This window comes from Tenrec ecaudatus, chromosome 5 (assembly GCF_050624435.1).
Source record: "Tenrec ecaudatus isolate mTenEca1 chromosome 5, mTenEca1.hap1, whole genome shotgun sequence".
Classification (NCBI taxonomy): domain Eukaryota; kingdom Metazoa; phylum Chordata; class Mammalia; order Afrosoricida; family Tenrecidae; genus Tenrec; species Tenrec ecaudatus.
Window position 1 is genome coordinate 105,133,860 of NC_134534.1, and position 288,358 is coordinate 105,422,217.

General features: G+C 40.2%; 1 protein-coding gene across 4 annotated transcripts; it reads left to right on the forward strand.

Moving 5' to 3' along the window:
* Positions 1 to 53,171: 53,171 nt before the first annotated feature.
* On the forward strand, positions 53,172 to 220,381 carry ERCC6L2 (ERCC excision repair 6 like 2). 4 transcript variants are annotated; one of them, XM_075549800.1, is made up of 19 exons: positions 53,172 to 53,542; positions 58,785 to 59,209; positions 77,339 to 77,461; positions 84,012 to 84,205; positions 92,461 to 92,622; positions 93,385 to 93,592; positions 107,567 to 107,707; positions 108,686 to 108,799; positions 109,657 to 109,776; positions 113,586 to 113,657; positions 114,203 to 114,348; positions 125,833 to 125,928; positions 133,793 to 133,892; positions 151,151 to 151,303; positions 155,188 to 155,268; positions 157,367 to 158,474; positions 168,178 to 168,332; positions 203,171 to 203,352; positions 218,063 to 220,381. In XM_075549800.1, the coding sequence occupies exons 1-19, from the start codon at positions 53,497 to 53,499 to the stop codon at positions 218,985 to 218,987; spliced, it is 4,551 nt and encodes a 1,516-aa protein (XP_075405915.1). In that variant the 5' UTR covers positions 53,172 to 53,496; the 3' UTR covers positions 218,988 to 220,381. The 4 variants fall into 4 exon arrangements, with proteins under 4 accessions (XP_075405915.1, XP_075405917.1, XP_075405918.1 ...); XM_075549802.1 differs by lacking the exon at positions 218,063 to 220,381 and adding an exon at positions 206,973 to 207,087; XM_075549803.1 differs by lacking the exons at positions 168,178 to 168,332; positions 203,171 to 203,352; positions 218,063 to 220,381 and adding an exon at positions 168,373 to 168,804.
* The last annotated feature ends 67,977 nt before the right edge of the window (positions 220,382 to 288,358 follow it).

Below are 288,358 nucleotides of genomic sequence, written 5' to 3' on the forward strand. Positions count from 1 at the left end.
GAAGCTAAATATACCCACAATAATGATCTTTTCTGCCATAACACACCAGATGTAAAAGTACCAAGGTTTACCATAATTAATGTACATAATTTGTTGTTCTTGAGTACGTAAATTTACTAAATTTAAGGTTTGTTCTGCTAAAGGGGAAATTTCCCGAGTCGTATTTGGATCAGGACCTCCTTTTAAAATATCAAATAAAGGCTTAAGCTCTCCAGTACTTATTTTTAAATATGGTCTAAGCCAATTAATATCTCCTAATAATTTTTGAAAATCATTTAAAGTTTGTAAGTGATCTTTTCTTATTTCTATATTCTGGCGTTTCTTCTGTAAAATATGTCCTAAATACTTGTAAGGTTCAATAACTTGTACTTTTTCTTCCACTATGACTAAAGCCTTTTTAATGCTTCTCGTAATAAGTCAAAAATAAAGAGAACCACCTTTTGGTCCCTATGAGCCATCAAAATATCATCCGTGTAGTGAATGATATACACTAGGAACACTAAAAGCAAATCTTTTATAATCTTTGGGATCCAAGCATAGTTTGATATAATCCGACAGGTTGCCCTTTTTTCTAAAGGGTCTCAGCACTACCTGGCAGGCAGTATTTGCATTTTTAAAAGCCAATTGTTTAATTTTTAATACAATTCCTGATTTTAATTAGAAAAAGGGACAAAAAATTAGCACATACTCGAAGGTTACATAGTCTACAGATGATGGTAATATTTTCCTTGAGAGAGTAGTTTCATTGGTATAATTATTTTTTAAATACTCAAAAAAGACTGAACTTCAAGCAGTAATAAACACAAGCAAAAGTGATTTTATCCTTAAAATAAACATTTAGAAAACCTCTCCGTACATATAAAGTGAAAGAGTATGTAATACTTACACACACACACGTGCGCACGCACACATACAAACTTTGTTCACACAAACAGCTTATATCTGCTGTATTTTGAAAACTCTCAAGAAATTTCAATTTCCGGACAAACACGTTTGAGCCAGCTGTTACCAGTCTCTTGCCCAAAACACATTCTCTCCTATTGCAGCTTCTACTAACTCCATAGTAAAATGAGCCACAGGACCATATTGAGAACAAGCAGATTTTAAATCTTATATAGTTTTGAATGGAATGAGGGGAGCATTCGCCCATCCTTGAGCATTCTGTCCTTTAAACTAGATAACATTCTGGAATTCTTAATGACTTGTACTCTTGCTCCCAGGCTAACGCCTTTGTTTTATCCCAGCAGGACTCCTGAGTCTCCCGCACCAGGTTTCAAATTCCTAAGTCCTTATTATGATAAAGTATTGCCCCGCCCTCTAACTGCTCCGCTTCGCAGAGGAGTTCCTCCTGCCTGCTTTCAAAGCTCTCATTGGCTTCAGCTGAGGCAGGAACTTTTCTTATTCTCACCCCGGAGTCCCTCATGCTTAGGATTCAGGCTATCCCTAACCAAATTCCACAGACTAAACGTGTCTCTGGGAACCTTACTAAGTCCATTAGCCGTTTCCCTACTTTTTGCCAAGTTACAGTATTTACAATCCCGTCCTCAGGAAACCAAGGACATATCTTAACCACAAAATCTGAAAACTTCTCTAATCCCTGGTAGCTTATTTTTATTTCTTTAGCTTTTAACATATTTTGATGCATATTTACATACATACATTTATTTACTAGAAATCTGTCCCATCATTTATTATTCTCAACTTTTCTCCACTTACTCTTAATTTTCTCTCTAAATATTCATGGCCGTGCTACTCAGTGGTGTCTGTCATGGGATCCTCTGTCTTTAATCAGAACGTTTAACCTTTACTCCCCGTGCCTTTAAAGCATCACGTAATTTGTCCTACGAATAACTGATGCTGACTATTTTCTTGACTACGGTCAGGCAAAACTCACCTGGTTATTCGTCGTCGCAGGTTACAACGATGGTGTAGTGGGCTTGATAAGTCGATTGGCCGATCCTTGATGACTTGCCTGCTTCCTCAGGGGTTCCCTCGTTTTCAGGGTGCTTTGAATGAGGAGCGCCTCAAAGCCTCCAAGCGACAAAGGCACAGCGGCTGGATTTTACTAAGTATCACGGTGCAGCGTAACAACTTAGGCACAGTGCGGCTGTGCGCGATGGAGCCCAGTGGCACCTTGGAGCCCTGGCGGCGGGGCCTTGGAGCCCAGAGGCAGCGGCGTTAGGGCTCCACGGCAGCACGCCTTAGGGTCCCGCGGTGGCGCACTTTACGGCTCAGCGGCGTGCTTTACGGCTCAGTGTGGCATGCTTTACGGCTCGGCGGCAACACGCTTTATGGCTTGGTGGCGGCGAGCTTTGCGGCTCAGCGCGGTGCTGCGTTAGCAGCTCAGCGCCAGTGGCACGGCGTTGGCTCAGTGTTTCAGCTCAGTGTCACAGCTCAGAGATACAGCTCAGTAATACAGCCAGATGCCTGCAGTGCAGGAGCTGATGCTTCTCGACTCATTCTTGCCTCACGTTGGGGAGCCAAAATGTCCTACCCCGCGGGTCATCAACAACGTTGATACCTGAAAGAGGGACTGGGAATGAAGATGGGCAAGAGACGTGGAGAGATAGAGGCAAGACAGGAATCTGATCAGGCCTCATTTATTGAGCTGAGAGCAGAGGCTTAAATAGCCAGCGAAGGGTGGGCACCATTATGTCACATAGAAATAAGGTACAGCTGAGGTAGCCAATAGTCGTGCATCTGCCAAATAAGGAAGAAATGGCGGGCAACCGTGTTTGAACAGGTCAGTATGCGAATGAAGCATACCAAGCGCCTGGTGGGAAATGCCACCAGTCATGTATTATCCAATGAACATAGCAGCTGCTAGTGAAAGAGCACCAATCCTAGCAAGGGTCAAGACAGCCACCATCTGGCGGGTGAAACAAAGGCATGAAAACCACTGGGCACAGTTTGTATGGCAGGAAACTGAGAGTAAATTCATAAAGGTCGTACATGGCTTAAATCCAGGGTAGGGGGACACGTAGTTCCCTACACAACATAATCAAGGGATTACCAACAAAAAACCCCCCCGGGTCAGATGGCTTCACAGACAAATTCTACCAAACATTCATGGAAGAACTGACACCAATCCTGTACCAACTCTTCCAGAACATAGGAAAAGATCAAAAACTCCCAAACTCTTTCTATGAAGCTAGTATAACTTTGATACGTAAAGCAGACAAAGATGCCACAAAAATTATAGACCAATATCCCTAATGAACATCGATGCAAAAATCCATAACAAAATACTGGTCAATAGAATACAAAAGCATATTAAAAAATAATTCACCAAGACCAAGTGGGATTTATAGCAGGGATGCAAAAATGGTTCAACATTTGGCGATTTCTCAAACAGACAGAAATTGAGTTACCATACGACCCAGCAATCCCACCGGGCATCGACACAGAAGAGGCAAGAAACAAACCACGGCCAGACATCTGTGCTCCAATGTTCATTGCGACACAGTTCACAATCGCAAGGAGTTGGAAACAACCCAACTTTCCATCAGCAGATGAATGGATTAAAATATTGTGGTACATATATATAATGGAGTACTATGCATCGCTAAAACCAGTGATGAACGCATGAAGCATATCACCGCATGGGAAGAACTGGAGGAAATTATCCTAAGTGATGTAAGCCAAGCACAAAAGGAGAAGTATAACATGAGTCTGCTGAGGTAAGTTTATATCTGTATATCTATATCTATCTATCTATCTATCTATCTATCTATCTATCTATCTATCTATCTATCTATCTATCTATATCTATCTCTATATATATAGAAAGGTAAGTGCAAAAGGGGCACAGGGGAAAAGCTACTGAGCTACTGTATACAAACACTCGAGGGGTGAGGCCCAGATAGTATGGCAGGGGCCAGACCAAATGCAGAGGTACACATGGTAGCCATCTTCAAAGGGGATGGAGGGAGGAAAGGGGAAGGGGAAAAAAGATGTATGATGGGGGAATAGGGCACTTCCCCACCCAAGGGGAAGGTATTGTCCGTGTCTCCACAGGGAAAGAAGGACCAGATATAGAGACAGTGCCAGAATAATGCGGTGTGCTGTCAAAGAGTAGGGAGTCAGTGGAGGGGTCTGAAGGCTCAGCCCCCATACCAGCTACATGGACACTTGCCCCTTCCCCCAGAAGAATTTAGTTGAGAGGACAGCACTGAAGCTGCAGCTATGGGAGAGGGGCATGTCTGATCAGTGCAAATGGGAGAAAATGAAGGGGGAGGAAGAGAGAGTGGAGCACATCCTGGCCCATCAGACCTGGAGGATGATATCCCCTCTCTGAACAGCTAATGGACAAAGTGGACAATATGGCTGATCCTACTACGAGACATGCCATCCCTAGATGGCCCAGGGCCCTAAGGAAGACAACACTGGAGACTCAGTGTCGGGATTAGCCCAGACTGACCCTGTGACACCAAGGCAAACCACTAAAAGCATGCAGCAGAGCAACTGTGGGAGCAGAGCAGGGAGCCCCCAAGGGCGTGCAAAGGACAGACTCTGGGGCCAAAGCATGGTACCCCATTGGACCTGACTGAAGGACATGCCTAGAGATCTTGATCTATTTACAGGTTTTTCTTTTATTTTTTTAAATGTTTTTCTTTTAATTAGTTTATTCTTCTATGGGTAATTGGTTTCCTTTTTTTGTTGTCATCGCTGTATTCTCACTCATCACCTATCTTGCTATGACTTGATTTTTGGTGCATATTATGATCTCTACAGATCTATCTAGATAGGATAGGCTGGATGAATAATCTGGAGGAGAAAACAATGGGACCAGTGGTTCCAGGGGGACATGGGAGAGGGGGAGGAAGGGGTAAGGAGGTGGTGCTGACCCACCCAGGGACAGGGGAGCAACAAGTGATCCAAAATCAGTGGCAAGGAGGGCGTGAGAGTCCTGGTAGAGATGCAACAAAGGCAAGGTAACCGAGAGAAATAACTGAAACCCAAATGAAGGCTGAGCATGATAGTGGAACAAGAGGAAAGTAAAAGGAAAGAGAGGAAATAGCTAGGTGACAAAGGGTATTTATAGAGGTCTAAAGACTGGAATGTACATATGTAAATATATTTATATAAGAGTGTGTCAAAACAGATCTATGTACATATATTTATAGGGACAGTATTAAGGCAGCAGATGGACATTGGGTCTCCACTCAAGCACTTACTCAATACAAGAACACGTTGTTCTATTAAAGTGGCATTCCAGGATGCACACCTTCCCAACATGATTATGGAAGAAAAATATGTGCATAAGCAAATGTGGTGAAGAAAGCTGATGGTGCCCAGCTATCAAAAGGTATAGCATCTGGGGTCTTAAAGGCTTGAAGATAAACAAGCCACCATCTAGCTGAGAAGCATCAAAGCCCACATGGAAGAAACACACCAGCTGTCTGACCACGAGGTGTAGAAGGGACTAGTTACCAGACATCAAAGAACTAAAAATCTTATCAATGCGTGCCCACCTTCCTAATATGATCGATGAAGACAAACGGGTACATAAGCAAATGTGGTGAAGAAAGCTGATGTTGTCTGGCTATCAAAAGATATAGTGTCTGGTGTCTGGGAGGCTCGAAGATAAATAAGTGGCCATCTACTGCAGAAGCAACAAAGCCCACATGGGAAAAACACACCAACCTGTGTGACTATGAGCTGTTGAAGGGATCAGGTATCAAGCATCAAGGAACACAAAATCATGTCATTTAAATGTGGGTGAGTGCAGAGTGGAGTCTCAAAGCCCATCAGTAGCCATCCGGACACCACCTTAATGACGAGTTGTGGGGAGGAGATGAGCTAGTCAGTGTGCAGGGTAGCAACAATGAAACATATAACTTTCCTCTGGTTCTTAAATGCTTCCCCCCCCCCCCACTATCATGATCCCAATTCTGTCTTACAAATCTGGCTAGATGAGAGGCTGTACATTGGTACAGATAGCAACAGGAAACACAGGGAATCCAGGAGAGATGACTCCTTCAGGACCAGTGGTGAGAGTGTCGATGCCTGGAGGGTGGAGGGAATGTGGGTTCAAAAGAGGGAGCCGATTACAAGTATAGCCTCCTCCCTGGGGGTGGACAGCAGAGAAGAGGGCAGGGGGAGACGTCAGACATTGTAACATATAAAATAATAATAATAATTTATAAATCACGAAGGGTTAATGAGGGATTGGGGACTGGGGAGGGAGGGGGGAAATGAGGAACCAATATTAGGGGTTCACGTAGTAGGCAAATGTTTTGAGAATGATGATGGCAACAAATGTACATATGGGTCAACATAATGGATGGATGGATGGATTGTGATAAGAATTAAATGAGCCCCCAATAAAATTACTTAAATTAACAAAAAAGAGTTGCATGAGCCCCTAATAAAACTATTTTTTAAAAGAAAGAAAGAAAATCCTGGATATTATAGGACAAAAATATGGAGAATTTAAAAATGATTTTAAAAAGAAAAAAAATATCTAACATAACAATTAGGGTCCTGAGGTCATTAAGCTGCGACCTGATTGGCAAGGTAAACTCCACCCCTTCACTCATAATACCCTCAAGTTGACAGGAGATTATGTAACTGCCACATACTCCCAATAAAATGATTTTTTTAAAAAAGGAACCATATTATATGACTCTTGATATTGAATATAATGAATATTTATAATACATAATTTATAATTTTCAAAAGAGAAATACTTTTCAGAAACTATACCTCTGCATTAAGTTCATCGCAAGGATGCAATGTAAAGGATATTTGGAACTTGACTGATGATATTGGTTTTTTTCCTTGTTTTTTTTTTATAACTGGACATGACTGAGAGGATTGTGTTTTCCCTGGGGAACTGAGATGTAATCAATTGATAAGGCCCTTCTAGCTATAATTCCCTGTAAATTCTGGCCTCTGTATATTTTGGCTGTAATCCCATTTTGGGGGGGGGGGGGTTCCCTGTCATGCCAGTGGGCAGGATTAAAGTGGGATCCAATCTCCCGTTCAGCAGAGGGAGTTCCCACCCTCATCTCCTTGGGGGCATGATCTGTGGAAAGACAGGAAGCACTCCACCAGAAGAGCCTTTCCTGCTGGAGGCTGAGAAAAGGTGCCGATGGTGAGCAGGCTGTGTCCTCACTAGTCACTGATCCTAACTTGTAGTAATCTTTTAACTTCCTGAATAACCCTCCCTAAGTATGGATTGTGATAAGAGTTGTATGAGCCCCAATAAAATGATTGAAAACACCCATAAGTGTGAGTTTGGTTTGAGTCTTGTGTGGCTGCTGCAATGAATGATTGAACACCAGAACGTAGAGGGCTGTGGGAGGAGAGGTTGGTGTGAGAAGGGGAAGAAAGAGGAAAGGTGTAGGCCTGGCTGGTGTCAACCTCCTGGTAACTAGGAAGCCAGCGGAGGTCAGCTGTGGCCCTCCTTGCTGTTTACCCAGGTTACGATTGATCAGTCATGTCTGCTGTTGATTGTTAAAGAGAGTAGCACCTTCTCCTGTTGTGTGGTGCTGTGTTAGGCTGGGTGGTCTAGAGAAACAAACCAGTGACACAGAGAGAGGTATAAAAGAACTTTATATCCAGCATGGGTCCAATGTAAGCCAGAGCCCGCTTCAGACTTGGGTAGCTGCAGCCAGATGATGCCGAAAAAGGAAAGCAGGGAGATCACAGGCTAGTGCATACAGAGTCCTCTCTGGATCCAAGTTTGGTGGGAGCATGGCAGGGCACTGACGGCTCCCAGGGTTGGTGGCCTACATGGGGCCACTCCTGGAGGCAGGCACAGAATACAAGCAAGGAGAAAGGTGAAGGGCAAGAGACAGAATAGTTCTGTCACTTTGAAAAAAGACCACATTCCCAAAGAGGCATTAGCAGGTCACCGTTTGGTTGATAGTTTGGACTCCACCAATCAAGTGGACATAAAATCTGACCACCACAGATTCATAGCTACTTCTTGTAAGATGGAAGCACACATGTGCTGTAGACCACCTCAATAGTGGTAGAAGAATGAGCATGGAGAATAAACAGCCAAAGGAACAAACAGTGCTGCCTGCTGGCCTGCTCCTGCATTCATCCCGTCCTCACAATTTCTCTCTGCAGGCTGCATTCCATAGGATCCCAATGATAGCCTTAATAGTAATTTTTTTTAAAAAGGAACAAAAATATTTATGTGCACTGGTCTTGTAAAATACGCTATCTACATTGACATAAACATTGCTAAATATGGCCAAGGAACAATATAAATAATTTCTATGAAATTATTTTTTTTTAAGTTTTACCTTGCTCGATAGGTAGAACGTTGACAACCCACAGTGTGGGTAAAAGCTCTCTCAGAGAACATACTCTGACACTGAGAAATGGTTTTGAACAGGCTTAAGCAAGGACTGTTGAGCTGTCAGTCCTTGTTTTTGTTCAATGCCAACTTGCTGGAGCAAGAGTAGTCTATGTTGTTGCTTGGATGGAAAGATTCCGATGTCCTAGATATTGTATGTGCTGAGTGTTAAGTTGATATTTTGTTATAAAATCAACATTTTTGACTTAGATTTTTTCATTCCCACATTTCAGCTTCCTCACAGAAATAGATTTATGAACATTCATTGTTTCATTCATTCAGACAATGGATCTTATTGAAATCATGTAAAACAGGAGTTCAGGAAGCAGTTAAATAGAACAGACCACACAAGGATTCAGCTCTCACTGACCAACTCATAGTGACCCTCTACAACAGGTTAGAATGGCCCCTCTGGATTTATAAGGCACCAGCCTTTTACGGGAGTAGGAAGCTTCATCTTCCTCCCTTGGAACAGCTAGTGACCTTGACCTGACAACCCTTGGTTAATAGCTCAGTGTGTAACCCACTGTGCCAGTAGGGATCCACACAGAGGACACGTCAACTGGTAGATATGGAGGACAAAGAGTAGCTAGGGGCCAGATGATGTTTCGTCATGTTGATCATATATAGTGATAGCTTCGTTTAGGTTGTACTTTCTAAGTGTAAGTGGAAGTTTTGGAGTGTCTTAAGCATAAGATGCGAATTATAGTTGAAAATACTGCTTTCACTACTATGAAGAAAATAGACAAAAAAGCGGGTCCAGAGAGGAACCTGGAGGATCAATTGGGCATGTTACAGAAACTGAGGCAAGGATTCATAATAGAATCACAATATGTGGAAGGATTCAGATCATGCCGTGAAGATAGCAGGCAGGCATTTGCTGAAAAACAAACTAATGAAAATGACAGATTTTTGACATAAGCTATTGGGTCCATTGCTCACATTTGCTGCATTGGAAAGAAGGAATCAAAAGAGTAAGTCCAAAGAGGCTGGAAGAGTCGAGTGTTAAACACGTTAAGTTTGCTATGCCTATTGGGCATGGAAATGATCACATCCTTTTTTAAAATCATTTTATTGGGGGCTCATATAACTCTTATCACAATCCATACATACATCCATTGTGTCAAGCACATTTGTTGCCATCATCATTCTCAAAACATTTGCTTTCTACTTGAGCCCTTGATATCAGCTCCACTTTCCCCCCCTCTCTCCCCGTTCCTCCCTCCCTCATGAGCCCTTGATAATTTATAAATCATTATTATTTTGTCATATCTTACAGCGTCTGCTGTCTCCCTTCATCCACTTTTCTGTTCTCCATCCCCAAGGGAGGAGGTTATATGTATATAGGCAAATGGGACAATAAATGACAAGATGTTAAAATTTAACCCAATTGTATCTGCATTAATTCACTTTCTGGTGCACTCTGTCTGAGAGCGATGCTTGTTTTATCCCTGGTCAATGGTCCAAGGAAAATCAATGGATGCTTAATCCTCATGGGTCTGGGGCTTTCACTGTCATCCAAAGCCTTTTGTCAACTGCGTGTTCAGAATTTAAGCACTCATACAATTCTCTCTTATGATCTTGCATCGCACAGCCTGGTGTGCTTCTTCTCTGTGGGCTTAGCTGACCATTCACCTAGAAGGCTACTTGTTTAAGGAAAGCTTTAACGATCCCAGTCCCTATTCTTTCTGATATCCAGGTATCGATTGCTTTCTTTACCACACTTTGCTACAGCATCCATATCTTCAGGAATCCCTTCCTAGGGCTAAATATTAAGCAGGGCAACATCATAAGAACTTATTGTTCCTCGTTGAGGACTAACAGTTAAGTGACAGCTTGCAATGCACTAGTGGCACCATTATCAACTTTTGGAGAAATGATATAAATAATATCCATGAAGTTTCGGTAATTCTAATAATAGTATCATTAAACTACTCAATGGTATAAAATTGAGTAGTTTATTATTGAGATAAGGGAAATATTATTATATGAGAAAACTTTTTAGACTAAAATACATGGTTATCCCCTTATACATATTAAATGTATAACTGAATGTTGTTTAAGAAAATAATGAGGGTTAGACACAGGGCATAAAATTCAGTAACACTCATTCATTCTGCAGAACTAAGACCTGTCTTTAAAAGCTAAGAAGTAAAATAAAGCCCAGTTCATTTAGTGAGGTTCCCACATTAAATCCTTCTGACATGGTCCATGAAGGATGTTGTGTACCTCAAAAGAAGAGAGTCTAAAGTACCAATAGTCTATAGCACTCACTGTGGGTCACTAAGGGCTGCATAGAAAGTAGATCAAAGAGGTCCAATTAGGAACATAATACTAGGCATATTATTCTCTTGGGTTCTATATAAGTATTGTTAAGCTTTTTTTTTTCCTGATGAAAGGTTGCTCCTCCCCATTTTCCTACCAACAGAAATGTAACCACTTTCTTTGAGATATACATATATCCCTCCTCCCTCTTGAATTTCCAATAAGGTTTGCTTATCACTATTGTGTCTGTTGATTTCGGGTGACCTTGGTACAATGTTGAATGGCAGCAACCAAATGGTCTCCTTCATCTCTCCCCATCTTAAGAAAGTGATCACCAACTGAGGTGCAGTCTTCGGTATTGGAGTGGTTTTGAAGATGTGCATGTAGAAGGGATGGTATGTGATTCATGGATTGTAAATAAACCCCAAATCGAAAGGAGGAAATAGTATTAGAGTTGAAGTTATGAACACCCAGTTTGCAGAGGGCTATGTGACAATATTGTTGTTGTTTGTGTTGTTGTTAGGTGCCATCAAGTCAGTTCCAACTCACAGCGATTTTATGTGCAGCAGAACAAAATACTACTTGGTCCTGCTCCATCCTAGCATTTGTTCCTATGTTTTATCTCATGGTTGCAGCCGCTGTGACAATGCATCGTCTTGAGGAGCTTTTTGGCTGGCTCTCCATTTTACCAAGCATGATGTCCTTCTCCAGGGACTGGTCTCTCCTGACATGTTCCGAGCATGTAACATAAAGTCTCACCATCCTGCACTCTAAGGAGTACTCACTCTGAATGTATTTCTTCCAAGACTGATTTGTTTGTCTTTTAGCAGTCCATGGTACTGTCAATATTCTTCTCCAACACCACAATTCAAATGTATTGATTCTTCTTCAGACTTCCTTATTCAATTTCCAACTTTCTCATGCATATGATGCAATGGAAAATACTGTGACTTGGATCAGGGAAACCTTAGTTCTCAAAGAAGCACCCTTGCTTTTCAATACTCAAAAAAGATCTTATAAAACAGATTTACTTAATGCAACTCATCTTTTGATATCTTATTAAATTTAATATGTTTGCAGATCCCCCAGGTTGTGTATAGACTTGCTATCATTCTCTGTATCTTTGAAGAGGCAACACTTTCCCAGTCATATTTTGAGTGTCTTACAACCTGAGAAACTCAAAAGACAATATTCTGCTGTTATTCATAAGGTTCACCTGCTAGTTATTTCTTGTATAACACTTTTAATGTTCTATCTTGGCATTTCACTTATTTTACTCCTTCATTTGAATGTTAAGTACTTACAAGTTAGGGACTTGGTCTTATTTATTTATTTACTATTTGTCTAAGTGCCTCTTAGATTCTCAATAAATACTATTGCACTAAACTGAATTGAGAAGTGAATGCCTTTATTTTAGGTCTATGATCAAATTAGCAACATAACTTAGAACTTTAATTCACATTTCCAGCTGCTTTACCCTCCATAACATAATTTGTAGCATAAACGCCCTTTTTCATCTAAGGAGTTTATTGTTGAAGGAGACCACTTGCATGCTCAATATGGCAACATGTATGAATGCCTATTTGGATAAGATTTTTTTTTAAGTGTTGAATTTTATTCTGACTCAGCGGATTGATTCTTTCACTAGCTCCTATAAATATGGTCCAGAGTTGTGGGTGGCAAAAATGCAGCCTGCGGGCCACATGTGTTCTCTTGGCCACATTTAAAACATGGTGAGTTCTTGAATTCCAGATGCATCCCAGCCTTCCAACTTGTTTAAGAAAAGCTATGCCTACAAGATTCTGAGCCAAGGATTGCACTGGGTCCCTGAAAATACCCTGACCACTCTTTCGCCATGCCAGCCTTCAACTCAATTCTCTAGTTTTCATCTGCTTTTAATTGAGTACTTGGAAGTTCACAAGAAATTTTTGCACACACTTTTCAATTTCCCATTCTCTTTCCAATACAATTCTGTTAGTTTTCTCCCTTGTACCTTTCTTTCTTTATTCCAACCTTCTGGTCTTTTCTTCCAGTGCCCTCTTCCCCACCCCACCCCCTAAAAACCCAACACTGTATTTTGGTCATATTGACTTCGCTCTTGCCAAAATTTGAACCAAAATTTGAATTCAAGTGTAAAAATGAGGTTGTACTATAAATACAAGAACAAGCAGAAGATTTTGTGAGGGATAAATATGCGGCATTTTTCTGTCAATTGCTTCTCTTGTACCCATGAGGGGGCTCCCTGTGTAATGTATATCTTTAATATCTTGTGCAACTGGTAACCAAAAGGTTGACTGTTTAAGTTCACTTAGAGGTTCTGCTATCTGCTTCTGGAAAATTCCCCAGGGAAAACCTTGTGGCACAGAGTGCTACTCAGACATGTGAGGCGACCAAGGGTAAGAATGCACTTGACAGCTCTAATTGGTTGCTGGTTGGCTGAATGTAAATATTAAGCATTTCTATTATGGCCTACAGCTCTTTTCTCTTGAGTCTTTATGCCTAATAATCATTCTTAACACTGAAATCCGGTATCTACAACCTTCTATGAGTCCTGGTGGTATAGTGGTTAAATGCTGGGCTGTGATCTAAAAGGTTGGCAGTTCAAAACCACCCGCCATTTGGGAAGAAAAAGATGGAGTTTTCTACTCTGGAAGACTTACAGTCTCAGAAACTCACAGGGAAGTTCTACCCTGTCCTACTGGTTTGCATTAAGTCAACATTGACGCAATGGCAGGGAGTGAATATTAGAAGACCATCTTCTATCAGAATTAGCACACAATTAAGAATCTTCCTAAAATAACCTTTTCAATTATTTATCTTTTTGGAGAGAAGAAATATTCTCTCAACATGGCTTATTGACCAGCATGAATATGAATATGAGCTCACCACATTTCCTGTTAATATGAACCAACTTGTTCTTTGACCCTAACGAAGCCATACAAGTCAGAAACTCTGGAAACGAGGTCCAACAATCTGAACTAGCTCCAGGTAATTCTGAAGCAGCTCCAGCTGGAGCCTCACTACTCTCCGTGTGTTTTATATCATTGCCTTGTAGCTAACCACACTGCAATTGGAGCAACCCTAATCAACAGCCTTCCCAGTGCATGTGGATTGTTGCTAACACTGCTGTCTGGCTCCTGGTGACTCCATGTACAACAGAACAGCACATCGCCCGTCCTGAGCCACATTCATGATTATGGGTAAGCTCAAGTTCATTGTTGTGGCCACTGTGTACTTTGAGTGTTTTCTAACCTAGGAGCTCCTCTTCCCTAAAACTATTGGGCAATCTTCAGTTGTGATTCTGAATTATTACTGATGATTTTTCAGAAATCATTGGCTAACCTTTCTTTCTAGTTTATATTTGTCTGGAAGCTCTGTTGAAACCTATCCATCATGGATTGCCTTGCTGGTGTCTGAAATACAGGTGGCAAGGCTTTCAGCATCATAGCAACATGAAAGGCATCACAGATAGGTAGTGGTCTTAAAGCATTAAAGGCTTTATGTATTTATACTCTGACAAGTCTTGACTGTAATAATCTGAGTCCTAGACTATGCTAGTACTCATATGACAAAGGAAAATATTGCTAACTTAATCCAGTAAATGTTCCTCTGAATTTTTTTTCAGTACTTTTAAATTGACCACAACAAAAAGAACATGAAATTTGGTTAATTGGGCTCTGTACATAAAATTTTCCTAATAGAAACTCTTAAAAAGTGTTATATACACTCTTTGAAAAAAATTTTTTAACCAAATTTGAGCTTAAACTTGTTTGTGGTAAGCAATGTTTTAATCTAAAGTTAAGTGTAGTGAATTAACAAAGCTAAAATTTAAAAGCTCAGCAGAATTTTGTATGAAAGCCTGATTTGAACCATGCTAGATTGCTATTTACCCTTCATGTATTAATAAAAAAGGGTCTAACACACCATAAATAAATCTACTTGTATAGTTAAAAGCTGGATTTAAACAGTCGAGCTAAATCAGCCACATCTAAGCATGGTAAGTACAGGCATGTCCCAGTTTTATACCAATGTCCAGCAATTTATCTTCAGCAGTGAGCGAGCCCCGGAGGAGAAAGAGTTACATTTAAGCTGCCAAGAATTTCAAAATACAGTGACACCGGTTGATTTCTGCTTATTATTTAGATATCCAGGTTTATTCAACTGACAAATTAAACTTTATTTCTTAGATAACTGTGTTATTCATTGGTAGGTCATCATCCAACCTTAAAATAAATGTTACTTGATTAAAGTAGTAAAGGTTAAAACATTTAAACCACATGCTGTAGCTCTCAAAAATGAAGTCAATATGTGTAAAGGGAAGAATTATTAGAGGATTTATGAAATCTGCCCTGAACAAATTAATTCATGAGTTTTGCCAAAAGCCTGTCAATGAATTCAAGGACCTTTTCAGAAAGGGAAACATCTGTTGCAATTTAAGTATCTGTTTAGAAGTGAATATTGTAGATTATTCTTTCTCAGAAAGGATACACAATTTACACAAATGTATTTGAAAGTTAATTTGAAATTGTTCTTTTTGAGGCTCGGAGGGCAATCTTCAGGAGAATTTGGCAATTAATGTGTTCTCTACCCCTTCTTAGTGATGAAAGGGAGTTTGAACCTCCTAGGGACTGAAAGATGTGCCAATAAACCACGATGCCAACTGTGCAGGAAGAGATCACTGTATCGATGAGCAAGACTTTACCGATGGAGGTTTGCTCCCTCTCGGATGGAGCAGCCTATTCAGCATCTTAAATAAGAATTGAGGTGCCCTACAGAAAGCTACAGTTGTCTTTTGCTTTCCAGAATTGGAAATTATTGAAAGCATTTAAAATCTGAAACCTAGTTCATGGCTTCATTCATCAAAAGATTGTACAGACCCTTATAAATATGAAACAGAAATGCTATGGTATTTTATTGAGTACATTCTCACTTAAGACTTCAGATTTGAACCAATATTTTTGCCAGCTTTTAGGAGTTATAGAAGTGTTACTGATTCAAGGATCACACAAAATCAAACTGGAATATAATTACATACGCATCTGATAAACAGTTGTAGTCTTTGAGTGATGTAAATGGTTACAATTGTGGAAGTCTATCTAAAAGGCTGGAAGTTTCAGTCTGCCCAGAGTAAACCTGGAAGGAAGACCTGGTGATCCACTTCTGAAAAATTAGCCACAGAGTAACTTGTGGAGCACAGTTATGAACCCACACACATCTTGAATTGGAATCAACTTTACAGTGACTAGTATTGGATAAAGAGGTACTTACCCTGGTCTGTTAACCCTTCCATTGGGCAGTAGAAAGGGTTTCCATAACATATCCATCTCTAAGTAATGGCAACACCTTTAGTTAAATCAATTGTGGCTTTGTTGGCATCGTGGCTAGTTCCCATAATTTCTGGGACTGGAATCTTGCTACAGAATCAGAAAGAGGGAAACAAAACCCACCTTGTGGAGACCAGAGAACAAGTTTAAGGAGTTGCTCCTTATTTTCTATTAGAGTTTCAAAACCCGTGAGTAGAAAGAAGAATCAGGCAGGAGATCAAAATTTCAGTGGCATTGCAAGAGCATTCAAAGAGGAGAGATGCTAAGTTAAAAAGTGGTGAATTCGTCATTCCAATCTTCATACTCAGATGAAGTCACTAACTCAGGAGAAGTGAGGAAAGAGAGAAGGGGCAGTGTGCAACACTACAAGATGGCCACCCTGAGAAACTCCAGGAATGAGTAACAAGTGCACTTTCCTAACCACTGTCTCAATTATCTGGTGGAAATACAAGAACACGGAGTTTCTACAGAGTAGGTGGGGGTGCTGTCATTGTTACCACAGTCTATTTTTATTCCTATGATTTGTGACCTTGAAAGTGCATTATAAAAGAAGTGACATATTCTGAATTTAGGAAAATTTTGTGATGATTTCTGGTACTCACTACCTTATGTTGGACTTTCAGGAGATTAACAGGAAGTAAACAGAAAAGATGCTATGTAAAAGCCCTCATTGATATTTTTTGTATAGTTATGGGGATGGGGGGGAGATGGCTCAAATTTAGATCAGAATGTTATTACTCCAACCCAGATGCCTCCTACCCCATGATGCCTGTAAAAGTAACACTTTCTTCTTCTATGAGGGGTTCTTGTTAGAGGAAAGCTGATCAAGGAGAAGGAGGTGTGTAGCCAAATGTTCAATGGAAAGGCCAAAAATACCTTCTTTCACCTAAAATAGGAGCAGATAATCTGCTTGTCAGATATTGTGTTAGTCTGGGCTGACTAAAGAAACAAACCCAGGCACACTCAAATGTGTATCAGAAAGAGCTTTATAAAAAGAGTAATTGTATCTTAAGAACACATCCCAGGCCAGCCCAGATCAAGTCCATAAGTCCAATATCGGCCCATATGTCCTATACCAGTCTATGAATTTCTCTTCAGACTCACACAGCACATGCAGTGACATTGAATGCAGGAAGATCACAGGCCAGTGGATGGAAAGTCTTGTGGATCCAGTGGTGTTGGAAGCAATTTAGTGCTGACATGGGTCTCCACAGGCTCCTCCAGCTCCAGGGCTCTGGCTCCTTTAGCATAGCTCCATGTGGCTTGTCAACAGGAATGTGTCGCAGAGAGAGTGGTGCGTGTCCCCCCTCCAGGGAAGAAGACAGGAATGCCCAGAATCCTCTGGAGAAGGCCATGCCCAGACTGAGGCCTCATTGGCAATGACCTGATTGACAGGCTAGTCTCCACCCTTTCATAAGTTGACAGATTATGTAACTGCCACAGATATTCTGGTTAGTATATTTGTTATGCAGCAGAGAAAATCTCCATGGACCCAGACAAGGAAAAACATTATATAGAAAGTTATGTTTTAAAAGTTTAAGACCATGGATAATGAAGTGCTTGAAATGTTGCTTTACTTACATGATCTTCTTTCCATAGATTTATCACTATAATCATGAGGAAAACATCAAACAAACTCCAACTGGAGACAATGTACAAAATACATTACTGTTGTGGGTCATCTGACTCATGGCAAACCGAGTATGGTGATAGGTTTTCTTGGCTGAAATCTTTACCAAAGTACATTACTAAGGCTTTTCTCTTGTGGAACTGCTGGTGGATTTGAATCACTGACCTTGTAGTAAGCAGTTAACCATTGCATTACCAAGGTTCCTAGTACTTCTCAGAACTGTCAAGGTCGCCAATAATAAAGAAAGCCTGAGACACTATCATAGACAACAGGATACCGAAGAGACAGACAATAAAATGTAATGCAGTGTCCTAGATGAGAAATAAAGGACATTTTGTAAAAATATATGAAATATTAATAGAGTATGGACTTCAGTTAATAACACCATATCAACATAGGTTTATTAATGTTCACAAAGGAACTACATAAATCTAAGATATTAATAATAGGGGAAGTGATGTGACTATTTGGGAATTCAGTGGACTGTCTTCACAACTTCTCTATAAATTTCAAGCCATTCTAAAATTTAAAAGTCAAAGAACAAAAATGTATGACTGTTTCCAAGTGGAAACAAGTGAACTAAAGTACTTTACAGTTTTAATGGTAAAAATGTAGAGTTAACACAAATATACAAATAGCATGCATATGTGAAAGAGTACTAAACTTCAGGTACTGTCCTATAATTTCACCTTGAGTATCTTAGTTTTTATTATTAATGTATCATGTTTTCTTGATATTTTATGGATTATTAAAAGTTTTGAGAATTGGTCACATTTTAACTATAATAATTTATTTAAATGTATGATTTATAACAGTTGCTGCATTAAGAGTCTTCACCTTATCCAGACATTAAAATTACCTCCAGCAAAATATATCCCTAATTTTATCATTAAAGTCAACTTCATCAAAAAACATAATTGACTTGAAAGATACGCTTTAATGTGTGTGTGTGTGTGTGTGTGTTTTCAATGAAATGACACTATCCTTAAGTATCTATGCCACAAAATATAAATGGAAAGTTTCAAATCCACTGCTGGACAGATTTTTCCAGCCAAACATGCATTGCATCCTTGAAACAGCAGCTATCTTGTGATGGAGGAATAAGAAAAGCTAGTCAGTCGTAACACAACGAAGGCGTATCCTGATGCCACACCACATGGAGGAACAAGGACTGAGGGTGATACTAGGTACAAGGGAAACAAGGAAGGGAGGAAAGACATTGCAAACAAATTGTACCAACGTCATAACTGCGCAAAAGAGTTATGCCTAAACTTAGCAAATTGAGATGGAGAATGTCTAAAGCTATAATTAGGCATGTAAGGCAAATCTTTGTTTTGTTTTAATCCTGGATTATCATTTCCTATTTTCTCTGGGTTATTGTATTAGTGTGAATCTGCAAACACAAACACATTCTTTGTGGAAAGAAGAGAATAATTATTTTCTTTAAAGTTACCTAGGGACTATTACTTTTGCTGCTCAACTTATTCAGGCATGAGCTTCTTCAACTGTTCTGAGTCCATGGAAGAGTGTGTTTACCCATCAGTCCTTGAATATCTATTTCTCCCTTTCATGCACCACTGATGAAATTAGCAAACTTGTCAACATCTTAAAAGTTCCCTTAAGATGCTCCTTGTATGACTCAGCTGACATGTCCTGTGGTGATAAACAATTTCTCTATGACTAAGCAGCTTCTGCTTTTGAAATCTTCCAGTGAAGGAAATGAGTTGTTCATAGACCCTTCCCTTCAGGTGGTCCTCACCTCAATTAGTACAAGTGATCAAGTCTGTAATGGGAGATTTTATTTCGAAGAGATCAGAATGTTAATATCTTCATGCAAAGTACTGGCTGCTGTCAAGTTATACCTCTCAAAAAGGCAAGCCACAATGCTTTTATGTTGTTGTAGGGATTTCATTAGAGTTCTTTACGTGGTGCCCAAGACGACTGCTTTTTTATTCTTTTTAAGATTTTTTAAAAAATTAAGAACACTACTCCTGAGAACTTGACATCAATATATGGCCTTTGAATGAAACCGACTGAAAGACAGGCTTTGTGTACGAAGTGGAAATCTACATTCATTTGAAGGTAAGTGTAGAGCTACTTAATATAAGATCACTTTAAAATTATTTTTCAAGTATTTTATGGGATTTTGGGTGGAAGTTTACATGCTAGATTAGATTCCCATGTAATAATTTTTATACAAATTGTTCCATGATACTGTTACAATTTTCATAGTTGTTCCATGATACTGTTATAATTTTCACAATGTGTCAGCATTTTTATTGTTTCCATTCTGTTTTTTCTGTTTCCATTGATCTAGCTTCCTTTCCTCTGCTTGACTTCTCATTCTTGCTTTTGGAGAGCTGGTTGATTTTTTATTCTCATGTAGTTGACTGTTTAGTAGAGCACATTACTCTTTTTTTAGAACATTTTCTTTATTCTTGCATTCATTGTTCTTTTTTTAACGTTTTATTAGGGGCTCATACAACTCTTATCACAATCCATACATACATCAATTGTGTAAAGTTCATCTGTACATTCATTGATTGCCCTCATCATTTTCAAAGCATTTGCTCTCCACTTAAGCTCCTGGCATCAGCTCCTCATTTCCCCCCTCCCTCTCTGTTCCCCTTTCCCTCATGAACCCTTGATAATTTATAAATTATTATTATTCTGTCATCTCTTACACTGTCTGATGTCTCTGTTCACCCGCTTTTCTGTTGTCCATCCCCCAGGGAGGAGGTCATATGTACATCCTTGTAATCGGTTCCCTCTTTCCAACCCACTCTCCCTATGCCCTCCCAGTATCGCCACTCACACCCCTGGTCCTGAAGGGATCATCCACCCTGGATTCCCTGTGCCTCCAGCTCCTATATGTACCAGTGTACATCCTCTGGTCTAGCCAGACTGAGTACATTAGTCCTGAGTGGTATAAACTAACCTATGGTTTGGCTACAAGGTGGCCTCCAGCAATAGCTTCAGTCCCAAGTTTGAAGTGTCATTGAGGACAATAGCCTCAGGGGTGTTCTAGTTTGTATCAGATTCAATACTCTAAAGCTGCTGTTCTCAAACTTTGGGGGTCGAATGACCTTTCACAGAGGTGCCCTGAGATCATCCAAGAACACATATTTCAGATGGTCTTAGGAATAGAGACACCACTCCTCTAGCCGTCCTTGGCAGGTGTGCCCACATGCAGATATGCCCACATACGAGTACCCAGCGTGAAGACTGTTACCCATGCTACACGATGTTTCAAGATAAAATTTCATTTATTTGTAATTAGAAATAAATACTTCACAATATATAATGACATATTGTTTTGTGATTAATCACTATGCTTTAATTATGTTCAATTTGGAACAATGAAAATACATTCTGGATATCAGATATTTACATTACAATTCATAACAGTAGCAAAATTATAGTTATGAAGTAGCAATGAAAATATTTTATGGTTGGAGGCCACCACAACATGAGGAACTATATTAAAGGGTCACAGCACTGGAAGGGTTGAGAACCAATGCTCTAAAGAGATCCTGTGCAGCAGATTTACCTAATGAAACACATTTATGTGTATCTCCTGACAGCTGCTTCCATGAGCATTCGATTGTGAATCCAACTAAGATAAATGCCTGACCATCTATAACCCTTTCTCCATTTATCATGATGTTAGTGATTGGTCCAGTTGTGAGGATGTGGGTCTTCCTTACTTTGAGTTGTAATTCAGAGTGAAGGCTAAAATCCTTGATTTTCATCATGTCCTCCTCACTTTCAGTGAGCAGGGTGTGTCATCTGCATACCACAGGTTGTTAATAAGTCTTCCTCCAATCCTCATGCCACATTCTTCTTCACATAATTCAGCTTCTCTGATGATGTTCTCAGCATAGAGACTGAAGAAGTCTGGGGATAGAATACAACATGAACCACACCTTTTCTGCTTTATATCATGCAGTATTCCCTTGTCCTGCTTGTGCAATTGCTTCTTGGTCTCTGCACACATTCCAAATAAGCACAAGGCAGTGCTCGAGAATTCCCAGTCTTCTCCGGGTGATCCACAGCTTATGACTGTGCACACGGTCAAGTGCCTTTGCATCGTCCGTGGAACACAAGTGAACATCTGATATTCTCCTCAGAATTATCTGGCATATATCATATGCATCACATATATATAACACAGCGACTGCAATAATGGGCTCAAATATCAGAACCACTGTGAACATAGAGGAGGACCGGAAGATATGTTTTGTTCTATTGTACATAGGATTGCTATGAGTTAGAATCAACTCATGATATATGCTCATATGCCTACAGATATACCCATACACGTGAGTCTTAGTTCCTCCTGGTTACTATCCCTGGTAACTATTAAAAATGATATTTTCTATCTTTTCTAATCCTTCATAATATTTATCTTTTGTAATTGATTTATTTCCCTCAGGATAATGTTGTCTGTACTCATCCATATTATCCATGTTTGGGGAATTTCTCATAATTCCCACAGTGTTCCATTGTATGCATGTGTCAGTATGTACTCAGTTGTATATACCACAACTAAGGTTGTTTCCATTTTTACTATTGTGAATAATGCTGTCATGAACATAGTTGTACATTAATTCTGTAATTATTATTAAATTTTAGCAAAACTCATTAGTAAGTAACTAATCTTTGATCACATAGCTAAATATTGTATCAATAAATTCCAATGCTAAATATGGAGGGAATATCTTTTTTATCATTGCAGAATACTAACATATTTCTCTAGCTTAATGTTTTACCTTTTTATTTAACAGGTAGACCAATTTGCTACTAAGCTTGTTTCTCCAGCCTGAGCTGTTAAAGACAACAGTTATTTGGTAAATATTTTGTAACTACTGCAATATTATAAAAATGCCAAGGGGAAACTTTTGTGAGAGTCATTTTTATTCAGGTAAGTTTGATGATAATTTATCTACCACTTCATGTACTTTGTTAAGAAAATAGTAGAATATTTATTTAGCTATTCTGCTTAAGAAGATTGTTAAAATTTATACTAAATCAGATTTTCATATGATACACTTCTAAAATTTAAAATTTGATATCTAAAATGTTGAAAATATACTGGTATTTGTGAAATTAAAGGGATAAAAATGCTCTAAGCCACTAGCATTTTTTATTTATTCTGAGAGCATAAGTAATACTTAGAAATACAGATAATTGATAATGTAGGGCCAACAGCTACATTTTAAGTATTACTATCATTTTTTCTTTTGGTATTTTATTTGGCATCAGTCTCGTGGCATCCTTTGTAAAGAGTGCTTGTCCACTCTTGAACTTAAGCCTATATCTCTAATAAAGATAATTTTTAGGTGTACTTTTTTATTTTAAGAGGACCAATATTTTATTTTAACTGTTTGAGTATTTTTGTCCATTATTGATTTTTATTATGAATATTTTCAACATATACAAAATTTAGAAGAAAAATATAATACATCCTTACCATCTAAAATCAGCAATTGTTAACATCTTGGCATGTAATATTGTATGTATCTGCTACCGTTTCAAAATAACTTGACATGTCCCCCTAAATATTTCTGCTGCATTTGTTAAAAACAGATTCCACTACCACAATCATTAGCATACTTAAAAGAATTTTTATAATATCATTTAATAGCATGACCATATTTTAATTTCTTCATTTGTTCCCCCAACTTTTAAAAAATTATTTTATTAGGGACTCATACAACTTATCACAATCCATACATACCTCAATTGTGTAAAGCACATTTGTACATTCATTGGCCTCATCATTCTCATAAAATTTGCTCTCCACTTAAGCTCCTGGCATCAGCTTCTCATTTTTCCCCCTCCCTTTCTGCTCCCCCCTCCCTCATGAACCCTTGATAATTTGTAAATTATTATGTCATCTCTTACACTGTCTGATGTCTCCCTTCACCTGCTTTTTTGTTGTCCGCCCCCAGGGGGAAGATTATATGTAGATTCTTGTAATTGGTTCCCCCTTTCCACCCTCCTGGTATTGCAACTCTCACCACTGGTTCTAAAGGGATCATCTGTCCTGGATTCCCTGTGTTTCCAGTTCCTATCTGTACCAGTGTACATCCTCTGGTCTACCCAAATTTGTAAGGTATAATTGGGATCATGATAGTGGGGGGCGGGGGCGGTGAGCATCCTCCCCGACGACCCTTCCATAAGAGGATGTTCAGTTGCCTACAGATGGGCTTTGGGTCTCTACTTGCACTCCCCCTCATTCACAATGATATGTTTTTTTGTTCTGTTGATGCTTGATACCTGATCCCTTTGACCCCTCGTGATCGCACAGGCTGGTGTGCTTCTATGTGGGCTTTGCTGCTTCAGAGCTAGATGGCTGCTTGTTTACCTTCAAGCATTTAAGACCCCAGACGCTGAATTTTTTGACAGCTGGGCACCTTCAGCTTTCTTCACCACATTTGCTTATGCACCTGCTTTGTCTTCAGTTATGTGTCAGGGAGGTGAGCATCATGGAATGCCAGTTTAATAGTGTTCCCCCAATTTTTATACCTAATCTTTCGTTTGTTTTTAAATTATGGTTCACATATTGCATTTTATCCCCATATCTTTAGCTACTTTTAATTTAGGGAAAGGTTCTTCTAATCCACCTCATCCATCTCTCTCTCTCTCTCTCTCTCTCTCTCTCTCTCTCTCTCTCTCTCTCTCTCTCTCTCTCTCACACACACACACACACACACACACACATTTTCCTTTCTTTGGCAATGAGCTTTTGTCTTTAAAGGGTTCAACCTAGTTGATCTGTATAATGCCCTATATTATGAATCTGTTTGGTTGTTTCTTCAGTGTTATTTGCTTTTTCTTCTGTGCATGTCAGATGAACTGTTTAGTCCTTTAGATCCATTTCAAGTATCTGATATGTGTTACATTCACTTATGTTGAGTTTTCATATCATTGCATTGGAAAAAATTTGGATGAATCAGACTCTATGGCAGATTGTTTTGTTTTTGTTTTGTTTTTCCCTATTAAAATGTCCCTTCCCTCATAGTGCTTAGGGAGACAGACTATCCACACATAATCTGAAAATGTATTATCAGGTAGTGATAGGTGTTATAAAGTTCTGCCTTATACCCATTCTCCCTACCTTTCCTAAATGGTCATCACTGGGCTAAATCTGGCTGCCCATTAAAGGGCAGTCAAGAAATGTTCAGTGGCCTGAGGCCCTGGCAAAGTCATGTGGATCCATGGGTCCTACTTATTTTACTCCAACAGTCTGGCTGTTTGATTCTACAGAATAAAGAGTTACTTATTATAACTCCTCACCATCTCTTTGTTTCTTTGTTTGGACACGGCATGTGATATAGTAAGTCTTCTAAATTTTTGTAAAGACAAGGGGTAATGTCTTAAAACTGTAAGCAAGACCTATGATGGGATACCTTAGTTTGCAATTTTGACTGGTAGTTTAAGTGGGCAGGAGAGGCGAGAATTTAAGATTTTAAAGACCAGAACAAATAACACCATCGTGTACTGGTTACCATGGGCTATGCTCCACATGGTCGGCAGTGCGAAACCACCAGCAGCCCTGGGGGAGAAAAACTGGGCTTTCTACTCTTGTAAGAGTAATAATCTCAGAAGCTTGGAAACTGTAACTCCCATAAATAGTTACATGGGGTCACTTTGTGTCAGCCGTGGCTTGGCAGTGGCCGCGAATAACCGTGGTTGTCATTTGCTGAGGCAGTCCTCTAATGGACTGAGAACAAGAATCTTTTCTGTATTACAAATGCAAGATAAAGATATCTTCCTAGCATTCAGAATGTCAGCTATCTGATGCCATAAACTTACCTAAGGCTTCACCTTCTGCATTTATTCCTGAGGGTGGGGTCACTAGGCCCTCTTTCCCTCTAACTCCATTTTTAAATGCAGTTATGTTTCCTAGACTCAAGTGGGCTTGCGATTTTACTGTGTCTAGAACGTCAGCAACAAATGGCATATTTTCAATGCACCCTGATCTTTCTTTTTAGCTCTGAGGAATGATGAACAATCTTCATTTACTTGCTAATTCTTTGTGGCTCAATTATCATACTGAGTATTATGTATAAGGACCATGAAGTCAAGGGTCAAGATCAAGGCTTCAGTAGCTTGCAGGCAGTAAGGAGAAGGGAGTAAAAGATGGATGGAATACAAGAGAGAGCCGTTGTTTGGTGGGACTTTTATTAGGACTGATGCCAAGACAAGGACTTTTGCAGCTGGCAGAAGGTTAAAAGCAGATATCAGAAGCAGGATAGAAGCATGTTATAAAAAGCGCAGCCCCTGGTGTCATTGCTAGAAAACATCGAGTAACCTTGTTGCTAGAACCCCTAAGTGTTGAGTCATAGGAGTTTAAATTACTCCTATTTAATATTTGGCTTCATTCTAAGAACTTGAGGTGAGGTTGATCCGGCTTTTGCCAGCCAGTTTCAGCTGCAAGGAGAGAGGAGCTACAGAAAGTCTACAGAAGTAAGTATATGGGTTAAGATGTCTAAATAACACCAGGGACTTAGTCAACTGGAATCAGGGACTTGAGAGTTTTCTCTGGTAAAGGAATCCTTATATGCAGAAACCAGGAAAGGGAAGAATAACAATCAGTCATATTCACAACTGAGTGACAAAAGAAGTCAGGATAATGTCGCTACATGTTTTCATTCTGTTGCTGGTAAAGTTGTAGGACTGATTTTAAAGAATACTGAGACTATGTCTACAGATCAGCATACACTGGCTACTTCAAATTAGATCCTCATCATCCTGCGTGTTTACTCTCTCCTATTTCCATTTTGAAGGTACTGGACTGGTCTTTCCCGAAACTTGGCACTCATGCTTCAGTTTCATTGCCCTGATGGGTGACATTAAGTGCTGGCATTCTGGCTTATCTGATGTGAGCCTGGCCCAAAGCTCAGTTTTAACACATAAGGCATTTTTAAAAGTGATAAACTTGCAAATCTAATACCATAAAATAAAGACTAAATGTCTCAGAGTGGAAATGGGAACAGAAACTGAAGAAAGTTGCAAGAGTACCAAAACCCAAGAATATCTAGAGATTAATTTGGGGCTTCAGGGATTTCCCCATTCTTTCAGTTATTTGGAGGTTGCCTCAATGTGCTTTTTAAAGTCTTTTTTAAAAAATAGTTTTATTGGGGGCTCATAGATCTCTTATCACAATCCATACATACATCAATTGTGTAAAGCACATTTGTACATTCATTGCCGTCATCATTCTCATTTGCTCTCCACTTAAGCCCCTGGCATCAGCTCATTTTTCCCCTCCCCCCGTATTCCCCTCTCCCTCATGAACCCTTGATAATTCATAAATTATTATTTTGTCATATCTTACACTGTCCGATGTCTCCCTTCACCCACTTTTCTGTTGTCCATTCCCCAGGGAGGAGGTTATATGTAGATCCTTGTAATCAGTTCCCCCTTCTACTCTACCCTCCCTTCACCCTCCCGGTATCACCATTCTCACCACTGGTCCTGAAGGGATCATCTGTCATGGATTCCCTGTGTTTCCAGTTCCTATCTATACCAGTATACATCTTCTGGTCTAGCCAGATGTGTAAGGTAGAATTGGGATCATGATAGTGTATTGGGGTTGGGGGGGGTGGGGAGTGGGGGGTGGAGGAAGCAAATTTTAGGAGCTAGAGGAAAGTTCTACGTGTTATTGTTGGTATACTGCACCCTGACTGGCTCATCGCCTAATGGCCCTTCTGTAAGGGGATGTCCAATTGCCTACAGATGGACTTTGGATCCCCACTCTGTACTCCCCTCCTCATTCACAATGCTATGATTTTCTGTTCTCTGATACCTGATAACTGATCCCTTCGAAGCACCTTGTGATTACACAGGCTGGTGTGCTTCGTCCATGTGGGCTTTGTTGCTCGGGGCTAGATAGCTACTTATTTACCTTCAAGTCTTTAAGACCCCAGATGCTTTATATTTTGATAGCTTTTCTTCACCACATTCAGTAATGCACCCGTTTTGTTTTCAGCGATTGTGTTGGGAAGGTGAGCATCATGGAATGCCAGTTTAATAAAACAAAAATATTCTTGCATTGAGGGAGTACTGGAGTGGTGGCCCAGTGTCTATCTGCTACCTTAATACTAAACCTAAAATATATGCACATAGATATATTTCCCCATCCTCATATATAAATATATTTACATATGTACATACCTGTATTTATACCTATATAAATGCCATAAGTCTTTAATAAGTCAGTCAAGTGAAAGTACAAGGAGATGTGAAAACTCTAGGTAAACTCAAGCTACTGCTGCTCATCAAGTGACCTTGACAGCTCAGAGAAGCAGGAAATCTAGCAGCATCAGCAGCGACCCCTTTGGCCTTGGGATTTACTCTCCGGCTATGCCTTGGCTGCTCTGGTCAGCAGTTTTAAACCACCAGGGAGAATCTGCTCCCATAAAGATTTATAATCTCAGAAACGGTAATAAGGGGCCTTTCTAATGTTTTATTTGTTGCTATAAAACAGAATCAACTTGACGATCTTGAGTTGGGCTTTACACTTTTTAATAAAACCTCCAGTGAATCCCTAGTGCACTTGGAATCACTGGGCTCTCACCTTTAAGGCTCTTTGAGAACTCCTTAACTAATTGCCTCCCACATAACTTTAACCCCTGTGTTTTCCACAAAGGATCTGAACCTTTTCCATATCTTAGATTTTTCTTAAAGTCAAACTTTATCAGAAACACTTTACCTTAAACATCGAAGCACCACTTTTCTTTAAGGCCAGCTAACCTATCTACCTCTTCCAGTGTGCCTTCTTCCTGATAGTCATGATTTCCCAATTTATGTGTTTATTTCTTTTTCTACAAAGTATGTCTTGTCTCATCTTCTCCCGTGTTGCACATTCATCAGCTACAGGGATCATAGTATTTTAGGTGACAGAGAATTGAACTAATCTTATTCCCCAATTCATGACACTAAATCATTACAACTCAACTAATTCTCATCATGATAAACAATACTTTGGTGAGCAGCAAATACAGAACTAATATGTGTGAAAATTTCTCTAGAATATTTATGGGGGTGTCTTCAAAACATTCATGGAAATGGAAATTAAAAATAACGTACATTTGACTAAGTATTGAATTTGGCTAGAAATATCAGTCTGTTATTACATGGGTTCCTGTTTTCCTGTATCCCTGGAAACACTTAGTCTTATTTGATTAATTTTCGCTGGCCTAATAGGTGCCTAGTTCTAATCTAGTGTGTAATCTGTATGGTCAGATGTTCAAAACCACTAGCAGCTCCGTGGGAGAAAGACTGGGTTTTCTACTCCCATAAACAGCTACAGTTTCAGAAACACACAGGGAGATCACCATGAATCAGCCTTGATTGACTCCATTGGCAGTGAATGAGAGTTATATATATATTAGTTTAATTGACTATTATATGGCTTCTTTTTAATTTTTTGTGAATTTATCAATTAGCTTTATTGACTTATTAATATTCTTGTCCTCATTAATTTTTACATTCTAAATATTATTCAGTGTGTTGGTCTTAACTTGGTAATCATGTTCTATACTGGACAATGTTGATAAGATTAAAGCAATTGTTCATCTTCTTATTTGTATATTTTGTCTTATATAATAAGAAGTCTTTCTTTACCCCAAGGCCATAAAGTTATATTTTCTTGTTACCTTTATAGTTTTAATCTTCACATGAAGGTCTTTACTTGATTTGGGAACTATTTAGTGTAAGAAGAAACTTCTCTATTTCTCTCTCAAAATAGTGAGGTAATTTTCCCAACACTGTACGAGAAACAGTGTATTCTTTTCCCATGGGTCTACATTGTCCATTTGTAATGCATCGGGGATCTAGCCACAGTCTCTGTCTCACTTCTTCGTTTTCTGTTTTGTACCAGTGCCATCTAACTTTTAGTGCTATTGCTTTGTGGCATATATCAGGATTTGGTAGAGCAAGTTTTCCCTTGGACTTTTCTTTCTTAAGATTGGTGTATCATTCTATGGACTTTTCTTCTTCTATATACACGAATACTTTAATGCCTCCGAAACACCTGATTCTAATTTTTATTGGTATGCTGCTGAATTTGTGTATTATTTTAGAGAAAGTTAGTAATTTGGGGGAGTGATAAATAATAGCATCTATGAGAATGAATTATTTCTCTATTTTTTCTTCTTGTCCTGTAACAAGATATTTTAAAGATTTTCCCTCTTAGAAGTCCTGTGTTGTTAGGAGTTAGAATTGGCTCAATGACTGTGGGGTTGGTTTTGTTGTTGTTTTAAGAGCTGTGGATTCTTTTAGTTTGAGGGAAATATTTTAGTTTCCTGCTAAGTACTATCATTCTCTTATTTTTGGATATGTTTTCTACTGGAATATTGCTGGTATATTTTTGTTAGGCGCCATCAAGTCAGTCCTGACGTAGAGCGACTTATACATAACAGAACAAAATATTGCCTGGTCCTGCATCATCCTTATGATTGTTTCTGTGCCTGAGCCCATTGCTGGCAAGGTGTCAGTCTACCTCCTTGAGGCCCTTCTTCTCCTTTGCTGCTTCTCCACTTTACCAAAAAGGATGTCCTTCTCCAGGGGCTGGTCTCTCCTGTCAATATGTCCAAAGTATATAAGATGAGATGTCCCCATTCTGGCCTCCAAGGATCACTCTGCCTATATTTCTTCAAACACAGGTCAGTTTGCCCTCTTAGCAGTCCATGGTTTTTTTTCATAATTCTTCAGCACGACCATTCAAATACATAAATTCTTCCTTATTCAATCTCCAACTTTCACATGCATATGAGACAACTTAAAATGCCATGGCTTGGATCAGGTGCGCCTTAGTCATCAAAGTAACATCCTTGTTTTTCAATACCCTAAGGGGGTCTTACACAACTGATTTACCTAATACATCACATCTTTTGATCTCTTGACTGCTGCTTCCAGGAGTATTGATTACAGATCGAAGTAAGACAAAATCCTTCACAACTTCCACCTTTTCTTCATTTATCATGATGTTACCTATTGGTCCCGTTATAAAGATTTCAGTCTTTAATGAGTTGTAATCCATAATGAAAGCTGCAATCACTGTTCTTCATCAGCAAGTGATTCAAGTCCTTGATTTCAGCAAGGTTGTGTCATCTACATATTGCAGGTTGTTAATAAGCCTTCCTACAATCCTGACACTGTATTCTTTTTCATACAACATAAATTCTTTAATTGCTGGTACAGAGAAATGTGATTGACATTTAAAAACTGATCTCTACCCAGTATATTTGTATCTTATTTTTCTTAACTAGCTGAACTGCTGTAATATTGTTGTTCAATGTTATAATTGTGGTTTTAATTCACTTTTGAAAGAAATTAAGTTTATTTGTTTTTTTTAAAATTAGACCTTATCTTTTCAAAAACTTTTTATTGTGAATTAGGTTAAGGTTTACAGAGTAAATCAGCTTTCCATTAAACAATTCATACAAATTCCCTGTCATTGAGTTGATTCTGACGCATCGTGACTCAGTAGGGTAGCATCGCAGGGCCTCTGTGGGTTTCCAAGCCTGCTAATCTTTACAGTAGAAGGCCTCACCTTTCTCCCATGTCTTTGATATTCTGCACTTTTTATGTTATTGTTTATATTTCCTTTGGCTTTTTTTCTGTTTTTAAATTTCCATCATTTTTTGGTTTTGGTTTTGTCTTTTTGTTTTGATTTAAATGTGTTTCTTATTCCTTGATTCAATGTTTTGTTTTGAAACCCAGCGTAAGTGCCAATACTACTTTATCAGAATTTATTTCTGCATCTTATATTTCTTATTCACTTTCTGTGCTGTCAGGACTTGCTGCTGCTGACCCTGACTCTGAACCCTTTCCATGTGTCCTAGCTGTTGGCTCTGCCAATGAGTCCCTTTCTGGTCTCTCATCAGCTTCAGCGTGGTCAAACCTGTTACCTCTAGTGCAGCTCTTTGAGAAAGCTCCCTGCACAGGCACTTTTCAGTTCAATCGCTCTGCTCCAGCTTCCTGGTCTTTAGGTTCTCTCCTCCTCTTTGAAACCTTTATCGAGTCGACTGCTTGTATGAGCAAGTTCTCTTTTTTTGTATTAATTAATGTCGTTATTTTATTTCTATTTTTATAATTAAATCATTTTATTGGGGGCTTGTACAACTCTTATCACAATCCACACATACATCCATTGTGTCAAGCACGTTTGTACATTTGCTTCCCTCATCATTTTCAAAACATTTGCTTTCTATTTGACCTCTTGGTATCAGCTCCTCATTTTTCTCCTCCCTCCCTGTACCCCCCTTCACCATGAACGCTTGATAATTTATAAATTATTATTATTTTGTCATATCTTACACCGTCCAATATCTCCCTTCACCCACTTCGCTGTCCATCCCCCAGGGAGGAGGTTATATGTAGATCCTTGCAATCGGTTCCCCCTTTCTCACTCACCTTCCCTCCACCTTCCTGGTATCACCACTCTCACCACTGGTCCTGAGGGGTACATCTGTCCTGGATTCCCTGTGTTTCCAGTTCCTATCTGTACCAGTGTACATCCTCCAGTCCAGCTGGATTTGTAAGGTAGAATTGGAATCATGATAGTGGGGGCAAGTAAGCATGAAATAACTAGAGGAAAATTGTATGTTTCATCATTGCTACACTGCACCCTGACTGGCTCATCTCCTACCTGCGACCCCTCTGCAAGAGGATGACTAATTGCCCACAGATGGGTCCTGGGTCCCCACTCTGCACTCCCTCTCATTTACAATGCTACAATTTTTTTGTTGTTGTTGTTCTTTGATGCCTGATACCTGATCCCTTCGATACCTCGTGATCTCACAGGCTGGTGTGCTTCTTCCATGTGGGCTTTGTTGTTTCTCAGCTAGATGGCCACCTGTTTATCTTCAAGCCTTTAAGACCCCAGACACTATATCTTTTGATAGCCGGGCACCATCAGCTTCCTTCACCACATTTACTTGTGCACCCGCTGTCGTCAGCAATCGTGCCAGGAATGTAAGCATCTCAGACTGCCGAATTGTTAGAACAAAGTGTTTTTTTGTGTTGAGGGAGTACTTGAGTATGGGGCCTACTGTCCATGTTTCCTTAATACTAAACCTATAAATATATGTACATAGATCTTTTTCCCCCTCGTCATATGTAAATATATTTACATCTGTATATGCCTGTATCTAGATCTCTATCAATGCCAATTGCTTCCTAGTTCTTTCCTCTATTTCTTTGTACTTTCCCCTTGTCCCACTATCATGTTTAGCCTTCATTTGGGTTTTAAGAATTCTTTCTGTTACATTGTCCTTGATCGAGCCCTGCCAGGCCTCCTACATGCTCCTTGCCACTGATTTTGGATCACTTGTTGTTCTCTTGTCCCTGAGTTTGTTAATACCTTTATATGAGTAAATTCTTTGTCAATTTCAAAACATGGCTGTTGAAACAGAATCACAAATAGACTAAATCCCTTGATAAACTACAGGTCATTTAATCCTATTGGGTGATTTTCTTACATACTACCTTTCCAATTAGTAAACCAATCAATCCGTGGTAAATAGGATAAAGAAGACCAATCAGAAAACATATTTCACTGAAGCAATCATTTTTAACAGAATTACAAAACTCAGGGCCAGAAACACTGCATGTAAAAGAAACCCATCACGATGCAGAAAAATTAAATACTGAAAAGTGAAAAGTAATAGTAGGTTGTTTTCTCCACTTAAGAATATCCACTTACATGAATAAAGTTTAAAACATTCAAATGTGGAATAGAGAATAGAAACTTCCTTAAATAATTTGTTATTGTTATAAGCCTTGCTTGATGATTAAAACAAAGATATTCTATTTCTGAATCCCACAATCATATACTCTTCTGCGTTTTACAACTATCTAAAATGATACCAGTCCAACTTTAATAGTCATGCAAGTTATCATGGTGCTATATACTTTGTAACTGATATCTTTTTCTTGAAGCCAAAAAAAGGTGGGGTGGGATTGAGGGCAGGGAGGGGAGATAAAGGGAAGGGATTCGATAAAAAGAAAGATACATCTTATCATGGTTGTGAATATAAAATATCTCAGGATAATTCACAGCCACAGAAAACATTATCATGATGAAAATTGTAAATGCAGGAAGACATGCTGGACAGGAGAAATTTTCAGTCCTGTAGATTCTAAGAAACCATTGGTAAGAGTGAGCTATATAAATAATTAATGCTAAGAAAAATCAAGCCCATGTTTTTCTACAGAAATTTAACACTATTGAAATTTGAGAAGGTGTTAACAGTCTTGGAAATATGAATGCTTTGGGCCTTGCATTTCCATGGTGCTGAAGTGGTGTGGGCTTTTCCAACCTGTGCCAAAGAAGTTATACAAAAATTGGAAGGAGTAATTTCCATGAAAGAGCTGTTATATACTTACATACACACACACACATATACACATATACATATTTAAAGTTTAGTGTTAAAATAAATGCACTTACTTTTTACATGTTGTTCATGTTTCCCTGTCTTAATTCCTCAAGTTAGTTTTATTACAACAAAATATTGTCTGTTCCTAGCTTTTGCCATTTGATTCAAATATAGTGATGGCTTTTTGGTTGTGATAAAAATTATTCTTATGATGGAAGCTTATATTATACCTTCATTTGCTTTCAGAATAGACTTATATTCCATAGACTACTATTAGGCATATCATGTAATGACCATAGAATTCTCTTTTACTCTCACTTAATGGGACCTAAGTAGGCACTCACTTTGAGAACATGTATAAAGAGTAAAACTTTGCCCACAATTTTTAAAATGTACATGTGCTTTTTCTCTGACCCTCTATTTCTTTATTTTATTTTAATCATTTCTGACTCTCTATTTTAACAACCCTGATGTCTTTATCCAGCGCATGCTATCTCCTGAAATATGTCTAACGTATGTAAAATGAAGTCTTGCAATCCTGCTTTCTAAGGAACATTCTAGCTGTACTTCTACCAAGACAGAGGTGTTCATTTTTATGGAAGTTCATGGCACATTCAAGTATAACAGACACAGTTAAATTTTTTGAACTTAAAATTTTTAAGCCAAGTCAATATAATTTGTCTTTTGAAATAGTTTGCTTTGCTTGAAAAATGTAAGCCCTGAGAAATTAGGGAAAGCTGCCAAAGATGAGGTGATTTGGTCAAAAATAATTTAGGGGGCTGTTATCTTTAACAAGAATGAGTTAGAATCTGACTTGAAACAGACCCTTTGGGGTCCACCCCCATTACCAAATGGTCCTGCAAAGCAGCAAGCACAATTTATAAAGATAAAGAAGACAGAAAAGGGGGCACAAGAGACTCAACTCCATTCTCTGGAGAAGTGAGAAAAGGGAGAAGAGCCTCATGTGTATTCAACAAAGGGTTTTTATAGCTCTGGAGGCCTGAATGCCTCTTGTATTCAGACACACCAAACAAATGGACAAGGTACTCTTCACAAATATTCCAAGCCTCAGGGGGAACACTTCAAAGGGCTACCAAGTATGCAAGAGACAAGGAGTGCAAATGCTCCTTCAGAGAAGGGACAAAGGGAGGGAATGCTCTGAGGAGGCAGAAGTCTGTAGAAGAAAACTTTATTTTAGCATGTATGGTGGTAGATGTGCTGTGCAGAAACACCCTTCCTGTCATATTGTGTATTGAGGCATGTTTCCCATATTTTGGACTGTGGAGGTGTGCCTCACACTAGGGATGGCTTGCTAAGCACTGTGGTCAGGAGTGCTGGGAACAGGCCACAGACCCCTTCTTCCAGTTCCTTCGTTTCCCACAGACCCTATATGGAGGTCATGTAATTTAACCATTTAGGCTGCTCATGGAAAGGATAAAAAAAAATTTGCCCTACAAATTTTTAATATGCCTCATATAATTAATGTTTTGATCCTGCTGTTTAAAGTTGGACCTTAGTTAATTTCCTCATCTTCATTAAAATTTTTCCACTTGGGCAAAAGTCTTTCTATAGAAATTATACTAGCTCATTTTCTAGGATACAACGTTTTTGGGTAAGGAAAAACAGATTAAGCCTGAGAATTGTAGTTAATATTTTATCTGAAATCATTTTTTCAATTTCTTGGTAGTTTGCAAAAGTTACTTCCAGCATTTAAAAATGTAATCAAAACAAAGGCTGTAAATGGTGAGTTTATTTAAAGCAACATTAATGTATTGATTTACATTTCAGTTTTAAACAACTTAGCTTTATTTCTACAAAGCTAACTACATGTGTAATAACATGTTCCTACATAAATCCTGCTGTGTGCCACCAACGTGATTCCAAGTCCTAGCCACGTGGTATGAGCAGGGCTGCCTGTACGGTTTCTCAGGCTACAACCTCATGGCAGGACATCTTCAAGTCTTTTCTTCTTTGAAGCCATTGACCTTTTGGTTAGCGCCTGTGTGCTTTACCATGGTGCCACCAGGAATCTGTTAGGTTTCTCAGGTGGGAAATATCTCGGTTCTTGGCTTCACATGCGAAACAATTCACACCTGAAGGCTGGTTTGTGATTCATGTGAGTTTTTATAAAGGACGGAAGAAGTTTCAGGTTTTACAGTCACTGAACACGGGTCACCTTGTGGGACTGCGAGGCCAGAGAACCATGGCATGGCTGAGCGAAAGGGTTAGGAAGATGAAAAAGGACCAGATGGTCTCTCATTCCCAGTATTTGGAACCTTTGGCTGGGAAGCATGGTCGAAGGTACTGGTTGACCCCATTGGCTGAATTAAACTCACCTAGGCTAGTTTGGGCCCACTCAGGTGTACTGCTCCCCTGGCTAGTGTTAGACAGAAATCCAATCCTGCTTTCTCCCTTGTGAAAAATTGTTTCATCATTATTTACTGAACAGCTCCTTACATTTTTGGTGTCATATCAAAATTGTTTTCCTAATTAATGGTGCTTTTGGCTTTCAAATAAATTTTACAACCTATGTATCAGCCCCAAGAAAAAAACCCTGTCAATACTTTGAAATGGAATTGCCTTGAATCTATAGATTAATTTGTTGAAAGTTGACATCCATCTCATTTTGCTTTTTTCCCCATGATCATGGTACATCTTCATTTTTAATATCTTACACATATATTGCTAAATAATTATTAGCTCTCCTAATATATTTTGGTGTCCACTGTAAATAGTATTTTATTACATTATATTCTCTAATTGTGATGATTATATAGAAATGCAATTATTTTCATAAACTGCATTTGTATCTTAAATAATTCTCTATGTCTAAAAATTATTTGTATATGCTCTTGTTTTTCAAATGTAAATTATCATATTGTTGGTTGATAATGAATTCTTCTTTTCCAATACTCATGGTTAATATTTAGCTTTTAGTATTAAAATGAGTAGAATGAAGATTGAATAGAAATGATGTAGCAAACCTCACTACATTCTAGTTTTAAAAGAATTTCTCTCACATTCCATCATTAAGTACATTTGTTCCTAATTTATCAAAATAGATAGTTAGGTCTAATTGGCATTATGTGAATACAGAAGATGTCTATATTAGGTCACAAAATTGAGAATGACTACATGGCTGCCAAATCACAAAATTACATATCTGTCAAACCACTGGTAATCATGGTCTAGTTGAGCACATAATCTTAACCATCACAGCCAATGTTGGTCTTGCTTAGGACCTTGGCATCCATTACAATGAGGTGTGTACCATTAATGTACAACATAGACAGTATATTTTTTACTATTGTTGTAAATGTGAAATATGAGATAGCTAGATAGTAAGTGAGGAGTAGATGCATAATATTTGCTGCAAGTTTGGAATTAAACAGAACCCATTGTGATTGAGTTGATTCTGATTGACAGTAACTCTACAGTATAGAATAGAACTGTCCTATAGTTTCCAAGGTTGTAAATTTTTATAGATGCAGATTGACTCATCTTTCACCTATAGAGCAGCTGATAGGCTCAAACCCACCAACCTCTCAGCTTCCAGCTGAATTCTTAAACACTGTGCCGCAAGGACTCCTTACATTTGGAATACACATTTCATCAAGTTAGCAGAGGTTCTTTCTACTGTTATTTTAGGAATGTTAATTGTTGCTAGTTGTTGAGTCAGCTCCAACTCATATTGACTCCATTTACAAGAGAAATGTTTCCAATTTCTGACCATCTTTATGATCATTGGTATGTTCAAGTACATTGCTGTGGTTGGCCACTGTGTATTTTGAATACCATTTAACCTAGAAAGCTTATATATCTATAGCTATTACGATGATCTTAGCATTTTTCTTCTTTAATCCCTTAGTGCAGTAAATTGCACTAGTAGACAATGAAAATTCAAATTTTATTACCATCCTCAAGATAATCTTATCTTGAACATAATATACTCCTTTGATTATTATGGCTATTATTACTCAAAGTGAGATTCAGTTCACTATTATTTTGTTTAGAATTTTTATGCTTTTGATGATATGTAAAACTGGCTTATAATTTTCATCTCTCTTGCTGTCCTTATTAAACTTTGCTATTAAGATTTCACCAAATTTATCAAATAACTTGGGGAATCTTCCTTTTTGATTGTTTATTCTAGTATTCTCTCCCATTGCTATTGAGTCAATGCTGACCCAGAGTGACCTCCTGTGGGTTTCGGAGACTATAACTCTTTATGGAGTAAAAAGCCCAATCTTTCTTCAACAAGGCTGTGGCAATTTTGAAATGCCCACTAAGAGGATTATAGTCCAGTGCTTAACCACTACACCACCAGGGTTCATTAGTATTCTCTTGAAGGGTTTATATACAAATCCTCTATCTATTTGGTAGAATTTGCCTGAACAACTGCTTGGACCTGGTCCTTTTCTTTGGAGGGGTATTCTCAAATACTAATAATTCTAGTGAAAAAGGTCACTATCAGTCAGAATCCATGACATTAGTTTTTGTGGGGGGGTAATGTTTTAAGAAGTAACTACATATGAGCAAAGACAATAGAGAAACTCAATACTATCTATCAAAACAAAGCCAAGACCAACTAAAGTATAGAACATCAATTGTCTGTATATAAGTTCAAGTTGAGGCTGGAGAAAATGAAAACAAATCCATGAAAGCCAAAGTACAACCTTGAGTATCTCACATAAATTTAGAGACCATCTCAAGAACATATTTGACCTAATGGACACTATTATTGCTAGGTAGCGTTCTCTAGAAAAACAAAACCAGGACATGTATGAATAGATGAATAGATAGATAGACAGATAGATAGGTTTATACAGCAAGAAGGAATATAAGGGTGAATTATTCCACACAGCAGTACAGAGGGCTCAGTTTAACTCACTTTTGTGGAACAATTAATATACTGAAGGTCCTTCAACTCACTTATGCTGCTGATCAAAGTCAAGGAAGTAGAAAGTAAAGTCTGCCCTCAGGCAAGACAGGCAAAGTTGGCCCCACAGCCAGCAGGCAGCAGGGTGTAGCAGCAACCGTCAGTAGCACCAAGAGTAAGCTTAGTGAGTTCAGTGAGCTCAGGCCCCAATGGGATCTTGAACTCTAGTGAGCTCAAACATGGCGAAGCCGGTCTCGAAAAGAGCCTCAGTGATGCACGGCAAGGCAACACAATCTATAGGTTGGCTAGGCCAACTCGAGTACAGTACATGTTTGAGGCAAAGAACCAGCTCACACAGCAGAACACTGGTTTAATCACCAAGGAGGAAGAGAGAGGGGATGCAGGCCTTGGAAAGTATTTATCTCGGTTGCCCTCCAATCAAGCTGCAACTTGATTAAATTCTGCCTGCATGTTCCTATGGAAGCCTAGTTGGCAGAATAAACCTAACTATCATACTAGTGAACAGATGAATTGCGAAGTGACATAAATGACATCATATAAAAAAGAACCCAAAAGGTCATTTTAAAAAAGGGCGGGGGCAGAAAGAGAGAAATCATATGGTTATCTATAGAAATTCTGACACTTGTTCTTGAAAATAGAGTATCTAAGGCAAATGGAAGAAATTATGAGGTAAAAGAGGGAAAAAGATTTAAAAAGGCAGTTCAAGAAGGCACAGCTAAGTATTGTAATGAAATGTGAAAAGACTTGGAGATAGAAAACCAAAAGTGAAGAAGACACTTGGCATTCATCAAGCTTAAAGAATTGAAGAACAGATTCAAGCCTTAAGTTGCAAAAGTTGAATATGGGCAAAATGTTGAATAATGCTGTAAGAATCAATAGATTATTGACAGTGTACACAAAGTCAGAGTACCACACCCCAAAAAAGAAAAAGGCTGGCATTCAAGGAGGTAGCATATGATCAAGAACTGATGATGTTAAAGAATCCAATGTACATTGAAAAATAAGGCTCCAAAAATTGATGGAAGACCAACTGTGGTAGTTACATAATCTGTTGTCAATTTGAGACGATAAGAGTTAAAGGGTATAGTTTGGTCTGTCAATCAGGTTGCAGCTTGATGACCTCATTTGGAGGTGCTAAGGAGATAAATAGCTTGCTGGAGGCGGGGCACTCACATACTCCCTGCCAGACTTTACTGACGACAAACCTGGAAGAGCTACACTGATGTAGCCAGAGCTTTGGAGCTGGAGGAGCCACATGGAGAACTCTTGGCAGCACTGAGATGTTTCCACCACCACTGGATCCACAAGACTTTCCACCCACTGGGCTGTGATCTTTCTTCTTGCATTCAGCATCATTGCATGTGCTGCATGAATCTGAAGAAGAATTTATCGACTGGTAACGGACATATGGGCTAATATGGGATTCATGAACTTGACCTGGACTGGGCTGGGATATTTTCTCAATATTCAATTGCTCTTGTTTACAAAGCTATACACATATAAGTGTCTGCGAATTTGTTTCTCTAGTCAACCCAGACTAACACACCAACTGAGATGTTTAAACCAACAATGCTGAAAGTGATCATCTATGGCAAGAAATTTGGAAAGCAGTAGTTACCGGGTCAACTAATTGTAAGAGACCCACATTTGTGCTCATCCCAAAGCAAACACAATGCAGAAATTATCTAACAATATCACATACAAGTTACAAAGCATGTGAGTAAAAATATGCTGAAGAAAATTCAAATATGGTTGCAGCAGTACACTGATAAGGAATGAGAAGAAATTCACGCTACATTTAAAAGAGGACATGGAACAAGGGATATATTTATGATGTTAGCTTAATCTTAGCTGAAATTAGACAATACTAGAAAGAGTTCACTTGTATTTTATTGACTATCCTAAAACATTTGACTATATGCATCATCACAAAGAATGGATAATATTTTAAAAAATGAGAATTCCGGAACAAATAATTATGCTCCAGTGCAAATTGCACATAGACCAAGATTTCAGTAGTTTACATAGAACAAAGGGATATTTTGTGATAAAAATAAGGGAAGGTGTGTGTCAGGGTTGTATCTGTTCACCATACTTATTAAATCTGTATGCCAAGAAAATAATCTGAATGCTGGAAAGTAATTTTGCCAGCACTATTTGTTAAAAAAATGGTATCTCTTCCCTACTTAATGAATTTCAGGCCTCTATCAAAGATCAGATTTTTGTACATTCCATTGATCTATGTGTCTGATGCTGAAAGGGTAGCAGGTTGTTTGGCTACTGTGGCTTTGTAATAGGTTTTGAGATTGGAAACTGAGGCCTCCTACTTTAATCTTCTTTATAAATGCTTTGATTATCCAGGTTTCTCATTCTTTTTCCTATAAAATTGATTTAAGAACTAGAGGAAAGTTATATGTTTTATTGTTGCTACCCTACACCCTGACTGGTTCATCTCCTCCCCCCACTATAATGATCCCAATTCTACTTTACAAATCTGGCTAGACCAGAAGATGTACATTGGTACAGATAGTAACTGGAAACATAGGGAATCCAGGAAAGATGACCCCTTCAGGACCAGTGATGATACCTGGAGGGTGGAGGGAAGGTGTGGTAGAAAGGGGGAACCAATTACAAGAATCTATGTATAGCCTCCTCCCTGGGGGATGGACAGCAGAAAAGTGGGCGAAGGGAGACATGGGACAGTGTAAGATATGGCAAAATAATAATTTATGAATTATGAAGGGTTCCTAAGGAAGGGGGGAATAGGGACGGAAGGGGAAAAATGAGCTGATATTAAGGGCTCAAGTAGAAAGCAAATATTTTGAGAATGATGATGGCAACAAATGTACAAATGTGTTTGACACAATGGATGTATGTATGGATTATGATAAGAATTGTGAGCCCCAAATAAAATCATTAAAAATAAATAAAAACGGATCATTTGTTTTTTCATTACTTTAAAGAATGTTGCTGGAATCTGGGTCAAGATTGTTATATATCTTTAGATTGCTTCAGGTAATATTGACATTTTCACAATGTTAAGACTTCCTATCCATGAGCATGGTATATTTATTTATGTTGGCCTCTTTTGATTTCTTGTAATAACATTTTGTAGTTTTCTTTGTACAAGTCTTTGGCTTCTCTGATTAGATTTATTCCTAAATATCACATTGTTTGGGCAGCTATTATAAATAGTAGCTGTTTGCCTGATTTCTTTTTCAGAGTTCTCTCTTATTGTAAAGGGATCCGACTTATTTTTGTGTGTTGACCTTACATTGTCTCTTGACTCAATATAAGTTCCAGTAATTTTCTTACTTGGTGTTTGGAATTTTCTATGTATAAGATCATATAATCTTCACATAGAGTATTGCTTCTTTCCAATTTATAGGCCTTTAATTTACTTCCTTGTTTTATAGCTCTGGCTATGGCTTCCAGCACAATGCTGAATAAATGTGGTTATAAAGGTCATCCTTGTATGGTTCTTATTTGAAAGGAGAATGCTTTCACTTTTTCTCCTCTGAGATTATTATTAGCCATTATTGTTAATTTGTTGTTAGATGCCATTGAGGCAGTTCTGACCGAAGGCAAATTTATGCACAACATTATGAAATATCACTCAGTGCAGAGCCATCCTCACAATTGTCCCCGTGTTGGAGCATACTGTTGCAGCCATATCTTTTTTACTGACCCTCTACTCTATCAAACATGATGTCCCTCTCCCAGGACTGCTCTCTCCTGACAACATGTCCAAAGTATGTAGGATGAAGTCTCTCTCCATCCATGCCTCTAAGGATCACCCTGGCCATACTTCTTCCAAGATAAATATATTTGTCTTTTAGCAGTCCGTGGTACTTTCAACATTCTTCTCCAGCACCACAATTCAAATGCATTAATTATTATTTGTTATTCTTTATTCAATGTCCAACTTTAACATGCATATGAGGACACTGAAAATATGGTGGCTTGGGTCAGGTGAACCTTAGTCCTCAAAGTATCATCCTTGCTTTTCAAAACTCGATACAGGTCTTGTGCAGCAGAGTTATCCAATGAAGTACATCCCTTCATCTCTTGACAACTGCTTCCATGAGCACTGATTGTGGATCCTCGCAAGAAAAGCTCTTTGCCAACTTCAAACGTTTCTCCCTTTATAATGACGTTACCTATTGGTCCAGTTGTATTTCAGTCTTCTTTACAATGAGTTGTATTAATATTTAAGGCTGCATTCTTTGATCTTCATCAGCAACTGCTTCAATTCCTCCTTGCTTTCACCAACCAAAGTTGTCTTATCTGCATATAGGAAGTTGTTAATAAACATCCACCCAAACTTGATGAAACATCCTTCTTCATGTAAGATAGCTCAATCTGATTATTTTTTTCACAATACGATTGAAAAGTAGGGTGAGAGGATACCATCTTGTTGCACACTTTTCCTGATTTTAAACCATGCAATATTCCCTTGTTCCATTCCCACACTGCCTCTTGATCCATGTACAAGTTCTGTATGAGCATAATGAAGTGTTCTGGGATTCCCATTCTCCTGAAGGGTATCTATAGTTTGTTATGATTGACATAGCCAAATGCCTTGGGACAGTCAATAAAACAAAAGTAACTATCATTTCTTTGAAATGGATAAATATGCATCTCTTCCAGTCAGTTGGCCCAGCAGCTGTCTTCAGAATTTTCTGGCATGGACCATTGCTTCATCAGCTTGTTGAAACATTTCAGTGAATACCCCATCAATTCCTGGAGTCTTGTTTATGGCTAATGCTTTCAGTGCAGCTTGAAGTTCTTCATTCAGCACTATCGGTTCTTCTTCATATGCCACCTCCTGAAATGATGGAATGTCGACTAGTTCTGTTTGGTGCACCCATTCAGTATATATTCTTTTCACCTTCTTATGACTCTTTCTGTATCATTCAATATCTGGCCATAGAATCTTTCAGCATTGCAAAGCTGGGCTTGAAGTTTTTTCAGCTTAGATCTGCTGACAGTGTTCTTTCCTTTTGGGTTTCTAACTCTAGGTCTTTGCACATTTCATTATAATATTTGGTTTTGTCTTCTCAAGCTGCCCTTTAAAAATTTCTATTCAACTCTTTTAATTCATTTTTTCCCATTTGCTTTAGCTACTCTATGATTAAGAGCAAGTTTCAGTCTTCTGACATTCATTTTGAGCTTTTATTTCTTTACCGTTTATTGGCCTTTTGCTTGTTTTAATGAATGATGTTCTTGATGCCCTCCCACAGCTCTGTAGGTCTTCTGTCAGTGCTCAATGAAGCAAGTCTGTCTGTGAGATGTTCTCTAAATTCAGGTGGGGTAGAATCAAGGTCACATTTTGGCTCTCATGGACTTGTTTTAATTTTCTTCTGCTTTATCCTAAACTTACATGTGAACAATTGATGGTCTGTTCCACAGCCCCTGGCCTGGTTTTAGCTGATGATATTGAACTTCTCCATCATCTCTTCCCTAAGATATTGTCAATTTGATTTCTGCATATTCCATCTGGAGAAGTCCATCTGCATAATCCCCTTTTGTGTTGTTGAAAAAAAGTTTGTTATGAACAGAGTTCTATCACATGCTTTCTAGCTTTGTTTCTATTACCAAGATATTTTACAACTATTGTTCCTTTAAATTTGTTTCCAACTTTTGCATTCCAATTTTCAATCATTATCAATGTACATTGATTGTATTTTTGATCAATTTCTGATGAAATTATTGATAGAATTATTCAATTTCTTCATCACTAGTTTTTGTGGTTGGTGCATACATCTGAATAATAATTGTATTGATTGGATTTTCTTGAAGGCAGATAGATAAAATCCTTTCACAGACAGAATTGTACTTCAAGAATCATTTTGGCATATGCTCTTTTTGATGCCATGGCATTCCCTTTGATTGTTATTTCAGGCATAGTAAACCACATGGTTTTCTGATTCAAAATGGCCAATACCAGTCAATTCCAGCATCTTAATGCCTAGAATATTGATCTTTATGCATTCCATTTCACTTTTGAAGTGTTCCAATTTTCCAAATTCATACTTGGTGCATTCCAAGTTCTTGTCATTATCAGACTTTTGTAACTGTTTCTCCTTACCTTGAGTCATGCCCTAACAGCAAAGGAAGACTGCAAAGGTTTCACGCTCACAGGGTTTACCTGAATCATGGCCAACACCCTGAATGTCCCATCCTTCGACACTATCTCCAATAATGTTTTGCTTCCATTCATTAGACCATCAGTATCTGGCCATTTTTCAAAAGTATACATGTTTTCAGTGACTCCTTCCTCTGAAGTGGGTAGCCAAGTCATTCATTGTCTGCTCTTAGACTGGAAGCTCTGCTGACACCTGTTTGCTTTGGGTGACTGTGCTGGCATTTGGAATACCAGTGGCATAGCTCCCAGCATCACAGAAGCCACCACAGTATGCCAAAGTGACAGATAAGTGGTGGATGCACTCATTGGTTAAGTACATGCCATGGGGTAACCCCCAAAACCGCAATTGGGCAGGGCGAAGTAGAACGTTATACATTTTTCCTGCTAAGTGAGCATCAAGCAACTAGCTTTGAATTAGTGCATCCAATGCCATCACCTGGGAAGGTTCTCTCTGGTCACAGGGAATTTTTTTGTAAATGCAGTTTCACTTGAACCTTGATTTTTGTGATGGCAGAGTTGAGAGAACAGTGTACAGCTGTGGCATTTTGTTTCCCGCTTGGGAAAAATGCCACAGAATCTCTTGTGATGTTGAACACAACTTACAAGCACAGCGCTGTGGGAAAAACTCAAGTGTACAAGCGGTTCTCATTTCACAAAAGGAAAAATGTTGATTGATGGCAAACCTTATTCTGGAAGTCCATCAACTTCCCGAAGGGACAAAAATGTCGACTTGTAGTGCACTTGGAGTTCATTCCAGCATATCAGACTGTTAATCAAGCTTTCTATTTAGAGGTTCTAAAAAGATTGCATAACAGTGTGTGACAAAAAAAAAAGGCCTGATTTGTGACACACAGGGGGCTGGGTTTGCCTGCAAGACAATGTACCTTCTCATGTAGCCATCTCAGTGCTCCAGTTTTGGGCCCCAAACAGCATGCCTCTTTTGCCTCAGGTACCTTACTAACCTGACCTCACTTCATAGGACTTCTTTTTGTTTCTGCAAATTAAGAGGGACATGAAAGGACCACCAATTGATGATGTAGAAGAGGTGAAGATAAAAACAAGGGAGGTGTTGTTAGCCATCCAAACAGATGAGTTTGAAAAATGTTTCCAAGAATGAAATCACAGCTTTGACAAATGTATTAAGTATGATGGAGAGTACTTTGAAGGTATTAAGGTGGTTTTGTAAAAATAAAAAAAAAAAGGAAATACATAGCTTTGAAAAAAAATCTGTTTATTTTGGGGTACCCACTCACATGTTTTTAATTATAAGGAATTTCCATTCTATATTTTGAGCATTAACAAAAATGTCAAGAATGATTGTTATACCTTGTCGAGTGTTTTAATTAATTGATTGATATGATCAGGTAGTTCTTTTATTTTTATTATGAAATGGATTATGTTGCTTGTTTTTCTAATATTGAACCATCCTTGAATACCTAGTACAAATCCCACTTGGTCATGATATATCATTTTTTTTATATGTTGTTAGATTGTATTTAGTAAGACTTTGTTGAGAATTTTGCATCATGGTCATGAGGGATATTGGCCTACAATTTTTAAATGGTGTCTCTGCTTGGTTTGGTATCAGAATTATCCTTTTAAAAAATCAAACAGAATGTATTCAAGCATATCTATTCAGCCAGTGATGACTGTGACATGTTCTCCCAGTAATAGCTTTGTCTTAGTCTTGAGAGTGTCTTTTAAAAACAAAGGGAAAAAGATCCAATCAACATGTGGGCTTCTGAGGGTACTAGTTGGGCCAGCTAAGTTTCAGACAGGTCAGTTTAGAAGGTTATGGAGACTGTGTGTGTTTGTGTGTGTGTGTGTAACATCTGATGGATAATATTAATAGAGTATTTCAAAGTACATAGTATGATTATGTACTTTGGGAGCTTATTAGAAAGAAGTTTTATGAAAATTGAATTGGTGGGGAAAGGCCAGGAAAGCTGAGCAGAGGAACTGTTTTTTGTCACAACAATGCACGGGCACATTCTTTGAGGGTAGTACTCTTCTATATTTTTATTGGGAAATGTCAGCCATCCATCCTACAGCCCAATCTTACCCCTTTAGATTTTAGGAACAGGATATGAGTCCGGCAAGGATGCCAAAACTTCCATTTTGATGCAGTATAAATTAAAGAGCAGAGAATTCCAATTCTGTGGAGGAAGGGTTATTGTTGCTATTCAGTACCATTAAGTTGGTTCCGACTCATACTGGTCATATGCAAAACAAAACACAGCACTACCTGGTCCTGAGCCATCCTCACAATTGTTATTATGTTCAAGCACCTTGTTGCAATCACTAATCAATCCATCTTGTGGAAGGTCATCCTCTTTTTTGCTGCCTGTACCAAGTGACGTCCTTTTCTAGGGACTGGTCTCTCCTGATAACATGTCCAAAGTATGTCAACCTTGCTTCTGCGAAGCATTATGGCTGTACTTCTTCCAAGACAGAACTTTTTCTTTTTGTTGGTCCATAGTTCTTTGAATATTCTTCATGAGCATCATGCTTAGTAAAGAGTCAATGAAAAAGACTCTTAATAGGATAGGTTGATACTGTGTGTAACAATGGGCTCGATTACTGTGAGATTACTGCAGGACCAAGTAGTGCTTAGCTCTTTAGCATTTCTTTTCATGTACTTGTAGTATTAGTTTGTTCTTTTTGTAATCCAGTTGGATGCTTACAATATCAATTTTCAACTTTTGTTATTTTTCCAATATAAGCATTTATTACCCTCTACTTAACAATTTCTTACACATTTCAACATGTATTATTTCCATTAATATTCAGTTTAAATTTCACAAGATGCTGGATGTTAAAAGAATATAAATTCATTTATTCCCTACACTGTTTATTCAATGTCACTGAGGGTTAATTTTCCTTAATATCCTGGACATCTTTCTTTCAATGAATACTTTCCTATCTTCTTCAGAGTCACTACATCATCCCTAAGCATCAAGAAGTGTTTTTGTTTTAAGTTGAATATTACTTATCTTACAATGCAAGGTGTATTATTTTGGAATTAAGCCTGATATTCTAATCTCAATTAATAACATGATGAACTATTAGTCGAAATATTAAAGCAATAGCCTTGCAGAATAGCTACGTAGAATGTCAAGTAGATGCTTTCTATTGATAACAACAGTAATAACAATAGATATTTTTCTTACTATGAACCAGGTATTGCTTTTAGGGTTTTATTTAATTATCACAGCCTCTTCTTGGTATCATTTGGGATGCTGATACAGAAAAATGCATATCAACTCTAGTTTCTTAGCTATTATATTTCATTATATTTTTAGTTAAAGATATACTGATTTATTGATTTATCAACCTAGTTTTAAATATAAGAAAAATTCTGACCCACAAATTACAGGATAAGCTAAAAAGGTAAAGAAATATTTGAAAAAGAATCAGGTATTAAATGACTTCTTAGGGAAGCTGTCTATGGATGCATTGCTAATTGGTTACACATTGAGCTGCCAATCATAAAGTCATTCATTGGTTCAGATCCACCAGTCACTGCAGTCGTTAGAAGATTTAAGGGTTTGGGAAGCAAAAGGGAGCGTTCTTCTCTGCCCCATTGGGTCGCTCTGAGTTAGAATCTATTAGACGGCAGCGGGTTTCTCTTTTTGGTAGAAGGCCGTGCAATCTAGAGAGACTTTAAGTTGGAAACTGCAGAGCCAGAACACACCTTGAAAAGAGTGGAAAATAAAAGGAACTGAAAAGGCACATATATGCAAGGTGTGAGGGCAATTTAAAGTGTTGAAAATATAAGACTTTATAGCATTTTTCATAAATCTTTTGAAGCTTAAAATTTTTCTCCTTCAAATAGTAAACATTCCAGACACATTTTCAATACAGAAGTCAATGGATCATTCAGGTTCAATATTTCAGAGGTGAAGCTGACTCCAACCTTCTGTATAAGGAAATTTAAAGTTTTCTTTAATAGTTACCGTGTACTCGTGGAATAGTTGTGCCATCTTATAACAAGACTTGAGCTCTTTAATTTTAATCGAGCTTAAACTCTAACAGAAACATTTGGGGTTTCAGCACATTATATCAAACTCACTACTAGTCAGCTGATTATATGTCTCAAGGTGACACTATAAGACAGAGAAGGAACTTCTCTTCCGGATTTCTGAGGCTGTAAATCTTTATGGGAACAGAAAGTCTCATCTTTCTCTTGTGGAGTGGCTGCAGGGTTTGACTAGCCGACCTTGTGGTTATCAGCCAAACATATAACCCACTACACCATCAGGGCACATTATTTATTATACTCACTGCCATCGAGTCAATGCTGACTCACAGTGACCCACTGTGGGTCTGAGACTGACTTTAACTGCTTCTGGGAGCAGAAAGCCCAGTCTTTCTCCCACAGAGCTGCTGGTGGTTTACAACTGCTGACCATGCAGATCACAGCCATCACATAACAACTACACCACCAGTACAGTAACTCTTATAGGAACTGCCTGCAAGGTGGGGGGGATTCCAAGTTTATGTAATTTGCACAATTCAAATATATCTTTGGTTCAAAGGCACCATGTGAAGTATAACGTTGTAAATATTTAGTACAATGCAAACTACTTTAAATAAAGATGGGGTGCACCTCCTGTAGCTCAGTTCGCTAACACTACATTAAAATACTCTGATTTTTTAGGGGTGAGCAACATGATCAGTGTTATATGGCATATGTCTGCATCTCAAAGCCTAGAGGTGGCAGGGGAAACTAGTGCCTTCCTCTCCCCTCCCCCCTTAATCAGCACATCAAATATACTCAGAAACAAGCTTAACAGTTGAGTCACCACAATGTGTATATAATTATTTCTTACAATAACCCCTTTAAGATAGTCTACCTTATTTTATGGGTAAAAGAGGTTAAGTGGTTTAGCCAGTCTCACACATAACGGATGAATTAGATGTTTCTTTTAGACATACATGTTTGTGACTGTTGTTAAATGCCACTGAGTTGATTGTAACTCATGACCGTATTGCAACAGGACGAAACACTGCTTAGTCCAGCACCATCCTTACAATTATGTTTGAGCTCATCGTTGCTGCCAATGTGTCAATCCATCTCCTTGATGGTCTTCTTCTCTTTTGCTGACCTACTTTCCCCCTCCACTGCCATCATATCCATTCCGACTCATAGCAACACTATAGGGCAGAGTAGAACTGCTCCTGTGGGCTTTGAAGAATGTAACTCTTTATGGGAGTAGAAACTTTTATCTTTCTCTTGCGGAGCAGCAGTTGGATTTGAATCACTGATGGTGAAGTTAGCAGCACTGATGTGTAACCACTACACCACCAAGGCTCCTGGACTTCTATTTTAGCAAACACGATGTCCTTTTCCAGGGGCTTTTTCTCCTGCTAACATGTTCAAAGCAAGGGAGATGACGCCTTGCTATCCTCACTTCTAAGGAGCATTCTGGTTATATTTCTTCCAAAGTAGACTCGTTTGTTCTTCTAGCTATCCATGGCACTTTCAATACTCTTTGTCAATACCATAATTAAAATTCATTACTTTCTTTGTCTTTCTTATTCATCATACAAATTTAGCATGCATACGAGGCAACTGAAAATACCATGGCTTGGGTCAGATGAACTTGTCTTCAAAGTGACATCAAGTCTTGAGCAGCAGGTTTGTTCAATGTAATATTGTGATAGTCTGGGTAGACTAGAGAAACACATTCATAGACACTCACATGTGCATAAGAAAGAGCTTTATATACAAGAGCAATTGAATATTGAAAAAACATCCCAGCCCAGTTCAGATCAAGTCCATAAGTCTGATATTAGCCCATTATGCCTGATACCAATCTATAAAATCCTCTTCAGAATCAGGAAACACATGCAATGTCACCGAATGCAGGAAGATCACAGGCCAGTAGGTGGGAAGTCTTGTGGATCCGGTGGCATTGTAAGCATCTCCGTGCTGGCAGGGGTCTCTATGAGGCTTCCCTGGCTCCATCAGCCTCTCTCTGTGAGACAGGGATGTCTCACAGGGAGTGAGCCTGTCTCCTGTCTCCAGTAAGCTATTTATCTCGTTAGTGGTTCCAAATGAAGTCATCAAGCTGGGACCTGATTGACAGACTAAATTCTATCCCTTCACTCTTAATAGTCAAACAGACAACTGATTATGTAACTACCACAAATATATCATTTACTTTCATGACTGCTTCTAGAAACACTGGTTGTAGATCCAAGCAAAATTAAACCCTTGACAACAAGAACTTCAGCAGAGCTTCCAGACTAAGAAAAGACTACGAAGAAGAAATAAGTTGTCCACTTCTGAGGGATTAGCAGTGAAACACTGTCAGATATAGTGCCAGAAGATGAGTCACTCAGGTTGGAAGGCACTCAAATTAGGACTGAGAAAGAGCTGTCTGCGGAATACAGAGTCAAACCTAATTATGTAAATGGAGTAAAGCTTTTGGGACCTCCACTCTTATAAACAGTGATTGTACACATGGACCTCACCAGACAAAATGCACAGGAATCAATTTGGCTATATCTGAAGGCAGAGACAATAGAGAAGCTCAATATCAGCGGTCAAAATGAGGTCAGAGGTCAACTATCCAATTATGGAACAGACCATGAAGTGTTCATATGTGAGTTCAGGTTGAATTTGAAGAAAATAAAAACAAGCCCACAATAGTCAAAGTAAGACCTTTGTATCCTATCTGAATTTTGAGATCATCTCAAGAACAGAGTTGAAACAGGGAACACTAATGACAGAAGACTTCATGAGCTGTTGGATGACATTAAGAACATTGTACAGGAAGAAAGCAATAATAGACGATCCAGAAAAGACTAAAGTGGATGCCAGAAGAGACTCTGAAATGTGTTCTTGAACATAGAGTAGCTAAAATGAATGGAATAAATGATAAAATTAAAAAGTTGAATAGAAAATTCAAAAGGGCAGCTTGAGAAGTAAAGTATTATAAAGAAATGTGCATAGATCCAGAGTTGAAAAGCCAAAAAGTAGGAAACACATTCAGTATATCTCAAGCTGAAAGAATTGAAGAAAATATTCAGGACTTGAGTTGCAGGTTATAATCCTTGTAATCGAAGGATTATGTGGACAAAATACTGAATAAAGAGGATAGCAGCTAAAGAAGATGGAAGGCATACACAAAATCACTACATCAAAAAACTGATGGACATTCAGTATGTTTCCTTGAAGCAAATAGAAATTTTAGGGAAGCATTTCATGAAAAATACTAATTTTTAAATTTGTTGAAGAATGGATGCCTACTTACTGGATAAATGGCAATATAGTTTTTCTCCTTAAGGCCCTGTGAAGGGCAGAATATTCCCTAGTCCCCATGAAGATACTAAATTAAAATCACAAAAATCTATGAACGTGTTACTTTGTGACATTACTAAGTGTACAATGAAATAGGGAGTTTATCTTGCATCAACTGTGTGGGTCCAATCTAATATACAAATCTTTAAAACCGGAGAAACTTTTAAAACAAAAAAAACCTTTAAAACAAAAATGAGAGGGGACTATAGAAAAATAATGCTAGCATTTAAAGATGGAGGAAACTGATCATAAGCAAAGGAAGTAAGGCAGGTTCCTTTAGATCCTCTTTAAATGAACACAAGTCTTGGCTTTTATGCCAAATGCGACCCCAGTTGAGATTTCTAGCCTACATGAACTGTAAGAACAACCGGGGACGTAACGTTTTGCGTTTACCTTTTATTTAAGAGTTTCTGCACTCACAAAAGTGCTTTCTTATCTACTGGACTTCAAGGTGTGTGATGCAGGAAATGTGCTGAATGCTCTCACTGGGATTGCTGCGAAGTGCTGGCGTCTCATAAAGCTGAGCGGGACTCGTCTCGAGTTCCTAGGCGTCCGGCAAAACAGCCAGTTACCAAATAGAAGCCGGACGGCCAGGCGCATGGACTCGGTGGTCTCTTTTCCAATGACCACCGTTCATAACTAAGACGCTTAACCAAACATGCGCAGACCAGACCTCTGGTACCTGCCAGAGGCTCTCAGTAGCCAAATTCACACGCTCGCAGTGCACGACCCAAATATCGCGATAATTACCCTTGGCTTTCGGTACGAGACCAAAGCGCCTCTCCGAACACCAGGGCAAAACCCGCTGGTTTTGTTCTCGCGAGATCTCTCTGACAGCTCGGAGGCCCGTTCTCGCGAGATTTTCGGAGTCCAGGTTGCAAGGTAGCGCTGCCGAGCAAGGCTCCGCAGCAGCCAGGAGCGGTGCTTCCGTCCCGCCGTCCCCCCTGGCCGCGTCGGCAGCGGTGGTAGCGTTGGCGGAGGCAGAACCCGAGACGACTTGGTGAGCGCTGCCTTGTCGGCAGCACAAAGCGCTCTTCGGTTTTGCCGTCGCCTCAGACGCTGCCATCTTTTTTCTGGCACCCATTAGACTCTACATTTGACCCCCGCCGTCCCGTGGCTTCGGACTAAGGGGGCGTCGCTGCCCGGAGGGCGGCGGGAGATTTTCCAGTTTAAATGCGGCCGCACTGCTAGGCTCCTCCCCCTTGCCAGATGGCTCGCCCCGACCCGAAGTTCTGCGTCGAAACCGCCCGCAAAGGTATAGGCTTCCAGCTCGCCTCTTGGCTTTACTGCTTTCGGTGAACCCGTTCTTAGCAGCACCCTCCGTGTGTAGGTGTGTAGGGTTTACCCAGTAGTACCTCCGAGGAACTGTAGGAGAATACACAGCCCTCAAGGGCTGAGATAAATCCTTTCCGATTCACTGCTGTGAACTTGGACTCAGACTGCCCTTGGTCCTTTTCCTTGCTTTGACAAATAACTTGCTGGAACATCTTGGTGCACTTTCCTCATCTGTAAAATTGCTGGCATTAATGAATGAGTCAGTGTATGCACAACACAAAGTGTCTGGCACATAGTAAGTGCTCAATATTGTTACTGATTAGAAGGTTTTGTTGTTAAGTAGGCGAATAAGAGTTGAGACATCTAGTTCAGTTTAGTTTTATTACACCAAGAGCTTAATGCATGATGTTACAACCTAAAGCCTTATAGCACACCGTTGGTAGACTCACAAGAAAGTTTGACGCCAGTATAAGGCATCTGTCATAAAGCTTCTGGGATGTCTTTTAGCCCCCGATTTAGAGCTTTCATTCATAATCATGATATATCAAACGCTATCATGTATTGAGTACTCTGTTAGTAATATGCTTATTGTTTATCTACATGCATTCTTATGATTAAGATGGTTCTGGTTTAAATCAACGAGGAATTCTGAGCTAAAGCTCCGAGAGTTGAAGTAACATGCCCGACTCAGAAGGCCAGGAATTGAATGGAACTCAGATATTTGTTGTAGTTGTCCCAGTGAGTCAGTTCCAACTCATAGCAACCAGATGTCTGTAGACAGAGTGGAAAACTTCCTGGTCTGGCAGAGCCCTCACCATGATTCTTGTGTTTGAGTTCAAACGGCAATCCCCCTTCTTGAGACTCTCCTTCTTTTTCTCTGACCTTCCTCTTTTCCAAGCCTGCTATCCTTTTCCTAGGGACACCTGGTGGCAAAGTGGTCACGATTTAGGATGCTCACCACAAGGCCAGCAGTTGAAACTGCCAGCTCTTCAACAGGGGAAAATTGGGGCTTCCTACTCCTGTCAAGAGTTAACAGTCTCAGAAATTCACAGAGGCACTTCCCTGCTTTCCTGTAGGGTCACTGAGTTGGCATCTGCTCAATGACAGTGAGTTTTTTGGGGGTGGAAGGTGGAGGAGGGAGTGGGGGAGATATCCTCTTGATATGGCCAAAGTACAAGAGATTAAGTTTCACTATTCTTGTTTCAGTTGTACTTTTTCCAAGACACGTTTATTCATTCTTTTGCTCTCACTCATACCATCGTTCAAATACATCAGTTCTCTGCTGCTCTTCTTTTGGCACAGAGTCGTCATGGATATGAGTTCATTGAAGACACTGGGTTGGGTCAAGCATGCCTTAGTTCTCAAAGTGATATCCTAGTATTTTAACAGCAAAATCTTTTTTCAGCATGTTTGATCCAAGCAATATCATTTAATTTCTTGACTGCTACCTTCTTGGGTGTTAGATCTGAGTAAAACACAATCCTTGACAACATCAATTTTATCTCCAAGCATCATCATATTTATCGGTCTAATTGTATAGATTTTAGTTTTCTTTTCGTTGAGATGTAATCCCTACTAAAGGTTGTATTTGTTCTCTCAGTAAGTGCTAACATAGAGTGCTTCGAGTTTTCTTTCAGCAAGCAAAGCTGTGTCATCTGCATATTGAAGGTTGTTAATGAGCTTTCCTATAATCTTGATGCTATGTTATTCATAAAGTCCAGCTTCTTGGATTATTTGCTCAGAATACAGATGGAGAAAGTATAGTTAAAAAAACACAACCTTGAGGCATATTTTTCCTGTTTTTAAACTACTCAGTATCATTTGTTCTGTTTAAAGGACTCATGGTCTAGGTACAAGTTTCTCGTGTGCACAAATAAGTTTGATATACATAATGGAATGTCTTTGCATACCAAAACATAAGTAAACATCTTTCTAGTATTCTCGGCTGTCAGCCAGGATCCATCTGATGTCAACTGGACCCACACCTTCTGAATCTGACTTGCATTTCTGGCAGCTCCCTAACTATATATTGTTACCACCATTTTTGAATTCAGCAAGATTTTACTTGTGTGTGATACTAATGATATTGTTTGATAATTTTCACATTCTTATGGATCCCCATTCTTTGAAATGTGCAAAAATATGGATCTCTTTGAGTTAGTTGGCCAGGTAGCTGTCTCCTAGATTTCTTGGAATAGAAATAATAAAAATAGAAATTGATGAAAACCAACTGAGATGTTTTTAAAAATTGATGCAGGACTAGAAGCTCTTACTCTCATCAATTCCTTGACCCTTATTATTTGCTAATGCTGTCAGTGAAAGTAGTTCTTCCTTCCGTACTATCCTTTCTTGGTCATATGCCACCTCTTGAAATGGTTGAATGTCTATCAGTTCTTTTTGGTACAGCGACTATCTATCTTCTTTTGATGGTTCCTGCAACATAGGTTGCTTCAATAATGCATCTCGAGGTTTACATTTTTCTTCGTTTCTTTCAGTTTGAAAAATGCAAGGCCTGTATTTTTCTTTTGCTATTCTAACACTAGGTCTTTACACATTTCATTATAATATTTTAGCTCTTCTTCTGGAGCCATCCTTTGAAATCTTCTGTTCAGCTTTTACTTCATTAATACTTCCATTTACGGTAGCACTCTATTCAAGTGACAGTGTTTCTATTGACATCCATTTTGGTCTTTTGTTTTTCTTTCCCTTCCTGACTTTTGAATGATCTTTTGGGTTCTTTGTGTGTGGTATTCTTGTCATCTTACAACTTGTATGGTCTTCAGTCATTAGCACTAAATTTGTCTAATTTATTCTTGTGATAATCTCTAAATTCATGTGAGACCTGCTTGAGGTCACACTTCGGCTCTCCTAGACTTCAGTTGAAGTTGTGTCTGAGCAGCTCATGGCTTGTTCCAGTGTTGGCCCCTAGCTTGGTTCTCACTGATGAACTTCTCCAGTATCGCTTTCCACCGATGTAGTGGATTTGATTCCTGTATATGCCATCTGGTGAGGTACAAATGTATAGTTACCATGTATGTTGGTATGAAAAGGTTTTTGCAATAAACAAGTAGTTCATTGATTGCAAAGTGTTAGCTATATATAAACATTAATAAATCTTTTCTACTATCCTTTATTGAGTGTCAGACATCACTCTGTGTGCTCAGGATTTAGCAGTGAATCAAAATATATTTAATTTGGAGAGACAAACAGTAATGGAGCATGTATGTTATTTTCCCTGAAGATAAAAACCAAGCAATGTAAAGAGAGAGGAAGTAGCGGAGTTGCTGTTTTAGATTAATGATATAGTGTCTTTTGAGCAGACACCTGAATGAAGTCAAAGTATCAGCCACTTAGGTATTTAGAAAAAGTGGTTTGGTAGAAGGTATAAAAAACACGAGGGCCCTGAGGAGTCTTGCTGGCTCTTAGAGAAATTGGGTTACTAACTGAAAGGTGCTGGTTTAAACCCACCAGCTGCTTCAATGGAATAGATGAGGCTGGTTGCCCCATAAGGATTTATAATGCATTGAAATCGTATATAGGGTTGCTATGAGTTTATTGGCTCGATGGCAATGGGCTTTTGGTTGGTTTTAGTGGGAGCTGTGTTAAGGAACAGCAAAAAGATCAATTTGGAGTAAAAGTGTAGGAGATGATGTTAAAGAAGAAGAGAGGGAACAGAACTTACGGGGCCTTATCACCTCCAATAAACCCCCAAGCCCAAGAATTGAAGACTTCAAAGAAATGCTCAAGAAAACCAGCTAAAGTATTATAAAGCTGTGCAAAAACCCGATGTTAGTAAATCAAAAGAAAATAGGTAGATGTTAGGAAATCAAAAGAAACAACAACATGCTTGCATTGTTGAAGCTGAAAGGCTGAAGGAAAAATTTAAATAAGTTCCATTATGAAAGGAATCTGTGGGCACAATGTATCATATCCTCTTCCTTTTTCTCCTTCTCAGTATTTAGAGCCCTAGTGGCATTGTGGTTACACCGTCTAGTCGGTTCCTTCTCATAATAACCCTACATAGGAACAAATGAACCACCGCCCGGTCCTGTTCCCCTCTCACAATGTTCTTTATGCGGGAGCCCATTGTTTCAGCCACTGGGTCAATCCATCTTGTCAAGGGCCTTCTTTTTTGCTGTTCCTCCATTTACTAAGCGTGATGTCCTTCTCCAGGAACTAGTGTTTTCTGATAACATGTACAGAATACACGAGCTAAATTCTCGCCATCCTGGCCTCTAATGGAACATTCTGGCTGTACTTCTTCCATGAGAGAGCTGTTTGTTCTTTTGGTCTTCCTTATTCAGTGTCCAGCTTTCACATGCATATGAGACCACTGAAAGTACTGTGACTTGGGTAAGGCGTGCCTTAGTCCTCAAAGTAGCATCCTTGCTTGTCAACACTTTAAAGAGGTCTGCAGTGCGTCATTTGATCATCTGTGAACATTGCTTTTAGACCCAAACAAGATGAAGTCCTTAACAAGTTCGATCTTTTTTCTCCATTTATCATAATGTTACCTTTTGGCCCATTTGTGAGAAGTTTGGTTTTCTTTACACTGAGCTGTAATCCGTACTGAAGACTAAAACCTTATCTTCATCAGCAAGTGCTTCAAGTCTGCCTCACTTTCAGCAAGCAAGGTTGTGTCATCTACATATAACAGGCTGTTATTAAGCTTTCCTCCAATCCTGAGGCCATATTCTTCTGCATATACTCCAGTTTTTCTGATTATTTGCTTAGCATACAGATTGAATATGTTGAGAGGTTTCAATCCCCTTTTCCCTTGGCACACCTTTTCTGATTTTAGCCCATGCAATATTCTGTTTGAACAGCTGTATCTGATCCATATACAGATTTACATGCAAACAAGTGTTCTGAATTCCATTCTTCTCAAGGCTATGCATAGTTTGTGATGAGCCCTGGTGGCGTGGTGGCCTAGGAGTTGGGCTACAAGCTGCAAGGTAAGAGTTGAGCTAAAAACCAAAAGGCCAGCAGTTCAAAAACACCATCCACTGTACCCATAAAGAGTTAGAGCCTCAGAGATCCACAGGGGCCATTTTACGTGCCCTATATAGAGTACTATGAGTTACAGTCAACTTGATGGCAGCGGGTTTGAGTTTTATTATAACACTAGTTATGAGATATTACTTTATAAGCTAGTTATAATTTATGGGGTGTTTCTTTCTAAGCTGTATTTGGACTCATTATTTTCTTCTTTATTTCTATAGACAAATGGTGTTCCGGGGAAAGATGTCTTGCTCCTTCTCCAGAGAATGAACAGCTTTGTGAAGCAAGCATAAAATCCATCACTGTGGATGAAAATGGGAAGCCATTTGCAGTTGTCTTATATCCAAATTCTCTAGAAAGGAAAGTACCTCTTAAGAGACTTCAAGAGGTAAAACCTACTAAAGATTGCTCCAGGAATTATATATTTGATGATGAAGATTTAGAAAAACCTTACTTCCCAGATCAAAAATTTCCATCATCTGCTGTTGCTTTTAATTTATCAGAAGATGGAGACTGTATTCCTTATACTATTAATCGGTATTTGAGAGACTATCAAAGAGAAGGAGCCCAGTTTCTCTATGGACACTACATCCGTGGAAGAGGGTGCATTCTCGGGGATGACATGGGCCTTGGGAAAACAGTACAGGTATTTATTTTGATTTCTTTATCATTACAATTCAGTGACATAATTTTATGATGCACATGAGTCGTTACCAAATGGAAATCTTCATTTTCACTTCCAGATGTTTTATACTTACTTTCTGTGTGTGCATTACCCACAGAAGCCCTCAAAACTAAGGACGGTGTCTCATTCATTTTATCCTTAGTATTTAATTAGAACCTATACCATACATTGTTCAGAAATAGTTGTTTATTATAAAGTGGCTTGATTTTACCTTTGGTAGGCCTGTACTAAGGCATTATTAATATTCAGAATGGTTTCACCTTCTTAGTAGTACTTTATAGCAGGAAAGTATTCTGAAATTTGGTAGGCTATCTTTCACGATTACATTGATACAGATTTCCTGTAGCTGTTTTGTAAACATTGGTTGGATTTATCCTTTCAGAATTGACTGTATTTAGGACCCACCTGACCTCTAGAAGTTCTGTTAGTGGACTTCAAGGGGCCTCTTAGATCTCCGAAATGTATACCAGATTATGTATATAGAACTATGCGTGTACCTTGCTGCAGAGTAGATCTGTGCTAGGTATTTCTGCGGAGTGGATCTGTTAGCTATCTAATGTTTTGTAACAGATTGCCTCCAAATCTAGCAACTAAAAACAATGCTCATTTACCGGCTCACAGGTTCTGTGAGCCAGGGATTCAAGTATCCCTTAGCTGAATCTTCTGCCACTGTCTTTCACAAAACTGCAGGCACCTCAAGACTGGACTGGAAAGATTTACTTCCTAACTCCTAAGATTGTTGAAGGATTGAGTTCCATGTAGATTGTTGGACCAAGACCTCAGCTTCTCATGAGCCTGGGGGTGTCCTTTACTTCCATTCATAGAGCATCTTACAAGGTGGCAGTTTGCTTTATGAGGGTGAGCAAGTTAGAGGGCTAGAAGTCAATGTCTTGTCTTGGTCACCTAATAATCCAAGAAGAACCATGTTTTCAATTTTGCTGTCATGTGTACACGTGAAACAAACTGCTGTATCTAAGCCACACTCAAGGACAGAGATTATTGTGCAGGGAGGGAACACCAGAAGTTGGCATCACAGGGAGCCATGTCAGAATGGCCTGCCACAGGTCCTCAGTAATTTCTTTTAGGTTTTCAAAGAGGTATGTAATCCAGAAAAGATTAGTTCCCATTTTAGACCACTCTGAATTTTTAGGAGTATTTGTCTAGTTTGTAATTAAATGATTTAATATTTTATTTTTAATGATGTTTTCTTTGGTTATTAAAATTCAAATATATGTAAAAATGATGTCTAAGATTTAAAAATAGTAAACACAGCCTAGCTGAACAGTGCTGCTGTGTATAAAGTTCTAGCATGAAAGTCTTAGGCTCAGATAAAATCCTTCAGTAATCATAGCACGATTCTAGTAGCTGTATTGTCTGTTGGTTTAAAGTCAGGCAATGCTGCACAATGGAGCAATTGCTTATAGAATGAATGAAATTGCTTTTGCAGGAAAGTAGGTGGCAAAAACAGTCTGTGACCAAGATATGCTGATGAATACTAAAACAAATAAATGAATGAACAAAGGACTACTTTTCCATATTTATGGATATTTCACTGGTTTTTCCCATATTAGAATATTTCTTCAGAGCCCTGGTAGAACTTAGTGCTCAGCCACTAACTGTGAGGTTGGTTGGTGGTTCGGACTGGCTACTGCTCCATCAGAGTAAAGACCTGGAAATATGTTCCTGTAAAGATTATAGCTCAGGAAACGCTATGGGGCATTCAGTTCTTTCTGAAATCAGTTCAGCTCCAGAATTGACTCAACAGCACACAGTAGCAGAATGCTATTTCCTACCATTCTTTGACTTGCTAATGTCCATTCCTATTAAAAAGTCGTTAACACGTAGGCTGCCTGAGGATGCAACCCCAAATGACCTGCATTTGGGACTCACCACCTAAAACCTGTGTACAGTTCCAATTGTTGTGCATGCTTTAACCTCAAGTTTGAAATGTACCTTTTATCTCTAAAGCCCTTGTTACACAGTTTTCTTTATTTTTCATTGATACAATTACTTGTAAGGTGACTGATTTTACTGCAAGATTTTGTTTTACTTGACACATTGAAATCAGAATTTTGTTAGAAGATTTTGAGCTTTTGTTTTAGGAAAAGCTTTAAAAAATATTTCCATTTTATTGTGCCTTTAGTGCAAGTTTACACAGCAAATTCCGTTCCCGTTTGACACTTTCCTTACAATGTGTTCAGTGTCATTGTTGCACTGGGCCCTGGAGGTGGTGCAGTGCGTGAGCCATCACTGCCAGCACTCCACCTGGTCAAGGGCCTTTCTCTTTTACGCTGCCCTTCTACTTTACCAAGCATGACATTACAGTCTTCACAAATGTGAGCGCTCTTTATTTATTTATTATTGTTAATTGTCAACAGTTTTATCATGTAGTTTACATATGTAAGTGAGTGGTTTAGTCATATTACAAAAAGAGTTGGTTTTTTGCATTTTTAATTGCTTTCTTTTAGACTGAGGTTTTCTGTTTTGCCTAGTCTTTTTTTTTTGCTTCCTGTTTGTTTCATATGATTTTCTATATATAAAACTCAGGGTAGGAAGATCTCTAGATATAATAACTGAACTGATAATTGCCTAGGGGCATGGCAGGGGAGTATGTGGGAGCTAATAACAATAAGTACTAGAAGTAATTATTCTGAAATTAATTTTGGTGATGATTGCACAGATTGGATGATTAAATTGTATGTTAATGTGGAGTATATGCTAATAAAACAATTAAAAATAGAGTTGCATAATCATCACTACAATCAGTTTGAAAACATTTCTTCTTGTACTTATTATTAGCTTCCCATTTCCCCTCAACCTCCGCAATTGTAACCTTAAGAAACTATTAATCTATTTACTGCCCCTATAGGTTTGCCTGTCCTAGATTTAATATAAAGGAAAACATACAAAGACAAAACAAAACTCAACCATAATAACCAAAATCTACCAGAAAACCTCAATAAACAAATCTAAAATGGGTCCAAAGGAAGAAAAAATTATCAAGTGTTAAATTTTAATCTGATACATCTGCCTTAGTCCACTTTCCAAATAAGCTAGCTATTCACATCTCTGGTCAGTAGTCAGAGGGATTCACCAGAGGCTTCCTCCACTTGGGGACCCTGCAGAAATATCTATAACTGACTTCTATGAATATATTTATATGCACATGTATATCTATGTTTGTGTCTATTTATTCTACTCATTCACATGTCTGTAGAAAGGTTAATGAAAAAGTATTGCTATTAGGGTCCTGGTTCATACATGCATAGATTTATTCCAAACAATATGTTTAAACATGTCCCTATGATCAGTGCAAATGGATATTTGCCTTTCACTGACCGTCATAGCCTTCTGCAAACTGGGTGCTCAGAATTTAAGCTCTAATATTGTGTCCTCCTCCGGTCTTGGATTTTGTTATTTGCAACACTTGGATAACACAGGCTGGTGGACTTCTATGTAGACTTAACTGATACTTTAGTTAGGTGGCTATTTAAGACAAAGCTCTTAAGACCCCAGATATTATTCTTTCTGATAGATACTATCTGTTTCTTCCCCGCACTTTGCTGTAGCACCCATATCTTCAGTGACCTCTTCATGAGAGCAAGAATCGAATAGGGCCCCCTAAGAACTAATTTTTCTTAGAGATGTGCTCTTTAATTGCATTCTGGCTATTCTATTTCTTGTGTTCTCTTCTCCCTACCATCTTAGCTTCTCATCTTTAGTTTAAATGTTGACTTTTAGGTCTTATTTACCAGGGGACTGTATTCACAGGTAGTTTGTTAAAAGGTGACCTTCAAATAATTTCAGTTCAGGAAGATGCCAGGGAGTCCTCTAATTTCACTTGGTGCCATAAGTCTGAACTTTAAGAATTTGAGCTCTGTTCCTGTTTTCCTTCCATCTAGTTTCTGAGGTTCTGTCTCATATGGCCCTCATGAGAACACTCCTTGGTGGTAGGAGGGCACCCTCTTGCTCTTCTCAGCTCAGGGTAGATGAGGCCATGGCTCATGTAGCCTTTTAGTCCAGTAGACTAGTTTCTTTTCTGAGATTTTTCTTTTTCTCTCTCTTTTGCGCCTAACCAGTACTGACTGTTCCTTGTAATTTAGTTGGTTGCTTGCAAAATGGCAGATGCTACTCACCGCAGTAAGATGCAGAACGTGAACTTTTTCTGTTCTATTATGCCATTTGGCTGAATTGTGATTAATTGACTAAGTTGAGATTTAAACCTTCAAACTCAGACAACCAATTTTCTAAGTAGTTACATCTGAGAAAGATCTGTAACTGTGACTTATGTGCACACACATATTTATGCTTGTGAGTACTTATTCTACCATTCACATGTATGTGAAAAGATGTTGCTATTAGAATTCTAGTTTATACATGCATGGTTTTATTCCAAATAAAATATGCTTAAACATGTCCCTATGATCCGTGGATGACTGCAAATAAGTCGTCTCAATAATACATTTGTTTTAGTCCTATTCGAAACACAAAACTAAACAAAAGAAATTTGCTGCTGAGCCAACCTTGACTCCGTCAACCCCTTATGGTTTAGGACGCTGTAACTTTATAGGAGTAGAAAGCTGTCTTTAACTGGTGGGTTCTAGCTGCCAACCATGCAGCTCGCAGTCTAACACATAACCACTACATCACCAGGCTTCCTAGTTTTATTCAGGTAACTTAAACAAAAACAAAGTCCAATCAAAACTGTAGCTTTTGAGGGGGATCTACTGGGCCAGTTAAATTGAAGGTAGGAAGGTTACTTGGGAAGGAATGTGTGACTAGAGTGGGATCCCAAATGGATAATTTTTGATAGATTTTCTTTAAGGACACAGGACAATCATGGGGATTTACAAGTAAGAAGTTTTAAGAAAATTAAACACTGCATTGGGGAGAAAAAGTCCCAAAAAGCCATGCAGAGGAATGTTTTTTTCCATCGTGACAATGCACCTCTTCAGTCTTCTAGGGTACCTAGCTCTGTTTTATGAGAGTTTTGTTGGGAAACTTTACCCCATCCACCCTCTAGCCCTGCGCTTGCCCCTTTTATACTTCTTCTTGCTCTACAAATTTAAATGTCATTTAAAAGTTGCACAATCGGTGTCCCTGAAGGATGCCCAAATTGCCATTTTGACATGGTTTGAATCGCAACTAGTTGACAAAAATTGCAAAAATCTCCAGGGGGCAGTTTGACAGAAACACCACCTTCAAAAGTGTATAGACCTAGATGGAGGACGTGAACAAACAATAGCTTCATATTTTCTTTTATCTTTCCTGTTTTTTTAATCATTTTATTGGGGGCTCATACAATTCTTATCACAATCCATGCATACATCCATTGTGTCAAGCACATATGTACATTTGTTGCCCTCACCATTCTCAAAACATTTGCCTTCTACTTGAGCCCTTCATATCTGCTGCTCATTTTCCCCCTCCCTCCCCACTCCCTCCACCCAGTGAACCCTTCATCATTCATAAATTATTATTATTTCATCATATGTTACACTGTCCGATGTCTCCCTCTGCCTTCTCTGCTGCCCCTCCCCCAGGGAGGAGGTTATATGTAGATTATTGTAATCAGTTCCCCTTTCTACCCCACATTCTCTCCACCCTCTAGGCATCACCACTCTCACCACTGGTCCTGAAGGAGTCATCTGTCCTGGTTTCCCTGTGTTTCCAGTTGCTCTCTGTACCTATGTACATCCTCTGGTCTAGCCAGATTTGTAAGGTAGAATTGGGATCATGATAGTGGGGGGAGGAAACATTTAAGAACTAGAGGAAAGTTATATAGCAATAGCTTCATATTTTGAAACTTTTGTTTAATCAAATTTCTTCAATTTCATAGTAATACTTTTTCCTTACTCTTTACAGACCTATACATAATCCTATATATATTATTTTTTAAAATTATTGTTGCTACTGCTGCCAAATTATATATCTCCTGTTCTTTATCACAAACATCGTTTCTCTTGTACACTTCCTACTGACATCATTTACATTAGTCAAGCTGTGCTTAGTATGTCTGCATGCAGCGCTGCTTTCTCATTACCAAAATATAAATATTGATTATCTAGACAGTGATTTTTGCATCCCTTCCCACATCCATACTAATCACCAATTAAAGTTAGTTTCTGTATATATGAGTGAGTATCCCCCCCCCCTCCTTCCACACACACACATATTAAACCAGAATTGTGCGGGGCAGAGTACCCACTTTTCCTGCTAGGCGAACATGGAGCAACTCAATCTGAGCTAGTGTACCAAGTGGTGTCACCTGGGAAGGTTCTCTCTGGTCACAATAAATTATTTCATGTAAGCATTTTTGCTCGAACCCTGTTTTTTAAAATAATTTTATTAGGGGTTCATACAGTTCTTTTCATAATCCATCCATCCATCCATTGTATGTCAAGCACATTTGTACATTTGTTACCATCATCATTCCCAAAACATTTGCTTTCTATTTGAGCCCTTAGTGTCAGCTCCTCATTTTCCCCCCTCCCTGTTCCCTCCTCCCTCATGAACCCTTGATAATTTATAAATTATTATTATTTTGGCATATCTTACAGTGACCAATGCCTCCCTTCACCCACTTTTCTGTTGCTCACCCCCCAGGGAGGAGGTTATATGTAGATCCTTGTCATCGGTTCCACCTTTCTACCCTACCTTCCCTCTACCCTCCAGTATTGCCACTCACCACTGGTCCTAAAGGGATCATCTGGCCTGGATTCCCTGTGTGTGATTTGGATTCCCTGCCTGATTTGTGGTAGACAGGGCACTGGTTTTGCCACCACGGCAATGCACCTGCTCCTGCAGCCATCTTAGTGCACCAGTCTTTGGCAAACAACAGCATGCTTGTCTTGCTACATGCCGTATTCATCTGACCTCGCTCTGTGTGACTTCTTTTTGCTCTGCAAATGAAGAGGGACATGAAAGTACATTGACTTGAAGCAATAGAAGAGTTGAAGAGAAAAATGAGGTGAAGAAAAAAAATGGTGCTGTCAGCCATACAAACAGATGAGTTTGAAAAATGATTCCCAGAATGGAATCACAGATTTGACAAATTTATTAAGTATAAAGGAGAGTACTTTGAAGATGATAAGGTTGTTTTGTAAAACAAATATAAACACATAGCTTTGAATAAACAATTCTGGGATTTTGGAGGTACTCTCGTGTGTGTATATTTCTCTTCTTATAAAATATTTGTCCCTTAATATTTGACTTATTTTGCTTAGCATTATTTCCTCCAGATGCATCCATCTTATGTTTTGTGGACTCTTGGTGGCTGCATCGAGCATATGTTGTGCATATGTTCCATTATTTTGCTTATCCATTTATTCTTTGAAAGACATGTTTTTCTTTTTGCTATTTTGCCAAATGCTACAGTGAACATAGGTGTGTATAGGCCTGCCCGTGTTTCTTTTATTAAGTCTTTAGGGCATATTCCTAGGAAGGGATAGTGTTCTGAGGAAATGCTATGAAAGCCTTTGGGGACTCATTTTCAGAATATGGGGATTGTTTCAGTAATCATTTTGATACTTGTTTTGATTTATCTGTTTTTTTTGGGGGGAAATATAGTTCTATGGATATTATTCTTGTAACTCAGAATTGTTTGCATTTTTTACAAGCCAGAATGGAGTTGGAGAAGATAGAAACATGGGAACTATGCTCACCTTTTAAAGAAATATAGCTTTGAGGGGTACATACCCACTGCCAAAACTGCCCTCAAGTCTATTTTGACTCATAGAGACCCTGTATAAAGTTCCTGAGACTGAACCTCCGTATAGGATCAGGCAGCTTTGTGTTTCTCCTTTAGAGTAGCTGGTGGGTTTGAACTTCGAGACGTGTGGCTAGCAGCCCAGTGCTTATCCCGCAGCACCACCAGGAATCCTTTGCAGCGGGTATAATGGCTTAGTAATGTTGAAGGAAAATGGGATTTTGGGTTTTTTATAATTGCTTGTTTTATATTATGATGAGATGGAAGAGGCTTGAGTATTTTTTAACGTAAATGAAAAGGCCTCAATTGAGAAGTATTTGAGGAGGCATCATATGTACGTGTATGTACTGGTTACTTCATGTGTGCATATCTTCCTATAAAACCCCCCCCCACACACACACACATGCAAAAATGGGAACGCATAGTAACTAAGCCAAAAAACAAAAACCCCACTTGAATATATCTCACCTGAATTTAGAGACCACTTCGAGAACAGATTTGACACATTGAACACTAATAACTGAAGACCAGATGAGTTGTGGTATGATATCAAGGATGCCATACATGAAAAAACAAAAGGTCATTAAAAAGACAAGAAAGAAAGAGAAGGCCCAAATGGATGTAAGAAAAAAAAACTCTGAAATTTGAAGAAGTGATGATGTGAAAAAGCTGAGCAGAAAACTTCAAAGGATTGGTTGTGAAGAAAGAGTTAAGTGTTTTAATGAAATGCAACATAATGAAATATGCAAAGATCTGGAAAATCAAAAGGAAAGATCACACTTAGCATTTCTCAAAATGAAAGAATTGAAGAAAAATATCAAGCCTTGAGTTATGATAGGATTGTGTGGACAAAATACATAGGAAGCATCAGAAGACGATGGAAGGAATGCACAGTTACTGAACCGTACATAAATAATTGGTCAGAGCTCAGCCATTGTAGGAGGTAGTATATGCTCAAGAACCGATCTATTGAAGAAGTTCAAGCTGCACACAATCATTGATGTAAGACAAGGTGCTAGGATTGACCAATTATGATATGTCATAAATGGATGCAATGCTTCTCAGCACTCACTCCTGCAAAATTTTCATGAAATCACTATGGGGACTTTTAGCTTTCTCGGATACCACTATCTTGGAACGATGATTGCCATCAAATTATTTCTGATTTTTTCAAATTAATAATTTTTCAACCTCTTTTATATTCTGAGTTCTTTGTTTTGCAGTTAATGATTTCACAACTTTCACTGCATTAGCAGCTTCAATCAAATTTTTTTTTTCAAAACTGTGATAATGTCAACTTCTTAGCCATATTATCTTCAGTCCCCAAATCAGACAAACAATGGCCTTGTCAAAATGTTGCAATGAATTCTCTTGTGGCTCTCACAGTTTCCACTTCGCTTTACTGCTGGTATCACTGTCTTTGGCGCCCTGGTTACAATATTTTACTCAAAGTGCAAAAACAACATAGTGATTAATATTTTAACACAGTAATACAAGCACTATGTGTTGTCCAAGCAAGGACTATTCTTAGACCGAAATATTAACTCTTTGTTTCTGAGTTGAGAACTCTTAGTCCGTACAGGGTTTTTGCAAGTCAGAGTTCTGGTTTGGCTGTCAAGCAAAATTAGGAACACCAAGCAGATTTTTTTCTAACTTGCCGTTTGAGCTTGGAGTTATTCAACAAGGTATTGCTGATTCTTTGTGTTTTTCATCTGTAAACATAACTATCATTATTCAACCATAAGGAATGTTCTGTTTTTACTTTACAGATTAATTGTATAAATCTTCACTTCAAATGTGTTATACATCTCTGAGTTGCATTTTGATATCACTCTATGATGCTAGATTAATATGATTATATAAGCTAGATTTACAGAAAAATATGTTTCATTGGCTTTCTGCAGAGTCCTTAGGTAATACCACTGTTAATGTACTTGCCTGCTACCTGTAAGCTTTGAAGTTCTAGTCCATCAAGAGGTGCCTTGGAAGAAAGATTTGGCAATCTAGTTCTGAAAAATAGCCACTGAAAGCCCCATTCTACTCTGAAACACTTAGGGTTGCTATGAATCTTAATCCACTTAATGCCAATTCTTTTGTAGTTGTACACATACACACAAGCACACACACAAACACACACCAAATTTTGGTGCGTACAACCAGTCACCAATGTTGCCAAATTTTGATCACTATAAAGAAAAAAACACTGCTTCCTAAACATTTATTTCACTCTCATCCCCTCTCCTTTCCCTATTATTAGAAAATGATTTTTATGGATGAGAACACATAATACTTGTTCTTTTGTGATTGATTTGTTTTCACAAGCATATTTTCCAAGCCTATCCATGTTATGGCACAAACCAGATTTTCATGTCATGTTTTGCGATTCAGACATGTGATGGAGATTTGGCGTTTCCACCGTGTGGCTATTTTGTGTAGTGCCCCAATGAACACTGGGGTAGTCATGCCTGCTTGCGTCATTACTTTGAAATCTATTGCTTTTATACTTAGGAGTGGAGTTGCTACAGCATATGGTAGTTCTGTATTTTTTGAGGATCTACCAAATTGTTTCCACAGTGTAAGCTACATCAGTTTGCATTCCCACCATCAGTGGATAAGGGTTCTAATTTCTCTGCATCTTCTATGCCGGGAAACTTTTGTTTTTCTTTTCTTATATGTATTGCCATTCTAATAGCTGTGAGATTTTAGCCTATAATGGTTTTGATTTGCATCCTCTCTCGTGGTGATGAGTCGGAACTCATGGCAGTGAGTTTTTTTAGTCTAATGGCTACATCTCACTTACTTACATATTATCGGCAGAGACCAGTCACTGGAAGATAATATGCTTTGGTACAATAAAAGATATATGAAAAAGAGGAAAACTCTGAGTGGGATGGATTGACACAGTGGCTGCAACATTGGGATGAAACTTGACAACAATGTTAGAATGGCATGTTCTTCCACTATACATAGGGATGGTAGAGTCAGGAACAACTTGAAGGTACTAGCAACAAGAGCTGCAACAGTGGCGAAGGAAAGAAGCCTTGGGGCACCTGTGGAGGTGCTCAGCTGCTAACTGAAAGACCAGCGTGGGTGCTCACCAGCCACTCCTTGGAAGAAAGATGTGGTAGTTGGCATCTATAAAGATCGTGACAATCTTACTCCTTTGTATAGGGTTCTGGTGGGGTGCCTATGAGTTGGGATAGACTCCACAACCGTAGGTTTAGTTACATATTTTGAATCTTAAACTGTATATATATTATGTATATGTATATATATCCCCCTTGTGGTGGTGTGTATTAGGCATTTGGCTGCTTGCTAACTGCAAGGTCTGTGGTTCATATCCACCACAGAAAGTAGAAAAAGCAGAAACTGTTCCAATGAAGATGTAGTCTCAGAAACCCTATATTGGGGTCGCACTGAGTTGGAGTCAACTCAGTGGTGGTGGGTGGGTGGGTGGGTGGAATGGTATATACGGTTACTGAAAATTTCCTCCTATTCTGTAGGTTGATTCTTTGCTTTGTTGATTGTCATGGCACAGGACCCCCAACACTCGAATGGGTCCTCAGGATTGACGTTGCAATTGGTCTCTTTGCTTTGTTGATTGTCATGGCACAGGATCCCCAACACTCGAATGGGTCCTCAGGATTGACGTTGCAATTGTAGAAAATAATAAAGACATAAAGACAGTGGGCCACTGGGGATCCTCATCCCTATGTCCAGACTGAGGGAGTGAATGTATCTTTCAATCGGTATATACAATGGGGGTTACAGATCTTTCAAGAGGCAAACTCATCACACAGCGAACATCACATAGTCAATGGGTAATATCATAAGTGGGCAACATAAACAGATGATGAGGTAAATCATCATCTTGCGCTAGTGCTAGTTGACCTCGAATGTCCCCAGGGCTTTGCTACCTTTTGTGGGTTGGCTATGGAACCTGATTGCTCTTATTTACAGATAACCTCCAGGCACAGAGAATAGCCTAATGCAGGAATGATTCATCATACATGGAGCTCCTTTATGACAGTTCCTTTATGGGCGCTATTGGAGGGACTGTGTCTCTTCATGAGAATGTTTATTAAGATTTATTTATATATCCTACCATGAAGGTCTTCCTCCCCTGGAGCCTGCTTTCCAAACCTATAATTATGAACATGGATGAATTCGCTGCATTTCATTCTCACCCAGTCCTTCAGTTTATCACAGTTGATAAAGTCTATTGTTGAGCTTACATATTTATTTTATAAGTCTCTATTGTGTCTTTTGATAGGTCTGCTTTTATTGTCATATCTGATAAGCCATAGTTAAAAATTAGGAAAAAACCCACACCTCTGCTTTCTTTTTTAATCATTTTATTGGGGGCTCAAACAACTCTTTTCATAATCCACAGATATATCAATTGTGTAAAGCACATTTATACATTTGTTACCCTCCTCATTCTCAAAACACTCGATCTTCACATAAGCCCCTGGTATCAGCTCCTCCCTCCCTGTTCCCCCTCCTTCATGAACCCTTGCTAATTCATTAATGATAATTTTGTCATATCTTGCACTGTCCGACGTCTCCCTTCACCCACTTTTCTGTTGTCTGTTCCCCCCAGGGAGGAGGTTATATATATGTAGATCCCTATAATCGATTCCCGCTTGCTACCCCATCTGCCCTCCACCCTCCCAGTATGGCCACTCTCACTGGTCCTGAAGGATTCATCCGTCCTGGATTCCCTGTGTTTCTGTTTCCTGTCTGTACCAGTGTACATTCTCTGGTCTAGCCAGATTTGTAAGGTAGAATTCGGATCATGACAGTGGAGTGGGGGGGGCATTTAGGAACTCTAGAGTAAAGTTGTATGTTTCATGGTTGCTACACTGCACCTTGACTGGCTCGTCTCCTCCCCTGTGACCCTTCTGTTAAGGGGATGTCCAGTTGCCTACAGATGGGCTTTGGGTCCCCACTCTGCTCTTCCCCTCATTCACATTGATACGGTTTTTTTGTTCTGATGATGCCTGATACCTGATCCCTTTGGCACTTTGTGGTCACACAGGCTGGTGTGCTACTTCCATGTGGGCTTTGTTGCTTCTCAGCTAGATAACCGCTTGTTTACCTTCAAGTCTTTAAGACCCTAAACGGTATATCTTTTGATAGCCAGGCACCATCAGCTTCCTTCACCACATTTGCTTATGTACCTGCTTTGTCTTTAGGGATTGTGTCGGAAAGGTGAGCAACATGGAATGCCAGTTTAATAGAACAAAGTGTTCTTGCATTGCACCTCTGTATTCTTTATAAGAATTTTATGATTCTAGTGTTCCTATTTGAATCGTTGATTCATTTTGAATTTGTGTGTGCGTGTGTATGCTATGAAGGATGTCTGAACTGCCATCTTGTTTCTGTTTCTGTCTGTAGAAATCCAGTTTCTCCAACACCCTTTGTTGAAGACTCCCTTTGCCCTTTGAATGAACTTTGTGCTATTGTTAAAAATCTTTATATTTCAGATAGCTATAATTTAAATTTATTTTTAAAAATACTTTAAATTTTATTATTAAGCATGAAGGACATGCCAGCTGAATTTGCTAACAACAACAAGAAAAAAAATGCCTTAAATCTGACCTTTATGTGTGTAAAGAAATTACCTTAATGAAGTTGTTTTTGCTTTTCTTGTAGAACTCCAAGTTGGTGTTTGATGTCTTTTTCTTTTTGAAGGACTTTCCTTAGCATTTCTTGTGGGACTCGTCTGGTAGTAACAGATTCCTTTAGCTTTCATTTATCTGAGAATGTCTTAATTTCACCTTTGTATTGAATGGCAACTTTGCTGCCTATAATATTCTTGACTGGCAGCTCTCTTTGGGTAGCACGTGAAACGTCTTCACCCAGTGCCTTGTCATCGTCATGGTATTGGCCATCGTTGGCCCTGCATGTTCATTTGGATGGCCTACGCCTAGCCTTGGGCCTAGAACATTCTCTGATAGAAAGGTCAGGAACTGGGCTGCTCTCTCTTTCCTAGTTTATTTTCTGTAGCAGAGAAACATAGTCCCAATTCTGTGCATGCATGTTCACCATATAGCATTTGGCTAACTCCACTTCTATATTTAATCTTGGTTGGGAAGAAGTAGAATCTCCTTTGGCTCTGGCAGGATGGTGTGGATGGAAAATCTGCCCTGAGATGGGACTGGCTGGCTGGCCGACAACAGGAAACAAGTGCTCACTGTTAAAGCTCATTTCACTTTGTCTCTGCTCTAAAGCATTATCCCAAGCGCACGTAGAACATGAATGAAACCCTGGTATAGCACATAGGTTCCGAGGATATAGCAACACTTAATCTCATTCAAGTTTGGTATGTGAGATTTCCTTTTCTGTTGTGCTGCTCTCCAGACCCCTCTTTATCCTTGGTTCTCTGTTTGATTCCAGTATGCCTTGATGTCGTCCTGTTTGGATTTAATTAACCTGAGTCTCATTAAATTGCCCTGTGTAGTTATTTGTGTTGGAAATTTTGGGACCATTATTTCTTCCATCTTCTTTCTCTTCCTTTTCTCTCTTCTCCTCTTGGAAATTCCATGTACCGGATATACTCGAATATAAGCCAACCCGAGTATAAGCCGAGGTACCTAATTATTACCTGGGAAACCAGAAAAACTGATTGACTCGAGTATAAGCCTAGGGTGGAAAATGCAGAAGCTATTGGTGAGTTTCAATAATCAAAGCAAATGAAAACAAAATTACTAAAAATTGAGACATCAGTGGGGTGATGTATTTAAATATTTTAAATAAAAAACATAAATAAAAGGAGAACAAGTCATTTAACATTAGTAAACCAGTATAGTAAGTGGAAAATAGGTTCAACAAAAACAATAAGGTATCAACAATGATACCTTAAGAGTACTATTCCCTGAGCTCAATCAGCAACCAAGCTAAAAGGTAAAGAGTTAAAATCTTTCAAAACTGGATTCCTCATCATCATCCGCATCCCAATGCAGAGCTTCAGCTGGTGTGAGGTCATCATAGACGCTGTCCTCACTGAGATCGCCATCATCACCATCACTGCTGTCATTTTCATACAAAGTACAGTCTTCACTGCCATCCACAGCATTACTAATACTACATTTCTGGAAGGCACGTCACACCATGTCTTCTGGAATGTCTTCCCATGCATCTCAAAGCCACTTAACTCTATGTCAGACTTCATGAGATTTCCTCCTTTTGTTAGTCGGGCTTGACCAGATGACATCCATTCATGGCACATCCTTCGCACACGGTCTTTAAAAGGCTTATTCAAAGATATACGTCGTAGGACGGCTCTGATTGGTTAGATGTGAGTATACAAACATTCAAAGCCCTGCAGTGTCAACAGGGCTTTGAATGAACAGCAGAGAAACGGTAATCACCCCGGTAATCACCCCCGAGATAACGGGCGCTCGTCCCATTATCTTGGGGGGTGGGGGGCGCCCAGCTGACCTGTGTATAAGCCAAACCCCAGTTTTTCAGCACATTTGTGCTGAAAAACTTGGCTTATACACGAGTATATATGGTATGTATATTATTCTTTTAATGGTATCCCAAAGAGCCTTGGTGGCATAATGGGCTATATGCGATGGGTTGCTAACCGCAAGATTAGAGGAATACAAGGTTAGAGAAAGACAAGGTTTTCTACTCTTGTAGAGTAGCAGTCTTGAAACCCATAGGGACATTTCTGCTCTGTGCTACCGGGTCACTAATTCAGAACTGACTCAATGGCTGAGTTGTTTTTTTAAAATGAAATGCCGCATTATGCCTTAAGCTTTGTCCAACCCCCTATCCCCACTTTTTTTTTCATGCTGTGTTCTTTTAGCGCCTCAGACTGCATAATCTCAGTTGCCCTATAGTGTGTTTGCTAATTTTTGCTTTTGCTTATCCACATTTCTTTTTGAGTGTCTACAGAGAGTTGCTCATTTTTTGTTATACTTCTCAGCTCCAGTATCTCAGTTTGATTTTTTCAAATTTCTCTTTATTTGTTCTTGTATAATTTTCCTGATTTCTTTGAATTCTTTTTCTGTGTTTTTCTTTGAGCATTCTTCCTATTGTTGCTTTGAAGTAGCTAACAGTTCTATCATCTGTTCTTCCTTAGGGGCAATCCATTTCATTCTTTTTGTCTTTTTTTGTTTTTTTTGGCGGGGGAGGGACTGATTAGGGGGCATCTTTTTGTGCTTCATAGGCTTTGTGTTTGCTAGTTGTGAAAAGACAGTAAGCTTTTGGGTTACTCTCTTGTCAATTTCTATATCAGAGACATTCCTCCCATGCTAACTCTGGAGGTAAGACTGTTCCCCTAGAGTTTGTTTTTATTTTTTATTAGATTCGTATTTTAATGTATTGCAAGTTGTGACTCCTGACTCCCTCTCTGGGTGCACCTCCTCTTCTCCTTTCTTTATTTCCTCATTTCTTTACTGCAGGTTTCCTGACTGCATATACCAGAAATGCTACTGATCCAATTGCCTCGTTTCCATCTGTTGGAGATCTTAGTCTGGTTACTTTGGCAACAGAGTTCCTCTACCCAGGGACTCTGACTCTACCCCTTCAGTGCCTGCTCCCTCCATCCCCATTCTGAGTTTACTGACTGTCGCTGATGTCTCACTACAAATGTTCCCCTCGCCCCTTAGGCACCTCTGGTCCCAGCTTTCTCCTAATTGTTGTAGCTGCCACACACTCACCACAAATCTCCCTTCCAAGGGGCGGATGTCCGCCCCCATAAGCAGATGTCTCCTAGGAGGTGTCTTCCCTTTGCCTCCCACCAACATGGCGCCTGTTGCCAGCTTGTCATGTAGCCTCACTCTTCAGGAACTCTGGCCTGGCAGTGCTCACCATGTTTCTCATTACCATTATTCATGGGGACACTGGTCTACGCTGTGCTCTTCACCCACCAATTCCCAGGTCTGTTTGCTGTTGCTCTATCCTGCGATGCATGGAAATGCAGTATGCTCACTGCTAACTGTGCCATTGTGTACCAGCTTGCCTGTGGGCACTCCAGCATGCGCTCTGTGTCCTGGACCTTCTCCATCCCCAGTTTCATTGTCCAGATGCTCCACAAAAAAATCCACACCAGGCGCACCATGCCCCTCTCTCCATTCCAGAGTTATTTAGTTAGTACCTCGAACTCACCTGCGTTCTCCAACCCTGTGCTCCCTGCTCCAGGATCCCCATGCTGACTGGGCTAGGGAGTAGGTTGAGGATGCCCTGTACTATCAGTTTTCTTGATTCACTATTCACTTTATCTGCCAACCCCCAAACTGATGCTGAGAGTGCTGAAGTGATTCTTCTCATCAACTCTGGCTACTTTTAAGTACTGTTCTGTCTCAGGTTTACAGGGCTTTTCTTTGGGACATCATGTGGACAAGTGTGGGGAATCTTCCACCCCTCACCTTCTCCTTAGTGTTCTTAGTGGATCTTGACTCTCAAGTTGGATTTTATTTTTAATCAGTTCTTCAAAATGTTCAGCCTTCAAACATTTATTTTCTTTTCTGTTTTGGGATTCTGATTACAGATATTTTTCCACTCATGTTCTTAGTACTACTTTCCTTAGTTTTTTTTTCTAGTTCTGTCCTTTGTGTTTTAATATTTTTATGAAGAAATGATCTTCTTTCCCCCTACATGCATACCTTATGAATTTTAAACAACCACAACAAAAATAAATCTTTAAAATAACCCTACCAATATGATTTTTTGCCATTTTAATACAAAATAACTAATTTGCCCAAATTAGTATAGCTACCAAGCAACCAGAGCTTACATTTGAACCAAGATTCAACTGATTCAAAATTCCGTGTTCTCTATTATGTGAGATTATGTTTCTTCTTTCTGTCCATCTTTCTCACTAGATTATTCAAAATGTTGAATCTATTTATGAATTACATCCATCTATCATAAAACTGGCATTCTTTCATTCCATCCCTACTTAATGTATATAAATTGTACACAAACTGTGAAAAAAAAAACAACCCAAATAAGCTTTCTATGGAGCTTATTTCTTTAAGGAAAAAACAATGTAAACAGTTTATTCTCATAGGGGCTGTGAAGAGATAGTTTCTAAGGAGAGGACTGAATAAGGAGGTAATATCCCAAATAGTGAGAGAAAGATAATTAATTGATCAGGTAATTCATCATGCAAGTGGTAAAATAATTAATTCATCATGCAAGTGGTAAAATTCCTTCTTAGTAGTAACATGTATATTCACATTTATTAAGATAAACGAGGAAATACAATCCAATACGTTTGTTTGTTTTCCCTTTGAAGCCTATGTGTGCAATCTGTAATCGTCACTCGTTGAGTTTGAGTCACATAGGCAGTGAAATTGTGTCTTTCTTGATACATTACATACAATGTTGAAAATAGCTTTGTTTTCTTTCATCTGCTCCCTCAGGTGATTTCATTTCTCGCTGCAGTTTTGCATAAAAAGGGAACTCGTGAAGATATTGAAAATAACATGCCAGCGTTTCTACTAAGAAGCATGAAAAAGGAACCCCCTTGTTGTGCAGCAAAAAAGGTAAACTAGAAATATACATGACGCTGGCATTGCATAGGCATCTAGAAACTGGTAGTTACATAATCTGTTGTCACTCTGAGAGGATTAAGAGTGAAGGGGTGGAGTTTAGCCTACCAATCAGGTCTCAGCTTGATGACCTCATTTCGAGTTCTAAGGAGATAAATAGCTCACTGGAGGCGGGACACCCACTCACTCTCTGTGAGACATTCCTGTTGACAAGACACATGGAGCTACTCTAGACTCCTTGATCTGGAGGAGACACATTGAGAACCCTGCCAGCACTGAGATGCTTACATCACTACTAGATCCACAAGACTTTCCACCCACTGGCCTGTGATCTTCCTGCATTTGGTGCCATTGCATGTGTTGCGTGTGTCTGAAGAGGAATTTATAGATTGGTGTTGGACATATGGGCTAATGTCGGACTTATGCACTTGATCTGGGCTGGGCTGGGATGTTTTCTCCATATACAATTGCTCTTTTATATAAAGCTCTTTCTTATACACATATGAGTGTGAATTTGTTTCTGTAGTCAATCTCGACTAACACAGAAACTTTTAAATAACATCTTATAGTATAAGTTTTAAAACATGAAAATTGAAAGAGAGCGATGGGGAGTCTTAGTTTTGTTGTTGATTTTTCATTTTTTGCATTTATCTTTTATATGATCTTTATTGCCAAATTTGGGGTCAGGAGTTTTTAGTATTGTTTATCTGGTTATTTTAAAATGCCCTCTAATATTGTCCAGCTTTGATTGTATCGCTACAGAGGTCTATGTTTTTTCTCTCTATTCAGGCTTATTAATTACATGGTTCAGATTTTAAATACCACTTGGATTTTTTTGGGTCTATTTGAGATACTTGAAACAATGAGTCTTTAAAGAAGCATATTAAATTCCTGTGTTATGACTTTGCGTTTATTCATTTCTTTTAATGCTTATAGGAGTGTTTGTATTTTCATTATTTTTAGTTAGTAGTAAACTTTCAGTACTTTTTATATTGTTTTCAGTCTTGATATAGTCTTCTATCTAAATATAGAATCCTAACTTCAAATTTCCCTCCAAAACTCTGGAAATAACTTTGTTAACTTTTTTGCTTCATATTGCTGAATGGGGCTTTCATGCCAATCTGACTTTTTCATTGGAAAGCTTTGTTTTTGTTGCTTGGATGTATTTATGGGTTTCTTAAATCTTTGAATGCCAGAAATTTCCTTAGGTTCAACACACATGTTAGAATTCTTCCAATAAATTCTATTGTTTTAGAAAAAACACTAAGTACTTTTTGAAGAGCAAGGAGGTATCAATAGTAGGATCAACTTCTTTAAAGTAGAGGACTGGTGTAGGTGCTTCCCCTTTAATTAACTACTCTGTTATTACTTCATGGTTAGTCCTGCTTATAGTTCCAGCTGATTCTGTACAATTGGATTTTTGTTGTTGTTTTTAGGTTCATTCTAGGAAAACCCACTGGTTTTATTTTGTTTTTTGGAGGTTCTCTCTCCAAAGGTAAGGAGTTTCTGGGTAGTTAATTGCTTACTAACCAAAAGGTGAGTTGTTTGAATCCAATCAGAGCCACCTTCGAGGAAAAGCCAGAGATCCATTCATGGAAACCACAATGAGTACAGTTTTCCTTGGCACATAGGTCACTCTGAGTATACATCCACGTGGTGGCAACTGGCTTTGGCTTTGGCGTCAGGGGGTAAGGATGGACTCAGTTCTTCAGGAATGGCCATTCTCACCTGCTTCTCCTTCCCTACTATTGTGATCTGCTGACACCCTTCCTGGTACTTTCCAGAGACTGTTTTTATTCATTATTTTATCTCATTCAAATAAGTGGATATATGTGCTCAATAATTGTTTGAACTTGAATTCTAGAAGAAAAGTATTTAATGGAATTATATTGTTTCCCTGAAATAAATTCAAATAAACACAAAAACTTTGTTTGAAATTCTCAAGATAAATTAATATTGGTCCATTGAAAACTGTTTATTTTATAAAGAAAGCTTATGAAATAGCTAGATAAATAAATACTAATACTTCTTTATATGCTAATAGTAGAATTGTACAGGAATCCTGAAAAGTTAATTTTGCAACTCATTGGGAAAAAAATAAAACATTTAGTGAATTGAATGTTACAAATTAAGGTGTGGCAGGTTTGAGGTATGTGCATGTGTGAGTGATATATCTCATATACACTGAAAGTTTTTTCAAGAGAGTAAATCATCAGAGATTACATGAAATACATGTGTGCCAAGAATACATTCCTAAATGAAAAAAATATTATACATTTTGAATATTGATTCTTTGATTTTTATGGTGTTTGGTTTAGAGTAGAATTCAGTTTTTATGAAAATGAATCATAGTTCTTTTAGAAATATTGCTCACTTTTATGATACAACTTTAGAGATTCTGAGTTAAATTCACAATTCAAATAAAGGCAGAGGAGAAGGATTTTTCTAATAATTGCAAGACCAGTGTCAGCATGAATTTCAGTGGTGATTCATTCATTTCAAAAATATAATTCTAGTATTTTATATCTGTTTCCTTAGTTATTAATATGAACAGATGTTATAAATGATGCTACTATAAACATCCTTATACATATAGTTTGATAATTTTTTTCATTGATAGATAAGAGATAAATTCTTGGAACTAAAACTGTGCAGTAGGTGTTACTGGAATTGTGGACACGTGCATGGTGTATGTTGATGCTATTTGGACTTCCAATGACCCTCTGCAGGGTTTCAGAGGCTGTAAGATAGCCACATCATTCTACCATGGTGTATCTGGTAGTTTTGAACTGCCAACGTGTGATTAGCAGCCCAGGGCTTACATGTTTGTGACATCTTGTTAGCTGGAGCAGAGTTATCCTAAGAGGCTATAGGAGTTCCTGGGTGATACAGATGGTTAGACAACCAATAGGTTGGTGGTTTGAATCTACCCACGGTGCCTTGGTGCACAGACCTGTTAAAATGCTATCAAAACACCATAGGCTTGAAAACCCCATGGAGCTGTTCTACAGTGAACATATTGGTTCACCATGAGTCGGAATTGACTCAGTGGCAAATAACAATAACAAGAAATTGTGACCATTTTTTATTCCTACTAGTACTGTTGTAAAAGTTTGTTTCTACAAATTTTCACCTGCCTAAACTCATACCAAACCAAAATTTATGTTATTCTGAGAGATAAAAGAAAAATGCCTTTCATCTATTTTCAGGGGACCTGGTGGTGTAGTAGGTTCAACATTGGGGTGCTAACTCAGGTTTAAACCTACTCTCTGTGTGCGACAGGAGAAAGAGGAGTTTGTCCGCCTCAATGTCTACTTACAGCCTCAGAAACCCAGTGGAGCAATGCTACGCTTGTCCTTTCGGGCCCTTCTGAGTCAAAACCAACTCTACAGTAGGCTATGAGTTTTTAAAATTAAGTGTTTTCAATCATAGTCCTTGATTCTTTATCTTAGTTTATATATTCTAGATCGTAATATTTTGTTCTCATTATTTGTATTTGTACAAATATTTCTTCCTCAGCTTGTCAGAGTTGACTTTTGACTTGTTTGCAGGGTTAAACATTTTTATTTTATGTCCCTCAGAGCTTTCTGTTTTCTTGATAAGACATTGTATCTTGTCCTTCAGTTAACACCAAGTGTTCTATTATTTTGGTTTTTATTATAAATGGATCATTTTCTATTTTGTTAGTAGCTTATATATATTAATGCCGACTTTACTTTTGTAAACTCTACTTTTTAATTTCTTCTGTTTATAATAGTTGATGTACTATTAATTTAGTTGATTTAATTATGTTTTCTACAAATATTTTTACTTAATTTTTGTTTTCATTTTTCCTATTCTGTTGTTTAATTTGATATTCATTCATTTGCCATTGAAATTTTAAGTGCTGTTGGCCCATATTTTTCTGTTTTAATAGAATGTTTATAAAGTCTGGGTAGCATTTTTAGGCTGTTTTCTGTATAAATAAAGATTTGGATTTTTTTTTAAGATTTGGATTCTAAACTGACACTTTTATATATGAACTAACTACAGTATACCAAGAAAAAAGACTGATTATGTACAAGAGTATAAATTAATTATATAATTTATAGTTAAAGATTAATTAAATTGATCTCCACCCTAACCTTCCTCCCAAGGATAAAGATTGCAGAGGCTAAACAGGGAATCTATTTTATGGCAAAAATTAACATTTTTGTTTGATTTTCTCCATGAGCTTGATATGCAACTTCTCCCAGTTTGGAATCTTTGCTTCAGTTCTTTTGACTTTGCACTGTATTGACTATACAGTTCGTATGTTGGCACCTTGATATGCATGCCTTAGTTTACTAGTTCATTCACCAACTGGATATTTGCTGTTTCCTAAGCACTGTACAAAGTAATCTGGTCAATATAGTGGTAAATTAAGAAGCTATATATCTCAAGGGCATTAATTTTGTGGTGTAAAGTGCTACCATGATATATTGCTTAAGAACTTTGTAATTAGATAGCCCATTTTCAGCATATTGCTTAATATCACCATGTCCTTGTTTTCTCATCTGACAAATGGAAATACTAAATATTCCTAATGCATAAAGTTTCTGTGTAATGTCTGTAACACAGTAAAGACTCAATAATGGTCATGGTGTTATTTTTAATACTATCAATACTATGAACTCATTACATATGAGAGTTTATTTCTTTACATGTGTTTATTGCTAATACTATAATTACTTATATTACAAAAAAGTCTTCATGTATTGGGGATCTCTTCACAGTCCATAGTACATGAAGAAGCAAACTTTAAAAGGTTGCTTAGTCACTGGGCTAGTCTTGCTGAAAGAGATAAGTAGGACTCAGCAATCTTTATTTGCATTGTTTAACCTAGCCTCTGTTGATTTTGATTATAATTAAATGAAATAATTTTACTTACATTCATGTTACTTTTAGATCAGTCTTATCAATTGTATGTTAGCTTCAGAGTAAGAAATTGCTTCCAGAAATTCTTTATGTACAGTGACATAGCAGTAAACATCACTTGCCTTAGAAAGGCTTATTACGTAACTGCTATCACTTGCCTAGGAATGACTTATTACGTAACTGGAATATTATTTAGTGTGTGTTAGTAAACACCCCAGGTCCTTTTTCCTATGTATTCTCCCTGGACTTTACTCAATGCTCTGATCTCTTTTCCATTGAAAATGAATTCTTGAACCATATAATTTACCTCTCACAATTTTGAAGAACAATGTTATCCATAAAGAACATTTAAGAACTGTGTTAGTATCTTCAGATTTGAAAGCCTTTCTGGAATTGCAGAGGTAATACTACGTTCTCCAGATTTGCTTGCTCCTTTTTGATGAATGGAAAACTGCCAAGAGTGCTCAGGTAGAACTGTACCCAGCACTTTCGTTTGGTGATACATAAAAATTTAATAAGAAACACCATAATTGGACTCAATTGTCAGAGCCTTCATTTTATATTTGAAGGCAGAGACAAAAGGAACTCCTAGGATAAGCTTCCAGCCAAAGAACAAAAGTAATTTAGATGAATCGTATATGATGAGAAAATAGCCATACTTGATGGTGGGTGTAAGAACAATCCTTCATATCCAGTAGCTTCGTGTTAGGTTCTTTTTCTTTGTCCTCTTTTAAAATCACGGTCAGTGAGTTGACAGCTTCCACCTGAGAAGTGGCATGTCTGAAATGTTTCACGGTATCATTGCTCTAAGCGAAGAGTATTGGAGAGATGAAGGGCCCAGGAAGAGGTTTTAGAGTAGTATAACATGTATGTCTGTGGGTGGAAGTTAATGAGTCTGAGGAAATTTGGGACATTTTCTGCAGCATTGACTTTGAGTTGGCAAGGAGAGCTAGGAGTTGCTGTATCAGTTCAGGATTGGCTTTAGACGAGATCATGGGCAGTTCATCGATTCTATGGTTACCGGTGGGAGAGCAGAGTGTGTGGGGATAGTTATAAGTAGGCCATTGATATAGTAGTGCCAATGGCTGTGGAGGTTGACATCAAATTGATTAATTTTCCAGGTGTTCAACTGTGTATTTCAAGAAAAACATCAAGCCTACTTGGCCTCTGTACATTACTCACTTGACAAAGTTATTAAAACTTGGAATCCTATATATTTTTCTCTAAGTAGTTCTTTCTTTTGTGGACAATGAAAATTAGCTGTTAAAACCAAACTCACTGCAACCAACTGGATTCTGACTCATGATGTCCCTGTGAGGAGAGAACTGCCCCTGTGGTTTTCCGAGACTAAATCTTTATGGGAGCAAAAGCCTCATCTTTCTCCCTTGGAGTAACCTGGTGAGTTCAAACTGCTGACCTTGTGTTTAGCACGGCAACACGTAACCCACTGAGCCAGATAAAAAACTAAGTACGCAACAAAATATTTTTGAGACTGTTTCATATTCAAATATGACTAGTTTCTCAGTTATATTTATTCTTATTAATTGCAATGCTAAAATTAAAGGACAAGTGATAGCCTGATTTTCACTTTGGGATTTAAAAATTTTTAAATTTAAACATTACAACATTTTTCTTCTTTTTCTTTTAGATGTTCTTAATTGTTGCTCCTCTTTCCGTCCTCTATAACTGGAGAGATGAACTGGACACCTGGGGATACTTCAGAGTCGTTATTTTACACGGTAACAAAAGAGACAGTGAACTGACTCGTGTAAAGCAGAGGAAATGTGAAATTGCTTTAACAACTTATGAAACACTACGTTTATGTCTGGATGAACTTAACAGGTAATAGGAATAATGGGAATATGTGTGTTGATATTAGGCTTACATCAGTTATATTTATCCCTTTATATTCTGATTTTTGAAAATGCTCCTCCTGTTCTTAACACGACTTAATTGGAATTCAAAATTATTGAATTTCACTGAGAAAGAAGACCTTGCTTCATATAATCAAATTCTTGAAACCAATGATGAAAATTAAAAAAATCAAATGTAAGACTGAATTTAAATATTTCATAAGACCCAGTGCATGCAATAGAATGCCATTGTGGAGGCTGGCGAGGAGGAGGAGCTCTGGAAATGAAGCTGGATGAACTAAATAGGAAGAACAGGATTCTGCAGCCACCGAAAATACCCTCAAAACCGAAGAATTCTCCGTTCTTCATCTTAAGTGTCCTTCCGCCCTTCCTCCTCCTCTGCTTTCTTCCTAGTGAAGCTTGCCCATTCTCTTCCTCTCTCTGCTGGGATCACTGTTGAATGCTCTCCTTCTGATGTCTGTTGGCATGCATTGTGCCATGGGAAATATTTACATTCCATCTCACATTTGATTTTTCTCTCTCGTCATCATTGGTTTTAAAGAACTTGCTTTTGGTTCATTAAGCTTTTTGGAGATAGAGATTTTTTAAAGGCTCTAATTAGGTAATCTGATAGTCGCTTCCCATTCTAAAATCAGAATCAAATGTAGTGTCTTGTTAGGGTATGAAATTTCTAAGTAGATGTACCTGTAGGAAGTATAGATTTAATTCCTTTTTAAGAACAAAGACCATTTCTTAAGAGGAAATGAAGACATTCTTAATCCTTACAATTTTAGCAAATATGTAAAACTCTCAGCTACTGTAAAAATGTTGGCGGGGGAGGGGTTCCCTTTCTTTCTAGGAGTGCAATTGAAGAGATATTAGATTGTTTGATATGGTCCCACAGGTCACTGAGACTATTTTGGTTTTGTTTTTTAATCTCCCATCCCATTCCCACATCCTTTTTCTAAACTCTTTGTTTTGGTTTGGGTATTTTCTATTGTTTTTTTTTTCTTCAAGTTTATTTGTTTTTTGCTTACAGAGACTAATCTGATGTTAGGTACATCTAAATTAATTTTTCATTGCAGATACTGTATATTTTATCTCTGGAAGCCCCGTTTGGTTATTTTTATAGTTTTCTTTCATCGTTTTCATGTTATTATTTTTTTAACTCGAGTATACCTGTAATGAGTGATGTATAATCCTTTGTTACCAATTTTAGCATCTTTGCCATTCCTAAGTGCCTTTTTGTTTTCAGAAACATCTCGCTCCTTTGTATGTCTAGTAATTCTTTAAAGCATGTGCATGTATGAATGTTATATTAAGTTTCTGGATGTACTGTCTCCTTCTGAAAAAAAATTGAGTTCTGCTTTATAGGCTTTTAATTTGCCTGGAAATCAATTTTTGAAGTGTGCTTTTCATTGCTGTCAGGAAAGTTGTAGAATTGCCTTATGATTGTTACTATGTAGGACTGATTTCGCAGTACTCGTAAAGTGTGGGCTTTCTGGTCATTGCTGTTGAATGCTGCAAGTATGCAGTCTATCGTCTGTGCTCCGACGTCCTGGGTCTTGAATGTTCCCCTGTTGCGCTGCGCGTGTCAGTAGGTAGTTAGGTTAGAGCTCCTTGGCAATGTTTTCTTCTGGAGCAGTTACTCTCTTCCTTACTTGTAGAGTTTTGCCCTGTGTGGATCATAATTTCAACCCGAATATTTCAGGACACCCATTTACAGTTCTCTGGACCTTTTCTCCCACATCTTTTATCCTTACTTTACCCCACAAAATTTTGCCACATCAATTTCTCCATATTCGGTTCCCTCTTTCCTCAGCTTAGGAGGCCACTGTTCTCTGTTTGGTCTCACCTTCTTTGACACAGGGTCTTACTGTTGTCAGGCAGAAAGCTGCAATGAACAGGATTTATCTATTATGGTTCTCTCCCTTTTTACATCTCACAGGGCTGTACTAGTGTTTGAAAAGGATTGTGCCGTGTATTTTGTCTACTGTTCTAGTTCTTTCCAGTAAGAACTCATTACTCATTACTATTGATCATGACTTTCATCTGGGGAGATTTTTAAAACCATATTCTTCTGGGGTTGCTATTCTAGATCTACTGAATTAAAATTTCCTTAGGGAAATGAGCCTAGAAATCTGTATAAAAATGTCCCAAACAATTCTGAAGTAAAATCAGATCCCCTAAACTTTTTATTATGAACTAGCTGGGTGTTTGCATATCAATCAGGTCATTACTTTTCCATTCAGCAGCTTAAACAACTTATCAAACTTCCCAATGGGCAGAGGCAGATCTTTAAAATAACCTGATTAGGTAATCTGATAGTTCTTTCTCATTCTAAAATCGGAAATAAGAATCAAATGTAGTGTGTCTTGTTAAGTTATACAATTTGTAAGTAAATGTATCTATAGGACGTATAGATTTAATTCCTTTTGAAGCACAAAGACCATTTCCTTGTATCTTCCAATGTTATTTCTATCTTAGGAGGAAATGATGACATTCTTAAGAACTCTTTTACATGCCTTGTCTTCCCCTTTCACGGAAGATACTGTTACTACTCCATCTTCTAAGTCAGTAATTTGAGGCGTGGAAAGGTTAAGTGCCTTGCACAAATTTATGCTATTAAGTTATTGTTGGAGATGAAACTGAAACCCTACTCGTCTGACTTCAGCCCTTGGGTTTTTAACTGCTTTACTACAGCACACCCAAAGCTGCCTCCCAGCACACTGGTCATGTTGCTTTTTTCCTCATTCTTTGATAATCGAAACTTTAACTTAGGTCTTTTAGTGCTTATTATACATTTAGCACATAATAGATTGAATGATTATTTCTTGTGATTTCACTATTAAATAATTCTAAGTACAGCCATGTAAATATAAATCAAGTTTCTCAGTAAAAGTAAAAGATCAAGATACATCCACTTTGATATATTTAGTTTTTCTTTGTTTGATGGCTTTATTTTGACAGATATTCAGAACTGTATTTTTTTCTGAGTAAACATCAACTAGTGGTGAGCTTAATGCACTGTGTGAGAGAAAATACTTAGATCAGGATTTATCACAGCTAGCGTTTTCTTAGCATTTGTCATAGAGAAGGGATTGATAACATTAACATTTCCTACAAATGACCCACAGTAAATTCCTGTAATATGAAGGAGTTACATCTTTTTTCCTTCAAATCTTGACTGATCTTCTTAGTCTTGACTCCCACTTCTCTAAATTTAGATTATTTTCATGCTGCAACTTGAACATTTTCCTTTAGTTTTCAGTATCATCTGTTTATTGCTTCTTAAGGTACATGAGGATTTTACTGTATTTTACCTTTACTCACTTATTTTATGATGATGGGGTTTATTAAGGTAGATAATTCAAGATCATAAATGCTCAGGATACAATTCTTCAGTCAGGAATGTCTTTCCTAAGCCTTGCCCACAGGAATGCCTCTCTTTAGTCATTAGCCTTTCAGCCATTCTCCCCCTTGGTCTCTATCTTTAAAAACTAATGATGATAATCTTACTGCTTTTTGGCTTTCTCCTCTCATGGTAAAGATGCAGTTTTCTCCGCTTTTGTAAGTTACTTACGCACCTTATTTTGGACTTGTCAAATGTTGCAGCGTTTTCTTTTTGTTCTTATGTGCTGCTGACTTTTTCTTTTCAATGTTATCTTAGCAAAATGATCAAACCAAATGGAAAGGCTGGTACATAATCATACATATACATGTAGTATCTACGTTCAATAGTTATGTGTAAATGTTCTCAAATTATAGCAAAATATAAAGTAATAGTATGTGTGTTATGTGCATGTGTATTGTGAGTGTGTGAATTTATATTTGAAGGGGCTTCAAAAAGTTCTTAGAAAATTCCTTAATTTTTTATTTCCATTTTTTCCCACCAACTTTCTGAAGTACCTTTCATATATGTATGTATGTATATATGTGTGTGTGCGTATATATATGCATATATATATATATACATATACACATGCATCAGGGTGGTGTCGAATGATTTAAGTAGGTTGCATATAACATGAAAACTCCCAAATATTTACATCACCTAAAACCATTAATTTCCTATTCATAACCCATTGTCATAGGCGCACCAAGAAATTTAGCAATAATTACAATTTTCTTAATGATCCCAAACCTACCTTAATCTGAACATCCCGCACTGGGGTGAAACACAAAGTGAATGCAACAGAGAAACAAGGGGAGCAAAGCAACAAAGCCCCCAGGAATCACGAAAATAGACTTCAGATTTGGAGGACAGGGCTTGGTACCTTCTCAGACTCATTTGGAAAACATACATAAAGGTCAGCAGACAGACCTGGAATTATTTATAGTTCCTCCTCCCCCGCCCCCTTATTTTTCTTCTTCACGTGTATCTACATAAGATAGGCAAGATAAACAATTCCAAGGGAAAAAACAATGGGACCGACGGTTCTTGGGTGACAGGGGAGAAGCAGAGGTTGGGGAAATGGAGTAGGGAGACAACAAACCCAGGGACAAGGGAACAATAAGAGATCAAAATTAATGATGAGGAAGGTGTAGAATGTGTGGTGGAGTTTGATCAAGGGCATTGTAACACAGGATTACTGAGAGCTCAGTGAAGGTGGAACATGATAGTGAGACAGGAAGAAAGTAAAAGGAAGTGGAGGAAATAACTAGGAGGCAAAAGACATTTATAGAGGTATAAATATAGGCATGTACATATTAAACATCTTAATATATAATGATAGGGAAATTATGTACATATATTTATATGTTAAAAATTAAGGAAGTAGATGGGCATTGGGCCTCTACTCAAGTACTCCCTCAATGCAAGAACACTTTGTTGTAATAACCTGGCATTCTGTGATGCTCACTTTCCTTACCTCATCGCTAAGACAAAACGGGTGCATAAGCAAATATGGTGAAGAAAGCTGATGGTGCTCGGCTATCAGAAGATATAGCATCTGGGGTTTTAAATACTTGAAGTTAAACAAACGGCCTTCTAGTAGGGAAGCAACAAAAGAATCATATTGATGCAAATGACTAGGGTCAGAGTGGAGACCCAGAGCCCATCTGTAAACAATTGGACATCCCTTCACAGGAGGGTAACAAGGCAGGGACAAGTGAGCCAGGATGCAGCATAGCACCAACGAAATATGCAACATTCCCCTAGTTCTTTCATGCTTCCTCCCCCCAATATCATGTCCCCAATTGTACCTTACAAACCCAGCTAGACTGGAGCATGTACACTGGTACAGATAAGAGCTCTCAATACACAGAATCCAGATAACCCCCAAGGCACAGTAATGGGAGTAACAATACCATGAGGGTAGGGGAAGGGGGAGGAAGGGGGAGCCGATAGCAAGGATCGGTGTATAACAACCTCCCTCCCCGCAGGGGATGAACAACAGAAATGTGGGTGATGGGAGACAGCAGACAGTGTAAGATGAAAACAATAATAATGTATAGTTTATCAAGGATTCTTGAGGGCTGGAGGGTGGAGGAGGGTGGGGGAAAAAAGAAGAGCTGTTACCAAAGGCTCAAGTAGAAAGAAAATGTTTTTAATGATGATGGCAACATATGTACAACTGTGCTTGATACAATTGATGTATGGATTGTTATAAGAGCTGTAAGAGCCTCCAATGAAATGATTTATACAAACAAACAAAAAAACTGCCTTGAATGTCTTATATTCAGCAAACTGTAGAAGATAAATTTGATTATTGTCTGTTTAGTCTCTTCTAAAACATTCCACAACTTTTTTCATTATGTGACTTCTGAGGGGACCAAGTCAGTTGTTTTATCAGGTCATTTGTCTTATGTTCTTATCTGCTGTGGAGTTGACTCCCAACTCTTAATGACCGCATCGTTACGCTTTACTCAAAAACCAAACTCACTGCCATTGAGTCGATGACATCTCATAGAGACCCTACAGGACAGGGTAGAACTGCCCCTGTGGGTTTCCAAGACACTCTTTATGGGGAGCTTAATCTTTTTCTGGTGGACCTATTGGTGATCTTGAACTTCTGACCATGCGGATTGCGATCCAGTGTGTAACACTACACTCTCAGGGCTCCTCATTCAGGATCATAGTAATACCTAAACTTCCCCTGATAAATGGGTGATGGTTATGATAGAAGTAGTTATGATTGCCTGAGAATTGAACCTGGGTCTCCTGCCTGAGAGGTGAAAATCCTACTACTGAACCCCTACTGCTTTCAATGTCTCCAGGACTAGATGTTTCTGGTGGCTTTTTGTAATGGTTATATGTTCCTCCTAATATCTATGTTTCTGTAAGCTAAATTTGGGTCTCAGTATTTAATTCGATTCAAGTTAAACATTCCTGACAATGCTTTTTCATTATTGCTGAGGGTTTGATGCTTTTTAAGTGATTTTGCATCAGCTGTAGGAGCTAGTCAAATTGTTCTTTCAATGTTACTATTAAATGATACCACATTTGCCCCACAGGTCAAGGTGGGGGGGCGTGGGGGTGAGTGGGGTGGTGGTGGTGGTGGTGGGGTGTCTACTTTTCCTTTATAATTGGCAAGTAATATGCCGGATGATACTTTGCCACCTTTTGAATATTCCAGTTATTATTAAACTATTTTATTTAACATAAAATCATTCCTGTTTAAATCAGTTATTTTGTTGGAGGGTTTAAAATAATGGTTTTATATATTATCTTTTTTTTTACATTATTAACTGGTGTTATGTAAAGCAACACTTTTTCTTGATAACTAGAAATGAACTATAAATTCAACTATAAAGGAACAGGCTTGGATTTGTTTTCCTTACTGATTTCCAGATTAATACATTGGTATGATAGTCATCTATAATGATGGCAAATTTCTTTTTTCTTCTTTGAGTGTCACATAGCACTAGGACCCAGTGAAGGACAATGGGCCATTGTGAGAACTTATAGAATGGTTGATGCTACGCTTATGAAGTTGCATACTCAACCTCACAGTCAGTCTGAAAACACTTTCATTAAGTCTCATATTTATTTATTTGATGTTGCTTTTGATATCACATCTAAGAAACTTATGCCTACCCCCAAGTCACAGGATTTCCCCCATGTTTCCTTTATAAGTTTTATAGTTTGGGTTTTAATATTGAGGTCTATAATCTATTTTGTTAATTTTTGTATATGGTGTGAGGGTGCAGTCTAAGTGCTTATTTTTATTTTCTTGGCACTCTTGTACATTTAGTTTCTAGTTGGTTTGGCTTCGTTGTTCTTTGGGCATGTTTCTATTTGTATTTGAGTCTATTTGTGGCTTTTGACCGCCTTATATTTCCATTGATCCCTGCCTGAAACCAAACATTTCTCCTTTGAGCCTTTGGTTTTCGTTGGTGCATTGAGCATGCTGTGCCGGCTAGACTAGAGAAACAAATCTAGTGATGCTCACGTGTGTGTAAGAAAGAGCTTTATATCAAGAAGTAATTATGTATTAAGAAAACATCCCAGCCTAGTCCTACTCAAGTCCATATGTCCAATACTAGTCAGTAAGTCTGATACTAGTCCATAAGTCCCTCTCCAGACACAAAGCCTTATGCAATGATGCAGAATGCAGGGAGATCACCAGCCAGTGCGTGCAAAGTCTCGTGAATCTAATGGCAGTGGCTCTGACAGCTCTCTGGGTGACTCAAAAACAGGAGGGTGAAACTGAAAGAGAGGAGGAGGTTCCTAAGATCCTTCTTATAAGGAGGTCATGCCCACAAGGAGGTCCCATCAGGCTGTGACCTGATAGGCTAGACACCACCCCTACACTTCAAGTTGACACAAAAGTGTAAAACCCACACAGAGCACTGTGGGTGTTCCTTGATACTGTGGTAACAATTGAGCGTAAACATTCTAGTTGACAGATCTGTGCAATATAACTTTTAAAAATCATGAGTCTCTGATTTTTAAAATACTGACTTAGAGTTGCAGATTTTGTTTCTTTGATTTTATATTTATTTCTTTTAAAATCTTTATTATAATTTTAATGGTGTTAAAAATACATTTTTTTCATTCTATTTTGTCTCCATCTATCTTTTAAATTCTTGGTGGTCTAAAATTCTAGGCATTTAACAAATGAAATAAGAATCCAATGAAATCATCATATTAAAGAGAGAAAAATGTCCAGAACTTTGTTAGAGAAAGATCCTTTTTCCAGCTCAGCTACAGCCAGCACTTACCCCATTATACCACCAGGGATCCTCTATATTGACTAAAAGAGTTGCTTCAAACTTTCTGCCCCCTTTTTTTACTTTAAGTTTGGAGTGGTCAGCTGTCATTGTGGATGAAGCGCATAGAATCAAGAATCCAAAGGCTAGAGTAACAGAAGTTATGAAAGCTTTAAAATGTAGTGTCCGCATTGGTCTCACTGGAACGATTCTTCAAAACAACATGAAGGAACTATGGTGTGTCATGGATTGGTAAGTGAAAATACGTTTTTTGAGAAATTACTTAATTTCCTAATCTATAGTTTAATGATACCTTGTGTGCTAGGAACCAATGATAAGGATCTCCGTATAACCTCCTCCTTGGGGGATGAACAACAGAAAGGAGAGTGAAGGGAGATATCAGACAATGTAAGATAGGACAAAATAATAATTTAGAAATCATCAAGGGTTCATGAGGGAGAAGGGGGCAGGGTGGGCGGGGGATGAAGGAGGGGCTGATACCAAGGGCTCAAGTAGAAAGCAAATTTTTTGGGAATGATCAGGGCAACAAATGTACAGCTGTGCTTAACATACAATGGATGGATGGATGGATTGTGACACGAGTTGTATGAGCCCCCAATAAAATGATTTTAAAAATCTGTTTGCAAAAGTGTTGAGTCCTAAACATGCTATCCCAGCTAGAGAGTCCCATGAAAGCCTCTGCACATGCCTATCTCCTTCATTTATTGTGTCATATTGCTCATCACCCAGCTTCCCATCCTTCGTGAAATTTCCTTTGATTTTTATCTCTGATATTCGGGGTTAATAATATAATTGAAAGCTTATCTTTCAATGCCTTCAGTAAACATCGAAAGTACTTTGCTGAGGCCATCCTCTTGTAGCCACAAACTGATGCTGAATAACAGTCTGTTTTATTGATTTTGTTGTGGTGGTCATCAGTAAACAAGTGACTTAGTCTTTTTCTTTTTAGATCATTTAGTAAAGCCCTAACGTTTTCTTATGACCTTTATAAAGGGCTGTGCCCGGCCTTTTAGGTAGTAGACTCCATTTCCAGAAGCAGTTTTCTGACACAGTAGAACACGGCCAAAGACATACCGCAACGAAAAGAGAACTAGCTACTGGCCGGAAAGCCATGTGCAGGTTGGCAGAAAAACTGTCTGGTTGGTTTCTCAGGCGAACAAAGACTCTTATCAAAGATCAGCTGCCTAGGAAAGAAGACCGGGTAAGAACTACATTTGTTTATATCTATTCATAATTTCTTGTCGTCGTCTTCCTTTTTTTCCAACTGAAATTTTCCTTATTTAAGAAGAAAATATCTACTGTGGTATTTTATGACTACTTTATTATTGTTTTGCTTTTTACTCTATATGAAAAAATTGTTACATACGGAATTTCAGAAAGTGTTAAATGAGCTGATTATTTTTCTTGCTAACTTTACCAAGCTGTTGGCCAACAGGTTTATTGTTAGTATACATGAAGCGCATCTCATTTCTCTTATTTCAGCATGGGAAAACTTTGATATCATTCTGAACTCGGTGGAAGAAAGAAGAGCTTTTCTCCCTAATATCCCTAATATGTTTTCTGTTCACATTTTTTCCTTCCTGTCCACCTGTCCTATTCATTGGTACCTGCAAGACCTAAATCGTTGAGTCGTTTCCCCTAACAGTTTGTTTCTTGCAGAATGCTGTTCCACCTTGTATGAATAGCCCAATTATAAGAATTTGTAGAGAAAGTCTACTTGGTTAGTTTTTCAAGAGTACTTGAGTTGACCTTCAGAGGATTTTCTTTTTTTTTTTAATATAGTGACCCACTTTGCCATTCTTCTGACCTAGCCATAGAATAAGCCAACCTCACTGCCACAGAGTCAATTCTAACTCGTAGCAACCTTATAGGAAAAAGTAGAACTGCCCCTTTAGCTTTATAAGGCTGTACATTTTTACAGGAGCAGAAAGCCGTACCTTTGTCCTGCTGAGCCGCTGGTGGGTTCAAACTGCCAACCTGGTGTTTAGCAATCCAATGACCCACTACGCCAACAGGGAGAAAATTCTATAAATTACTCTGAACTATACCTCATTAGTGTGGTCTTTATTTTTAAATTAAAAGATCATTTTATTGGGAACTCTTACAACTCTTCTCACATCCCGTGTATCAGGCGAATTTGTCCATATGTTGCTTTCATTCTTTTCTAGACATTTACTTTCTACTGAGCCCCTGGATCAGCTCCTCTTCCCGCCCCCTTCCTCCCCTCCTTGTTAGACGGTACCTTCTTATTATTTTCATATCTCACGCCGACCGCTGGCTTCCCCCCATGTTTTCTGTTGCTCTTCCCCCTGCAGAGGGGTGTATGGTTAAGTGTTGATCATTGCAATTGGTTCCTACTTTCTCCTTTCCTCTCCCTCTCTTCCCCCTACCCTTCTGGCATCAGTATTCCCACTCCTGTTCCTGGATAGTCTGTGTGTCGTGAGCGCTCATCTCTTTTCTATACCTATGTACATGTTCTGGTCTAGTCTGAATTGGGAAGCAGCACCGGGGTCATGGTAGTGGGGGATGAGTAAACCTCAAGGAACCAGAGGAATATAGCGTGTTTCATCAATGCTTTACTACACCCTGGTTGACTTATCCTTTCCCTGTGGCCCCTCTGGGGTAGATTGTTCCATTGGCTCTTCTCCAACCCTGCTAGTTCTCAGCAATACATTTTTGTTTGTTTGTTTGTTTGTTATGTGTCTGCTGATGTCTATTACCTGGTCCCTATGACTCCTCATGATCGCACTGGCGGTGTGCTTCTTACATGTGGACTTGTAGCTTCTCTGCTGAATGGTGGCTTGTGTAACTTCAAGCCTTTAAGACCCCAGACACTATATCTTTCTTTGTTAGATTTTTTTTTTTGTGGCTAATTTTATTTCTTAAAAAATTTTTAAAAATCATTTTATTGGAATCATACAATTCTTATCACAATCCATACATCCATAATGTGTCAAGCACATTTGTACATTTGTTGCCATCATCATTTTCAAAACATTTTCTTTTTACTTGAGTCCTTAATATCAGCTCCTGATTTTACCCTCTCCCTCGTAGCTCCCTTCTCCCTCATGAACCCTTGATAATTTATAAACTATTATTATTTTGCCATATCTTACATTGTCTGCTGTCTCCCTTCACCCACTTTTCTGTTGCCCATCCCCCAGGGAGGAGGTTATATGTATATCCTTGTAATCGGTTCCCCTTTTCTACCCCACCTTCCCTCCACCCTCCCTCCGGGTATCACCACTCTCACCACTGGTCCTTAAGGGATCATCTGTCCTGGATTCCCTTTGTTTCCAGTTCCTATCTGTACCAATGTACGTCCTTTGGTCTAGCTAGATTTGTAATGTAGAATTGGGATCATGATAGTGGGGGGAGGAAGCATTTAAGAACTAGAGAAAACTTGTATGTTTCACTGTTGTACCCTGCACACTGACTGGCTCCTCTCCTCCCCACAATCCATTCTGTAAGGGTGTGTCCAGTTGCCTACAGAAGGGCTTTGGATCTCCACTCTGCACTCAACTCTTATTTACAATGATATGATTTTTGTTCTTTGATGCCTGATATCTGATCCCTTCAACACCTTGTGATCACACAGGCTGGTGTGTTTTTTCCATGTGAGTTTTGTTGCTTCTGAGCTAGATGGCTGCTTGTTTATCTTCAAGCCTTTAATACTCCAGACGCTATATCTTTTGATAGCTGGGCACCATCAGCTTTCTTCACCACATTTTCTTATGCACACCTTTGTCTTCAGTGATGATGTCGGGAAGGTGTGCATCATGGAATGCCAATTTAATAGAACAAAGTATTCTTGCACTGAGTAAGTACTTGACTGGAGGTCCAATGTCCATCTGTTGCCTTAATACTAAACCTATAAATATCTGCATGCAGCTCTATTCCCCTCCAATCCTATATAAATATATTTACATGTGTACATGCCTGTTCTTAGACGATAAATACCCTTTGCCTCCTAGTTCTTTCCTCTATTTCCTTTTGATTTCCTCTTGTCTTACTATCATGCTCAGTCTTCATTTGGGTTTCAGTAATTTATCTTGGTTATATTGCCCTTGCTGAATCCCTACCAGGCCTCTCACACCCTCCTTGCCACTAATTTTTTATCACATGTTGCTCCCTTGTCCCTGGGTTGGTCAACACCACCTTCTTTCCCCTTCCTCCCCCTCTTCCATGTCCCCCTAGAACCATCGGTCCTGTTGTTTTCTCCTCCAGTCTGTTCATCCAACCTATCTTATCTAGATAGATCTGCACTGATAATAATATGCACCAAAAAGCAAGGCATAGCAAGCAGAGCAACAAAAGAGAACATGATAACAACAAAAAAGAAAACCAATGACTCAGAGAAGAATAAATTAATTTAAAGAAAAAGAAAAATTTTTTAAATTTAAAAAGAAAGAAAAAAATGTAGATAGATCAAGGTCTGATTTTTGACCTCTAGGCATGTCCTCCAGTCAAGTCCGATGGGGTGCCATGCTCTGGCCCCAAAGTCTATCCTTCGCACTCCCTCGGGAGCTCCCTGCTCTGCTCCCCTGGTTGCTCTGCTACAGCACGCCTTTAGTGTTTTGCCTTGGTTTCACAGGGTCAGACTGGGCCAGTGTTGTCCTTGTAGGGCCATGGGTCAGTGAGCGATGTCATGTTTCATAGACTGTGCATTGACTGTTCAGAATGGGGATATCATCCTCCAGGCCCAGTGGGCCAGGACATGTTTCACTCTCTCTTCCTCCCCATTCATTTGCTCCTGTGTGCTCTGATCAGACATGTCCCTCGCCCCTAGCTGCAGGTTCAGGGCCATCCTCTAAAGTAAATTCTTATATGGGAGGGGCAGTTGTCCACGTAGTTGGTATTAGGACTGAGCCTTCAGGCCCCTCGACTGGCTCCCCTCTCCCTGCCAGCACGCTGCATACGCATCCCGGAACAACACCGGACTGAAGTCTGCTCCCTCTTTCCCTGTGGAGACACCAACAATAGCCTCCCCTTGGGCGGGTAATGCCCTATTCCCCTGTCACACATCTCTCCCCTCCCCATCCTTTTTAGTTGGCTATCATATGTACCTCTGGATTTGGTCTGGACCCTGCTGTACTACCTGGACCTCATCCCTGGAATGTTTGTATACAGTAGCTTTTTCCCTGTGCCATTTTTGCATTTTTCTTTTCTTCATTTTTTTTCCTTAAACTTACCTCAGTGAACTCATGTTGTACTTGCCCTTTTGGGCTTGACTTTTACTTCACTTACCATAATTTCCTCCAGTTCTTCCCATGCAGCAATTTGCTTCATGCATTCATCGCTGCTTTTCAGTGATGCATAGTGCTCCATTGTATGTATGTACCACAGTTTTTTAATCCATTCGTCTGTTGATGGGAATTTGGGTTGTTTCCAACTCCTTGCAATTGTGAATTGGACACTGTGCAATGAACATTGGAGCACAGATGTCTGACCATGGTTTGTTTCTTGCCTCTTCTGAGTATATGCCCAGTAGGAGGATTGTTGTGTCGTATGGTAGCTCAATTTCCATCTATTTTAGAAATTGCCAAATAGATTTCCATAGTGGCTGTACATACCTACAGGTCCACCAGCAGTGGATGAGAGTTCCTATCTCACCACAGCCCCTCTAACACTTGTTGCTTTCTGATTTTTTGAATTGGGCTATGTTTAAGGGTGTTAGGTGGTATCTCATAGTTGTTTTAATTTGCATTTCTCTTATGGCTAATGGGAACATTTTCTCATATGTTTATTGGCCATTCGGATTTCAGACTCTGAAACTTCTGTTCAGGTCCTTTGCCTACCTCCTCAGTGGGCAGCTAGTTTTTCTCTTAATGTAAGCTTGCAAAGTATTGTAGATTTTAATAATAAGGCCTCTGTGTGATGTGTCATTGCTAAAGATGTTTTCCCAGTCTGAGAGCTCTATTATTACTTTCTTGGTGAATTCTTTCGATATACACAGCTGACTTATCTTCATTATATCCCACTTGTCTAATTGTGACTCCTCTGTGTTTGTATCCTTCCTTATTTCCGATAGCCTATATAGTCCCTGTGCCAAGGTTCTGAGGTTTGTCCCAATTTCCTCATTAATGGCCCTAATTGTTTGGGGTTTCATCTCAAGGTCTATGATCAACCTTCAGTTTATCCTTGTGCATGGAGTGAGGCAAGAGTTTTGCTTCATCTTTCTGTAGGTAGATAACCATTTTTTCCAGCACCATTTATTGAAGAGGTCATCTGTTTCCCAATTGATTTTGGGGAGGCCCTTATTAAAGATCAGTTGCCTGTATGCTGATGTTTTTCTTTCTGTGTCTTCAGCTCTTTTGCATTGGTCTGAATATGTTTCGTTACACCAGTACCACACTGTTTCGACTACTGTGGTCATATAATACGTGCTAAAGACAGGTAAAGCAAGCCCTCCCCCTTTGTCCTTTTGGAGTTCTCTACTAATTCTGGGTTTCTTTCCCCTCCATATGAAGTTGGTAATCAGTTTTTCCAATTCTTTCAAGAAGGATGATGGTATTCGTATCGGGATAGCATTGAACTTATATAGTGCCTTGGGCAGAACTGACATTTTACTATATCAGTCTGCCAATCCACGAGCATGGGATTTTCTTCCATTTGTTCAGGTCCCTCTTGATTTCTTGAAGTAGGGCTTTATAATTTTCCTCATACAAATCTTTTGCTTTTTTAGTCAGGTATATCCCTAGGTATTTCAGTGTGTGCTTGGCAATTGTAAAGGGTACTACCTATTTAATCATCTCTTCTGTGTTCTTGTCTGATATGTAGAGCAGTCCAACAGACTTCTGTTTGTTGATCTTGTATCCTGCCCCTCTGCCATATTCCTCTATTGCTTCCAACACTGCACTTGTGGAGTTTAGGGAATTTTCAATGTATAGAATCATATCATCTGGGGTCGCGACCCACAGGTTGAGAACCATTGCTCTAGGACCTTATATTGCCTCATCTCATCTCTATAATCTTGTGATTACAATTTTTAATCATTAAATTATCTTTTAAAAGAATCATCATCTATGAATAATGATACATTTGCCTCTTCTTTTCCCTGGTGAATACTTTTGATGTCTTTTCTTTGTCTTGTATTGTTAGCTAGAACCTCCAGTATGATGTTAAATAGGAGTGGGGACAGGGGGCATCCTTATCTGGTCCCCTTTTTCAGTAGAATTGCTTTCTTGGTTTCTCCATTATCTACCACATTGGCTGTTGGCTTTTCATATATAGCTTGTATAATATTGAGGGCTGTATCTTTTAATAGCTGGGCATCATCTTCCTTTTTCACCACATTTGCTTATGTACCCATTTTGTCTTCAGCAATTGTCAGAGGGTGAACATTTCAGACTACTGATTTGTTAGAACAGAGTGTTCTTGTTTTGAGGGAGGATATGAGCAGAGGTCCGAAGTGCTTCCGTTATCTCAGTGTATTGCCATATAAATAGATGTACATGGGCCAATACCTCTATTTTTGTGGATTAATGCATTTACATATGTACACCACTATGTTTATACCTCTATCCATTTATACTGTTGTTGAATTTGGATACTGAACGAATGTCACCTTTAAAATTTGTTTTATGCAGTTATAAATATTTTAGTTGGAGAAGAGTTGTCTGGTGGCACACATGGTGACGCACTCTAATACTGGTCAAAGACTGATAGTTCACATTACCCAGTGGCCTGGGACTATGCTTCCGGAAGGTTATTCTGCACACATGGGGTCATTATAAGGTGGAATTGACTCCGTAGCCACTCACAACAATCTAGTAGAAGCAACAAAGCAATAAATATACAACTAGAAACTTGTCTGTAAAGGTTCAGGACTTAGCTCTGGAATCAAATAATATAGGCTTGAATCCTAGCTCCTGAGTGATTTGCTGAGTGTCTCAAACTATTATTTCTTCACCTGTTAAATGGGAATGATGACAGTGATGCTGACCTCCCACGGTTATTGTGAAATGTAAGACACACAAGAACTGTTAGATGAGTGTTCTGTATATTTTAATAACAATGCAAAGTACCCTTCACATTTTCCTCATGGTTATAATCTTTCATACACCAAAATCAAACTCATTGCTATCAAGTCAATTCTGACTAACAGCGACCCTATAGGACAGGGTAGAAATATACCAGCAGGTTTCCTAAGTTATAACTGTAATATTTTTAAATATCTCTTATGTGTACTTTTATGTTTAATGTTAACATTCAAGATACTTAATATTTAATAGATGTATTTCTCTGTAACTCTGGTATGTATAAACTGAAACTAAACCAAGCCAGTTATCCTTGAATTCCTTCTGATTCATAGCAACACCATGTGCTACAGAGTAGGATTGCACTCTGTGGGATTTTCAAAGCTGTGAGTTTGGTGATGTAGGTCTCTATGTCTTTCTTAAGGCACACAACTGGCTCAGTTCAACCTGCCAGTCTGTTGGTTAGTAGTTTAGTACTCCACCATTTGTGCTTCCTGGGGACTCCTGGGTTATATAGACATCCTGTATTTGCTCACAGACATGTATTAGCCTTTCATTCCTCTCTTCCTTATGTAACAATGTAAAAATGCAACATATACATATGAATATTTATAAATAGATGGTTCCCTCCTTTGTTCACATTCTTCAAAATTTTCCAGTTTCTATGACAGCTAACAAAAATACAGGGTAAAATATGTCTCCAATGACCGTAGCCTATTCTAACTTCGTACTGTTGCATCAATTCCAACTCATAGTGACTCTGTAGGCCAGAGTAGAACTTGTTTGCCCATAGGATTTACAAGACCATAAATCTTTGCGGGAGCAGACTGCCACACCTCTCCTGGAGAGCAGCTGGTAGGTTTGAAACGCTGATCTTTCTGTTAACAGCTAAGCCCTTAACTACAGCACTAACAGGGCTTTCACCCCTACAACTGTAGTGGCATAGTTTTGACACATTTTCATCATTTTTTTTTTCATTTTGGTGCAAAGTACTCAAAGAACAAAACAAAATTAAAACCCCGCAAAAACCCAAAGGAGCCTCTGTGCCATCAACTCAATTCTAATTTTTAATGACCCTATAGGGGCAAGGGAGAACTGCTACTGTGGGTTTCCCAGACTGTATTACTCTTTATAGGATTAGAAAGCCTCATCTTTCACTCTCAGAGCTGCTTGTGGTTTCAAACTGCTGACCTTGTGGTTAGCAGCCCAATCCCCTATGCCACCATAGCTCCTTTGGGTACAATATAAACCAAAGCAAACTCACTGTCACTGAGTCAAATGCTGACTCACATTGAGTTTCGGAGATAGTTACTGTTTCCAGGAATAGAAAACCTAGTTTTTCTACTGCTTCTGGTTTTGAGCTGCCAACCATACATATTGAAGCCCAACTTGTAACCACTATACCACCAGAAGGCTACTTTGGGTACAGTATAGCAACTTCTAGTAGGTTTTTATCTGTATTTACTTTATTTTTATCTTTATCTTTAGGCGTTTATACCATGATATTAAATATAAATGCTATCTTCTGTTTTCAGGGAAAAAAGGACAAATATATTTTGTATTTTACTTCTTTTGTTTCCAAGCTGTTCAACAAGTATTATCTATTCCATTGTTCTGTGAAATCGTCCATAGTTTTCCTTATGATTTTAAAAAGACACTTTTATTGTGAATTAGGTGAAGGTTTGTAGCACCAGTCTTAGTTTTATTTTTTTTCCAATCATTTTACTGGGGACTCCTACAACTTTTATCACAATCTATATATACATCCATGTATCAAGCATATTTGTAAATTTGTTGCCATCATCTTTCTCAAAACATTTGCTTTCTACTGGAGCCCTTGGTATTAGCTCCTCATTTTTTTAGAAATTATTTTATTAGGGGCTCATACAACTCCTATCAAAATCCATACATATATCAATTGTGTAAAGCACATTTGTACATACATTGCCCTCATCATTCTCAAAAATTTCGCTCTCCACCCAAGCCCCTGGCATCAGGTCCGCGTTTTCCCCGCTCCCTCTCCACTCCCCCCTCCCTCATGAACCCTTGATAATTTATAAATTATTTTTTGTCATATCTTGCTCTATCCCACATCTCCCTTCCCCCACTTTTCTGTTGTATGTCCCTCAGGGAGGAGGTCACATGTTTTCTTAGAAATAGGTTCCCCCTTTCCAACCCACCTTCCCTATGCCCTCCCAGTATCCACTCACGCCACTGGTCCTGAGGGGATCATTCGCCCTGGATTCCCTGTGTTTCCAGTTCCCATCGGTACCAATGTACATCCTCTGGTCTAGCCAGACTTGCAAGGTAGGATTCGTACCATGACAGTGGGAGGTGGGGGGTGGGGGGGTGAGAGGGGGTGGGGGGAAGCATCCAGGAACCAGAGGAAAGCTGTATTTTTCATCATTGCGACATCGTACCCTGACTGTCTCATCTCCTCCCCATGACCGTTCTGTAAGGGGATATCCAGTGGCCTACAAATGGGTTTTGGGTCTCCACTCCACAGTTCCCCGCTCATTCACTATGGTAAGATTTTTTGTTCTGATGATGCCTGATACCTGATCCCTTGACACCTTGTGATCTCACAGGCTGGTGTGCTTCTTCCATGTGGGCTTTGTTGCTTCTGAGCTAGATGGCCACTTGTTTACCTTCAAGCCTTTAAGACCCCAGGCGCTATATCTTTTGGTAGCCAGACATCATCAGCTTTCTTCCCCACATTTGCTTATGCACCCCTTTGTCTTTAGTGATTGTATCTTGGAGGTGTGCACCCAATGATATGATTTTTTATTCTTTGATGCCTGATAACTGATCCCTTTGGCACCTCGTGTTCACACAGACTGGTGTGTTCTTCCATGTGGGCTTTGTTGCATCTGAGCTTGATGGCCGTTTCTTTACCCTCAAGCTTTTAAGACCCCAGATGCTATATCTTTTGATAACCGGGCACCATCAGCTTTCTTCACCACATTTGCTTATTCACCCGCTTGTCTTCAGCGGTGGTGTCAGGAAGGTGAGCATCATAGAAAGCCAACTTAGTAGAAGAAAGTATTCTTGCATTGAAGGAGTACTTGAGTGGAGGCCCAATGTCCATCTGCTACCTTAATACTAACCTTATAAATATATGCACATAGTTCTATTTCCCCATCCTCGTGTATAAATATATTTGCATATAGACCTCTATACATGCCCTTGGCCTCCCAGCTCTTTCCTCTGTTTCCTTTGACTTCCTTCCAGTCCGACTATCATGCTCAGTCCCCACCAGGGTTTCAGCAATTCCTCTTAGTTGCATTACCCTTGATCATGCCCATCCAGACCTCCCACATCCTCCTTACCACCGATTTGGATCACTTGTTGCTCCCTTGTCCCTGGGTTTATTAACACTACTACCTTTCCCCCACCTCCCCGTCTCCCATGTCCCCACGGAACTATAGGTCCCATTGTTTTCTCCTGCAATTGTTCATCCAGCCTATCTTTTTTAGACAGACCTGTGGCAATAATAGCACGCACAAAAACAAGACAGAGCACAACCAAGCAACAATATACAACAAAACAACAACAAACCAATGATGAAAAAAAAAAAAGCAAAGCAAAACACAACAAGAAAGAAAAGCTTGTTGTAAGTTCCAGGATTGTTTGTTGGCCTTTAGGAGTGTTTTCCAGTCCAGTCTGTTGGGGCACCACGCCCTGGCCCCAAAGTTCACCTTCAGTATTCCCTGGGGACCTCGCTGCTCCATTCCCATGTTGTTCTGCTGTACCCTCATAATGTTTTGCCTCAGTGCGGTGGGATCCAATCGGGTGCAATTCCCTCACTGTGTTTCCGGTGTTGTCACCTGTAGGGCTATGGGTCAGTGAGGGACGCCATGTCTCACAGTGAGGCCAGGCATGTGGACCTCTCTGTCAACTGGTTGTTTTAATTGGGAACATCAACCTTCTGGCCTGGTGGGCCATGATGTGCTCCACTCTCTCTTCCCCCCCCTTCCTCTGCTCCTGTGTGATACTATCAGATATGCCCCTCTTCCAGAGCTGTAGATTCAGTGCGGTCCTTTTGAAATAATTTTTTCTGAGGGGAAGGGCAGATGTCCCCTTAGTAGTTGGGTTGGGGCCGGCCCCCCAGACTTCTCCACTGGTTCCCTGCTCCATGCTGGCATGTTGCATTCACATCTTGGAGCATCGGGTTCAAATCTGGTCCCTCTTTCCCTGTGGAAACACAAACAATACCCTCCCCTTGGGTGGGTTAGTGCCCTGTGCCCCTGCTACCCTTTTCTTTTTTATTATTATTTTTTTTCCTTTCCCCACTTCCGTTTTAGTTGTCTACCATGTATATCACTGTGTTTGGTCCTCACCCCAGGAATATTTGTATATCATAGCTTTTTCCCTGTGCCCATTGTGCCTTTTTTTTTTTTTAAAGCTTACCTCAGCAGCCTTTCAAGTCTTTCTGTATTTAAGTCAATGATATCTTGAGGTCTGTTTACTCTTTGGGTGAGGTTATTCTATGTGGTGGTTTCTTATTTATGCTTGGTGAGTGTTTTTCTTCTGCCCATACTGGTTCGGGAAGGATCTTTTGTAGGGCTGGGTTTCTTCTAACGTATTCTTTGAGTTTTTCCTTGTCTGGGAAGACTCTTCTCCATCTATCTTGATCGATAATTTGACTGGGTAGAGTATTCTTGGGTTTGCATTGTTTTCCTTCAATTTTTGGAATATGTTACTCCACTCTCTCCTCTTCTTCATAGTTTCTTCTGATAGGTCTGAGCATATCCTTATATGGGAAGCTTGTTTTTCCCTAGCTGCTCTCATAATTTTCTCCGTTTCCTCAAAGTTGGATAGTTTAACTATTATGTGCCTTGGTGACTTCTTCGTGGCATCCAGTCTTGCTGGTGCTCTTTCAGCTTCCTGAATGGTTGCCTGGTTCTCATTCACTAAGCTGGGGAAGCTTTCCTCCAAGAATTCTCTCACTATTGTTGCAGATGACTTCTTTGTTGTGTCTTCCTCCGGTAAGCCAATAATTCTATGTTGTTCCGCTTCACAGCATCAGACATAGCTCTTAAGTTTTCTTCACCTTCTGTGATGATCTTATTAGATTTTTGTTCGTATTTATTAAAGTCTGCTTGGCTGTCCACCAAGTCACTGATGCGGTTCTCTGATTCCTCCAGTCGCTTCTCGAGGTCCGTGCGTGTGCTACTGGTTTTTGTTATCTCCTCCCTAAGCTCCTGTATTTCTCTTTGATTTATGGCTTTTACCTCTTCTATCATTTCATCCTTTTTCTGTATTGTTTCCCTCATATCCTCTATGACTCCAGGTAGCATTCTGAAAATTTCTTTCTGTGGCAGCTCAAGGTCTGCTTCCTCTATGCATGTCATTATGTTCAGGACATCTTTGGTATTGCCATTTGTTTCTCCAGTTTTTTGTTGAGGTCGTTGGGGCTGATGGCTGTTTGTGTTGCATTGTTTTAGATGAGCCAGGCGCCATTTTCCAAGGAATCCAAGAGCACTGACTCTCTCTGGGAGACTTGTAGGAGTGCTTCTTTGAACTGCCTACAGCTAATTTCACTATGGAATTAACCTACCACTTTATCTTCCTGTGGCTTCCCTCTAAGGGGAGTGCCCCAGAAGGGTTGCCTGCTTTGGTGTTATGGAGGTTGGGCAGAGGTTCCTGCTGCAGTGTTGGCCTAGCTGCCTTATGCTCCCAGGCACAGAGGCAGGAATTCCCCAGTAAGAAGTTGAGCAGAGTATCTACACAGGGTGGAGCTCACCTAGCTGGTTTTGGTACAGGCATAAATGCCCTAGGCTAAAGGGAGTGGTCTGGAGGTTACCCATAGAGTGTGAGAGACCAAGAAAGAGGCAAAGAAGAGGGAAAAAAATTAAAAAGCAAGCCAGATGAGCCTGTTGGGGGGGGCGGGGGGAGGGGGATATAGTGAAGACATAGAAGCAAAGCAACAACGTCGCTGAGTCTGGATCCCCGCCAGTGGAGCTCCAATGGTTTAAGTCTGTGCTCCGAGGCAGCGTCAGAGGCTAGCTTTGGCTGTGCTGAGTAAAGGCCCCTGTGCATCCCTCCAAGACCAAGGGGGGGGGGGAGGGTGGGAGGATAAGGGTCTAGTCCCTGCCCCGAGGAGGGTAGTGGCAAACTGTGGCTGTTGTTGAGACCTAGCCACCCTACAGGCTCCACATGGTCCTGGCTCCAGCAGAGACAGTGGCAGGACCAAGGTTAAGCCTCAGCGGGCTTCCACTGAGGTAAGCCAAAAGCCCCCAGCCCATCAAAACCCCATGGGTCTGTGCCTACTTATCTTTATGATGCTCCTCCTGCGTTCCAGCAGCGCTGAATTTCCCTCTAAGCAACTCTCCTGGGCTGAATTCTGCAGAGTCCCTCTGGTATGTGTTACTCTGTCGCCATCTTGCTGGAAGTCCCCCAATCTTAGTTTTATATTCAACAGTTCATATGTTTCATTCATTGAGGTCCCTTGAACGTACCATCACTTATTTTACTTCTTCTTGTAGTTCCTCTTTCCATTCCTCCTTCTGTCGTAACCTGTTGAGCCTTGTCTGTGGGTAAATGCTGGCCTTTTGATCTTCACTATTTGGTTATTCCAACATAGGGGTAAACACAGTTCCATACCTGAACGGTAAGGGTCAAAACCTTTGGGGTCTCACCAACTTTTGTGATTTTGCGTTCTATTCTACATTTTTTTCCTACTCTTTCCAGAACCTTCTAACGTGATTATTTACAAAGAAGTTGGTAGTGGTAGCCAGGTACTATCTGCTTCTGCTCTCAGAATTGTAGAGATTGATGTTTGTGTGGTCCATTTTTACATTGCCCTTATTGTCATTTTTGTTTGGCACAAATTTTAATCATTTTCCACATGGTAGACCGATATGAAATTTGTCACCAAATATATAATGAAATTATATAATAGATTTATATTTTTGTTTTTATTTAAACTTAAATAGGTTTTTATTTAATTTTAGTTAAAAACAAATGAACTCTGATGTATTAGAAAATGAAGTTTTAATTGGTTTAGGATAGTGGGCCAGTAATATAAGAGAAGTGGTAGGAATTATCATAGCTATATAACTGGAATTAAGAAAATTCATTTGCTTATAATTTTCACTATTATAATTTATAAAATTCAGTATGCTTGTTGTTTGTTTATTTGCTTGTTTTTGCTTTAAAAATACTAATAATTATCCTGTGTTTTATCTTGGCAGATGGTTTATTGTTCTTTGACAGATTTCCAGAAAGCTGTCTATCAAACAGTGTTAGAAACAGAAGACGTAACTTTAATACTCAAGTCTTCTGAGCCATGTACCTGCCACAGTGGTCGAAAAAGGAGAAATTGTTGTTATAAGGTAAGTATTATAGTATGATTATCTTTTCTACCTGGCTTTTAATTATCCATTACTTTTTTCTGGTGTCAGGTTAAATCACAAATAAATTAACTTCTCCCAAGGTAGGTCTTTTGATACCTCTAAAGAAAAACGAAAAACGGTAATAGTTTTCAAAAACATTGTAAGTTATTAAATAGTTGTTACATATAAAATACAACATCCAAATATCTTTTCCAAAAGGTGTTTTTGAAAGTAGACTTTAATTTTATATTCTCCCTTTTAACTTTCCATGGAAATATACTACTTTCATCTTGGCATGGTATTTTATTTTTAGGAAATTTCTTGCATATTAATAATATCTAACATGTGTTCTTTGATATGCTTAAAATATTTTGATATGACATAAGTGTCAATTTAATATAAATTGTATTTCTGTGAACTAGATAAAGTATATTTTACTTTTATTAGATGCATATTTGTTTGTACTTTTTTAACCTTTTGTCTGTATTTCCTACTCTTTTTCTAATCTCTGTTTTATTATCAAGTTATCTGCCAAATATGTATGTATGTAGAAGGGACCTAAGCAAATATTTATCTGGCTTAATATCTATTCCATCTCATTTATTTTGCTTCTTGGAGTTACTTATTTTTATGAAAAAGCTGTGTTCCCTAGGAAGCCTTGCACCATACCTGGCAGGAGAGAGTTAAAGCAACCATAGGACATTGTCACTGCGCAGAGTCCTCTTAATTGCAGAGTTTCTGTCAATCACTTTGTGTCCTGAGGATAACGACTGAAACCGAAACTTTCTATTTGTTGTATTAAAAACCTCACTGGAGTAGCATTGACCAAAAGTGTGATTTCCTATTAGTGATTCCTGTATATTTATTTTATTAACAGTTGACCGTCTGTTTTATGAAGTGATTTATTTTGTAATGTAAGCAATTGCATATCTGTGTTAATAATTTACTTGTTTTTGTTTTGTATTTTTCTGATTGCAGACTAATGCACAAGGTGAAACTGTGAAAACCTTGTATTTCAGTTACCTGGTAGTTCTTCAGAAAGTAGCAAACCATGTCGCTCTACTTCAGGTGGCGAGTGCCTCTGAGCAGCAGGTTTGGGTTGGAATTTTTTATTCCTTTGTGATGTTACTTGGTATAAAAATTTTACATTTCTTGTAAAATTTCTCTTAAAGGAGCCCTAGTGATACACAGTGAAGCACTCAGCTGTTAACCACTTGAATCAGCATTGACGCTTTGGCACTTTAACAACAACCTAAAATTTCCTTGGAAAATATCCTTAAGTTCTTTTTGTCTGACATTTAAAAGAAAATTGGCTTACTCGTTTTTAAATTTAGGTGTGAAAGAATATGCAGACTTACTTTTTAATCAAAGTGAAAATTTTTTATTTTAATTAAAATCATACTTTTCCGTGATGTCTCTTGCAATGTTCATAGATTTATTTTCTCTTATATCATTTAACTAAATAATATTTGGTGATCTGTTCACATTCTGTTAGTGTGCCTCATAACAAATGTGTAAACTGCTGAATTTAGATGAGAATTTTTAATAGTATATTAAATATTAGCGGTATTCTCCAAACTGGGAAAAATCAATAATTTGTTTAACTATAAATGCAATAATTTCTTTTGGTCATGTTCAATTTTTTCATATTGCAGAGTACAATAAAAATTGTAAATTTTCTTAATAACTCAATTTTTAAACATTATTTCTTTTGCATTGTTTCAATGGTATTTAAATGTACTAAGAATTTAATAATCTTAGTATTTTGTGCTCTTTTGCATCAGTATCTAAGATTTTAGCAAAATCATTCTTGCATAACAGATTAAGATGTTTTGCGGTATTTTCCTGCCTTATAAAAAGGCAAAATCTCAGAGTAATTTCAGTTTACATGGATTTACATAATGTTAGATGAAATTTATTCTCCCTTCCCCCTACCTTTTTCTTTCAAGAAAACACTTATCAACAGGATATGTGACCAGGTATTTTCCAGATTCCCAGATTTTGTTCAGAAAAGCAAGGATGCGGCCTTTGAAACAATTTCTGACCCAAAATACAGTGGGAAAATGAAGGTAACTATTTTTTTTTGCAATTGTACACTGACAGAACTCATATAGAAAATGTTTATAAAATCATTTGGCAAGTGATCATATGGCATATATATGATCAGAACAACTGCCCCGTCAGTGAAAAAGAGGGTGGCTGGAGACACTTTGTAGGTGTAAACCCACCATGCACCTAGGTATTCATGCCAGTTGTTCAAGTTTTCCTTAGGTTTGTATTGGAAATGCTCTTTAATAATATATGCTATTGTCATTTAGATATGAGCTTGATCTCAAATGTTCAAGGCATATGCATTAGAAATAATGCTACAAAGGAGGATGGGGATAGGCATTCCTTTAGAAGCAGGAAAAAGAACTTCTTAAATAGTTAATGGTAGGCAAAGCCTCTATGTCTAGTTAAACTTTTCTGCCTCATATTTTTACTTGCTCATCCAGATTATCAAGGGTGCTGGTAGAGCTGTGAGTTGGTGCTGGGCACCTAACTAGAAGGTGGGTAGTTCAAACCTACTAGCTGCCTTGTGGGAGAAAGATAAAGGTATCAGCCTCAGAAATCCTCTATAGGGTCACTTTGAGTATAATTGGTTTTAGGCTTTTTGGTTTATCTCGAATAGATCAGCGGGTCTCAACCTGTGGGTCGCGCCCACTTTGGGGGGATGAGCAGCTCTTTCATAGGGGTCACCTAATTCATAACAGTAGCAAAATTACAGTTATGAAGTAGCAATGAAAATAATTTTATGTTTGGGGGTCACCACCACATGAGGCCCTGTATTAAGGGTGGCAATATTAGGATGTTTGAGAACCACTGATCTAGATAAGTTACTAAATCTTCCCATTGAGGACAGGGAACATTTATTTTATGCAGGGAAACTGACCTGTAGCATACGGTTCTTGGTGTTAAAAATAAGATTTGATTTCACAACCATGGTCCATGCTTCTGAGTATTGTACTAGACTTTAGAGATTAAAATGTTAACTATTTCCAGCCTTCTTGAAGCAAAATTAACTATCAACAATCTTTATGGATTTAAAATTTTTTATAGAGCAATCCCAACTTTATAATTTAGAAAATATTACTTATTGTTTTGGGCAGATAGAATGAGAAGGAAGTACTCAAAATAACATATTTTCCCTCTTAATATTCTGGAAATGTTTTAAGCAGGTACATTATAGAAGTTCACCATAGTTTTAATTGCCTGGAGTCTCCTAATTGTTTTTGAAACTTATGTATGTATTTTTAAAATAAGTTTCTGAAAATATCATGCTTTGTTATCCCAACAAATAAGCTCAATCCCATAATTTTCTAATAATAAATCTATTTTTTGATTATGGCAACATAAGAGCTATAAGTGTCCCCAGTGAAATGATTTAAATAAATCTATTTTAATCATTTTATTGACTTTTATATATTTAAAAATAAAAAATAAAAATACAAAGCCCAATTTAGAACTGAGCCTTTATTCTAGAATTTAAAGCAGTGAAGTATTTTCAGAAATCCTGGCATTCTTTCAGAACTGCTTCATCCATTCTTACTCATTTCTATTTTATCCATTGGGACCATCACTACGAGGTTGTACATTTTAATTAAGTGGAATTTTCTACCTCTGCATTCCACTCTCATAATACATATGTCCATGAAATAAATGATTTACTATGTACTTTTATTTAGAGTTCTGAATCTTAAGAACGGTGGCATCTAGGTATATAGTTAGATTTATTTCATGTTATTATGCTGCTTAGAAGGGGAAAGCAGGCACAACTTGTTGCTAGAGACAGGGTAGGTGTGTTGATATGTGAAGGGAGCAAGTGATTATTAGTTCAGTGAAGAACTGACAAAAGAGAGCTGTGGTAAGAAGTCATGCGGCCTCTTTAGGATGGGTTTGGTTTCCTCCTTTGATGAACAGCATGATCTGGTGTTGACATACTGATGTATGCAAAACCTGAAAGCCTATCATGAAATCATTGCCTATGAGGTTAAGAGTGCCAAATAACTGCGTCATGTGTACTTATTCCACCTGTAAAAGATACTGATCCTTTTAAAAAGCTTCATAGCTGCTGGGAACCTCGACATCGCATCCACTGTGGCCTTCACTTTCTCAAAGCGAAATACTGAACTCTAACCCTTCCTCTTGAGCAGCAAGATCTCTGTTGACCTCAACAGGCCATTCCAGGATATGGTTACAAATTGGCTCTTGTTGCCCTATTAAGAATCCTCATATTCTTTCCCCTGGTAACTGCTAGAGTCATTGGTTGGGGATGGGGGTAGGGGGGGGTGAGCACAGGGAGGGGGAAACTAGGAAATCCAGCTTATCCAGTACTCCAGTGACATCATGGCTGCCGTCATCTTTTGAGACCAGTAGCTGATGAGTCTGAGAATAACTGAGATTCCTTAGCTGTGAACATCCCCCAATTTCAGGCTGAACTTCTTTACAGGTGGATTTTTTCGAGTCACAATCTACTCAGTGGCAATGAATTTGATGTTTTGTTTTTTGAGCAGATGACCACTGGATGATACAGTGTTTGGTCTGTATTATTAAGATTTAGGCCCACATTGTCATTTTGAAGTTTTCTGGTAAGGGATGTTAATGTTCATTTAGTTAATAAATCTATTTTTTTTAAACTTGCCTCATAAAGAACTCCAATTTAAATGTATTCTCTTTTCTTATTACTTGTTTTTTGCTCTTTTTGTATAATTCAAGAATACAGAAAATTCACAAATTAGTATGAAACTACTCCTAGAATTCTGTATATCCTCTTGATTTAAAATGTTAATGGTTTATAATGAAATTCAAGGGTACACACTTGATGTACAATCAGTTGTTTTATTTTTAAAAGGCAGTTGACTCAATGGCACTGGGTTATGCAAATAAAACATGTTCTTCAAAGATTTAAAATGTAGTATGCTTAATCTGTGACACTTTTATTCACCTTTTGATTGACTATCAAAATAGAATTTATGGTTTAGATTTCATAGCTTTTGGGGACTTAGGGTCAAAGTTAGCATAGCACAAAGATAGTATATCAAATATAAATTTTACTTAACTTAAAAGCTTGAATAAATAAAATTGCTTAAAGTATTATTGTGTAATTTAGAAAAACCGTAGCCTTACTATAGAAAAGAGTGTTTCTTCTCCATTTTGGATTATTTTCTATGGTGTTCTGGACCTGTCATTGCCAGATATGGAAATAACTCTTTAAAAAATAAGTGTTACTATTATACCCTAGTCTTTGGATTATTTTCTTCCTTCCAGAAAACTCTGTGTGTGTGGACAGATTACTGACAATTTGAAGTCAGATTTGAATCTGAATGTCAGGGTGTACTGCAAGTAGAGAAAAAGAGGGAGAAAGTGAGATGAGGTATATATCTGACTGCTAATTAAAAAAAATCAAGATTTTTAGAACCTACATGTAACTGAACATATTTCATTGCTTCTACTTAGAGAAAATTTAAATACTTCCTAAAAGGAATATTATTCTTAACATATTGTAGGTATAAAGAAAATGTATTTTGGAAATTAAATCAATCCATTTAAATGCATCCCATGATCTAAATGCTTCCATTTTATTAAAACCAGATGAGATGAAATAAAAATCTTGGGAAACTTAACATCCTTACTGAAAATATGATTATAAATAACATTTGATGTAATATTTAATACTTTATTTCTCTAACTTGACAAAAATGAAAAGAATTAGAAAAGCTGACTGAGTGTATTGTTGTATAAAAATAACTTTTATGAAATTCTCAAGTGATGTTTCTCTGTAGAAGGCGTGCTTTTAATTGAAACCGATTCTCTGCTGTTCTGTGTGGTTCATTTCCAGGTCCTTCAGCAGCTTTTAAATCATTGCAGAAAAAACAACGATAAGGTTCTTCTTTTCTCCTTTTCCACCAAGGTGAGTTTTGTTTGAAGTGCATCCTGGTCCACCTCAGTCCAAAGTCTTAAAGCATAAAGCCCAAAAGACACCAGCAGCTTCCAGCCACAGACTCATTCTCATAGACACTGTAGGAACTGGTGGTGCGGTAAGCATCATGAAGTTTGAAACATACATAAAGCTCACGCCAAAAAGCAAACTCAGGTGCATTTTTATTTTCTCTTGATGTGTTTGTAAATAATAACTGTTCTTCAAGACTCTGAGTTAATTTAGAATTTAGAAAATGACACGAATAATGTAGCTATATGTAAATGATTTAGCCAATATTATTTTTGATATTTATCAGTTATTTCTGTTTTTTAAAAAACAGGACAATTGATACCCTCTCACCTGCCTTTGGAAAGGTTACTAAAAGTTAAAGTCAGTTTCAGGATAATGGAGAAAACTATGTGGGCCAGAAATGAGGAAATGATCAGTTGCTCTTGTAACTATAAGAAAGAGTTGATCTCTATATTGGTATGGAAACCATTCAGCTCACAATTAGTATCTGCTGATCCTTCATCTAGCTGCTTGATGTGCTGCAGCAGTACTGCATGGCAGCCGGGCTTGATTTCCGACGACTTGATGGCAGTACAAAATCAGAAGAAAGAATCAGAATTGTGAAAGAGTTCAACAGTACACAAGATGTTAACATATGCCTCGTCTCCACAATGTAAGGATAATCTGATAACCATTTTTATCTAATTGCTTTTAAGATTCAGAATGTTTTTTTATTGGTAACCACTTCTTTTTTTATATTGCCTCTGTTTATATTTTATATTATTTTGTTTATGTTGCTTTGTTTTATTTTGCTTTAAGGAAAAGTAGCAAAAAATACCATTAATTATGGCTCAATCTACCATCTTTTCCTTTATCATGAAAGAGTTCTTATGTTAATCTGGGTTTATATTGCTACTAATTAAAAAATTGATCCTTCCTGGGAATTTTCCATTTTTATAACTGGATTACAGAATCACTTATAGCCCAGCTTCCAAGTTCTGCTTACAACGCTCTAGAGATCTTGATGGGCCAGATGTTTTGCATCCTATGCCTCTTTGTTATCTCAACCATAGCAATTCCACGTTTCATAGGTTGTATAAAAGTTAAAATTGGAAGATTTACGTCAATGTAAACACGTAAGTAGAGTTAATTCCGTTTTTGGTGTCACAAATCCATAGATTTCGACATCTAACATAAGATTTCTTTAGATTCAATCTCTTCTATTTATAAATGATCAAGGGTTCACGAGGGAGGGAGGGGGAAAAATGAGCTGATACCAAGGGCTCAAGTAGAAAGAAAATGTTTTGAGAATGATGATTGCAACAAATGTATAAATGTGCTTGACACAATGGATGTATGTATAGATTGTGAAGAGTTGTATGAGCCCCCAATAGAATGATTAAAAAAAAAGAATTTCAAGGGATTTTAAAAAATTAATCTGTAAAAAGAAATAAGTAAAATGAAATCAGGATAGAAGTATCTGAAAATTAGAAATAAGATGATGTATGGAATGAGTGAGTATTGTTATTGTTAGGTGTTGTCAGGTCAGTTCCAATTCATAGCCACCCTGTGTACAATTGAGCTAAATCCTACCCAGTGCTGCACCATCCTCACAATCACTAGTGTGCAGGAGCCCATTGTTGCAACCCCTGTTGCAGTCCAACTCCCCGAGGCTCTTCCTCTTTTGGGCTGACTCTCTACCAAGCACGATGCCATTCCCTACGGCATCTCATGTCCAAAGTACACGAATCAAAGTCTTGCTAGTCCTGCTTCTAAGGAGCATTTGGCGCTACTTCTTCCTCCAAGACAGATTTCTTAATTTTTTATTATAGACTATGCTACACTTAATAATATCAACTCAACGAAAAGGGCAGTGAAGAAAGTGAAGTGATGGTACTTTGAGATCATGGAAATGGATTGAAATGGATGTGAATTGGGGAATGTAAATCTAGGATTTATTCTGGGAACTTTCACCTAATTCACAATTAAATTTAAAAAATTAAAAAACTCAAGATAGATTAAAAAAAAACCCAATTGTACAACCCCAAACTATAAAGATCATCAGAGGAAACATAGGGACAAACTTAAGGGACCCACAATGGTATAAATATACTAGCAAGCATAACTAAAAATATACAAACAGTAGAAGACAAACTAAATGTTTTGGACTTCCTAAAAATTAGGTAATACCTGTAAGAACCAAAAGTTTTCACCAAAAGAGTAACATTGGCTCTATTTACTATATTGGGAAAGGAGTGGATTTTTAAGAGAGGTTCCAAACTGAGTTGTCATATAAGTAGTGAGTGCATGAATGTAGAACTCAGGAGAGGGGCTTGTAGGGGTGACATATGGTCTCCACAGGAGAATGTGGAGGAAGGTGAAAAGATGAGTTTAAAGTGACACAATACATAAAGGCAACTTCAAGAAACAATGCAGCAAAGAAGCAGAGAAGAGTTACCAGTGAAGTAGCTGGACAACCACTATAGTGCAGATTTATAAAAAACAAGAGACAAGGGTATTTAGAAAAGAAAAGAATATTCACCTGTTTTGAATTCTGTTAGGGTGGGGGTGATTAGTAGAAAGAATCTCTGGATTTGGCTTTCATTGGTGAGCTTTTTCATTGGTAGCATTTTAGGAGTGATGATGGGGGAAGGCAGTTTATAGAGAGGTAAAAAAGAATGGGAGACAACGAGATGGAAATCTTAACTTGTAACTTTCTTTGCTAGCTATGGTGGAAGTCAGTGAAATAGAGGAATTGATTAAAAGGGAGTGTGGGTTTTATGGTTTTTAAGATAGAACTTTGTTGATAAGAATAATTCAGTTAACTTAAATACTGTAAATTCTTATTTTGAAGTTTTTTGGAAAGTATATTTTGTATGATGGGTTGAGATGAGGTTTGATGTAGAATGTCATGGGAGCATGGTAAACAGACAATTCAAGCCAAAGAACCTCACTATTAATAAGAATGCCAGTTCTGATTCCCAGTGTCTGACATAAAGTGCCAAAACAACTGGACTGTAAAATTAATAATGCAGCGTCAAAATTGTTAACAACTGATGGTATACAGATGACACAGTTTTGTTTGCTGAAAATGAGGAGCCTAGGTATTTTTGATGAAGATCAAGGATGGCAGCCTTCAGTATGTATTAAAAGTCAATGTAAAGAAAATAAAAATCCTTACAACTGGACTAACAGGTAAGTAACATCATGGTAAACCTAGAACAGATTGGCCAGGATTTTATCTTTCTTGGATCCACAATCAATACTCATGGAAGCAGACGTCAGGAGATTAAAAGAAGAGTTGCATTATGTAAATCTGCTGCACTTTAAATGTTGAAAAGCAAGGAAGTTACTTTGTGAATTATGGTGCACTGGACCTAAGCCGTGATCCATTTAGTTGCCTCATATGCATGTGAGAGTTGGACGCTGAACAAGGAAGACCGAAGGAGAATCCATGTGTTTGAATTATGGTGCTGGTGAAGAATGTTGAAACTACCACAGATTGCCAGGAGAAGAAGCAGATGTGGTTTTGAAGAAGTACCGCCCGAATGTTCTGTAGAGACAAAGGCAGGGGAGACTTCATCTCACATTCTTAGGTCATGTCAAGAGAGACCTGGAGAAGGACATCACTCTTGGTACAGTAGAGAGTCAGACAAGAGGAAGACCCTCAACAAGGCGGATCAACTCAGTGGCAGTAACCAGGGCCTCAAATGTCAGCGCACTGGCCCCGGGCCAGGCACTGTTTCATTCTTTTGTACATAGGGTTGCGTTGAGTTGGTAATGATTTGAGGGTCAGCTAACAACAGCCATCAGCTAGTTGCCTTTACTTTGCTCAACTTGAAACCAATTGGTGTATCAAAAATCTGAGACTTTTAGTTATAATGTTTTTATTATCCAATGAAAATCTTGACAAGTGTTATACATGTTTTAGACTCCAAACTGCCCAGATTAATTTTCTTCTGAAAATATCAATGGTGAGTTAAAAACTGACAAATCAGTATGGAACCTTGTTTCAAATGAAATACTCTTCAACCATCTACTTACTGTAATATATTTGGATGGCCCTTTTGTGGTGGAAGTTAAAACGTGTATATACTAGATCACTTAGCTAACTAGATAGTATGTATGGGTGGTCCTTATAATTACTAAGAAATATTTTTATAAATTGCATATTTACCCTGAAGTTTACAAAGTATTAGGTTAATAATAATAGAATTTCTAATAATGAGCCATATAAGCATTAGCCAAGGTTATGTTTGGCAAATAAAATGAGTATTTTTTCCTTTACTTTTTATTGTGAATTGGGTAAAGATTTAGAATAGGTCATCCGTTTTACATTTAACAATTCACTTTGTTTCAGCTTATCTTTTTCAATTCTCTCTGTGAATCATCACTTATCCCACTGAACTTTGCCCTTTAGTAAATGCTGCCCTTTTGATCTTAAAGTGTGGATTATTCTAAGGTGTTCATAGCTCCCTAATGTTATAGGCCTATCTGTTCTTTGACTGAAAAGTGAGTTGGGGTGGGTTCAATTCAGACCTGAGGTGTAATTAAGGTCTATAGTCTTGGAGTTCCTTCCAGTCTCTATCCAACCAGTAAGCTTGGTTTCTTTTATGATTTTGAATTTTATTCCACATTTTTCTCTCACTTTGTCTAAGACCTTGTAATGTAAAACCAGTATTTTGATGGCTCCGATTCCAAATTAAAAGGGGTCCAGTAGCCTAGTGTATTGCGATTTGAGCTGCTAACCGATTCCATCAGCCCCTCTGCAGGAAAAAGATGAGGCTGTTTTCCCCCTTAAAAGATTTCCAACCTTAAAACACACAGAGGCAGTTCTACTTTGTCCTACAGAGCCGCTGTAAGTTGGCAGTAGGTTCGATTTTGTGACTGACTTACTCTAAATAAAGGAGCCTGGGAGTGCAATAGGTAAGCATTTAACTGCTTCCTGAATAGCTGGCAGTTTTAACCTACCCAGCAACTGGAGTGGGGGTGGGGGCGGGGGGAGATTACACTGTCTGCTTCTTTAGAGATTACGGACTAGAAAACCCTATAGAGCAGTTGTGCCCTCTCACATGGGCTCACTATGATTTCTACTCTACCAGATTGCAAGTACCAGCCAATCATTCGAATATAAGTCCCTAGCCAGCACAAGCGGTAAAGTGCCCTACCACTCCCTGAAAGGTTGCCATTGAAATCTATCCAGAGCACACATCACTCTGGGAGAGAGAAAGATGAGGCTTTGTACTCCTGTAAAGATTTAAATCTTGGAAACCCACAGGGGCAGTTCTGTAGTGCCCTGTGGAGTTACTGGGAGTTAGAAGTGGCTTGATGAGAAGCTTTTTGAGAACCATTCCCCTGCGTTGACACACTGGAGTGGGGGTCTACTCTGTGCACGTGGGGTTGCCATAGGAAATTTGCTTGACAGTAACTGGATTGGGTTTTTTGTTTCTCTGGTTTTGGTTTTTATATTCTGATACAATTCAGAATTCCCAGTATTATAAATTATTCAATGTTGAATGATTATTTGTAATTTTTAAGAATTTCAGATAGAATATTTATACTTCTAAATGCATTTTATGAATAGATTGATTTTTTTATTGTCATCCATTAATATTTTAAGTATATATTGTTTTGAGGACCTCCTTTCATAATGAAACCATAATTCTATTTTAGATCTAAAATATTGAAGACAGTTGCTTTATATGAAGTATGGAGTCAGTGTTCAAATTTTCTCCTAGTTTTTTTCCTTATGGGTTGCTTGAATGAAGATCCAAATAAATTTTTATTGAATTTGATTGGTTCAGATAGCTCTTAAATCTCTTTTACTTCAGATCTTCCATTTTTGGTTTCTGTTTGTTATTGCTATACTTCATTTCTCTAGTTCCGTTTGCCTGGTCATTGTGAGTTCAATGAATACATTTTATAGTTTTATTTTGATTGATTAGTAGCTTTTGAGCTTATCTCTTTGTTTAGAGTTTTTTAGAGGTTTTACTTTATACAACTAAAATTTACCACAGGCTACTCTGTTGACATGTTATCAGTTCTAGTGAAGAGAAGACATTCTCCAACTTTTTATAACTCTCTCTCTTCTTTTATTTATTTATTTGTTTGTTTTCTTCATTATATTTGACCATGCTTACTTGTTTTTTGTCCAGATAACTTTGTTGTTCTGTCACATTTATTTTTAAATCATTTTATTGGGGGCTCTTACAGCTCTTATAACATTCAATACATCAATTGTATCAAGCATATTTGTACATATGTTGCCATCATCATTTTCTAAACATTTACTTTCTGTGTGAGCCTGTTGTATCAACTTTTCCCCTCCCCCTTTCCCCCCATCTGTGACCCCTTGATAAATTTAGATTATTATTGCTGTCATATCATACACCTATTGCTGGATCCCTTCACCAAGGTTCCTGTTGCTCATCCCCTTTGGGGGTGTATGTGTTGATGGTTCTCCCTTCCTCCCCTATTCCCTCCACCTTCCTGCTAGCCTTGGAATCGCGACTCCCATTTCTGTTCCTAAAGGGTTTATCTGAACTGGTTTCTGTATGTCATGAGCTCTTATCTGTACCAGTGTCCATGCTTCATCTAGACAGGATTGAAAGGCAGAACTGGGGTCATGATAATGAGGAAACCTCAAAGAACGAGAGGAATAGTGTGTGTTTCATTGGTGCTGTACTGTGCCCTGGTTGACTCATCCCTTCCTTGTGACCCTTCTGTGAGGGATGTCCTATTTTCTACAAATGGATTTTGGGTCTCTACTCCTCCTCTTTTACTTAGAATTATATTAAATATATTCTCTTCTTTTTCTCAAAAATGCCCTTTGTAAATTTTCTGTGCAGTTCTTTTAATTTATCATTTCTTCCATTTGCCTTATCTACTCTATGAATAGTTTCTGAGTTTCTTCTGACATGTACTTTGTTCTTTTCTTTTTTTCTTTCCTGTCTTTTTAATAACCTTTTGCTTTCTTCATGAATGATATTCTTGATGTTCTCCCAGATCTAATCAAGTCTTCTCTCATCAAATTGTTCTTGAGATGGAAATTCAGGTGGAATAGAGTCAGGGTCATATTTTGGCTTTTGTGGACTTGTTTTAATTTTCTTCAGCTTTAACCTAAATTCACATGTGAGCAATTGCTGATCTATCCCACAGTCAGTTCCTGGCTTGGTTTTAGCTGCTGATTTTGAGCCCACAGGTGTAGTCAATTTGATTTCTATGTGTTCCATCTGGAGAAGTTCCTATGTATTGTTGCCATTTGTGTAGTTGAAAAAGTATTTGCAATGACTAATTCATTGGTCTTGTATATCATGCTAGTGGGACAGGAGGAAAGTCAAGGGAAAGAGAGGAAAGAGCTGGGAGGCAAAGGACATTTATAGAGGTCTAAATAAAGACATGTACATATGCATATATATTTATATATGAGATCGATGTGCCTATACTTATAGGTTTAGGACATTGGGCCTCCACTCAAGTACTCCCTCAGTGCAAGAATACTTTCTTCTACTAAATTGGCATTCTATGATGCTCATCTTCCTGACACCACCGCTGAGAAAGTGGGTGAATAAGCAAATGTGGTGAAGAAAGCTGATGATGCCCGGCTATCAAAAGAGATAGCATCTGGGGTCTTAAAGGCTTGAAGGTAAACAAGCGGCCATCTAGCTCAGAAGCAACAAAGCCCCATTGGAAGAAGCACACCAGCCATTGCGATCACAAGGTTTCAAAAGGATCAGGTATAAGGCATCAGAACAACAAAATTTTACCATAGTGAATGAGGGGGGCAGTGCAGAGTGGAGACCCAAACCCATTTGTTGGCCACTGGAGATCCCCTTGCAGAGGGATCTAGAGGAGGAGATGAGCCAGTCAAAGTGCGATGTAGCAACAATGAAAATTACAGCTTTCCTATAGTTCCTAAATGCTTCTTCTCCCCCACCCCCCAATATCATGATCCGAATTCTACCTTGCAAGTCTGCCTAGACCGGAGGATGTCCACTGGTACAGATGGGAACTGGAAACACAGGGAATCAAGGGTGGATGATCCCTTCAGGACCAGTGGTGTGAGTGGCCATACTGGGAGGGTAGAGAAAGAGTGGATTGGAAAGAGGGAACTGATTACAAGGATCTACATGTGACCTCCTCCCTGGGGGATGGACAACAGAAAAGTGGGTGAAGGGAGATGTCAGACAGGGCAAGATATGACAAAATAATTTATAAATTATCAAGGGCTCATGAGGAAGGGGGGGAGCAGGGAGGGAGGGGAAAAATGAGATGATGCCAGGGCCTTAAGTGGAGAGCAAATGTTTTGAGAATGATGAGGGCAGTGAATGTACAGATGTGCTTTACACAATTGATGTATGTATGGATTGTGATAAGAATTGTATGAGCCCCTAATAAAAAGATTAAAAAAAAGAAAGCAGATGTTTCAAGAATGATGATGGCAACAAATGTACAAATGTACTTAACACAGTGGATGTATGCATCGAGTGTGATAAGAGTTGTATGAGCCCCCAATAAAATGATTTTTTTTTAAACCAAAAAAAATAAAAAAGTATATCATGCAATCTCCAGCTTCATTTCTATAACCAAGGCCATGTTTTCCAGTTACTGTTCCTTTTTGTTTGTTTCCAACATTTGCATTCCAGTAGCCAGTAATTATCAATGTGTCATGTTTGGTCAATTTCAGACTGAGGACTAGGTACCATTCTTATTTCTTCAACACTAGTTTTAGTTGTTGGTTGCTGAAAGTGAGGAGGACTTGAAGTACTTGCTGATGGAGATCAAGGATTGCTGTATGGATTACAACTCAAGTAAGGAAGACCCAGCTCCTCCCAGATGGGCTGATAAGGTAGCATCCTGAGAAAAGGCGGTTTTCATCTTATTGGACTAAAAATCAATACTCATGGAAACAGCAGTCAAAAGAGCAAATGATGCATTTAGTGCATGGGGTAAGTCTGCTACACAAGACCTCTTTAAGGTGTTGAAAAGCAAAGATAATATTTTGAGCACTAGAGTGTGCCTGGCAGAAGTGGCCTCATATGCATGTACAAAGTTGGACATTGAATAAGGAAGACAAAAGAAGAATCGATGCATTTGAATTGTAGTCATCTTGAAGAATATTGAAAGTACCTTGGACTCCCAAAAGAACAAAGAGATCTGTCTTGGAAGAAGTACGGCTAGAATGTTCTGTAAAGGCAAAGATGACTAAATTTTGTCTCATGTGCTTTGGACATATTGTCAGGAGAGACCAGTTCCTGGGAAAGGACCTCATGCTTGATAAAGTAGGAGGGCAGTGGAAAAGGGGAGCATCCTCAATGGCTGGATTAACATAATGGTTGTACTGATCGGTTCACACCTAGGAATTGGGAGAATGGTGTAGGACCTGGTAGTGTTTTCTTCTGTTGTACATAGGTTTGTTATGGATTAGAACCTGCTTGATGACACCTGACAACATGTTATCTACATATTTTGGAAATTACATCAGGTAATGTTTTAATGTTTGATTCTACCATCAAATATAATTGCAGTCGTCAGTGGACAAAGCGTTCATATACTTTTCTTTGTTCTTTTTCCCTTCCTGGTGTTCCCCAAGACTCTTTCTTTTATTATTTGTTTGAACTATTTTGTCAGAAATATGCTGGGGATGAATTTTCATAATTTTCCTTCATTTGACAATTTTATGATTTTTTCCATTATTCCTAAAGGATGGCTTTGTTGAATATAGACCTCAAGGTTGACAAATCCTCTCTCTTAGCACTTGAAAATACTTCCTTCTCACCTCAGTGGTTTTTGATGAGAAATATATTGTCATTCAACTTGGTGTTCCTCTATACCTATTGTGCCTTTGATCTCTGACTGCTTTGAATATACTTCTTTGTCTTTGTCTTTTCCTTTCAGAACTTAATTAAGATGAGTTAGGTGTAGATTTCTCTAGGTTTATCCTACTTTGAGTGTTCATCTTCTTGGCTTTATAGATTTATGCCTTTTTCCAAATTTGGGCTTTTCCAGCCTATTTCCTTGAATTTTTTTTGCCCTTATCTCTTTAAGAATGCTGATGAATGTTAGCTATTTTGTTATTATTTAACTTAAAAAAAACCACCTTCTCTGCTTTATTCTGATGGAGTAAACAATGCTAATCTATGTTTAAATAAATTGATTCTATTCTGTCATCATCTCCCTATTATGAGCCCATCCACTATTACTTTGGGGGGTTCTCATTTAATAATTTTTTTTGTTTCTCTTCAAATTGTACATGTTTCCAAGTTGGACAATTTTCAGTTAAGTCTTTCTCTTTCTTGTGATGTAATTGCAACATGGAATGCATTTCAGCATTACTGTGTGTTGATTGTCTTTTCTTATTCAAGTTGATATTTTCCTTATTCTTTGGCATGTCAACTCTTTTTTCCCTTTTATTTACTATATCCTAGACTTCCAAGTATTATGTTTTAGTAGGCTCTTTAATACTGTGACAGCCACATGAGCGAGGAAACCTAGGTAGGGCTATCAAGTTTTTTCTGATGTTTGGAAAAAGTAACCTTTTTGTTATCTTGCTTGGGTGAGTCCTTCCTGCTTCTTTTGTTAAAATAGGTGACTTTCCTTGGACCTTTATTCCAGTTTGTATTTCCAGTGTGTTGACTTCTCTCAGGCTGGAGTTTCTTAGGCAAAAAAGAAGCCAGAGAACTCACAGACATAATTCATTTGGTCCTGTGGTCCTTAGCTAGATATTCTTCTCTGTGCTATTCAGTGTGTTTTTATATTTATTTGATATGTAATATCAAGATTGTTTAGCTGCATATAGTCAAATAGAGAAGAAAAATTGTCTACTAGAATGAGATGTTAAGCGTATATATGACTTTATTTAACTTGAATATGTAACAGGTTAACTCTTTAAATAGTTATGTTAAAGAAACCTTTCAGAAATAATATTTGGATATACAGAAATATGGGAAACCAGGATAGCTTACTTACATGGACCCTAAAAGTTAATTTTAAAAGAGATTTTCCAGAATGTTAGAAAAAACATTCCAAAGAAATTCTATTCATGACAGATTTTTTAATAAATCATTTTATTGGGGGCTCTTATAACAATTCACACATCAATTGTATCAGATACATTTGTATGTATGTTGCCATCATCATTTTCAAAGCATTTGCTTTATACTTGAGGCCCTGGTATCAGCTTCTCTTTTTACCCTCCCTCATGAACCCTTGGTAAATTATAAATTATTATTATTTTCATCTCTTACATTGTCCACTGTCTCCCTTCACCCAAGGTTGTGTTGTTTATCCCCCTGGCCGTGTGTGTGTGTGTGTGTGTGTGTGTGTGATACGTCGATCAGTGCAATCAATTCTCCGTTTCTCCCCCTTATTCCCCACCTTCTCCCTACCCTCCTGGTATTGCTACTCCTTTTTTTGTGCCTGAGGGGTTTATCTGTCCTGGATTCTGTGTGCCTAGAGCTCTTATCTGTACTAGAGTACATCCTCCAGTCTAGCTATATTTTTAAGATAGAACTGGCATCATGATTATGGTTGGGTGGGATGGGAGAGCATTAAAGACCTAGAAGAATGTTATGTGTTTCATTGGTGCTATGCTGCACCCTGGCTGACCTGCTCCTTCTTATGACCCTTTTGTGATTTCACAAGGATATCCAGTTGTCTACAGATTGGCTCTGGGTCTCCACTCCAACCCACCTAATTTATTTCCATATGATTGTTTGTTTTGGGTTTTCTGATGCCTGATACCTGATCCCGTAGACACCTTGTGGTCGCACAGGCTGGTGTGCTTCTTCCAGGTGGGCTTGGTTGCTTCCCTGATGGAAGGCTACTTGTTTAACTTCAAGACCCCAGACACTATATCTTTTAATAGCTGGGCACCATCAACTTTCTTCAACACATTTGCTTAGACACCCATTTTGACTTCAGTGATTGTGTTGGGAAGGTGAACATCACAGAATGTCAGGCTATTAGAACAAAATGTTCTTGTATTGAGGGAGTACTTAAGTCAGGTCCCAATGTTATCACAGATTTTTTTGTATCCATCTTACTATTATTGATATTAATGCAGGATTATGTTGTTTGGGCTGTAGGAGCCTGGTTCAATTTATTTATAGTGTATCAATTATTTTTTATAATTTTAATATATATTTTTTCCCTCTAGGGCTGGTGGACTAGGCCTCAATTTTGTTGGTGCCAATGTTGTTGTGTTATTTGACCCAACTTGGAATCCAGCCAATGATCTTCAAGCCATTGACAGGTATAAAAGTGACAAAATTTAAAGTGACCTGAAAATGCTTTCAATTTCAAAATACTTTTGAGATGTTATGGATGGGATTAGAATATGTGGGAAAATTTGTGGTAGATTTCTGTTTTACATAACCCTGAATTTCCAAATCCCTCAATGGTAAAATATTTATAGAAATCAAGGTAAAAGACCTTAATTAAACAGAGCCAACCAAAACTAAGGATGGTGTCCTTCTCCATGTTATCAGGAAAGACCAGTCCCTCGAGGATTGGATGCTTGGTCAAGTCGTGGGGTGACAAAAAACCATAAAGAGGAAAACCTTCGATAAGATGATTGACAAAGTGATTGCATTGATGGGCTCAATTATAAGAACAATTGTGAGGATGGCATAGGACTGGGCATTCTGTTGCACCTAGGATTGCTATGAGTCAGTACCACCTCGATGACACCTAACAAACTAACCACCCAAACTAAACTTAATACCGTCAAGTCAGTTGAGGTTCATAGTAATCTCATAAGGGCAAACTAGAACCGCCTTGTTGGATTTCCAAGGCTATAAACTTTTATGGAAACAGAGTGCCACATTTTTCTTTGGTGATGTGGCTAGTAGGTTTGATCTGCTGACAATTTTGTTTACAGCTGAACACTTAACCACTGTGCCTCTAGGACTCTTTAAACAAAGCCAAGAAGAATACAACCCATCAGAAATAACAATAATTACATAACTAAACCAAAACTATGACTAGAAGCAATGGTTGAATACAAAATCACTATCAGAAACTTAATCTACTCTATCAGAAATCAAGAGATCAACAAGACAAAATAAATAAGCTTATAAATTATTTGAATATCACTGATGTCCAGATTAATAAATAAATATACGAGGGGTACCCCCCAAAGAAAATGGAATTTTGCCCTCAAGCTATGTATTTACATTTTTTTTTACAAAACAACCTTATCACCTTCAAAATACTCTCCATTGATGTATGGTTTGTTATATGAGCTGTAAAAGCCCCCAATAAAATGATCTTAAGCAAACAAAAAAAGTACTCTCCATTATACTTAATATATTTATCAAATCTGCAATTTCATTCTTGGAAATATTTTTCAAAATCATCTGAATGGCTGATAGCACCTCCCTTGTTTTTTTTTCATCTCGTCTATGTCATCAAAACTGCCCTGTCATGTCCCTTTTCATTTTTGGAAACAAAAAGAAGTCTCACGGAGGGAGGTTAGGTGAGTAAGGTGCATGGGCCAAGAGAGGCATGCTGTCTTTTGCAAAAAACTGGCACACTGAGATGCCTGCATGAGCAGGTGCATTGTTGTCATGGCAAAACCAGCCCCCTGGCTGCCACAAATCAGGTCTTTTGTCACACACTGTTATGCAATCACCTCAGAACCTCTAAATAGAAAGCTTGATTGAGAGTCTGACTTGGTGGAATGAACTCCAAATGCACTATCCCCTCACATCAAACAGACAAATAAGCATTGTCTTGATCTTTGATTTCACTTAACAAAATTTTTTGGGGGTGAGGTGATAATGGCGTCTTTCGCTGGCTTGATTGATGCTTGCTGTTAGGGTCATCAGAATAGCACCATGTCTCCTCAACAGTAAGGACCTTGGAAAGAAAGTCTGATTTGCTTGAGAGCTGTTCTTTCAATTCACAGCCTGTTTCAGGCAATGCTCATTTTTCTGGTCAGTCAGAATGGGGCACAAATTTTGCAGCAACTTTTATCATTCCCAAATCTGTTGAAATTTGCTGAACCAAACTCCAAGATAACCCAGATAACTTCTCCATCCCTTCAATGGCCCATCATCGATTTTGAGCACAAGTGCATGAATTTTTGTCATTTTCAACCATTTGGGATGTTGACAAAAGTCCAGAACAAGGTTTGTCATCAGTTGATATTGCTCCCTTTTTGAAACGAGAAAACCACTCTTACACTTGAGTTTTTCCCGTACATTGGCCTTGTAAGCTGTGTTCAACATCACAACAGTTTCTGCCGCATTTTTCCCTGAGCAGGAAACAAAATGTCACAGTCCCATTTTGTTCTCTTATATCAACCATCAGGAAAAACGAGGGTCAAGTGAAACTTTAAAAAAAAAAAATTCACTGTGACCAGAGAGAACCTTCCGATGTCACGCACTAACTCAGAGTGAGTTGCTTGATGCTCTCCTAGCATACTACTGAAGCACTGCCCAGCAGAGATTTTTTTTTGCTTTTTGGGGTACCCCTCATATATAGATAAGTATACATATATATGCCAATAGGGAAAAACCAGTTTTTTTTTCAATTAGTTATAAAACATTTTTAAATCATTTTATTGGGAGCTCTAACAGCTCTTATAACAATCCATACATTCATTGTGTCAGGCACATTTGTACATATGTTGCCATCATCCTTTTCAAAACATTTCCTTTCTACTTGCGAACCTTGGTATCAACTCCTCATTTTTCCCTCCCTCATGAACCCTTGATATTCTATAAATTATTATTATTTTCATATCTTATACTGACTACTGTCTCCCTCCACCCACGCTTCTGTTGTTTGCCCCACTGGGGGGGGGCAGTTATATTGTAATGATTGTGATTGGTTCCCCCTTTCTTCCCCGCCCCTTCTCCCGATCCCCATGTGTCACTGCACCCATGATTGTTCCGCAGGGGCTTCTTTGTCCTGGATTCCCTGTGCTGAGAGCTCTCATCTGTACCAGTGTCCATGCTCTGGTCCAGCCGGATTTGTAAGGCAAAATTGAGGTCATGATAGTGGTGGGGAGGAAGCATTAAAGAACGAGAAATGTTGTATGTTCCATCGGTGCTATACTGGACTCTGGCTGGCTTGTCCCTTCCTTGAGACCCTTCTGTGAGGAGATGTCCAGCTGTCTATAGATGGGCTTTGGATCTCCACGCCTCCTCCTACCCCCCACCATTCACACCTATACAATTGTATGTTCTGGTTCTCTGATGCCTGATACCTGATCCCTTCCATACTTCATGATCACACAGGCTGGTGTGCTTCTTCCATGTGGGCTTGGTTGCTTCTCAACTAGATGTTCGCTTGTTTTTCTTCAAGCCTTTAAGATCCAAGACACTGTATCTTTTGATAGCCGGGCACCATCAGTTTTCTTCACCACACTTGCTTATGCACCCATTTTGTCTTCAGGACAAAATGATTGTGTCAGGAAGGTGAGCATCACAGAATGCCAAGTTATTAGAACAAAATGTCTTGCATTGAGAGAATACTTGAGTAGAGGTCCAATGTCCATCTGCTACCTTAATATTTAGCATATAAATATATTTACATATGCCAATTTCCCTATCATTATATATTCACATATGTACATTCCTGTTTTTAGATCTCTATAAATCCTTTGCCTCCTAGTTCTTTCCTCTATTTACTTTTATTTTCCTCTTGTCCCACTGTCACGTTCAGCCTTTATTCAGGTTTCAGTAATTCCTCCCAGCTACATTGCCCTTGATCAAGTTCTACCAGGCATCCATGCCCTCCTCACCATTGATTTTAGATCACTTGTTTTTCCCTGGGTTTGTTGACATCCCCATTCCCTTCACTGGCCTCCCCTTATCCCTGTGTCCCTCTGGCACCCTCAGTCCTGTTGTTTTCTTCTCTGGATTGTTAATCTTACCTATCATATTTAGACAGACACACGGAGACAATAGTAAGCACAGAAACAAGACAGAGCAAAACAAAGCATCAAAATGAAAACAACAAGAACAACAAAAAACCAACAACAAAAAGAAAAACCTATAAATAGTTCCAGGTCTGTTTATTGATTTTTTTAGGAGTGTCTTTTGGTTGAGTCTGATGGGGTGCCGCACCCAGTCCCCAAAGTCTATTTTTGGTATTCCCTGGAGACTTCATTGCTTTGCTTCCCTTGCTGCTGTGTTGCACGCCCTTTGTGTTTCACCCCTGTGTGGTGGAGTCAGATCAGGTACAATTCCCACACTGTGTCTCTAGTGTTGTCCCTTATAGCGCTAAGGGTCAGTGAAAGACGTCATGTCTTGTGGTGGGGCCGGCCTTATAGTCCTCTCTGTGCATTGGCTGCTTTGAGCAGGAATATGGTTCTCAGGGCCAAGCCATTGGTATTTTTAATCTCCTCTTATACTTATGAAAGTTTGAGAATGAATAAAGAAGAACACAGAAAAGTTGATGCATTTAAAATACGTTGTTAGTGAAAAATATTGACTGTATCATGGGCTGCCTGAAGAGCTAGTAAATCTCTCTTGGAAGAAGTACTGCAGTAGTACGTAGAAGCAAGGATGGCAAATCGCAGTCTCATGTATTTGGGGGAAATTATCAGGAAAGACCAGATCCTGGAAAAGGACATTAAGCTTGGTAAAGAGAGAGTGAAAAGAGATGAATTGACCCAGTGGCTGGCTGCCATAATGGGGTCCAGCATAGCAACCATTTTGAGAACGTCCCATGATCAGTAGTGTTGCACTCTATTGTATCATAGGGCCACTGAGCATTGGAATCAACTCGCTGGCATCTAACAACAATACAAAATCCAAATAAAAACCATATATACAAACAGCAGCTAGAAAATTACAATAAACATTTAGCTAATAAAAACTAGTCACATGGAACTTTAAAATATTCTGAAATAAATTTTGAATTGAAGAAAATATTAAGAAAAGCTTATTTAGAAATAACAATACAATTACTATAGATCAATATTCCTATACTTCACTTATCAACAAATCTGCTATCTGACCTTTTTCTTTTGAATCATACTAAAAATCTTATCTGATCATTGCCCACATTAATGGCCTTTCTCTGGTGGTAACAGTTACCAGCTTGCAACGAAAGAGTAATACTGTCTGTATTGGTTAAGATTATGTGCTGATTTGTGTAAACAATTGTGATAATTACCTAATTTCATGTCAATTTGATACATAAGTGTAGGGTTTGAGTCTAGCCTTTTAATCAGGTCACAGCCTGATGATGCCTCCTTGTGGGCATGGCCTTCTCATGAGGATTCTGGGAACTTCCTCTCTTTCTTCCTGGAGATGGGACACACACTCTCTCTGCCTTGGTCTTCCTGTTTACAAGTTACATGGAGACTTCCTGAGACCATGAGTAGCCCCTTTGTCTGCTTCACCTTGCTATTGAAGAGCCACACGGAGACCTGGAGGAGCCACGTGAAAACCCATGCCAGTGCTGAGATGCTTCCACTGCCACCGGATCCACAAGACTTTTCACCCACTAGCCTGTGATCTTGTGGCATTCTGCATCATTGCATGTGCTGCGTGAGTCTGAAGAAGAATTTATGGACTAGTATTGGACATATGAGCTAATATTGAACTCGTGAATTTGGTCTGGACTGGGCTGGGATGTTTTCTCAATATGCAATTGCTCTTTGATATAAATCTCTCTCTCTCTCTCTCTCTCTCTCTCTCTCTCACACACACACACACACACACACACACGTAAACATATGAGGGTCTCTGGATTTGTTTCTCTAGTCAACCTGGTCTAACAGCCATAAATTTTGGTGATTTAGCAATTATGTTATGATGTAATTTGGCAGTTATATACTCATTTGGCAGTAATCCTTAATTTGTAATCTGATGTGGATTCATACTTCAATGTCACATTACAATGCCATCATAAATGCTAATTTTCACATAGTGACATGGTCTTTGGAAACTAAACATGTTGATAAGTGAGAAGTGAATGTATTTCCATCCTGATGTTAATATAGTCTTCAGTTAATTTCTTAGAAAATATGAAAGCCTGAAAGCAAATGAAAGAAAAATATACCTATTAAAATTAGAAAGGAAAAAACCAGAAAAGTAAAAATAAGAATATATATTATTGAGACAAAAATTATAAACATAAGCTTTAATATTAGTTGAAAGTGAGATGACAATTTTTAAATTTTTCTAATCCAAAGTAAGAGGAGGCCTAGTGGTGTAGTGGTTACATGTTGGGCATCTGTATGGTAGGCAGTTTGAAACCACTAATGGCTCTTCAGGATAATGTCGGGGCTTTCTATTCCTGTAATCATTTACTGACTCAGAAACTTAAAGAGGCTGTTCTACCATCCACTATGTAGTCGCTCTGAGTTGGCTTGGCATAATGGCAGTGAGCTTGGAATCCAAAGTGAAAAGACACATAGAATCTTTAAAAGCAGAAAAGGCTAACTATAATGTCTAGTTTTCTATGTATAGTTTTATTCACATACTTTTGAAAATCTACATGAAAAAGACCTTCTTTTAGAAGAATACAAATTATTTAGCTTGATTAAAGATGAGGTCAAAAGCAAAACAGGCAATCACAGAAGAAAGTAAAAATCAAAGACCTATAAGTTAATAAAGGGCTCAGCCCAGTGTTTGTTTTGTTTTTAATGAAAAAAGATTTTGAATTTTCAGTGTTGTAGACATTTATGCTTCAATGTTATAGGAATGTCAAAAACATTTTATGAACATTTAATACTCCCAGAGCTTTATAGTAGATAAGTAGGGCCATTCAAAGGTTAGGGTTTTCTTGTAGAATATTACATTTTCCACTACTGTTTGGTTGATATTAGTCCTGGTGGCTTAGTGGTTATGAATTGGGCTGCTTGTTCGAAACCACCAGCCATTCTATGGAAAAAAGTGAAGTTTTCTACTACCATAAAACATTATAGTTTCGGAAACCTACAGAGGCAGTTCTGTCCTGTCCTGCCCTATGGGGTTTCTGTGGGTCACAACCGACTTGCTTGTGAATTTGGTTTTCAGTATTTGGTATTTGTTTGATAGATGCAATTTGTCTTAGAATACACTGTGCCAAGAAGAGTGCCGTAGTCAGAGTATGCACAGGACTCGGCTGGGTACAGACTTATGCAGTGCAAATTAGACCTCGTTATTGAGGCAGCGAGAATAAGGATAAAGTTATTACTGCTTTTATAAATTTGTGTAAGATATGACAAAATAATAGTAATTTATAAATTATCAAGGGTTCACGAGGGAGGGGGGGAGAGTAGAGAGGGAGGGGGAAAAATGAGGAGTTGATACCAAGGGCTCACGTAGAAAGAAAATGTTTTGAGAATGATGATGGCAACAAATGTATAAATGTGCTTGACCCAATGGATGGATGTGTGGATTGTGATAAGAGTTGTATGAGCCCCCAATAAAATAATTTTAAAAAATAATGAGGATAAAGTATAATAATAGCTAACCGTTATACAGTGGTTTGTGTAAGCCAGTGCTTTCCATTATTATCTCATTTAATACTCGGTACCTATGTTACATGTGAGGAAGTCGAAGTACAAAACTTGCTCAGGTTCACAACCATCATGTGGCAAAGACTCTAACTCCATGCCTTTCTCCTCCGTTAGTGGCCAAGGAAAATGGTCACGTGACCAACTCCACATGATTTTGTTTATGATATGTCGGTGAAATTTTGTGCTTCTTCATCTAGGCTATCAAGAACCAATATTTTAGTTAACATACATATTATTAAGTTCTTAGACACATGGTAAAATTCTCCTTATGCCCTTTTATTACCCTCTTCATAACACCCACACCCATCACCAAGCATCTTGCTGATCAGCTTTCTGTTATTCACTGCATATTCATTTGGCTTTTTGAGAGTTTCACAAGAGTGGAATCATTGAGAATGCAACCCATCCATAAGCTTAAGACTGCCATAGAAATGAAAACTTAAGTCCAGGAAAAATGCTGACCCTGGAATATATATAACAGAAATGAAGTTGACGTTTTTATATTTTCTACAATAGTCTTTTTATAAGAATTTCAGTTTTTCTATTATTAAGTAATAAAGATATTAACCAAAATGTAAACTTTAACTTGTTCCTTTTTTTTAACTCCAGAAACTACTTCTTGAGCCTAATTTCTTGGTTTTGTCATTTGCAGAGCATATAGGATTGGCCAATGTAGGGATGTCAAAGTGTTCAGACTGATATCCTTGGGAACTGTGGAGGAGATCATGTATTTACGACAGGTATACAAACAGGTAAGTATACTTCCCTTACTGTACTTAAGAAGTGAACGTGTGTGCTTTTAGTAATTAGGCAGAAAATCATGTGAAAATAGAATTTTAAACTTTATTCTAAGTGTAATATTGAAAGTGTAATATTGAGGTTAATAAATACAATAGAGTACACATCTCTTAAAAGAGATTAATGATTTAGCTGGCTGAATTTGAGAGCTAAAAATTTCTCGAAACAGTAATTCTTAAGCTTTAATATATCCATGTATCATCTAGGGATCTTGTTAAAGTGTTGATGTAGACATGGGGCGGGGCCAATTTCTACATTCCTAACTCGCTCCCAGGTGTGCCAATTTGAGTAGGAAGCTTACAGCTCCCCAAACTGTGGCCAAACTTAAAGATACGTCTCAAATGAGTTATAAGTACACCAGCACTTTGGTCTTTCTAAACTCTCTGAGAGAAATGGACTAGGTCACTTTCAAACTTTGATAACTTCCTCTGTTCAGTCCAGGTGGGTATTCATCTGTTACCATGTTCTACATTACCCATGACATGAAAAAAATTTAGTAGTACTGCCCTGTGTTATCTATTGCAACCTTTTTATGTTGAACATAATGAAACTGGGAACAATAGATTCTCCCCAAAATGAAATTAAAGCAAAAGAATTTGTGTGTTAGCTATTGTAAAAGTGCTTTCTGTAAGCATCTAAAGTTACACTCGTTTTTTAAAGAAATCTTTATAGAGTATTAACTACTGCTCCATTTATATGTCTAAATAAATGAAATATATTTTCTTTAAATGTGCTCACTTGAGAAGATCTGATAGGTTTAAGTTTAATTATAAGTGTTAAATTTGAATTGTTCTTTATATATTCAGTTGGCATCTATTTAAGAACAAACATCTGCTACATATGGTAGTAGTTAACCTAAGAATGATCCAATCTTAAATTTATGCGATTCTCTTCTAAAAATAGGTTTGTACACAGCAGCTTTTGTTGTTCTGTGAAAGCATGTAGCCCACGAGGAGCCCTTCCTTCATCTCCCTGTGCTCTGCTCCAGCAGCGCTGCAGCACTTGGTGCCCTAGAGCTCAAAGAACTTTCTAGAGTTACAGAAGTCTTTCATAGCTTAATTGGAATTATACTTAATATCTATGTGTTTTATTTATGCTAATGTCTTCCTTTTATCTATAAAGTAACTTTATGCTTTTGAACAGCATTCCACAAAATTTTGCATTTTCTTTTTCAACTTTCATTATAGTTTAGGTGGAAGTTTACACAGGCTTGGCTTTACTGTTTTACCCTGAACAGTTGTGTTTCAAGTCGTACCCCCTTAATGTAACAGCACCTTTCCCACTCTGTTTCCATTCATACTTCATTTCTACCTCTTCCTGCTTTTTCTGAACATTATTTTTGAGCTGTTGCTATCCATTTGGTCTCATGTAGTTGATTTTTGTAAATATAATCTTAATGAGAATGACACCAATGCAATGCAGAGCCCTTAGTTGGGTTCTGGATGGGGAAGGAATAAAAACAAGTTTGAATATTACTTTTTGAACAATTGGGAAATTCTAAATAACGATGATATGTTGGATAATATTTGTTTATGTTACTGTTTTGGAGCAAAGTATAGCACATTGATTGGGAATGTGGATATCCTGTTTTTTAGATTCTTGCTGAGTTATTTTGGATAAAAGGTCATCATGTGGGTTACTTATTTTTAACTGCTTCCAAGAAATTGTGTGTGTGTGTGTGTGTGTGTGTGTAAACAGACATAAAACAAGTGTGGCAAAATGTTGACATATTAAGGAAGAGTGCTTAACTCTTTGTTAATACTTTCAAATGTTTCTTAAGTTTGAAGTTTCCAAATAAATTTTTGAAAAGGTTGTATTAAAATTGAGCAATACTAGATGGCACTCGGCTATCAAAATATACAGCATCTGGGGTCTTAAAGGCTTGAAGATAAACAAGCAACCATCTAGCTGAGAAGCATCAAAGCCCACATGGAAGAAGCACACCAGCCTGTCTGACCACAAGGTGTAGAAGGGACCAGTTATCAGACATCAAAGAACTAAAAATCATATCAATGGGTGCCCACCTTCCCGATACGATTAATGAAGACAAACGTGTGCATAAACAAATGTGAAGAAAGCTGATGGTTCTCGGCTATCAAAAGATACAGCGTCTGGGGTTTTAAAGGCTCGAAGATAAACAAGTGGCCATCTAGTTCAGAAGCAACAAAGCCCACATGGAAGAAACACACCAGCCTGTGTGACCACGAGCTGTCAAAGGGACCAGGTATCAAGCATCAAGGAACTAAAAATCATATCTTTGTAAATGTGTGAGTGCAGAGTGCAGACTCAAAGCCCATCGGCAGCCAATCGGACACCCCTTACTGAAGGGTTGTGGGGAGGAGATGAACCAGTCAGGGTGCAGGGTAGCAATGATGAAACATATAACTTTCCTCCAGTTCTTAAATTCTTCCTACTTCCACTATCATGAACCCACTTCTACCTTACAAATCTGGCTAGACCAGAGGATGTACATAGGGACAGATAGCAACTGGAAACACAGGGAATCCAGGACAGATGACTCCTCCAAGACCAATGGTGAGAGTGGCGATGCCTGGAGGGTGGAGGGAATGTGGGGTAGAAAGGGGGAACTGATTACAAGAATCTACATATAGCCTCCTCCTTGGGGGATGGACAGCAGAGAAGAGGGCAGGGGGAGACGTCGGACAGTGTAATATATGACAAAATAATAATTTATGAATTCTGTAGGGTTCATGAGGTAGGGGGGAGTGGGAAGGGAGGGGGGAAACGAGCAGCTGATATTAAGTCTCAAGTGGAAGGCAAATGTTTTGAGAATGATGATGACAACAAATGTACATAGTGCTTGACACAATGGATGTATGTATGGATAGTGATAAGAATTGTACGAGCCCCCAATAAAATGATTTAAACAAAAATACAAGATGGTACTGATGTGGGATCACCCACCTGTCAAGATCGTACTATGATCACCAGATGAGCAGATGAAGAGGCAGAGTTGGGGTCTGGGATCCAAGAATAGGGCTCGTAGCACCCTAGGGTTCTTTTGTCAGTTCTCCCATGAAGAACGCAGCCATGCTCCTCACATATGCATTCCCTTTTCACATTACTGGAGCCTTCCCTCCCTTGTCCATGGTGCTGTGACTCCTGGCCTCTTGCCCTTCCCAGCTCCTTACCCGCATCCCCCTTTCTTCGGAATGCCAGCATGGAGGCGGGGTGGGGTGTCCCCCAGGACAGTACTCATGGGCATCCCACGGACACCAGTATGTTCTCCTGGAGACCCTGGGCCCATGAGATACAGTTCCTACTGGGTATAATCCCTACCTGAGGCCCAGCTCCTTCCCCCTGTGACAGGAGTGCAACTGGGCTCTGCAGATAGATAGCCCCAGCTATCTGGAGAGGGATCCTGCACCAGTGAGGCAGAGGTGAGGCTGGAGCCCCCAGCACAGAGGGCTCCAGAAGGTTGATAGATTTGCTCCTGTTTGCATTTGAGAAGGGAAACACAAAACTCCTTAACCTGCCAGAGAAAACAGAACCTGGTATTTTTGGGTTTCTCAGCGGCTTTCCCACAGCAGGCTAGGTAGCCTGTGTAACTGGAGCCCACCGTCCTTAGCCAGAGCACCCATTGATCTCAAGCCCCTAAACTAGCTCATTTCCAACCTAGGACTACATGGAAAGGATGGATAGTTCTGAGCTGTGCAGGAATCCATGGTTATAAACCTAATCGTGGAAAGACTGCACACTCCCTACATAATACACAGGGTCAGTAAGGGACTCTGGTAGATTCAACTATCTCTCGCCTACCCCTAGCACCCCTACAACTTCTGGTATCTGTTCCCTCCACCTTAGTAAACACACACTCTCCTCCAACTCATTAAAAATTACTATACTTAATGGGAAGACTTCCTATGATTAATACCACCACTTAAGACCTACTCCTGAGCACTTGTACCGTAATTCTCCTACTCACCTAACACCCCCTCCTCACCTGTATACAATACATTTTCCAGCACCTATCTAATCCTCCCCTATCCTAAAGAGCCAGCCCCCACCACTACACATGGTAGAAGACTACAAACCACCTTAAACTCAACCAAGATGCAATGCGAACAAAAGCCAACACCAGCAGCTATTGTAAAAAATCTAGAGAAACAAGTCAATTACTAAGACCCAAATCCAATGATTGACACAAAAGAAGCAGCTCTTGAATTTCCAGAGAAAGAATACATGAGAATGGCTGTGTAGGGCCGTGCAAGAAATTAGGGCATCAAATCTGAAGACTGATTAAAAAATAGAGATACCAAAATCCTCACACCAAAGGGAAATCCAAGAGTTAAGGAATGACATAGCAGAAATAAAGAAAAAGGTGAACAATCTCACCAATAAAATGGGAGGAATGGAAAATCAAGTCAGAGATCTGGAAGATAACCAAACAGAATACAGCAAATGAGAAAAACAGTCAACTATAAAAGAAAAAGAATCAGAGAAAGCCTAAGGTGATGTGGGATTTTAACCAACAATTATAGAAGGTAACTTCAATACACCACTCTCAAAGAAAGATAGATGAACAGATAAGAAACTCCATAAAGAAACTGAAGAGCTGAACAATACAATCAAACAACTCAACCTAATAGATTGTGTTAGTCTGGGTAGACTAAGAAACAAATCCACAGAAACATATATGAGAGAGTTTTATATAAAGGGTAAGTGTACATTAAGAAAGCATCCCCAACCTAGTGCTGTCCAAGCCCATAATTCCAACATTAGCCATATGTCCAACACTGATCTACCAAGCCCTCCTTAATCTCACAAACCACACACACTGATGCCGACTGTAGGAGGAAAGCCGAATCAGTGAGCGTGTAAGCATCTCTGTGTTGTCAGGGGTCTCTACATGGCTGCTCCAGCATTCAGGGCTGTATCAGGGTAGGTCCATGTGGCTTCTCGGGGATGTCTTGCAGGAAGTGAGCCTTGCCAGCTGAAGCAGGGAGCTGGCTATGGCAGCTGCACCCTGGTCTGACCATCAGAAAGCAGCTAGAGAATTAGAAAGGTGAGACTCACTGAGCCATTTATCTCCACCCTTCAATTAATCCCACATGTGTGTATTGGCCAGTTTGGCACAATAAACCTTAACTATCTGATAGACATTTTCAGAGCTCTCCAGCCAACAGCAGAAAATACACATTCTTCTTCCATGCACGCAGCTCTTATTTGAAAATAGACCACTTGCTGTCACACAAGGCAAGCATGAGAAAATTCAAACACAGAGGTCTTTCAAACCATGGCATGATAAAGCTTGAATCACCAATAGAAAGAACACAAACACATACACACAAAAACAAAAGACAAACACTGAGACTCAAAAGCACAGTTCTCAAAAAAAGAATGGGTAATATATCGAATTAGAGAGGAAATTAGTAAGTTCATATACGCCAGTGAGAATCACAATGCAATGTACCAAAACCTAGGGGGTGGAACAAATGCAGTTATCATGCACACATGAAAAAAAAAAGAGAGAGAATCGTGGTCAGCAACTTAACACCACACTTCCAGCAATTTAGAACAGAATCAACAGCAAAAGAAATCATAAAAATTAGTGGAAATAAATGAACTGGAAAACAGTACAACAATGTAAAAAAGCAAAAAGATGATCTTTGTAGGATCAACAAAATCGACAAACCACTAGGCAAACTTCACAAAGGAAAAGAAGGAACAGACATCAACATCTAGAATTAGGGATGAAACAGAGGAATCAAAACAGACCCCAATGAAATAAAAAGACTGATAACGCATTAATATAAAAGACTGTATTCCAACAAATTCAGTAATTTGGAGGACATGGACTAATACCTAGATATTTACTATCTCCCTAAATTAATACATATGGACATTAAGAACTTGAACAGACCCAAAACAAAAGAAGAAACAGATAAGGTCATGAGGAAACTCCCAACAAAAAAAGCCCCAGTTCATATGGCTTCACAGAATTCTACCGAGCATTCAGAGACAAGCTGACACTAATTCTACACAAACTCTTCCAGAACATAGAAAGGGGTAGCAAACTCCCAAACACCTCTAAGAAGTCAGCAACACCCTGGTTCCCAAACCAGGCAAAGCCCTGACAAGGATAGAGAATTACAGACCATTATCGCTCATGAACATAGATGCAAAAATCTTCAAGAAAAGCTTGGCCAATTGATTATCAGATAATACAGCATCACCAAGTGTGATTCATTCCCAAACAATCAATGTAATCTATCACACCAACAAAAAAAGCACAAGAACCATATGATCATATCAATGATGCAGCAAAAGCCTTTGATAACATCCAACAACTGTTCCTAATAATGACCCTCAAGAAGATAGGATTTGAAGGGAAATTCCTTAATATAAGAAAAGCCATATACGAAAAGCCAATAGCTAATATTACACTTAATGGAGGAAAGCTGAAAACATTTCCAACGAATCAGAGAACCCCTACAAGGATGTCTCTTATCCCCACTTTTATTCAACATTGTACTGGAAGTCCTAGCCTGTACCATAGACAATGGCATGATAACAAGGGTGTACATTTGAGTAAAGAAGAAGTGAAACTTTCATTATTTACAGGTGATAATGATTTTGTATATTGAGAATCTTGAGTCCACAATAGGATTGCTGCAAACGAGGAATTTAGTAGAGTAGCAGGATACAAGATTAACAAGCAGAATCTATTGGATTCCTATATACCCAGTGATTGAAATGCAGAAAACAATATGAAGGAATCAGCATCATTCTCTATAGCCATGAAAAAATTGAAATACCTACGAATAAACCTAACAAACAACAAAAAAGGAAAAAAACCTGTACAAAGAAAACTACAGAACATTATTACAAGAAACCAAAAGTGATCTACACAAATAGAAGCATATTTCATGTTCGCAGATCGGAATACTCAATATTGTGAAAATGTCAATACTTCCTAAAACAATATACAAATTCAATGCAATCCTGACCCAAATTCCAGCATCATTCCAAAAAAAAAAGGAATAGCTGATTACCAACTTCATATGGAAAAGGAAGAAGCCCAGCATAGGCAAAGAACACCTCAGGAAAAAGAACAAAGTAGGTGGTCTTGCACTACATGACCTTAAAACCTCAAAACCACAGTTGTCAAAATAGCCTAGTACAATGATAGATATATGGAATAAGGGATCAAGACAGAAAACCTAGAAATAAAAACATCCTCATACAGATCACTGATTTTTGACAAAAGCCAAAAAAATGTTAAATAGAAAGCAGATGCCTTCTCCAATAAACAGATTTGGACAATCTGATATCCACTTTCAGAAGAATGCAACAGGACCCAAATCTCACTCCATATTAAAAAAACAAACAGGTAGACCAAAGTCCTAAATGTGAAACCCAAAGCTATCCGGATCATCAATGAGAAAAGTGGGACAGAACTAGAAAACCTAGCACAGGGACGGGGCTATCAGAAATAACTAAGGAAACATTGTGTGGAAGATAAAATAGAGGAAGTTTTATTAAAAATAAAACTTGTGTACATCAAAAGACCCCATTAAGAGAGTAACAAGATGCCCCTCCCCCCAGAAGAACTTATTTCAGAGGACAGCACTAAAGCTGCAGTTCAGGAAGAGAGGGGCATGTCTGATCAGAGCACACAGTAGCAAATGAAGCGGGGCGGGGACTGGAACACATCTTGGCCCGCTAAGCCTTGACGAAGATATTTCCATTCACAGCAGCCAATCCGCAGAGAAGACACTATGGCTGGCCCCACTATGAGACACGACATCCCTCATTGACCCATAGACCTACAGGGGACAACACTGGAGACACAGTGTGGGAATTCCACCCGATCAGATGCCACCACACTGGGGCAAAACACTAAGAGCATGCAACAGAACAGCAAGGAGAACAGAGCAATGAAGTCCCCAAGGAATACCAAAAATAGACTTTGAGGCCAGAGCTTGACACCCCATCAGACTTTATCAGAAAACACTCCTAAATGCCAACAAATAGTCCTTGAACTAACTACAAGTGTTTCTTTTTTGCTGACGTTGTGTTGTGTGTGTGTTTTTTGGTTTTTGTCATTGGCTTTTTGTTGTTGTTTTGTTTTGTTGCTTGGTTTTGCTCTATCTTGCTTTTGTGCATCGTATTATCTCCACAGGTTTGTCTAAATAAGATAGGCTGGATGAACACTGGAGGCGAAAACAACGGGACCGACGGTTCTGGGGGGACATGGGAGAAGGGGAGTTGGGGGGAAAAGGAAGTGGTGTTAACAAACTCAGGGGCAAGGGAACAACTGATGACCCAAATTGCTGGTGAGGAGGGTGTAGGAGGCCTGGTAGGGCATGTTCAAGGGTCATGTAACTGAGAGGAATTACTGTAACCCAAGTAAAGGCTGTGCATGATGGTGGGACAAGAGAAAAGTAATAGGAAAGAGAAGAAAGAGCTAGTAGACAAAGGGCATTTATAGAAGTCTAAATAAAGGCATGTACATATGTAAATTTATTTATATATGAGGATGGGGAAATAGATTTATGTGTATATATTTATAGACTTAGTATTAAGGTAGCAGATGGACTTTGGACCCCGCACTCAAGTACTCCCTCAATGCAAGAATACTTTGTTCTATTAAACTGGCAAACGTGAAGAAAGCTGATGGTGCCCGGCTATCAAAAGATTCAGCGTCTGGGGGCTTGATGGTAAACAACTGGCCATCTAGCTGAGAAGCAACAAGCCCACATGGAAGAAGCCCACTAGTCTCTGTGATCACAAGGTAGCAAAGGGATTAGGTACCAGGCATCAAAGAACAAAAAATCATATCATTGTGAATGAGCAAGAGTGCCGAGTGGAGAGTCAAAGCCCATCTGTAGGCAACTGGACATACCCTTATAGAAGCGTCATGGGGAGGAGACAGGCCAGTCAGGGTGCAGTGTAGCAACGATTAAACATACGACTTTCCCCTAGTTCCTAAATGCTTCCTCCCCACTCATCATCATGATCCCAATTCTACCTTACAAATCTGACTCGACCAGAGGATGTACACTGGTACAGATAGGAACTGGAAACACAAAGAATCCAGGATGGATGAATCCTTCAGGACCAGTGGTGAGAGTGGCAATACTGGGAGGGTAGAGTAGAGAGGGGGAACTGATTATAAGGATATACATATAACCTTCCCTGGGGGACGGGCAGCAGAAAAGTGGGTGAAGGGAGATGTCGAACAGAGTAAGATATGGCAAAATAATAATTTATAAATTACCAGGGTTCATGAGGGAGCAGGGAGTAGGGAGGGAGGAGTAAAAATAAGGAGCTGATGCCAGGGGCTTACGTGGAGAGCAAATGTTTTGAGAATGTTGAGCGTAACGAATGTACAAATGTGCTTTACACAATTGATGTATGTATGGATTGTGATAAGAGTTATATGAACCCCCAATAAAATGATTTTTAAAAAAAGACTAAAAAGAGAGCCCACAGAATGGGAAAAGATATTCAGTAGTGACATAACAAAGGACCAATTGCTAAAACCTGCAGAATTTTAAGTCTACAACAAGGAAAAACTAATAGCCCTTTGAGAAGGTAGGCAAACGACTTGAACAGACAATTTACAAAGATGACACTTGAATGGCCAATAAACACATGAGGAAATGCTCCTAGTCATTAGTCATCCTGGAAATGCAAGTCAAAACAACCATAGGATACCACCCTGTACTGTAGCCCAATTAAAAAAACAACAGAATAACAAATGTTGGATAGGGTGTGGTGAGATAGGGACACTTATCCACTGCTGCTGGTGGACTTGCAAATCTGTACAGCCACTGTGGAAGGCAATATGGTGATGCCTAAAACAGATGGCAATTGAATGATATGATCTGGGAATATCATTACTGGGCATATGCCCTAAAGAAATACGAAACAGGTAATGAACAGACGTTTGCTCTCCCGTGTTCACTGCAGCACAGTTCACAATAGCGAGAAGCTGGCATTAGTCTAAGTTCCCAACAATAGAAGCGTGGATAAAGAACTCTGGTACATAAGCATAATGGAATACTATGTACCCCTAAAAAATCAGCGATGAAACCATGTAACACCTCAACTCGTGGAGTGATCTCGAAGACATTATGCTTAGTATGCTTAGTCAAGCACAAATGTCCGAATACTGTATGAGTCTGCTATGGGAGGAGCAAGCAGCAGAATGGGCATGAGCTCAGGCTTGCAGGCCAGCCAGTCCTCTGACTGGGGACCAGACAGCCCTAGTAACGAGCTGGATCGTGCCAATGAGCCACGCATCACTCACTCCAGGTAAGTATAGTGTAGGTCGTACCTCAAAACATCCGGGACTAAATGATTGGGAGAGAAGGAGGGATTCTTTCTGTTAGTGGTTGCCATGTGGATCTCTAGTCAGGTCCCCCAGATCCACATGACAGCCACTGTGGGAGGCAGCCCTGTCTGTGGAATGAGACTTGCTGAAGGGAGGGCCAGGAGCGGAGAGAGGGAACAGGTGCCTCGGTTGGGGTGGGATGGCTACCTCCAGGTGGGGGGAGTGAGACTGGGGATGCTTTTGGGACATTAATTGGGGAGTGTCTACTGGTGTGTAGCAGGTGGGCAACATAGAACTAGGACATTTGGGGTATCCGAGAACCCAGCCCAGTTGCTGTAGACTGCTGGGACACTGCATCCTAGATCTTTGGGGCACATGGCAAGCTCCAGAGGCTGCATAGTTGAGACCCCATGCAGGAACTCACTGGGTGAACTCAGATACATTTGTAACCCGAGGGCTTAAGTTGGAAAGCACCTGGTGTCTGAGGAAGCAAAGACAGCTGTGCAAGAGTGGTGTATTGTGGTTGGTGGACAAACAAGGTCTTGCTACATCAAGCCCATATATACTGTGTTAAGAGTCGTATTATCCCTGCCATCCTGTAATGGACGTCCTGTTTTATTTTGCTTATGGTTGTGTATATTAGAGTGTAGCTCACCCTCTTGAAACTGTGTTACTTGTTTTTCTGTTTTTCAGTAAATGAAACACGGGCTTTGAGCCTATAGGGAAAACAAATATAGCAAGGGTTTGGGGAGAGCAGGATAAAGAGTAGAGGAGATAAAGGGAAATGATGTTATGGAGTCCAGGAAGGAAAAGTATATTTGGAGACTGATTATGTGCAATTCTGTTTGTCATGACTGAACTATGTATCAAATTCAAAGTTACAGCAAATTAAAAGTGGGGGGGGGGAGAAACATAGATCCAGAATGGACTTTGGACTCGCACTAAGTCCCAGCTCCAACTTAAGTACAATTAGTTCTTACATCATTGCCCTGCCCTATTCTTGCCCTCAGGCAGGTAACATAGATGATACTATAGTAAAATGTGGTGAAGAATTTAGATTGAGCCCGGCTATAAGATAAAATAACGTCTGGGGTCTTGTTTCCAAACAAACAGCCATCTAAGTGAGAAGTGTACTAAGTCCACATGGAAGAAGCACACAGTCATCAGTCACCAAAGAATTGGAATCCATATAATCTGAAGTAGAAGGAGGGATCAGTATCAGAGCTTAAGTTGTGAGAATCTGGTGTGCAAATGCGATAGATGACAGTGGGAGAACATGACTCATTTGTGGATTTACTTAGGAAATAAGGCTTCGGCGAACACCCCTGTTTAAAATTGAGGGATGGGAGAAAAGTGGTCACTAAATAGAGTGCGTGGGAGAGAAGAGTATACAAGATTAAAGGCTTAAATCTGACTTGAACAGTAAAACTTTTGTCAGATCCTTCCTAGGATGCAGGCTGGATCTGATCTGGTTTCCAAATTTTTCAGTATTTTTGGTTTGCATTGTTTTGTTTGTTCATATTACAGTGTGTTTTAAAAGTATTATGTCAATGAAGGACACCCCCTTGGAGCTGTTATAAGTTTTTCTGGGGTTTTTTTTGGCATATGAAATCTAGGATTGATGAACCTATAGGGACAGCAAGTAGAATAATTGGTTTAGGGGGAGGAGTGTTCAGTGGTGGGTGTGGGGTTCAAGAGAGACCATGTCAAAGAGTCCATGTAGAAAACTGGTTGGAAACTGATTGTGGTAGCAATTGTATAATTCTGCTTAATGTGATTGAAATATGGAGTGATGTATGTATTAAATCCCAACTAATAATTTTTTAATTGAGTTATGAGTTTAAAACTGGTCTATTTTGTTGCAAGAAAGCCTATAACTCAGAAAAGAGAACCTGGCAACAATTGGGTAAGTGTAAAATAAAATTAGAACCCTAACTTACTCTCCTCAGAAAAATAAATGTGAGATTTATTAAAGAATGAAATGTTTTTGTAAAATTAATATAAGTATCAGAGGAAAGTATATTTCTAATCTTAGGTAGGATGCATGCACACATACATAAATGAGCGCTCACATATGTGTTTTCTTTCTTCTTTTAGAAGTAAATTTCTCATATTGGACTAAGACTCACCCTACACCAGTTTGAGGTTTTATTAACTAATAACATCTTCAAAACTCTATTTTCAAATAAGGTCACATTCACTGGTACATAGTTAGGACTTCAGTATAGCTTTTTGAATAATACAATTCAGTCAGTAACAATGAGGAAAGAACTGTAAAATTAAAATAAAAACTAGTAGGAAATAGTTTCTATACTAAGATTAGCATTCAAATATACAAGGATAAGTGAAAAAAATACTGCTACAAAATCACAAAACTATTAACAAAGTATAAAGTTACTTTTTAAGTAAAGTTAAAATAAATATAAAATTAAAGTTATCATTTCTTGGTAGAGCCTCTATCTGTAGGCAGTATTTTCATCTCTAACTCTTCCCCCAAAGAATTCTGTGCTTTTTTATTTTTACCACATCAAAACAATGTTTTCAGCATCTTCAAGCAAGTTAAATCATGTTCCTTGTAAATGTTGTTTATGTTTGGGGAACAAAAAGAAGTCTAAATCAGCAAAATCAGGCCTTTGGGGTAGATGATTGGGTAATGAAATTCTCATAGTACAGCCCTTTACCCTCAAAGAATGAACAGGTTCATTGTGATGATGGGAAATTTTCTGGGCACAACTTTCCTGGCCTTTTGCTCACTAATGCATTTTTCATGATAGTCCTCCATGATTAAATATGTTTTTCAAGAAAATTGATCAAAATTACACTTTGGGAACCCCCCAAAAAGCAGTCATCATTACCTGCTGAGTTGACCTTTCTGACTTGAACTAAACTGGCCAGAAGGTCCCCATGGGAGCCAAGGAGCACGTTTTGATTAGACTTTGCTATCTGGATCAGACTAGTCCTGATGGTGATTTGGACCTTCATGTCATCCTCATTAGCTTCAAAGTTTTAAAAGCTGGATGGAAAGGTTCATTTTTTGAGCTAGCCGATCTTCACAGAGTGCTTTTGGTACCCATGGAGCCTAAAAAGCTTTCTGAGGCCAAAATGTTCCTTCAACTGGGGAGCTAATGATGGTGAGTATAAGAACGAAGAAAATATTCTAAAACTGTGATGACTGTGCGACTCTCAATTCATCATGTGACCGAACTACTGAATTGTACGATATGTGAATTAAGCAATAATAAAACTGTTGGGAAAAATGCTAAATCATGTGAGATCATAACTTCAGTAGCTGCCATATCAATGGGAATTCTATTATCTTCCACCAGTTTCTGGACTTCAACCAAAGTTTTTTCATTTATCAAAGTTGATAGTCTTCTCCCTTTTGTCTCATCCGAGATCTCCCCAACCTTCTTTATAAAAATTGCTGTTTTATGTGGGGCAGCCTTCCTATAAACGTATTACAAAGTTTCAACTATTTGGAAAGCTGTAATCTTGAGCTTTGTTAAATTTTTTATATACCATATATACTCGAGTAGAAGCCAACCCAAATATCAGCCAAGGTACCTAATTTTACCACAAAAACTACATTTAAAATGTGTGGAAAAACTCAGCTTATACATGAATATCTCTGGTAAGCCCTGACTTCAAAATATTTTTAAATGACTCAGAAATTACCATTAAAAATTTTTGTAATGGCCCTATACTGAGACCAAACTATTGGTTATAGAGATGTGTTTAAATGTATTTTGTTTGGAATAAACCCATGTGTTTATGAACTGAAACCCTAGTAGCAAAATTGTTTGACTTACTCATAATTATATGAGGGATCTTAAGGGTTCAAGGAAAATTTTCATGATCTTTACTTCTTCCCTCCTTCCCCCCCCCCCACACACAATGTTTGAAGCCCTTTTGCATATAATGTATATCAGTGTCCAGGATGGGTCATTAGGAAAGGCCAGCAGACAACTGAACCATTAGTTGCATTGACCGCTTTTGTGATTCTGGAGCCCAGGACCATAAACAGGTGTGTGGGACATTGATATTGATCAAGTCAGTGTACAGATTAATAACATCTTAAAACCAAGGTCTCTAGGGTATTTTCTTAGGAGAGACAGACTAGAGATGAGAAATAGATGAGTTAAGTTTAAGAAGAGTTTAAATTTAAATATAAGTCCTAGAAGTGACACTTCTAGCTGGGTAACTCTAGACAAGCAGCTTAACTTTTCTAAATTTCCATTTCTATAAAATGTAGAAAACTAGGAAAGAGCTAGGAGTCAAAGGGCATTCATGGAGGTCTAGACAAAGACATGTACATGCAAATATATATAGGAGGATGGGGAAATAGATCTTTGTGTCGATATTTATAGGTCAAGTATTAAGGTGGCGGAAGGACCTTGGGCCTCTACTCAAGCACTCCCTCAATGCATGAATACCTTCTTTTATTAAATTGGAACTCTATGATGCTCACTCTCCCGACACAACGGCTGGAGCCAAAGTGGGTGAACAAGTAAATGTGGTGAAGAAAGCTGATGGTGCCCGGCTATCAAAAGAGATAGTGACTGGGGTCTTCAAGGCTTGAAGAGAAACAAGCGGCCATCTAGCTCAGAAGCAACAAAGTCCACATGGAAGAACACACCAGCCTGTGTGATCGAGTGGTCCCAAAGGGATCAGTTACCAGGCATCAAAGAACAAAAAATCATATCATTGACTGCACACCTCCATGATAGGATCGCTGAAGACAAATGGGTGCATAAGCAAATGTGGTGAAGAAAGCTGATGGTGCCCGTCTATCAAAAGAGATAGTGTCTGGGGTCTTAAAGGCTGGAAGGTGAACAAGCGGCCATCTCGCTCAGAAGCAAATAAGCCCACATGGAAGAAGCACACCGGCCAGTGCGATCACGAGGTGCCCAAGGGACCAGATATAAGGCATCATGCAAAAAAAAAAAAAGATATAAGTGTGTGTATGTATGTGTATATATGTGTATATGTATATATGTATGTGTATATATATATTATATTAAATGAAGGGGGAAGTGCAGAGTGGAGACCCAAGGCCCAAGTGTCGGCCAATGGAGATCCCCTCATAGAGGGGCTTAGGAGAGGAGATGGGTTAATTAGGGTGTGAGGTAGTATCGATGAAGAACACAGCTTTCCCCCAGATCCTGGATGCTTCCTCCCCCCAACTACCATGATCCGAATTCTACCTTGCAGGGCTGGATAGGACAGAGGCTGTACACTGGTACATATGAGGGTTGGAGGTACAGGGAATCCAGGGTGGATGATACCTTCAGGACCAAGGGTGTGAGGGACGATGCTGGGAGAGTGGAGGGTGAGTGGGTTGGAAAGGGGGAACTGATTACAAGGAGCCACATGTGACCTCTTCCCTGGGAGAGGGACAGCAGAGAAGGGGGGAAGGGAGACCCCAAATAGGGCAAGATATGACAAAATAACGAGGTATAAATTACCAAGGGCATATGAGGGAGGGGGGAAAGGGGAGGGAGGGGGGGAAAAAAAAGAGGACCTGATGCAAGGGGCTTAAGTGGAGAGCAAATGCCTTGAGAATGATTGGGGCAGGGAATGTATGGATGTGCTTTATACAATTGATGTATGTATATGTATGGATTGTGGTAAGAGTTGTTGGAGTCCCTAATAAAATGTAAAAGAAGAAAAGAGAAAAAAATGATTAGGGCAAAGACTGTACAGATGTGCTTTATACAATTGATGTATGTATATGTATGAACTGTGAAAAGAATTGTATCAGCCCCAATAAATTGTTAAAAAAATAAAATAAAATAAATAAATAAATAAATAAAATGTAGAAAACTAAGTTGCATAGGGTTATTGGAGTTAAAAGAATTAAAATATAATCCTTTACATATAATAATTGCTCAGCACTTGGCATTTATTATTAATAAGCATTTTACCTGTGTTTTATATACTATGCAAAAGCTACGTGGATCATAACAAATTATGGATACATTAAAAAGACTGAGAATTCTAGGACACTTTCTTGTGCCCAAGCAAAACCTGTAAATAGACCAAGAGGCAGTCATTTGAACAGAACAAGGGAATACAGTGTGGCTTAAAATCAGGTAAGGTATGCATCAGGATTAGGTCCTCTCACCTTAGTTTTTGAACCTGCTTGCTGAGCAAACAATTTGAAGAACGAATATTTGACTCAGAACCTGGCATCCGGACTGAAGGAAGGTTCATTCGATACGCAGGTGACACAGCCTTGCTTGGTAAAAGTAATGAGGACTTGAAGCATTTACAGTCCGTACAGCTTGCAATATGGTTTGCAACTCAAAGTAAAGAAAACAAAAATCTCCACAACTGGAACAATAAGACCATGATAAATAAATGGATGTTGCCAAGGGGTTCATTTTACATGACCATTGGCCCATAGAAGCAGCAACCAAGAAATAAAATGACAAAGAGGCAACTTTAGTGAGATGGATTGACACAGTGACTAACGATAAGTTCAAACAGCAAGGAATTTGCAGGGCTGGGTGGTATCTTCTACATGGGTTCGCTAAAAATTGGAACCAACTCATTGGCCCCTGCCAACCATATTGCACGTAGAAAGGAGTGGGGGGAAGTGTATTAAAATGTATATTTTTATTATTAAACATTTTGTGTTATGTAGATATTCCATCGAAATGCAATCAATTCAACTGTGAGAAACAGGTAAAATAGGAAGTGTAAGCGCTCTGCTTCAGTGATGCTGGCCAGATGGTTATTATTTCACCATCATGGCAACATCTGCCAGGGAGATTAAAACAAAATTTCCTCCCTGAGGAGATTCGGCCTGCCCCAGCGAAAGCTGTGTATATACAGGGAATGCCAGGAAATTCTGACATATTCTTGGAGCACACACTTCAAAAATATCTTGTGTTTTTTCTGTTTTAGCAACTGCACTGCGTGGTGGTTGGAAGTGAAAATGCCAAGCGATATTTTGAAGCAGTTCAAGGATCCAAAGAGCACCGAGGAGAGCTCTTTGGGATGCAGAACCTCTTCAAACTACGGTCTCGAGGCTCTTGCCTTACGAGGGACATCCTGGAGGTGTGTAATTATTCCTTGACCTTTGGGTCAAATATTTAAACACACTTTTCTCCTCAGGAACTTTAAAATACAATTGCTGGGACCTTTTCAGTGAAATTTAAAATTTTCTATATGAATAAAATATCATACTTAAAATTCCTAGTTTCAGACCATTAAGAAATGAATGATTGTAACCCTCATTCATTCAGATGTCCCATTCTCAGTTATAGATGATGTGCATGTACAGTACAAATACTTAGATAGTGTGCCGCTCCAAAGCCATTCCTGGACTCAAAGAAAAGTTCATTATTTTAAAAACAGCTGTTGAATTCAGGAACTGGAAAAAAAAAATTTCCTAAACAAACAAAAAATATAAAATGTGTTTTGATTAAAAGTTACCAAATACTCCCTGAGATGCACTCTCATGTCTCGTGGAGATTTTTGTTTTCTGTTCCCAATAAAAATTCCACATCGATATTTCAAACTCTCCCAGTTGTGTTCATCTTCAGAATACAGATGTTTCTTATTCTTCAAACAGGATACTTATATCCTTTTCAAACATTTAAAAATTCTTTAATATACTAGAATACTAAGAATATCTAAATTCTTTTCTAGTTGATATTAATATAAGGATGATAAAATCCTGGGATATCTTGTCCAACAACTACATGACATAGATCAGGAATCAGCGGCACAGAGAATGTAAGGATGTTCCTCCTCCTTGCCTTCCAGGACTTTGTAGTAAAACTTTAAGGTACTTCATTTATTCAATAATTAGCATAAAGAAAATTCAAAGGATAGTTGGTCCTTGAAGGACTTAGACCATCTTGGTGGGAGGTGAAAAGGATGTTTGTATAATAAACAAATCACTGTAGTAAGCATATACCATGAAAGATCAGTAGTAGTTCAAAGCTATTACTGAAGGCACAAAAGAGAAGGTATTTATATATTTTTAATTCTATAAATATTAAAACTATTATACGATATCTGATCTATACTGTTAAGTTTTTTGTTTACAGTAGTTTTATGAGTATTTGATGCTAAATTGAGTGATTTGTTTAAAGTCCTCCTTTTCCTGTCTTTTTCCATTTTCAAATATGAGTTTCTTTTATGCACATCTCATTTTTGTTTGATCAATAGCCTTATTTGTCTTCTAGACCCCACTCAAATTTTACCTCCATCTCAAAATATGCCAGCCTATATTCAGCTTTTTAATTTGAAGTCATTGCCTTAAAAAACAAAACCTGCCTTTATAAAGCAATTAAGAAGTTCTTGATTTTATTAGGATGGCCACTTAATCCTCTGTTAAATGAATATTATGTAAGATATATCAGGAATACAAGTTATTAAATACAAAGTTATCTTGTTTGTTAGTTGTCCCAAGTATATCCCCCCCCCCATGAATGTGTATTAACATTTTATGAGGTACATTATGTTGTAGTTAGTTCCCATCATGTTGATTACAACTCATATCGACCCCATATGTGCAAAGTAGAACTACCTCATTGGGTTTTTAAAGATGTTCTCTGAAGAGAAGCAAACCTCTAGGCCAGTCTTCTGAAGCAGGCTGGGGTTGGCTCACACCATCTCACTCTCATCAGTTAGCCATCCAGCATTTAGCTATTGTCACTGCCCAGGGACTCCTCATAAGTAGATCACTGTAGGAAAAGTAACAGCAACAAAATTAATTTAAATTCACACACACAAGAGGGCTTCAGGAAGTTGTAGGAAAATGGTAGTGTAATATACTAGAAATTTTCCATGAATGTTTTAAAGTCCCTTCATTAAACAAAAATAATATGTGAAACTGTCTCTCAACCTATCTGCCATTTAGGTATAAATACTTTTGGAAGCAGTGTTTATATCGTTGGAACTATCCCATGAAGAATTCTACAGTATTTAACCCACGTCCAAATGAGAATTTGGCATCTTGAGGGACTTAAATCATGTCAGAAAAGTTCTTTTGAATTTGGTGGACTACAAGAATTCTGAAGTGAAATTTTTTTTCATAGTGAGGGAAGGCTATCAGGTGAATGAGTTAAGGATTCCCATGAAATACTCAGAAGACAGCTTTGCTACTCCTAAAGAAAAATCCCTGGATACTTTCCTCTCCAAGTATATTTTTAATTTTCTTAAAACTTATACCTGAATAAACCCCCATTATCATCCTGTGTCCTTTGAGAAATCTTATCAAGTTTACCCCTTGGGAGCCCCTCCCCCCAAATCTAAAAGAGTATGCTCTAATCAAAGAATTAGAAGTGTTTCTTTTGGGGTTTTTTTTTTTTACATGTTTTGGTCCAGCAGGCATAGTACTGTGTTAGTTGGTGAACATTACTGAAAGTTTTACCCTATCTCCAGCTCTCATTGTTTGTGTAAATAATGTCCAGTAACTTCAGTTTTAATCTGTACAAGTGAAAAATCCATACATTTGAATATAAAAATTTGTTCTTTACATGTATACTTCCCTTTTCTTACCAGTCTTTTAAATTCTATGTCATTGGCTAAATGAATGATACTATCAATAGAATTACCACTTGCCCAGGGGGATGATTTATAATATTCCCCAACAAAATAATAATGATATATTTAATTAGATTGAGGGCGTGTACAAACTGTAGAAATATGATTAGATTTTGAGCTGGTAAGAACAATTAGTTCTTATAACATGACCCTACTTGATTCTTGAGATCACTGAAGATTTGGATACAGAGTATAGTGAAGAAATCATAGGGTTCCCAAATATCATAAGATGCCCAATAGTTTCTATGGCTTTGTGTTAAAACAAGTAGTCATCTAAGTGAGATGTCTACCAAGTCCATATGGAAAAAGCACACCAGCCTGTATGATCCAATAATAGAATCCAAGACTACAAGGGATACAGTATTAGAGCTTAAGTTCGGAGCATCCAGTTGGCAGAAGGATGTGAATGGCAGTGGAAATACAAAAATCCATTTGCAGAGTCCCCATGTGGAGTGAGCCTCCCCTGGGGCCTGTCTAACCATTAACCAGGGATGTGAACAGAGTGCCTTGGAAAGTTGATGAATGCAGATACAGTTAGACTAAAATTTAATGCTTTATCATTTGTTCTCCTTTTACACCCACTTAATTTTTCCTAATTTTTAGTATTTTCTGCTTTCTTTTGGATATAGATTATGCTGTTTTATTTGTTGTTGGGGGGGAGTATTCTTTGATACGAATTTCAGAATAGGTAAATCTAGAGAGACAGTAACAGAATGAATAGTGTTTAAGGTTATGGCCGGGGAGGTTGGGGGAAGAGAAAAATGGGGAGTGTATAATAAGGAGTCCAAGAATGAAGAAATGTTCTAAAATTAATTGTAGTGAAGATTCTCCAACTCTTTTTAATATATTTAAAGCATTAAATGATATGTTTTGAGAATAAAACTATGATTTTTAAAAGTTAACATCAATACTACTTTTCATCCTGCATAGTTATCATCCTCTTTAAATAAACTAAAAAAAAACCCAAAAAACCAGCCTCTTCGTTTACTTGGTACTCTAATTATCTTGGTTCATTTGCAAATCTATGGGTTCTAAAGAAATTCCTATTTTGAAAATACAATCCCTTAATACTGTCTAATATTGTTCATGGTGTAACTCTGAGTTGGAACCAACTTAATGGCATCTAATTACAACAATAATAGTTTGGATTAAAACAAAGACAAAATCATTTATATAAGGTTTATAATGAAAAAGAAATGAGTGTTTTAAATGTTATGTGAACATTACGTACCTTCCTTAATTATTAAATTGAAAAATAATATTAAGAGAGCTAATGCAAGTTACAACTGTTTTTTTCTTTCTTAACTGTTTAGCACACTTTTGCTGTTGTTGTTTATCTGTTATTACTGTGGCACAGTCTTTATTCTTTATTGCTGGCATTACAGAGAGAAGGACAAGTGGAAGCAGGAATTATGACAGCCACAACAAAGTGGAAAGAGGGACCTCCAGTTCACAAACCGGAAATGGCAAGTAATTTTGCAGTGTCATCCAGAACTGTACAAAACATGTACCACGACAATACAAAGTTGTTGTTGTTTTAGCCAAGAAATCAGAGGATTTGGGTAAAATTAAAGTAGCATTTTAACTATACCAAACTATAAATCCAAAATTAGATTCACACTATAGAGGTGGCAGGCTCAACCCAAATAAATAATTTTTAACTAACCTACAAACTAAGTGGTAAACTAACAGTCGATGAATATTTAAGATTATTAAACTAAACATCAAAATCATTCTATGGCTCAAGCAGATACTTTATTTGGTTTGAATTCTTGCTCTAGTTATGGTTTGCTCTTATGCTCACCACCACTAAATCTACCTTGCCATACTGAGATTTTTGTAAAGATAGTTGAGGGTGTGTAGAAGATTTTCTTACTGCTTTTTTCTTTCTATCTTTTTTCTAGTTCTGTTTTAAAAAATCATTTTATTGGGGGCTCATACAACTCTTATCACAATCCATACATTTATCAGTTGTGTAAGCACATTTGTACATTTGTTGCCCTCATCATTCTCAAAACATTTGCTCTCCACGTAAGCCCCTGGCATCAGCTCCTCATTTTCCCCCTCCCTCACGAGCCCTTGATAATTTATAAATTATTATTTTGTCATATCTTATGCTTTCCATTGTCTCCCTTCACCTACTTTTCTGTTGTCCATCCCCCAGGGAGGAGGTTATATGTAAATCCTTGTAATGGGTTCCTCCGTTCCACCCCACCCTCCCAGTATCACCAATCTCACCACTGGTCCTGAAGGGATCATCTATCCTGGATTCCCTGTGTTTCCAGTTCCTATCTGTACCAGTGTACATCGTCTGGTTGAGCCAGATTTGTAAGGTAGAATTGGGATCATGATAGTGGAGGGGGGAGGAAGCATTTAGGAACTAGAGGAAAGCCGTATGTTTCATCGTTGGTACACTGGACCCTGACTGGCCTGTCTCCTCCCCACGACCCTTCTATAAGGGAATGTCCAGTTGCCTACAGTTGGGTTTTGGGTCCCCACTCCCCCTCATTCACAATAATATGATTTTTTTTGTTGTTCTTTGATGCCTGATACCTGATCCCGTCAACACCTCACGATCACACAGGCTGGTGTGCTTCTTGTATGTGGGCTTTGTTGCTTTTGAGCTAGATGGCCACTTGTTTACTTTCAAGCCTTTTAAGACCCCAGACGCTATATCTTTTGATAGCTGGGCACCTTCAGCTTTCTTCACCACATTTGTTTATGCACCCATTTGTCTTCAGCAATCGTATTGGGGAGGTGAAAACACAATGATATGGGTTTTTTTGTTCTTGCTTTTTTTTTCTTTCTTATTTGGTTTTATTTGTTTATCTTTAGGGGTCTGCATACAATTTTATACTAGTCTAGTGATTTGAAATCTCTTACTTTCAGAAATATATGAATAGTGAATTCAGGCAACACATATAACTGATGATACCATTTCTAAATCTTTCACTAATAGTGTCTGTGTTTAGCTTCAGAGTTAGAAAACTGAAGAACATAATTAATTCTGGTCAATGTGGAAAAAAAAGTACATATTGGATTTAGTTTTGTAGCAAGTTTTATTAAAATACCTTTAGTGTTTTTCTATTTCTTTCAAGCTCCTATTATGTCTTATTCTTATATTTCATCAATCTGCAGAACTTTCTCTTAGGAGGTGTGTCTTGTTAGTAATGCACAAGTGGAAGTATCTGGTGCACAGACTGAGTCAGTCTCAGTTAATCATACCTAGTAAGTTGGGTGCTTCTCGTTTTTGAGAGCAGGATCCTCAGCCCCCACATCATAGAGATTGACCACGCTCTCCTGTTTTCCTTATCAATAATTTGATCATTGTAGTGCTCGAGTTTGAACTTCGATTTATTTTGGGTGGTTATTCAATTTGAGAAGAACAAAGAATACCACATGGTAAAATTAAAACCAGTAAACATTTGTTTATTGACTCTTTTACTATAAGAGAACACCAAGTTATATGTTCACATAATAAATTATCCCCCTGAAGTCAATTCCATTTTAGTGTGATACATTTGATATCATTATCTAATGCTTCTGCTATTGTTTCCTAAGTAGATCAGAGAGCCTGACTGTCAAGAACAAACCCCGAAACCTCTGGCAGAAGAAATCTGTGATCTTTACAGTGATTTTACTGATGAGGAATCCATGGAAAACTCAAGAATAAAGACTACTAAGAGCAAAGCATCTCGTTCAAGTAGAGGTTCTGCAAGAGAGTTCACCTTACTCCAGTGCGGTTTCTCCAAATTGTTTGAGACGAAGTATAAAGCAGATGAAGATAACGAGGACTGTGAAACCTCTGATGATAAACATTCTAGTGGGCAGCCCTCATGCCATTCAACAGAAGCCAAAGATGATGTGATTGCTGGTTGTCAAAAAAATCCGGACTCTCGTGGTTCTTTAAACCATCAGAAAGAAGCTAGCACAGCAAATCCAAATGAAAAGTTGATTTTTGATAAAAGTGAGACTTTGAAACAGAACATTTCTTCTCCTGATGACAAAATTTTTGAAAATACAATTGAGCACCAGACTGTCACAGACTCAGATGACAGTGATGTCATCTTTCCTACACAGTATACAACTCAGAGGTTCCCTAAGTGTAGTGCAAGGTGTCAGCCACCCTGTGAAGACTCTGAAACAGAAACTGCCATTGGAATAAGAAATAATGACAAGGATAGGAAAACCTTGGTCAGAGGAAATGAACCAGTTTCCAAAGCCTTCAGTCCTGAGAGCACGAAAAGGAAAGGCGCCGGGGATGTGAGTGATGAGTCGGATGACGTTGAAATCGCCTCCCGGGCAAGAGTAAGAAAGCACAGAGCTGTGAGCTCTCTGAGGCGGAGCAAAGAAAAGGGATGCAAAAGCAACCTTCAGGGTTTTCCCAAAGCAATGCAGAAAGCAAACAAAGTGCATACAACCAACATGCATTGTAGCTCTCAGGTTATTGATGACTTTTCATCTTCGGATGATGATTTATGTGCCAGCCATATCAGTTCCCCTAACCCGAACTACAGAAGACAAATTGTAAGAGAGAGAACCAGTTCCTCTTCAAAGTTGCCTAGCCACGATAAGAAAAACGCCACTTTTATACCACGAAAACAAGTGAAATTTTCAGATGAGAAGGTTGTCAATCAAGATCAAATATATGAATCAGTGGACAGATTTTTAGGTAACTACATCCTGAAAACCTTTCTTTAAATGTTTGTTTTGTGAAATCAAATAATTTCTGTAAGCAATTCTTAATATCTTGTGAAATAGCTCTAAAATCAAGACACTACATTGAGACACAAATTAGAAAGGCAGAGACAGGATAAAGGCAAGACCACCTGGGGCAAACAATGGTTGGCCAGCAACCCCAGAAGCTCTTGCATGTGTCCTGTTCAAGTTACAGCCCATCTTCCCCTGCGAAGACTAACTATTCTGACTCAGCAATGGCTTCTTTACAAGTTTAAAGGTTTTATGACCCTAATATACATTCCTATGTATAAATATTATAGTTTAATCTTACCCATTAAAAAAATGTGTGCATGTATATATACATATATATATGTATGTAGTGTCTTTTAATCTATAGCATTCCTCTTTCATTACTGCCGTTTCTTTACAATTTCTCTAAAGAACCTGTCTACATAGAGATTTTTTTCAGTCTCATTTTGCTGAGTTCATATTCTGAGAGCAGTCAAACATGTTTATCCTCTAATTTCTTGCAAATGGGCAGTTATCCCCAGAGACTGGATCCAACTCAGAATTGATCTCCTTGATAAGACTGCAGGCGGCATAGAATGTTTGCTGGTCTCCTAATAAAGTCTTAGTAGTCATAGTATATAAGACCCATACCCTGTCTACTCATCCACAGTAGTAAGTTGGTGGTATTTTCTATTTCTGTTGTTTCTTTTTAATTTATTAAGTAGACTATAAAGAGACATTTCCCCTCATCTATTATCCATACCTGGTGTAACACAGTTCATATAGCAAAATCATAAAACATGTTTAATTTTTTGCTGTAGCTACCAATGCTTAATATAATGAATTGGTTCTCTATTACTCTTCGAGGATGGTCTACTTGGTTTTTAATATTAATATGAACTAATTTATTTAAACATATCTAATTGGTTTCAGTAAACAATAATTCATATAATTAACTAAGTACATGGTCTCATCTTTGGCCAAGTGACAATCTTTTGACATAATCTCTTTGGCTCATGAGACCTTTGGACATAATACTAGTTTTCTTGGGAAGTTTCTTTGCTATCTGGTATAGCTTAATGTCACTGGATCATCTCATATTTATTCTGTTCCAAACCTAGAATCAGTCATTTCTCCCAGAAGTCTTAGGTTCTTTTAGTGAAGAAGGGTATTTCAAGACCATAATCTGGTACAAGGAATGATCTTTGCTACTGGCTTACTGGTTATTTTGGGATCCTTTCAGTGAGCACATCATATATATTTATATACAAACACATTGAGGTAAGTCAAAGTATATTGCTGCAAAATCATAGAACTGTGATAAAACAAAAATATCACAAATGAAGCTATTGTTTTTCTACATATCTTTCATTTCTCTAGCCCTCCCCACAAAAGAATTGTGAATTCTTCAGTTTACACCTCATCAAAATGGCAGTTTGAACATCTTTGAGAGACTCAAGTCTTGTTCGTTTTAAATTTTCTATGCAGTTTGGGAACAATACGAAGTCTGGAGGAAACAGTCATCAGAACAACTTTCGGGGTTTTTTTTCCTCACTGGTGCAGTTTTCATTTTTAAAACTTCTTCACAATAAGCCCCTTTGATTGTCCTGTGTTCTTTGAGAAAATCCATCATGAGACATGTGTTTAGAGTAAACCTGTGCATTAAGGGCTAAAATCCTAGTAGTAATACTTTTGCTCTGAAAGATAAAAACAACTTTGAAATCACTTATTTTTTTAACATGATACTGGCACCAGAGCTCCTTGTTTGTTTGTTTTTTTAGTTGTTTATTGGCAAATATTTCACATGCCATATAATTTAATTGTTCAGTCAAAGGGTGCAATCATCTGGTATTCTATATTTTAAGACCAAATCCATCTGACATCAGCAGTGATTTTTCTTTTTCTGAATCTCACTTTACCCTCTGGCAGGTCCCTGCCAATGTTACATACATTACATACTTAAGAAAGGGTGACATCAAAGAGCTGAGTACAGAAGAGCTGCTTGAGAATACAAAGCCAAACATTACAATGAAATGTGCAGAAAAACTAGAATTAGAGAGCCAAAAGGTAAGAATTTGCTCAGTATATCTTAAAATAAAAAGTCCAGAAAAAGTTCAAGCTTCGAGTTAAAATATTGAAAAGGTGTATGGACAAAATATTGAATGACGCAGAAAGAAGCAAAAGAAGATGGAAAGAATACACAGAATCACTGTACCAAAAAGAACTTGTCGACATTCTACTATTTCAAGAGCAAGAACCAATGGTGCTAAACGAAGAAATTCAAGCTGCACCAAAAGCATTAGCCAAAAACAAGGATCCAGGAATTGATTCATCTATGCCAGGAAATTTGGAAGGTAGCTACTGGCCAAATGACTTTCCAAAGAATGGTGACCCAACAGAATACATACCTTATAGAACAATATCATTGATATAACAGGCAAGTAAGATTTTTCTGACAAAAGTTGCAGCCATACATTGACAGGGGCTGCCAGAGGTTTCGGCCAGTTGCAGAAGAGGACGTCAAACAAGGGATATCATTGCTGATATCAGATGAATGTTGCCTGAAAGCAGAGGATACCAGGCAGCTGTTTACTTGGGCATTATTGGCTATGCCAAGGCACTTGACTGGATCATAATAAACTGTGGATACTTTGAGTTGAATGGAAATTCCAGATCACGTCATTTTGCTCATTAGGAAGTTGAATATGGATAGTTGTGCGAACAGAACAAGGGAGTACTGCATGGTTTAAAATCAGGAAAGGTGTACAACAGGGTTTTATCCTCTCACCATTCTTAATTCAGTCTGCATGCTAAGCAAATCATCAGAGGATGTTGGCTTATATGAAGAATGTGGCATCAGGATTGGTGGAAGGCTTATTAACAATCTGCAATATGCAGATGATACAACATTGCTTGCTGAAGGGAGGAGGACTTGAAGAGCTTGCTGATGAAGATTGTAACCTTCAATATGGATTACAACCCAATGTAAAAAATACCAAACTCCTCACAACTGGACCACTAGAAAACATCATGATAAATGGAGAAAACATTGAAGTTGTCAAGGGTTTTGCCATGTTTGGATCCACAATCAATGCTCACAGAAGCAGCAATCCAGAGATCTAAAGAAGGGTTGCATTCGTTAAATCTGTTGCACAGGTTCTCTTTAGAGTATTGAGAAGCAAAGATGTTACTTGGAGGACTAAGGTGTGCCTGACCCAAGTCATGATATTTTCTGTTGCCTCATATGTGTGTGAAAGTTGAACATCCAATAAAGACTGAAAAAGAATCATTGCATTTGAGCTGTGGTGCTGAGGAAGAATATTAAGGACACCATGGACTGCTGAAAGCACAGATTGATCTGTCTTGGAAGAAGTGTGGGCAGAGTGCTCCGTAGTGCACTCTGAAGAAGAACGATGATGCTGTCTGCTATTGTAAAGATGTGGACTTTTGGAGCCCAGTATAGAGTTGTCAGCTATGAACCAGAATCAGCTCGAAGTCAAGGTTGTGGAGACTTCACCTTACCTACTTTGTAGAGTTAGTTACATAATTTGTCTAAAGAGACCAGTCCCTGGAGAAGGACATTGTCTTTGGTAAAGTGGGATACTGAAGAAGATGAAAGGTCCTCAGGGAGATGGAGTGACGTAACAATTGTGAGGATGGCGCAGGACTGGGCAGCATTTCCTTCTGTTGTGCATGGGGTCACTATGGATTGGAACCAGCTAGATGGTACCTACCGACAACCTAACAGCAACATTAGACTTCTTCTACTGGGTTTTATTATTTACAGTCTTTGGGTCACACCGATTGGTATGCTTATTCCATGTGAACTTATTTTCTGACTGATAAGCCTTTAGGACCCCAGATGCTAGTGTTTCTTTCCCACACTTAATAGCAGTACTTTTTGACTCATGTGTAAGAGGGTATCCCCCCCCAAAAAAAAAAACCAAAACAGAAAAAAGATCCACTGGGTGGACCTTTTGTAGTATGCATTTTTTTCCCCACTAGGTGAGCAACTTGCTCTGAGTAGGTATACACAATGGTGTTACCTGGGAAGGTTCCCTCTGGTGACTGAACTTTTTTGTAAAAGCAGTTTTGCTAAACCGTGTGTGTGTGTGTGTGTGTGATGGCTGATTTAAGAGAACAGCAGACTGAAATTTTTTTCCTGCTCAGGAAAAATACTGCAGAAACTATTGTGATGTTGAGCACAACTTAAAAGGACATCACTGGGAAAAACTCAAGTGTATGAGTGGTTTTCTCGTTTCAAAAAAGGTGCAATGTTGATTGATGACAATGTCGTCTGGACATCCATCAACTTCCTGAACAGATGAAAATGTCGACAAAATTTGTGCAATTGTCCTCGAGGCCAGCAACAAACCATTGAAGAAATGCAGAGCTTATCTTGGAGCTCAGTTCAGCACATTTTAGTGGAAGATTTGGGAACGAGAAGGATTGCTGCAGGATTTTTGCTTCAGGTGCTGACTGACCAGGAAAAAGTGCGTCCACATACCGGGCTTTGAAAGAACAGCTGCAACATGGCCCAGACATTTTTTCCCAAGGTCATTTCGGATGATGATATTACAACCCTGAAATCAAACATCACCCAAGCCATTAGAAGACACCATCGTCACCTTGACCAAAAAAAGCTCGTCAGGTGAAATGAAAGATCGAGACAATGCTCATTTGTATTTTTTTATGTGAGCGAGATAGTGCCTGTGGAGTTTGTTCCACCAGCTCAAACTGCTAATCAAACTTACCATTTAGAGGTTCCAAAAAGATTGTATAACTATGCAACCAAAAAAGCCTGACTTTTGACAGACGGGGGACTGGTTTTGCCACCATGACAATGTACCTGCTCATTCAGACATCTCAGTGCACCAGATTTTGGCAAAAAAAAAAACAAAAACCCAAAACAGAACAGCATGTCTCTCTTGCCCCATGCACTTACTCACCTGACTTCACTCCATAGGACTTCTTTTTTTGTTTTGTTTCCGCTAATGAAGAGGGACATGAAAGGACAACAATTTGATGATGGAGAGGAGGTGAATTAAAAAGCGGGAAGTACTATCAGCCATCCAAACAGATAAGTTTGAAAAATGTTTCCAAGAATAGAATTGCAGATTTAATAAATGTATTAAGTGTAATGGAGAGTACTTTGAAGATGATAGGGTTCTTTTAAAAAATTTTAAATTTATAGTTTTGGAAAAATTTTCATTTAGGGGTGGGTACCCTCTCGTGTGTGTGTGTACACACATATATATTAAAGGTGCCATGGTGGCATTGTGCATTCAGCACTGGATTACTAACTGCGAGATTGGCAGTTCAAATCTACCAGGGTTGCCTGCTATGAATCAGAATCATCGTGATGGCATTCCCTTTTGTTTGGGTATATATACATACATACACACACATACACACACACATATACACATTTGGATATAGATAAAATACCTCAGAATTTTATATTTATTGATAACTACAATTCAAATTTGACCTTGTATTTTACTTCGCCTCATTACATGTGTATCCCACTTCTTCTATAATGAGAATTCTGGTTCTCAAGCTTATAGGTAATGAGCAATTCGACTATGTTTGTAGGTGCTACTGAGTTGATAAAGACTCATAGGGACCCCATATTGACAGAGGACAATTATTCTATAGGGTTTTCTAGGCTGCACTCTTTATGGAAGCAGATCCCAGGTGTTTTTTTTTCTCAGAGCTGCTGGGTGGGTTCAAAGGGCCAACCTTTAGGTTAGCAGCCAAGTACTAAACTACTTGTGCCAATTAGGCTCCTTGATTAAATTATAATATTCCATAATTACTCATTTGTTTTATCCTATAGTACACAACAATAGAAGATAAAAAGGTAATATTACCATAGTATAATTATTGACAACCCTTTTATTTTTATTTTTTTGGTACATGCTCTTCCCATATATCTTCCATTTTGAAAATAGATGTACTGTGTATACATGGTCAGAGCATAGACAACGTTGCAGAGTATTCTTTGCCTCTTAGGCTCCATTGTCTCTTGGTTATAGAAGTAATTGTATTTTATGCCCCCTAATGTCACTGTAAAGAACCCTGGTGGAACAATGGGTTTTGAATTGGGCTGCTAACCTATAAGATCAGCAGTTTGAATCCACCAGCTGCTCCTTGGGAGAAATATTGAGGCTTTCTACTCTGATAAAGATTTAGGGGAAGTTCTACATTTGTCTCATATAGACACTTTAAGTTGGGGAAGTTCTACCCTGTTTTATATAGAATCACTATAAGTGTATCCCAGAAATGGGATACAAATTCAGTGGTAGCAAGTTTGGTTTGGGTTTTTAATGGTTTTCCAGTCAGTTTGAGAGTATCTTAACTACTATTAGATTTCTCAGGAAGAATAGATTAAAATAATATTCCTTAAGTTTCTTATAGATTACACTTTGTGCCCTATATACTCTAAAGTTAATTTTGCTGGATATAAAATTCTTGGTTTTGCTTGGCTCACGCTTACTTTACTTGAGAATTTTAAATACTATATGTAGCTTCACTGCTAACATAAAAATATATATCAAGTATTCCTTTTATTCCCCCCCCCTTAGATTCTCAAGTGCTTATTTTCTGTTCCCTATAGTACAGTCATTTTACTAGAATATGTCTGAGTGTTGGCTATTCTGGGTAACTTTTCTCATTTACACAGTATTGTGTCAACCTAATTTTCAGAGATGTTTTGTTATATGAGGTAACTTCAAAAAGTTTGTAGAAAAATTGAATTAAAAATAATGGAACTTTCCCACAATATTTGTGAAGTCCCTTCATATTACTATTTTTAGCTATGTGTTCTGTTGCTTTGCTTTTATGCCTTGCTTCTTCAGAGACTATTATTCAAAAGTTCAACATTTAACAGATTCAGATTCTGCCCAACTTTTTAATCTATTTATTTTTGCTTGTTCTTTCTCCCTGTTATGCCCCTTCTAGCCCATTCTAGTTTTCTTTTCTGAAATAACTACTTATATTGCATCTTTCACTTATTCCTGAGTTTTCTAATTCTGATTTATATTACTTTCCCCTTTTCTTAGTTTTTTATTTCATTTGAAATAGACTACAGTTTTAATCTTTTGTGAGTACATCTTATTGATATGCTTTTATTATAGAGTTGTTGGTCTATTGTGCTGTCCAGTGAAGACTTGTTAACTATATTGAAGTCTCCTTCCTATTCTCAGAATTACATCTTGTTTCTTCTTCTTCCTGTAGAAACCTTGATACCATATAGATTTTGTGACTATTAATGGGTTGTCCCCACCTACTTATATTTTTGGTTTCATAGATGTCTCTTAACTGTCATCCGGTTGTGTTGCAAACGTCTTGGTTTTGCTGTCTAATGGGTAGCTAATTTTATGGATTTGGAGATTCAGAGAGATCACAAAAATATTTTCTCCTACAATCATCATCTTCTCTCCGGAATCTAGCCTAATTTTGAATTAACATGACCCTAAAAATGTCTGACGTGTCTAAAAAAAAATTGTATAAAAGAGGCTGATATATGAGCAAGGCTATTTTACTATATAAGCCTTAATCTTTGTGTTTGATTTATTTACAACTCTTCGGGGTTTATTAGTAGTCTTATTTTAAAGTTCATTATGGTATTTGTACATTATATATATGTAATACACACATATACATGTATATTCTCTATATATGTACTGTTGTAACATACTGGCTGGGAGAAACATGGGGCTTCCTACTCCCATAAACATTTACAGTCTCAGAAACCTACAGAGTCAGTTTTACCCTGTCTTGTAGTGTCACTATGAGTTGGCATTGACTTGATCGCAATAAGAGTGAGTGAGTAAGCATACTGGATTATCCTTTGGTTTGTGTGCTATAATTAAATTTTAGGTTTCAGGAATTATTGAATACTTTTTTGTATATTCATATTTTTAATGATCTGCATTTTTTGTGTCAGTAGTTAGTGTGAAACTAATTCTATTTTGAATAATATATAAAGTGGCCTTCAAAGTTAAGAAAAATTTGAGTAAATTTTCTACCAGAAGAATCCATTTGGAAATTTTGAATATGTAGGGCCTCTAAAGTTCCAGTATCTTTTAAAGTTCTTTTGTATGTGTACCATGCAGAGTCTTTGGTGTTTTGAACTCTAAGGATAAGATTTCCTAGTTATTCCTATCGTTGTGCTATTTAGTAGTGACTGGTTTTTAAATGAATGACAGTTTAACTGAGAGATTCAGGACTGAAGCAGCATAAATGCTGACGGTCATAATTGAGGCTCATTTACAGAGCTGTTGAGAGTTTTTACAGATCTCAGGCCCATCTGCTCTTTTATGACCACAATTTTAAAATAAATTAGAGGTGCCTAGAAAGAAGCAAAGCAATAAAAAGAATAGCCATTTTCTAAATTTCTTTCAGAAAAATGCTGTGAGCTAATTTTTTTTTAATTTCCTAAAACGCTCACATTCTCTGTGCGTATATAAAACAAGGGAAAACACAGCCAAGGAAAGCCAACCAAAGGAAATTCCCTGGTCATAGGCCTAGTGTTTCTGGTCTATCACTGTAGTCAAGTAAGAAGATAAGTCAAAAAAACATTGCTATACAATCACAGAAACGGTTATTAAACAAACCTATCAAATTATGAAGCTTTTGTTTCTCAACATATCCCCCATCACCGTCTACAGTTCTGCAGATGTTGTGCCCATCTGTTTCCCCCTTTCCTAAAGAATTCTACCCATTGATTTGCAGCACTTGAAAAGTTTTGGCCTCATCAAGGGAATCAAATTTTGTTCCTTTTTAACTCTTCTTTAGGTTTTAGGAATAAGTCTGAAGGGGTAAGATAAAGACTGGCAGGTGGGTGGATGGTGAAGTGCTTTTAGGGCCACCCTTGCTATGCCAAAGACGGAGCTGGTATGCTGTTGGGAAGGGAAATCATTCCTCAGCACCACTTTCTTGTTCTCACCAAGGCAGTTTCCCTTCAGACTCCTTCCTAACAAGCTCATGGGAACATCTTGTGCCATGTGAGAAAACCTATCAAAATTACTCCTTTGGAATCTCAAAATTGCCATAACTTTCTGAGCTCACCGCTGTGCCTTGTGTTGAACCGGCAAAGCAGACTCCTTCAGAAACCACGGTTTTGACTGGACCTGCTTTTGAAGGCTCCCTAATGAAAACAAGCAAGTATATTACTGAGAGACCAAGTCTGCAGCCATCCACTGATCTCAGAGACATGTTTCAACATGTTGTATTTGGAATAAACCCATGCATGAACTAGGAACCTGGTAGCAGTACTTTTTGACTTCTCGGGGTATCCATTTAAAATAACAGATGAGACTAACACTGGTTTTTAATTAGAAAACAGTTTTTTCTAAATCACCAGAGAACAGAAATTTCTGAAGCAGACATTCGATGACTTTCTCCAAGCTAAAATCCCCTTTTCAGATTTAAACCTAAAAACAGTTATCTCCGTAATTCTTATGTTGATGAGCGGGAAGGGCTGTCTCCAAGTTTACCTAAACCAGCATATTTGCATCTTCCTCTTGCAACTTTTGAGAAAATAAAACTAAACTGAATGTTTTTCTTGAATATTAAAAATTGACCAGTAATATGCAACCAATGTTATGTGTACTTTTACGTTTACATTGAGCCCTATGATCTTCTAATGACGCATTTGGTAATATCTGATTACATCCTAGATGGCGTTCAGGAAGTGGCTTATGTCCACTCAAACCAGCATGTGATTGGATCGAGCAAAGCTGAAAATCACATGAGCCGGTGGGCAGTACACGATGTATTTGAGTTGAAGCAGTTTTCCCAGCTTCCTGCTAACGTAGCCGTGTGCAGTTCTAAGGTGAGAACGGTATCGTTAATTTTGACATCATTTTTCACAGGCATTCCTCGATAGACTCTTTCAACATTCGCACAAAGAGCGCTGGCTGCCATCCACTCAACTCTGGGAGGCCCGATAGAACAGAGAACTGCGCCGTCTTCTCCCGGAAGGACTGGTGCTTTCTCACTGCGAACTTAACCGCAGCACCACTAGTGACGTCGCTACGAAAACTCTTTAAGTAACAGTTAAACATACCAGTTTGAAAAACAGTAGACCCTCTGGAACTCTGTAGTCACTGAAGACAACGCTTTAGGTTAAAACATTAATGTAAATGCCTAAGAGTGATAGGGTTGCTTAACGGTTTCCCTCAATAAAACTGCTATATCCCAAACTGAGAAAGAGCCTGCTGATCATGTGCTTAAGTCAGGACCAAGCCCTTATGCACATGTGAAAAAAAAAAGTATATGATTAGATTCTCTCAAAAATTTGCTCACACAGCATCATATGGCATATACATAGTCAACAAAAATATCTTTATTATGTTATAAGAAATAACTACTTCCTATGGTTTCTCCTGATTTAAAATGGATGTGGTATAGAAGGAAAAAACACCAAATTCACGGCCTTCAAGTCCCTCCCAACTCATGGTTACCAGATGCAGCAGGGTAGAACTACCCCTAGGAGGTTCGCAGCCTGGAACCCTGGACAGGGGTAAAGAAAGCCTTGCAGGGAAAACTTTCATGTATATGTGCTGTTGTCGCTCTTTGGAGAGCTGTAGTCATCGAAGATAATGTTTATGTTTTAGATTAAAAGCTGTCATTTTATCAAAGGTTCAAAAATATTTTATTACTGTTGGACTTATCACTCTTTATTAACTGCTAAGAGCTAAGTGCCTTAGAAGTACTTTTATTGCCAATTTATGGGGTAGAGGTCAGAAATGCATGTAAGAAAGATAATTTGTTTTGTGTTGTTAGTACATTTAAAAATGAACTGTTGGGGGGGTGCTCTTTAACTATTAAGTTGTCTTCATTATTTGTACCTCTGGTAGTTTCACAAAGGATTTGAATATTCTAGTAATCATACCAAAATGTAAAATAAATTCAGAACCAGAGAAAATAGAAATTAATGCTCAGTGCTGGAAGACGAATATACATAAATAGGCCACAACACCCTACCTAGTTGTTTCAAAACAGTGGTATTTGTTTGTATTCCCTGGTGAACAAAATGAAGACAATGGGCAATTTAGCCTGGTCTCAACTAGTGCATTGGAAATGTGGGGGGGGGGCAGTTTTAGTGACTGAATGCCCAAATGACATTAATATCTGTGTATGGCTTGGGGGACATCCCTCATTCATTGTCCATAATGCCTAACATCCTTTTGAGGAGAACTGGTGCACTGGTAGGAGTCATAGGGGGGAAAATATGGGAAATTAAACAAAGGGCAAAAATACTCTAAGTTTTTTAGAAATTTGGTTTATTAGGCTGAAGGACTTCTCAGAGTCTTTCACAATACAGCGGTTTTTAAAATCAGGTATTGTTTTCTTTTGTTTTTAACTAGGCCCTTTTTTTCTGTCCAAATGAACAAATTTTAGTGTGAAGTAGTTAGATAATTTGAAAACCTCCTGTAGTGAGTGTTAACAAAATAATTTAAATAGACCTGAGACTCAAACTCTGGGTACAGACATGATAAGCAGACCCTTTGGAATCTTCATAAAGAAAGTTATAAAACTGAAAAGGCTACAGGAGGAGGGAGGTTCCTTTTTCTTTAGTGTAAACCATATCAATTATGTCAACTCTATGCTGCAGCACTTCATGAAGTTTAGAGTACATCTCCTCAGAAACCTCATCTCGCAATGATATGTGTGTGTTGGGGGTCAGGCGGCACCTCTCACAAAGAAGATGATTGGATTTCGAGTACATCCTTTGAGGCCATATTTTCCCTAACAAACATACCAACTTAGAATCACTATAATTGTCCCTTTGCAGGGGCTTTGAAGAAATGTGTCATTTCTTGACTAAATCATGGTGGATATAACACATTCCAGGAAGCCACTAACCAGGAAGCTCAATCCTAGCACCAGTGTTAGCAGGCCAAGAACTATCTGTGTAAATATACTTATTTGAGTGACTGATTTCTTAAGCTGATCCTGGATGAAGTAAATTTCTACTCCAACAGAAAAATATTCAGTCCTACAGATTTGACCTTTATTATTTAGTTTGTCCAATTAACAAATACAACGATATTTGCTTGTCTTTATAGTTGAAATGTATTCTAGCTAAAAATCACTCGGGCTGTATTGTAAACTTTCTAATACAAGATTTCTAGGATATGCTTGAGGGGTGTGCCTGCTTCTCCAGCACTGAAACTCGCCCTCATGCTCGGGCAAAGATAAGTGTGTCACTTAGGAGTGGTTTTGCAGCTTCTATTGTAGAGGATGGTAATCATGGGCTTGCAGTTTTGAAGAAGTGAAACTGGTTGTAAAAATGAGAATGAACTAAGGGGGAAGGAAATGAAGCAAGATGAAGGCAGAAGAGATTCCGCCATAGTGTGAGTGAGTAGATGCCTTGCTTCTGAAGTCTCCCCAAGTCCCCAGACCTCCCACCTACAGCACAGGAGCTTTCATGTTCCGCTGACCTCACCAATCTTTCTGATGATTTGGAATTCTGAGTGCTTCATGTTTGTCACCAAAGTCTTACTATTGAACTTTGCCTGTGTTTGAAAAGACTGTGTATAGAGCCATATGCAGAAGTGTTATGTGTTGCCTCGCTTCCTAAGAAAACAAAACAAATTCTATTTATAGGAAACTAGTACACAATGCTATAATATGTCTGTTTTCTGAAGAATATTGTAGTTAAATCTAATACCGTCATAGAACCTTTAACTAAACTGCGAAGCAATACACTGAGTTGAAAACTATCAAGAGAGAAGTCGCATACTCAGAGTCCTTGATAAAATCCTAAGATCTTCCAGAATTTCTCAATCTTTTCTACATATTTATAGAAATCCAAATAAACAGAGCTGTGACTCTCCTTTTCAAAAATCAACCATATATTAAAAATAGGCCTAAAATGGGCATCTTTTCCATGTTGCCACTGTTTATTTTTTATAGATTTTACTTTATATATTAATTTCTACATATAGAATATATTGTATCAGTGCCCTCAGTTAAAATTTATCTCCTCAAATAAAATTCTAATTGTGCCATTGTTAATTGGTAACAATGCCAACTGTGTAAAATGGAGTGCAAAATAAGGATTCATTTTTGCCTTAAAATTATATTTGAATATTTTAGAATCATCTTTGAAAACAGTTCCTGTTGGAAAATGAAGTATCTGAGAGCTAGATGGAAAACCTCTGTGCCTTAGGTTTCACCTCAGGCAACAATAATAATGCCTTGAGCATTTGAAGGAACTGATAATACCTTTATTGTAGTTAATTTGTTCTTTTAGTATGTGGAAGTATGTCACAAAATTTAACTATACCTGCTTCGGATGTGATGCTTCACTTTTTAAATCAACTGCATGTTTTCAACTTAAATTTACTTAGAGTTTTCTGAAAAGAAATGTACAAAGACATCATTCAATTAAGGATTAATTTCTATGGCAACTGATAGTTGGAGACTGAAAGGGGGAGGATGTACTCTGCCTTCAATTTCCTGCCAGCTGTCATAGGCAACCTCTGCTGCCTGAATCCAAGCCAAGATATAGACTGTGACCAACTCTAAGAAACTATATCTGTATTTTTATAAATTGGTACAAGTATCACACTATAAAAGAAGATTTAATCTCCTGAATTGGATGACAGACACTTGGCACTCTTGCCGGTGTTTGACAGAGAAATAATGGGCCGCTTTGTAGTAAAACCTGGATTAATAGTAAACCCTTCTTTATGTTATTGCAGTGTGGTGTAAAGGAGAGAACTAAGCACGCTGTCATCCAGGGGTGGCGTGGGCTGGGGGCAGAGTGCTCTTTCTGTCATCAGTGCAGGTTGAAGCACTGTTCCGAGTACTGTAAATGCAAAATGTGTGTTAGTAAGAACTTCTCTTTCTTGTATTTGTATTAGATTGGCATTTTGTAGATTGTGTAAAGAAAGGCCCTTTGAGCTATCATGGATTTGATTGCAGTGTGTTTATACAGCTTTTGGAGTCAGCAAGGAGGGATGGACTGTACAATGAATCGACTTTGAGGAGAGAGAATTCCATTATGCTGCTTTTCAGCATGGTGAATGGCGTGCTAGTTTAAAATAAATGTTCACAAATAACTGGTTTATAAAGCAACCCAGTAAGGTAGGTTTAAGGTTTTAACTGCAGCAGATTAACTCTTTAGTGAACGGCATCATCATGTTCCATTCTATAGTGAGATGTTAATTTTATTAGACAAGCATTTTGTCAAGTAATAGTAGAGATCGAGTTTTTTTAACTATATATGTGCATATGTAAAATTTTGTGACTAGTATTGGCATAAAAAAGGGAGGCTTTCATCTAGTATTCATAAAATGGGATCGACTATTAGTCCTGTGTCTCAGAAAGATAATAATTGTCACTTCAGGGATGAGGACCTATTTCCTAGCCAGAGGGAGAAGAATCCAATGCATGCTACACAGATAGGAAGAAGTGTCAAAAACTTCATAGAAAGGGTTTTTCCGTAAACTTTTTTGCAGAACCTTCGTAGATAGGTACTGACTCCTCCTAGCCGGAGGCCTAGAGACCCTGGTATCTTTCCTCACAGAGCTGTTAACTGAGCTTAATGGGATAATGTGGCCAATGAGCTCATGAATGCAAAGCACATTTAATTCCTTGTAAGAAAGACATTGAAATCACTCACAATATATCTTAATTTTCTAATTAGAATTGTAGCTTATCAGTAGGGATGAGGAGTGAAATTCCCTTTGTAAGCTTGGTCAGTGGCTTGGTAGGTACTCTTTTTGTTGGTAGTACTACCAATGATAGAATCATAGAATAAATTCTCTGGAGTTATAGATGAGAGACCAACTTAAAACTATGCATGTTTGCCATGAGGAATGCTGTTGGGGGAAAAATGTGTATTTGAAAGGATTTTAAACTGACTTGACAGCAGATTGAACTAATAGAAAATCAACTTTGTTTATTGGGAAGCAGTTTGAATATAACTTGTCTCCTATCTGGTGCATGATCCAATCACAGAGAAAATACATATGACTTCTTCTAACACATTCTTTGGTTATAATAGTTACAAAATTCCCACTAGCTAAAAGAAATACTACTTCCTCACTTAATACCTTCTACATAACAGTATATAAGTTAATAGATATGTAAGGATTCATTAAACTCTGATTGACTCCACTTAGTGTCTTAAAGAACACTACACACTTGGCAGCCTTTTCAAATTATACACCTGTTCCTCACTTACTGCCATTGTTGGGTTCCAAAGACCAGATCATTATGTGAAATCAGTGTGGTGAGAGAGTCAGATCTGCACCCTGTCTTCAGGGCCAGTGTCCCCTTTGTTGCTGCCTGTCAACACCCCCACCCCACTCCAAGCACTTCTTAGAATGTTTCCATTAACCCAATCACTGCAAAGCCCATGGGGTTTGGGGTGGACAGTCAGGCTGGTGATGATGGGGGTTGTCCACTGCCTCTAGAGCATCAGAGCCCCGCCATCACTTGACTATGCTCTCCCAATGGGAAGTTCCCAGACTTGTGAGCAGATGAGTATCTTGACTTGGGCCCAGTGGAGCCTGTGGAAGTGGCAGAGGGGCCACTCAAGCCACCAGCAACTAATTTCTGAGGCTCTGGCACCCACCGCCTGCTAATGTCCAGCCATCCCTCCCTCCTGCCCACCGCTGCCTGCCCCGTATTCCAGATAGACTCAGCCAGCTCCTCTGTCTGACCCCAATAACAGGAAACTGGCAGCACAAGTGACTCCACTCCCTCTCACAAACCTTTCCCTTCTCTTCCACTTCCCCCTCTGCCTCAACTCCTCATGGATATACAAAAAAATAGATAGTGGATGTCTCCCTGTTGTAAACATGAAATGGATAATAAGATGAGGAATACACTTTAAACCTCTGTGAAAACCAGAAGACACTCTTGTGATGGTAGTGGGTTACTAATTGGGCTGCTAACCACAAAGTAGGTAGTTCAGCCTACCACCTGCTCCTTGGGAGAAAGACGCGGCTTTCTGTCTCATAAGGATGTACTGCCGTAGAAGCAGTTCTCTGTCCTGTGTGGTTACTCTGAGTTGGCATTGGTTCAGTGGCACTGAGTGATTTATGTCAACCATGGTTTCAATTGGAGATGGCCATTTAATGGAAACACTACCTTGTTATCTGAGAATCCTACCTTTGCACATATGAATTATGAATTTTTAGAGGATGAATAAGACAAAAATGTAATGCCGGAATTTGAAGGATTCTTAGGCACTACTTTACCCCGCCATCTCATTTCACTGATTGTTTTACAGTGAGAGGGTAAGTGACTTCCGCCAGGCCCAGGACTCAGCCATGGCAGTCAGCTTGGAGCCCTGCTCTGTCCATCCTCTGACCTGATCTTGTACCTTTCCTCTAGTCAGTTCCTTTAACTTCTGTTTGTCTTGGGGGTTTCCATTGTACTTTCTTAGTATGACAAATCAGTCTTTTAATTTCCCATGGTACCTTGTTTGTGAAAATTTTCCTTCACTTTACCATGTAGACACTCTTCCCCACCCCTCATCCCCACAAATCCAAGTGGAATGAATGCATCATGCCCATAATATTTTTTTCAGAAAACCTTCTCTGAATATAAGTATTTTGGCAGACATTTTTTTCCTTTTATGTTTGTTTTTCTGTGCTTTACATATTATACAGTATAAATTTTAAACTTTTATTTATGTAAGTACATATTTGTCTTAGTCTGGGTTCTCTAGAGAATCAAAACCATTGAGGCTTACATGTGAGAGTTTTTTTAAGTTTGTGGGAAAAAATGAATTAAAAGGTAATTTTTCTATGAATTTTTGAAACCTCTTCATATGTATAGTGAAAATTACCTATTGGAAGCTGTTTGGTTGAATGTAGAGTCTGGCACTCCTAAGGCTGTGAGTCAGATGTTAGGCCAGAGGCTTCTCCTGACTTAATAGTTGTAGGACCTAATGCCAAGTCATATTGTTGCTTCTTCTCATGGCAGCCCTAAATATTTGTTTCAGAAAACCTCTGGTAAAGATATTTTGGCAAAGACAATTTTTTACTCTTTGCTTTTTCTTTGCCTTAGTAATCTTCAGCCTGACTTTTCTAATCCTTCTAAATTTCCCTACCTTCCAAAATCTACCTCAGGCATGTCATCTCTTCCATAAAGCCTTTCTCCCAGAGTGGCTGGTGTGTTTGAACCACTGACCTTGAGGTTGGCAGCCAAACCCATTACCCACTGCACTACTAGAGCACCCTCTTCACCTTAGTGCTAGTAAAGCACACTCCCTAAAGAATGGAGGAGGTAGAAAAAGGTGTCAACAAGAGAGCTCTTACCCATCGATGATTTCATGACTCCCACATCTAACACCAACAAATCTGAAGACTCACTGTACAGCCTAATTCTGTGCCTTCCAAAGCTTTATGAATTGTCTTAGTGTTTCTTTAACATGGCACATAGGCCATCCCAATTGGGAATCAGATTCCTTTTCCAGTCTCATTCCCGTACACTTGTTCACTCAGGATTATGCTCCAGGCACTAGACTAGACAGAGGTTACAAAGATGAGTACCTTTACCCTAGCTAGCCTCAGCTTGTGGACTATTCTCCAGATACTTCATGGACTCTACCCTTCCCTTCTTTTGCTCCTGTGGGGTTTTGCTTATAATTCTCTTTTACCTTTATCTGCTTATTGAACTCCTCCCCTTTGTATCTAACAGCTCTCCTTTAATAGTCTCCAAATCTGTATAAGTCTCTCACATGTCTTTGTTTTCATTTGTTGCTACTGCTGTTATTATGTGGTGTGTCTGCTATCACACTTCTATACACATGTCTTCAGCTGGAAAGAATAGGATGAATATCTAAAAATAGGCTAGCCAAAGTTACTAAAGTTTACTCATACTTTAGGAGGTTGCTGTGAGTCAGCTTGACTGCATGGCAGTGAGCTATGTTTGTTTTAAAAGGACATATATCCGGTTGGTGCTTCAGCCCACTGGCATCATAGGACCAGGCTCTTTCATTTTCTGCCACACTCACCTTAGTAAGTTACATTTTTATCCTTAGACCTTTTGTCATTTGTTGTTAGATGACAACTACAACTGAATGACTCACTTTCTTATACAAATGTACCCACATTTGAGACGATATGAGGGTTCTCTTCATACATGTCCCTCCTTTTAGTGTGGAGGGAAATCTTTCTGGCACAACATGATTTGCTTGACTCATCCAAGTTTACTGCCTTAGAATTGAGAGAGCAATCCACGTTCCCTAGTGCATTTCTAAAAGAACCCTAATTTTGTTCAGGCAACATCACGGTAGCCGTCAGTAGGCCACCAAATCCATTCCTGAATCTATGTTTTCTATCTGCCTCTGGTTCACCTTAGAGACATCCTTGTTATTTTATGGCAGAGAATCTGATCGATCATCTCCCTGGAGCATAAAGACCTTCTGTTTATAGTGTCACTGATTAATTCAAGGTAATAATTTTAAAACTGTTGAAAAAGGAGCTTAAACAACTGTAGGCTAACTACAAATCACAGAACATGGATTACTCACTTGTACTGGACTTGTACTGGACACTGTTTACACAAACAGTGAGAGTTGGTCATCCTCCTCTTTCTCTCTCTCAAAAATCTAGTCTCAGCTGACTTGAGAGGGCCTCTACCAAAGTGGCCTTCAAAATGCACACATAGAAAGACTGGTGTATGGTTCATGGGCTCCAGTCAGGCTCTCTACTAAGCTGCCTCACCCACCTGGCCAGCAGACTAGATGACCTGAAAGACTGAGCCTACTCCCACCCTGCTGTCCCTCCCTATAGCAATAGACTCATGCCATGTTTGTCCTTTTGAGATTGACTAACTTTACTCAGCATAATTATCCAGATCCCTCCAAGTCATGAGGTGCTTCATTATTTCATCAGTTTTTAGAGATGGGTAATGTTCCATTTTATGAGGGGGTACTCCTCAAAACCAGAATTCTTTTGCCTACCTATGTATTAAATTTTTTTTAAAAGAGCAACCTTATAACCTTCAAAGTACTCTCCATTACACCTAATGCATATGTCAAATCTTTAATCGCATGTTTGGAAGCACTTTTCAGACTCATCTGTTTGGATGGCTTGACAGCACCCTTCTGGTTTTTTTCTTCACCTCTTTTACATGGCCAAATCAATATCCTTTCATGCCCCTCCTCATTTGTGGAAACAAAAGGAAGTCATGAGGCGCGAGATCAGGTGAATAAGATGTGTGGGGGAAGAGAGACATGCTGTTTTTGCCCAAAACTGGTAAACTGAGATGGTTATATAAGCAGGTGCATTGTCATGGTGGCAAAACCAGTCCCCTGTGTGCCAAAAATCAGGCCTTTGTTGCACACTGTTATGCAATTTTTCAATCCCTCTAAATTGAAAGCTTGGTAATAGTCTGAGTTGGTAGAATGAACTCCAAATGCACTATCTCCCTCACATCAAAAAAACAAATGAGCATTGTCTTGATCATTGATTTCACTTGACGAGCTTTTACGGAGCATGTTCCAGTGGCTTCATTGATGTTTGGTTTCTGGGTTGTAAAATAGCACCAAGTCTCCTCACCAGTAATTATCTTGGAAAATAAGTCTAGGTCTCTTCAGAGCTTTTCTTTCAAAGCATGACATATTTCCACCGAATGCTTTTTCCAGGTCAGTCAGAACCCAAGGCATACATTTTGCAGCGACCCTTCTCATTCCCAAATCATCCATTAAAATTCATTGAAATGAGCTTTAAGGTGGTCCAGATAACTTCCCCATCTCTTCAGTGGTCCCTCATTGAGCTTAAGCACAAGTGCATGAATTTTGTTGACAATTTCATCTGTTTGGGAAGTTGATGGATGTCCAGAATGAGGTTTGTCATCCATCAACTTTTCACCTTTTTTGAAACTAGAAGACTACTCATACACTTATTTTTCCCATAGCGATGTCCTTGTAAGCTGTGTTCAACATCACAACATTTCTGAAGCATTTTTTCCCAAGCAGGAAACAAAATTTCACAGCCACACACTGTTCTCTTAAATCGGCCATCACAAAAACCGAGGTATCAGTGAATCCGCTTTTACCAAAAAATGTACTGTAACCAGAGAGAACCTTCCCCAGTGATGTCGCTGGATAGATTGACTCAGAGTTAGTTGCTTGATGCTCATGAAGCAGGAAAATGTGCACTACAAAAGCTTCGCCTAATGGAGCTTTCTTCCGGTTTTGTGGGGGTACCCCGTTGTATATATACACTAAAATTTTTATCCATTTTTCTACAGATGGAAATTTGAGCTATTTCCAACATCTAGCTATTGTGAACTATGCTGCAATGAACATGGGAGAACGCATATCTGTTTGTGATCTGTCTCTTTATTTCTTTGGGGTTCATGCCCAGCAATGGTATTGCTGGGTCATATGATATTTCTATTGTCAGCTGTTTCAAAAGAATTGCCATATCACTTTCCCACAGCGGTTGTACATACATGCAAGCCTCCCCTCCCCCCCCCCCCAGCAGTATCTAAGCGTTCGAATGTCTCCACACTCTCTAGGGATTTGTTGTTCTGTGTTTTTGGAAATTGGGTTAGGGTTGTGGGTGTTAGATGGGATTTCATTGTTGTTTTAAACTTGCATTTTCTGCATGACAAGTAAAGTAGAGCATTTGCTCATGTGCTTGTTAACCATTCAGGTGTCATCCTTTGTGAATTGTCTATTCAGGTCCTTTTCCCTCCTTTAAGAGAATTATTTGTTTTGGTATTTTCTTGTTTGGGGCTTCCAGTATTCTGTAGATTTTTAGTAATTAGACCTTTGTCCATGATGTCAATGCTAAGTACCTTTCCCCAATCTGTGGCTCTTATTTTACTCTTGATGAAATGTTTTGATGTCTTCCACTTTGTTATATCTGGTAGCCTTTGTACACTGTGCTCTCATTTAGGTCTCTGATCCACCTTGCTTTCGTTTTTGTATGTGTGGTGAGTTATGGGTCCTGTTTCACTCTTCGGATGGATATCCAATTTATCCAGCACCATTTGCTAAAGAGGGCGTCCCCTTCCCATTGAATGTTTATTAGACCTTTGGTGAAGATCAGTTGTCTGTAGGTAGATACTTTTATTTCTGAGTGGCCTGTCCTATACCTCTGGTCTTTGTATCTATCATAATACCGGTATCAGGCTGTTTTGACAACTGTGGCTGGGTAGTAGTAGGTTTTGAGGTCAGGCAGTGCAAGACCACCTACACCGTTAGATTTTTTAGTTCTTTTCTTATTCTTGGCTTCTTACCTCTCTATATGAAGTGGATACTTACTTTTCCATTTCTTTAAAAAGTGATGTTGGGATTTGGATCCAGATTGCATTGAATTTGTAGGCTGCTATTGGTGGTGTTGATAAAATTTCACAATATTGTATCTTCCTATGTGAACACAGGATATTCTTTGATTTGTGTAAGTTTCTTTTATTAAGGTTATATAGTTTTCTTTTTACAGATCTTTTGTTGATTTTTTTCCACTGTTGCTCTGTTTTCAAGCTCATTTTTTACTTTAATATTTGTGATTTCTTCTGCTGTTGGAGAGTTTATGCCATTGACTCTGTTCTAATTGTTGGAGGTGTTGGATTAAAGTATTGAATATGATTTTCTCCTTTTTCATATTGCATTACTTGCTATAAAATGACCTCTGACAATTTCTTTGCTGTGTCCCATAGGTTTTGGTATGTTGTGTTATCATTCTTGTTTGTTTCTAGGAACCTCCTGATTTCATCTTTTTGGCCTAATACCCTGTCTTTTTAAGTAATGTATTGGTGAGCTTCCATGTGCTTGTTTAATGTTTTATTCTTTCTACTGTTGATGGCACTGTGGATTGAGAAGATGGTTTGAATGATCTCTATGTGTTGGAATTTAAGGCTTAATTTATGACCAAGCATGTGGTCTATTTTCGGATATGTGCCAGGTGCAGTAGAAAAGAACATGTTTGGATTTTTTTTGCTCTTGGTTGGGGAGCTCTATAAATATCTAAGAGGGCAAGTGCCTTAATTGTGTTGTTAAGCTCTTCAGTTTCTTTATTGAGTTTCTTTTCTGTTGATCTGTCTTTCCTTTAGAGTGGTGTATTGAAGCTTCTTATTGTTATTGTTGACGAGGTGATTTCTTTTTTCATCTCTTTGAGGATTTGGTTGGTGTATTTTCAGGGTCTTTCATTGGGTACATATATGTTTACTATAGCTTGGTATATTGCACCTTTGATCATTATGTAGCAGCCATTCTCGTCTCTCATTATGTTGCTTCCTTTGAAGTCTGTTTTGTCAGATAGTAATAGTGCCACTCGTGCCCTTTTCTTTGGTTGCCATTGGCTTGGTAGATTTTTAACTATCCTTTGACTATGAGTTTGAGATGTGTCTCTTGAAGGCAGCAGATTGATGGATCTATTTTCTAATCCAGTCTGCTTCTGTTTGTCTTTTGATTGTTGCATTTAGTCCATTGACATTCAGTGTAATTCATCCTCAATATAGATTAGTTGCTGTCATATAATATTATTTGTGGTGAAGGAAATAGAGGAAAGAACTGGGAGGCAAAGGGCATTTATAGAGGTCTAGATAAAGACATGTACATATGCAAATATATTTACATATGAGGATGGGGAAATAGATCTATGTGCCTATATTTAGTATTAAGGTACCAGAAGGACATTGAGCCTCCACTCAAGTACTCCCTCAGTGCAAGAATACTTTCTTCTATTAAACTGGCATTCTGTGGTGCTCAACTTACCAACACAACCTCTGAAGACAAAGCAGGTGAATAAGTAAATGTGGTGAAGAAAGCTGATGGTGCCTGGCTATCAAAAGATACAGCGTCTGGAGTCTTAAAGGCTTGAAGATAAACAAGCAGCCATCTAGCTCCGAGAAGAAAGCTGATGGTGCCTGGCTATCAAAAGATACAGCGTCTGGAGTCTTAAAGGCTTGAAGATAAACAAGCAGCCATCTAGCTCCGAAGTAACAAAGCCCACATGGAAGAACACACTAGCCTGTGTGATCACGAGGTGCCGAAGGAATCCGTTCTCAGGCATCAAAGAACAAAAAAATCATATAATTGGGTGCACACCTCAATGATACGATTGCTGAGGACAAATGGGTGCATAAGTAAATGTGGCGAAAAAAGCTAATGGTGCCCAGCTATCAAAAGGTATAGCATCAGGGATCTTAAAGGCTTGAAGGTAAACAAGCAACCATCTAGCTCAGAAGCAACAAAGCCTACATGGACGAAGCATACAAGCCTGTGCGATCATGAGGTGTCAAAGGGATCAGGTATGAGGCATCATCAGACCAAAAATCTTACCATAGTGATTGAGGGGGGGAATGCAGAGTAGAGACCCAAAGCCCTTTTGTCAGCCTCTGGAGATCCCCTTGCAGAGGGGTCTAGGGGAGGAGACGAGCCAGTCAAGGTGTGATGTAGCACCAATGAGAAATACAACTTTCCTCTAGTTCCTAAATGCTTCCTTCTTCTCCCCTCTTCCCCCCCCCCCCCCGCCCCCCATCATGATTCGAATTCTACCTTGCAAGTCTGGCTAGACCAGAGGTGATACACTGGTACAGATAGGAACTGGAAACACAGGGAATCCAGGGTGGATGATACCTTCAGGACCAGGGGTGTGAGCGGTGATACTGGGAGGTTAGAGGAAGAATGGGTTGGAAAGAGGGAACCAATTACAAGGATCTACATGTGACCTCCTCCCTGGGGGATGGACAACAGAAAAGTGGGTGAAGGGAGACATCAGACAGTATAAGATATGACAAATTAATAATTTATAAATTATCAAGGGTTCATGAGGGAGGGGGGAGCCGCGGGGAGGGAGGGGAAAAATGAGGACCTGATGCCAAGGATTTAAGTGGAGAGCAAATATTTTGAGAATGATGAGGGCAATGAATGTACAGATGAGCTTTACACAATTGATGTATGTTTGGATTGTGATAAGAGTTGTATGAGCCCCTAATAAAATGATTAAAACAAACAAAAATAATAATAATATTATTTGTCTTTGGTATTTTTCATCTTTTTTGGGTGGGGGAGTTTATTTATGTCTTCATTTCCCTTCTAGATTTGTATTGCTTTGGATGCTCTTTTCAGTGTGCTGATTTCTGGGTGGCTGGATGGTGTTACATACTGTAGTGGTCTCATATTTGTCTCCTGCAATTGTTGAATTTCTGACTATAGTGATCTGGTTAATATTTTTTGTAATGCTGGTTTTGTTTTTACATAGTTTCTGGTTCGAGAATACTTTTATTTCTCCATTATATTTGATGGATAGTTTCTGGATATAGAATTCTTGGTTGACATTATTTGGTCTTTCAATGTTTGGTATAAGTGGCTCGATTTCTTTTTTCCTGTATGAATTCTGTGAATAGGTCTGAGTTTATTCTTATCCGCTTACCTTTGTAAGTGACTGGTTTTTCTTTCTCAGCTCTCAAGATTTTCTTTTTTCCCCTTGAAGTTGACTGCTACATGTCTTGATGGTTTTTTTCCCTGTGATTTAACCTATTTTATGTTCTCTGCTTCTTAAATGGTTATTGTCCTCCTTTCTGATATTGGAGAAATTTTCTTCCATGAATTACCTTATAATATTATCTTTAGTTGTTTCTTCCTGAAATGGACTGGTATTGTTCCTCTATTCCCATGAGACCTATACTATTTCCATTAATGGTGTCCAACACCATCAGATTCTTTTTCTCATTTTTTTAGATTGTTTCTCTCTTGCTAATGTCTGCGTGGTGCTTTTTTAATTCATTGATTTGATTTTCCTTTTCTTCCATTCTATCGCTCAGTTCTTGCACTGTATATTTTATTTCTATTATCTCATTGTTTACCTTCTGGGTTTCTTTTGGGTGTAAGGTTTTTAGTATCTCAGTTTCTTCCTTTGTCCTCAGGATTGATCCCCAGATCTCTTGTATGGTCCTGACTTCATTTCCTGTGTTGTCTTCCTGATAGTTCCAAGGCTTCTTTTTCTGTGTATCCCATTAGGTTTGGGTAATCTGCAGTTGTTGACATTTGTTTATCTTGATTTTTTTTGTGGTTACTGCTGGCTTGTGTTTACTGTGTTGCTGGAAGCTATGTCACTGGTATTTCAAATGCCAGCATGATCACCCACGTTTCAGTGGAGCTTCTAGACCAGTAGTTCTCAACCTGTGGGTTGTGACCCCTTTGGGGGTCAAATGACCCTTTCACAGGGGTTGCCTGATGTATAACAGCAAAATTACGGTTATTCAGTAACAACTAAAATAATTTTATGTTGGGTGGCAGTCACCACAACATGAATAACTGTATTAAAGGGCCATGGCATTAAGAAGGTTCAGAACCACTGTTCTAGACTAAGAACAGACAGTGAAGAAGGAATCAGTTGCCTACTTAGGAGGAAGTAGCCAATGAGAACCTTATGCATGGAAACATTGTCAGATTCTAACCCTTAGTAAACATTGTCTCAGATAGTGCCCTCTGGTTGAAGGGCACTAGAAATGTGATTAAGGAGCAGCTGCTTTCTCAGAGTAGAGTCAGCCATGGTGAGATGAATGGAATAAAGCCTGTGGAATTGGAAACTTCAGAGATCTTCATTCACTGATGGGCTTTGATTGAAGATAAAAAGAAACAGTTGCAAAAATCTGCTAATGAACTTGGAATGTGCTAAGTATGAACCTAGGGAAATTGTAAGTTATCTAAAATGAAATGGAATACATAAAGATTGATATCCTAGGCATGAGTGAACTAAAATGAACTAGTATTGGCCATTTTAAAACTGTGCTGGGAATACAGTCAAGAGGAATTGTGTTACATTTATCATCAAAAAGGACTTGTGAACTTAATCTTGTAATACGACGCTGTCTGTGATAGGATAATGTCTATCCACCTTCAAGGAAATCTAATCAGTACAACTATCATTCAAATTTATGTACCAAACAACGACTATAGTTGGAAATTTATCAAACATGCAATCAAGTGGATTTGGGGGGGAAAAAGTGGATTGGTAATTATGAGCATTTATAATTGCAAACACTGAGAACAATGGGAAAGGAACAGTAATTGGAAAATATGGACTTTGTGATAGAAATGAAGCTGGAGATCCCATGATAGAAGAAAAGACCAATGACTTATTGATAGCAAATACCTTTTTCCACAACAAAAAAGGCAACTATACACATTTACTTCTCCAGATGGAATACACGGAAATCAAATTGACAACATCTGTGCTAAGAGACCCTGGAAAAACTCCCTATCAGCAGCTAAAACCAAACCAGGCACTGATTGTGGAACAGACCATCAATTGCTCATATGTAAATTCAGGGTAAAGCTGATGAAAATTAAAACCAATCCACAAGAGCCAAAATACAATCTTGAATCTGTCCCACCTGAATTTCCAGAACACCTCAAAAACAAATTTGATGCATTAAACACTGACAGAAGACCTAATGAGCATTAATAATAAAGCAAGCAAAAAGTCATTAAGACTAAAAAGAAAGATCAAAGTGCGTGTCAGAAGAGACTCTGGAACTTGCTCTTAATTATAGAGTAGCTAAATTAAACACAAGAAATGATGAAGTCAAAGAGCTGAATAGAAAAATTTAAAGGACTGCTCGAGAAGACAAAGTAAAATATTATAATGAAATGTGCAAAGACCTAGCACTAGAAAACCAAAAAAAAAAAAGAACATGATCAGCATATCTTAAATTGAAGAATTCAAGAAAAAAGAAATTTAACAAGCTGATGAAACACTGCAAGCACTCAGCTTGTCTATGCCAGGAAATTTTGAAGACATCTATTTGGCCAACTGCTGGAAGAGAGATCCCTATATGTGTCCATTCCAAATAAAGATAACCCAACGGAATGTGCATCTTTAAAGAGCAATAGCATTGATATCACAAGCAAGTAAGATTTTACCGAAGACCATCCAACAGCGGTTACAGCAGTACATTGACAGGGATCTGCTAGAAGTGAAGGCCAGCTTCAGAAGAGGACATGATATCATTACAGATGTCAAATGGATCTTGGCTGAAAGCAGAAAATACCAGAAAGATGCTTGCTTGTGTTTTATTGACTATGCAAAGGCACTTGATTTTGTGGACCATAACAACTACGGATAACCTTGAGAAGAATGGAAATTCTATAGCACTTCATTGTGTTCATACAGAACTTGAAGATGGGGCCAAGAGGCAGTTGTGTGAACAAAACAAGGGAATACTGCATGGACTAAAATCAGGGAAAGTGTGCATCAGGGTTCTAACTGCTCATCATACTTGTATGCTGGGCAAATGATCAGAGAATGTCGGCTTATACGAAGAAGAATGTGTCATTAGGATTGGAGAAAGGTTTATTAACAACTTGCAGTATGCTTGCTGAAAGTGAGGAGGACTTCAAACACTGATGACAATCAAGGACTGTGGCCTTCATTAAGGATTGAACTCAATGTAAGAAGACCAAAATCCTCACAACTGGACCAATAGGTAACATCATGATAAATGGAGAAAAGATTGAATTTGACAAGTATTTCATCTTGCTTGGTTCCACAATCGATGCTCATGGAAGGAACAGTCAAAATGTGAAAAGTTGAGTTACATTGGGTAAATCTGCTGCACTAGATCATTTTTAGAGTATTGAAGAGCAAGGATGTTATTTTGAGGATTAAGGTGCATTTGACCCAAGCCTTGGTATTCTCCATTGCATCATATGCATGCTAAAGTTGGACATTGAATAAGGAAGACTGAAGGAGAAGTGATGCATTTAAATGATATTGTGGCAGAAGAATACTGAAAGCACCATGGAGTGCTAAAAAAATGAACCAATCTGTGGAAGGAGTGCAGCTAGAGTGCTCTTTAGAGACAAGGACGGCAGGATTTGTTCTTACATACTTTGGACACATTGTCTGGAGAGACCTGTCCCTGGAAAAGGACGGTTTTTGGTAAAGTGGAAGGGTGGCGAGAAGAGGAAGGCCCTCAAATATATGGATTGACACAGTGGCTGCATCAGTGGGCTCAAGTATAGGAACAATTGTGAGGATGGCGCAGGACCGTGCAATGTTTTGTTCTGTTGTGCATTGGGTCCCTATGGGTTGGAACCAACTTAGTGGCATCTAACAACAACAAAAATACCCAAACTGCCATTTTGATGTAGTATAAACTAAAGATTGCAGAATTTCATGGAAGGGTTAAAGAGATCGGGGTGGGGGGCAGGGTGGCAGTGGGGAAGCCTTCAGAAAAGTGTAGAATACAAAGGATATGTCAAGAAGCAATAACTTCACATTTTGATATATTTGTTTTCTAAGAATTACATTTTTTCTCCTTAACTTTATATTTCCATACTAAGATAGACTAAGAAGAATAACCCAACTGTCTACTTCTACAAAGACTGGCCAGTGACAACCTTAGGAATAACAGTAGACAATAGTATGATACAGTGATGGAAGATGAGCCCCTGATGTTAGAAGGCACTCATAAAAGGGTTTACTGTAATGGTGTGGATAGAGTAAAAAATGTGGGACCTTCATTTACTAATGTAGTTCGACACAAAATGAGAAGAAAAAGCTGTACTCAACTATTAATCATTGGAATGTAGTGTGTATGAAATATGAATCTAAGAAAATTGGAAGTTGTAAAAAATTAAATTAAGCATTAAAAACAGTATCCTGAGTGTTAATAAGTCGAAATAAACTGCTCAGTGGTCATTTTGAATCACATGACCATGGTCTATTCTGCCAGGAATGACAAAAGAGAAACAGCATTGCATGCATCATCAAAAAGAACATTTCAAAGTCACCCCTGAAGTGCTTTGCTGTCAGTGATAGAAAAATATCCTGTGCCTAGAAGGGAGATCAATGAATACCACCACTATTATTCAAATTTATATACCAGCCACTAATGCCCAAGATATAGAAACTCAAGATTTCAAAATCTCATGTACTTCAGATATATTACAGAGAGGGCCAACCTCTGGAGAATGATAATGTGCTTGGTAAGAGAGCCTTTAGTGAAAAGAAACTTTCAAGGAGATGACACTGTGCCTGCAAGAGTAGACAGACTTGGCAACAATTGTGATGACGGTACCGGAATTGGCATTGTTCCCTTATGTTGTAGGTAGAGTCATTAAGGATTGGAACTGACTTGACAACACCTAACAACAACCTGAAAAGATGGTAATATCACTTGCCAAGTTTTGGTATACGGTCAAACAAGAGTATCTCCTGTTTTCTGAAAAGTCTTAAAGCATTCCTCCCTTTCCTAACAATGTATCTGAATGAGGCTACTTTTCTTCATATACTTTAGCCTAAAAAGCATATTACACCAGACCCAAAGTAGGAGCAGATATGAGAATTCAATTCCAAAAATTGAAAACAAAACAAAAACAGTCACATCGAGTCAGTGTTGATTCTTGACAACTGTCTTTTATTAACCCAGATATTAAAGATATTTGCAAAAATATAAAACATAGCCACTCTTCTTAGTATAGATTTTAAAGTACATAATTTTTATTTTTAAAAGGTTATATTAACATTATGCACTTAACTGTCATTTTTAATGTTGTAAAATATATTTTTAATTTCCAGTATATAAAATCCACATAAGTCAAAGCCATTGGGTCTTAGTAATTTTTAAAGTATAAAGGGATCCTAAGAATGAAAAAGTTTCATGGAATGTAGAGTCACCTATATTGGATTCAATGTAAGTGACCTTTATTTCTACTTCTGTCTGCTTAACTCAAGGAAGCATTTCAAAACAGCTGAGTGAACATTTTACATTTATAGGAAGTACACACTAACTTATTATAAAGGTGAGTCATTCAGAGTTTTGCCTTGCTGTTAATAAATAATCTGCATCAAACTCCCAGTTGGCTGCAATGTACCGGTCATTTGTGGCATGGTGCTGAGATGTTCTTTATAGACTCTAGGGAACCACTAATAGTCCTGTGATGGAATCAGCCTAGGAGAGAGTTGGTTAGTGGAATACGTGGGGGCCTTCGAGGAACAGAAAGAGAAGCCCGATATCAAGTGCTAGGTAGGAGTGGAGTCTTCTATGAAAGGTTTCCTTCCTTTGTTTATCTTTCCTCATCATCTTACGAGTTTTTAATATAACAGGAATTATTAATTATAGGTACTTCTAAAAAAACTAATGGTACTTCAGCACTCTTGTGAGATAATTTCACAGTAATATATTTAGAAATTCAGATCAGGGCCCCAGAGTGCTGTGAACCTATTCATAACTGGGGATTCTATAAAAACTGGTTGAATTATGAAGTTTCAATTTAAAAATCATGGTGGGGACCTCAGATTCAAATCCCCCACCCCCAAATTCCTAAAATCCTTCATTGTCTTTCAGGATAATGAGGCTCAAAAGGATGCAAAACCTCCCCAAATTTACACAGTAAGTGGCAAGAAAGGTCTGGACCGCAGACCCTAGGGTGCATACTCTAGCACTCAGACCACTCCCCGAGAAGGGCCTCTATCCCCCTGTAGCGTTTGTCTGCAGAAAAGCATGAGAGGTAGGAAAGGAAAGGTAAACCTTACCTGACTTCCCATGGACTGCTGAGGTATTAGTCACAACTGGCTGAATTATATCTGAAAGCTTCCATGAGGATAATTGCCTCAAACTGACCTGGCACTTTCCACCTGGGCAGAGATGAATTACCTAGTAAGCAAGGTAAACACATGTAAAGGACATTGCCAAAACAAGAGGACCAATTGTCCCAAGCAAAGACCACAGATGCCAAGCAGATGGGACACTAAGAAAAGTGACGGCTGTGGAAGAAAATTGGCCAGACACTGAATGAAATTGACACTAGCTCCAGGGCGTGAAAATGTGCAGATGGAAATAAAGATCATGCTGGGTCATGAGGATGTCCAAGTGCCAGGTGTTTAAGTTATGAGGCTCCTACCGCTTCAACACCTTCAGTGACATCTGTCTCTAGCAGTCCCTTCTGTATAATTGAAATTCCTAATCTCGTCGGGTCTCTTGGGAATATGCTGTTTCTTGCTATTAAACAAGAGTTAGGGGTGGGCTGTAGCTCATCTCTTGCCAACTAACCCAGTATGCAACTGGATTCTCCATGAGTGGTGGAGAGGACAAAGATAAGTTCTATTAATGGATAGCAGATCTCTGATCCAGTTTGAGGGCACAGTCGGAAACATCTGATCCAGCACCTCCAGCAAAGGGGACCCCCAATACTCTGCCATGATAAAAACTTAAAGGTATGCTCTTGTGCACATCTGGCGGAGTAAACCAGGACAACTCTAACTCCAGATGATGTGCAAAAGTGAAGGAAACTAAAATAAATCTATCATTACAATTAATTCACTCAAAATAAGTCAGACATTACTCTTTTAACATGCGAGGATAAGTAAAAAATATTGCAATGAGATCATGGAAACCTGTATCAAAAGTATCAAAATGTGAAGCTATTGTTTCCAGAAACCTATATTAAACAGAAGTATCAAAATGTGAAGTTATTGTTTCTCAATATATCCTCCATCTAGGTCTATATATTTCTGAAAGTGGTGTTTCCATCTGTCTACCCATTCCTTTTAGAATTCCACACACATTCTTCCATTTACACCACATCAAAACAGCAGTTTGACATCTTTGAGGAACTTCCAATTTTGTTCCTTCTACATGTTCTTTTTTAAATGTTGTTTGGCAAACAAAAAGAAGTGCTAAGGGGCACAATCGGATAGGCTCTTCCTATCCTCAAAGAGTGAGCAGGTGCATTCTCACGATGGGAAAAAAAAATGCCTTGGTACCACTTTCCTGACCTTTTTCTCCCCAATGCAGTTTTTCCTAAAAGTGTTTCATCATAAACCCCATTGATGATGCTGAGTCCTTCAAGGAATACCCCTTTGGATTTCTTTAAAAAATAGACACCATAATGTGTTGATTGGATCTTCTTGCTTTGACTTTAACTGGTCCAACAGATTTGCTCAGAAGCCACTGTTTTGATAAGATCTCTTTTTGAAGGTATCCTAATAAGACTAAGACAAGTGGAATGCTCAGAGAACTTGTTTGCAGCCAAGTGTGTCACAGAGGTATAAACATTTTACGTAGAATATACCAGCTGAAACCAAGTAGCAATACTTTATCTATCCTTATGTAGCATTTATTTAGTTATCCCCCATTTTATGTAAAAGTATATAACTATTAATTATATAATATAATAACTTCTAAATGGCATATACATGGATGTAACCTGGCTTACATTTAATATGATATATAATAATACAGTGCTAACATATCAAATGTTACATACTGGAAATACTAATATTTATCTAGCATGGAAACTTTTATGTATCAAATGAGTTTTGTTTCTTGTCTGTTATGCCAGATACATGGCTCCATATACTCACCTGTTCATGTATAATTATGACATTTATTTTAAAACAAGCAATGAAATTGAATTATGAATCATTCAAAGCAAAATTCATGAAGGCCAAATTTTCATTATAGCTCGATAACATTTTACATTAATTGTTAAAACAACTAAGTTCACTGACTCACGTTATTGTAAAATTTGTGGAATGTTATTCTTTTTGTAGAAAAATGTAGTCAGTAGTCAGAGTCTTAGTACCTACCCCCCGCACCCTCCAGCCACTAAATGTTTTATAGTTCAGTTCATCCCAGCTACTAAAATGGCAACATATATTTGACTTTTTAAAATAGCTACATTATAGGTAGCTAAGATACATGCGTACACATACATGTATATCTAGCACACATCCTACTCAAACACGTGAGTAAACAGGAAAAGGCACTACAGGTCATCCATAGTTGGGGCGCTTTTGCCTTAACCAGCCTTGCTCCTGGGCCATGACTGGCAGTGCCTTCATGTTAGCAGGTCCCAAGGAGATAGGCTTGGTAAGTTGTGATTTGCAGCGCATAGACTCACAGTGTCCACTTACTCGTCCAGAGTAGTCATTTTGCTTTCTCTTCTAGGTAAATGAGTCACCTATTTAAATGATTCTGAGTTTCCACATGTGTCCCTCAAATTTAACTCGCCATGTAATTTTTGGAAAATAAAAAGGAACCTAGGCCCTGGACAACCAATATGAGGTGGTCCTTCTGGGCCTCAGTCAGAAAGGAAAATACTGTATAAAGTAGGCGTAAGTGGGCTGGAACTATTCCTTCCTCCAGAAGGGAAACAGAACCATAGTCACAATTTTTTTTCATCTCCCTTTCCTCTCCAAAAGAGTTTTAGATTTAAATATCACTAGGCTTTCCTCATATTTATGTGTCATGCTTAAACCTATGTGCACGCACACAAACGCACAAACCTTTTAGTGTGTAGTGGAGAGTCTCCTTACCAACTGGGTTTTCTCAAGAGGGTAAGTTAAGACAATTCCGGGATTAGATCATAATGCCGTAGGTTTTGTTGAGTTTGGGGAAATTGGCTTTATATCCAAAGATCTTGAAAAGGCTTTGTCACTTTGGACCCTTGGATGCAAACGGGGTGAGTTTCTGTGCATTGTGTTGTGTTTTCATAGCACTTCTGATTCCCTGTTTGTATACAAAGAAAGGCAGTTTTTTGACTTTTTATGTGCTTACAGGGTTTGGCCTTTTCCCAAAGGTATATTTATTTTTTAATTTTTTGTTTAAACAGATGTGTAAACAAAAGTGTTTCAGCCCCTCACACTTCACCATTTAATGTTTAATGAGGGAAAACCAAAAAGTTTTGAAAGGCTTGATGGCAAGTTGCCACAGTCAGGCCACTGAGGATTGGTGGCCACACAGTGTGCCCACATGTGGCAGTGATCTTGGAGAAGCTTGTGAGTCCCTGTCCGGTTCTCAGGACCCAAGTGTAGACTACAGAACTCACCTGGAAGGGGGGATTCTCCAGTCAGCTTCTCAGCCTTGCGCGCACTTGTTTGTGCTACTCAGTGTATGCCAGCCACCGGGTGCCTTCTTCTTTCCAGTTTTCTCACTGACTAGCCCAGCCTCCTCGTGTGGGTGAGGAAAGAGCAGTTCCTGTGTTACTGCGTTGTCAGGGGCTCTGCTCTGTTTGGAGCTGGTTACCTCCATAAAGGAGTCCACAATCCCCCCCGAGCCCACAGTGGCCAGCTCCCCATCCCATGGGCCTGCACTACCTGTTAAGACCCCAAAGCTTTGTGGGAAGCGAGGGATCTGCAGGAGCTGTGCAGTGTCACCATGTCTCCAGCAGTTTGCTGACAGACTAAGGAGAAGCTGGTAGTGGTTGCAGTTACATTTCTTCTGCCAAGGCTTGCACTAGCAGGTATTCCAAAACGTTCTAAAACACATGTGCCCCGCTTGTGATGTTGCTTGTTGCAGGTGGGCAGGTATGACAAGGGAAAGAGTTCATCCCTATCGTTACCCTCCCTTTCCTGCCAGGCTGGCCTTCCCGTTTCCATGGTAATTTGTGTCTGATTTACCTTAACAGAATATAAATAGAAACCGTGTTGTTTTCCTAAATTTTCTCTACACTGTTGCCGTGTGGTTTCCTACTATGTAAAGATCAATTTATATGTGCAGCATAAATAAAGGCACCCTGTGGCGCAGCAGGTAAAGCACGCTCAGCTGCTAACAGAGGTTTGAGCACACCAGCCACTTGTGGGAGAAAAATGTGTCAGTCAGCTTCCACAAAGATTGCGGCCTTCGGCACCCTAAGGGGAAGTTCTACTCTATCCTTCAGCCATACGTGAGAATCAACCAGAAGGCACTGGGTTTGTTTTGAGGTTAAAGTCAATAGAAAAATGCTAATGCAATTTTGTGGATGTGAAATAGGAAGACATTTCTTTTTGTAAAAAAGAAAAATTTTGAAGAATCTTGAGTTTTATTGTTTGTTTGTTTCTATTCTGCATTGGAAATATCTTCCCTCAATCGACACTTTAAATGGATTGTTTTTTTAATATGAAAATAATTCAACTTAACTGAGCTCTAATACCTTGAAATAATGTGAGTTCTATTTTTGTTTCAAATGATAAAATTAGCAGTAATATTTGAATGCTTCATGAACTGTTTATCTTTATGAAGATAAGGAATTTTCCTAGGAGAACCAATATAAACCTAAAAATATTTCATAGTAATTTTGAGAATTTTGCAGAGTTGATTGGGCTAAGTCTATCAGGCTAATACAGCCAGACTAAGTCCACATTTTGCTTTATAGCTTTGTTTCAGTAAGGTGTTAAAGCCAAAAGTAAAACTTATTGCCCTTTCAACTCCTAAGGACCTTATATGAAATAGTAGCATGACTCCTTAGCGATTGCAGGATTGCAAATCTTGACAAGAGCAAACGACCTCATTTCTCTTCCTCAGAGTGGTTGGTGGGTTTGAGTTGCCAACGGACCATGTGCTTAGCAGCCTAAAGTCTATCCTTCTGCCCACCAGGGTTCCTTAGGTTATTAAATCCCCTATGAAAATGGAAATGGGAAACTCAGTAGGTTCTTTAAATAAAAGATACATTTTTAAGTCCTGTGAGAGAAGAATATTATTTCTTCCTTTTATTACTACCTAAGATAATCAGGTTTTAAAATTTGAACTGGTTTTTTTTTTTTTTTTAGTTGAAAATCCACATGTCTGCTAGGTAATTGGCAAAGCTGAAAATATTTGGATACTTTATAAAACTGATTTTTAAAATGCATCTGAACAAAACATGAATTTTGGGATATTGTCAGGGTCAGAAGACCCAGAGCAAGTAGGTCAGTAGCTGAAAATTGCCACTGCCTGACATGAGTATTTTCTGCATAACGGGCTGCAGAAGTTACGGTGTTATAAGAAGGGAGTCTTTGGTTGGCTAGATTCCTTCTGTTTCTGCTTACTGCCCTTACCCCCATGTAAATACTGCATCTCCTTAAAGTAAGAAAAGAAGCCTGGTGTCTCTCTGGGTGGGTTAGGTGTTTACCTGCCAATCACAGGGTCAGCAGTTCACACTCAGCAGTCACTCTGAGGAAGAACGCTGAAGCTGACTAAAGAATTACCCTCCCGGAAACCCTAAGGAATAGTTCCACTGTGTCATGTAAAGTCACGATGAGCCAGAATTGACTGGCTGGCATTGGGTTTGGTTTACAGAAATGGATGCTTATTTCATGGAGATCATCTACAATCATGAAACCTCTTGAACGTTCTTATTAGAAATTTGAATGCTCATCTCATTTTGTTGTGACAGAAAAATAATTGCTTTCAAACTTATCTTTAAAATCATATCTTTTCCTTTATTAATCTCTTAAGATACATGTAAGGAAACAAGATACAGGTTATGAAGACAAGTACTTTGATAACTGGGTCACTTGATATATTGCATTGGTTCAAAAGCTTTTTAATAAATCAATTCGCTTCCATTAGAATTGACCACTAAAGAACATATGAGTGTGAGTTATTTTGCCTATTTCAGTAATAAGTCTCATAAGAACAGGGAAAGCAAAGTGTACTGGAAGAAAAGGAAACGCTAACCTCACACACACCAGTAACCTGAGGACGTCAGGTCGAAATCACAGGGTATGTGAAGAAGCAGAAGACAGTTCTACCAAGAGTATTGAACTGTCAGTAGGTGGCCTGACATTTACTTACTACTCCAGTGCCCTACGTGCTGTATTAGGATATGTATAACTGGCAGACCCGTGTCTGACATTGTCAGTCAATGTTATTGTAAGTTTTGGCTCACCACCAACTCCCAGTACAAGTGAATAATCCAGCTATTGTGATAGGTAGTTACCCTCCTATGTCAACAGTGTTTGAAAATTAGTACCAAGGAATAATCAATTACACTATAAACAGCAGGTCCTGTGTTCCAAGGAGATAATAAGATTCTCTACCATAAATCAACAAGGATGTCTCTAAAGTGAGCCAGAGTCAGATTGAAACAACTACAACAAAACATAGATTCAGGAGTGATTTGGGGCTCACATTTAATCCTAGCTCCAATCTAAGAACAGTTAGTTCTTAGAATATGTTCCTGCTCGATGTGGGTGCTATAGAAAAGTGTAGTGAAGATATTGGATGGTGCGAGGCTATCAGAAAGAGTAGCATCTGGAGTCTTAAAGGCTTCTTTTCATAAAATGTTATGATCCAAATCTAAAGGTGGGAATGGGATTAGAGCTTTAATTGTGAGATTCTGGTGTGCAGAGGCTGTGAATGACAGTGAAGCCCAAAAAGATTTGCAGGCTCTACACAGGGAATATGTGTCCTCCGTTGATTTCCCTCTAAAATCATGGGATTGATGGATGGGAATAACCTGGTTATCAGATAGAGCAGGGGTGCTCAATATGTCGATCGCGATCTAGTCGATTGCAAATGTAGTGTGGGTAGATTGCATGGCATTAAAAAAAATAGACGTCAGCTTAGCCTCTATCCCATCACTTAATTGATATACAGCGCAGCCAATCAGATGCAATCTTAGGTGTCAAACGCATGCGCAAACAACTGTACTAAGTGCAGCAAAACTGACAAGTTATCGCCAATTTTTAAACCTTGGTTTTTTTTCTCTTAAATGTAAGAAAGGGCATTGAGTGGGGAGATGGACCAAGTAAGAAGACAAAAACGTATTGCTTTCATACGGAATGGGAGATTTTGACACTACAAGCCGACATTCAGCTGAAGTCCAGAGTGCATGATCAGTTCTGGAACTTACTCGCAGAGGGAGTGCCCAAACGAGAAAATGTGCTACCTCCTTGACGGCATGATTCGGCTCTACTTATTTATATGAGTCAGCCTTTCCCCACATAAAGGTCATTAAGTCCAAGTCCCGTTCCACCTTGACTATGATCGTTTGGAAGTGTGCTTGAGGCTGGCTGTCAGCAGCTACTGTCCAGGCTATGCATCCCTGGCTCATTCCATTCAGCGCAAGTCACCAGAGCAAACTCAGATAATGTCAAAAAACGTACAGTTAATTGTGTTGTGCAATATGAACTCATGTGGTTATGCAAGGTACATTAACACACATTGTACATATAAAGAATTCTCAATACATTTAGGAATAAATGTAATGAAATAAATGTTTGCATTTTTGTAGTTTGTAGATCCTTTTGGCTTGATCATTTTATAAGTAGCTCGCATGCTGAAAAAGGGTGAGCACCCCTAAGATAGAGAGTAATGGAGAGACAACTCTAGTAGATCAAAGTGATCTATGTGACGTGAATGGTGAAAACCTAGGGACACCCTTTGTGCTTGCTCTGCATGTTTCTGTTGTGTCTGTGTTATTGTTTTTAACATGTTGGTGTTTATCTCTGTTTTGTTTTGTCATCAGTAGCCTTCTTGACTCGGTTATGGGTGTTTCTCTGTTTTTAAGTGTATGAAACGCAGACTAGGTGAATCTAGAGACAACAACTAGAATAAGGGTTCCCGGGGCAATGCAGGGAGGTGGGGGATAAGGAAGCCCTGCTATTAAAGAGGCCAACAAGGAAAAAATGCTTTAAAACTGATTAGGGTAGCAATTTTACAACACTGCTTGATATGACCGAACTACAGAATGGTATGATGTCTGGATTAGTTCCTCTTAAAGTGGTTTGGGGCAAAGAAGAATAATAAAAATAAAGAAAACGAGGAGCCATATGTACTGTATTTTAAAAAGAAAGAAAGAAATTGGGCTTGTCCTTTTTAATAACTTAAGGTACCTCTCTGTATATCTAAATAGCTAGGTACCTCACTCAGTTGTGCTGTGTGGAGCCAGGAACATAAGAGGTACTTATTAGATATTTGTGCAAAGAAAAGCCATTCCTTGTGCTCAGTTACTGATGTGTGCCATTTGAATTGCATTTCATTTTTATTAAAAGAGAAATAGTTATATCATCCCGAGTAAAAGATATTACCTTCCTAATTGGGGAAATTTTCCTTTTGTTTCTTTTAATGTACTATCCTGCTGTAAAACTTAATAAACTTTCACATAATTAATGTTTTTTTCAACTGGCTTCAAATCCTCTGAAACCTTGGAGCCACCATTTGTTTGTTCACCCACTCTTCTTACCACTCCTACCACCCCACCACCACTTATTTCTGATGTAATGGAACCCGGCGACCACAGTGGATTAAGCATTTGGCTGGCTGCTCACTTCAAGGCTGGCTGTTCAAAACCCACCATCCACTCAGCAGAAGGAAAATATAACCGCTGTCCTGATGAAATGTTCAGCTTTGGAAACCCGAAGGAGGAGCTCTGCTCCGCCCTGTGGAGTTGCAGTGAGGGAGCGTCAACTTGATGGCACTGGGATTGTTTGTGGGTGTGTTGTTGTTTTCTTTTCACTGAAGTGCATTCTTTAGTAACATTAAGTGTGGGACTACCATAGTCTTCATGTGTTTGGAAATATTTTTCACCTGGTATACTTTAACAAGGAACCCTGCTGGGTTACACATTGGAGTGCTCACCACAAGGTCAGCAGTTTGAATCTAGATGATGTTCTGTAGGAGATAGATGAGGTTTTCTGCTCCCGTAAAGATTTATAGCCGTGGAATTCCCAAAAGGCAGTTCTACTCAGCCCTACTATCCCATTCAGTTCTACTCAATTTTTTATAGGGCCACTATAAGTCAGAATTGACTTGATGGCAGTGAATTTTTTTAACATTTTATTTAGGGGCTCATACAACTCTTATCACAATCCATATATATACATACATCAATTGTATAAAGTACATCCGTACATTCTTTGCCCTAATCATTTTCAAAGCATTTGCTCTCCACTTAAGCCCTTTGCATCAGGTTCTCTTTTTTTTCCCTCCCTCCCCGCTCTTCCCTCCCTCATGAGCCCTTGATAATTTATAGATTATTATTTTGTCATATCTTGCCCTATCAGGCGTCTCCCTTCACCCCCTTCTCTGTTGTCCATCCCCCATGGAGGAGGTCACATGTAGATCCTTGGTAATCGGTTCTCCCTTTCCAACCCACTCACCTTCTACTCTCCCAATATCGCCCCTCACACCCCTGGTCCTGAAGGTATCATCCACCCTGGATTCCCTGTGCCTGTATGCACCAGTGTACAACCTCTGCTCTATCCAGCCTTGCAAGGTAGAATTCGGATCATGGTAGTTGGCGGGGTGGAAGCATCCAGGATCTGGGAGAAAGCTGTATTCTTCATCGGTGCTACATCACACCCTGACTGACTCATCTCCTCCCATAGACCCCTCTGTGAGGGGATCTCCAGTGGCCAACAAATGGGCTTTGGGTCTCCACTCTGCACGTCCCCCTTCATTCACTATGGTATTATTTTTTTTGGATGATGCCTTATCCCTGATCCCTTTGGCACCTCGTGATCGCACAGGCTGGTGTGCTTCTTCCATGTGGGCTTTGTTCCTTCTGAGCTAGATGGCCACTTGTTTATCTTTGAGCCTTTAAGACCCCAGACACTCTCTAATTTGATAGCCGGGCACCATCAGCTTTCTTTGTCACATTTGCTTATGCACCTGTTTGTCCTCGGCGATCGTATCATGGAGGTGTGCAGCCAATGATATGATTTTTTGTTCTTTGATGCCTGATAACTGATCCCTTTGGGACCACTTGATCACACAGGCTGGTGTGTTCTTCCATGTGGGCTTTGTTGCTTCTGAGCTAGATGGCCGCTTGTTTATCTCAAGCCTTTAAGACTCCAGACACTATCTCTTTTGATAGCCGGGCACCATCAGCTTTCTTCACCACATTTACTTGTTTACCCGCTTTGGCTTCAGCAGTTGTGTCGGGAGGGTGAGCATCATACAATGCCAGTTTAATAGAAGAAAGTATTCATGCATTGAGGGAGTGTTTGAGTAGAGGCCCAAGGTCCTTCCGCCACCTTAATACTAAACCTATAAATGTAGACACATAGATCTATTCCCCATCCTCATATATATATTTGCATATGTACATGTATTTGTCTAGACCTCTATAAATGCCCTTTGCCTCCTAGCTCTTTCCTCTATTTCCCTTGACTTTCCTCCTGCCCCACTATCATGCTCCGTCCTCACCTGGGTTACAGCAATACCTCTTCTTTATGTAACCTTACCCTTGATCATTCCCTACCAGGCCAATGGCAGTGAATTTTATGGGCTTTTGAGTTAACTTTAATTAGATATAGAACTGTAGATTGATAGTTATTTTTTCTCTGCACTGTAATACACTTCTGTTATCTTTTCCATGACACTACCAACAAATAAAAGTAGGCATTGGGTCTCTTCTAAAGTACTCCATCAATGCAAGAATGCATTGTTCTAATAACCTGGCATTCTGTAATGCTCACCTTCCCAATCGCTAAAGTCAAAATGGGTGCATAAGCAAATGTGGAGCATCTGGGGTCTTAAGGGCTTGAAGAGGCCATCTACCAGGGAACCAACAAAGCCCAAATGGAAGGAGTACACCAGGCTGTGTGAGTAGGAGGTGTAGATGGAATCAGGTATCAGAAGACCCCCAAACAAGCAAACATTGATGCAAATGAAGGGGGAAGAGACCCAAACCCCTCTAGACAGTTGGAGATTCCCTCACAGAAGGGTGTAACAAGGACAGAAGGAGTCAGCCAAGGTGCAGCACCAGTGAGACATAAAACATTCCTCTATTTCTTTTTTTTTTAGTATCTTTTATTAAATGACTTATAAGAAATAAGAGTTTTTGCATTCTAGGCAGAGCAGTGCTAAAGTGTTATTTTTAAAAACCATTTTATTGGGGGTTCATACAACTCATCACAATCCATAAATAGATCCATTATGTCAAGTACATTTGTACATTTGTTGCCGTCATCATTCTCAAAACATTTTCTTTCTACTTGAGCCCTTGGTATCAGCACCTCATTTTCCCCCTCCCTCTCCCAACCTCCCTTCCTTCACGAACCCTTGATAATTTATAAATTGTTATTATTTTTTCATCTCTTATTACTGACCAATGTCTCCCTTCACCCACTTTTCTGTTGTCCATCCCCAGGGAGGGGATATGCTGTAGATCATTGTGATCATTTCCACCTTTCTCCCTGACCTTCCCCTTCCCATCCTGGTAACGCTACCCTCATTATTGGCCCAGAGGAATTTATCTGCTCTGGATTCCCTGTGTTTCCAGCTTTTATTTGTACCAGTGTACATCCTCTGGTATAGCTGGATTTGTAAGGTAGAATTGGGGTCATGATAATAGGGGGCAGGGGAAGCATTAAAGAACTAGTGGAAAGTAAAGTTATATGTTTCATCGGTGCTATACTGCACCCTGACTGACTCGTCTCCTTCCCGCAACCCTTCTGTAAAGGGACGTCCAGTTGCCTACAGATAGGCTTTGGGTCTTCACTCCACACTCCCCCTGACTCACAATGATATGATTTTTTTGTTCTTTGATGCCTGATACCTGATCCTATGGACACCTCATGATCACACACACTGCTGTGCTTCTTCCATGTGGGCTTTTTGCTTCTCAGCTAGATGGCTGCTTGTTTTATCTTCAAGCCTTTAAGTTCTTTAATACTTCCTCTCCCCCACTATCATGACCCCAGTTCTACCTTACAAATTCAGCTAGACCCACACACGTACACTGGTACAGCAAAGAGCTCTTGTCACCCAGAATCCAGGACAGATAAACTCCTCAGGAACAGTAATGATAGTAGTGATATAATGCAAGTAGGGGAAAGGTGGGGGAGAAACAGGGAACTTACTATAATGATCGACATATAACCACTGCCGCCACCACCATCTAGGGGAACAAACAACAGAAACATGGGCAAAGGGAGACAGCGGATAGTGTAAAATATGAATAATAATTATAATTTATAAGGGGTCCACAGGGTGGGATTGTGGGTGAGAGATGGAAAACAGGAGTTGATACCAAAGGCTCAAGCAGAAAGAAAATGTTTTGAAAATAATGATGGCAACAAATGTACAAATGTGTTTGATAAAATTGATGTATGAATTGTTATAATAACTGTAAGAACCCTTAATAAAATGATTTATTAATTAAAAAAGAAGCCTGCTATTGCTGTTTGTCATTTCTTTGTAGGATACCTGTATTTTCTGTCTGATATTGTTAAAACAGTGTCCTGATCTGTGATTTCACAAGGTATCTTTCTCATTAGGGTGTTTTCTGCACTTTCAGTGGGAAGGTTCATGCTTTCTCCAGTTCAGCACTGTTCTCTATCTCACCGTCTCTCTCCAGGAAAACCTTCTAGCTTTCCAGACACCGTTCTCTTTATTTCCTTTTCTTTGTCTTCTCTTTCCCTTGCTGTGTGTTACATTCTGAGTAATTCTTCCAGTTTATCAACCAGCACTGAAAGCATACTTTGCTGCTTAGGCGTCTCCCGTCACCCCTCCACCCCCATTTTTTATTACAGAATTGCATTTTTCTTTGAGTTTGTATTTGGTACTTTTCAAATGTGCCTCTATACTGCCCAATTCTTGCTGGTGGATTCTATTACCTCCTTTATCTTTTTGAATGTGCCTAATGGTTGAAAGTCTCTTTCATTTGCTTTATCATCTGTAACTCCTGTGTGCATCTGCCTGTCCACACGTGGTGTTGGCTTCCACGTGTTCTCTATAGTGTGAGTGTCAGCCCTCCCCAGGGAGTGCTTGTGCTCCTGTTGGCATCACAAGTGGTCTCTGGAATAGGGGAGGGACTCCATCTCCTCTCCACACACACCAGGCCTTGCAGAGTGTAACTGAAGACCCTGCCCTGAGGATGCTGCAACTCCCACTTACTCTGAGTTGTTTCTTTGTTTCCTGAACATAGAGATTTTCCTTTCTCACTTTTGATTCCAAATATAATTTTCTTCTTCTTGTTGTTGTTGCCAGATTGTATGCCATATTTATCTTCTTAGGAATGACATGGGGACGTTGCACCTTAATCACTGTATCTTCTCAGGGAAATCAGTATCCCCGGGTGATGCAAGAAACTAACATACTTGGCTACTAACTGAAAGGATGGAGGTTCAGATCCACCCAGAGGGGCCTCAGAAGAAAGGCCTGGCAATTTACTTCTGCAAAATCAACCCTTGAAAACACTGTGGAGCACAGCTCCACTCTGATGCATGTGGAGACATCCTGAGTCAAAGCCAACTTGACAGCTGCTGGTTCCGTTTTAAGATTTGTTTTTCTTCACCCACTTTATTTAGCTCCTCACATTAGGCAAACAGCCCACAGTCTGTACAATAAATATGATTCTGTAATTTGAACTGATCGTAAAATCACTACATATTCTCGCAATCCTGTACAGGTAGGGTTGTAAAAATGGTTTCTGCTTAATTTCATTATAGAAAGATTTTTATTTTTAAAGTTTATCTAATTATGTAAAATTAACTAACTGAAGGAAGGTTTAAAAACAGCTGAAAGACTGTTGATGACTTATGGGAAATGACTACATTTTTAAAATTTAAATATTACATGTTTATGACATCATCATATGAGTATAATCAAGAATTTCTATTTGTGGTGGCAGGTGTCCCACAGTATTGACAATAGAAAAATATATTATTGCTATTTAATGTTTTTTAATGTTTTCTTGATATAATTCATATACCCTATAAAACAATGGTTCAGAAACAGTTGTATAATCAATTTTGGAACATGTTCTACATTCTTGCCTCCAATGTTATTAGCATCTCTTGCCCCTCAGCCTCTTCTGTGATAACCCCATGTTGCCATTTACTTTTAAATAAAGTAAGATAAAAACATCATTTATCCCATATCTTCTTTTTTTAAGGTCTAAGTAACTATCTTCTGGCATAATTATTTCAGTTGGGAATATCATGTACTTGATTATAAAGAGTATTGTGGAAAACATAAAACAGTCTCAATTTGCTAAAAACCATGTCTTTTTAGACTCAGTTTCACTTTCTTCCCTTTCTGCAGCCACTTCAAGAAAAACTTGCAGCATCTACAGATACACATGCAGAGAAAGAGCAGCAGCGAGGTGAAGGGGGCATTTCTTCTCCTTTGTATGTTGCACATCCCGTGAGCCAGAAGAACCAAAAGGTCTATCACACAGACCATGCCACTTTCATAATTGGAAAAACACCAAAAGGAATTCGCAGGTATGTCTTCTGAGGGGGCTAGGATTCAAAATAACTGTAACTCCTTAGTAGAATATACAAAATGTATTATGATCATACCTGTCATCTGAATATTTCTGAAAATAAGAATTATTTTAATGTTATATATTTAAAAATAATTTCCCAATGTTTTAGATGATTGTAGAAGGCTAACTACAAAGGAGTGTCTAACTGATGTAATTACTACCCATCATGTATTGTCCTGTGTTGCTAACTACACAGGAGTGTCTTGTTGACATAACTCCTGCCCATCACACATGGTCAGTGCTGCTAACTACAGAAGAATGTCTAGTTCTAGTTGGCGTAATTCCTACCCTTCACACGTGGCCAGGAGTCATTTCAGAGAAATAAGGCAGGAGTCAGATAAGGGGTGTAAACGAACTAGAGAGGCCCTGTGACCACGCTGTCGACACAGATGGGTAAAGCAGCAGTACAGGGGGTACAGAGTTAGGGGTCAGTTTTCTAATGTTTGGAGATAATCCACCCTGTGTAGACGCTGAGTGAAATGACTCACAGGGAACCAGGAGATGAGGCTGGAGGAGTGACAACAGAGAGAATGGAGTCTGGAAAGCAGGGCAGGGTGGGATGCGGGCCACTGCCCGCATCTGGCCTGAGAGAGGCTCTTCAAGAGAAGGGGTGAGCTTAGGTACAGAAATAGTGAGAAGATGGGGACTTTTATTTTCTCCATGGATAGAGGCTCTTCATTTAGAGGGAGCGGCAAGTTAAGACATGAATCATTTCTAAAATAGGAAAGTAAACATAAAAGGACTAGAATTCCTGGGGACTATTAAGTCCTTCCTTGAGATTAATTTCAGTAAAATCACCTGCCTGGTTGTACAGGTTTTGTTTGGCAAACATGAGTTGCTCTATCACAGACACAGAAAGGGAGCTAGCTGGTTTCTGCCAGGGTTTGGAGTGCAAGGAGAGAGAAGGAAGGAAGCTTAGGGGCGTTTGCACAGGAATGATTATAGAGCTGTGCTAAGCTGGCCAGGGGGAGGCTGATGGATAGTAAGAGAGCAGGAAAATCAATGAACGAAAGGAGTTGATGAGGACAAAATTATACTGCATTGTTGCCATTGGGGGCAGGGCATGATGGAGCATTTCACTGGAGCATTCAGTGATTCAGTTCAGGGTTTGGAAAGTTGTACAGTTAACAGCAATCACAAGGCCAGGTGTGACCTTAGGAGAAGAGGCCTAACATGCAGGAAAGAAACGGCAGGAAATATAGGTAGGTATTGGGCAGGACTAAAAACCAAAGGACCAAATAAATTCACTACCATCAAGTCAATTCTGAGTCATAGCGTCCCTATCAGACAGGGTAGAACTCCTATGGGCTTCTGAGACTACAATTCTTTATGGAAGTAGAAAGCCTCATTTTTCGCCCAAATAGTGGGTGATGGTTTTCAGTTGCTCACCTGATGGTTAGTAGCCCAATGAATAGCCACTGTGCCATCAGTGCTCTGTTGGGCCAGACATACACGTGGATGTTGGTATGAGATGGAAAGCAAATCTAATCCCGGATATCCAGTGTTCAGGAAGTTGTTGCTAGGTGCTATTGCTAATGTCACCTCTTGGTCCAGCTGTGAGAATGTTGGTTTTCTTAAGGTTGAGTTGTAGCCATCCTGAAGGTTCCAATCCTTGATCTTCGTCAGCAAGGGCTTCAAGTCCTCCACATTCAGCAAGCAAGGCTATGGCATCTGTGTGTCACAGAGGGTTTTTTTGTTTGTTTGTTTTGGTTATGGTTTCTTTGTTTTTCTGACAAATATTTTAACATCAAATATCGACTTAAAATCACTAGAAAGCTGCACAACTCTTAAATATATTTAAACCATTAATTTGGATAGTACATAAATTATATGCCAATAAAAACCTTTATAAGGAGAAATGGAAGTTAAAACATGCACAAAAGACAATGTTCCCTTTATCATGCTGTTAATAAAAGGCCTCACAAGAAAATATACAGCCTTCACAACCCCCTCTGCCATATCCTTTTAGTCTTCTTTATAAGTTATGTTTTATTAAATAACAGTTTTATTGTTTTTTGTCAGGAATTTAATACTTTTTCATTAGTATTTAAACACTCTTATCTAGTTTTGTATACTTCTTTTACTATTCTTATTTAAATATTAACTGTTTGAAATAATAAGCTACTTTTCAATATATCATTTTTATACTTAAAACAGTCATTAGGGCAATGAACCGCTTATGAAAATTATTTGAATCCCACCACTGTTCAAGGCTATTTGAAAATTTAAAAAAAAACAAACGGAGTGAACCTCTTCCTAAATCATTGAAATATTGCCATGAAGTTAATGAATGCTGCCCCACCTAAAACAACATTTCTTAGATCAAATGTTTTCCCCCAGCAGTTTTATTGATACATAACTTACATATCACACAGTTCAATAGTTCGTTCAGTCATATCAAGGGACATTGTGCAGTCACCATACATCAGTCTTAGACACCCCCGCCCGCCGACCATCCCCATGGTAAAATCGCCTTTTAAATGAGTTGTGCCTTGACAGTCCTAGTGCTCCCACCCCCTTACCGCCTTCATTATTTACTCCTGAAATCTCTTCTCCCTCCTGATTGCCCACCCCTACATTCCCTGTAACCTCTTGTGTCCGTTATTCTCATTATGTATCGATGACACCTGGGCTTCACAGCTGAGAGACCCAACCAAAAATAATAGAAAGCACAATCACCATAAGGTGGTAAGGATAAAATCATAATAGTATAAAGACAAAAACACAAATAACGCGTAAAAAGGCAAAGTCCCCCATCAACGTTCAAGAAGTCAGGGAGGAAATTTTTGTCTTGAAACAAGTAAGAGATACTTGCCCCCAGTACAGATTCAAGTTGTGTCTGGGTAGGGGAGTGGGCGGCATGTCAAATCCCCACGTATGGAGTTCGATCCAGTATAATCAAGATTACAAGGGTCTCTGATAGTAAGACGGTTCAAGACTTTTGCCTTTGGCTGGCTAGGATGGATCTGCCAGCGACTCAGTCTGACCCGATTCTCTGCAGCTGGGTTTTGGGCTCCCACTGTCTTCAATAGTCTTCTACAAATTGCATGTTCAGAACTTTATCTCTGATATTTTCTCTTCACCATAGTTGAGTTCTTAAATTTTCATCTTTTGATCAAAGAAGCTGGTTTGCTTCATCCATGTGGACTTAGTTGACTCCTCACTTAGATGGCTACTTGTTTGAGTACAAGCCTTTAAGACCCCAGACACTATTCCGATGGTTAGCTGAGTACTTTCTTTACCATACCGTACTGTAGCACCCTTATCTTCAGTGATCACCTCATGAAGGTGAATATTAAGCAGGGCCATGATATAAGAACCAATTGTTCTTAAGTTAGAGCTAGGATTTAGTGCAAGTCCAAAACTCATGCCTGGATCTATGTTTTGTTGTTTTTCTTTTTAATTTGCTGTACCTTGGGAATTAATGCATATATCATATCGTTCCATAGTTCAATCCTGTCAAACTTGATTATACAATTGCTTCCATAATCTGTCTCCAAACATACTTTTCCTTCCTGGACCTCTTGACATCCTCTCCTTCTTATTTAACTCTTGTTTTATTTTCTTTCCCTATAGGCTCAACTTGCCTGGGTTTCCTTTAACAAAAAAAACAAACAAATACAGAAACCAGTAACAGCTTCAAAAGGGTGATCCCCAGGGATGGCACACCCTTGAGATACAACGTAACATAAACGTGCGTAAGGATACTATAAGAATGACCATCACAGGAGTGTCTGAATAATACGTATCTTAATACAACATACAGGGCATTGATGTAGCCAGACCTTGTCATTCTTGCTACCACTGTCTCTGTTTCCTGGGACACAAAGTGTTTTCCAGCTTAAGTTCCCAGGATACAAATGTGTCTGAGTTAGAGTCCACTTCACCTAGCGGGGTTCCCATCTGGAGTCTCACTGATGCAGCCTCTGGAGCATGCCATGCACCCCAATGATCTAGGATTCCGTGTCCCATTGTTCTATGACACTCCTCCTGGGTTCCGGGATACTCCCAGATGCCCCAGGTCACTTCTGTCCACCAGCTAAACACTGCTAAAGACACTTCACACCTCATCCTCCCAAGATCATCCTAGGTCTCTCCTCCCCCGATCCTGGAGTCAGCCCTCCCTCTGCTCTGCTCAACAGATGTGCACCCGTGTTCCTCAAACTTGTCTGTTCCTTCTCCCTTCTGCGCTGCTCCTCCCGTCAGTAAACCTTATCTCTCTGACAGGGCTGCCTCCCTTCAGGGTGGCCTGATTCCACGTAAAGATGGCTACCACTCAGCCAACAGCCTCCACCCCCTCAGCCCCATCCATTGATCCCAGCTGTCCTTAGGTGCCTTCCATCCAAGTGACCTACCCTATACTTCCCTGGAGCAGATGATATGTGGTCCATTAGCACTGGTCCAGCTCTGGGAGTTGAGGTGTTTCATGGTCTCATCACTTTTTTAGCAATGTGTAGTATTCTGCTGGGTTTTTTTTAATCCAGTCTTCTACTGATGTGAGTTTCTAGTGTTTCCAGCTTCGTGCTATCGCCAACTGTGGTGTGATAAACACGGGGCAGCAAATATCTGCTCATGATCTGTTTCTTACTTCTTACTGGTATGTGCCCAGTAATGGTATTGCTGGATTATGTGGTAGTTGTGTTGCCATCTGTTTTCGGTATCGCCGTATCGCCTTCCACAGTGGCTGTACAAGTCCACCAGCAGTGGCTAAAGGTTCCTATCTCACCACACCCTCTCCAGGATTTGTTGTTCTCAGTTTGTTTGTTTAATTGGGCTACAGTAATGGGTGTTCTGATTTGCATTTCCCTGATGGCTAATGACCGGGAGCGTTCCTCGTGTGTGGATTAGCCATCCGAGTGCCGTCCTTTGTGAGTCATCTGTGCACATCTTTTCCCACCTTCTCAGAGAGCTATTAGTTTTTCATGTTGTAAGCTTGTAAAGTTCTATAGATTTTAGTAATTAGTCCTTTGACTTTTATGTTGTTTGTCAAAAAAATTTCCCAATCTGTAGGTTCTCTTTTTACTCTTTTAATAAAGTCTTCTTTCAAGGTACATAAGTTTTATTTTTAATAGGTCCCAGTAATATATTTGATGTATTCCACAGAATGTTAGTGTCCTTTGTTACTTCCGATAGCCTATGAATTCCATACACTAGGCCTTTCAGCTATGTCCCAATATTTTTCATTGATGATCCTAATAGCTTTGGGTTTTACATTTAGGTTTTTGATCCACTTGGAGTTTGCTTTTGGGCATGGAGTGAGATATGGGTCTAGCTTCATTCTTCTGTATGTGGATATCCAGCTTTTCCGACACCATTTATTGAGGAGGGCATCTGCTTCCCATTTACTGCTTTGGGGACCTCTGTCAAGAATCAGTTGTCTGTATGCTGGGTTTTCATTTCTGGGTTTTCTGTCCTGATCCATGGGCCCATGTATTTGTCATTATACCAGTACCAGCCTGTTTCAACAATTGTAAAACAACAACCAGTAGCTGTATAGTAGGTATTGAGGTCATGTGTTGCAAGATCACCTACCTTATTCTTTTTGAGGAGTTATTTGCTTATCCTGGGCCGCTTCTCTCCATGGTAATCATTTTTTTCCATTTCTTGAAAGAATGATGCTGAGATTTGGATTGGGATTGCACTGTATCTATTACGTTAGGTAATATTAACATTTTCACAATTTTGAGTCTCCCAATTCACAAGTATGGGATGCTCTTCCATTTATGTAGATCTCTTCTGATTTCTTGTAGTAATGTTCTGTAGTTTTCTTTGTGCAGATCTTTAGTTTGGGGGTTTTTGGGGGGATTGCATTTATTCTTAAGTATTTTGGCTTCTGCATGGCTATTGTGAATGGTATTGTTTCTTTGATATCTTTTTCCAGTGTTCCCATTGCTGGTCTATAGGAAACCAATTGAGTTCTGCTTTTTAATCTTTTATCTTACTACACTACTAAACTCTTCTATTGTTTCCAGTAATCCTATGTGACCTTTAGGATTCTCAATATATAAAATCATATCATCGGCAAATAGCGAGAGTTTTACTTCTTTACCCAATTGTGTGCCCTTGATTGCTTGCCATTGTCTTATGGTACTGGCTAGGACTTCCAGCATACTACTGAATTAAGAGTGGGGATAAGGGACATGCTTGTTGGGTTCTTTTATTCAGTGGAAATGTTTTCAGCGTTTCTCTATTGAGAGTAATATTGATTATTGGTTTTTCATATATGGCCTTTATTGTATTAAGAATTTTCCCTTCTAATCCTATCTTCTTGAGAGTTTTTAATAGAAACGGGTATTGGATATTATCAAATGCTTTTTATGCACCAAGTGATATGATCATATGGTTCTTGACCTTTTTGTTGTTATTATGGTGAATTTTGTTACTTGTGATATGTTATTGCATTCTATTGGCCAAGATTTTCTTGAGAATTTTCACATCTGTGTTCATGATAGCTATTGGTCTGTAATTCTCTATCCTTGTGGCATCTTTGCCTGGTTTTAGTATCAGGATTATGCTGATTTCATAGAATGAGTTTGGGAGTTTGCTGTCCATTTCTATGTTCTGGAAGAGTTTGTGTAGGATTGATTGTCAGCTCTTCTCTGAATGCTTCATAGAATTCCCCTGTGAAGCCACATGAACTGGGGCTGTTTTTAGTTGAGAGTTCCTTAATGATCTTATCTGTTTCTTCTTTTGCTTTGGGTCTGTTCAAGTTCTTAATGTCCATATGTGTTAATTTGGGGAGAGAGTGAATTTCCTGGTATTTGTCCATGTCCTCCAAATAACTGCATTTGTTGGAATACAGTCTTTCTTACTACTGCATTATTATTATTTTTATTTCATGAGGTCTGTTGTCACTTCCCCTTTCATCCCTAATTTAGATATTGACATCTGCTCCTTCTTTTCCTTTGTTAAGTTTGCTAACATTTTGTTGATTCTATTGATCCTCTCAAAGAAACAAATTTTTCTTTTGTTGATTTTTTCCATTGTTCTCCAGTTTTCAGATTCATGTATTTCTGCTCTAATTTTTATGATGTCTTTTCTTTTGCTGTTGGAAGGATTATGCTGTTGACTGTTGTAATTGCTGGAGGCGCTGTGTTAAGAAGTTGACATAACTATCTCCTCTTTTTTCATGTGTACATTTATTGCTACAAGTGACATCTGATAACTGCTTTTGCTGCATTCCATTGGTTTTGATATGTTGTATTATCACTCATTAGTTTCTAGGCTCTTCCTAATTTTCTCTATTTGGACTAGTATCCAATCCTTTTTGAGAAGTTGAGTTTCCAAGTTATTGTCTTTATTTTTCTATTTTCTATTCTTTCTATTGTTGATTTCCAGCTTAATAGCACAGTGGTCAGCCAAGATTGATCTCTGTGCATTTGAATTTTCTCTAGCTTGCTTTATGTCCCTCTACTCTAGAGTATGAGCCATGCCCTTTGGTGAACAATATGTATTTTTATTGTGCTGATGGATGGGGAGCTCTATAGATACCTATGAGGACAAGTTGATCCGTTGTCTTGTTCAGCTCTTCTGTTCCTTTATTGTATTTCTTACCTATTGATCTGTCTTTGAGAGTGGTGAATTAAAATCACCTACTTTGCTTGTTGATCTAGTGCTATCTCCTTTATCTCTTTGAGGATTTGGTTGATGAATTTTGAGGGTCTTTTGTTGGGTGAATATAAGTTTAATATTCTTATGGGTTCTTGGTCTATTGATCCCTTGAGCATTTTGTAATACCCACTCTTGTCTCTCATTAGCTTGTGTACCTGGAGCTCTATTTTCTTAGACATTAATATTACAACCCCAGCTTTTTTATATTGCCATTAGCTCAGTAAATTTTTTGCCATCCTGTAACTTTTAGTCTGTTTTTGTCTGTGAGTTTGAGATGTGTCTCTTGCAGGTAGCTGATCAATGGATCCTGTTGTGTAATCCATTCTGTTACCCTTTGTCTTTTTATGGATGCATTGAGTCTGTTAACATTCAGTGTAATTAAGTCAAACTTCAGGTTGTTGTCATCTCTTATTATTTCTGTTTGGTATTTTCATTTCTTCCCCTTTCATAGGGTGGCATAGGTGTGAGGAATTTATTCTTGTCTTTGTTTCTCTGTCCGATCTGTAATGTTTCTGGTGCTGTTGGTTTCTGTGTACTGTTGAAACACCCTGTAGTGGTTTCATGTTCATGTGCTGCAGGGATTGGTTTTCTGCCCATAAGGAACTGAATAGTGTTTTTTTTTTAATGCTGGTTTTGCTTTTATGAATTCTCTAAATATTTCCTGATTCGAGAATAGTTTTATTTCTCCTCCAGATTTTATGGAAAGCTTTACTGGATCACGGATTCTTGTGTTTCAGTTGTTGTCTTTCAACTTTTGGAATATTAGCTCCAATTCCTTCTTTCCTGCATGGTCTCTGAGGAGAGGTCTGAGCTTATTCTTATCTGTTTACCTTTTTATGTGACTGATTTTTTTCTCCCTAGCCGCGCTCATGATTCTCTCCTTTTCCTTGAAATTGGATAATTTGACTACTATATGCCTTGATGTGGTTTTGGGGGGAGTAGGGGTGAGGGGATGTTAATCTAATTGGTTTACTCTGTGCTGCCTGGATGGTTATCGTCGCTTCCTTTGTGATCCCTGAATTTCCTGTACAACATTCTCTACCTGACAATTCAAGGGCTGCTTTTTATCTGTAAACTTTGGGGTTTGGGTCATCTTCAGCAATTGATTTTTATTTCTCTAGATTTTTCATGGAAGCTGCTGGTGTTGGCTGTTGGATACATCCCATCATGGATGAACTTAAGTGCTGCCTGAGCTTCTGTGTTTTTTAGGAAGGAGGGACTGGCTCTATAGGTTATGGGATGATGAGCTAGATGCTGGAAGAGGTATTGTATGTAGATGCTGAGTTGGGTGAATAGGTTATATGAACTTGAGAGTAGGTTTTGTGGGATTAATCATAGGAAGTTTTCCTGTTAAGTGTCTTAGTTTTTAATGAGTTGGCAAAGAGGGTTATAAGAGGCATGTTTTTACCTGCTAAGTTAAAGGAGTGTGTGAGTTATCAAGGTGTAGGAACCAGGTTCCAGAGATTATGGTGGTTGCGGTACGTGAGGAGTATATTATATCTACCAGAGTTTCTTGTTGACCCTGTAATTTATGTCGGTAGAGTGCCCCTTCATTTGTTTGTGTTTATAATAGATGACTCCTTTATAGTAGAGTCCTGCACTATTCAGGACTAATTTATATATGGTCCAGGGTAGAGAAGACTATTGTAGTGGGCTCCCCAGGGAGGAGGGCCTTCCTAGCCAAGGGCTGGGATTGCCACTGAGTAACCTTGACTGCTGAATTCCAATTCATCTGGCAGGGAAAGGAGCCCTGTGTTTTCTTCCTCAGATGATAATAAGAATAAATCTACCAACTCCCTGGAGCCAGCTACACTGTGGGTTCGAGCTGCATCTCTTACTATTTCTGCCTCTGGCTCTCTTCCTAAATTGTTGGGGCTATCTATCTAGAAGGCCTAGGTGTTCCCTTGCTATTAGGGGAGTATGGATGGCCTCATCAAGGGGATTATCCCAAAAATTGGAGTTCAGATTTTCAGTCAGCAGGGCTCTCCAGTGTCCAAGACTTTCAGAAGTCTAAGCTGACGTCCTTGTGATGCCCTAGAGGGGAAGGCTTCCCAGCGCTGGAAACCCCAAGGGAGTGCAGTACACTAGTCGCTGGAGGAGGGATGCACAGGTGAGCACAGTGCATGGGTCTCAGATGGGAGGGGTAGGAATTAGGACAAGAGACCTCAGCTCTCCAGTCACCTGGGCAGGAAATGCCAGGGGCCACTGTGTATGTGTTGCTGGAGGGGCCCTGCCGTGAGGAAATTCAAAGGGGCATGGTGCACAGGGGACTCTAGAGGGAGGGGGAGGAAGTAGCGCATGGGACAAGAGTTGCAGTTGCCGAGAACTAAGGCACACAGGTCTTTGGTGCAGGGAAACGAAGGGAGTGTGTTTCATGGCAAGCAGAGCTGGGCTGTCCATGGGGAAACTGACCAAAAACCAGGACCCGTGCAGTTCCCCCAAAGTGATCTTACCGGAGCTCTGTATTTCACATAAATGAAAATCCCAAAGGGTTACCCTACCTCAGAGCTTTCTTCCCAGAAGTCCTCTTTCTTACCATTTAACTTGCTAATATTCCCCCCAAGAATGCACTGCTCCTCCTATGGCAACTACAGACGGACAATAAAACCCACATACAAAGTTATATCAATTCTGCCAAAAATTTGGCAAGTAGTACAATAAACTTAATGCAGGTAGTTGCACCTGACTACCATGGTCACTGACAATTTTTAGAAAACATGATTTTTATCTTAAGGATTTGTGCTTACCACACGCAGATTGAAAAATGTGCTAATTCCGATTCCCAAAAATGTATCTGTTCTGTGATAATGTCTGAAGTTAACGTAAAACAATGCACCGTATATATGGTACTTCGATACCACTAGATGCTCCATTTTTTTATTTAAAACCCTGGTATATTCAGCTAAAATTCAATGATGATGTGATCAAAAGAAGCACATCTGGTAAAGTGACCTTATCTCTATGCTAAAGGAACCTACAAAATTAAAACAAACAGTGAAAAAGAATTCAGGTTGCTGATGAAGCCATGGCGTTGGTGATAACTCAGAACCAAATTTTAGATCTGGCGTTGCTCCAGGTGTAAACAGTTTACTCATGCCTGGTGAGCCCACTTATTTTCAGGGCTTTATGGCTCCAGCAGATTCTCCACTCGTTGCACAACACCTGTACATCTTCACCTGCATACCAGTGACACAGCCTCCAGAATCACAGAGACACACAAACCACCAAAGTACAACCAACTGTCAATTGGTAGGTTCAGGAACTATCTGGACACATTTAAAGGGTCAGTTCACAAGATGGGCAGAAAATGGTTTAGCCAGTTGGCATAACCTTGAAAGGGAAAACATTTCCTGAGAAAACAGCAGCCTGGAAGCCTCAGTTTGAAGCCTTGAACCCTGAAGTTTAGCAGTGGAGAGCCTTTTGAGAGGGCTATGTATGTATTTTCAGGGGAGGGGCGGTAAGTATATTCATGGGCCACCAAGTATGATTTAAGAGCAGGAGACGGGAAGCTACATTCAGCAGAGAAACTGAAGATTCAGAGTTTGGACCCAGAGACCCTGAAAACATTTTGGATCAGAGCAGAGCAGGTGGAGATCAGGAGGGGATTAGAAGCCCTTGGTAATAGATAATTGAGAGTCTGTGCTTGAGCTAAGAAGCTGTGGTCTGATTCGTCCTGATGGTCCCTGGAGACTAAGGGGAAAAGGTGCTGGATTTCTGAGTTCAAATCCCAGGTGGCAAATCCCAGGCAGCTAGTTCATTGGGAAGCAGCAGGGGTAGGACAAAGGGCTGTTCCCTCAGCTGCACATGGTGGAATGTGGCAGCTGTAGTGTGGCTCTCAAATGCCTGCCCATGCTGCAGCAGTGCATCCTCCTGATCAGGCCTGCAGCCATGGTTTTCAGGGCAGTTTTCTGCTAGGAAACCCACCATACCTTGTACTAATCTGAGGAGCACATGTAATTCTATCCCTAATAACAATATATGTCAAAGCACAGGTATTGACAATGATTTTTTTTTTGCTTTAATTTGAACTTAATTACAATACTACTTCCTTTGATAACTCTTTTGTTTCCAAAATTGTGAACCTTCAAGTTGAACTCTTTTTTTGTTCTGTTTTGTTTGTTTATTAAAAGATCATTTTATTGGGGCTCTTACAGCTCTTATAACAATCCATACATCAATTGTATCAAGAGTATTTATACATATGTTGCCATTATTTTATAAACATTTACTTTCTATTTGAGCCTTTGATATCAGCTCCTACTTTTTCACTCTATCTCCTCCTTCCCCCTCCCCCCATATGACTCCTTGATAAAGTATAAATTTTTTTTCATATCTTACACCATCCGCTGTCTCCCTTCCCCCAGTTTCTGTTGTACACACACACACGGGGGGGGGGGGGTTATTATGTGTCAATTACAGTGATTAATTTTTATCTACATTCTTTTTTATTTTTCCTCCCACTCAACTTAGACAATAAATATCTCTATCATAAGTGAAAAGGTGAAAGGTCCCTAACATTAGAATGCCAAAACGGCCGAGGGGACACTGTCCAGATGACGGGCACCTCTCTCGGGTCTGCCCCATGCCACAGCCATGTGAGCCATCTGAATGACATTTCAGTCCTACTTCCACGTCACAAAGCTTAAGGAGAGCAATCATTTCAGTGTATTGCACCTGCTCTCCCCGAGTCCTTCAAGCAAAAGGGAGAGCAGTCTGAATTTGATCCACAACAGGCACTCCTTTCATAGACTTGCAGACAGATGCCCATCTTTGGTGTTGCATCCTTTGCTGTTCCCTGTGTGACCTGGGGGTGTCTGCTCCAGTCTCCTCCATTTTCCTTACAGAGTAGCTGACTTACACCTTGATTGTCCCCTGAAGTTCCTTAAGTTCCCAGAGATCACAAATTAGAAAAGTGAATTTGAAGGCAAAAATAAAGTGAATTACAATGAGAACTTGCCCTGTAAAGAATGACATCATGGCAGAACTCTCTCTACTCTTAGTGGTGACAAATGGGTCATGAGTGGGGACATGGTTGTTGCACAGCAAAGGTGAAGTTGGCTTGGCAGCTACTGAGTTAATACCAAGTCTTTAAATAAATGAAATACTTCTGCATGTAATTTTGACCATCATTTTATCTTTACAAGCACAAGTATATATTTGAAAGGCCATGGGAGTAGATTTGAACATGATTAATAAACAGAACATCCCATTACTCATGTGAAATGAACACGGGAGCTTTTTAAGAACATGCTAGCTTGCTTTCCTGCAAGAATGTAGGAAGTTTCCAGGACAACAATTTGGAAACGTGTACTTGTGTTATTAAAAATGCTGTTGGAGAGGAACATGGCTGTTGATCAGGCACCTGCAGTGTTTGGATTGGGAACACGCTCCAGGCTTGGAGCCACAGGACTGGATGCCAGGAGTGTTTATCTGAAGCCACAAATGAGCTCTGAGCGCATGTAGTATGGATTGCCACTAAAAGCAAAACACAAAGATTTCATATAACCTGGTCTGGGAGACCAAAATATCAGTGGCAGTAAAGTTCCTATACACACACACACACACAATATGAACCAGATAAAATTCAAACTTTCAAACTTGGCACAGGACCTCGCATGACTGCCCACATCTTCCTCTAGCAGCATCCTTGCACCTCTGGGCATCACCTCCTACTTGTGGAGGGTTTACCATCCTCCAAGAAGCCTGTCCAGCCCTTCTTGCCCACCACCAATCCCTGGCCGAGGTGCCCCGCTGTAGACTCTTATAGGACTCTCTGTTTACTTCCATCATGCATCCACCACTCTATCCTAGCTCAGTTTTCATATGTTCATCTCCCTCAACTAGACTGTAAACTCTTTGAAGATGGAGAACTGTTCCTACTGCAGTGCCTAGCACATGTGGCCGCATGCTGTGGTCTTGATTCTGATTCATAGCTCTCCTCTAGGGCCGAGTAGACTTCCCCCACACCGGCCCTCATCTCTTCCAGGAGAAATCACCAAGTCTTTTCTCCTACAGAGTCACTGATGGATTTGAACTTCTTGCCCTTTGGTTTGTAACCAAGCACTTAACTATTACACCACCAGAGCTCCTAGTATATAGAGGGCTCTATAAATATTTGTTGGTTGAATAAATGGGAGTTTTAATGAAATGCTATACAAAATATAGACAGAATTATGAAACCATGCTGCAACACCATGTATGGGGTTGGTTTTTTTAATTTTTTTATTTTTGAAGGAATGTTTGTAAGCTTTCCTAGCTCCTTTCCCAAATTCAGAATCAACAAAACATCAGGCTCACCATGAGAAAGTGGCAGAGTCTGTGGTCCAGGGTTCCAGAGCCAGCTCTCTGCCTCCATCTGACCAGGGTACCCAACGGCTCATTTCTTACACATGCATGTAACAGCTTGTGTAGCCACCATAGGTAAAAAGTGCTACTCCCTTTCCCAGACAGCACCTCTCTTGTGAGCTTAGCCGTCTACCATGAGGTGGACTAAATGAGGAGAAAAGCAGTCGTAAGTTTCTCCGTGTAGAGCTTTCCTGTGGGCTCTTCAAATGTTATGTGGAAATGTCTATTTTATATATGCGGAAAAAGAGGAGAGTGGGGGACCCTTAAACTTAAGGAATTTTCTCTTTTCTAGTCATGAGGACCTTTTGTTTATGATTTTATTTCATGGAACTTAAATGCAATGTAGATTTTTAAATGCCTATAATTATTATTCTCCTGACAGTCATAAAGTAGTTAACTGGAAGTGTAGCATGCTGGGATGTCTTCATTCCCAGAGAATACTTTATAGTATAAATCAGAATAACTTTTAAAAGCTGGTGATTTCATGAGCTGGAATATTGTTTTCAAAAGTCTAGGGGAAGAGGTCACATGCTGCTAGTATAAACTAACTGTATTCTCATTGTGGATTAGTGATAAGTTAAGAACGTTAGAAAGTTAAGTAAGATTGAACACAATTACATCGCATTGCCTATCTCATGTCATTAATGGTAAGTTATTTGAAAATAAAATATAATAAAAGTAATAACTGATTTTCTTCATTAAATCTTTAGAAAACAATTTGAAGAAATGGCTTCTTACTTTAATGCATCATCTGTAAAGGAATTTGCTGAGCATGTCACTGATGCCACATCAGAAGAACGACAGAAAATGTTAAGAGACTTTTATGTTTCTCACTATCCAGAAGTGAATGATTTTTTTGTGGTTTCTGCTTCAGAATTAGTCAAACCTGCACATGCGAAAGGAAAGAAAGTCAAGGATGAATCTGCAAAAAGGAAATATCTTACAAAAGAAAGACTGTCCGAATCTGAAACTTTGTCATCTAAGGTCTCAACCAATAAAATTTCTCAAATATGCAGACCAAGAATACATAAAGAAAAGTCACTCAAGTTTCAGAATTATGATTTCTGTGAAGAGCCATTGTCTACTGATAAAGAAGCTAAAAATTTATCTGCTAGTTCTACCCAAATGATTGACAGTGGAATAAAAAGCCAACTAGCCAACGACACGGGGGCATCCTCTGTCATGAAGTCTAAGTCTAAAGCATGTGAGAGAATGTTAGAAGATACCATGAAAGACCAACAGGATATAACAAAACCTGGTATTTCAAGAAATGGACACCTTTTCAAATCAGAAGCAGAAAAGGTAGACAACCCAGTGTTAGAAAACCCTTGTGTGGGAGAGCTACTTGGTGACACCTCTATTCTTGATGACCTCTTTAAAAGTCATGGGACCAGCCTCACACAGCTGCCAAAGAAAGTTCTTTCAGGGAGCATAAAAAAGGCAAAGCAGAGACCAAAGGATTTCTGGGACCTATTGAATGAGCAGAATGAAGACAGCCTTAGTAAACTCACCAACTTGGCAGTCATCGAGGGCTTATGTGAAGAAGTACCCCTGGGCGCAGCCTCCAAAAGGAAAAAAGAGCTAGAAACTTCCCTTTGGAAATCAAATGAGAAGTTTCTATGGAAAAAATGTTAACTAAAGTAATACAGATAAAATCAAAACCAGTCTACAGAGTAATACATAAACATAGCACCGTATTACTACCCCATTATTACGTGGCTTTTTGCCATGACTGTTTGCAGCACTCTCTTCCACACAAATTATATTACCTGCCTCATTATCAATTTCTATTTTTATTACATGCTTGCTCTAGGTTATTTTAAGTCTACAGCATTATCATGTATTTGTTTTCTTTGATCCTATTATCATGTAAACTTATATTATGAAATAGAAAGAATCTAGATTTATAATCAGGAGACCTCGCATGTGACACTGTTTGTGTAATTATGTGACTTTGGATAGGTCCCTTACCCTGAGTGCCTTCACTTTGAAAGACGAAGGGTTTCATGTAGATCATCATGAGTGCCCTTTAACTTAAGAAAAAGTTTGAATTCACTGTTCCAGATTCCAGTAAATCATAGGCCAAATCATGCCCTATCCCCAAGCCAGGTACAGATTGATAGGTAGAGACTGCTATGTGTTTCTCATTTTCCTTTCTTACTAGCATTTGGAAAGTCACGGAATTGTTTTCCTTATCCCTCAGTATCATGTTCTACTATTATTAAATTATTTTCAATGAAATTCATAATTTTCAATGAAATTCTATTATTAAATTATTTTCAATGAAATTCATTGAAATTCATTTCAATGGAATGCTAAAATGATAATTGTATAGCAGTTTCATAACTTCATTGAAACTAATGTAACATATTTAGTACCATTAGCTACATAACACCAGTGCTCAGTTTTTATACAAGAATTATGATTAGATTGATATAAATAGAGATTTGTATAGTGCTTCTGTATTGTTTTAAGTATGAAGAATGAGTAAACACTTCATTTAATTTGGGACTGTTATATTTTGCTGAATTTAATTTCTGTGGTGGAGAAATAATACCAGAAAGTATCACTGTTGAATTTATGTAGAAGCATACACTCAGCCCCTGTGTATACTATGCATGTGTGTATATTGTGCATGTAGTGTATTCACTAGGGCTTAAAGTTGAACAGATGCAGCACAGCTACATGTGAAAGAAATGAAATCATGTCTGTGAAGTCCCTTATAGCTTGCCTGTGACTTGTAGCAGGGACCTGAGACTCTGTTGGCCCTCGTTCAGATGGACGTCTCACCTTTCCCTCAGTTGAGCTCACAGGGCTGTAATAGGAGAAAGTGCCCATCCAGGATGACAGTTAACCAAGAAATAATCCTGTGCAGGGATTACTGTTACTAAGCTGAAGAGATCGGACCTTTACCATACCCAGGAAGTAGCGAGATTGCTTAGGAATAAAAGGGAAAAACATTTATATCAGGGCCCCATATGTTTTTACACATACATACTTTTGTTTGAAATAAAATCTTTATAGAACAATATGTAACACTTTATTCTCTTCTGTTCGATTTCTATTGTTTGTTGTTTGGTTATTTTAATTCAATACGCAGTAAATTGATTTATGACCCTTTATTATGAGTGGATACCACAATCTGAACACACACTGCTTTAGGTTATACATTTATCTACTTGTAGCTACATTATATCCTAAATTATCAGATGCTACCCTGTCCCAGTGCTGGCCTTTCTAGAAAACTTATGGGTTATGTGGTCTGTAGAAGACTTGGCATATAGAGAACATTAGCCTGCTTTGTGACTCATTACATAAGGATCTTTGATAAGTCAAGAGGTGCTCCTTGTATCTCATTGTGTAGAAAGTATATTTCAGGCATATTAATAAAAGTACATCTTGCATAAAATAAAATGCCTTCAATATTTTTACATAGGTGTGAAATATTAGCTCATAGAAATATTACCTCTATATTCTTCATACATAAACAGTTTACAGAGGTTACCAGTTAGAGTGAATGAGAACAAAACTGCAAACCTGGCATTAAATAATTAAGTAGTTGTCAGGTAAACATTTGTCATTATCATGCAAGAGATTCAAGATGGCGTCCCACCTGATGCTCCCATTGTTAGATCGGAAATTTAAGAGGTAAGGAGGCCATTATTGGGAGGCCAGGTGCTAGAAGTTGAATCCCAGTGTCCTAGGGGCTGTGGCTCAGATCTCCCCTTGTGATCTTTGACCACAGAGAAATTTGAGGGCTTGCTGAGACGCTCTTAAGTTCACGACATCTGCCCCTGTGCTTTCCACATCCCAGCCAGGTCCGGTGGAACTGTGTCTGCCTGTGCAGTAATTTCCCCAAAACTGCTGTCTAAAGGTGATCATTATCCCAGGCTCGAGGAGCGCCTCAGAAAACAAGCCACAAGAGCTTACACCATAGCTTTCCTCTCTACTCACAGATTAGGGACCATGGTAGATTTAACATACCCATCATGCACCCCAACCACAACATCTAGAACCTGCTTCCTATAAATACATACCCTCCATAACCCTCTTCACCCAGGTACCTGTGAACATTAATCTGCCAGCACATGAGTGGCCTGTCCAGTGCCACCCTTGCTGCTCATGACAGACCTGGTGCTGCTGCTAGCAATCAGAACCTGTGGCCAGTCTGCACACAGGTCCCTCTAGTAAGCTCCCTCCCCCACTACAGCCTGTGAGCACCTGCCTGCACTGCGTGTGCTCAGCCTGCCCAGCAGCACCTTTCCTACTGGCAATCACCCCACCCACCATTTATAAGAGAGCCACCCACATCACCTTCCAAATAGATAACTCCAGCTGTCTAAGGACGGAGTTAATCCCAGTGAGATAGAGATGCAGCTCAAACTCTGAGCACAGCAGTCCCCAGGTAGGCCTTAGAATCATCCCTACTAGCCTCCGAGAAATCACAATGCTCCTTTGGCTCCCAGGAAAATGGTGCTGAGCTCCACCAAAAGGCCACATGGATAACAACCCACAGCAGCCAGTATAAGAAAGCATGAGGGGGAAAAAATGTCTGAGGAGAACCTGAACCTAGTGACACACATAGAAGAGGCAGACTTTGAACTGCCACAGAAATAAATCTTCAGTATATTACTTAGTCATACAGGATATTAGGGAATCAATAAAGAAAAAGGATGAAAAATAGGATAGAGTCCACTTGCAAAAGGAAATACAAGAGTTAAGGGTAAATGCAGCAGAAGCAAAGCGAATGGTAAAAGACCTGACCACCAGGCTGGAAGAGGTGAAGAATCATATCAGCAACCTTGAAAATAGCCAAGTAAAATTCAACAAAAAAGAAAGACAATCAAACAAGATAATCAAAGAAGTTGAAGAGAACCCCAGAACAACAAGTGATACAATGAAGAGAAACCGTATTCAAATAATTGGGGTACCAGAGTAAAACATAATGAAAAAAAATCAACAGTCAAGATTGTGAGGAGGAAATTCCTGAAGAAAACTTCCCCAATTTGATGAAGGCCAATCAAACAATCATTAGTGTTCAGAAAGGACACTAATTACACTGAGCCCTCAAAAGAATACACCAAGGCATATAGTGGTCAAAGTATCCAACTTTGAGGAAGTGGAGAAAATCCTAAGAGCAGCTAGAGAAAAAACATGCAGTCACCTATTAGGTAATCAGATAAGAATATGCTCAGACTTACCAGAAGAAACCATGAAAAGGAGAGAATGGAACAACAGCTTCCAAAAGTTAAGGAGAATAACAGTAACCCAAGAATCCTATATCCCGCCAAACTCCATCAAAATAGGTAGGGTTTCCCCAGATCAGGAAGAATTTGTAGAATATGTCAAATAAAACAACAACACTGAAAATTGTTGTACAACTCACTCCGGCCAGAAGACCAACATCCACAGATCACAAACCCGAGACCACCTCATAGTGTAACACAGACATTCTCAAACTACGGCCTGTGGGCCACGAGCGGCCCTCTGAGGACATTTATCCAGCCCTCCGTGTGTTTTTGCCCCGTTTGTGTTTTTACTTCAAAATAAAATATGTGCAATATGCCTAGGAATTTGTTCATAGTTTTTTTTAAACTCATAGTCCAGCCCTCCAATAGGTCTGAGGGACAGTGAACTGGCCCCCTGTTTAAAACGTTTGAGGACCCCTGGTGTAACACTATCCAGAAGACAAAACAATGAAAACAATGCCCAAGACGTCTTTGACCCAAAGGTGAAAAGAAAGCAAAAATAAATCCCCACACACATACATAATACAGTGCTAAGGAGGGAGGGAATGAAATGTCTATTATAAAAGGTACAGCATGACAGCAAAGAATCCACAGATGGATGTAATAAATCTGAACATCAATGGTCTGAATTCCCCCATCAAAGACAAAGGCTAGCAGACTGGATTAAGCAATAAAACCCTACAATCTGTTGTCTGCAAGAGACACATCTCACGCTCACAGACAAAAATAGGTTTAGGATCAAAGCTTGGCAGGAGGTTTATATATCTAATGGCAATCTATATAAAGCAGGAGTTGCAATTCTAATCTCTGATAAAATTGACTTCAAGATACAGGATATAGCTAGAGATAAGTGTGGGCATTATATAATGCTTAAGGGACTAGTAGATCAAGAGCCAATAATAGTAAACATATACACACCCAGTTAAAGACTGCAAAATATATCAATCAAATCCTTCCAAAGATGAAAAACGAGACCAACAATCTTAATAGGAAACTTCAATACCCCACTCTGAGAAGGATAGAGCAGCAGAAGAGAAGCTCAAAAATGAGGCTACAAAACTAAACTCTACAATAAGATGACTTGACCTGATAGACCTATTCAGAGATCTCTATCCAACTGAAAAAAAATTCACATTCTTTTCAAGTTCACACGACACGTATTTGAAAATAGACCACACGCTGGGACACAAGCCAAATTTGAGCAAATTCAAACATATAGAGGTCACCCAGACTTCCTTCTCTGACCACATGTCATAAAGGCTGGAAATCAACAAAAGAAAGATTGAAAAAAAAAAAAAACCGGGCAAATACTTGGACGATGAATAACTTCTTCAAGAGGAATGGGCACTGGCCCAAATTAGAGATGAAATTAGGAAATTTCTAGAAACCAATGAGACGGAATACAACAGATCAAAACCTATGGTATACAGCAAAGGCAGCAATCGGAGGACACTTGACAGCAATAAATGCACATATAAAGATGGAAGAGAGACTTATGGTGGATACCCTCACACAAAACCTTCAGCAGTTGGAACAGTCAACAGAATAATCCTTTTAGTAGCAAAAAGAAAAATCAGGGGGAGATAAATGAGTGGAGAAACAAAAATCTATGGAGAAAATCAACTCTGTAAAAAGTTTTTTCTTTAAAGGATTAACAATTTAAAAATTGGCAAACCTAACAAAAGACAGGAAGGAGCAGATATCAATAGACAGGTTGAAAGATGAAATGGGAAATTACAACAGACCCCAATGAAATTAAAAGACCAATTACACAGTACTACTAAGGACTGTACTCAAAGGAATACAACTTAGAAGACATAGCCAAATACCTGGAAAAACAAACCCTCCCCAGACTATCTCATGTAGACATCAAGAACTTGAACAGACCCATAGCAAAAGAAGAAATAGAAAGGTTATCAAGAAACTACTACCTATAAAAAGCCCTGGCCTAGATGACTTCACAGGAGAATTCTACCCTGAAGGAAAAGGGGATTGAGCCAATGGATTATAACAGGACCTGCTTGCTTCTTAGCAGAGGGATGCTCATCTACTCCGGGTCAGGACAACAGTTAGACATGGAACTGTTTGTATTGTCTCTCTTTTTTTTTTTTTTAACTTTCTTGGTATCTAGCTATTTAAGATAAGTACCCTGTTTGCCCCAAAATAAGACAGTGTCATATTAATTTTTGCTTCCAAAGATGCACTAGGTCTTATTTTCAGGAGATGTCATTTTTTCCATGAAAAAGAATACAGTACACATTTACTGTTGAACAACAAAAAAAGGAAATTTATTACCTGTATATGGTACGGTAGTAGTTGTCATCAAAAACCAGCATAACCAGACAAACTGAATCCTACAGTGTCAAGAACTTCTTGTTACTACCATTATTTCCAAGTACAATAATCTATGGTACATTTACTCATTTATTCAATGACAGTCATCTCATCATCTTCTGGAACATCATCATAACAATCCAAACCCTGAACTTCCTGGTGAATTTCCTGTGACTCCATTTCTTTCAGAATCAGTGGACCAAGTCTCTCATGTTTAGCAATATCACTGTCCTTAAACGAGGATCTCTTGTCAAGGCAGCCTGCTTGCAGTGCATTTGCAATGCAACTGTCAGTGATTTTCTCCCATGAATTCTTCACCCAAATCACAACCTCTTGCAGTTTAAGTTTCACAAAGTTTCCACACTGATTTCTCTCCGTTCTATTTTCAATGTAGTCATACATTTCCATGCGCAAATTGTCCTTGAGTGGCTTGTTTATTGCAATATCAAGAGTCTGGAGATAGTCGTCATTCCTGCGGGAATCATTACTTGACCTATTTTTCTTTCGTGAAGAAATATCTTCAGGTCTTTAACTCGTGAGTGCTGGCTGCATCCCAGACTAGCAGACCTCTTGGGCTCCCTCGCATAACAAGCGGCAGCATTCAATCGACCCACTTCCTTCTAACTGCTTGTGTGGCCCAGGCTTTTTCAATTTCAACAATAAAAATGCCCAAAACACATTCGATCTTTTCCTTCCTTCTTGCCCTTAGAACTGATTAAAGGTGGGATTTTAGTGCCATCCAGACGAATTAACAAAAGACAGGAAACATGTAGTTTCATAAGCAGTGGAGGGAATGTACACTGAGGAGGCACCCTGCTGTTCCATTGTTTGAGATGATTGGCCCATAAACACTGCAGTTTCATCCATCGCAGTCATGTTGCAAAGATTGTATTTAAAGAAGTCAGCATCCTCAATAAAGGACTTGAATGCGACTGCTCGCTTAATAACTTGAGCATCTTCCAGCCTAAACAATGTTGTGGATCTTCCTAAAGGCCGTTCACTTCGCTGAATGAAATGATCCAGCCAGTGTTGTGATGCTTTGAAGTCTTCGGGGGCTATGTCAAACTGCGGTGCCATTGCAAGGGCAAATTCTTGAATCTGAGCCGTATTCACAACCAAAGCCTTTGCTCTCAAGTCAACAACCCATTCACAGAGCAGGTCTTCCAGCTCAGGAAATAATGGTTGCTGACCTGATCCACACTTGCGCTTTTTAGCATTTTCCTGTCCACTTGTTCAATGAGGTTACCATACTCTGCTCACCATTATCAGGCCAATCGGATACTCAACATCTTCTCTTTGCAGAAAGCAGTAAGATTTTGGCCCCAAGAGTCTACCGCTATTCTTTTCTTGTACTCCATGGAGTAGCTTTTTCTTTTTGCGCTCATGTCTAGGGGTAAAAAACAAAACAAAAAAAATTACACTGGGGTATTAGGGTGGGGGAGGAGGATCACTTAAAATGACACAGGAGGATCAGAGGGGGGAATCAAAATGATACAAGAGAATCAGAGGGGGGAGATTACAATTTTGTAACCCCTTCTGATGCCCCTGTGTCATTTTAAGTGATACCCCAGTGCCAGTTTAAGTGATTCCCTCCTCCCACTCCTGTGCCAGTGGACACCTTCACCAGACATCCCCCCCATCTGTTTATCAGACATTTCCCCCCTACCTCAGTCACCCCTGTGTGTCCACACAATGTGCCCGACTCCTGCCCCGTGCGACTCACTGTCTAATTGTGAGTCAGCCAGACTCTGTCAGGCCAGAGCGAGCAGCAGGCAGTGTCGCGGGCTCTCTGACTAAAAGAAACCTTGCACTTCCTGTCTACTCCGACTGCACTGTGGCCAACGCTGAGCTGCGCAGTGGCACCCGTCACTACGGTCCAGAATCCAGAGTTACAGTAGTTTCAGGGGCTTATTATCGGGGAGGTCTTATTTTGGGGGAATCCTTATTTTCAGGAGGATGCCTTATATTTCAGCGAGAGGCAAAACTGTACATAGGTCTTACTTTCGGGAAAACAGTAGAATAAGCAATCCTAAGGAGACAGCATTGGGACTAATGGTTGCAGAGGGGCATGGGAGAGGAGGAGTGGAGCAACGAGCAAATAACAACAAGGACATGAGAATAGTATGGAGTCTAAAATCGATGGTGAGGAGGGTTTAGCGTTCCTGGTCATGTTTGCACAATTGAAATGTGTCAGAGGAATTACTGAGAGGTGAAACAGTAGGTAACCAGAATAGTGGGGCAGGAGGAAAGTAATAAGAAAGTAAAAATTATAGATATATAGGTATAAATACAGATATGTATATATGCAAATATATAGTTGTATTTTGTCTATGTATATATCTATACATATATAAATAAGGAAGCATATGGACTTTGGGCCTCTATTTAAATCTTACCTCAGTACAAGAACGGTTTGTTCAAACAATGTGTCATTGTATAATACTCACCTTTTTTAATCATTTTATTTGGGGCTCATACAACTCTTATCGCAATCCGTACATACATCAATTGTGTAAAGCACATCTGTACATTCATTGCCCTCATCATTAGATAAACATTTGCTCTCCACTTAAGGCCCTGGCATCAGCTCCTCATTTTTCCCATCCCTCTCAACTCCCCCCTCCCACATGAACCCTTGATAATTTATAAATTGTTATTTTGTCATATCTTGCCCTGTCCGACGTCTCCCTTCACCCACTTTTCTGTTGTCTGTCCCCCAGGGAGGAGGTCACATGTAGATCCTTGTAATTAGTTTCCCCTTTCCAACCCACCCTCCCTCTACCCTCCCAGTATCGCCACTCAAACCACTGGTCCTGAAGGGATCATCTGCCCTGGATTCCCTGTGTTTCAGGTTCCTATCTGTACCAGTGTACATCTTCTAGTCTAGCCACACTTGCAAGGTAGAATTGGGATCACGGTAGTGGAGGGGGGAGGAAGCATTTAGGAACTAGAAGAAACTTGTATTTTTCATCGTTGCTGCATCACACCCTGACTGGCTCGTCTCCTCACCGAGACCCTTCTGTAAGGGACGTCCGGTGGCCTACAAATGGGCTTTGGGTCTCCACCCCATACGCCCCCCCCCCCCAATTCACTATGGTAAGATTTTTGCTCTGTCTTGTTTTTGTGCATGTTATCTCCACAGGTCTGTCTAAATAAGATAGGCTGGATGAACAATTGGAGGAGAAAACAACGGGACCTACAGTTCTGGGGGAACATGGGAGAGGGGGAGGTGGGGGAAAAGGTAGTGCTGTTAACAAACCCAGGGACGAGGGAACAACAAGTGATCCGAATCGGTGGTGAGAAGGGTGTAGGAGGCTTGGTAGGGCATGATCAAGGGTAATGTAACCAAGAGGAATTGCTGAAACCCAGGTGGGGACTGAGCATGATAGTAGGACAGGAGGAAAGTCAAAGGAAATAGAGGAAAGAGCAGGGAGGTAAAGGACATGTATAGAGGTCTAGATAAAGTCATGTACATATGCAAATATATTTATATGTGAGGATGGGGAAATAGATCTATGTGCATATATTTATAAGTTTAGTATTAAGGTAGCAGAAGGACATTGGACCTCCACTCAAGAACTCCCTGAATGCAAGAATACTTTCTTCTATTAAATTGGCATTCTATGATGCTTACCTTTCCAACACAAACGCTGAATGAAGACCAAGCGGGTGAATAAGCAAACGTGAAGAAAGCTGATGGTGCCCAGCTATCAAAAGATATAGCGTCTGAGGTCTTAAAGGCTTGAAGGTAGACAAGCGGCCATCTTGCTCAGGAGCAACAAAGCCCACATGGAAGAAGCACACCAACCTGTGCGATCACGAGCTGCTGAAGGTATAAGTTATCAGGCATCAAAGAACAAAAAATCATATCATTGTGTGCTCACCTCCATGATATGATCGCTGAAGACAAATGGGTGCATAAGCAAATGTGGCAAAGAAAGCTGATGGTGCCCAGCTATCAAAAGATATAGTGTCTGGGTTCTTAAAGGCTTGAGGGTAAGGAAGTGGCTGTCTAGCTCAGAAGCAACAAAGCCCGCCTGGAAGAAGCACACCAGCCTGTGTGATCACGAGGTGTCGAAGATATCATCAAAACAAAACAAAAAAATCGTATAGTGATACTCTCCTTCTTGACACAATCTCTGAAGAGAAAATGGGTGCATAAGCGAGTGTGGTGAAGAAAGCTGATGGTGCCTGGATATTAAAAGATATAGCATCTGAGGTCTTAAAGGTACGAAGTTAAACAAATGGACATCTAGCAGGGAAGCAACAAAGCCCACCTGGAACTTTGTGTTCATGAGGTGTCAATGGAATAGTTGTCAAAATTCAAAAACAAGCAATCAAATTGACATGAAGGAGCATAGACAAAATGGAGACTCAAAAACCCCACCTGTAAGATAATTGGACAGTCCCTCCCAGAAGTGCCACATGGATGGGATGATATATATCTAGAGTACAGTATAGCACTGATGAAACACATAAATATCCTCTAGTTCTTTAATATTTCCTCCTCTTACTATAGTTTCTTAGTTTCACTTCATTAATCTTGGGAGACCTGTATCTGTTCATCGGTATAATTAAGGTCATTCAATGCATGAAATCTGAGATAGATAAACCCTACAGAAAAAGTAATGGGAGTAATGATTCCCTCATGGTACAGGAAGAGAGGAGGGAAGGGGGGAAGGGAGGAACAGATAACAATGATGACTGTATCACCCCACTCGAGGGAAACGCATAACAGAATTGTTGCTGAATGGATACATTACACGTTGTAAGATATGGCAAAATAATAATAATATCATCATGCAAGAAAATGAGGATAGTGAAAACTATTACTATTAGCATTGCAGTTCACACATTCATGGTTAATTCCAAACAAAATATATTTAAACATGATTGTGACCAGTGGATGGCTGCAGACAGATTCTCTCAGCACAATCATCTTAGCCTCTTTCCTAACCACCCCCCGCCCACACACACACACACACACACACAACAACAACAACAACTCACTGCCATCAAATGTATTCCAGCTCTTATTTACCCTAAACGACAGAACTGCCTGTCAGTTTCTAAGGCTGTAAATTCTGAGTGTAGCAAAAAGCCTCATCTTTCTTCCAAGGCTAAGTAGTAGGTTCACACTTCTGACCTTGCGTTGGCAGCCCGACACACACTCTGACTCCTTTTCATCTCATTAGGGAGCCTTTAAAAAAAATCCCTTCAAAACAGTGACTTCTTAGGGGATCTAGTTGGCCAGTGAAATTCAAGGAAAAAAGATATATGGGAGAAAGTTATTGATAGATTTTCTTGCAGGGCATAAGATGATTGATGGGCCTCATGGGGAAGAAGTTTTAAGAAAATTGAAAGTGATGATGAAAAGTCCAGTAAAGTTATGCCAAGGAATTTTTTTTCCAATCACAACAATATACCTCCTCATTCTTCGAACATAGCACAGACAGCTCTATGAGAATTTCCTTGGGAAACCTTGACCCTACAGCCTGAATCTTGCCCCTTTATACTTTGTTTTGTTCCCAAAACTCAATGAACCTTTTAAAGGAAAATTATTTGAGTGCCTTCAGGATGCCACAACTACCATTTGATGTGGTGTAAACCAAAGGGTGTCTATTCTTTGAAGAAGGGTTAGAGATATGGTAATACTATCTTCAAAAGTAATCTAGATGGAGACTGTGTTGAGAAATAATGGTTCCCATTTTCATCTTTTTAAACAAATTTTTCTCTGTGGCAATACATTTTTTTACCTGCTCTTCTATTGTGCCAATTGGAGTCCATCCTGAATGTTCTGAAGGGCAACTGCCAACAGATAATATTTACTGCCGTGGAGAGTGAGAAAAGGTTGGTTCAACCACTGATGAATCTGGAGGCAGATCCCGTAAAGATTCAACAATAAGAATCCTTCCCACCTGTGTGAGTTTGGGTTGACTAGAGAAACAGATTCATAGACCCTCATATGTATGTAGGAGAGAACTTTATGTCAAAGAGCAATTGTACATTAAGAAAGCATCCCAGCCCAGTCCAGATCAAGTCTAAGCCCGATATTACCCCATATGTCCGATATCAGTCTATAAATCCTCTTCAGACTCATGCAGCCAGACAATGATGCCAAATGCAGGAAGATCGCAGGCTGTGGGTGGAAAGTCTTGTGGATCCACTAGCAGTGGAAGTATCTCAGCACTGACATGGGTCTTCACATGGCTGCTCCAGCTCCAGGACTCTGGTTGCATCAGCATAGCCCCATCAGGCTCATCATCAGTAATGTCTCATAGGGAGTGTCTCTGTGTGTCCCACCTCCAGTGAGCTATTTATCTCTGTGGCACCTCCAAATGAGGTCAGAAAGCTCTGATCTGATTGGCAGGCTAGGCTCCACCCCTCCACAACTTGGCACCAGATTATGTAACTTCCACACCACCACATTCCACTGGTGCCTTGCTTGAAAACTCTGCCAATGTATGACCCTGATCTGTTTCCCAGCCTCAATTTCCCCTTGCTTAACTTGGAAGTGGACTGGATTGGTGGCATTCAAGTTTGGTTTCTAAATGAACTCCATCTTTGAACCTCAATTACTTGAAGCAGTTAAAATGGATTTCTGCTGGCTCAAATAGCATCCATGTGACCTATGGACCACTAGTTTGAAAGTCGCAGAAATGAGATCATTGCAAAGAAACCTTCCAACTGCAAGTTTCCATGATTCTACTTGCCACAAGCTGTTATGTCTTTTTAAGGACAGTGGCACCATTTCTGGCTGCTAGCATTCTCCATACAGCTATTAATTCTGGAAACAGGCCAGATACAGGAAAACGGATTCCTCTTCAAGTTATTTATCAACTACCAGTGGTGAGATTGCCCTTGCGTGGTCAAGGCTACGTTCCTCTTTGATTTCTCGGTCCACAGCGGAATGAAACCAAGACCAGTGTCGGATTTTTATAAAGTTCAATGTGTGAAGTTGCCTTTCTTTTCTGGTGTTCAAATAGCCCTATATACAGAATAATGATAGTGAGGTATAATTTTTACTCTTTTATATAATGCTGGCAACCCTATGTCAGTTCCTCGGTTGTCTAGTTGACATTTACGGGTCTATCAAATTCAACAGCATGATCATCATTGTTTTAAAGGTCATTTTACATAGAAGTAAATAGGGTTCCATGGGTCACTGTCAAAAAACAAGCCAGCGCCAATCTGGACCCACTAAAAGAGGCCATTGAGTCTACATGGCTCCTTCAAGACGCACATGCCTTCCAAGATCCAAGGGTACATATGTGTTTTTAGGCTCTTTAACTTGCACATGAAGCCACCCAGCCATATCTCAGAAGAAAAGTCTTGGGTATCTACTTCTGTTAAGGTTATGAAACTGTTACGCCAAGGAAACCCTATGGATCAGTTGTCTGGAACACATGGGGTCACCATGAGTCAGAATTGACACCTCATCAACTACCCACAAACCTAATTCTCACATCATCAGTGATGTGGCATAGTGGTTAAACATTGGCCTGCTAATGGCAGGGTCAGCAGTGCGAGACCACCAGCAACTCCAAGGGAGAAAGATGAACTTTCTACTCCTGTAAAGAGTGACAGTCTGGGAACCTGCAGGAGCATTTCTACACTGTCCTACAGGGTTACTGAGTTAGAATAGGCTCAATGGTAGTAGTTTGGTTTGGGTTTGGACGTGACATATTTGCAGTGCTTCTTGGAGGCATTAAAATAGTGGCTTATAAACTCAAGGTCATAAGCCCTGGCTTCCTCTCTGCTGCACTGGAGCATCCATGTAGTTTGTTGCAAGATGGGAAGAGCTTCTAGATTTTTCTTTGTTAACCACAGGAAACTACCTTGTCTCACAGTCTCCTGAAGCTTTAGATATGAAAACAGCAGTTTGCATTCGCTCTGCCCTGGGAGGTGGAGCGGGGGGAAGAGATTCGGATTACTTCCGTATAGGCTCAGTGCCATGTGGTTCCTACCCCCTGAAGCCTGTCAGAGGCTCTAGGGGAGGCTTGAAGCACTCTTCTAGGGGTGAGCCCAGGGGTCATTGTTGTCCTTAAGGCTGCATGGGGATTCTGGTTTGCGTGAGCTGCATTGATGAGCAGCCCTCGCTGGCATGACCGCCTCTTCCCCTGGAACCTTTGGTTCCCACCGCAGCTCTCTGTGAACGGATCCCTCCATACACACCAGTGGATGTGCCAGTGAGCTCTTTCTGGAACACGCTATTTTATGTCCTCAAGTTTTTATTCTGTCCTTGTAAAAATATTCACACAAATCTTAAGTTTTCCGATTATACTTTATCCATCTGTATAACCAATATGCATATGTTATACATATGTTCATATGCTATACGTATGTATAATATTACTTTGCATTCGAATTTAAATTGTAAATCAATTGGTTTATTGAAGGTGTGGTCTGTAAGAGGAGCCCTAATGCCAGTTGATGTGGGTCATAGGTTATTTGAATTGTTGGTCATTAAACTAGCAATGTGCTTAAGTGGGCCCAGGGAGGTGCAGGTTAGAAGTAGATAAACAAAAGTGTTTAACTACAAACTAAAAAGTGGATGATTCAAACCCACCCAGAGGTAGGTTGGAAGAAAAGCCTGGGAGTTTCCTGCATTTACTCATAGAGCACAGTTCTCCTACGGCACATAGAGGTCACAATAAGGTGAAGTCAACAGTTATTGCTTTGCATGTATTTAGTACATGCAAATTTAACATTTCTGCAACAATCTAACACATGGTCATCTTTCTAGGGATCCATCTCTATTTTAATTTACAAAAGCATCGGTTCATGATGGATTGACAGTAAAATAATTTTGGTACAGTTAGTTGGAAAGCACTGATGTAGTGTGAGCCCTGCTGAAAGTGCAGACTGTAATTCCGCGGTGGGACTGAGATTCTGCATGTCTGCCACATGCCAGAGCAATGCTGCTGCTGCTGCTGCCCGAACTTTGAGGGGTGAGGATGTGGTGTATTAGTTGAGTTTACTCTTGAGTTCACTTAAACGCACAGCTCACACTTGTCTTTAAATTTAAATGAAGATGTAACGATTGAACATCTCATTGGGTTTTTCTTTTCTCTATCATGGTTATGCTCATAGCTAACTCTTTTCCCTAACACACCCTAAATTTGAAAACTGGGGCCAGTCTCAATTACACTAATAACACCCAATTGATAATACTTGATTTCTTTTTGCTCCCCTTGAAGTTAAAAATCAAGAATATTTGTACAGATGCCTTTTTGATTAGCTAAATCGGCCTCCTCAACATCTACGAAGGAAATAATCAAAATTCCCTTTATACTCGTATTCTTATAGCTGATCAAGAAGGGAGAAAAGTATGCATCTGAATTTCTTTTACATTTCTTACGAAACTATAGTGAATTGTTTTATAAAACATAAATATAAATAATTTCCTTTCAGTATATCTTTTGAGTATTCTTTATTTATTTAATAAAATGAGAGCCGTGCTTCTAAATGAAAAGACAAGTTTCAAAGGCTCATAATAGCTACTGATATTTATTTTCTCTTTTGCTGAGACTATTTTAAAAGCATTAGGATTAGGAGCACAAAAAGATACTACTTTTTCAAAACATGAATGCTCACATGCATTAAATCAGATCTTCTGCTCTTCTGTGATCAGTCAGTCCCTTCTGTGGACATTCCATTGGTCTATCTATTGCCCCATTCATCTGCCCCTCCAGCATTCACAACCCTCTCTTCCCCTCCCTCTTTCCATTGACAGTACCCTACATGCCCTTCTTTCTTCTCTTCCTGTAAAATTCCAAAGTTCATTTCAGGTCTTCCTTACCCTCTGAGGCCCCTTCCAAGTCCCCCAGAATCACCAATCGCAATGAGGCCTGTGTAAGTCCGCGTCGACTAGAGAAACAAATTCACGGACATTGATCTATATATAGGAAAGAGCTTTATATAAAGAGTAATTATACATTAAGAAAACATCCCAACCCAGTCCAGATCACCAGATCAAGTCCATAAGTCTGATATTAGCTTATATGTCCAGAACCAAACTGTAAATTCCTCTTCAGACTCACGCAACGCATGCAATGATGCCGAGTGCAGGAGGATCACAGGCCAGTGGGTGAAAGCATCTCAGCATTGGCAGGGGTCTCCACATGGCTCCTCTGCTCCAAGGCTCTGGCTGCCATCGGCATTGTTCCATGTGGCTTGTCAACAGGAACGTCTCACAGGGAGTGGGTGTGTGTCCGGCCTCCAGCAAGCTATTTATCTCCTTAGTGCTTCCAAATGAGGTCATCAAGCTGCCACCTGATTGACAAGCTAAATCCCTTCACTCTTAATAGTCTCAAATTGGCAACAGATTATGTAACACAGGACCCTCCATGCCCAGTTCAGCAAGCCACATAAGTTTCCCATTCTCTCCAACCACTGCATCAAAGCTTCATCTTTCTGAGACCTATTTAAAAAACCAATACTGTTGCCATGAAGTCAATATGGTGACCCAATGTGTGTCAGAATAGAACTATGCTCCACAGGGTTTCTAACAGCTGGTTTTTTTGAAGCAAATTACAAGGGCTTTTTACCTCTAGCGAACTAGTTAGAACTTCCAACATTGTGGTTTGCATCAGGGCATGTTAACCATTTGTGCCAACCAGGGACTTCCAAAAACCCAAAATTCATGCCCTCAAGTTAATTCCAATTCATGAGGCTATAAATCATCCTGGAATCAGACAGCCTCATCCTCTTCCTTGGAGCAGTTTGTGTGTTTGAACTTCATTGACCTTGAAGTTAGCAATCCAGGCCTCCTTAGGGCCACCCTGAGACCTCTTAAATGCTCCACCCACTTCCCAATTCTCCTGTTGTTGCACATGACCTCGTCTTCTGTCTCACACCAGAGACAATGCTATCAACAGAGTTGAGCAAGCCAGCAAGGTGGGAGGAGCCTTGACCAAGCGACCTGGACACTCCATGAACAGATCCCTGGGCAAGTCATCCCAGGGACAGCAGTATCCTGAGGCACCATAAACAGAGTCAGCACAGTCATAGCACCCTTCAGCAATACCAAGTGCCTCCTGAGATGCCAGACATGCCATGCTCCAGAAATTGGCAACAGCTCTTCAAAGAGCCTACGGGGCAATGTTCAGAGAGATAAGCAAGCCCAAGGAGCGTAGCAGAGTCCTCCAGAGCTGTGTGTGTAAAGGGACAAGACCCGGCAAGAAAGCTAGCCAAGCTCTCCCAGCTGCAGAGCGGGGGAGGCTTCAGAGTTCCTGAGCAAGGAAAACATACTTTGGGCAGAGTGATGAGAAAAGGTCACTCCAAATTCTAAGGCTGGGGATTTGGCTCGCTTCCAAAACAATGGAAGGTCAGCACTTTCTCTCCCCCTGCCCTGACTTTTAAAATCTCAAGTGAGTAGAAATACGGGCATTTTAGTAGATTGTTTCACATTTTGGATTGGCCAAACATTAACCCAACCTCCAAGCTCTGCAGGGGGTAGGAGTGGAGATACTAGACATAAGGGCAGAAAGAGAGGCAGACTGGGAGAGCAAGTCAAGTGAGGTGACAGGAAGTCAGAAGTGTCAGCAGACAAGCGATACCATCAGTCACAATTAAGGGAGGCTGCTTACTTTTTCTTGCAGCCTGTTTCTTGCTGCCATGGTGTTGGCCACCCAGCCAGAGCACCTGGCCTTCAGGGATTGAGAGGATGCCGAGGGCTCCATAAGGCCTTACTCTAGAGCCACACCTGCAGGGAATACACCTCCCTCTCAGCCTGGGCTGCCCCCAGCCCAGCAGGCAACATGTGTGCATATGTGGGAATTGTTCTTAAAAGAGCTTGTTTTAAGGTTCCCCTGGGGACTGACGCTGAAAATCCGCGCTGCCAGACGGGGGCCACCAACCCCGAGCAATGCCCTGAGCTTGTGCCTCCAAATCAGGTTTATTTCCCTCCCTTTGGGGAAAAGAAGCAGGAAGCCCATTAAATTCTGCCACGGCTGTATTGCTGGGGACATGAAAGCAAACTTCAGAGACTTGAGCCTCAAGCGCGTGTTCCCTGCCACTCAAACCTCAAGGAAGCCCCCAATATTCCTTCCGGGCAGAAGCAGCCAGGGTGGCAGATGGAGTTCTACAGTGGGACAGGGGTGGGCTGAAGAGGGTCGCAAGGCCTTCTAACCAAGAAACTGGAGGAAAGGCTTGAGAGTTCTCTTCTTGGAGCAAGGTCACCCATCGGGGTGCCTGATGCAGCCCTGTGCCAGGAATCCCCACTGCAACCCTTTCAGGGGAGTCCTGGTGTCTCACCACTGCCGGGGCTCCAGTGGAGGGGCTCAGGGTCCAGAGCAGCTAGCCTGTGGCCATCACGGGTGCACTGTGGCCGGGGCTACGGTCTGCTTGGTGGCCATCTGGAAGGCGGGTTCCAGCTGACCAACAGTGCGGCGAGCTTAACCAAGGCCACGGGCAGCAGGCAGGGCGCTAGCCAGAGACGAGGGTGCAGGAAGGGCTGGAGAACCAGAGCCTGACAGTAACTAGCACGGGGTTCAGGGAGGAAGCTGGCAGGGGGAATGGCCGCAGGTTTCAAGCAAGGTGTCAGGGGTGCCCCGGGAGCCTGCACAGATCACACTAAGTCACCAAGAAGCTGACTGTCCACGGAGGACACCAGGCTTAACACCTCCTCAGACTTCACTCGGCCGAGGTTCCAGCTGTGCCTAGAGGGCCTCCCATGAGCAGACTTCCAGCACCTCCGTCGGGAACTCCCCTGGAATGACAGCAGCCTCTGCGCAGGGTTCTAGCCCCACCTCTTCTTCCCTCTCCCTACAACGGCCTGCCCTGTCCTCCCTGCCACCTTCACCAAGTGCCTGCTCCCTATCTGCTATCAGGTCTGGAGACAGTGTCCAAATGTTCTCCAGACCCCCACCCCAAGAGCCCTGGCTCTGCTCCCCGTCTCATCTGAATGCCTGCTGATACCCTGCCCTTTCTAACCATCTCGCAGGTGCTCTGTTAAAACACACAGGGGACTATTTTAAATCTCCTGTTTCCCCTGTCCCAAGGATCCTTGGTGGCATAGTGGTTTCGTGCCAGGCTTCAATCTGCATGGTTGGCAGTTTGAAACCAACAGCTGCTCCCACAGGAGGAAGATGGGGCTTTCTTTTGACTTCAGTAAACAGTCTCAGGAACCCACAGGGTGGTCGCTATGAGTGGGCGTGGACTAGAAGGCAGTGAGTTTGTTTTTCATTTGGTTGGTTGGCTTTCCTCTGTTACACAGCATAGTGTGGCTGGGTCTGGCCAGTGAAGGCTGTGAGGACTGCATTCATCCACAGTTATGGAGAAGGCAGTGGGACAACTTACTTTTTTTTGGAAATCATTTTATTGAGGGCTCATACAACTCTTATCATGATCCATACATACATCAATTGTGTAAAGCACATTTGTACATTCGTTGCCCTCATCATTCTCAAAACATTTGCTCTCCACTTAGGCCCCTGGCATCAGCATCTCATTTCCCTCCTCCCTCCCTGCTCCCCCTCCCTTATGAACCCTTGATCATTTAAAAATTATTATTTTGTCATATCTTGCACTGTCCGACGTCTCCCTTCATCCACTTTTCTGTGGTCCATCCTCCAGGGAGGAGGTTATATGTAGATCCTTGTAATTGGTTCCCCCTTTCCACCCCTCTCTCCCTCCATCCTCCTGGTATCCCTACTCTCACCACTGATCCTGAAGGGATCATCTTTCCTGGATTCCCTGTGTTTCCAGTTCCTATCTGTACCAGTGTACATTCTCTGGTCTAGCCAGATTTCTAAGGTAGAATTGGGATCATGATAGTGGAGGGGGGAGGAAACATTTAGGAACTAAAGGAAAGTTGTATGTTTCATCATTGCTACACTGCACCCTGACTGTCTCATCAATTCCCCACAACCATTCTGTAAGGGGATGTCCGGTTGCCTACAGATGGGCTTTGGGTCCCCACTCTGCACTCCCCCTCATTCACAATGATATGATTTTGTTCTTTGATGCCTGATAACTGATCCCTTCGACACCCTGTGATCACACAGGCTGGTGTGCGTCTTCCATTTGGGCTTTGTTGCTTCTGAGCTAGATGGCCATTTGTTTACCCTCAAGTCTTTAAGACCATAGACGTGATATCTCTTGAGAGCTGGGCTCCATCAGCTTCCTTCATCACATTTGCTTATGCACCCATTAGTCTTCAGCGATTGTGTCGAGAAGGTGAGCATTATGGAAGGTCAGTTTAATAGAACAAAGTATTCTTGCATTGAGGGAGAACTTGAGTGGAGGCCCAATGTCCATCTACCTTAATACTAAACCTATGAATATATGCACATAGATCTATTTCCCATCCTCATATATAAATATATTTACATATGTACATGCCTTTATTTAGACCTCTGTGAATGCCTCCTAGCTCTTTCCTTTATTTCCTTTTACTTTCCTCTTGTCCCAGTATCATGCTCAGCCTTCATTTGGGTTTCAGTAATTCCTCTCGGTTACATTACCCTTTATAACACCCTACCTGGCCTCCTACACCCTCCTCACCACCGATTTGGATCACTTGTTGTTCCCTTGTCCCTGGGTTTGTTAACAGCACTTCCTCCACACCCCCAGCCCCCTTCCCAGGTGACACACCCTCAAGCGTCAGCCTGTTGTTTCTCCTCCAGATCATTCATCCGGCCTGTCTTACTTAGACAGACCTGAGGAGATAGTGACATGCACACAAACAAGACCGAGCAAAACCAAGCAACAAAACAAAACAACAACAAGAAGAAGAAGAAGCCAATGACAAAAACAACAACAACAAAGAAAAGCCTGTAGTTATGTTAGGTAGTCTGGACCATCCATTAGGCCTGCCCAGAGGGCTGAGCTATGGGAACAAAGGAGTGACACATGCACATGCTCAGTTTCAGGTTTCCAGGTACGCGTGGGTGGGCGCTGCACCTGGATTGGCCTACCTAGGCCAGGTGAATTCAATTCAGCCAAGGGGTCGACCAGGGGTCATCCACCACGCCTCCCTGCAGAAAATCTTTGAAAAGCCAGGAGCCCAGATGACTGTGAGCAGTTTCCGGGAGGAGCCTTGTGGGTGCCTGTGTAAACCTGAAACTTCTGACTCTCATAAAACTCACTTGGATCACAAACCAGGCTTCGGCGTGGATTCTTTCTCGTGTGGAAACAAGAACCGAGGTATACCTATGCCCAGAGAGATCTAACAGTTCAAGAACTGTTTGTTGGCGTTTAGGACTTTTTTCTGGTCAAGTCTGATGGGGTGACAAGCCCTGGTCCCAAAGTCTATTTTTGGTATTCCTTGGGGACTTCGTTGCTCTGTTCCCCTGCTGTCTGCTGCACCCCTTCAATGTTTTACCTCGGTGTGGTGGGGTCAGATCGGGCACAATTCCCACACTGTGTCTCCAGTGGTGTCCCCTGTAGGGCTATGGGTCGGTGAGGGATGTCGTGTCTCATAGTGGGGCCGGCCATATGGTCTTCTCTGTGGATTGGCTACTCTGAGTGAGAATCTCGTCCTCAAGGCTTGGTGGGCCAAGATGTGCTCCACTCTCTCTTTTTTCCCCTTCATTTGCTCCCGTGTTTTCTGATCAGACATGTCCCTCTCCCTGAGCTGCAGCTTCAGTGCTGTCCTCTGAAAGAAATTCAGAGGACCAGGCCCCTCAGACCTCTCCACTGGTTCCCTACTCCATGCCGGCATGTTGCATTCACATCTTAGAGTACTGGATTGAAGTCTGGTCCCTTTTCAGTGGGACAATTTACTAATCACTTGAAGGAGATTTTCCATTTAATCTTCTAAACTACCCTTCCTGACAGGTATCATTATTGCAGAGAGAGAAATGGAGGCAGGGGGCAGTGGCAGTCAGAAGCAGTCCTCGGGGTGTTAACTTCTTCACCATAACAGCATCATTAAACCTGGCCTTCCTAACTGGGATGGACCGACCTGAAAGCCCAACTGTCCCTGGGGCCAAGCGTTAATCGTGTCTGTGATCAGCAGTACTACAAAGTGGCTCCGTTTGTTCTGGACGTCTCAGAAACCCCTTTGCTTTCCCATTTGCCTTTAGTGGACTCGAGTTTGTGGCTCTGGAATCCTTGCACTCCTGGATTAGCCTCCCCACTCTCCAAACCACTCATTGTCTTGCTTGGCAGCATCCTGGGCATCCACAGTGTCCTCCCACAAGGCAGACACACAAACAGGCGCTCCATAGAACCCTGCACACCTGAAGTGTCCTGGCCTCCCCAGGCTCTGCCAAGCATCCGCCTCTGACCGCTTCCTTTGCATGTGAATGAGTTAAGCCCAAATCTGTTGTGGTTGTCAGATGCCATTAAGTTGGTTCCCATAGCAACTCTATGCACAGCAGAATGAAACACAGCCTGGCCTGTGCTGCCCCCACAGTTGTTCCCATGCTCGAGCCATTGTTGCAGCCGCTGTGTCATTCCATCTCATTAAGGGCCTTCCTCTTCTAGGTTTTCTTTATCCCGGGAAGGGGAGATTTCAATCAATGAGTGTGTGTGAAATGGGCGATACCAGTGGTCCTCCTTTTCCCCCCTTCTTTTTCTTTATTATTAAATCATTTTATTGGGGGCTCTTACAACTCACAACAGTCCATACATCAATTGTATCAAAAACATTTGTACATATGTTGCCATCATGATTTTCAAAACATTTTCTTTCTGTTTGATCCTTTAGTCTTAACTCCTCTGTTTTCCCTCTCTCCTCCACCCTCCCACCCTCGTGGATCCCTGATAAATTACAAATTATTATTAGTTTCATATCGTACACTGTCCACTGTCTCCCTTTGTTCACATTTCTGTTGTTCGTCCCCTGGGTGAGTGGTGGTGGTTATTTGTCAATCAATGTAGTCAGTTCCCTGTTTCTCCCCCTCATCCCCCCCACCTTCATGTTGTTTCTACTCGCCTTACTGTTCCTAAGGGGTTTATCTGTCCGGGATTCCATGTGTTGAGAAGAGAGCTCTTATCTGTACCAGTGTACAGGCTCCAGTCTAGCTGGATTTGTGAGATGGGACGAGGGTCATGATAGTGGGGGGGTGGGGGGTGGAGGCATTAAAAAACTAGAGAAATGTCTGTTCCATCAGTGCTGTGCTGCACTCTGGCTGACTCGTTCCTTCTTTGTGACCCTTCTGTAAGGGAATGTTCAATTGTCTACAGATGGGCTTTGGGTCTCCTCTCTGATCCCCATCATTTGCATCAATACCGCACATTTGTTTGTTTTGAGTCTTCCGATGCCATGATCCCATCCACACCAGTGGTCCCATTTTGAAGATTCTGAAATGGCACCACAAGGTCAGACTCTGGGCCATGATCTCTGAAAGGAGGTCCCACTGGTCATGGCATCGTTTCAACATATGGGCACAGAGCCCAAAGCAGGAAGTGAATGGGGGCATCTGATTAGACTTGTTCTAGTTGAGCCCCATAAATTTGTGTTTTCACTTGTTATGAATGCATACTAGAATTTTTATCCTCCTGAGAATATATATCCTGCCAGTGGCTTTATTACTTTTTCATGTAAATGCTAATTAATTTTTCTGTCTAGATCCATAATTTAAAAATCAAAGGGTACAAAAGAGCATATAGTTTCTGTTCGGTTAAGTATTAGGCTCTCTGCAAAGATAAACTGAGGCCAGGTCAGAGAGAAGGAGGAGGAGTTTATTTTGCACTCCCAGGCGAGATTCACCAGTCTGAGAGTGGGGGCCAGTGAGGCCGTGCTGCCCGGGAGGGAGGAGAGAACAGAGAAAGGGACGGAAGCATTCTGAGCTCCCAGTTGAGGTTCAAGGGTCCCCAGCTGGAGGCCCGCGAAGTTGCGCCTATCTGTGGTGAAGAGCCAGTCTTTAAGCTGGCCAGGAGTAATCAAGAAAGGAGGGGGCAGGAGCTGCAGCTGCAGGGTCTTAAGCTGTCTCATGGTGAAATTCTGAGCTAAGGTGGTGTCTTGATCATTCTGCCTGATACTGAGGAGATGGCTCATTGCCCTGGAGCCTGTTTGAAGTTAGCCATCTCTGTCTGATAAGGCAGGGCAGGCTGTTCCCAGTGTCCCCGACCTGTGCCTGACCCAACAGTTTCTCTGCTTCCCGGCCAGTTCTTCTGTCCAGAGACAACCCCAGATGTCATTCACTGTTAGCAACTTCTCAAGGGGGTTTCAGAACTAGTTGGTGACTTTACAAACACACTTCACATCTTTTAACTATATCTTTAAGGATTTCTATATTGACCCCAAAAAGTATACTATTGATGCTTTGAAAAAGCATCAGTATTACTTCAGAATAAAGGATAGTGATTCTCAACACTAAGCTTTCTATCATCCTCAGGGTATGTGGTAGTTACATAATATCCTGTCAACTTGGGGGTATTAAGAGTGATGGGGTGGTGTTAGCCTGTCAGTCAAGTCACAGCTTGATGATCTCATTTGGAGGCGCAAGGGAGATGAACAGCTCACTGGAGGTTGGACTCACTCTCTCTGCTACAACTTCCTGTTGACAAGCCGCATGGAACCACACTGATGGAATCCATAGCCCTGGAGATGCATCCACTGCCATTGGATCCATAGGACTCTCCACCCACCAGACGGTGATGTTTCTGCCTTCATCATCATTGCATCTGCTGTGTGAGTCTAAAGAGGAATCTATGGACTAGTGTTGGACATATGGGCTAATATCAGAATTATGGACTTGATCTGGATTGGGCTGGGATGTTTTCTCAATATACAATTGCTCTCTGATACAAAGCTCTCGTTTACACACATATGCATGTCTCTGGATCTGTTTCTCTAGTCAACTCAACCTAACACAGGGCACTTATATTATTTTTACTCCATTGCCATATCAATAAAATGGAGCTGGAAGCATGTATTAGCCTTAAATAAAAATGTAAGGGTTTTGTTCCTCTTTTCTGGCTATAGGATAAGAAATAAAGACGGCAATGTCCACCCTCTGGAATGGCTGTCTTCAGGAGAATACAAGTGCTGGCAAAACGAGGGCAGATTGGAATCCTCACATATTGCAGAGCAGAATGTAAAATAGTGCAGCCACTATTTTACAAACTTTAGAAAGTTTGATAATTCCTGGAAAAATGAAACAAAGCGACCATATGATTTGGCAATTTTACTCCTAGGTACATACCCCAAAGAATTGTCAGCAATCATTTAGAGACTTGCTCGTGGATAATCAAAAGGTAGAGGAAAACAAAACAAACAAACAAAGGGAGGAGGAACAACCTCAGCATCTATTAACAGATGAGTGAATAAGCAATATGAACCATAGCCATATGATATCGTAGTACTCAGTCATAAAAAGAAACAAAACTCTGACACATCGCCGTGGATAGATATCGAAAACATTATGCAAAGTAACATGTCAGGAAAAGGCACAAATACTATAGGATCACACTTATTTCAACTATGCAGCATAGGCTAATGTATAGAGATCAAAGTTTGCCAGCAGTTACCAGGGGCTAGGAAAAGGGGGAGTCGGAGGGTTACAGCATAACGGTACTGAGTTTCTGTTTGAGACAGGAGCAGATTACCCAATAATTGAATTAAGTGTGGGTTTACTTGTGCTTATTTACCAGGCTCAGCACGGGCATTTTCAACCCTGCCCTTTGTCTTATGCCCAAGACATTTATATTAGTCTTCCTCGGGAACATAAGTGCAACCATGTGAGATGGTTCACTACAGATTAATAAAGTGGGTGCTTACTAAGTATACCTCTGTCATGGATTGTAAACTTGAGTAGAGATTTCCTTTCTATAGGAAGATTCTTTGGGGTGGGCAAAGAGGCAGAATTTAGCCAAACCTAGAAGCAGAATCTAGGAGTTAAAAAAATATGTGAAAATGATCACAACAGATTAGTAATTAAGCTTGTGTTTATCTCACTTATTGGGTTACCTGGCTGGTTTGCCATGATTACGAATAAAGGAGAAGCAGTGGTGATGATGATACACTATGGGTATGTAATTAATATCACCAAATCATACACTTAGGAATAGTTAAAATGGGAACATTTTGTTTACACAATAAAGTTTTGTCAAGAAGGTCATGTGAGGAAGTGACCTATTGGGGATTTAGAAGGAGGTTTCACACACTCAGGAGTGTCAGAGTTGCTAGGAGCCGGAATGTCTGATTGCAGCCACCGCTCTCACAGCTCAGAGATGGCCCCAGCAAACCAGTAGCACATGGACACCTTAGTACCACAGCGCGAACAGTGGCCTCCTCTTCCTCCAAAGTGGCTTGTAAGAGTTCTGTCCTTAGGAATGTTTTCGTGTTCACATTAATGTGCCGGACACTCTCTGAACCCAGGAATAATGAATAAATCCATACCTGACGTCTTTCCTGAAGTGAACCGAAACAGTCACTGTGGATGACAGCTCCAGGAAGAGGGGCTCGAATGCCCTTTCTGACCAATGCGCGCACACAGAGCAGTCTGTCCCACACGCTTGCCAGAGGCTCTCTTTGACTGCTCAGAAGTTCCTCACTCTTACCCCTCCCATCTCAAGGACACACTGATAATTGGTGAAGGCAGAGAATTCAGGGACATAGATTATTTAAACTCTGGCTATTACACCCTGGTGTCTGCAAGGCCAGCCCTTTATGCAGCGCATCACTACCTCCTTTGGATAGTTCTGCTCCTTATTTAAAGACTTGGCTCCTGGCTCTGTTTGCACTTTCCCATCTATCCCTGCTTAGTCCTTGTGATGGTTAGTTTGATGTGTCCACTTGGCTAGTCGAGTTATTTAATTCAAACTTATGCAAGTGCTGCTATAAAGGTATGTGGTAAATGTGAACAATATCTACAATCAGTTGACTTTAAGTCAAAGAGATCACTCATACTATTGTGAGTGGGTCTGATCTAATCTGGCGAAAGCCTTGGGGTGCAAAGAGCAAAAACTAAAGCTTCCTGGAGAAGAAATTCCACTTTCAGACTACTAATATCAGCTCCTGCTGAATTTCTATCCTGTTGGTCTACAGATTTCCAACTTGCCAACCCTCACAATCAGGCGAACTAATTCCTTTAAATAAATATTTAATAAACCAACATATAAGCCACAACAATCCATCTGGACTACACCTGGACAGATGATTTTAAATATCCCACGTCTCTGCATTCTCTTCATTCACTCATCATCCATACCTCGATCAGAAGGGCTGATCGGGTTTTCCCCATTTTCTGTGTCTTCCCCCATCTTTGTCATAGTGGGGTTTATCTCTGACATATTTTGTCATTTTGTTACATGTTTTTCTGTTTTTCAGTGCAAGAATTATGAACCTGTAGAGACAACAAGTAAAATAAGGAGTCCTTGGGGGAGAGGGGTGTTTACAGTGGGAAGGGAGGGGATAAAGAGGAAATAATGTCAAGGAGTTCAAGAAGGAAGAGAATGTTCGGAAACTGATGGTGGTAGCAGGTGTACAACACTGCTTGATGTGATTGAAATCTGGATTGATGTGATAGCTGTATTAGCTCCCCATAAAATAGTTTAGAATAAGTAAACAAATAAGGTGAACATTGAAAACATAAAAACAGAAGGGACAAATACTAACTCAGAAACTTCAGGTCATCGTCCACCATCCTATCGGAAACAGAAGCCCCAAGAGGCTTATGAGGACACTCAGAAACCTCATCACAGCCTTGCCCCCAACCTAGTGGAGTAGGAGGAAAGAATTCTGATCTCATGAACATCTACATCTTTCCACGAAAGAGAACACACAGCAAATTTTGTGTGGCACTATCCAGGTGGCTCCTTCCAGAAAACACGACACCTTATTTTCCAAAATGGTAGCCCTGGTCCTTCAATGTGTCCAAGGCATCAAATGAAACAAACAAAACAACAAACCCATATATGTGGCTTTTAGGAACTCATAAAGCTTCGATTGGATTTCCTCTGAATATTTCAAAGCTCCAAAATACGACTCACTGGCAACAAAGCATATTCAACTCTTTCGTACCCTGAGCGTCTTCCAAGCAGCTTTCATATTATCTTGTAGGGCTGACGAGTGAGAAGGATAATTCAATAAATGGGTGGGAGGAGGCAACACTAATCAACCAGCATTTTGGGGGGTATTTCTTTATGCAATGGCCTTTATACTTTTAAAAATCTATAGGAAAGATGTGCGCACAACTGCAAAGGAGAAAATAGTCACTATTGCCTGATTAGTCCTCCATGGTGCTTATCTGTGTCTCAACAGACTTGGTGGCACTATGGGGTGAGAATTGGTACTAACCATAACACGGACTGTTCAAAACCACCAGTGGAGGTGGGGGAAGCGGACAAGACTATCTGCTCCGTAAAGATTCACAGTCTTAGAATTGCTATATCGGGTTGCTATGAGTCAAACTGACTCTATTGGGTTGGTTTTGGGCTTTGTTCTCAAATGGGAAACACATTTGGGTCATTCTAGCCTTCACAAAGGAATTGCTTATATCCTCTCGTGCCAGCTCATCAAGGTCTAACCCATTGCCATCAAATGGATTCTGACTCCTAACAATCAAAGCTTCTCAAAGCTCACTCACTGCCAATGAGTCGATGCTGACACAGAGTGACCCCCAGTGGGTTTCCGAGACTGTAATTGTTCGCTGGAGTAGAAAGCCCAGTCTCCCTCCCTCGGAGCTAATGTGCTTTCAAACTGCCAAGCAGGCAGATCAAAACCCAACACTTAACCACTGTGCCTACTCTGATAAATTATCCTAGTCTGGCTTTGAGCCTCACAGCTCTGTTTAAAGACTGTGTCCCTCCAGATGGAGGAGGCTTTATGTGGGGTAACACTGTGGAGGATAATGTGGAAAGAAGCAGAACCCGCTAGGGCAAGCCTCCCTACTGAAATGTACGTCTTGTATCTCTGAAAGGAGATGGGATAGAGGCATCATAGGGTGGGAAGAGCAGTATATTAAAGGGTAAAGCGCCCAAATCAAGCTCACTGCCATCAAGGTAAGGCCAACTCACGTTGACCCTTCTCTGAGGGGCTGCTGGTGCCTCTGGACCGCAGACCTTTCAGATCCCAGCCCAACTGCTAAGCACTACACCATTCCAGAGACCCAACTGGTGCTGTGGTGCAAAGGTTTTTCAACTGGACAGAAATCGTGAGCCCCTGTACCAGTATTGTGGCTCAGTCACTCGCTGAGAACCGGCCCAGAAGAATAGGGTGCCACGTGGCATGCTCCAATCAAGACTTTGGAAAGCCTGCTGTCACTGGAAGGAGTCTCCCTCTGGCGGAACACACTCCAAGGAGACACGCTCTACTCAGCACCAGTGGAATTGGAATAGCTTCTCAAGGGAGCTTCACTCACTTCAAGTACGTTTGCTCCTCACACTTGTCCAAAGAATTGCGGCCACGGCTTTTGCATTTCTGCACATGGCCAGGAGTCAGTCATTCACTTCATATTTTTTTTAAGCATCAGAATCCGGAAGAATGAAGCGATTTGTCATGGAGGAATATAGCCAGAATGATCCTTAGACGTGAGCATGTGTGTCTCACATACTTCAGACCTGCTCTCAGGAGAGAGACGTCATGCTTGGGAAAGTAAAGGGTCAACAACAAAGAGGAAAGCCTGCGACAAAATGGCTGTGGCCGCAACAAGGGGCTCGGAGAAGAGTCATTGGGCGGCTGCCGCAGGACAGGCGGGTTTTGCTCTGCGGTACAGTAGGGCCACCACGAGCCCGGGCTGCATGGGGGGCACTGAACAACAACAGTCACACGGTCACAACTGTAATGCAAGCACCATTTGGTTGCGCAGCAGTGAGTCTTGGCCATACAGACGCCATCCCTCCTCTCTGGAGGCCACAAACAAGTGGGAGGAAAAGAGAAAGCAAGGAAAGAGATGGACAAGGGAATTCCAGACAGTTACGTGATAAAGATGACCAAGACCAGGATTTTTATTTTTCTTGAAGGAAGACGAGTCAGGAAAAGTTTCTTTAAGGAGGTGGCACTGGAGCCCAGGCCTGAGTTGTTGTTTGTATACCAAGGGCACCCAGAGGTCTATGCCGGCTGCCTGGAGTTTATGCTAAATAACCAAAGTGCTGCATGCCGGTACTCATCCAAAACAAACGCTCTCATGTTCTCAACCAGCAGAGAGGGAGTCCAAGACAGAATAACGTCCCCGGGCCTGCAGAACCCCAGGCATGTGCCAATCAAATGGCTTTCCTAAAGCCCTGAAGCTGAGCTGCTCCTGCACCACGACTGCAGGGGTGGCCTGGTCGCAGACCAGAACCCAGAGGGCAGTAACTAGTTGCTATGTGCAGTCACAAAACGGTTTGCTGGCAAAAGCTAAGTGTGCCTATCTGTGAGCCCTCCTTCGCAACTATCCACCCTAGGGACCCCCTGCCTAGGCACACCAAACAGTGTCACAAATCTGACTCTGCTCCCGCAGATCTGACCCCACACCCCGGCCAGGTCTTGGAGGCCTTCGGCTGAGCCTGTCCCAGGAGGGGCACGTTGGACGTTCTGAGGCAGTGCTAATCATACGCAGACATCCGACTGCGTGTCCTTGTTGTTGTTCTGGTTTGGTTAGACCCAATCTACCTTAGAGAGCGTCAAAATCAATAAGGTTAGTTGTCACCTGCCATTAATTTGTCCTCAGGTTCCTGGGGCCCTCATGCACAGCAGGATGAAATGGGGAACCAGCCTGTGTCGCCACCACCATCCGTTGTGAAGTATATCAGCTTTTGGAAGTATATCTCCAGGCCTTTCTTCCTCATCCATCTTAGTCTGAAAGCCCCAGTGAAACCTACCTAGCGTGAGAAAAACACACATGCCTCCCCTGGCAGGCTGCAGCTATGCTTGAAGTACATTAGCTGGGCATCAAGCCTGTGGCTCCCACTTGGAAAGTGAGCTTTCTACCATTGAATCACTCACTACTGCCTCACTACTCATATTTATATCCGAAGGGGTTTTTCCAGCAATGCAGACAGGGGTGGTGACCTCCACTGCCCTGATCCTCATAGCCCCCTCACGCACCCTGAGCCCAGCACCCACCACCCCTAAGCTGGCATTCTCAGTAATGACAACCTACCGTGCACACACCCTGACAAACCTTCATCAAGAAAAGATCCGGGACCCCTGGATCTGAAAATCCACTCCACGTCTCCCATGGAGTCCTCCAGGAAACAACAGATGCGTTTCCCCTGGGGCCCTGGGGGCTGCTCTGAGCAGGACCTGCTTTGCTAGAGTGGAGGCTCCACTTGGCACCTTGCTCCAGTTCCTTTTCCACAGCTGCTGCTTTCCTGGCTGGGTCAACACAGCACCCCCGGAAGACATTTGCTGTCAAAGCTGCCTTGTTTATCTTTGCCTCAGATCCTGAAACGTTGTCTCCCACGATGTCTCCCTGGTGGACTTGTTTGGGTATTTGTAAAAACACAGCCCTTCTGCTTTGACAGTCGGCCGATGAATCACCTTTCATCTTTCAGCACGGTCATGCCTCGGAGCTGGGTAATTCAAAGGACTCACTTTTTAAACCCAGCCTGGGTGGCACAAGTGGTTTGTGCTTGAGCACGAGCTAACTTAATGGCTGGCGATTGGAAGCCACCCAAGATCCCTGGAGTGGCGGGTGACCCACTGAACGGAATGCCAGTGGTTCCAACCCACCGGACACTCGTGGGAGAAAGAAGAGGCAATTTGCTCCTGTAAAGGTTTAAAGTTTCACCCTGGGATCCACTTGATGGCAGTGGCCTGGTGACGCAGTGGGAGGCTGGCCTGGCGATCTGCTTCCATAAACATCAGAGCCAAGGAAACGCTGTGGCCCAGTTCCACGCTGTAAGCCGGGTGCTTCCCAAGGTTGGGCTGCCCTTCACTGCCACAGCTTTGGTTTGATTTGGTTTCGAGAGAGCTCGACAAGGGCCCAGAGGGGGCAGGGTTGGGGAGCGCTTTTGAGGTCTCTGAAATGCCATCATCCTCCACAAAAACCTGCCAGGTGCATTGTGGCTTCCAGGGACGTGCACCCCCTAAGATGCTGCTCAACTGTCAAATGCTCAAGGTGTTCACCTGGTGGAAAATGTTGACAACGAACCTTTCCACGAATCTAACACTTTCCATTTTCCCACCAAAGCACGGCGCTCTGGGGCACGGCCCAGTTTCACTGTTATCAAAGAATGAGGTCTTAAGGGTTGCATTTGGGGGGTTTTGCAACCTGTGGGCATGGAGAGCCTTCTCTATGGATAAATGAACCACGATGGAATGGAAAGTGGCTAGATCTATAAAAATCATTTATTCCATTCCTCATCAAGTTATTATATTCAGAGGTTTGTGCTAATTCTGCAGTCATTCATGTGGACCACGAGAACCAGTTTGTTAGGAATTCAGCCCAGAATTCAGCCCAGACATATTTTGTAGTTTGAATCTTATATATTATACAGAGGAGAATCAGAGGAGTGATAAATAATACCTAATTCCTACATTGGGAGTATGTATAATAAAGCTTTTTATTTTAATTTGATATTTTATTTTTTCTGGTAAGGGTCCAGGAAGGAAGATTGAAGTCTTACCACACCTTTCTTATATCGAACATGAAAAAAATTAGAGATGCTCTTTGCTGTCTGCAGCTATCACTTGGAATTGTAAACTCTTTGGGAACTGAGCAGATTTTACTGGGAGAATCAGAGTGAACGGTGGCCAAGGATGCGTGGGAGCGCCCCAGAGGTGCCCTGGTTGTCTTGTGCAGAGGCCCCACCCACGGGCCTCTGGAGCAGCCACCCTGGACCGTGCAGTCAGCAGGCAGAAGAAGGGCCCTGCCGTCAGTCCGCGCTGAGATTTCTGTGTGCGCGTGGCCAACTTGCTCACTTTCATCTTGCCTGCTCTCCGATCGCTGGGAGAGGGGAGCCTCTGTTGTCCCAGGTTGAAAGAGAAACCATCCATCTTCACCGCCCTGAAAGGTGAGACCCCACGTGACCGCTCACAGCCAGGCTGCGGACTGTGTGCGCCTTCCTGGCCAGGAGGGCCGGGGCCAAGTCTACACACAGGCAGCAAGGCAGAATGGCATGCACCATTCCCAGATGGGAGCGGGCCAATGTTAGCTCGGCACTATGTGTGGTCTCCCAAATATGGTCTGGGCTAGAAGGACAGTCAATCAACAAGATCTGGACTACCAATAGAAATATTTTTATTTTTTTAAAAAACGATCTGGGCTAGAAGTACAGTTGAGGAACAAGATCAGGGTTCGCAGTACATTAGGGGGAAAATGAAATGTGAGTTTGGTTCAGAAAGAATATGAATATTCTAGGAAGATGCAGATGAGCTGGAAGAAAATGGTAGTAGAGAGTGTTGAAAGGGAAAAGAGGTACCAATGGGGTGTCCAGGTCTGTACTAAGGCCACAAAAGTCAGGATGGTGTGGATTTGACTGTAGGCTGGACCCTGTCAGACTTAACCAAGGCAGAGACTGTGAAGGTGGAAAGTAGGTGGTGGAGGGTTGAGAAATGGCTGGTATTGAGAAAGATGGAAGAAGAAACCAAGTGTGCCGAGTAGAGGTTGAATTGTGAACTTGAGGGGAGATAGGCTAGGACCTGAGGGTGGGTATGGATGTGTTAGGAACAGGTCCTAGGATTGGGATATTATTTTGTTCTATTCGGAAAAAGAAAGGAAAGGGGAGGAGGGAAGGAAATCCTAGAATAAGCATGAGTTTGCACCCGGTCTGGGTCTAGAGGGGAAGAGGCCAGGAGATAAGATGAAAGATTGAGAATGCTTCGTGCTAATTTCTGAGCAGATGAATAATTGGACCCGGAGTGATTATATTCAAAGAAGAGAAAAGTCCTTCTTCTAATAAGATGGGAGGGAAGAATGATAGTTTGGGATGCAGAGTGGAAGGAGGAGAGGAAACGGACAAAAGGAAAGGGTGATGATTGGGTTCCGAGGACAACGGTGCCACCACGAGACAGCAGTGAGTCCCATGTGAAGCTGTGACTGAGAGAAGCCGGTGGAGCCCAGCAGGGGCTGGAGAAGATGTGTTTGCCTGGTGCTATGGCGCTTTTGGGGGATTTTTCTACATCAGGATTTAGCTGATGGAGGCAGAAAACATAGATAGCAAGACTCATGCAGGCTCTGACCACAGTCAAAGGCAGGGAAGCAGAATGGAGGACGGCTGTCTTAAGAGGAAAAGCAGGGAGTGAACCAGGGGATCTGAATGGTGTCTACACATTCTTCCCTTCCTGTGGTAGAGTCCTTCTCCTCTCACTTTGAGTGTATGCCAGATGCACCTTTAAGGAAGGGAATGTAACAGAAGCATGTGACTTTCGCTTGTAAATTGTGAAGACTTTGTGGCTACCTCCTTACTTTTTCACTGCATGGCATGAAGCTCATTAGATGCTCCACACAGGCCTGCTGCCAATCAATACCCACTGTAACTTAACCATCTTGGAAATGGATCCTTCAACTCCCCAGTCTTCAGATAAGTGCAGCTCTGAGCAGCATCTTCGCTACAATTCCAGGAGAGACCCCAGGCCACTAACTACTACCTAGATAGGCCCACATAAACGATGCAACACAGTAAGTGTTTGTTATTTTAAACTAAGTGTGGGGTCATTTCATTATAAGCAATAGATAAAAAATATATCGCCCAAGGGCAGGAGCAAAGATGGTGAGAAATGGGGTTGAGCCAGAGTTAAGGCTTTAGCAAGTGGGCTCTGGCAGGAAGGTGACAGTGAATGATGTCAGAAGAAAAGAGTGGAGAGGAGCCAAAAGGCACCATGTACACGAGAAGGATGCAGAAAGGGCACAGCCCCATGAAGTCAAGTAACACATGTGTTGGGATGAGAGCGAGTGGTTGCGGATAGAGAAGTTAGATTGTGGGGTTTTCTGTTGGAAAGAGATGGATAGACAAAGTCTTTGTGTGAATAAGATTCAGCAGAGGTGAGGGTCAGTGGGGTTAAGGCTCATAGACAGTGAAGTCACTAGGACAATGGTGGGACTTAGCTTGAAAGGCCTATTTTTTGATGGCAAAGGTTTCATCACATAAGTGGAAGAGTTGTAGGGTTAACAGTGCAGATAAGGTGATATTGTGGTATCTCTGAGTGAATTAAGCCTTCATGGAAGAAGACTGCCTGAGGGACTGGACTCCTGTTGTGTTTGTAAGTGGCAAGCAATTCTTCTGACCCATAGCGACCCTGTGTACAGTAGAATGAAACTGCCTGGTCACGTGCCATCTTCACAATTGCTCTTAAGTTAGAGCCCTTTGTTGCAGCCACGGTGTCAATCCATCTCCTTGAGGGTCTTCCTCTTTTCCACTGCCATCCACTTACAAGTTGTAGCAGTTACATAATCTGTCAACTTGAGTGAAGGGTGGAGTCTAGCCAGTCAATCAGGCCATAGTCAATGAGGCCTCTGTGTGGGCATGGCCTTCTGCTGAAGATTCTGGAGTCTTCTTTCCTGGACATGGGAGACACACTCTCTCTGCTGGGCATTCCTGTTGATAAGCCACATGGAGCTATGCTGATGGAACCAGAGCCCTGGAGCTGGAGGAGCTATGCGGAGACCCACACCAGCACTGAGATGCTTCCATCCCCACTGGATCCGCAAGACTTTCCACCTACTGGCCTGTGATCTTCCTGCATTTGGCATCATTGCATGTGTTACATGAGTCTGAAGAGGAATTTATAGACTGGTATCGGACATATGGCCTAATACCAGACTTGTAGACTTGATCTGGACTAGGCCGGGATGTTTCCTTAATATACAATTACTCTTTATATAAAGCTCTTTTTTATATACATATGAGTATCTATGAATTTGTTTCTGCAGTCAACCTGGACTAACACACAAGCCTTTAACAATGTCCTTCTCCAGGACTGGTATCTCTTGACAGCATGTCCAATGTATGTGAGACAAAGTCTCGCCATTCTTGCATCTGAGGAGCATTCTGGCTGTGCTTCTTCCAAGCCAGATTTGTTTATTTTTTTACCAGTCTATGGCATTTTCAATATTCCTTGTCAATACCATAATTCAAACATGTTGATTCTTTTTTGGTCTTCCTTGTCCAGTATCCATCTTGCACATGCATAGGAGGCAGTTGAAAATACCAAAGCTGGGTCAGGTTTACCTTAGTCCTTAAAGTAACATCCTTGTTTTTCAATACTTTAAAGATGCCCGTGTAGCAGATTTATCCAGTGCAATGTGTCATTTGGTCTCTTGAGTGCTTCTGTCATAAACATTGGCGACAAATCTAAGCAAGACAAAATCCTTGACAACGTCTATCTTTTCTCCATTTACCTTTATGTGCCCTGCTGGTCCAATTGGAAGGATTTTAGTGTCCTTTACATTACACTGTAATCCATATTGAGGACTACAATCCCTGGTCTTCATCATCAAGTTCTTCAAGTCCTCTTTTCAGCACGAGATTGTGTCCTTTGTATATCACAGGTTTTTAATAAGCCCTCTTCTGATTCTGAGAGCCCATTGCAACTTCCTCTATTCTTTGTTCAGCATAGAGATGGAACAAGTACAGAGACAGGATAGAACCCCGGCGGACACCTCTCTTGATTGTAAACTGTGCAGTATTCCCTTGATCTGTTCACGCAACTACCTCTTGATCTGTGTACCGGTTCCACGTGAGCACAATGACGTGTTTTGGAATTCTATTCTTCTCGAGGCTCTCCATAGTATTTTTTATGACCTACATAGTCGATGAAATATAAGTAACCATCTTTCTGGGATCCTCTCTTTGAGCAGTGGTATTCCTTGTTCTGCATCCTTTACTGCATCTGGTAGCTCCCTGTTCACGTATCGCTGAAGCTGTCGTTGAATGATCTTCAGCAAAAGCTGCTCCTGTAAAGATGTACAGCTTCAGAGACCCAAAGGGACCTTTCTACTATCTCCTCTAGGGTTGCTATGGGTTGGTAGTGAGTTTGGTTTTCTGTTTGGGCCCCTCTCCCATTCTCCTTTTAGTTCTGCTGAGAAAGACGGGTCTTTCTACTTCCATAAAGAGTTACAGTCTCAGAAGCTCTTGGGGCTGCTGTGTCTCAGAATCAACTCAATGGCAGTGAGTTCGGTCTGGTTGGTTTGTTTTGTTCACCCCTGCGGTCTCTTAGACTCTAACACGGCATGGGGCTCCGTTCATCAATACTTGCTCCCCTCTTCAACTTCTTTTGCCTTATTCTCGTGCCCAGTTGTTTCTTTGTCCAGTGGCCATTGTCTAGGCACCTGGAACAATCCTGATCAGGTCTCCTGTGAACTTCACTATTTCTGTTTCTGAGTCACATGTCCTCACGCCCTTGTTCTTGGGAATTGCTGTGCTTCCCAGGTATGGCTCCTCTTGATGAAAGTCCCTGACTCAGATAAATCATTCCTAGAATTACTCCTCTCTCTAGGACCGTGTTGTCCACTAGATTCTCACTGAATTGATTGTTCGTTGCCATTGAGACTTTTCTGGCTCAGGAAGACCCCATGTCAACAGAATATTGGCCTGGTCCTGAACCTTCTTCACAATCATTGGTTTACTCAAACGCTGCCTGGTCTTGTGCTATCCTCACTGTTATTATGTTTACCCCATTGCCACTGTGCCATTCCATCTGATGGAGCGCCGTCCTCTCTTTTGCTGACCTTACAAAGCATGATATCCTTCTCTAGGGGCTGGTACTTGCGGCAACATGTCCAAAGAACATCTTATCCTCTCGCTTTAAGGTGTATTCTGGTCTTTCTTCTAAAACAAATTTGTTTGTTCCTCTGTCAGTTTGTGGTAATGCAATATTCTTTGCCAGCACTATGATTTAAAAGCATCCATTCTTCTTTGATCTTACTTATTCATTTTCCAGGTTTCAGATGCATATGAGGTCATGGAAATGAACATGGCTTGGGTCAGACAGACCTTAGTCCTTAAAGTGACATTTTTCCTTCTTTTTTTTTGGTTTGGTTATTTATTTTTAAAATCATTTTATTGGGGCTCATACAACTCTTATCACAATCCATACATACATCAATTGATTAAAGTATCCTTATACATTCATTTTTGCTTCTTTACACTTTAAAGAAGTCACTTAAAGCAGATATGCCCAGTATCCCCTACTTATCTGTCAGTTTGTCACGCATGGCAGCTTGTGTGTTGCTGTGATGCTGGAAGTTCTGTCACTGGTGTTTCAAACACCAGCAAGGTCACCCACAGTGAACAGGATCCAGTAGAGGTTCCGGACTACGAAAATAGAAAGAGGGACTTGTCTCCCACTTCAGAGCAAGGAGTCACTGAAAACCTTATGCATGTGAAAACTGGACATTGAATAAGGAAGACTGGAGAAGAATTGGTGCATTTGAATGGTGTGGAGAAGACTAGCGAAAGCCCCATGTACTGCTAACAGATCAAACAGATCTCTTGTGGAAGAAGTGCTATCAGAGTTCTCCTTACAAGTGAGGATGACAAGACTTGGAATGACCTACCGTGTACATGTAGTCAAGAGAGAAGTCCCCGGAGAAGGACATCATGCTTGTTAAGGTGGAAGGGCAGGGGGAAAAAAGAAGAAGAAGAAGAGGAAGAAGAAGCCTGTCAATGACATGGATTGGCACAGTGGCTGCATCAATGGGCTCAGGCACAGGAACAAGCGTGAAGATGGCATCGCTCTTTCCAGGGAGTGGTTTCATCAACCTTGGCAAACACGATTTTAAACCATGCAGTCGCTATTTCTCCTTAATCTATGTCCATACACACATGAGTACTGCAGAGCTCCCATTCTTTGCAATGTTATCCGTACTTCGTGATGATCCACGCAGTTGAATGCTTTTATACAGTCAATAAAATACAGGAAAATATCTTCCTCATTTTCTGTATACTTCAAGCCAGGATCGAGCTGCTATCAACAATGTTATCCTTAATTCCAAGTTCTCTTCTAAATCTGGCTTGAATTTCTGTTTATGTACGGCTGCAACTGTTTTTCAATTACATTAAGCCAAGTTTTAGTTGCCTCTGACAGGGACAGCATCACCCACTAACTCCTGTATTCTGTTAGATCACCTCCCTTTGGGATGGTCACAAATATAAATCTTTTCCAGTTTGTTGGCCACATCTCCCAAATGTATTGGCATAGACGAGTGAATACTTTCAGTCTTGCATGTGTTTGTTGATATTCTGTTATTCGATTGGTATTTGGTCATTTCTGCAGTCTTGTTTTTCACTAATACCGTTAGTGCACCTTGTACTTCCTCCTTCAACACCATCAGTTCTTGGTCTACGCTACCACCTGAAAGAGCTGAACATGGAGCATTTCTTTTTGGCACAGTGACTATGGATTCTTTCCCTCTTCCCTGGATGCTTCCTGGCTTGTTCCATATTTTGCTCATGGAATCCTTCAACAGTACAACTCAAGACTTGGAACTTTTCCTCAGTTCTTTTAGGTTGGCAAATGCTGAGTGCTTTTACCTTTTGATTTTCTAAATCCAAGTATTTACACATTTTATTATGATATTTTCCTTTTCTTCAAAAGCCACCTTTTAAATCTTCTGTTCAGTTCTCTTCCTTGATGGTGCCTTCTGCATAGCTTAGTTACTCTGCATTCAAGAGGCAATGTCAAAGTCTCTTCTGACAGGTGATTTAGTTCTTTCTTCCCTGTCTTTTTGATGACCATCTACTCTGTTCCTCTATGCTGTCCTTGATGTCATCCACAACTCCCCTGGTTTCCAATCAGGAGTGCTGAATATGTCAAATGTATTCTTGAAATGGTCTCCAATTCAGGTAGTACATATTCAAGGTCATACCCGGGCTTTCATTTCCTTCAGCTGTACCCCAGACAGCCCTTTCTCTTGTCTGACTGACTAATGAGGTTGAGCTTCTCCACATTTTTTGTCCCACAGATGTAGTCAATTCAATTTTTGTGCATTCTGTTTTACGAGAGTCAGTCAGCATTTACATTTGAAAAAAAAGTATTAGCAATGATTTTCTTTGATCTTGCAAAATTATATCATATGATCTCATAATTTCTATCAAAAAGCCTGTATTTTCCAACTACCAAACCTTTTTCTTTGTTTTTAACTTTTGCCTTACAAGCCCCAGGAATTATCAATGCATCTTTCAATACATGCTTGGTCGATTTTAAATAGACTGCAGAAATTAGTAAAATTCTCCAATTTCTTTAGTTGTGGTATTAGTGATTGGTGGATAATGGGTATAATAATTGTTTGTCCTTGAAGGGATATGAATACTAGCCTATCACTGACATATGTATACTTCAGAATAGATCTTGAAATGTTTGTTTTTTTGACAATGAATGTATGCTATTCAAAATGGCCAACATTAGTCAATTTCAGATCGCTAATGCTTAGGATAACATTTATATGCATTGAACTTCATTTCTGATCACATCCAATTTTCTAGATTCATATTTTGTATTTGGATATTTGCACCTGTTTCTTCTCCTTTTGAGCGGTGCCAACAAACAAAGGTCCTACACGTTGTATTCCATCCTCATCATTAAGGGTGACTCTTTAAGAAGTCAAAAGAATCCTGGCAGCGCAGTGGTTATGCTGCACATGGTTGGCAGTTTGAAACCATCAGCAGCTCCAAGGGAGAAATTCTGGGCTTTCTAGTTCTACTCCGGTCAACAGTTATGATCTTGTCAAAAAGCCCCTGGAGTCCCTGTGTATCGGCTTGACTCATTGGCAGTGAGTTTGGCTTGGTTTCCTTAAGAAGTCAATTCTTTCTCGGTCTTGGTTTGAGTTCCTTACCACCCGAGAGACCCTTTTGTGGCACTATCTCAGAACAATATCTGCTACTTTCATAAGATTTACCCTGGCTTTTTTTTTTTTTTAAAGAAGTGCATTTCCAGGTCCTTCTTCCTAGTCCATCTTAGTTTGAAAGCTTGACTGGAACCTGTCCACCATGGGTGACCTGATGGCATTGAAAGTAACAGTGGAACAGCTTCCAGCACCGCAGCATGACAGCCAGAGAAGCAGAGGCTTCTGCATTCAGATGCACTCTTGAAGGAGTCTGAGTGCCATAGTGGGCTATGTGTTGGGCTGCAGGCCATAAGGTTAGCAGTTTGAAACCAACAGTTCCTCTGAGGGAGCTACAAGACGAGGCTTTCTATTCCTATAAAGTATTGCAGCTTAGGAAACCTGCCCTATTATATGCTGTGAGTCAGAATTTGACTCAATGGGAGTGAGCTTGTCCCCCCACCCCCACCCCCCAGAAGTTTCTGTAGTTCCTAGTGTAAGTTCATGCTCATCAAGGCTCAGTCACCAATTCCAGGCAATTTGGAATCTCAGAAGGAGCCCCACTCCTCATGATCAATCAATGGCCTCAGTGGATCACGGCCCATTTATCCTAAAATCTTAATATTTATCTATATTATTTAACTCACTAAGATTCCCAGGTCCAGACTTATTAGCCAGGCTGAGTCCCTTGGAAAGGACACTGGCAGCTCTTCTGGGGTCCCCAAACCCATTCTTTCCACTCACCCTACAGTAGAGACTGTCCATGCTCTGCAGTCACTCCAAGCCAGTGAAGCAACACCAATGGAACACTAAATGACAAAGCCAGAGACACCTTTTTTAAAAAAGCAGAAGAAAGGGTGGGCTCTGAATGCCCTTGGACATCAGCAGTTATCCCTCTGGTATTTCAGTTGTTTAATGTTGAAACAAGTCAACTCAGAGCTGTATAATAAATTAATTCCAGCTTCGGTCTTACTGGGATTTGTTTTGCTGGGGGGAAGTTGTTTATGCTAGCGGGACACTCCTTCCACATAGCTCGATTTAGATTATACAGTCTTGTCCATCATCTGGATGGTGCTGGAAACAAGATCATCTTTGTCTACCAGGAATGCGCCTGATGCCAATACGTTTAAATAAACACAAGCACCAGCTTTGTTTTTACATTGTCTGAGGTAACAACTGGCAAGCACTTTTAGCGGCGCCTCCTGCTCCTCCCTGGCTAAGGTAATGTCAGCTTTCGGAGCTGACCTCGTTTGCAGAGACTAGCTAGCTAAGAGAAAGGATTTCTTACTAAGCAGAGGAGTGCTACACTCAGGGTGGCATTCTTCTGTACAGTTTGGGTTTTTCAAATGTCACCAAGAAAGTGTTGTTTCGGTTTTGTGCTCATCCTGCCTGCTTGGAGGGAAGACCTTAGAAATATAAAGGGAAACCGTGAACTCGGGTCAGCAGCGCCTTTGATTACAAACTTAAAGTTACAAGTGCGCTCCGAGGAGGACAGAGCTCATAGGACTCGGACACTAGTGCATTGAATTGCATTCCACGTGGGAGATAAACAGAATTGTGCACAAGTGTGAGTGTCTGTTACAATTCCAAACTGAGCCACCACAGAAGCATACAAGTCTTCAAATGGTGATACATGATCTTAACCCGAGGAGTGAAGCTAAAACCATTTCTCCTATTAATCTCCCCTACGAAGGAAGCATGGACTGTGTGATTCACATTCCCATCTCTGTTCAAAACAGATTAAATTTTTTAATAACAGCTCTGTTTTAATAGACCAAGCTCCAAGCACTAGATATAACACATCAGTTTCTCAGAGCTACTCAGGCAATGTATAAAATTTCATGCTGATGAGGGCTTAGGGTGGAGAGAGTCTAAATACTCCATTTGGAAAAACAAAATAGGAGGGAGTCATTTTGTTGTGGTCTCTTGTATGAGATTATGAAACAAACCAAACCAACACAACAGGCGGGTTCGAGTTGATTCTGAGTCATGGGCCTGCCATGCGCGGCACAGTCAAGGCGTGCTTCATCATGGCTGAGTCTTCAGCAGCTTGCCAGGGTTTCATCCAAGGTGCCTCTGAGTAGATGTGAGCCACCAACCTTTGGTCAGCAATGGTGTACCACAAAAGTACCCTTTTGAGATTTTCTCATGGCTGCATAAGGAAGAGCAAGTAGTACTTAACAATCAAACAATCCAGTCCGTTTTGTAGTTGTGTACTTCAGCTTGGTTTGCTTTCATTTCTTGAAAATGAGACAGTTAAACCAACTTTGGGACTCATTTATGCTGTGGGAATGATAGGCAGGGTGGTGACGACTTTAGTGCTGGAGTCAGACTGTGTGGGGACAAAGCTTGCCTTTGCCTCTTGCTGGGTATGTGACTTCCGGCCAACTTATTTAATGTCTGTCTTTCTATTTCTTCTCCTGTGTGGTAAGAGAAACAATAGCACTTAGCTCATGTGACTTTTGAGAGGATTAAGTTAACTTTAGTTTGGCACATTTCAAGCCAACCCCTTCTTGTCTAGTATAACATAGATGCTGAAAATACATCTAATAGACTAGCTGTATCATTAAGGCACCTTAGCAGAAACAGAATCTACTCTACTTAGTTTCAGTTAGTTTGTTTACAAAATCAATAGAAGGGTTGGGGAAAAACAAGAACAAAAAGACACCTCTAGGTTGAGCTGTTAGGAAAGTTTCCAAAATCCACAGCGCAAAACTGAGCCACATGGGGGGTGTGGCCTCTTCTATAATCAACAAATGCCACTGTCCCTGCAGGCTCCAGAAACCAGTCATGCAGCTGATATCCATCCCAGCTTAGGGGAAGGTCCTACTGCCTCCTGGGATCCACGAGCTTGATTAGAAACCACAAACCTAATCCCATCTTCAAGATGACATGACTGTATCTGGTAGACCAACTCTAACACTCATGTAAAAAATCAGGTACAAGACAGGTTGGTAAAATTGTTTAGCATTCCAGCCTCTGTAGGCGAGCCCCAACCACCACACCTATTTCCCCCCCAAAACAAAAACAAAATAAAACCCATTATGATGAGTCAATTCCAACTCATAGAAAGCTGATGACTCCCATATCTACATTCTTGGAAATGTAGGGAGCAGTTCTACTCTGTCCAATAGTCACTATGAGTCAGAATGGACACAATGCAGTGAGTTCGATGATGTCAATAGGTAATGGCTTATGTAACTAAAAGGCTGTGTTGCTGTCTTGTGCCATTAACTTAGTGCCAACGACTGGTGGCCTATGTGTTATAGAGTAGAATTGCTCCACAGGACTTCTTGATTATAGAGGCCAATTGCTTCTTTATAGAGGCCAATTGCTAGACCTTTTCTTGTTCTGGTGGGTGGGCTTTAACCACCAACCTTCACTCAGGTTACCAGCTGAGCACACAATTGTTTACACTATCCAGGGACCTAAGAGACCCTTAGGCATTTTCAAAGTACAGTAAACACACAACATTCTAATTAAATTCATCTGCTTGTCAATGGCTGGATTCCATCTCATCTCTTGAATAAAGTTGGCCATTACCATCTTGAAACTAAATCCAGACTTGGAAACTATCTCTAATTTGCTTCTGATTCAACTTGTTTTTCTAAAAACTAAGACAACAGGGAAAATATACACAATAGATTGTATTGAATAATATAATCATCATTTAAAATTCAGTAAAGTTTTTATTGGATCATTTTATTAGGGGCTTTTACAGCTCTTATAATAATCCATACATCAATCATCAGTTGTATTCTGCATGTATAATTGTACATATGGTGCCATCGTTATTTTTTAAACATTTACTTTCTATTTGAGCCCTTGGTATCAGTTCCTCCTTTTCCCCTCCCTCCACCCTCCCTTTTAACCCCTTGATAAATTATTGTTTTCATATTTTACACCTGCCGCTGTCTCCCTTCCCTCATGGTTTCTGTTTTATGTCTCCCTGGATGGTGGTAGTGGTTATGTGTCAATTGTTGTGATTGGCTCCCCCTTCCTCCCCTCCTCTCCCTCCATACCCTACCTACCTACCTACCTTCCTGATATCACGACTCCCGGTCTTGTTCTTGAGGGGTTTATCTGACCTGGATTCTGTGTGTTGTGAGCTCTTATCTGTATCAGTGTACATGCTCCAGTCTAGCCTGAAGTGAAAGACAGGACTGGGGTCATGAGTGTGGGGGGTGAGGAAGCCTCAAGGAACCAGAGTATTGTATGTTTCATTGGTACAATACTGTGTCCTGGTTGATTCATTCATTTCTTGTGACCCTTCTGTGAGGGGATGTCCCATTGTCTACAGATGGGTTTTGTGTCTCTGCTCTCACCCCCTTCATTCTCAACAATGATTTTTTGTTTGCTTGCTTATTTTGTGTCTTCTGATGCCTGCTTCCTAATCCCGGCGACACTTCATAATCGCACAGGCTGGTGTGCTTCATCCATGTGGGCTTGTTGCTTCTCTGCTAGATGTTAACTTCAAGCTATTAAGACCCCAGATGTTATATCTTTTGATAGCCAGGCACCATCAATTTTCTTCACCACATCTGCTTGTGCAACCCTTTTGTCTTTACAGGAGGATAGCATCACAGAATACCAGTTTGTCAGAACAAAATGTTCTTGTGTTGAGGGAGGGCTTGAGCAGAGGCCCTAAATCCATCCACTACCTAAATATATTGCCATATAAATATATGTACATTTAAATATACATATAAATATAATACCTCTGTGCTAGTCTGGGTAGACTAGATAAACAAGTTTATAGACACTCATATGTGTATCAGAAAGAGCTTTATATATAAGAGCAATTGAATATTGAGAAAATATTCCAACCCAGTCCAGATCAATCCCATAAGTCTGATATTAGCCCATATGTCTGATACCAATCTATAAATTCCTCTTCAGACTCACACAAAACATGCAATGATGCCAAATGCAGGAAGATAACAGGCCAGTGGGTGGAAAGTCTTGTGGATTCAGTGGCAATGGAAGCATCTCAGTGCTGGCAAAGGTCTCCATGTGGCTGATTCAGCTCCAGGGCTCTAGTGTAACTCCATGTATCTTCTCAACAGGAATGTCTCACAGGGAGTGTGTGTGTGTGTCCCGCTTCCAGCAAGCTATTTATCTCCTTAGCACTTCCAAATGAGGTCATCAAGCTATGACCTGATTGACAGGCTAAACCCCACCCCTTCACTCTTAAGAGTCTCAAATTGACAACAGATTATGTAACTACCACAGTCTCTATCTTTATGGATTAATATATTTACATATGTCCACACCTGTGTTTATATCTCTATCTATAACTTTTCTTCCTAGATCTTTCCTCTGTTTCCTTTTACCTTCCTCCTGCCCCACCATCACATTTGCCCTTCTTCTGCCTCTTAGTAATTCCTCTCAGCAAGATTGCTGTTGTCCAACACCCCCAGGATGTCTATGTCCTCCTGGTTGTTGATTTTAATTCCCTAGTTGTTCCCCTGTCTATGGCATTGTTAGAATACAATCATGTTTAATCTTCAAAAGTTTGAAGCATAGTCTCTAAAAGGTAAGGTAAAACCTGGCTATTTATCTAAGAAATAGTATATGAATGCAGACAATACAATGTTCTGTTCCATGTAGTATCTCATTAAATCCCAAAGGAAGCTGTTTTGTTCTTCATTTGGTTGCTGATGAGGAAACAGGCTCAGAGAGTTTGAGGAACTTGTTTAAGATCACACAGCATTGTGGCCGCCCACTGAACCCACCAGACTCAGGCATGAGTGTTATTCATACTTTCCTCTTGTGCTACCCTTTCAATTAAGGTTATTGGCGGGTGCTGCCTTAGCTGCCTTAACTGCCGTAGCCTGGGTCACCCACTCCTCAGCCCAACATGACATGGGGGGCTCTGACCAGAGATCAGAATTGAATGGGTGTTAGGCACATGTAAATTGTGTTCTCACATCTGTAACATCCTCAACAGAGCTGGCAGTCCAAGGGACACCCTCAAGGTACTTGCAAGCGTGGGGAGCTTCAATTAGCCTGGGTGGCTGCTATGTTTGTGATGTTCTAGTAGTGAATGCCCATAGCACTGCTTCATGCAAGAAAAATTCAATTTGCCAACTTTGCTTCCTTATCTTTTTAAAACTAAAATCCACTGCCAAATCTGATGACTAGGCCAGTCTAGCGACAGCTATAGGACATAGTAGTTGCTTCTGTAGTTTTCCAGAGAATGTGCATCTCTTTAGGAGTAGAAAGACTCAGGCTTATCTGATGTAGTAGCTAGTGGCTTTGAATGGTTGACCTGTGGTGATCAGTTCAAACTACAACTCTGTCCTTTTTCAAAAGGACATTTACTATTATCTCCCTCTCAACCGAGCAGGCAGATATTCAAAATGATCACAGGGAAAACAGTCGCCACGCGGAAGACTACCTCTACTATAATTTTTCTCATTTTGCTGTGCACGAGTGTGTAAGTTGTAGCCTAGGGACACAAATACCAACAACATCAGTTGCTGTGGAGTCGATTCTGAGTATCAGAATAAAAACAAGTTCTATCATATTTTCAATGGCTGCTATTTTGGAAAAAGATAATCAGATCTTTCTTCTGAAATTTATGTGGATGAACTCACACCTCTAACTTGTCAGTTCCTGACAGAACACATTAGCTGTTTGCACGACCAAGGGACTCCGACTAAATGATAACTAGTATTATTAACACCCTGACTATGGTTTCATTATTGTTTGTATTTGTGAAGGCCTCTAATCAGTTTTTAAGGTGGGGTCACTCTGGGGCCAAGGAGTAGGAGAAATAGAAGACCTGAGGCCTCGCTTCACAAAGGGAAACAGATAGGAGGCTACTGAATAAAATAATATCATATGAGTAAGGGCTGAATAAGCAGTAGGGCAGTGGGAGTAGCTTGGGATGGGGTGGGTGTTAAGGTGTTCTATTTTGGATCGCAACACTTCCGAACAGTGGCATTCTCTAATTTCCGGTATGAGCACTTTGCTTCTGAATCCCCAGGTCTTACAGCAGAGGAGAATGAGCCTTCTCGACGTGAAGTAACTTGTTCAAACTCACAAAGCTACTGGGTACTGAAGATGGCAATTAACTCCAGGTTTCTGCACGGACAAGAGGAAAGATTAATTTCTTGGGCCCAGAAACACGAATGGCTTGGTGGAAAGATGACCACATTTCGCTGGTACTCTTTGGAACCCAAATTCCCAGATTCTTTAATGCATCACTAGTCAGGGTGTGTATCAATGACTGCTAAGCTCAAGTTGAATGGTCCAAATTCCCCAGTCACTCTGCAGGAGAAAGGTGGGGCTGTCTGTCCTTTAAAGATGTACAGCCTTGGAAGCTATATAATTTCACTACGAGTGAGAATCGACTTAGTGGTGGTGAGGTATGTGGTAGTCAATTTCATCCCATATAGACAGTTCTCAAAGAAGCATAATGCTCAAGGCTGGCACTTTAACTAAAATGCTTGGTTTTTAAGATTTTGGGGGGTTCTTTTGTTTTAGGATTTAAAGATTATCTCAGGGCAATAATTCCAAGTATTCATACAGCTTCCATGGCTTCAGAAAACCTGGAGTCCATGAGAACATGAAATTATGTTATGCATTTTCTTCTTCTGAGCAGGGATCTTCTATAGAATCTCTGATCGAAATGTTCAGTAATGGTAGCCAAGTGTCACCGGTTCTTTGGTTCTCATGGGAAAAGAGGCAGTAGTCTCACAAATTGTTAAGACCCTAAGAGCTACACATCAAACTAGAAAACAGAACGGAAGCACGAAATATGTTATTAGGCCAAATGACTGGGCTGCCTATGTATCCCTGACTCGAAACTTCCAGACCAAGGAAGGTTTTCGTTGAACATCTTTGAATACCTCATGAGGTGTTTAGTTGAACACAGGCAGCCTCGGCTGCGACTCCAGATGGACAATATCTGCCACTGTGGCCATTCTGATAGGTGTATATTTATATCTCGTTGCTGCTTCAATTTGTGTCTCCCCAATGGCTCATGATGTTGAGCATCATTACATGTGCATATTTTCTTCTGCAGGCTGTCTTCTGTTAGATCTCTTATCACTGACCATCTTTCCATGAGTTTGTTTTGGAATGTGGAGTTCTGAAAGCTCAATGCACATCCTGACAACAGTCCTTCGATAGATACGTGCTTTATGAGGGCTTTCTCATCTTTCCGCTCCTTTCATGAGATCTTCCTCTGAATAATGCCATTACCTGTTGATAGAGTCCAATTGACAGATATTTCCTCCCCTGGTTTGAGATCTAGGTGTCCAGTGTAAGAAATCCTTGCCTCGCCCTAGATCCTGAAGATTTCATCCTGCTGCCCTTGCCCTAAAAATGCTATAGTTTTATATTTCACATTAGGCCTTTGGCCACCGAGTTCATTTTTGAACAGCGTGGCAAGTTTTTAAGAGTTGGGCCTGGAAGGACACGCAGAGCTCTGCCACCTGATCTTCCCCCTCTGCAGGAGAGTCTGGGAAATGCCCGCAGCAGGAAGAGACGACCACAGATGCCAGTGAACACTGCTACTCTCTGCCACTCTGTTTATAATGCCCGAAGAACTTCGTCTATTCTCTGCTAACTTGTTCTAGAATATTTACCTAACCCCTAGGGACTGGAGATGTTTCCAGGACTGAGACTTAGTATATGTTCATAAATATTTCTTGAATGAACAGGAAAAGGGGGCGTTTGGCTTCATCTACATATTGGAGGCATCACCAGGGTCAATGTCGCCATGCCACCCTATCCCAACCCCACAGACCTGGAAATATCACCTAATGACACCATTACTTCATATTGCCCTGAAAGATCAAAATTAGAGCCCCCATTTTATAGCTGGGAAACAAGTTTCTCTCCCCTTCCCGTGGAAGAAGCTTAACTCCAGGGGTGTCCCATGTGCCAAATGAGTGCCCCATCTCCAGGCAAGCACCCAGCTGTTTTTGGTCCAGCCTGCAATTCACTTGGTTCCCTGGAGGTGGCAGCAGCAGGGGCGAGACCTGGGTGGAGGTAGAGTACCAATTGAAGATCGTTTGGAGCAAAGGCTAGGGAGAGAGGGGGGAAGGCTTATAAGTGTGCTAAAATATATCTGAAAACGCCCCAATTTAACAATTTTTACATGTATAATTCCGTAACATTGATTACATTCATCATGTTGTGCAACTCTCCCCACTAGCGATTTCAAAGGAGGGGCAGAAGGGGTGTTTTTGCAAGGGAGTGTGTGGGCATGTATTCTGAAAGACAGAGGGCAAAGGGAAAACAGTAACAGTTCACTTAGGACACACGTTAGTTTATTATGGTCGGTGGCACCATCACCGGAGGCAGCAGCTGACTGTCAACGCAGGGACTTCTAAATTTGGCCCTTATTCTGACTTTATGATCCATGCTCTACATTGGGAAAGTCTGGGTTAATGATGGCCACAGACCATGAGGTAGCTCTGGGAAACCTCCATGAGGTCTCTGGGGACAGAAATCAAATCTCCTGACTGTCTGCACTGCTTGAGGCTACAGATCGCTGTGTCTTGTTTAGATCACCTGTGTGGGTTCTGAGTTTCATCCAAAACCAGAATGCCTGAGCTTCTAGCTTTTTATGTGTTCATCGTCTCACTTCCAAAAGGCTGCAGGTGAGAACAAAGGAAGCACACATGCCACTCCGGGTGGCTCTCCATGCCGCATGGTGAGGGTACCAGGAAAGGCTGCCAACTGTCGCTAGACCACCCCACCCCTGCCCATGACAATTCAGTGAAAACACAGGAATCAAGAAAAATCATCACAAAATGTACTAAACCATGCACATCCCTGAGATCCGTCTGGGTTGGAGATTGAGGGAAATGTCCGTCTAAGTAGGATGATGGAATCCCCTACCAGTACACACGGTTAATTTGCTTGGCTGCTAACCGAAAGTTTGGAGGTTGAGCTTCTTCTGAGGGACCTCAGAAGCAAGGGCAGCTGTTCTAGGCCTTCCCGCCACCCCATTCAGCCAATGGAAGCTCAGTGGAACACCTTTTATTCTGACACACATGGAAGAGTTCTGAATCAGGCTGACTCTGCAGCGATAGCGTTGGTTCTTTCCATAGGACCGTGGGCCTGTACAGGAGCCCCTTTCGGCACTGTGGGTTAGGCAGTGGTCTGATCACGAAATGGTTGATGATTCAAACCCACCAGCCTTTCCTCTGGAGGAATCGGAATAAGGACTGCTTCCTAACAGGTTTACTGTCTCAGAAACCTCACACACATTGCTGTGGTTTGGGTGGGATACTAAGGAGTCCCTGAGTGGTGTCAATGACTAATGCACTGAAAGTCCATGGGTCAAACCCACCCAGGGGCACGTGGGGACAACGGCCGAGTCATGTGTCTTAGACTGATCACAGCCATGAAAAGTCTATCAGACACAGTTCTGCTGGGTAACACAGAGTTGCCATGACTCAGAGTTGACTCAAGGGCAGCTGGTTTGGTTCCGTTCGTAGCACCATGGTCCATGATCCATATCCCCTATACCCAATTTCTGCCCCCCCAAAGTACCTGCAGTACTTATCCCAATTCATTTTACCAGGTCATCTCCATACATTGGAATTACATTTGACTGCTCTGCTCTCCCTGGATAGATTGGAATCAACATTTAAATAGATGTTCCAAAAGAAAAAAAAGAAAGCTTGACATCTCCAAATCTGTCCAAATCAGAGTCAGTTTACTGTCTGAATTGTGCAGTCAAGGACTGGGTGGAAGCACACCAACCCAACCCATTGGCAAAGTAATGCTGATTCTAGTGATCCTATACGACAGAGTAGAACTGCTCCTTAGGATTTCCAAGAGTGTACGTTGTTATGAAATCAAACAGCCGAATCTTTCAGCCATGGATTGGATGGTGGGTCTGAATCCCTCACCTTATGAGCAGCCCAACATCTCACCCCCAAACACCACCAGGGCTCTTTTAGGGTAGAGGCCAGGAGAGGTTAGCTCATTTCCCCCCAATGTCTCCGAAAAGTAGCCTACTCCTAATAATCTTGTTTTTAAAGCACATTGCACTCATGCCTAAGAGTGACTTATCTGATATAACAAAATGCCCAGTTCAGTCTCCGATCTCAAACTCCCTGCCATTCAGTCAATGCCAACTCATGCTGACCCCCACCCCCACCCCGCCCTATTTCTGTGCATTTCCAAGGCTGTAAATGTTTACAGGAATGAAAGTCCCCATCTTTCTCCTGAGGAGCTGCTGGTAGTTTCAAACTGCTGGCTGTGGGGATCGCAGCCAAACACGTACCCACGACACCACCAGGCCTCTCTCTGTTACTACCCTAGAAAGCATGGGGGTGGGAGCAAGGGAACGGGGTCATCCATGGGGCCCATTTAACTCTGGGCAAGTGGCAACAAAACCAGCCATAATCTTGGTGTAACTGTTGTTTTGGGGTTTTGTCTCTCCATACAAAGGTGATTTCAAAATTCCATTTGGCTCCGAAGTTCTCTTCTGTTAGAAGCAGTCTTGAGGTGGTCGTGGCTGTTAGTCTGCTCTCTGTAGCTTGTGGGACACGTACTGTACTGATCCTTTGTTTTCCCCTCAGCTTGTTGCTAACAAAGGCCCCACCGCCCTGAAAAGCTGTCCCTGTTGAGATTTCCTGGTGTTAGTCGTGGGCCTGTTTGTCAGGCTGACATCTGGGAAACTGAGTGTGTGTGTGTGTGTGTGTGTGTGTGTGGAGAGAGAGAGAGAGAGAGAGAGAGAGAGAGAGAGAGAGAGAGAGAGAGAGAGAGAGAGAGAGAGAGAGAGAACAGCGCTAGTGCAGAGGCACCTCTGTGTGTGGTCTGGGGTGATTTCTCATTGCATGAAATCCCTGGCTCTGGCTGGGCTTGTCACTGAATGAGCTCCTTATCTACTTTCTAAGACTCTGGAGATTTGAAAGGGCTCTGTGGGAAGCATGTTACTATCGGCAAAAGCAAATAAGACACGTATTTAGCTAAGTATTTTTGAAATCTTTCAACATCGTAACCTTCAGCAATTCCTAAACAGTTGTGGCCCACAAAGGCAGGGACTGGAAGGACAGACAAGCCACAGGCACCAGAGAAGGTGGGTGGGCTCTCTCCATCCCAGAGGCCTTGGCCCTTTAAGGCTTCGAAGGAGAAGGCTGGAAGCAAGGAAATGCCTGATCTCCAAAAGTAGGAAATCCTGGAAGCGGGGGCCAGGGAGAGTCTGCTGGGGAAATTCCATCAGGGCCCCTTTATACTCAGATGTGGTTTTCATGCAAGGTCGTCACCGTTGGAAAAGTAAAAACGCCTGGGCAGCCGCTCTTCTCCCCACCCCTAAAAAGACAGCTCGCTGATGGGCGGAGTAATTAAAATGCTAAGGTCAAAAACTGTGGGTGTCCAAAACCAGGAGCGAGTACAACAAAGATTATCCCTGCGACCTGTCTCCCTCTCCCTCAAGTTGCGGCGGGCCTTCGGAGGATCTGGCTGAGCCAGCAGCTAGGGTGGGCGAGCCCCTCCCTGCCGGGACAGGATGGCACCAGACACCGCCTACCAGACTTCACTCCACTGGAAGTGGCTTTCTGGTTTATGGAGCAAGGCGGGACCGTAAAGGCAGTAATTCTCACCGGCCAGAATAAAGTCAGCCTCCCCGCCACCCCCATTCCAGGCTCCAGCCACCCCCCGCCCCCGCCCACAGCCACACACCCCTCCCTCCAGCTACCCCCAGGCCCAGTAAGCCAGAGCAGGGCCAGGCCCTGTAGTGCCCAGCCCCCTCCGCCAGCGCCAGCGGCGTGAATGGGCTCCCTGTCTGCCAAAGCAAACTAGACCCCAGTGGGCACAGTGGCCCGCACAGCCTGTCTCCCCTGCGAACGAACGGGGGCTAGCAAGGACGCGCAGGAAGACAGGGGCCTTTTTCTCTCTGGATGTTCCGTTCGGGACGGCCTGCCAAGGGCTGTGCCAAGCCGGTCTAGCAGCTCCAATATTAGGATTCGCTGATCAATAGCGCCATTCACGGGAGACAAGGCCCAAAGGGCTTTGAGAATGCCTCTGATGCCCCCTCCCAACCAGGCTGCCACCCAGGCTTCCTGGAGGGGGGGCGGGGGGGGGCGACCTCACGTGCTTGCTTGTATGTGCTGTGTGTTCTGAGAGACACCAGTTCAACGGATCTAGCAGCAGTTTTCTATCCGTAAAATGTGGGTGCAGATAATGGATTTGTTTTAAAAGAGCCCAGGGGAGCCTTAAGCATTCCTCAGTAAGTGGTTGCTGTTATTGTTAGAGAAACTGGCTGGTGCACGCGCACCAAGTGATGGGGTTTAGAGGCTATCCAAAAACACTATCTGGTGGGTTCCAACTCAGAGGGAACCCACACAGCATTTCTGAGACTAAATCTCTCTGGGAGAAGACAGCTCTTTCTTTCTCCTGCAGAGCATCTGGTGGGTGGGTTTAAATCTTGTGGTCATCAGTTCAATGCCTAACCCACACCACCACCAGGAGTCTGAGCTCGCCCAGACCCAAACCAAACTCACTGCCATTGAGTCACTACTGCCTCATAGCAACCCTATAGGATAGTGAAGAATTGACTCTGTGAGTTTCCAAGACTTTAATTCTTTACGGGAGTAGAACATCCTCTCTTTCTCCGGCGAATGGGGCTGCTAGTTTTGAACTGCCAACCTTGTGGATGGCAGCCCAATGGATAACCACTGCACCACCAGGGCTCCTCTTAGCCCATCTAGAGGTACCTTGAAAAGAGGCCTGGCTATCTGCTTCCACAAAAATAATCCATTTGAACATCACTCCCATGGGTCAACCTGAATTGGAATCAACTTGACAGCTATTTGACATTACTATCATTCTTATTACAGCTTTGGAAAAGTTTGGGGAGGTCCCATAGCTTTTTGGACAGCGCATTGGCTGAATGACAGCCAGGCACCCTGCAACTATGCCGCTTACTGCCAACCCACCTCTCTGAGCCCATTTCCTAACAGGACAATTGAGACAGAGTATGCCGTTTCCAAACTATGCCTTGGGGACGCTAGTGTTACCTCCCCATTCCCAGGTGCCTGGCTTCGATGGTATCTAAGGTTCTCTCTTCCCTGCCCACACTGGCCAGGACCCAGCCTTTGGCATCCACGTCTTCCAGAGCCCAGGAAGCCGACACTCACTACACTGTGGTCATGGTCATTTGCTGGGAAAGGGCAGAAGGACCACTTCCAGCTCCTTTGTCCTCAAACCTCTTGTTCTGTATGTCAGGAGGGTTGGCCCTGTGATCGTGTTACTGAATCCAGCACGTGAGCAATGAGAGCCTCCCAGGAGTCCACTAGGACACTCCCTGGATCTGTAGCCCAAGGCTGGGGTTGGTGGATGATGACTGAACCCACAGAATGCTTTAGATCACTGCCAGGGGAGGCATCTCCAAGGGGACCTCAGCTGATGGCCAGCAGACTCCCGAAGCAAGTTACTCTTCAGACCTAGAACGAACTCGCCTCCGTGGCTCAACGTTCACAAAAATGAGAGTCAGACCCAGAGGATGAACAGTAACACCAGGCAGGCAGCTCTCTATAGAGCAACCAACCCCAGAAGATCAAAGGCAGCATTGGACAGGAATAAAGTTCAGAGGCAGGAAGAACTAGGGAAGGGGAACAGGGGTGGGTGTGGGGAGGGATGGCAAGAGGAGTGGGCAGGGGCGGGGGGCTGGGGAGGGAATGGTCAACACAAGTAGGCAGTGGGAAGTGTGCTGTTACATTGTGAGCCTTGAAATCAATGTCACAAAATGAAATGTGTAGCAATTGTGACATGGAAAAACCAATATGTTCTGTACATTTTCACTCATATCACACATAACAATAAAGTCAAGACATACAAAAAAGATTGACAAGTTGAGAAACCTGTCCCATCAATAACTACCGGGCCTCAAGATCATGTCAAAAGATGCTCCTGCCCTGGGCACACTCAAGAGCACTCAAACTTGCTTCCATTCACCCATGCCAACTCAGAGCAGCCCTCGGAGCAGAGTAGAACTGCCCTTTGGGGCTTCTAAGGCTGTAAAGTTTTACGGGAGCAAAAAGGCTCATCTTTCTCCACCTGCTAAGTTTGAACCAGTGACCCATGGTTAGAAGCCCAGCATGTAACCCGCTCTGCCATCAGACCTCCTTTCTGCCATGTCAGTTTGCTCAGTGGAATGAATAAACTGCACCCATTCCTAAAGGGCCAACAGTGGAAAGCTGTGTGGATAAATTAGATATAATCACACCATAGAATACAATCACTATAACGACTAGATTATATGGGTGAAATGCCAATGTGAAACAATCTCTAACATGTAATAAGTTGAAAGAGCAGGAATCCCTGGATGATGCAGTCCACATGCTCTGCTGCTCACCGCAAGGCTGGAGGTTTGAGGCTACACAGAGGCACCTTGGAAGAAAGACCCGGTGCTTTACTTCCCCCCCAAATTAGCCATTGAAAACCCTATGGAGTTAAATTCTTTGGTGGCACTCCCGAGGTCATAATGAATTCGGTTGTACCTGATGGCAAATGATTTTTAAAAAGCAAAGGCCAGAGCCACCGCTACGGAAAACGCCCCTGTGCATAAGTAGAAAGCGTCTGCAGCAGTCACTGGTCACTGGTTGCAGACTCCAGTCCTGCGAGTGTATGCCTAGGAAATGTTTCTTTGGGGAGGGACGCTTGGCATGTCACAGTGCCTTTCTCTGTAGTACCTGATTTTATTAAGTTCTTTTAGTTCAAATGATAAACACTACACCTGTTGGTTATCCGAGGTTAAGGTCGCTTGGAAGTGAAGAAGTAGATGATCAATAGGAGTGTGACAAGAAATTCCTGTCTGGATCCAGGATATTTCCGAGGCTGGAGGTAGTTTTCAGCCCAAGCTGTTTTCAGTTAATATCATGGCCCTTCAGATGAATGGAATGTAAACCACACACCGATTATTAGGATCCCAAGAAGGAAACACCCACTGCCGTCTGTCTATCCACTCACTTGTCTGCCCGCCCACCCTCACAACTGCAGCGTCTCCGAGGAAGGAAAGGAGCCCACAATCCCACTGTTCATAATAAAACACCCCTGTGAACAAATCAATTACTTCTTGTCCTCTCTGCTGCAGCCCAGCCCTCAAAAGGGAAGAGAGTTCAAAGAAGTCACGGCGTTGTTACACACGTATTAGAAAAGCCAGGTTGGCAATGAAAAAATTCTTTTTTCCTGGCCTGCAAACAGGAGGGATTCAGTAGAACCCCTGGAAGCTCTCTGCACTGACAGGTAAACCAGCGATTGTGACAAAGCACACCTCCTGGAAAGAGTGCGCTGGAAGCACAGTTTTCTTTTTTCTAAATGAACCCCAACTCATAGCCTCCCTACCCTTTGCTTTGGAAAATGGACAGACACAATTCAACCCCTGTTTCCTGAACGTTTTGTCTGCTGAAGGCTCTGTGGTGGCTGCGCCTCTGCAGTAGTTTCTCCCCAGGGCTCTCAGGATGACAGCAAAGTCATAATGACTGTCACTGGGGGATTTGGAGTCATGTTGCCCCTGGGGTTACAACTTTTGTGAGTTGCCTTGGCAGTGAGTCTGACTCCTGGCAGCAGCACCTGATGCAGTGACGTAAATCAACCTGCACAGAAGGGGCTGAGGACAAAGGAACATGGGTAGGGGCAAGCAAAGGAAGAGGGCAACGTTGGCCTTGCCTCACTATGGTGAAAAGCTGGGGCTGAAAACTTGGGACTCTGGGAGAGAGGATATGGGGAAACAAAACAGAAGAGGATGGTTGGAATCTCAAGTTTGATAGGCCAGGCGGCACAGCGATTAAGCGCTTGACTGCTTCCTGAGAGCTCAGCAGGTTGAACCGAGCAGTGAAATGCATTTTCACTGGGAAGCTGTATTTGCAGAGCTGCAGAGCTGGAGCAGCTTCTCTGTGGCTTCTTGGTGGCACACTTCTCTTGTACTCTGCTGGCCTCTAGAGGGATGAGGGAAAATAAATGCCCTCCAGACAGACAGCAGGTTGTGTGTTCAGCTCCTGGGCCTCCCACCAGTCAGCAAGCTGAGTCTCCACCCAGTTTTCTGAGGGAGCGAGAACTCAGATGGAGAAGAACTAACAGAAAGGACAACATAGCCGATGGCAGCCTCGGAAAAGTTTTAGGCCAAAGGCGTTTCCCAAACAAGCACATCCCAAGTCTCAGTCCTCATTAAGAACTCCCTCAATGTTCTAGGGACAAGGTAACCTGTGGGGCAGCAGTTCAGTTCTCCCTCCGTCAGGTGCTTTCTGCTCTGGGAAACCCTGCTAAGGAGTACCAGGCTTAACAGATTGACATAAGGGGAAGCGTGGGCCACTCCAGGGGGAGAGATAGTAGAGGATGCTCTTTCTCAGTTCCTTCTCCTGGGTGCCAAATCTTGTGACCAGGGAAGGTGTGGCATGCCTGTGTGCCTGAAGGGACCCCACAGCCTGTCGGTGCTCAAATCAGCAAATAGGGAAGCACGGATTTTAGCATGTTATAAGAAGTTGTGGTACAATGGATAACTGCTCAGGTGTGAACGGAAAGACCTGCCCACCCGTTCCTTAAAAATCACACTCAAGACAACCCCACGGAGCACATCATGTGCACTGTGTCACCTGGGGTCGCTATGAGTTGGAATTAACTGGACAGCACACAGCAACACGTATTAGTTATCCACTGCTGCCTCACACATCGTCGCAAATTTAACAGTTTAAAGCACTGTTGTGGTGATTAGGTGCTACTGGGTTGTCTCCAATATATAGTTCACAACAGAATTAAACACTGCTAGATCTAGTGCCATCCTTACAACTTTGCCATGTCCAATATTGCAGCCACTGTGTCAACTTATCTAGTTGAGGGTCTCCCTATTTTTTGCAGACCCTGCACTTGACAACCAAGCGTCATGTCTGCTCCAGGGACCAGTACCTCCCGATAACTTCCAAAGTAGGTGAGGCACAGTCTCACTATACTTTAGTCTAAGGAGCATTCTGGCCATTCTTCTTCCAAGACAGATTTGCCCCTTCTTCTGCCAGATCAAAGTCCATTCAATATTCTTTGCCAGCACATTAATTCAAATGCATAAATTCTTCTTTGTTCTTTTATATTCGCGCACATGAGATGATTGAAAATTGCCCTGTGCATAGGAAGTGTTTGAAAATTGCTTGTGGACCTTAATCATCAAAGTGATACCTTTCCTTTTGAACACTTTAATAGGCCTTTGGCAGCATATTTGCCCAATGAAATGCATCCTTTGATTTCAGCCAAGCTCCCTCTGACATCCCCAATGTTAGCCTCCATTCCAAGTCCTCTTGTGAAACTGGTTTGAATTTCTGACAGTTTCCTGTCTATTTACTGTTGTAACCATTGCATGTGTGTGGTACAATGAGTTATCTTCTCAAAATCTCACTACCATAGAGCTGATGCCAGCTCATAATGGCCTTATACGACAGAGTAGAACTGCCCCGGTGGGTTTTGCTCCCCACAGTAGACCCCATCATAAAGTTGTTTACACTACTTTAGGTCCCATCATGGCCTCAACCCCTGGCTCTGCGAAGGTGGCACAAAACTGAACTACCACCGAGTGATGTTAATGACATTGCTTGATAATGTCCACGTTTTATTGAACCACCTGTTTTTTTAATGGAAACAAGTGTGAGAGTAGAGTTCTTATAATCGGTTGGCCAAGTAGCTGTCTTCCAAATCTTTTAGCTTGCACAAGTGATCACTTCCAGCCTTGTACCTGTTTATTGAAGCATCTCAATTGGTTTTATGTTTTCACTAATGCCTTCAGGGCAAGTTCAACATCTTCATTCACTGTCATCAATTCTTGATCATCTGCTACCGCTTGAAATTGTTAAAGTTGACAAACTCTTTTGGTTCAGTAGCTGCATATTCTTTTCATGCATCTTGCATCATATTTTCCCCATAGAACCCATCAATATTTCATCTCACGAACTCAAAGAACTCTTTAGTTCTTTCAGCTTGCAATAGGCTAAGAGCGTTCTTTCAGATTTTTGCACTCTCGCTCGCTGCCATTGATTCAGTGCGGACTCATCGCAATCCCTGTGGGTTTCCAAGACGGTGATGGCTTATAGCAGTGGAAAGACCGGTCTTTCTCCGGAGGAGATGCTGGTGGTGTTGAACTGATGACTATACGGATCACAGTCCAATGGGTAACCAGTACACCAGGAGGGCTCCTGAGAGCTTCGCACCCACCATTAGCATTTACTTTACCTTCCTGAGCCGCTCTTTAAGAACTCTGTTCAACTCTGTCTTCATCATATTCCGTTTCCTCGAACCACCAGCCTTTGTTTAGCAGCTGAGCACTAACTTCTGTCTCATGCAAGGACTCTGTAGGATAATCCCCCGCCCCCCCAACTAGAAAGAAAAAACCCATTGCCACCAAGTGGATTCTGACTTAAAGTGATCTTGTATACCGTTTCCAAGACTATAATAAACAGTTTCACCATTCTCTCTGGTGAAGCAGTTGGTGGGTTGGAAGCACCAGCATTACAATTAGCAGCCCACCACCGCCAGGAATGTTTTTAGGGTCACTAGAGGAGCGATTACTTACAAGGGAATCTCTTTGGGATGTTGTTCCCATCAGGCCCACTAGAGTGAGAAGGGCATCAGTTCTCTGAATTTTAAAAGAGAGAGTTGTGAGCATGGTGCATCTTGAGAGAGGAGTTTGCAGGAAGAAAGCCAGAGGAGCAAACACCATGCTCTCTCTCTTCCCTGCTCTGATCGTCTGCTGGGCCTTATTATTGTACAAACTCACTGAGCAGCAGAGGGCCACAGAGTAGCAGAATGTAGTCTACACGGGTCAGGTGCCCAGACAGGGTGATCGTGGATCTGAAGGGGAAACAGAGGATTCCCCCATGAGAACCAATCTTTAGTAGGTGCCCCCAGAAGGCGCCTTAACCTCTTGAGGACTCTTAAAACTAAAGTTCTGGAAGATGGAAAATGAACACCAATCAGAAAGAACACCAGAACAATTTTCTAAGTTGAAGTGCCAATTTGTCCCCAATTTTCCGGAGTGTATCCAAGAATAACATGAAGCTGGCCTGTTGCTTTGTGTGATTCTCATGTTTCTACAGGTTCCCACTGTACACTGAAAGTCTAGTACACAATTTGCAGGGACAATGTTATTGTTATTATTGTAACATTATGTGGGGAATTTTGTACATTACAGATCACTTTAAATGCATTATTTAACTATTATATATTTCAGAGAAGCCAGCAATTGTATTGATGCTTCAGAGAACCGTAAGAAACAAGGAATTTGTAAACAGGTTCAGCATTGCCTGGTATGGGATCAGTCTTCTCTCTGGTCCTTCTTTTTCTAAGCTTCTGTGTCTTTAAGGAAATTTAGGAAATATTTGCTAATGTGTGTTTAACACAAAGTCATGCTCTGGCTTTACTCGAATGGCACAAAAATGTGTTACTCTGATTAAAATGATTGGTCTAATAAAAATATATAATGCAAGGTTGTGATATCTATGGGTTATCTCTTAGGCTGAGTTTTATAGAAAAGCAAAGCAGAGAGAGAGAGAGAGAGAGAGAGAGATCAAGAAAATAGCTCACATAGTTGTAGAAGTAGATAAGTTCCAAATGGTGGAAAGTTTTGAAAATAAATCTGTGGGTCAGCTGACAGACTGGAGGCTTCTTACTGACTTGCGTTGCTGTGGGTACTAATGAACTCAAGATTTACAAGAAGATGACAGGCTTGCGGCTGCTGGAGGCTCCTGGAACTGGCAGGCAAGGTGGTAGGCCAGAAGCAGCATCCAAACCCAGCAAAAAAGCAAGCAAGGTTTTCTATGACATCTACTTAAATTGGAAGCAGACCACATCCTTGAGTTCTCATCATGGAGGATATTAAGTGTTAATATTAATGAAAATTCTGACCCAGTTAACTTTGCCCAAAACTAAGGTTAAGACTCTCACAGCACGGACTCCGATGACGTCATTAAAATCAGCATTGCGGAGGATTTCTGGTGACATAGGAAGGTGTCCATCACCCAAAATCAATTGCCATCAAGTAAAGTCCAACTCCTGGCAAGTCCACGAGTGGCTGAGTCGAACTGAGCCCCCCTGCATTTTTAGGGACTGGGTTTTCAGAGCACCAGGCCTTTCTCGAAGAGGCCTCTGAATGAACTCAAACCTCTAATCTGTCAGTCAATAGTCGAGTTACATTATCTATCATAGATAGTTGCGTGAAGAAGACTTATAAAAATATCACTTTACTGCAAACCCCCATTTTCAAAAGATATCTAGTATGTGTATGTATGTGAGTGTAAATCATGAAGGATCGATTTGAAAATACCAGTATTGTGCTAGATGATTATCACTTTTTTTTGCCTATTTCTATTTTTTAAGTCAACATGTACTTATATTAAAACAATTTAAGATAACTTCTAAACTCTGTGTATACTATTTTGGAAATAGACCAAAGCCCAAAGGGTTTTGTGTAGCACAGCTCTGGGACCCCCAATTATATTGTATTCTCTGCCCCGTACAAAGAGGGGCCCTCAAGTCAACCCCTTAGCTTCTTGATCCCACCCCTTTGGCCTATCATGGTGCTGAGTAGAAGTATGTACTGTTTAAGCAAGGAGAACAGGGCTGGGCAGAGGAATGTCCTAGCAGAGAAGGACCTGAAGGGGAGTCTTTCCCTCCCCTCCCCCCAAGCAGGAACCAATCAGAGCCAAACCAAACCAAACTCACTGCTATTGAGTCAAGTGTGACTCATCACTTCCCTATAGTGCAGCGTTACACTGCCATTTTGGGGTTCTGAGACTATAAATCTTTATGGGAGTAGAGAGCCTTGTCTTTCTCCTGTGAAGTGGCTGATGATTTCAAACTACTATTTGTGATTAGCACGTTGGCATATAAGCCACTACACCGCCAGGGCTCTCTATCAATCAGAGCCAGGCCTGTGTATTGTGACTGGCCCCTCTAAGCTACTATGTTCTCCTTCCCAGCCTGCTTCCTTGCCTCTAAGGATAGGAGCTAGTCATTGCAGCGTTGGTACAGACTCTGTAATTCGAATCTTAGAATTTTCACCTGCCACAGGTCTCTGTCTTTTTTATATTTCAGTTTTTGTTTTTTTGTTTGTTTTTGGCGAAATGATGTGCTGTTTTTCTAGTTTAAAGGATAATGCAGTCCTTCAAGGTATCCCTGGTCTCTCCCTCCTGTTCTCGACACCTACTCCAGCTGCTATCCAGATGAGAAACATTAATCAACACCTCCTCTGCCTAAAATCAAACATATGAAGAAATGTTCACTATCATTAACAAAAAGATGCAAATCAAAACAACAAAACATCAACGTATCCCAGTCAACTTAAAAAACAAAAACAGAAAACAAAATTTGGCAAGGGCATGGAGCAAAGGTTCAGACTCACTGCTGTGTGTCTGTTTTAACTTAGAACGATCCAGTAGGACAGAGTAGAACTTCCCCGTGGGGTTTCTGAGATGTCCAGTCTTCACAGGAGTAGCCAACCTCATCTTTCTCCCATAGATTAGCTGGTAGGTTTGAACTGCTGACCTTGTAGTTAGCAGCTCAGTGCATAACCACCATGTCTCCCCAACCCCTCCATGCACTGCCAGTAGGTCTGTAAAGTGGTACAAGCATTGTGGAAAAGAATGTGACGTTTCCTTACAAATGTGGAATTAGAACTATCACATGACGCTGCAAGCCTTCTATTTGGTCGACATCCTCGGGAAATAAGTGCCAAGGCAGAATAGGTATGTGCGCGCGCACGGCCATCAGCGTTCTGCTGTGAGTCTGAGGAAGAGGAGAAGAAAATGTCCCGATGTTTCACTCATGTGTATAGGCTTTGCAGGAAATTTGAACTTTGATGTTTGTTTGTTTTCACTAACTCATACATTATTTGTCTCTATATCTCCATGTCAGTTTCAAAGCGAATTGTTTGTGAAACATCGTGGGAAAAAATAAGAAAGAAGGAGAATAAAAAAGTCTTTCTTTGATCTCTGTAAAAGAATAAGTCTTTTGGCAGCTATCATGTCCGTGCTAGGTCACCGAGTCCCCAGATGGGGCCACCCTGTTCCAAAAGTAAACAGGACGCACAGAGACCACGTGAGGACCTGTCCAAGAGACAGCTGAGTGAGCTTGGGTGTCATCCCGTCAGAAAAATATCTGAACACAGCTGTTACCCGCCTTCCTACCACCCATGGTGGCTGTGTTTTAAAATATGGCTTGAACTTGAAGTAGTTCCCACTAATAAAAATTATTTTGCAAAATGCTCTTTCCAATAACAATATTCCCCTGTTTGCCTTGTGCTCCTAATGTTTTTACTATAAATTAATCTGCTAAAACAGAGTCCTCTTGTCCTTTGGCTTTTTGTGTCCACAAATGGTTCTCCCCAACCTCCATCCTCACCCCTGTGGTTTTGAGATCTCCTGCTTTGGCACAGGAGTCCAGAAAGGTTAGGGTGCCTTCTTCTCATTTCGGGAGAGCTTATCTGCCACGATCACCACACTGTGTGCAGTGCTCCAGGCCAGATGTGTGACATCTCCCCCACAGGCTGGCCCAGAGAGGAAGCTCTCAGGCCCTCAGCCACTCACCAGTCAAGAAAGGCTCCAAAAAGCCTGCATGTTCCCCGTCCTGCTTTCTCCACTATCCTCTGCCTCCAGGAAAGAGGGAAAACATGGGTACCCTAAATACCAACTTGCTGTAAGCCAAAGACCCCTCCTGCAGTGGTTTCCAATCTTGGATGGAAATTAGGATCACCTTTCACAAAGCCAGTACCAAGTCACGCCCAAACCAACTAGAAAAGGCCCACGGGGGAAGTCAACACTTGGTGTTAATCTAACGTTAAAGAGTAGAATTCATCAGATGCTTCTCATAGGAAAGAACCCACAATCTACTTACAAAAAGCCACAGCCTCTGAAAACCTTACAAAACTCTGACACAGGGCCGCCAAGAGTCAAAAGCAACCTGGAGGCAGTGCCTTTTCATCTTTTCCTCAGCAGGGGTGCTTGTGACAAGGTGCTCCACTGAAGCTGACAGGCACTTCTATCAAAGGCACATTGCGGCCCCATCTGGGACACAGGCTACCAGACTGAGGCAGGACGTGGAAAGGGGATTTGCCAACAACTGTTCCCATAAAACTGATAAGCCCTGTAGGGATTTCATTTTCGACTCCTTGTAGATGTCTTATGTCTAGCACAGGAAGACTTGGGTCAATTTAACATCAACTGACCTTAAAACTAGAATTTCACTTATTCCCAAGGAATGGCTCCCTCCCAGGCTTAGATAAGGAGATTACTGCTACACCCATCTTTTGGTCATTACAAAATGCCTCTCGTTCACAGGATTGTGAAATTTAGACCCATAAACCAATTTATGGTTTTGTTTTAGTTTCTCTGACAATATTATTACTGCTTTTCCTAGTATGAAGGAAAACAGGCATGACTGAACTCCAAACAAATATCCATATGTTTCAGTTGTGCTTCTTTTTCTCCATATTTGAATATTGGTGGTGTGTCTGCTTGTATACATATGTGTATACAACCACAATCACTGCCATGAAGTCGATTCTGACACACAGCGACCCTATTGCACAGAGTAGAACTGCCCTGGTGCAGTCCCGAGATGACAAGTCTTCTTGGGAGTAAAGAGTTTCCACTTTCTTCGTGTGTGTATAGAAACCATACACATATACACAAACACACTTACACAATACGTATATCTACATAGCATTTTCAAAGTGAATTGTTGTTGGTGAATCATCTTTGGCAAAAACAAAAACAAAAAAACCCGGGAGGCGGAGGGAACATGTCATAGTCAAGCTTGTCTAAGCAATGAGGCCATAGTTGTGCATAGATCATGAGGCAGGGGCTCTGGATCAGAGCTTTGAGAATTGGTTCATCCCAGTTCAGAACCCTGCTGGGACATTGTCTTTTCATTCATATGTACTAAATCAGAATCTACATTTTAACAAATCATCAGGTTATTCTTACACATCAGATCTTTTTAAAATGTAGATTCTGACTTAGAAGATGCAGAGTAGGCATTCAAATTCTCAGTAGGGGGTTAAACTAGAATGAACTGGTTGAAATTCCAGTCCACGTGCTTTCTGGTTGACTAAAGACATCGATTCAGATGGGAAGGTGTCCAAGTTGGGAACTCGCTCAGCCATCACCCTGTGTGTCTTCCAGTTTAATCATAAGGATTAAAAATGAAGAAGGAAAAGGAGAGTGATTCTTTAGTGAGGAATAAGTCTTTCAACGGCTACCATGCCCGTGTGAGCTCACCAGGTCCACGCAAGAGGCCACGCTCTTCCAGAAACATGAAAACCCACATGTACATATTACATGTGTGTATGTGTAGTAAATGAGTATATACGTGGGAGTATGTCAAAAAGCATTCCTACTATCGTTCTCAGCCCTGCATGCATGAGTTTCATTTAAACAAGTATGTTTAACTGTGTTTCTCTGACCAGAGGATGGCTGCTCACAATTTCTCTCAGTAAAACACCAAGTCACATAACATTCCTTTCCAAAAAAGGTCTAATCAAAGCAGAGGTTTCCGGGGTAGGGGGTGGGGGCAGTTGGGGAGGAGGGGATCTACTGCACCAGTTAAATGTAAGGCAGAGCTCAGAACTTCATGGTCCATGTGCTTTGAGACTCTGACGGATCAACTTGATAGATTTTCTTGAAGGTCAGAGGTGATCAGAAAGGTTTATTATAAGAAGTTTTAAGAAATGGAACTGTATGTTTAAAGACAGCATGACAATGCAGCAGCTCATTTTTATTTTCAGGCTTGTGAGAGCTGTCCTACGAGAATTTTTGTTGAGAAAACTCCCCACTAATACTGCAGTCCTGTTCTTGTCCCTTCAGACGATGTTGCTCCCCAAATTAAAAAATTTTTTTTTCTAATTTTAACAATTTATTAGGGGCTCATACAATTCTTATCACAGTTCATCCATATGCATACATCAATTGTATAAAGCACATCTGTACAGTCTTTGCCCTAATCATTTTTTTCTCCTCTTTTCTTTTTTTACATTTTATTAGGGACTCATACAACTCTTATCACCATCCATACATATACATACATCAATTGTATAAAGCACATCCATACATTCCCTGCCCCAATCATTCTCAAGGCATTTGCTCTCCACTTAAGCCCCTTGCATCAGGTCCTCTTTTTTTTTCCCCTCCATCCCCTTTCCCCCCTCCCTCATGTGCCCTTGGTAATTTATACCTCGTTATTTTGTCATATCTTGCCCTATCCGGAGTCTCCCTTCCCCCCTTCTCTGCTGTCCCTCTCCCAGGGAAGAGGTCACATGTGGATCCTTGTAATCAGTTCCCCCTTTCCAACCCACTCACCCTCCACTCTCCCAGCATCGCCCCTCACACCCTTGGTCCTGAAGGTATCACTAATACTGCAGTCCTGTTCTTGTCCCTTCAGACGATGTTGCTCCCCAAATTAAAAAAAAATTTTTTTAAGGAGCCCAACATGAGTCCCTCAAGAGGCCCCAGCTGCCATGCTGACACAGATTCAGACATGCATAGACTGGGACCTATCAGTGGTGACCCAGCTGCTTCTGATGCAGGCATGTGTGGGTGGGGGGTGGCTATGGCTGCTGGGCTGAGAGGAACCAGGCTCCCAATGGGGGCAGGGCAGCCAAGCTATTACGCTGGCCACTACAGGATAGCAACTGGACTCACCATTGCTGCTGCAGGGTTCGCAGGCTGTTAGGTTTTGCGAGCCATGAAGCCATAGTCTCAAGTAAAACAAGTTTACAAAGTCTGCCTTCAGTGGAGGCTCTTATGGAGGTGGATTTGAACTCAAGATGACAAAACAGGGAGCTGCATTAATTCTGAGTGTAAGTCCTACTGCCAATAAAGGTGGGGGGGGAATTTATAGACAAATTCTTTCTAGAGATGTCTTTACATAGCAGCCCAAATCAGTGAAGCCAAAGAGTCATAAAAGGGCCAGCTGAAAAAGGATGTAAATATGATGACTTTTAAAGTACATATTAGTTTATACATAACAGGCCTGAGATTTTATAATAAAATGCCTACGCACGCACACACACACGTACCCACCTCCAAAAATGAATTTTTTTCAAAGCTATATATTTAATTTTTTTTCTTTTTTACAAAACAGCCTTATCACCTTCAAAATACTCTCCATTACACTTAATACATTGTCAAACCTGCAATTCTATTCTTGGAAACATTTTTCAAACTCATCTGTTCGGATGGCTGACAGCACCTCCCTCTTTTTTTATTTCACCTCTCCTACATGGTCAAATTGCTGTCCATTCATGTCCCTCATTATTCACAGAAACAAACAAAAATCTGTACAGAGCAAAGTCTGGTGAGTCAGATGCATGGGGCAAGAGAGGCATGCTGGGTTTTTTTTTGTGCCAAAAACTGACTTTGTGAGCAGATGCATTGTCAAGGTGGCAAAACCAGTCCCCCGTCTGCCACAAATCGGGCCTTTTTAAAATCGCATACTGTTATGCAATCTTTTCAGAACTTCTAAATCAATGGTTCTCAATCGTCCTAATGCCGCGACCATTTAATACAGTTCCTCATGTTGTGCTGACCCCCAACCATAAACTTATTGTTGTTGCTACTTCATAACTGTAATTTTGCTACTGTTATGAATCATAATGTAATATCTGAAATGCAGGATATGTTTTCATTGTTACAAATTGAACATAATTAAGGCATAGTGATTAATCACCAAAAACATGCAATTATATATTGTGAAATATTTATTTCCAATTACAAATCAAGGAAATGTTGTCTCGAAGCATGATGTGGCATGGGTAACAGTCTTCATGCCGGGTACTTGTATGTGGGCTTACCTACCTGTGGGCGGATGAGACAGAGAGAGGAACGGTGAGAACCGCTGCTCTAAATAGAAAGCTTGATTAACAGTCTGGCCTAGTAGAATGAACTCCAAATGTACTAACCCTCTCACATAAAAGCAAACAAACAAACCAGCGTCGTCTTGATCTCTGATTTCACTTGACAGGCTTCTTTTGGGCAAGGTGATGATGGTGTCTTCCCCTGGCTTGACTGATGTTTGCTTGTCTTCTCACCAGTAATGACCTTGAAAAAAAAAACCGTCTGAGTCACTTCAGAGCTGTTCTTTCAAAGCACGGCATGTGTCCACTCCATGCTCTTTTTTCTGGTCAGACAGAACCTGGGGCACAAATTCGCTGAACTGAGCTCCATATATCATACATACACACCCCTATAAATGGTTCGAAAACATGACTGCATTTGGTTTAAAATTTGGAGGTGGACTACTAGGACAGTTGATAGTCCTTTCTCAAGGAAAACTCTACTAAGGTAGTTTGAACCCAAATAAAATCATCTGTAAATTGAGCAATGATGAGAAAATATTTTTTGTTTAGAATTTCCATAATTGGAGAGCACATTGAATTGACAGTGGATGTAATTTTAGTGATGGCAATTAAATTTGGAAATGTGAAGGTGGTGGTGGGCAAGGGAGCATTGATCTAGGTCCTGAGTCTCCTACAGCACCCTCTTCTGTTCTTACTGTTGATCATGTTGCGTTGCAGGGAAGGCTGTCTCGGAAGGCTGCCTCCTCCATCTGGCTCTAAGCTCCTGGAGGACAGGAATTCACTGTTCATCATAATTTCGCTTCCAAGGAAATGTCCAGAAACTAACCAAGTGCTCATTCAACACGAGTTGGAAGAATAAACAAGTAAACAGAATGCTTTAAAATTTCCATACCACAACTTATAAATTAGGTTTTAGTTTAAACCAAAAGCTCAAATCCATTGCTGTGCAGTCCATTCCAACTCCCCATGATCCCCAAATCTATTCCAGAGTAGGACTGACTGCTTCATGACCATATTTTTTATAGAAGACTGCCACCAGGC

Coding starts and splice junctions, on each gene's coding strand:
- ERCC6L2 (XM_075549800.1), top strand. CDS start 53,497: ATGGCTCGCCCCGACCCGAAGTTCTGCGTCGAAACCGCCCGCAAAG. Junction 59,210..77,338: donor GCCTTGGGAAAACAGTACAG/GTATTTATTTTG, acceptor CTGCTCCCTCAG/GTGATTTCATTTCTCGCTGC. Junction 84,206..92,460: donor TGTCTGGATGAACTTAACAG/GTAATAGGAATA, acceptor TTTTACTTTAAG/TTTGGAGTGGTCAGCTGTCA.